The sequence below is a fragment of the Bos grunniens genome, chromosome 14 (genome assembly GCF_055505025.1).
Source record: "Bos grunniens cultivar Pamir isolate PY7600 chromosome 14, Bosgru_T2T1.0, whole genome shotgun sequence".
Taxonomy (NCBI): Eukaryota; Metazoa; Chordata; class Mammalia; order Artiodactyla; family Bovidae; genus Bos; species Bos grunniens.
Window position 1 is genome coordinate 15,954,420 of NC_141178.1, and position 245,842 is coordinate 16,200,261.

Sequence of the window (245,842 nt, forward strand, 5' to 3'; positions counted from 1 at the left end):
TGATTGCTTTCTGTCCGCAGTGCAGTTGTAACAGGCTGTTTAGATTCTCTTGTGTTCAAAGGGAGGTTAAAATAGGAGGGATTTTGGCTTGTTTCCAGATAGGTGTTTCAGATACTTTGGAAATGTAAGGAAAAAATAAGAGGTGAAGGGGGGGGTGGTTTTTATCCCTGAGAATCAGCCTCAGTCATTTCTTTTGGTGCATCACGTTAGTATTCCATATACACTCAACCTCAGAAATTCTGTTCCTTGAAGCTCCCACCAAGTTAAACACATGCAGGGTTGTTACGGATGGAAAAAGCCTATCAGATCGTTTTCACTGATCCCTTGGAAGACATGTGGGAAGTCACAGTCGTTTGCATATTACTCCCTGTGATTTTCCGGCACTTTGCTTAATCATGTTTTACACTATGAAAAATGAGGTGATCAAGTGGAGAAAAATGCTGGTTTTGAGACTCCCTTCATAGGGTCCCCAGAGGGGATCTCATTCACATGACACTCAGTGCCACCGACCAGAGGATTCATGTCACTCAGACCTCACAGGTGCTGATGCTACTGGGCCTTCCTGACGTGACATCTCAAGCTCACTCCCGAAGCTGCCCCCATCCTTACCTCTGCAGAGTAAGGAATTGTCTTCATGTGTCCAGTGTGGAGAGGTGATGGCTTGGATTAAAGTGACCCTCCAGAGCATACTCAGCAGTTCGCTGTGTCCCTGTCTCATGTCTAATACAGATACATACCTCTTTTAAATGTATTTGAAACCCCACTTTAATATCTAGCTCTGTTCTTCTGTTTTGTCGTCTGCAGAGAACAACAACAGTCATTACCTCAGTTGCTCTCATGCTTATATACTTTCTGGTCACTTGACTGTTGAGAACTGATGAGAGAGCTTTGGGTTTTTTCATCTTGAAACCCCCAAACCCTATTTTAAGGTCATGGATATTCAGCCCAGCACCAGTAGATGTGCAAATGGGCCCACTGATAAGCAGCCTGTGGGAGGGTTTGGAGTCTGTTTGCTGGACAGAGGGAAGAGAAAAACACATCTTTGGGCTTAGATGGGGTCTGCCCACTCTAGAAATCCAGCCTCCATTGAACGAGCCAGTCGGGTTTCCAGAATGTTCTGTCACATGAAAGGGCCGGTTGACTCACTGCTCCCCTTCCTGTACCTTCTTTCTACGTAAACACATGAGCAGCATCTCCCCCAAATCCCTTGTCCCTATCCTGTTGTTCTGCATAATGCCAGACAGGTTCTCTCCATCCTTCTTTATCCCCCTATTTTTTTAAACTCTAATGGTCCCAAAATGTGTTTAGTTTGACTGCTTAGCTGAACCACACCTTATTGTATTTGTCTTTTCACCTTCACTTCAGTTTATTAATCAGCAGTACTCAGTAATACTCTCAAGAAATCATTTTTAGAGACAAAGCATTCAAGTTTTCTCCGTGGAGGGGATGTATTATATGTGAATCACTGGAGTCATCATTGGAGGAAAAAAATCCTGCTATACAAATGGATCTTTTATGAAAACACTATTTCCATTTGAAAAGATAATGTTAGCTTTTGCAGCCAATCTGGAAAACGACCTAAATATTGTGACTGTTAATATTGCCGCTGGTCATGTAGACAAAATTCTACATTCTGGTGGGGAGAGGGCAGGTGAGGTATAACACCAAAGGATAGCCAGTGTAAAGTGAGACATTTCAGTACCAGAAGTAGAACCCACTTCTGTAAAATGGGTTTTGGGCAGCTCACATGCATGTTCTAAAAGGGAAGGAGAAAAGGAGGCATTGCATAGATGTCTCCACACCCATGAAATTCACTTAAAGTGTTTTGCCTGCTGGCCAAGTTTTCTGCCAAATGACTGGTGTGTGGAAGCCAGCCAGGTCTACAACCTTCTGCTGAGAAGCCCATGCATGCCTGCTGCTGAGTCGTGTACAGAGACAGAAGAGAATCTATTGCCTGGCCAACCCTGGAGAAGTGACATCAAAGCAAAAGTCTTAGCTCTCTACCCGCATCGATACGACCCTAAGTAGAGGAAACGGCTGCTGCTTCAGAATGAAGAGTTTGGCTCAAAACAGCATGATGGACTACAGTTTTATTTATTTTATCCCATCCAAAACCTAACATACTTTTTTTTTTTTTAAACACATACTTTTAAAAAAACCATTAGCAGACTGATTAATGTTGAGGTTTGACAAAAAACAAAATTCTGTAAAGCAATTATCCTTCAATAAATTTTTAAGCCATTAACAACAAACACGATAAAACAAGTTTTTGCTTACTAAGTAAAATTTATTATCATGGGATCTTCTTCAGCTGAGCAAATAGAACATACATATTCCTTGGTGTTGGGCAAGTTGTCCAGGGTATATTGTTGCAGTAGAGAGAGTTTGGAGAGGAACTGTGTGACGGTGGGTAGATGGGCGTAATTAGCCAGCAGTGGGGGCCTCATTTCTCTTAGAAGAGCCTGGCAGTGAATGTACCATCAGATTGTCTGCTAGTCACGGTTCAGTTCTCTGGCATATCGAGTCCTGCTGTGAAGAAAGATAACCAACAACAGGTGCCAGATTCCTGGGACCCTAAGTTTGGGGCCTCCAATCTAGACCTAAAGAGCTGATAAGGCTCCCGTCTGTGGTCTCCACCTGAAAAATCCCTGGCTCTGGAAAGACTGGGAACACTGGGTCTGCTGTCTGCGTGACCCACCTGCAGAAAGGATGGTGTACTTTGTGTGTGTGTGTGGGGGGCCTTTGTGAGATGTCACGTTTCCCCCAGTATTCATTTTAGCTAAACAAATGTATCTTTATTTAACTATTTTACTTTCGCAAGAAAATTTCTTTAGTTCTTTTAAACGTTGGTTCAGTCGCTAAGTCGTGTCCAACTCTTTGCAACCTCATGGACTGCAGCATGCCAGGCTTCCCTGTCCTTCACTATCTCCTGGAGCTTGCTCAAACTCATGTCCATTGAGTCAGGGATGCCAACCAACCATCTCATCCTCTATCATCCCCTTCTCCTTTTGCCTTTAATCTTTCCCAGCATCAAGGTCTTTTCCAATGAGTCGGGTCTTCAGGTCATGTGGCCAAAGTATTGGAGCTTCAGCTTCAGCATCCAGTCCTTCCAGTGAATATTCAGGGTTGATTTCCTTTAGAACTGACTGGTTTGATTTCCTTGCTGTCCAAGCGACTCTCAAGAGTCTTCTCCAGCACCACTGTTAAAAAACATCAGTTCTTCAGCGCTCAGCCTTTATGGTCCAACTCTAACATCCATACATGACCACTGGAAAAACCATAGCTTTGACTATATGGACCTTTGTCAGCAAAGTGACGTCTCTGCTTTTTAATACAACACTGTCTAGGTTTTTCATAGCTTTTCTTCCAGGAAGCAAGCATCTTTTGTTGCTGCAGTCATGTTATGTCTTTTAAATTAAATCTTTCTTTCCTGCAGATTAGTGTTAGTCTCTCAGTCATGTCCGACTCTTTGCGACCCTGTGGACTACAGCCCACCAGGCTCCTTTGTCCTTGGGATTCTCCACGCAAGAGTAGATTGCCATTCCCTGCTCTAGAGGATCTTCCCAACCCAGGGATCGAACCTGGGTCTTCTGCATATTCCTGCATATGGTCCCCTGCAATAAATAATAATGGCAGCGCCAACCCTGCTTTTATCAACACTCCCAGTCTTCTCTTAATGACATCACGACATCAAATATTCACTGTGCCTGAGATGAAGCATTGTTTCCTCTTCCCCCAAATCTGCTCATGTTGACCCCTGTATCTGCTAGTGGTCTCCCCATCATTCCTGTCACCCCCAACTTGAGATCACAGGGCCTCTTTGCCTGTCCCTTTCTCCCTAATCAGCCCCCAGACCTGAGGCTTCTACCTTATCTGGCAGAATGACATTGACTACTGCCTGAACCTTTCTATGTGCCAGCCATGCTGCTAAGCACTTTACAGTTACTGTTTATCCTCATCTTACAGATGGAGAAACAGACTTTTAAAGGAAAATAACTGATCCCAAGTTTCCACAGTACGTGGCAGAGTCAGGATTTTGTTGCCAGTTGAGTCCAGTTGAGTCCATCTAAGCATCTATTTCATATCTTTGAGACATCAAGAATCTCAGAATTCTGTACCAGCCCTCTCGGTTCTTACTAACAAGGTTGATTGCTACTAACTGGAACAAAGACATTACAAGAAGGAAGGCAAGTCATGTAAAGCCATATGAAGTTTGTAAACTTGGGGTGGATTTTTTTACTTGAGGTTTGTATTACACAAGTAAAGCTGTCTATTTTCTATTTAATCAGGCTTAAGCATGTTCTGTGAATATCAGCTTTTAATTCTTATCATAAGGAAAGTGTTCAGCTAGGAAGAAAGATCAACTGAGGTGGGCCTTTGGGAGCAGTTAATTGTTTTAAGTGAGCGATTTCCTTTTGAGAACATTAGACACACTTTAAAATGCACTAGTTTATCTTTTTTTTAACTTCTTTGGCTGGGTCTTCGTTGCTGTGCATGGGCTTTCTCTAGTTGCAGTGAGTTGGCCTCACATTGTCGTGGCCCCTCTTGTTGCAGAGTACAGGTTCTAAGAGCACAGTCTTCAGTAGCTGTGTCTGGCTTAGTTGCTTCTCGGCATGTGGGGTCTACCTGGACCAGGGATCTAACCCATGTCCCCTGCATTGGCAGATGAATTCTTTTTTTCTTTTTTTTTAATTGAAGGATAATTGCTTTACAGAATTTTGTTGTTTTCTATCAAACCTCAACATGAATCAGTCATCGGTATACATATATACCCCCTCCCTTTTGAACCTCCCTTCCACCTCCCTCCCCATCCCGCCCCTCTAGGTTGATACAGAGCCCGTTTGAGTTTCCTGAGCCAGCAAATTCCCATTGGTGATCTATTAAAAATATGGAACGCATCATGAATTTGCATGTCAGCCTTGCACAGGGGCCATGCTAATCTCTGTATCGTTCCAATTTTAGTCTATGCGCTGCCCAAGCGAGCACTGGCAGGTGAATTCTCAACCACTGGACCGCCAGGGAAGTTCCTGGACTGATTTATCTTTCAAGAAGACTGTGTGCAATAACGTTCCAAGCATAAGTGAGTAGATTAGTGATGTAATGTGTTTACATTATCTTGGAGGAATAATTGGGGCCTTGAGACCCAACTCTCTTTCCTTCCCTGCCTGCCCCAGAAAACCTCTCTCACAGGGTCTGTTTCCACATTTGCCAAACAGAGGGAGAATATAGCCCTCTCCCACGAAACTCTAGGTTTTCCTCCGCCCTGTGAGGTTAATACACTAAATCATCTGTGTCCCTGAGAACCAGCTTCCTTGAACATCTTAGGAGTGAATCCAGGCCTGACTCTGCCATCAGTAAACTTGTGCATTTAAAAATAAAATTACATAAGGGAGTTTCCTGGTGGTCCAGTGGTCAGGATTTAGCACTTTCACTGCAGTGGCCCAGCTCAAGGAAGATCCCACAAGGCGGAAAGAAAATTGTATAAGTAATATATTGCAAGAAAAAATAGAAAATAAAACCAATAATTTATCCTTTGGGTCTCATCTTGAATGTCACTGCCTTCTAGAAGCCTTCTGTGACCCTCTAGTCTGGGAGGGATTCGTTTTCTGTTCTGCCATAGCATAACATGGGCATCCCTGATAGCTCAGTTGGTAAAGAAATTGTGTGCAATGCAGGAGACCCCGGTTCAATTCCTGGGCTGGGAAGACCCACTGGAGAAGGGTGAGCTACCCACTCCAGTATTCTTGGGCTTCCCTGGTGACTCAGCTGGTAAAGAATTGCCTGCAATGTTGGAGACCTGGGTTCGATCCCTGGGTTGGGAAGATCCCCTGGAGAAGGGAAAGGCTACCCACTCCAGTATTCTGGCCTGGAGAATTCCATGGACTGTATAGTCCATGGGGTCGCAAAGAGTCAGACACGACTGAGGGACTTTCACTTTCATACATAACATACCATAGCATCCCAGTCAAGGCACACCTTACATTCTGGTTCCTGTCACCTTTCTCATCTGTCCTCTCCCAGTAGATTAGAAACTGTGTCTATGTTCCTTAGTGTTCTGTCCCCAGCGCCTGGCATTTGTTTGGCAGATAGAAGAAGCTCAAACATAGTCACTAGAATAAGAATAGAATAAGCATAGGAGAGCAAGTAAAACCATCTGTAACCCCACCCATGGTGATTGTGACAAATTCTTAACAATTCAGGGGGACTCAAGCTCCACCTGGAAAATCCCATGGATGGAGGAGCCTGGTGGGCTGCAGTCCATGGGGTCACTAAGAGTCGGACACGACTGAGCAACTTCACTTTGACTTTTCACTTTCATGCATTGGAGAAGGAAATGGCAACCCACTCCAGGGTTCTTGTCTGGAGAGTCCCAGGGACCGGGGAGCCTGGTGGGCTGCCGTCTATGGGGTCGCACAGGGTCGGACATGACTGAAGCGACTTAGCAGCAGCAGCAGCAAGCTCCACAGAGACTACTTTTTTCCAGAAAAGACCCCTGGGGGAATAAAAAGACCTCATTCCTGTAGACAGTAGGAGGGAACAAAGAGAGGTCTCTCCACAGACCCTACCAGTGTGTTTACTGTGGGTTGGGAGTGGGGTGGCATCTCAACCTCTAGAAGTCGTAGAGGTGATGGGCAAAACCCAGCAACACAGAAATAGAAGGACTGATCTCTCAAGAAAGATTAAAGGACAGCTGAGATGAGGGGATAGATGACGCCCTGCTGCAGTTCACATTCAAAGGGGAAATGGCATTCTTAGCTCTATGCTTGTGATCGAGTTCTTTTGTGTGAATTTAATGCAGGAGGGCTCTGAATGAAACATTAAATCACTAGATGTGTGGCTCCCTTGAACTTGCTCCTTTCTCTTTCCTAGTAGATTAGTGTATTGTTGGAACAATGAATAACCAAGTCTGAGACCCTCTGGAACTCTGAGGACTTGGGGACATGAGGGAAAATTCCGAACAGCCAACTTGCAACTCAAGTCCAGCTGATACGTTCTACTTCCCGGGCACTTCAGATTTAAATAAAACCCCTGAAGGCCTGTGTGTGATAGAGCATGTTTGTCTTTCGGCCTTTACAAGAGTAGTCTCAAGATCCCATCAGGAAAGCCTTGTGCATTTCCCTGTGGCGGGGACCACCAACACTAGCCCAGAAGTCCCCGCCAGCTGGCAAGTCCTGCGGTGGAAAACAGTAATCAGAGGAGGAGTCCAGACTCCAGCACCGGTGTGTGAGAACACAGGAATAGGAGCTGAGGAACGGGGCAAGAGGCCCTTCCTGCCCATGTGCGACAGACCTGCTTCCAGGAGGGAGAGCTTTCCGAGAGGGGTGTGCAAACAAGGAAGAGGAGCAGTCTGTTTCAAAAAGAGATGAAAACGTGTTTATGTGAGGACCCAGAATTAAAACCTACCATCTCCCCATAAACCCACACTTTATTAAGATGCAGTTCACATGCCATAGAATTGCACGACTTAATGATTTCTTAATATTATCCAGTCATGCAACCATCGCTACAATCAACTTTAGAACATTCCCATTACCCTTCAGAGAAACTTCTCACGTATAAAGAATCACTCCCCTTTCTTCCCCCAAACTTCTCACCTCAAGGCAACCACTAATTTACTTTCTGTTCTGATGGATTTTCCCTGTTCTGGACATGGAATCATACAGCGTGCAGTTTTGGGTGATCTAGCTCTCACTTAGCTATGCTGTTTTCTAGATGTATCCATCGTGGTAGCACATATCAGCATCTCAGTCCTGTTTATTGCCAAATAATGTTCCATTTTAGTTATCCATTCATCAGTTGGTGCACATGAAGGCTGTTCTCACTTTTTGGCTATTATGAATAATGCTGCTAGGAACATGTGTGTACAAGATTCTGTATAGACATATGCTTTCTCTCTCCTACATACCTAGGAGTAGAATTGCTGGATCTTACAGTAACTATATGCTTAATTTTTGGAGAAGCTGCCAAATTGTTTCCCACAGTGCTTGCTCCATTTCATGTTTTTACCAGCAGTGTTACTAGGGTACCAGTTTGTCCAAATCCTTGCCAACACTTGTTTTTGCTCATCTTTTTTTTTTTATAACAGTCATCCTCATGGGTGTGAAGTGATGTCTTGTAGTTTGGTTTTTCACTTTTGTTTTTTGACTGCACTGCGTGGCATTTGAGATCTTAGTTCCCAGGTCAGGAGTTGAACCTGTGCCCCCTGCAGTAGAAGCACAGAGTCTTCACCACTGGATCATTAGGGAAATCCTTTGTGTTTCTTTCTTTTAATTAGAGTATAATTGCTTTGCAGTGTTGTGTTAGTTTCTGCTGTACAGCAAGGTGAATCGTGTACACGTGTATACATGTATCCCCTCCCTCAGCGCCCCTCCCACCCCCTAGGTCATCACAGAGCACTGAGTTGAGCTCCCTGTGCTGTATAGAGGCTTTCCACTAGCTGTTTTACACATGGTAGGGTATATATGTCAGTCCTAATCTCCCAATTTGTCCTCCCCTCCTGCATCCATATGTTTGTTCTCTGTGTCCATGTCTCTATTCCTGTACGGCAGGAATAGGTTCATCTGCATCATCTGAACCTGCATCATCATCACCATCTGAACCTTGTATAGGTTCATCTGCATCATTTTTTTAGATTTCACATGTATGCATTAATATACAATATTTGCTTTTCTGACTTAATTCATTCTGTGTGACAGACTCTAGGTCCATCTACATCACTACAAATGACCCAATTTCATCCCTTTTTATGGCTAAGTAATATTTGCACGTGAGTTTGAGTGAACTCCGGGAGTTGGTGATGGACAGGGAGGCCTGGCGTGCTGCAATTCATGGGGTCGCAAAGAGTCGGACACGACTGAGCGACTGAACTGAACTGAACTGAATATTCCATTATATATACGCACCATGCCTTTTTTATCCATTCATCTGTTGATAGACCTTTAGGTTGCTTCCATGTCCTGGCTATGGTAAATAGTGCTTCAGTGAACATTGGGGTGCATGTGTATTTTTGGATTATGCTTTTTTTCAGGGTATATGCCCAGCAGCAGGATCGCTGGCTTGTGTGGCAGTTCCCCATTCACATTCCCACCTACAGAGGAAGAGTGTTCTTGTTTCTCCACGCCCTCTCAGCATTTACTGGTTGTGGATTTTCTGATGATGGCCATTCTGACTGATGAAAACAAATCTAGGGGTTTCTCTGGCAATCCAGTGGTTCCCTGGCGCCTCAGCTGGTACAGAATCCACCTGCAATGCTGGAGACCTGGGTTCGATCCCTGCGATCCCCTGGAGAAGGGAATGGCTACCTGCTCCAGTATTCTGGCCTGGAGAGAACTCCATGGACTATTCTATGGGGTCACAAAGAGTTGGACATGACTAAGTGAATTTCGCTTTCGCTTTCGCTTTCATTCTGACCAGTGTGAGGTGACACTTCATTGTAGTTTTGGTTTGGACTTCTCTAGTAATTAATGATGTTGAGCATCTTTTCATGTGCTTTTTGGCCATCCGTATGTCATCTTTGGAGAAATGTCTATTTAGATCTTTCACCCATTTTTTGATTGGGTCATTTGTTTTCTTTTGATGTCTCTTGTGGTTTTGATTTGCATTTCTGTGATGGCAAATATTGTTAAGCATCTTTTCACTTGCTTATTGGTTATCTGAATATCTTCTTTGTAGAAATGTTTATTCAGAAACCTTGTCTATTTATTCACGTAAGTTGTTGAATTTAATTTAGAGTCCTTTACTATTCTATATACAAGTCTCTTATCAGTCTATGATTAACAAAAAATTTTCCTTCATTCTTTTCAAAAAATTTCCCCCAGTCTTTTCTTGACAGTGTCCACTGAGGTACAAAATTTTTAATTCTGATCAACACCAATTTAACTATTTTCCTTTTGTCATTGTGCTTTCAAAGTCATATCCAAGAAAGCATTGCCTAGTACAAGGTCATGAGGATTTACTTCAGTGTTTTCTTCTGAGAGGTTAATAGCTTTAGCTCTTATGTCTTTGATCCATTTTGAATCAATTTTTGTATGTGGTATGAGGTCAGGGTCCAAGTTAATTCTTATCCGTGTGTCTATCCAGTTGTTCCAGCACCAGTTGAAATTCTTTCCCCCATTAAATGGTCTTGGCACCTTTGTTGAAAATCAATGACCTGTGAATGTGAAGGCTTATTTTTAAACTCTCAGTTCTAGTTCAGTTGATTTTATGTCTGTTTTATGCAAGTACTGCGTTCCTTTGATTACTGCAGCTTTGTAGTGAGTTTTGAAATTAGGGATCGTGGACGCTCCTGCTTTGTTCTCTTTCAAGATTATTTTGGCGACTCTGGGTCTCTTGAATTTCCATATGAACTTTGGCATCAGCTCATTAATTTCTGTAAAGAAGCCAGCTGGGATTTTTGATAAGGATTGTGTTGATTCTGTAGGTCAGTTAAGGGAATATTCCATCTAAACAATACCAGAGCTTTCAATCTATGAATATGGGATGTCTTCCCACTTGTTTAATATCCTTTCAATTTCTTTCAACAATATTTTGTAATTTTCAGAGTATAGGTTTTGTACTTCTTTTGTTAAATCCTTTTCTAAGTGACTTATTCTTTTTGACGCTATTTTCAGTGGAATTGTTTTAATTTCATTTTCAGATTGCATAGAAATATAATTGATTTTTGTCTATTGATCTTGTATCCTGCAACCTTGCTGAACTACTTCCTTAGCTCTAATACTTTTTTAGTAGATTCTTTAGGATTTCTACCTACCAGATTGGGCTTCCCTGGTGGCTTATTGGTAAAGAATCCACCCACCAATGCAGGAGACACGGGTTCAGTTCCTGGGTCGGGAAGAACCCCTGGAGAGGAAATGGCAACCCACTCCAGTATTCTTGCCTAGAGAATTCCATGGACAGAAGAGCCTGGTGGGCTACAGTGCATGAAGTCACAAAAGAGTCGGACACAACTGAGCGACTAAACCACTACCACCTACCAGATCATGTCTTCTGCAAATATAGTCTTACTTTTTTCTTTCCAAGCTGGGTACCTTTTATTGCATTCTCTTGCCTTGGCTAGAACATCTAGTCTAGTGCTGAACAGAAGTGGTGAGACAGCATGTCTTTGTCTTGTTCCTATCCCAGAGGAAAAGTTTTCAGTATGTTAGTTGTGGATTTTTTGCAGATGTTCTTTACTAGATCGAAGAAGTCTCCATATACTTCTAGTTTGTTGGGTGTTTCTATCATGAAGGAGTGTTGAATTCTATCAAACACTTTCCCAGCATCTACTGAGATCGTGTGGTTTTGGTCTTTTATTCTGTTGATGTGGTGTGGTACACTGACTGATTTTCAGAAATTTGTCTAACATATTCTCTGCTCCGTGGTAGTCTGGAGTTAGTGGTGAAGCAGTGTTAGTCTGTGCCCTCTCATTAGGCCTGGCCAGAATGCCGAGCTGTCTTAGAACTTTTGCTTTAACTAAAAGAAAATTTCAGTTCTTTTGCACTTTGGTTATTGCATCTTCTTTTCAACATCTTTTTGTTCACAGATAGTGTTCATGTAGCCAGTAATGTTCTGGCACTTTCTGTACTTGGGAATTGCTTTGTCAATTCTTGCTTTAAATGAGACAAGACATTTCCATTGCTTCTTTTCAGAGTGTGCTCTACCAACAAAATATTGTTCACTTTATTGCATTACATCTTATTTTTCTCCATCATATGATTTATTGTGGCTCTCAGGAGTTCACTGCCTTATTCCTTATTCTTTCCACTGGACCATCTGTAGTGTTTCCCCTTCTGTTGGACGCCGGTAATAACTGTGTCCCAGTTATTTTCTCCAGCAAGACAGAAAGTAGAAAAGTTCTGACTTCTGATATTTTTGTTATTCTTGAGTTTATTGAGTTCTGCCAGCACGCTGGAGGATTTTATAGGACAGATACACATCCTCATTGCCCAAGTCTCCTGCAGTCTGATTTAACACCAGGCAACCAATGCAGACAGAGACTCAGCAATGGCAAAAGGTGAGAAGGCAGTTAGCTGAGTGTCACAGACACGAGGCTATTGGCTTCTAATAGCAGACTGCTTTGTGCCAATTCCTGGGCTTCAGGAGGAAAGAGGCAGCAATCTGTGTTGCCGAGAGATGCTTCCACGCACAGCAGGTCCATCCTCCACTTCAAAAGTGGAAACTAGTCTCCAGGGAGACGGGCAACATTTCAGCCTTGTCAGTATCCAAGAACACAAGTCAGATTTCCACTCAATCTTGCCCAAGTTTTAAGGCTCCCCAGTCCAGAGATAGTCCATCTTCCTATCTCATTTTTGATAAGCAGCCTTATCAGCCCAATTTCACAAAAGACTACTCTAAACTTCAGGTTAAAGCCATAGCAGCCCAGTCTCTTCCACAGCATGGCCTAGGGAAGATGGTAAACAAGCTAAAGAGGGCCTGGTCCCTGCCTTCTGGAGCCCCTGGTCCAAGTTCAAGGTCACAGCAACTCATTGGAGTCCACTTTCCAAGGTGGGATATGTTTATTTAGAAATCATTTCACTTGGGGTGATGGTGCCATTAGCCAGCCTGTCCTCAAGGGGACCCTCTGACATGGAACCTGCTGTCCATGTTGAGGGGCATCTGGAAGGAAGGCACGCCACCCCCCCCCGCCCCCCGCCAGGTGTGAGGGTGGCTCACCCAACGCTGGAGTGGAAACCCAGCCACTGCGTCTGCAGTGCTCCGCTCTCTCCCTTCTCTCCTGCTCTGACCAGTCGGCAGGTGGCCCAAAGGAGGGAAGGCTCCTCTCCAGGTGAGACGTCCTGCCCTTCTACTTGAGTGGGATGGGGACGACCTCCACCAGTTTACACAGGACTCACACATCAGGCCCCTTCGTGGATCACAGCTTTGTCATGGCAAAGGGGCTTGCATAACTCAATGAAGCTATGAGCCATGCCATGCAGGACCACTCAAGACGGATGTGTCATAGTGGAGGGTTCTGACAAAACGTCGTCCATTGGAGGAGGGATTGGCAAAGCACTCCAGCATTCTTGCCTGGAAGATTGCATGGACAGAGGAGCCTGGCATGCTACAGTCCGTGGGGTCGTGAAGAGTTCGACATGACTGAGCACACACACCCATCAACAGTCTCCTAGAGAAACACAGGGCAAGTGAGGTGACATCGAAGTTCTAGGTTCCTCTTCGTGTTCTGCAGAGCTTGCCTGGTATGACTCTATCTTGTCAACAAAAGCGATGTTTCTATTATCAATAAGGAAAAAAAAATCAGTACAAGATTTATTTTAGGCTGCGAGTTCTGTGAGCCAACCTGTCTGCTCTTTGTTTGCTTATGTGCTGGTCCTCTTCTGTTTGGTAGTCTCATTTTAATCTGCCCTCTAGGAAGGATTCTAATGCAACGTAAAACAAAAAGTTCTACTGTTTACAAGGAACAAATGAAACGGGCAAAGTTTGTATTTGAGGCTCTTCATGAACGTGAGGTCTGGGTCAAACGACTGCCCTCCCACCCCCATCCTTACTCTACAATAGACCCCCCTGCCAGAGACAGAGAAGTGAGTTGAACCCAGTATAGCTATCAAGGGGTAAGTCGTTTCAACAGTTACAGATTCTAACTAACTCAAGAGACCCGAGATCCTACACACCCCCGTTCCTGTCTGCTTGTGTGAGTGCCCAGGTAAGACCTGGAATCATAGCCCCATACTTTTTATGAATAAGGCTCTCTGCACTAAGCCAGTAGTAGAGCCTCTGGGAGAAAAGGCAAGTTTGGACTTTGCCTAGCAGCCTTTATTATTGTCAAATTGCATTCACCCCCAAAGGTAACTGAGAAACGAACACCATTGTTTTATTCTGACGATATTTCAGGATACTGAACTCACTTTTGCTTCTCCTTTTTTTTTTTTTTTCTGGCAGACCTGAAGATCATTTCACAAGGTAGAACAGCTCACTGACCTATTTGACTTGGCCCTACGCATACTTTGTACAGAGACTTCTGGGGAATTCTTATAGAACTCCCTGGGGCAAAACATCCATCTTAGTTGGCATATACCAGAATCACTGAAGTCTTTTACTAAATTACAATTCGTTAACATTTGGAAGGATTTCGGAATTGCTATTGTTTCCCTGGTAAGTTACTGGATCATACTGGTGTCTTGGAATAAGGCAACGCATTTAAACTGTAAGTTTCCATAAACTGTAACTCAACTTCCCCAGCTCCTAAGGGATTTTCACTGGCTCAGACTCAGGAAGAATTTTCATTTGTGGGATCCAAGACTTCAGAGACCAAACATTTCCTGAAGGCTTTCCTCTGCTTTCCGACCTCCACCTACCTCCTCCCAAAGACATACAAAGAAACTATTTCTGATCAGTGCAGGCAAGAGTGCCCAGTGTGCCTAAGGTACAGGGTAAGGGAACAGAAATCCAGTGTTCTTTCTTGGCTTCATGACACCACTGAGCTGCCTCGATGGCTTGAGTATGTTGACCCCTTGCCTTATGGCTAGAATTTTAATTACCCATCTGGAGCTTTCCTGAAGAATTGCTTTTGTACCTGTTTTTTTATTCATATTCCAGAAACCAAATCATCAAATAAGAGTGATGGCTCGGTGTCAGGCAGCTAAGAGTACTTAAATGATCAGACTCTAGCACCAGACGTTTTGAAACTTGTTAATACTACTACCTCTCCCCCATAGCTTGTTAAAACCTGAACTGAGTGGCTGGGTTAATGGTTTGGGGTTATAATTTTGGTGTGATTATTAGAAGATGCCCTGGCCTGTTGGCTTCCCTGGTGGCTCAGACAGTAAAGACTGCCTGCAAGTCGGGAGACCCAGGTTCGATCCCTGGGTTGGGAAGATCCCCTGGAGAAGGAAATGGCAACCCACTCCAGTATGCTTGCCTGGAGAATTCCATGGACAGAGGAGCCTGACAGGCTCCAGTCCACGGGGTCGAAAAGAGTCGGGACAACTAACACACTAGCTTGTTGTATAGACCCCCACTCACCCCAGCTGGCCAGAAGCAGGGAGAGCTGGCCAGAAGCAGGGAGAGCTGACAGACTGGCGGTGCCAGACCCTTTCCCTGCCACTGACCAGCCCTGTCTCCTGCATCCCTCCAAAATCCCCCGGGGGACCTCTAAGGTCCTGTTCCCCTCACTTTACCAAACTGCAAACATCTTTGCCTATAATTTCAAAAGTCTGGCCTAGACCAGACCTTCTCTGCTCCTTCAGGGTGGGAACCTGTTTCCCTTCCCTCCTGGCATCCTGACTCCCCCCCCCCCCCCCCACAACCCGGGGGCCTGGTCCCTGCCAGTGGACGCTCTTTTAATAGGAACTGGCAGCGGTGCTCTGGGCACTGCCAAGACAGCTCCTGGCACTTGTCACCAATTACCCCAATTCTCGCCACTTTCTACTTCATCGTCGTCGACGAACGACCGATCATGCCCCTCGGTTCAGGACACGGGACCCTATCACGCCTGCCTTCCTCCAGGAGATGCTCTCCATCGCACCGCCCCAGCCCCCACGCCCCCCACCCCCCCCAGCCAAGCCCCCAAAGCTCCTAGTTGTTCCCGAGCCCGCGGCTCCCGACCCCGGGAGTCAGATCCTCCCCTGGGCTCGCGCAGAGCGAGGTGGCAGCAGGCAGGACGCGCGGCCAGGGCGCCCGGTTCCCGGGGCTGCCTTCGGAGTGGGGCGGTCCTCGCGCCGCTCCCTCTCCGCGCCCGCCCCGTCCCCAAAGAGGACACCCCTCCTCCCGCCGGCCCTCTCCCCACCCTCGGCGGCGCCGCCTCCCCCGCCCGCCCGCGCTGGCCCCGAGCCGTCCCGGCAGCCAGCGAGCGAAGGGAGCGCTCTGGGATGGGACTTGGAGGAAGCGGCCAAGGAGGAGACAGCGGCAGCGCCTCGGGCTTCTTCCCCGGCTCCCACGAGCGGTCTCCCCGAGGAGAGCCGTGGCTCTCGGAGCGGCGACGAGGCCAGCGAGGAAGACCCGGGCGGCTGCGCCCCTGTCTCGCTTCCTAGGCGCCGGCGGCGGCGGCAGCGGCGGCTGCAGGTGAGCGGGGCGCGCTCTCCCCGGGGCCCCTGCCTCGCCCCGCGGCCCCGAGGCGCGGACGACAGACCGACCCCTACCGACCGACAGACGGACAGATAGGCAGGGCTTAGGCACCCACGCACGCGGGCGCTGCCCCCAGGCTGGCGCCCCGGCCTCCGCCGCTCCGCGCGGCCCCCGCCGCCAGGCGCCCCCAGACCACCACCTCTAGCCCCAGGCTCGTGGCTCCCGACCCCTCCGGGCAGGCAGAGCCCGAGAGCGACGGCGGCACTGCGGGACCCCAGGCTGGGGGTAGTCGGGCCGCCGCGGCCGGGCGAGCTCCGCGCGCGCTCCCCGCGCCGCCGGGCGCACAGCGCGGTAGCCACCCCGTGGGGTCCCGTGGGGGCGCTGTGCCTCGCCGCCGGGACGCCCGGACCCGGGCTCCGCCGAACCCCGGAAAAGGCAGACTTAAGGAGCGCGGATCTGCGGCGATTCCCGTTCGGCTGGCGAGCGGATCGATTCCGACTCCCCACCTCGGCGGGCTTGGTCTTTTCATGCCTGTGTCATCAGCATTTTGTTCTTGGTTTTCTATGGAGCTAAAGCTCCAGCTTCCTTACGTGGTGGAGAAAGGAAAGAAAGGTGAGGGCATTTGTGGTCATTGCTAGAAACCCCCAGGATAGTATGGAGAGAGGAGAGAAAAAATGAGGGAACACCCCCACCCCTCTCGTTAAGGTCTCCGGGACTGGACTCACAGGAAGATAGCTCCTCGGGAATACACTCATGGCCCTGAGCAAACCCGAAATGACCGAGTTCCAGATAGTCATAAATCAGGGAGCTGGGCCGTGTCTGCACCAAGTGCATTTAATTGGCTTCCAGCAGCGGGGCAGCCAAGAGACCAGCAAAAGGCTGCAGGGGGGTGGGGGTGGGGGGCATGGTCAAGACCAGAGACTCTGGGTTGGCCTGCTGAGGTTCAGACCCTGGCTGTGAGCGGAGCTTACAGGTTGGTAACCTTGGAGTTACCCAACTACTCTGTGCCTCACTTTCTTCATCTGTCTAATGGGATGATCATACCTACAGGGCAGTGAGGATTAAATTCAAGTGCTTACAACCGTTCCAGGCATCTTAAGACTAGTTCCATGACCTGACTCTCCAGAAGAGCAAGGAATTTTTTTCTAGGAACACAGTCACCTCCTCTCCAACTGAGGAAGCTAGGCTCTGAGTGGATACCTGAGGCTGGCAGATGATCCGCATGTATTTAACTGCAATTTTGTACTCAGGAGCACGCCTGCACAGTTCTCCCTGCCTGCTTCCAACTGGACAGCCTCAGAAAATCATATTGCTGTTCCAAGATGGGTTTATGGTCTGGAAAGTTTCCTTTCAAACCCGGAAGCTCAATCCCTTGGAATTCCCTGTTGAGACTGCAGATAGATATCTGTGGTTCTTCACCTCTGTTTCCCCATCTGCCCCCGCCTTTTTTTTTTTTTTTTGCTGCCAATAGAATTCAGGCAGGCCGCTCTTCTCTAAGAATCCAGGGTCCCTGGCTCTAGAGTCCAGTGCCCCTGGAGGCACTGAGGCTGGAGCTCACTGACCAGAGGTGCAGAGCCCACCTCGGAGATCCCCTCAGATGGCTGCCATGCTCTGAGCTCCACCGTCACCACGTATCTCTGTTCAACAAGAGGTAGTTGAAATGAGGCTGAAGACTTAAAGAAGAGGGAACCAAACATTGCTTCTTCTTCTTTTTTAAATTTATTTGTTTGGGGCTGTGCTGGGTCTTTGTTGCTGCAAGGGCTTTTTTCTAGTTGGGGAGAGCAGGGCCTACTCTAGCTGTGGTGCACGAACTTCTCACTGTTGGCTTCTCTTGTTGTGGAGCGTGGACTCTAGGCATTCAGGCTTCAGTAGCTGCAGCTCCCTGGCTCTGGGGCTCAGGCTCAGTAGTTGTGGCCCATGGGCTTCCTTGCTCCATGACATGTGGGATCTTCCCAGATCAGGGATCGAACCCGTGCCTGTGCTGCCTGCATCGGCAGGCAGATTCATTACCACTGAGCCACCAGGGAAACCCCGAAGATTGCTTCTCGAAAGATAGAGAAGGAAGAAGAGGATCATTGAAGGTTCTAGAAAGAAATACCCCATTTTTCCTAGAATCAGCTCTGGTGGGGGCCTAAGAGAAGGCAAGGAGTGAGGAGGGGCGGGAATGAAGGAGGGGCAGAGACAGGTGGTGAGGGAGCACCAGGAGGGTCAACGCTGGCCTGCAGGGGCGCTGGGCGTGAGGCTGGGTGGGCAGTGAGGGGGACACGCTGGGGCTCAGGGCTGAGCCGCTGTTTGAGAGCAGCCGAGGGCACAGGAGTCTCTGATGCTTTCGCTGGGACGGGACTAGTGGCCTCTGGTTTTCAGGTTTTTAGCATGTGCATTTGAGAGAGTCCTTTCCTAGGACTCCCTGTTTTTAGGGAAACTCTGGAGGACTCCTCTGTTTGTAACACGTGGGAATAAGTCAGGAGGGTCAGAAAAAGAGGGTGCGGAAGTGCCAATGAGAGAGTGGAGGCTATCTTCGCTGTTGCTAGTAAACAGGGCCAGGGAGGCCCTTCCAAAGGACCGGTTGCCACTTGGAGCTCCAGCCATGAGGTCATCTTTGAACCTGCCATGTGGCTCGGCAGACAGCCACTGCTGCCTTACCCGGCAGGACCCTGAAGGGGACTCGGAGAGAGAGAAGGGCAGGTCTGCGCTCCATCCCAGAGGTCTTGGTTGTTGGCGGTAATGATGCAGACAGTGATGAGAGGTTGTGGGGTGTGACCTTGATCTTGGCGCCTGAGAGACTGAGGTTCCAGTCTCAGACCTGCCACTCATTACTTGCAGGGATTGTGAAGAGTTACTGAGACTTCCTGCCTCAGTTTCCTCATCTGTAAATGGGAACAGGACTGTTGGGAGAATTAAATTAGTTAACGCAGATAAAAATGCTTAGTGTAATACCTAGCTCAGAGTCAGTGCTCAATATTAATTACCTATGATTATTGTTATCTGAGCCTCAGTTATGTCATCCATCAAATGGGATGATGCCATCTGTGTCATAGTGTTGTCATAACAGTTAAATGAGTTAATTAACTGTGAATGAATCTGCCAGTGGGTAGTATGTGATAATGCTCAGAGTGAACTGATTGAAAATAAGATTTATACCAAACTATCTGCATGGAAAAGCAGTGGTTGAGTAGGTGAACTAGCTAACATTTTTCAAAGGTTCTTTTAAGAGTCTTGTCAGAGAAAACTTTACCGCTGGGGGCTGTGGCTCACTCCCCACTGGAATACCCCACTGCTATTTTAGGTTACTGTACCAGTTTCTTATTGCTGCTGTAACATATTACTACAAACTTAGTGCTTAAAGCAGCACAGATTTATTGTCCTTCAGTTCTGCAGGTCAGAAGTCTGAAATGGGTCTCACTGGGCTAACATCAAGGTGTCGGCAAGGCTGTGTTCCCTCTGGAGGCTCCGGGGGAAATCTGTTCTCTTGCCTTTTCTGGCTTCTGAAAGCTGCCTGTGTTTCTTGGCTCCTGGACTTTTGTTCCATCTTCAAAGCATAGCAGCTTCCAGTTCTCCCCTTCCTTCCCCCTTCTCCCCACCTCCTCTCCATCCCCACTTCTCTCTCTTATAAAGACCCTTGTGCTTACTTGGGGCCGACTTGGATAATCCAGGCTACTTTCTCCATCTCGATATCCTTAGTTTAATCACATCTACAAAATCCCTTTTGCCACAAAAGGCAAAAACATATTCACAGATTCTGGGATGATTAGGTCATAGACATCTTTGGGGGCATTATTCTAATAAACAGTTACTATTAGAGAAAATGATGTCGATCAAAGGATTTTATCTCATTTCTGTTTAGGGCTCATCCCGGCACCTTCCCAGTTAGGTGAGTTTGTTTTCACTTGTCTAAAAGATGAGACGCTCAAGACCACCGGGGTCAAGGCTAAGGGTCAAATCTTTTGCGAGCCCTGGGTTTCTTCAAACGCAATTCTCAAGTTACTACTTTCAGTTTCTGCCTTTCTGTGACAAACCTTAACACCGGCCCCTCAGAATGGTCTCCTTTTCTCCATCAACAGTGTCTTCTGATTTTTCTAATCCCTCTCCTTCTCCATTTCAGTGAAACAGAAAGAATGCCCCCATCCCCCAAGATCTCCTCTGAGAATATCACCACCTTTCTGAGATTCCCTAGACAATGTCTGTATTAGTTTTCCATTGATGCTGTAGTAACTTTCCACAGACTCAGAGACATAAAACAAGTTTATGCAACCTGTATGTCCACTGACAGGTGAATGGATAAAGAAGATGTAGTATATCTAGCTGAATTACTCAGCTATAAAAAAGAATGAAATAATGCCAATTTCAGCATCATGGATGGACCTAGGGCTTATCATACTAAGTGAAGTAAGTCAGACAGGGACAAATATCATATGACATCACTTATATGTGGAATCTCAAAACATGATATGAATGATACAAAACAGAAATAGATTCAGAGACAGGAAATAAACTTATGGTTACCAAAGGGGATAGTGGGTGAGTGGGAGAGGTAAATTAGGAATAACGCACACACTACTAAATATAAGCTAGGTGAATGCCAAGGATCTACTGTATAGCACAGGGATCAATACTCAATATTTCATAAGAACATATAATGGAAAAATCTGAAAGAGAATATGTATACATATACATGTATGTGTGTGTAAATATACATGTATGTATAACTGAATCACTGCTATGCACTTGAAACTAACACAACATGGTAAACTAACTATATTTCAATTTTAAAAAGTCTCATCCTCTGTTTCTGGAAGTCACGAGTCTGAAATAGTTCTTACTGGGTGTTATCGTTCCTTCGGGAGGCTTTAGGGAAGAATGCATTTCCTTGCTTTTTCCAGCTTCTAGACTCCCTCCTCTTTGCTTGGCTTACTGCCTCTTGCCATCTGCAAAGCCAGCAGTGTCAGGCTGAGTACTCCTCATGCTGCTTCCCTCTTAGGTTTTTGAGGACCTTGACGACTGCATTGCGCTCACCTGGATAATGCAGGATACTCGCCCTGTTTGTTTTTTTTTTTTCCCTTCTATTTTTAAAATTGAGATATAGTTGATATACAGTAGCTCCCCATTTTTAAAGTCAGCTGATTAGGAACTGTAATTCCCCTTTGCTGTGTAATGTAACATATCCACAAATTCTGGGGATTAGGACATGGACATCTTTGGAGGGACATTATTTTGCACATCCCAGGGCTTAAGAAGGAGTTCAAGGTCAGGACCACCAGTACAGCTTTATTCTTATTAACATCCCTCCCAGTGTGTGCACAGTAGCCCATTCAAGAGAGAACACCCATTAAACTTCCTCCAAAATCTCTGCTGCAGCTCACATCTCTCCCTGAATGTCCATGGAGTGATCTGGGAGCAAGGGGGGCAGGAGTAGTACTGCACACATTTGTCAAGTAAACTTAGAATCAAAAGCACATAGAAAACGATGCCAAAAAACCATAAGGGAGCAGTTCAGTGGATCTTTTGAAAATGAACACTCTCATGTGACCACTTCTCAGATTGGTACCCCAGAAGCCCCCCCTTGTACCCCCGATTAATTATCACCTCCTCCAAAGGTAACTGCTATTCTAACTTAGCATTACCTGTTTTTTAAGTAAACATTTTACTGAAGCACGCATATAAGAAAGTGCACTAATCAGGGACGTAGCTGGATTATTTTTCATTAATTGAGTAATCATTAATTTCATTAATGAGTCAGCACTGAGTAATCCGCAGAACATTTGTAGCACTCCACAATCGGCCCTCAGCTCCTCTCCTGTAAGGACACTTCTCAGAAGTTGTACACACAATGTTGACTTCTGTCCCCCCGACCCATGTAGGGAAGAAGGGAAGGCTGAGCATTTGGTCTTAATTCCCACACATGTCAAGTGAATAAGGGAGATTCTGTTACTAAAGAAGGAGGGGAAATATTGGAGGACAACTAGCAATGTCTGGCAAGACCTTTGTAGTCTCTCCAGTGAGAGTAAGGGCCAGGTCTAAGGCTGTGACATTGGTATGGATGGAAAGGGGAGAAGGCATGAGAGACATCACATGGTAGAATGTGGTGCTTGCTTGTCTGGAAGGGAGAAAAGATATGGTAAGAATGCCCTGTATACCAAAATATGAGGTGAGGATATTTTCCCCCAGAAAATGCTTCCTTGGAAAATAGGAATTTGCTCTATATTTGAGTCCTTGCAGAGCTCTCAAAGTAGGGGGAGCTCTGTCAAATACATTGAACATATTTGGGATGGAACGTTGGCTTGAACTGTCCTCAATCAATGTACTAATTTTGGATAATGCACGTAGAAGTCAACTGACCAAAACAGTAAAAGAAAAATCAATTCAAATTTAGTCATTATTCTTCTGGACACAATTTCACAATTATAAGTGTTGGATGACACTGGATACAATACCTTAAGAGCAACGCAATGAATAGGTTGCAGAGACGGTGAATTTATGTTTCCAGGACATGAAAAAACCCAACTGTCCTCATGTTACGTAAGTGGGGACTGGTGGCCTGAGATAAACTTTCCAGTGACAACATCACATATGGATTCAGAAAGTACTGTATCTCACACAACTTAAACAGAAGTGAGGGTGGCAGAAGACTCAAAAAACATCTTTAGTTTGATGAAATACTGATGTTGGAAAGGCAAGCATTTGAAAACTGTTTTATGAAGTGAGAAAAAAACACTTTTATGAAAAACACTTTTTCTATGAAACATTTTTAATGAATACAGCATTATTGCTAAACGAATCTGTATTTTGCAATTTGAAATGTTTTGAATATGCATGTATGATGAAATGGATACTTTAATTATTACAACTAGATATTTGATATTTCATCGATACCATTTAACAATTATGTGTTCAACACGGACAAGAAATCTGGGGGAGAGTTTCCTCCTATCACAAGGCAGAGCCTTTGGGGTCGCCCCCATCCTGGCAAACATCGTACATAGATGAAGACCTGCTTGGCCTTGTCAAGATGTTGGGTGCAGAACTAGGGCCAATTTGATTCAACATTTATCGATCTTTTGCTGATCAGTAAATGTGTTTATTCAGCATTTACCTATTTTCTAAGAGTTCATTTACAAAATTCAGCACCAGGGATACAGAGATGACAAGGTGTGGTTTCATGGAACCGCTCAGAGTCTAGTCAGGGAGGCAGATACAGAAGCAAGAAAAAGAAACCCAGGGCCAGAGCGGACAGCCAACTCACTGCTAAGAGGGTGTAGGAACATCAATCTTCACTGGGAAAATCAGAGAACATTCTGGAGAGTGGCTGAACATCTGAGCTGAAACTTGAGGAATGAATGCGGTTTTGTTGCGTTTTTTTTTTTTTTAGCTTCGCTGCATAGCTTGTGGGATCTTAGTTCCCCTACCAGGGACCGAACCCAGGCCCCCGGCAGGGGAAAGCATGGAGCCCTAAACACTGGGCTGCCAGGGAGGTCCTCCAAGGCAGTTCTGATGAATGTAGACTGGGCCAAGGGACCAGCCTGAGTGAAGGCACCCAGCTAGCACAAGAATCTGAGTTCCTCTGGCAGCGGTCAAGGGGCTGGGGTGCGTGTGGGGTTGGAGGGTGGCCGGTGGGCCTTAAGCATGGACGACGGTAAGCAGGCTGCAGTTGGAAGCTGAGCAGGGAAGAGGCAGGACCCCAGGCGGTAAGAGCAGTTCCAAAGCTTCTGGAGGAGTCTGGGTGAGAAATCGAGAACCTCGAGCATTGCTGCAGTGGCAGGACCTGCTGGGAGGTCTGGAGCGGGGAGCTGGCAGACGCGAGAAAGCGTCCACCCGTGGATGTGACAGAGGCTCGAGGAAGACACTGGAGCTGAGGCCAAATCTCCTGTCACCCTTGACCGTGGACTTACCCTTCCATGAAAGGACTCGAGTCTGTGCCTGGAAAGGCCGGGCTGGCAAGCAGGCCTAGACCATGGGGTGAAAATCACAGTCAACATCAGGTCAACATCTCAGCGTCGGGTACTGAGAGCGTCCTGAGCACCATGACCTTGAGTCCTTCCCAGCAGAAGCTGGGCTCCACTTGCTGGCCTTGCGGGAGCTGGGGGTTCTGGTCTAAGGTGGGGGCTGGCAGGAAGGCCTTTGGGGCCGTCCTGTGTGACAGATTTCCGGTGGACACAGCGGTTAGTGTGGACCCGAGGTGTGCCAATGGAGCAGCGGCTTGCGAGGGACAAAACTATTGTATCTGATGTCTAAGAACTTTCGGCACAGAGAAGGGGACTCAAAATCTCTTTTTTTAGCAAGTAGGCTGGCTGCCTAAGAGATGGCAGGGGTAGAATCTGGGCTTTGTCACTTAACTAGCTCTGAGGCACTGGGGGAACATCTTTCCATCTGTAGCTCTTGGTGTCCCATCCAAGGAATTGGGAACTAGTCCACCTCACAGAACGGTTGTGGGACCAGATGAGATAATATTACACAAAGTGGCCTGCTCACTGCCTGGCCCGTAGTAGGCGCTTGGAAAATGCTAGAGCCTTAGCCCCTTTCTCATCCAGGGGCAGGGTTTACAGCCTGGGAGGGTGTCAGGCCCAGGCTTCCTCAGGAGAGCAGCGTCATCCCGGCCTGTGATCTGGTTTAGGCTGGGAAACATGGCTTCCAGGTCACGCCTCTCATTTTATAGCTGACTAGTTAAAGCCCAGAAAGTTAAATCACCTAACTGAGGTCACAAGGCGTGTTGAGACAGAGCCAGGCCTCTCCTCCCAAGGCCCCTGGCATGTAGTGTTGGCTCCCGTGAGATCCTAGGCGCCTGTCAATTGACTTGGAACAGTGATGCTTAGAAGAAGTTATAGCTAAGACCGTCAGAACAATCTCCTCTCTCTCTCCTCCACCCTCTTGGTAAAGCTAAATGAAAAGACTCATTGTCTCATGGAGAGGAGAAAAATTGCTAGAACAAAAATCAAAACTGTTGTATTTTTTTTTTTTAATATTCTTTCCATGCCCCCAAATGCTTCATGGAATCTGTTCTGATTGAATTAACCTCTATTTCTCAGTACAACAATTCTTCTCATATGCCCATCTATGAAAAGAACTGTTTCTCAAACATCATTCCATTTTCTGGTGAGAACTGGCTCTGGCCTCTGTTCTTCAAATGCTAGCAGTTATAAATGCCACACTGAGACACAACAATTAATGTGGGCTACATGTACTGACTTATTTTTTCTTGTTTCACTGCCATTGAATTGTTTAAAAAGGTCTATCTTGTCAGATATTAATACTGCCATACTGGTTTTATGTTGACTTGTATACAGTATCCTTTCCCCTATCTCTTTAGATTTTTTTTTTTTAATAGCTGTTTTGAAGTTGAACTTAAACAATAAAATTCTCCACTTTGGGGTCTTCCCTGGTGGTCCAGTGGTTAAGAATCTGCCTTGCCATGCAGGGGACACAGGTTCGATCCCTGGTCAGGGAACTAAGATCCCGTATGCCATGGGACAACTAACACCTGATGAAGCCAAAAATAAATATTTTTTAAAAAGAAAAAAAAATCTTCAGTTTTAAGTGTATAATTTGATGGGCTCTGACAAATGTATAGAGCCATGTAATATCTACCACAATCATGGTGAATACTTATGTCAGCCCCCAAATTTCCCTCCTGCTTCTGTGTCGTTGTTCAGTCACTCAGTTGTGTCCGACTCTTTGCAATCCCATGGACTGCAGCACACCAGGCCTCCCTGTCTATCACCAACTCCCGGAGTTTCCTCAAACTCATGTCCATTGAGTCAGTGATGCCATCCAGCCATCTTGTCCTCTGTCGTCTCCTTCTCCTCCTGCCTTCAGTCTTTCCAAGAATCAGGGTCTTTTCCAACGAGTCAGCTCTTCACATCAAGTGGCCAAAGTATTAGAGCTTCAGCTTTAGCATCATTCCTTCCAAAGAACACCCAGGGCTGATCTCCTTCAGAATGGACTGGTTGGATCTCCTTGCAGTCCAAGGGACTGTCAAGAGTCTTCTCCAACACCACAGCTCAAAAGCATCAATGCTTCAGCGCTCAGCCTTCTTTAAGGTCCAACTCTCACATTCATACATGACTACTGGAGGAACCATACCTTTGACTAGACAGACCTTGTTGGCAAGGTAATGTCTCTGCTTTTTAATATGCTGTCTAGGTTTGTCATAGCTTTTCTTCCAAGGAGCAAGCATCTTTTAATTTCATGGCTTCAGTCACTATCTGCAGTGATTTTGGAGCCCAAGAAAATAAAGTCTCTCACTGTTTCCATTGTTTCCCATCTATTTGCCATGAAGTGATGGGACCAGATGCTATGATCTTAATTTTTAAATGTTGTTTTAAGCCAGCTTTTTCGTTCTCCTCTTTCACCTTCATCAAGAAGCTCTTTAGTTCCTCTTCTCTTTCTGTCATAAGGGTGGTGTCATCTGCATATTTGAGGTTATTGATATTTCTCCTGGCACTCTTGATTCCAGTTTGTGCTTCATCCAGTCCTGCATTTCGCATGATGTACTCTTCATATCAGTTAAATAAGCAGGGTGACAATATACAGCCTTGATGTACTCCTTTCCCAATTTTGAACCAGTCCATTTTTCCATGTCTGGTTCTAACTGTTGCTACTTGACCTGCAAAATTTCTCAAGAGGCAGGTCAGGTGGTCTGGTATTCCCATCTCTTTAAGAATTTTCCACGGTTTGCTGTGATCCACAGTCTCAAAGCCTTTAGTGTAGTCAATGAAGCAGAAGTAGATGTAGCTGACCCTCTTTTCCCATCCAATCCCGAGATCAAATCAGAACCACTGATCTCCTTTCTCTCGTACAGTGTCGCCCTTTGTTGGATGTCACGTAAATGGAATTGTTCACTATGTGTTCTTTTTGTGTCTGGCTACTTTCACTCAGCCTAATTCGTTTGAGATTCACCCAGTGTATCATTCCATTAATTGGTATTAGTCCGTCTTATGGATGTACCACAATTTATTTATCTGTTCATTCATATATGGACGTTTGTGTTCCCAGTTTTCAGCTTTCACAAAGAAAGCGTCTATGAGCATCTGAGTATGTCTTTGTGTAGATGTGTTTTTATGTCTTTTGGGTAAATATGTAGCTTTCTGGTTGGCCCAGTTTGCCCAGGACTGAGTTTTCTGGGATGAAAGGCTTTCGGTGCTAAAACACAGGCAATTCAGGCAAACCAGGCCAGTTGGTCACCTCGTGTTGTCTCCTTTGGGAAATGTACCTTGAACTGTATGAGCAACTGCTATGTTGTTTCTCTAAATGACTGTATCAATTTGCATCCTTACCAGCAACATATTAGAATTCCAGTTTTTTGCATTTTTGTCAATGCTTGGTTATATCAGTCTTTTAAGTTTTAGATATTCTGGTGAATTTGTCATGGAATGTCACTGTGATTTTTAGTTTTTTTAATGTTTATTTATTTTGGCTGCATGGAATGTTAGTTTTAGCTGGAGGGATCTTCGGTCTTCATTGTGGCACTCAGGATCTTTCGTTGTGGAATTGGAGATCTGGTTTCCTGAGCGGAGATTGGACCCAGGCCCCTGCATTGAGAGTGCAGAGTCTTAGCCACTGGACCAGCAAGGAAGTCCCTGTCATTGTGATTATTAATTTGCATTTTTCTGATGACTGAGAATGTTGAACATTTTCTCATATGTTTATTTGTTATCTGAATGTCTTCTTTGGTGATGTGAGTGTTCAAATATTTTGCACGTTTTCAAGTGGGTCATTTGTCTTTGTGTTGTTATAGGAATGTATGTGCGGAATATAAATGATATATAGACATACAGACATATAGGGATATATGTCTTGGAAATCTTTTCTATCAGACTGTGACTTGCTGTACCATTGCATTTTGAAAAAGGAATTTTTAAAATTTATTTTACTGAAGCATAGTTGATTTACAACAGTGTGCTAATTTCTGCTGTACACAGTGACTCAGTTATACACGCATTCTTTTTCATATTTTTTCCATCACAGTTTATCACGGGACGTTGACCGTAGTTCCCCATGCTGTACAGTGGGGCCTTGTTGCTTACCCGGTCTATACACAGAAGTTTGCATCTGCTGATCCTAAACTCGTCCACTCCTCTCCCTGTTGGCAACCACAAGTGTGTTCTCTCTTCTGTGGGTCTGTTTGTTTCGTAGATACGTTCCCTGTGTCATATCTTAAATTCCACATGTGAGTGGTATCATATGGTATTTGTCTTTCTCTTTCTGACTTCACCGTAGTATAATGACCTCTAGGTCCATCCGGGTTGCTGTAAGTGGCATTATTTCACTCTGTAGAAAGAAATTTTAAATACTTTAAGATACTAACTTGTATTTTTAAATTATGGATTTGTGTGTGTGTCATTGTTTTATTACAGTGTCGCAAGTCAGCATCAAAGTTAATATAAGGTACATTAAATGGCTCAATATGACAGAATTAACAGTGTGCACTTCATATTAATTGGTTTGATTGCATAATGATAATAAAAAGTAGCTGTCACTTTTGGGACACTTACTATATTTTTAAAATTTATTTCCTTTTAATTGGAGGATAATTGCCTTGCAATATTGTGTTGCAAGGCAACACAATATATTATTCTGCCATGTATCAACATGAATCTGCCATAGGTCCCTGTCCTCTTGAACCTCCCTCCCACCTGCCACCACATTCTATGTGCTTTATATATTTGAGCTTATTTAATTCATACAACAACCAGATGTCTTTATCATCCCCAGTTTAAAGATGAGGAAACTGCAGCAGAGGGAGGTAAAGTAACTTGCTCAGGGTTAGACAACTAGAAATGTTTAGCTCTGTTTATTCTTTTTTTTTAAATGTTATTTATTATGGCGGCACCGGGTCTTCGTTGCTGCTCGTGGGGTTTCTCTAGCTGGGGCGTGCTCTCTCCAGTTGCGCCCTTTGTTTTTGGCGCACGGCTTCTCCTTGCCCGGTGCGGTGGCTTCTTTGTTGCAGAGCACAGGCTCTAGGGCGCCTGGGCTTCAGTAGTTGCTCAGCTTTCAGGCTTAGTCGTCCCTTGGTAAGTGGAATCTTCCCACAGCACGGATCGAACCCGTCTCCTGAACTGGCAGGCAGACTCTTAACCACTGGACCACCAGGGAAGTCCAGATCTGTTTATTCTCAACTCCCTATCCCTCACATATCTCCAGACCCCTCTGGTTAGCAATGGTGACTCGAAAATGCAAACACCTCTTAAAATCCACAGTAAACCCAAGCCACGTGAAATGGTGTTTGTTTTTTGAAAATGATAATTATCCACCACAACGTGTTCTAAATGTTTGGATTTAATTGTAGATGTGTCGGGATGGACGTGGACCCTTGAGAGAGTGTTATATATATTTTGAAAGAAATAAACATGGACTTTGTGCATATGGGAAGAAGGAGACCATCGCTAAAATAATAAATCACATATAAATGACGTACTACACTTAGAATTGATAAAACCAAGGGAACTTGAAATAAACAGTAGGTTTAGGATCAGAGAAAGAGGGAAAATCTTTTAAGTTTTCTTCCTTTTCTAAAAAGGAACCTCACAGGTTAAGCTATGAAAAGGGACCAGTTAGTAAAGAGTTTTATTTTGTTATAAGGGGTGGGCAGTAGTTATCCATAAGGAAATAGCAATGCTCTGGAGCTTCACCCCTTTATCACCTGCATAACCTTAGGTAAATTATTTAACTTCTTTACTTACTGTAAGAATTAAACGGCTTAATACATTTAAAACACTTGGCTCAAGCACTGAATGAACATCTGCTATTTTTAATGGAACCTTAAGGCAGAGTGAGAAGTGAGCTAGTGCAACACAGCAAGTGTGAAAAACTATGGTCTTTGAAGGTCGACAGGCCTAGGTTCATCTCCAGGTCAATTCCTGAAAGCAGCTTGCTGAACAAACAGTTCACGGAATTATTAAGGTGTTTTTTTCCCCCACGTTTTGGGAAGTGATCCCTGCCCTGGTCCTGTCCTGATCCCACCTCTGACGGTGAAACAGCTATGGCCTTTCATGAATTGACTTCTGGGGACTTGACTTGCAGCTAGCCAAGTTTTCTGTTAAATGGTAAATTAGCTGCTTACCCTGGGTTTGAATCCCTTCTTTGCTACTTATTTTAGCTGGGTGAGCTCAGTCAAGTTACTAAACTTCTCTGAGCCTCAGTTTTCTCATCTCTAAAAAGCAGAAACAGTAATTCTGATTGGGATGAGGATTAGATGAAATCAACTGGGTGGAATGGCCAAGCACAAGATGAGGACTTAGTAAAGAAACTTTACAGGCAGATGATCTTCCTTAAATGTTTTTCCTCCTTAAATATTCCCTCCTCCCCACTAATTTGTGTAAATTAATAAATGGCTTATGACATCCATCGTGATGACTGAAACTAGAAGAAAAACAATTTAAACCTAGTCCCAGGACACTGCCTTTTCCGTGAGGGTTTGCCAGGCAGAAGAGTCCGTATCATTCACCACCTGGCAAGTGCCTGTCTCATCCCACGTGAGGTACTGAGACTGGCCAGCCTGGGAAAGCCTGGATCTGATCACGTTACTTCCCTGCTCAGAATCTTTTCTCCAGAGCCTTCAACAGCGGCTACTCTGCAGGACCAGCACAGAAAACGGTTCAAGTCTGGTCAAGAGTGTGTTACTCCAATTGAAACTCCCTCGCCTCTGTGGATATCTGAAACTCAACTCAGGGCTAAAATTCTTTCTGCATCTAAGAGCTTCTTGCTCAACATTGTAATAGATCCTGTTCTTCTCTGGTCTCCTAACACTTTTGCTTGCACGCTTGCCCCTACCTCCTCATGTGTGCCAGACACTATCCTGAATACAACAGTTACATGAATTAAGTCACTCAATTAACTAATATTATCCCATATTCCCACGTGGCATGGGGAGGTTAAGTAGCTTGCCCAAGGTCACACACAGTTAGCAAGCGTCAGAGCCAGAATCCAGAGCCCGGTAGTCTGGTGCCAGAGTTCAAGCCTTTAACCACTGAACCACGCTCCCTCTTAATAGATGCATGTGGGAGGCAGGGAGGCTGGGAGGCTAAGTCATGTTAACTTATTGCAACTGTATGTGAATTCCTTGGGAAACATACAGATTAATTCCTGCCATCCACCATTATTAGACTAAGAAAATATTGTTACTTGGACTCCTCGGGTGGAGTTTTCCCTTTTTCAAATCCAGGATATAGAATGTGACTACGAATAACTGAAAATAAACTTGATTGAAAAGATACTTCAGGGTAGATTCCCCCCCCCCCAAGTTTTCCGTTCAGTCTTATGGTGACCAAAGTGGCGAAAAATTCCAACTATGCACGCCCTGCTCAGACCATTCAAGAACCTACCAGTGGGGTCTGAGGGTCACACACACAAATGGCATTTTAAGTACCAGCGGCACGTCTGATTGGGGAAAGGCGGGGTGGGGGGGAGAGGGGGGGGTGGGGGGGAGAGGGGGGGGTGGGGGGGAGAGGGCGGGGGCCTACGGCTTGTCGGGTTCAGGGAGACCCGGAAACCTCACCCAGCCCTCTTCTCCCGTTGTGTTTGTCACAGCCTAGCCCCTCTTCCTCTTCTTGAAGATGGAGAAGATGCTGGTGGGCTGCTTTCTGCTGCTCTTCGGACCGACCCTCCTCCTCCTCCCCGCTGAGGCCAGGGAGCGGCGGCCTCCTCCCAGGTCCACCTCCAGAGGGAGACACGCTCGGACCCACCCTCAGACGGCCCTCCTGGGTGAGTGACGGATGGGCGGGGCTCCGCCCCAGAAACAGGCCGAGGTGGTCGAGGGCAGGCCTCCAATGGGGGCGGGGGCCCGCCCCGGGTGCCCACTTTGGGTGTGCTGGGGGAGAGGGCATCTCGTTGGCAAGGAGTCATCCTGCGTTGAGGATGTGGTTGTACATTGGTTTTCAAGTGAAATGAAAACCTCTTTCATTGCAAAACTTTCCATTTAATCTGAAGCTCCTGACTTTTCTCCAATAAGCAAGGGAAAGGGTTTTCATCTGAAAAGGTCCTGGTTGGACTTACCCAGACAAGGGTGTTGTAAAAATGTTTTCTTGGGTCTGTCTGCTGATCTGTATTGATGATGCTTCCCTACCTGGCACCTTGGGAAGAAGAGCAGGTTTGTGGAAGGTGGACACTGACACGAAAGAGAGATGGAATCAGGAGATTAGAAATAGAAGATGTCAGAGGTCTGTGTTTCTCTCCCAGTCAACGTGTCTCCTTCAGGTGAATTTTTTTCTTTCTCCCAGAGAAAGCAAAGGTCCTGAAAACACATAAGATATAGAGGAATGGGCCTGGTTCTGAACAGGGGCTCTGGAAGGCGAGGATTCGGGGGTAACAGGAAGGCTGGCCAGTGGCAAGACGGTGGTTTTGGCATAGACCTGGCTTCGTAGGACTTCCCTGGTGGCTCAGTCGGTAAAGCGTCTGCCTACAATGCGGGAGACTTGGGTTCAATCCCTGGGTCGGGAAGATCTTCTGGAGAAGGAAATGGAAACCCACTCCAGTATTCTTGCCTGGAAAATCCCATGGATGGAGGAGCCTGGTAGGCTACAGTCCATGGGGTCGCAAAGAGTCGGACATGGCTGAGCGAATTCACTCACTCACTCACTGGCTTCATAGACCTGGCCCTGGTGCTGACCAAGTGGGTACACTTAGGCCACGTAACCTCTCTGAGGTTCAGTCTCCTCATCCATAAAATGGGAATGCTAACACTGATCTTTGTGAGAAGAAGGCATGGTAACGAATATATGTGAATTATAGGTATGCAATGAATGAAAGCTTTCCCACAACCATCATTCCGTGAAGTTGTTCTCCATAACTGTGGGCTTTTTTTGTTTTTTGTTTTTTTGTTACATGGCATGCAGGATCTTAGTTCCAATCAGAGGTCAAATCTGTGCCTATGTAGTGAAATAAGAAGTCGTAACCACTGGACCTCCAGAGAAGTCCCTCCAGAACTGTGTTTCATGTTTGTATCTTGTTGGCCAGCCCTTAAAATCTGACCCCCTCCGACGGCCACTGAGAGAACTGCTATGTGTCTGGTTGCCTCAGCATCTGAAATGACAAGAGACCAGAGGAACCAGAAGCTCTGTTCTGAGAGGTCAGAATCTTTACGGTGCTATAAGCAATGACCCCAAGGATGCTGGGCCCTCCATGTCTTTAGTTTCCTGAGAATCTGTTTCCATAGTGACATAAACATAAGATTTCTGCAAATGTGGAAAGGACTGGGGGATGTTTAGTACACTGATTAAAGGGCTTTTTAAAAATGTTTCAAGATGATAAACATATTATCATATGATAAACATCTATCTATCATTTATCTATCTATAAAAAGAGGTGACATAGGTGTGTGAGTGTGTGAGAGGGAGAGAGAGCTTGAAATGCCTGATTCCTAGATCAGCAGCAGTGATTATACAGTTGGGTTTCTGATGGGGCTGTTTTTGGAATGAACCACCCTACACTTAGCCAGAAGAGCAGACAGGCACCTCTTGGTATTTGCTATCCCTGTGCCTACTCCCTGCCCCTCTCTCTTCCCCCCACACATACTTTCTGATACACTCACATGCGCATAGACACACACGCTCACACACTCTCACCTCCCCCCACACACGGACACTGGGCCTCCCTAGTGGTCAGCATTCACAGCTCTCTCGGGCTCTGAAATAGAAACCTCCTGGTCTTCGCACGTAAGAGATCCTGTTTTGCTAAGGGCATCAACCCCGAGTCTAGCATCCTCCCCCTCCGCTTTTATGATTTTGCAGGAGAATGTGTCAGGGACAAAGAGGGGGTAGGATATGGCACCCCTCTGCCCTCCAAGGAATGGCGTGGCCACTCCCTGATGTGCAGGAGGGCAGCTTGACTTGGGAACGTGGGGAGTGAGTGCGAACCATGAAACTGAAGGCAAACACCACCGTTCTGGCCTGGATTCTCTAGTGCCATCTGCTTTCGGTCTACCTTTGACAGCGAACAAAGATGGAGAAGCTGTGCTCCTTGTAGTCCTTGTCCTGACCGCTTTTTTGATGGCTGGATTTGTGATATCCACTGCATGGTATATTTCACCAATTACTTGCTTGCATGACTGTCTCTGAATGTTTAACAGAGTAGAGGCAAACTTGTTTCTTAGGCTGATTTTTCATTTGAATTTTCTGATTTTTTAAAAAATTTGTATTTATGTCTAAATTCAAGTGAGAGGCTGGGTAACAATTCGAGCCTATTGAAAAAATAATGCAGATATTTTTCTACCTTCCTATAGATGTGTGCATGTCACTCAGGTGGTAGTCCGTGACGTGTGGTCCAGGAGGGCTTACCTTCTACTGCATTCATGTATCTGGAATTTCTGCTCTGTGCCAGACATGAGGGAGTTAAAGTACAACCAAGAAGTACACGTGCAGTGGGGAAGACAGACGTGCGAAAAGGTCATTAACTTGGTGGAATCTGTGTGCAACAGTAGCGGCGTAGCTAAGTTACAGCTCTACTCTGCCTGCTGTTGGCTCAGCTTAAGAAAGTGGTTCTCAAACTTTTGGGTCTCAGGACGTTTGTACGCTCAAAAATTATTGAGGATCCCAAAGAGCTTTTGTTTTTGTGGGTTAAGTCTACTGAGGTTTACTGGATCAGAAATTGAAATGGAGGGACTTCTTAGTGGTTCAGTGGTTAAGAATCCACCTGCTGGGCTTCCCTGGTGGCTCAGCAGTAAAGAATATGCCTGCCAATGCCTCAAGGCAGGAGACTCGGGTTCAATCCCTGGGTCAGAAAGATCCCCTGGAGAAGGAAATGGCAACCCACTCCAGTATTCTTGCCTGGAGAATTCCATGGAGAGAGGAGCCTGGTGGGCTACAGTCCATGAGGTCTCACAGAAGAGTCAGACACAACTTAGAGAGTGGCGTGGACGCATGGGTGAGTACTCAGTTGTGTCCAACTCTTTGCAACAACAACAAAAAAGAATCCACCTGCCAATGCAGGGGATAGAGGTTCAATCCCTGGTCTCAGAAGATTCCACATGTCACCGAGCAACATGCGCCATAACTCCTGAGCCCGAACTCCAGAGCCCGGTAGTCACAACCAGTGAGCCAACACACTGCAAGAAGAGAAGCCACCACAGTGAGAAGCCCGTGCACTGCAGTGAAGACCCAGTGCAGCCAAAATAATAGATACAATTTAAAAGAGAAATTGAGAAGGAAAGCTGTAAAAATATTAATTAATTTTAAAATAACAGTAATAAACACACAGGGTTTCCCTGGTGGCTCAGCTGGTAAAGAATCTGCCTACAATGCGGCAGACCTGGGTTCAATCCCTGGGCTGGGAAGATCCCTTGGAGAAAGGAAAGGCTACCCATTCCAGTATTCTGGCCTGGAGAATTCCATGGACTATATATAGTCCATAGTCCATGGAGTCACAAAGAATCAGACATGACTGAGCGACTTTCACTTCACTTCAATAAACACAAAACCTGATGCATAATACAAATAAAAATATTTGTATAATAATATTTTCAAAATAAAACTATTATGAGAAGAATGGAGGATTTTACATTTTTGCAACTCTGCTTAATGTCTAGCTTAATTAAAGACACCTGGATTCTCATTTCTCATCCATTCAGTCTGTCATGAAATACTGTTTGGGTTGTGTTACTTGAAGAAAATATGGCCTCACACAGATATGTAGTCAGAAAAAGGAACTTAATTGTAGTAGCCATTTAAATGAGTATGGATACATCATGAGAAATGCTGGACTGAAAGAAACACAAACTGGAATCAAGATTGCCGGGAGAAATATCAATCACCTCAGATATGCAGATGACATCACCCTTATGGCAGAAAGTGAAGAGGAACTAAAAAGCCTCTTGATGAAGGTGAAAGTGGAGAGTGAAAAAGTTGGCTTAAAGCTCAACATTCAGAAAATGAAGATCATGGCATCTGGTCCCATCACTTCATGGGAAATAGATGGGGAAACAGTGGAAACAGTGTCAGACTTTATTTTTCTGGGCTCCAGAATCACTGCAGATGGTGACTGCAGCCATGAAATTAAAAGACGCTTACTCCTTGGAAGGAAAATTATGACCAACCTAGATAGCATATTCAAAAGCAGAGACATTACTTTGCCAACAAAGGTTTGTCTAGTCAAGGCTATGGTTTTTCCTGTGGTCATGTATGAATGTGAGAGTTGGACTGTGAAGAAGGCTGAGCGCCGAAGAATCGATGCTTCTGAACTGTGGTGTTGGAAAAGACTCTTGAGAGTCCCTTGGACTGCAGGGAGATCCAACCAGTCCATTCTAAAGGAGATCAGCCCTGGGATTTCTTTGGAAGGAATGATGCTAAAGCTGAAACTCCAGTACTTTGGCCACCTCATGCAAAGAGTTGACTCATTGGAAAAGACTCTGATGCTGGGAGGGATTGGGGGCAAGAGGAGAAGGGGACGACAGAGGATGAGATGGTTGGATGGCATCACTGACTCGATGGACATGAGTCTGGGTGAACTCCGGGAGTTGGTGATAGACAGGGAGGCCTGGCGTGCTGCGATTCATGGGATCGCAAAGAGTCGGACATGACTGAGCGACTGATCTGATCTGATCTGATTCTTCTTTGACATGACACCAAAACTTGACAAATGATAGTTTCTTCAAGGTTAATAGTAGTGTGGACTCTAAAACCACCTCAGTATACATTTTGAACTATATACACACGTAGTGAAGTGAAGTTGGTCAGTCGTGTCCGACTCTTTGTGACCCCATGGACTGTAACCTACCAGGCTCCTCCTTCCATGGGATTTTCCAAGCAAGAATACTGGAGTGGGTTGCCATTTTCTTAAGAGAGAGTATAACAGGCAAACATTAATGTTGTTACAAAAATAGCTTTGATTTCATGGACCCTCTGGTGGGGGTCTCCAAACCACATGTTGAAAGTGGCTGGTTTAGGGGAGCATTCCCAGGGAAAGTTGGGGCCGCGTGAAGCTGGGAGATGAGCTGCCAGGAAAGGAATGAAGATGGAGCATGGAGGTGGGGTCTGGTGAGGCCATCAGGACCGCCATGTCTGTAAGGCAAGGGGTCTGGGCTGGAGCCAAGCCCAGAGGAGGTAGGAACCAGGTAACTTAGGACCTTGGGGGCACCAACAAAAAGTCTGGGCTTTGTGCTGCAGAGGTGGGAGCCCTGGAAGACTTGAAACTGGCAACAGTGGTGATCACTGCTGATTCCCTTTCTACCCACTGTGCCATCTGGACAGCCTAAGCAGGGCGTGCTGTGTGTGTGTGTGTGTGTGTGTGTGTGTGTGTCTGGCTCTTTGCAACCCTATGGATTGTAGCCCACCAGGCTCCTCTCTACATGGAATTCTGCAGGCAAAAATACTGGAGTGGGTTGCCATTCCCTTCTCTAGGGGATCTTCCCAACCCAGGGATCAAACCTGGGTCTCCCACATTGCAGACAGACTCTTTACTACCTGAGCCACCAGGGAAACCCAGGGTGGGCTAAATGCAAAGCTAAGCTCATGGAAGCTGTTAGATTCTGCCCTCTGTACCTCTCCTGCCTCAGTGGCACCTGTCCCCTCCCAGACTCCCTCCTAAGTCCCTTCAGAGCGGTGCTAGCTGGAAGTAATGTTGCTCCCCACTCCTAATTACCGCCTGCTCTGCGTCTGCACACTTTTCTCTTTATTGTATCACAGTCATGTAGGGATGGAGCTGTCACCAAGGCCACCAGTGGGGGCATATCAGCCTTTTTGGAAACCTTTACCCTCCTTGCCTGAAGCCCCACTGTATCGGCAATGCCCCTCACCTTGGAATGACCGTACATGCAAACCGCCTGTGCGCTTCTACCTGCTGGCTCCCCTGTTTTGTTTGTCTTTTACGAGGTCCTGTTGACATGTGCTGTCTTTTCTAAATTTACCAAGCTCGCTCATTTTATTTCTACTAACTAACCTTGAAAGCTTTTCCTTTCCCTGCAATAGACTCCCCTTTCAGATCAGTGGCACCCGCAAAGAATTCGTGTTTGTGATTTAAAAGAGCACTTTGTGACAACAGAACAGTAGGTCCGAGAAGTGGGAGGTGGTGCCCCAAAGTCTGTTGGAGAGGGGATGGTGGGAGCTGACTTCCCATCCCCTCAACTCTGCTAGGAAAAATTCTAGAGGTGTTCAGGGGGTAAAGGTCAGGGAACTTAGTAACATTTCTTTCAAACAGTTACTGCTAAGTCACTCAGTTGTGTCCGACTCTGTGCGACCCCATAGACGGCAGCCCACTAGGCTCCTCTGTCCCTGGGATTCTCCAGGCAAGAACACTGGAGTGGGTTGCCATTTCCTTCTCCAATGCATGAAAGTGAAAAGTGAAAGTGAAGTCGCTCAGTTGTGTCCGACTCTTAGCGACCCCATGGACTGCAGCCTACCAGGCTCCTCTGTCCATGGGATTTTCCAGGCAAGAGGACTGGAATGGGGATTTTGGAGACGGACATTGCCTTCTCCAGCATAGTACATTACTAGGCATTTATTTCCAATTTTGCATACGTCTCTAATTAAACCTGATCTCAGAACATCAGAAAAAAATGAAATGTTTCGAACAAGGAGCTGAAGCCTAAATTAGCAATGTGACTGAAGGAATTGGCTGGCCTAGGGAATTAAGTGTAAGAATGCCCTAGTCTGTTGCCAATGGAGATTCTTGCCTAGGTTGGTAATTATTAACATTTTCAAGCATTGGCTGCCAGTAAATGAATTTCCACATCCTGAAACAATCCCCTTAATTGACATTTGTTGGCACCCTCAGTGAGGGAAGAAAAGCAGATGCCAGAAGGCATCTGAACTTTTGGCTTCTGGAAGGACAGACCCATTGAGGCCACTGGTCTTAACATGCCCTGCAGCCACTCTGTCACGGATACAACTTTTGTCTCCTTCCTTGAGCTTTCTGGGGCTTTGTTCACCCTCTTCTACCTGGAGTATCTTTCCTTTGTTGTTGTTGTTCAGTCACTCAGTCTTGTCTGACTCTTTGTGACCCCACGACTGCAGCACGCCAGGCTTCCCTGTCCTTCACCATCTCCCGGAGTTTGCTCAAACTCATGTCCATTGAGTCGGTGATGCCATCCAACCATCTCATCCTCTGTCGTCCCCTTCTCCTCCTGCCTTCAATCTTTCCCAGCATCAGGGCCTTTTCTAATGAGTCGGCTCTTTTCTTTGGGTAAGGCTTATTATCAGCCTTGGAGAAGGAAATGGCAACCTACTCCAGTACTCTTTCCTGGAAAATCCTGTGGACAGAGGAGCCTGGTAGGCCAGAGGCCATGGGGTCACAAAGAGTCGGACACAAATGAGTGACTTCACTTCATTCTCACTATTGTCAGCCAAGGGCAGGCTAAATGCCACCTCCTCTCCCTGCCAGCCAGGTGGGACCCTTCCATCCCAGGATGGACCACAAGCACTCAGATCCTAGGCCAAGGTGTCAGCTCACTTTGCTTTATATTCTGAGGGGTAATAATGGCACCTGCCAAGGATTCCTATTCTGGTTATTTTTGTACTTGCCTTATTTTTACCATCAGATTGTAAACCATTGAAGGAAGGGACTGTTTTTCGTGTCTCATGACACCTCTGGAGGTACGATCACTTACTGAGACCTTGCTGTGGGTAGGGACAGGCCCACTCACTGCATCTATGTAAAAAAGACAAAACACTGCAAAGTGGTTATAGGTTTATCTCATTTTCAGACGAGGAAGCCCAGGAGAAGAGAAGTAAAGCGATTTGGTAAATTTGTTAAGGCTTCTGAAGGTTAAAGTTGCTCAGTCATGTCCGACTCTTTGCAACCCTGTAGACTGTAGCCTGCCAGGCTCTCTGTCCATGGGATTCTTCAGGCCAGAATACTGGAGTGGGTAGCTGTTTCCTTCTCCAGGGGATCTTCCTAACCCAGGGATGGAACCCAGGTCTCCTGCACTGCAGGTGGATTCTTTACCAGCTGAGCCACCAGGGAAGCCCAAGATACCACAGTGGGTAGCCAGTCCCTTCTCCAGCATATCTTCCCTACCGAGGAATCGAACCGGGTCTCCTGCATTGGCAGGTGGATTCTTTACCAGCTGAGCTACAGACTTCTGAAAACCCAGAATGAAAAGTTTTCCCTTCCAACCCTCCCCCACTCCGAGAGAGGATGCGTGGCTAAGGAGTTGTGTGTTTGAGCAAAGAAATACTCGAGCTTGCTTGCTCCCTGACCAGGAGTTTTGAGCAGACCATGATGTGCCCATCAGTCTTTGGAGGTGTTGCTGCTACTGCAGGTCACACCGGGGTCGCTGACCTCAAGCCCCCTCTTTGGTCCTGCCCAAGTGGAAGTTCCGGGAGTGTTGGGCCGCGGAGAGGATGAGGCATACAGATGGTTGATTTCATCCTCCTGTCCACGGTTGCAGTCTCTTAGCATGTGACTCTGGGAAAGCTGCTTTTTCTTGTCCAGTGTATTCACCTATAAAGGGAGGTGGCTGGAGTCAGGGATCTTTCATGTCTCATCTGGGGCGTGATGACATCACCTATTCCTGCCTTCCCGTTGTCCCTTCTCTGGCTCCTGGTAGTGAACCTCCTCTTGCTGCCATCCCCGATGTGATCTTTGGCTTTCTTTCCTTCTCTCCGGATGAGAGGGAGAAGTTTTAAGATAGAAGGGATGGGGCAGTAGAATCAGGCAGGGGGTTTGTAGCGGGTAGGATCCGGGGAAACTGAACACTGGTCCTCATGCCTAATGGTCTCTCAGAAGCTCTGAACGACTCATTACACAGAGACGGCTGGTTCCCAGGACCAGAGTGTTTGATTCAGCAGGCCTGGGTTGGGGATTGAGAAGTTGCTATTTCTGGAGACCTCAGTTTGAGAATCTTTGCAGAGGAGAAATCTAGGAGTTGGGTTGGGGATGGGCAGGAGGAACGGATCTTAGTAAGAGATGCTAAGCATGAACCAGAGAGACAGTGCAGGATGAATAACATTTGCTGAGAAAATTGCAGCTGCAGAGTATAAGTGAACTGTCAGCTGGGTCGACTCTGCGGCTTTGAAGAGGACGCTAGTATTTTCCTACCCAGGGGAAGTTAGCAAAGGGGGGGAGCCTCAAGCCTGTTACAGCACAGTGATTAGCACACATCTAAAGAAGCCAGTGGCCGGCGTGTATCTTTATCATCAGAACTGGTTATAAAAATGAAGGTTGATGCATAGAGCTGATCGAATTGTTTTTAGGTATAGCAAAGGCTTAAAAAAAAATAAACCCTTTGAAGTGAGATCACACCCCCTTTATCAGTCTCCCTCTGTACATCCTCTCTGACATAGTCAGGGCCCAATTACGGACCCGATGGAGGGACTGTCGTGGTGGCTGCTCAGTCCGGGTGCAGAAAGTACATCTCGTCTCCTCGCTCTCTGCCTGCTTTATGTATAAAGCAATATCTCTGTTATCATTCAGTTTTTATAAACTATATGAAGTGAATTCTTCATTCCTATCTTGTGATTAATACTGAGAAGCTCCAAAAAGGATAGTATCTGACTTAGCCAATTCCTATCATTCCTAGCCATGAATACATAACTTGACTTTCTTTTTTCTACAGTCTCTCACCTTCTCTTCTCTAGTAAACTCTGTCCGCTTCCTTTTCTGTAACTTTCTTTTATCTCTTCTTCTCCACTTCCATCCCTCTCTCGTTTCCTTCTTCAGTTCCAGGATGTCTGATCCTCAGCTTGCCCGTGTGTTTGGCACCTGCAGTGTGTATGTGTGGGTGTCTTTTCAGTGGGTGACATAGCTACTTTTTATTTTCTCCTCTTTGATGGCTATTGCTCTTGGGGGGCAGAGCATACCGCCTTACCCTTCCAGAGCCAATCATGTCCCAGGTTTCCCTACCAGATGATAATAATAACAACATTAATGATGGCTGCCCCTTTTGAGAGAGCATCTACTATGTGCTAGGCAGTTCACCCTTCCTTCTACGTGGTATTAATATTATTATCCCCATTTTACAGAGGAAGAAACTGAGGCTTAGAGAGGTTAAATGTTTTGCTCAAGATCGTGCAACCACTGAGCAGCAGAGGTGGGGTTGGAGAAGCCAACGTAACCTTTCCTTTGGCTCAGATTCTTTTCTGCAACCCTTCTCCTCTGTTCCAGCCAACCAAATTGGACTCATCTTTCGAGTGTCCATGGAAGTGGCCCTAATTTCTCAGTTGGGATTTATTAATAGTGCCCCAACAACACACCCCCGAAGCAGGCTGTGTGCCCCAGCTTGTCCGTCTGGACAGTGACTGCCAGCATCGTTGTCTGCACTGTATCAGCGATGCTAATAACACTCGAGGTACACAACAGACACTCAGTGAATGCCAAGAGAAGGAGCAAATGAACCAGTGAGCAAAGAGGAAAAGTCTCCAGAGAGGAGCCACTGGACTGGGGAATGTTCCTGAAGCCAAGGCATGAAAAAAGTTGAAAGATCTGAGGATGTTTAGTTTGAAAAAAAAAAATAGAAGATGAAGGGCTCTGAAGGCTGTGTTATGGCAGAGTTTAGACTTGTTATTAAGACCATAAGAACTTAAAGAGGAAATAAAGACCCAATTACCTGAGTTTTTAAGGAAACAGATTTTTTTTTCCATGTGAAACTTTGTCACCACCAGATTAGCACAGGGAATGAATTGCCTCCTCAGGCTTCAGGGATATCAAAGGCCTTGTGTGCAGGGGGTTAAATAAACATCTCATCTGTAAACCAACACGTTCCAGGATTCTAGGGAGGTGCCTGCAGAATTAAGAAATGAACCCAAAGATAAGGACTTTCTCCTCTATTAAAAAAAAAAAAAGCTAAATATTTGCTTTCCAAGAAAAACCTGCCTTAGGAACCTTTGAAATAATGGTTTTTAAGCAAGGGAGAAACTAGGACTTTTTTAGTGACTGGCAACATATAATTTGTCCAATTCCTGGGTTTCTCTTCTGGCAATGTTAAGTGAATGAATGAAAGAATGATTACAGGTAAATTGCCTTAGCTTTTCGGGTTAATTCAGTGTAGAGCTTGCAGTCAACAAAAATCACTAAGCCTTTATTACAGGTGCTTAGTATCACATAGCAGACTTTTTTTTTTAGCTTAAGTGGAATACTTTAAAATTTTTTGTATTAAATTTTACCTTCTTTGTTTAGGTTCATCATTCTCAATGAATACGCTTTTCCTCCTTAGCAAATTTGAATCATTTCCAAATTTGATGAAATATTTTCTGTATCTTTTTCCAAGTCCCTACTGAAAATATGAAAAGATATTGATGTTTTATATTCTTTTGAAATTATTATAAAGAATGATCAATGATCATCTTAAAAAATTGATGTCTAAATATTTAATGACTCTTAGATACTGAAAATACAAGAAGAGCTAGTTCCAAAATTGCCTGAATAAGCAATCCATAAACGTTTCATGTATTCTTGAGAGGAAATATTATAGAGACTTGAGTTGTATATTAGTTTCTAGGGCTGCCATAACAATGTGACACAGACTTGAACGACAGAAATTTATTTTCTCGTGACTCCGGAGGCTAGAAGTCCCAGATCAAGGATTGGATTCTTGGTGATGTTACCGAATGCAAATTCATGTGCCTGAGGCACTGTGAGGCCCCAAACCCAAAACCGTTGGAGTTTGAAGCTGAGGAAGGTTTATCGCAAGACTGAACAAGGAGACCAGGTAGCTCATGCCCAAGAAACACCTGAACTCCCTGAAGGGTTTCAGCAAAGTGCTTTTAAAGGCCAGGTGACGAAGGGCATCCCAGGGTCTGAGATCAGCTCATGCATAATTCTCTTATTGGTTGATGGTGAAGTAGCAGCATGGTTAACAGTATCAATCCTTAGGTGTCAGGAGGTCTGGGGGCTGCTTGCTCATGATCATCAGGTAGTTAATTTCTTCCATTTGGTGGTTTTTAGCATCTGAAAAACTCAGGAAATATGCACGAGATCCTATTCTCTGAGTACTTCAGAGAGGAGCTGGGGGATACGGGGGAAGGGTCTGTCTCTGTGGAATCCTGCTCAGTTAAGTGAGGCCTCTCCTCTGGGTTTGCAGATGACTGCCAGCTTCCTGTGAACTCACGTGGGCTTCCCTCTGTCCGCGTCTGCATCCACATTGCCTCTTCTTATAAGGACACCATTCACGTTGGATTAGAGTGCGCCCTAACCTTTGTCACCTCTTGAAAGACCTCATCTCCAGATACAGTCATATTTGGAGATACTAGACTTCAACTTACGAATTTCCCAGTTTGTGGAAGACAGTATGTCTTCTCTGACATGTTCCTAAGTAGCCTCTTTTCCCTTTCTGATTCGCCTCACCTTCCCGTTTCAGGGTGATATAACTGTTCCTGACATGTTGAAAGACTCCATCGGTGTGGTACTTATTAGTTTACCATCGTGCGTTCCTGAGTCTTGAAAGCAGGTCGGACAAGCCCGATGGGTTGGGCAGCCAACATCTTCGGGCTGCAGATGGGAAACCAGTGCCATCTGGCCAGGATGTGAAACCAGGTCCAAGTAAGATCTTTCAAAAGCCAGGAATTAAAACCACTAACTCAGAAAAGCTTCCTTTCAGTATATCCAGAGAAGGGTGATTTATAGGGAAGGATGAAAGGAGGGTAGTGTGTGTATTTTGGCTCCTCGGAGGACGGTGAGGCCGGGAGGAGGAGGAGGGAGACGTTTTCGTAAGCCCGCAGCCAGCCAATGAGTAAGAACATCAAAGAGGAAGCTGGACAGCCAGATACACAGAGAGCTGATGCAGGGGACAGAGCTGGGGGAGAAACCGGAGGGATCTGACCACTTGGGCTGGGAGCCAAGAGAGGCTTTTGGAAAGGCACGATGCAGTATGTGCAGTGAGCGACATTTGGCCTTGAGAAACCCTGGGAGGATGAGCTCCAGAGGCCTTTCAAGGCAGGCTAGACCATGAAGTAAACTGCAGAGGAATCCCATCCAAAGGGCTCAGATCTGGCCAAACCTATGAGAGGCTGCTTTCCATCTCCAGCTCTTCATTCCCCAGCCCTGACCCTGGGCCTTCTCCCAGTCTACTCCATCCATTCATTGAATAAATATGTTCTGAGAGCCCCCACCTTCCAAGCACTGTGCTAAGCCTGGTACAAAATGAAGAATTCCTACATCTTTGGGACGTGTTAATGGGACAGCCAGGGAGGCACCCCCTCCTCCTTGGGATCCTGTTCACCAGTGTCCTGCGGCTATCCTGGCCGGTTGTCCCAACCACTGAAGGTAGCCAGCTCCTTCACTCCCCTCTTCCAGTCCAACTTGAATTTGTCTCCTCTCCTCCAATCAAACCTGACTTTGTTGCCAAAGTGAAGAGGAATAGGCAGACCATCCATTTTACCAGCTGTTTTTCCTATACCAAAATAATTTAGTTCTAATACATGATCTTCATTTAATAATTTGTCTTGGTTTTTTCATTTATTCATTCATTCAAGGAACACACATTGGGTATCCTGGCAAGGCCCTGTTTAGATGCCAGTGATACTGCAGGGTCAGGCCTGGTCATAGCTGTCTCACTCATGCTTTAGTGTTTGGTACACATGCCACAGTTTTCGGGCAGCATAGGTCTTTGGGGGGAAATAGAATCAGTGAGAGAAGATGCCCTCAAGAGCCAGTAAAACTTAGTCATAAAACCATCTGGGCTTGATGCCCTCTGTAGAGAGGACACATTTGACAACTCATTCAATTTCTTGAAGAGTCATTAGTCCGTTCAGGTTTTCTATTTCTTCTTGAATGTATTTGATAATTGGTATTTTCCTTAAAAATGGTCCGATTTTTGTATTTTTGAATACAAGTGAAATATTTGTATTATTTGTCTGTATTTTTGAATCCGCTGGCATACAGTAGTTCACAACACTATATTTTAACATGGGGCATGCATTCTATTCTTTGATTTTCTCTTTTTTGGCTGCAGTGGGTTTTTGTTGAGGTTCTTGGGCTCTGCATTGCAGCGTGCGGGCTTTCTCTAGTTGCATTGAATGGGCCTAGCTGTCTCGCGGCATGTGGGAATCCCAGTTCCTCACCCAGGGATCGAGCCCATGTCCCTTGCCTTGGCATTCAGATTCTTAACCATGGACCCCAGGGAAGTCCCAGGACATGCTATTCTTTAACAAAGAGTGCCCAGCGTTTTTTTGTCCCCCATAGTCCACAAAGCTCTGAGCAAAAATTCTGAAGGAACGCTGAGCCCTGGGGGACAGGTGTGCAGACGATAGGGAAGGTGTCTTCATGGACTCAGGTTTCCCTGATACTATGTAGCATCTGCACGAGAGCTTTACAGTTTTACAAAGCTCCTAATGAGTGACTCACACACACACACAAAATGCTTTCCTTACTTCCTTTTTCTCACAAAGCCCTTGCGAGATAGATTTTGTAATAATCCCCAGCTACAGATAAGAAAACAATCCAATCAGAGATGTTAATTTATCTGTGATATTCAGATAAAGCCAGAAATCACTCCTAGATCACACCATTTTAATTAGAAGAGAGTTTAGAGATCATCTCGTTCAAAAGTTTCTAACCTGGGGTCCATGGGCCTCCAAAGATCCCTTGGACAGACTTCAGTGGGTCCATAATCTGGATGGGAAAAAAAATAACATCCTTTTCCATTGACCTCTAATGGCAATTTAGCATTTCCTTCTATTATAATTGTAAACCACAAACCACAAGAACAGCAGCAGTGCTGTCTCAGCGATAGAGATCACAGATCTATTCATGGCACGTTACAGTCCTAAGAGATAACTCAAAATAGTGCTTACACTCTTCCCTACTTCAGACTTAACGCTTGTTAGGAACTCGCCTTTCTACCTTGTTATTTAATGTCATTTTTAAAAGTCCATCTGTTACTCTATTCCCAGTTTTTTTTCTTTTTAATATCTTGATTCACTGTAGTTCAAATAATTGACCTCCTTTTTCATCCTTGGCATTAAAAAATTTTGATTTATTGTGCTAATATATGCATAACATAAAATTAGCCATTTAAGTCATTTTAAAGTGTACCCTTCAGTGGCATTAAGTACATTTACATTGTTTTGCAACTATCATCACTATTTCCAGAACATTTTGAACATTTTCATTATTCCCAAGCAGGAATTTTCTATCCATTAAGAAATAACCCCCATCCCTCCCTCTCCATCCCTCAAGAGTTTCTTTCCTACTTTCTGTCTCTATGTTGCCTATTCTAGATACCTTGTGTAAGTAGAATGAGGTCATATTTGTTCTCTGGTCTGACTTTTTTCATTTAGTATAACGTTTTAAGGTTCATGCATGTTGTGGCATGTATCAGAACTTCGTTGTTTTATGACTGAGGAATATTCCAGTATATGTCTATACCGCATTTTGGTTATGCATTCACCTGTTGATGGACACTTGTGTCGTTTCCATCTTTTGGCTATTTGAATAATGTTGCTATGAACATTGGCATATAGGTATCTGTTTGAGTCTCAGCTTTCATTTGATGGTGCATATGTACCAAGGATGGAATCACTGGGAAACATGGTCATTCTGTGTTTAACTTTTCTGAAGAAATGCCAGACTGTGCCACAGTGGTACACTTTGCACCATTTGCATTCCCACCAACCAGTGCGCCAAGGTTCCAATATTTCCACATCCTCACCAACACTTGTTATTCTCCTTTTTTTTTTTTCTTCTAATAGCCATCCCAGTGAGTGTTGCGTTTCATTTTGGACTTTTAACAGCTGTATTCTGAGAAAGCATCATGGGCTTCACTAGACTGCCGTGGAAGTCCCTGGTACAAATAAGGGTTAAGTGAGGGAGCCAGAGTCCAGAAATACTGTTCCCTGTTCAAGGTGAAGTAATTGACCAGCAGCAGCCTTGGGCTTCACACCAAGTTGTCTAGGGCTCAGGGGAGCACTTTCCCCTCCTAACACATGGGCTGTTCTCATGTAGACATTTGCCTCAGCCAGTGGTCAGACTGAGTCAGGGCTGGAACTAAGCCATCAACCAGCCAGTCACTGAAGCTGAGGCCAGCCCCAGACGCAGACGAGACGGACATAATCCCTGTCTGCAAACCACTGCGATGTAAAACTGCCACATGCAACCACGGCAGCTATATCTTTATTTGTTCAACAAACATTGAGTGCCTTGTGTGAAATCAAACACCATATTCAGTTGGAGTGTCTCAGGGGGCACCCAAAGGGACATCCCTTGGAGATGCTCAACTGATAGTTTGGTTTCCGGGTTAAAGTTCAAGAGGGAGAAATAACCCTGCGCATGTTTCCTTTCAATACAGAATGGTGTCCTGACCTGTTTTTTTCAGACCAGGAGCCTCTAGTTCTGCAGAGACAGCCTAAGATGGCTTCAGTCTCATGGCCTCATTTTCTTACTGACCTTCCAATCAACCATGGCTCCTGAACCTTTCCACACCTGCCATCAAACTTGTCAGCTTGGTTTTATAAATAACCATAGCTAAGCTCAGTTGGTAAAGAATCTGCCTGCAATGCAGGAGACCCGGGTTCACTCCCTGGGTTGGCAACTGGGTTCAATCCCTGGGTTGGGAAGATCCCCTGGAGAAGAAAATGGCAATTCACTCCAGTATTCTTGCCTGGAGAATCCCATGGACAGAGGAGCCTGGCGGGCTACAGTCCATGGGGTCATAAAGGGTCGAACGTGACTGAAGAGACTAAACCACCACCTACTTTTAACAAGTGTGAATTCTAGCTTTCCACCATGTGCCCATGGGTAAGTAAGCAGAACCATTCTAACCCCAGTTGTCTTGTCTGTGAAACGGGGATGATAATCACACCTCCCCTAGAGTGGGAGTGAGGATGGAATGAGATCCTGCAGATAAAGGGCTTTGCACAAAGCCTTGTATGGAGTTAGCTTTCAATACATGCTTATTGCTGTTATTGTCACATTTTAAAGTTTATTTTTTAAAAAACATTTTTTACATTGCAAATTGGTGTTAACAGCTCCCACTCTACTGTGAGATCTTTAAAACTAGGAGCTAGGTCTTTTCATCTCTGGGTATAAAGCATCTGGTGTAGTAGCCTCACAATAAATGTGAAGAAATGAATGAGAGATGACATTTATTAATATTATTAGTACTGTTACCTTTATTTGAGCATCTACTTATTTAAATATAAAATAGCAGTTTTTTTCTTTTTCAACTTTAAATCAGATATTGATCTTAGAGAAGTATATCTAAAAAACTGGTTACCTGAGCATTTCAGAAAATATGCATAATTAGCCAAACAGTTTAATAAAATTTTATTCTTAAAATGTCAGAAGGTGTACCATGAAATTCATTCATTCATACATAGAACACATTTCTGTTGAGTAACTACTCCACAGCAAGGCTGGAATCAGGAGTGAAATCTCTGTTGTGTTGGTATATGGCAGAAACCAACACAGTATTGAAAAGCAATTATCCTCCAATTAAAAATAAAGTGGAAACTTACATTGCTGCTAAGTCGCTTCATGCTGCTAAGTCATGTCAGACTCTGTGCAACCCCATAGATGGCAGCCCACCAGGCTCCCCCGTCCCTGGGATTCTCCAGTCAAGAACACTGGAGTGGGTTGCCATTTCCTTCTCCAATGCATGGAAGTGAAAAGTGAAAGTGAAGTCGCTCAGTCGTGTCCGACTCTTAGCGGCCCCATGGACTGTAGCCCATCAGGCTCCTCCATCCATGGGATTTTCCAGGCAAGAGTACTGGAGTGGGTGCCATTGCCTTCTCCAGAAACTTACATTGCCATACGTTAAATAGATAGCCAGTGGGAATTTGCTGTATGGCTCAGGAAACTCAAACAGGGGCTCTGTATCAACCTAGACAGGTGGAATGGGGAGGGAGGTTCAAAAGGTAGGGGATATATGTATACCTATGACTGATTCATGTGGAGGTTTGACAGAAAACAACAAAAATCTGTAAAGCAATTATCCTTCATTTAAAAAATAAATTAATTCAAAAAATAAAAATGTTAAAAAGTAGTGAAATATCTGAGTATTAGTTAGGGTGCAGTTGGCATAAGCTAGCAGTGTTTTTATTAAAAGATATTTGAATATCTTACAAAAAGTCTGGAGGTCAGTGATTCCCGGTTCGTGGCAGTAGCTCAGCTTTATCATTGAGACCAGGGTTCTTTCCAACTTTAAGCTGCCTCATCCTGGGATATTGACTTTCCTTTCTTAGGCCTCAGCCGTTATAGTCACAATGTGGCTGCTGCAGCTCCAAACATCACATCCTCCATGGTCATGGTCAAGGCAGGAAGAGAATAGGGGTGGAGGAAAGAGTTTTTCATCCCTTTACGTACTCCTTTTATCAGAGACCAAAATCTTCAGTTCCGTTTCCTTTCCTCCCCACGAGCCAAAACTTCACTGCCTGCCTATCCAACTACCTCATCTGGAAGCTGAAATAACCATGTCCTGTAAGGAGTCATTCCTGGCAGGGGATGAGATCACTCCTCACAGAGATGATGGTCACTTCTTTGTTCCTTGGAATCTTAGCAAGGGAGCAGGAAGGGAATGGGAAAGAAATGAAGTTTAAGAAGGCATCTACTAGTGTGATCCAGTCTACAGTGTTAAGCCATTTTCTTGAAGGTGGCAAGGAGATAGCTTCTGAATCCAGGATGTTCCAGGCTCACCTGGAACGTTTAGAAACAGCAATGCCGGGGTAGTGTGGCTCAGGGAAGTAACATGGGAGCCTTGGTGGGTCCTTGTTCGGACTTGGGTTTTTCCCTGAGACAGATGGGGACTAAAGGAGTCACATGATTTCACTTGTGTTTAAAGTGTCACTCTGGCTGTTGGATTGAGAACAGTCTGCAGAGAAACAAAGACAAATGCCGTTTAGGAAGCTAACACCATCATCCAGCAAGGGGTGTTGGTGGAGGTGATCACCTCTGGAGTGTAATGAAGAACTAAGAAATATTTCATTTGTGGCAAGTGTCCCCAAACCTTCTTAAACGGTAGCAGTTGCTGGGAATTTGTGGGTACAGCCCACAGAGTATCTACAGTTACAAGGAGGGAACATAGATGTAACATAAAGTCATGCGGGTTGCCCGCTTCTGTAACTGTGTGTGTACATTTGTTGCTTCCTGTGGATCAATTCTGAAGAGTATGAATTCTAGATTCCTGGATTCAACCCAGGTTCTACCACTTACTAACTGTGTGACCTTGGACAAATTACTCTAACCTCTCTGAGCCTGTTTTCCCACCTGTTAAATGGAGATAACAGGTTGTTGTGTGAAATAAGGGTTTAGTACATGTAGCATTGTATTGATATATAATGGTTGCCAATTAATATCAGCTATCATTATATATATGTATCTGCTGCTGCTGCTAAGTCACTTCAGTCGTGTCTGACTTTGTGTGACCTCACAGACGGCAGTCCACCAGGCTCCCCTGTCCCTGGGATTTTCCAGGTAAGAACACTGGAGTGGGTTACCATTTCCTTCTCCAATGCCTGAAAGTGAAAAGTGAAAGTGAAGTTGCTCAGTTGTATCCGACTCTTAGCGACCCCATGGACTGCAGCCCACCAGGCTCCTCCGTCCATGGGATTTTCCAGGCAAGAGTACTGGAGTGGGGTGCAATTGCCTTCTCCATATATGTATCTAGTCACTTGTAAAAGTCAAGGTATATCTCTATTTAATTCATTTTTCTTAAAACCATAGCATGCAAGAGCTGGAAAGGAACTGAGAAATTATTTAGTCCAACCCTAGAGATCAGAGTAACACAGCCACCCTCCCTCCAGAAAAGAAGGTTTTGTGGCCACTGTCATCTAGCAGGTGGCAGAGTGGAGACCAGAACATGGGGCTCTGGGCTCCCAGTTCACAGCAATGCTTTCATTGCCTTGCCATGTTGCTTCCATGCAGCCCTCAACACAATATCAGGTAGAATTAATAATAATAACAAAAATAATTATTTGACTTTCACTTCATACCAGGCACCATTGTAAGCACTTTACACATGCTCACTTATTTAATCTTCATGGCACCCCTCTGAGATAGGTACATTTATTGTCTCTGCCTTGCAGAAGAGGAAACTGAAGGTCAGAGAAAGCAAGGACCTTGATCAGGATGGAGAATGTGCGTGGTGTGGGCCAACAAGGAGTCAGAAGTCTGCTCCAGCGTTTACCCCACATGATCTTCTCTGTTTGTAAAATACGGAAGCTGAACCCAGTCTTTCAAGTCCCTTTTCAGCTTTAGAATTTGCATATCCTCAGTGCTTTGTGATGATTAATTCTGCAAGAAATACCGTTTCAGTTCATTAAATTTGCTGTCTTATTAACTGCTCTTCATCTTAATTATCAGCTGCAAGAAAGAACTATTTGTGAAACTGCCTAGAAACCAAAGTCACCCAGTCTGTGAGGGATTCCTGAAATGTTATTTCGGGTTTCCATGGCAACCCTAACATTGGGTGGATAGCTTAATGGAGTCAACTGCAGCAGCTGGAGCCCAGCATTTGCTGGAGCACCCGAGTGATGAGGAAACAAGTCGCTGGCTCAGTAGATTTCCTTTTGTGTTGACTGTCTTAGTGTACTTAGGGAGTAGAAACCTAAGCCAAGCTAAGTAAGAATGGAGGAAGTGGAGTGTTGTCTCAGAGTGGAGCGAGAAGACAAGTTTCCAAATGAAGTAGTGATGAGAACAATTCAGTTGCCTGAGGAAGTTACTGTAGAGAGGAGGTGGGGTAGGCATACAGAGGCTTCAGGGGAGGGGAGGGGAGGAGAGTTAGCCCCACTTCCGCAAAGCTTGGATGGACCGGGCCTTCAGGTGAGCTGTGAGAAGAGGACTGAGCATGTCCTGTTATGTATTTTTTTGTTCCAGTATATTTGGAGTTTTCATCAGGTACCCACTGTGGATGAAGGAGGCATCAAGAAGGCAGATATACTGAGGAGCTGAGGGGACAGCCGGGGCCAATGCAGAAAGCAAAGCTCTCTTGGTATATTAAGCAGAAAGGGATTTCATAGAGAGAATTAGGTGCTTGTGTAATTTTGGAAAGGTTAGAAAAGTGGAAGTTCAGGGCCATCACCTAAGAGCCGTTGCTGGAACTGGGATGTTGTCGCTGCTGTAACGGCATCTGTGAAGCTGCTGGGCTGGCACTAGAGCGTGGAGCCTATGTTCCTACAACCTTACTTGCCAGCAGAAGCAGGCTCCACCTCCCGTCCTCCTTGTGAGTGTTATCTGGTTGATGTTACCTAATTCTCACCCAGAACCCTAGCTGCAAGGGAGTCAGGGACATGTGTTCCCTGTGTTTTAGCTTCTGCAGTATAGAGGACTCATAAAAAGAGGCGGGAGTTCATGCTGAGTGCCAACTGTCATTCAATCAATAGTCATTTCCTTGAAACACTGAATTAACTAGGGAAAGAAATAGAGGAAGAGGAGTTGGACACCCAAGAGGGATGAGTTGGAAGGGCCCAAATGCTGACCTTCTGCTCCACCAGCTGAAAGGCCTTCACTCAATCCAGGATTGGGTAACAAAGGGGCAGAAACTCAACTCCTAAACACAAAGGAGTTGTCTTTAACATACAGATGGTTAACAAACACATGAAAAGATGCTCAACATCGCTCATTATTAGAGAAATGCAAATCAGAACTACAATGAGATATCACCTCACACCAGTCAGAAGGCCATCATTAAAAAGTCTACAAACAATAAATGCTGGAGAGGGTGTGAAGAAAAGGGAACACTCTTGCACTGTTGGTGGGAATGTAAATTGATACAGCCACTATGGAAGATGGTATGGAGATTCCTTAAAAAACTAGGAATAAAATCACCATAGGACCCAGCAATCCCACTCCTAGGCATATACCCTGAGGAAACCAAAATTGAAAAAGACACATGTATCTCATTGTTCATTTGTGCACTATTTACAATAGCTAGAACATGGAAGCAACCTGGATGTCCATCGACAGATGAATGGATAAAGAAGTTGTGGTACATATACACAATGGAATATTACTCAGCCATTAAAAGGAATGTCTTTGAATCAGTTCTAATGAGGTGGATGAACCTAGAACCTATTATACAGAGTGAAGTAATTCAGAAAGAGAAAGATAAATATTGTATTCTAACGCATATATACGGAATCTAGAAAAATGGCACTGAAGAATTTATTTACAGGGCAACAGTGGAGAAACAGACATAGAGAATAGACTCATGGACATAGGGAGAGGGGAGGAGAGGGTGAGATGTATGGAAAGAGTAACATGGAAACTTACATTACCATATGTAAAATAGATAGCGAACAGGAATTTGCTATATGGCTCAGGAAACTCAAATAGGGGCTCTGTGTCAACCTGGAGGGGTGGGATGGGAAGGGAGATGAAAGGGAGGTTCGAAAGGGAGGTTCAAAAGGGAGGGGGTATGTGTATACCTATGGCTGATTCATGTTGAGGTTTGACAGAAAACAACAAAATTCTGTAAAGCAAGTATCCTTCAATTAAAAAAACTTAATTAATTAAAAAAAAAAGACAAAGGAGTTGTCTTTAAATTCTCCCTAGTGCTTTTGCTATAGTATATACATAGGGGGCATCTATTTACACCTGAGACCTGGCTGGGAACTCTGGCAGGAGGGCCTTTGGGTTAGCTAGGAATGGAAAAGACTGAAGCCTGGGCTGAGTCAGGAGCCCTTAGAATGCGCCCTAAAAGAGGATGGACACATTTAAAAGCCTTCTGTGTCTCCTTAATGGAATGCAAACTTCTTGGAAGCAGGCACGTGTGCTCCTCCCAGTCACTGCTGTCCATCCTTTAAGACACACCCAGGGCACCCCACCCGCATCACCTGAGCACATGGTGCCCTGCTTGTCTGGCTCCCAGGCCTTTGCTCATGCTGACCCTTTGCATGAAATGCCCACCCCAACTCTGCCTGACCAGTACCTGCTCAGCCTTTGATAACGGAATAAGATTGTAAGATATAATATAGTATAATATGGTACCCATTAGCTTCTTTAGGAATCTTCCCACTCAGCCTCTTGGGATCATGCTCTCCTCCAGGCTCCAGCTGCACATGCCTTTTGTGACTCTTATGAAGCTGTCTTCTCTACAAGGTCGTAAGCGTCTCCCAGGCTGAGATTCGTTCTTGTGCTGTGTCCCTAGCGCCCAGCACAGAGAGGGGTGTTCTACAGTGTGTGCATAACCCAAGTAAACGAAAAGGAGGAATTCTTCCTTGGCTGGTACAGGGCTATGGAACCTCAGCCCTGCCTCTGTGTGTGCTTGCACCCCTCTCCTTCCGGGGAAGAACTACAAGACTGCATTTAGCAAGGCCCCTTCCTGTGGCCCTCATCGCCCCCAGCCTGACCCAGCTTTGTCATTCACACGTCTCTGCCCTGTGCCCGACTTCCATCTGGACTCTCAGAAAGCCGATGAGGCCATTGCTTAATGTACTAAGTTAAAATGCTCCTATGGGCCGAGTGCCAGTTTTAAAGCTCTTTTTTCACTTCGAAGAGAGGCGAGATCACCTGTTTCCCGGTGCTTTCTGTACTGTCTTGTACTGGGGGATGGGCATTGTGTGTGTGTAAATAAGTTTTAAGAGATGAGTCGTTTCTCAGTTTGAGCAAGAAGGAAACCTGATGAGAAGGGTTTTGCTAGAGAACACCAAATCAGTTCTGTATCTATTCAGTCAGCTCAAGGAATTTTAAAACTGTTGTCTATTTCAAGACTTCTTTATACTTCTTTTCTCAATTAGAAGAAAGCTTATATTTGTAAGACACTCTGAGAGGAGGTGTGAGGGGTGTTTATTTTTTGTTTGTTTTTGTGTTTTTTTTTTTTTTAGCACAACTTAAGCAAACTGCTTTACCTTGCAAGGAAATTCAATTCATTGGAAATTGTTTTTTCTCCAGGGCTAAACTGGGGCAGCTTTCTTTCTGGCTCCCTTGCAAAGAAAATTGTCCAGGGTTCTGGAAACCACAGTTGAACTTCATACGATGTCTCTTTTCTTTCAGCTCATGTAACAGTTACGAGAGGAGACTGGTGTGATGTGGCATGTTTTTTCTTTCTTCGTTTTTTTTCTTTTCCATTTCACTGGCTCGTTGGTGCACACTCCCTGAGGGCTTTAGAAAGCTGTGTTCCTAAAGGAATTTATGACTGTCTGCAGGGGGAATAGAAATTTGAGCTGGTGTCAGCCTAGGATCCCTCAGGGTACTACTGTCCCATATCTCTGGTTTATGGAGCGCCAATGCTAACCAACGATGCAGGCTCATCCACCAGAACCTTCTTTTAAACAAAAACAAACGCATCATGACATTGGCAAGTATATTTTACATAAAAACTTACCAGTGTGGATCTCTACAGACAGACAGAATCCACCCTGCAGGGGCTCTTCTTGGTTTGGGTTAAAGTGTACACAGATCAAATCTGGCAATAAGTTTCACCATGTGCCACAGAACTTTGGTGGTGCTCGTAGGTGTTGGAAAGAAGGTGATGAAATGAAAGTTGGCATTCAGACCGTATCTCAGTGCTTGAAGGAAGCACGTGAATGGTGTCAACTGGCATTCAAAACAGGTCTGTGTGGGCAGAAGACCACAGAAATCACCTCCTTGGATGTACACTGTTCCTTTTATCCCCGATAATGGGCCAAGACATAGAAATGTATTTGCTCTGTGTCTTTGCTGGATTCATGCCTCCGTGTTCATAAGTACAGTCTCTACTGACTGTTCTTTGTGGGTGAAGGTTCAGTTGTTCTGGCTAAGCATATGTTATGCTTACCGAATAATAATTCATTTGCCCTGCCTCATTCTGCAGTCATCTGTATGTCTGTGCCACTGACTCCCTGGACTGTGGCCCTGTAAGGCCAGGGACTTCACCATCTACGTGTCAACAGCCACACAGCACCAGCATTGTACAGACAGATCTTGTTTTATCGTGCTTTGCTTTATCGTGCTTCACAGATACTGTGTTTTTTTGACAACCCTGCATCAAACAAGGGATTGAACCTGCATCTCTTATATAAAGAGGACTTTGCACTTAGGGGAGTATGTCTTGAGTTGAGCTTTAACTCCTGAGTCTCATTCAAGTCTTTGCCACTGGCCCTCCCATATGTTTAGTTCAGTTCAGTCGCTCAGTCGTGTCCGACTCTTTGCGACTCCAGGGACTGCAGCACCCCAGGCTTCCCTGTCCATCACCAACTCCTAGAGTTTGCTCAAACTCATGTCCATTGAGTCAGTGATGCCATCCAACCATCTCATCCTCTGTTGTCCCCTTCTCCTCCTGCCTTCAATCTTTCCCAACACTGGGGTCTCTTCCAGTGAGTCAGTTCTCCAAATCAGGTGGTCAAAGTATTGGAGCTTCAACTTCAGCATCAGTCCTTCCAATGAATATTCAGGATTGATTTCCTTTAGGATGGACTGGTTTGATCTCCTTGTGGTCCAAGGGACTCTCAAGAGTCTTCTCCAACACCACAGTTAAAAAGCATCAGTTCTTCAGTGTTCGGCTTTCTTTATAGTCCAATTCTCACATCCATACATGGCTACTGGAAAAACCATAGCTTTGACTAGACACACCTTTGTCAGCAAAGTAATGTCTCTGCTTTTTAATACGCTGTCTAGGTTTCTTCCAAGGAGCAAGTGTCTTTTAATTTCCTGGCTGCAGTCACCATCTGCAGTGATTTTGGAGCCCGAGAAAATAAAGTCTGTCACTATTTCCATTGTTTCCCTATCTATTTGCCGTGAGTGATGGGATCGGATGCCATGATCTTAGTAATGGTAAAGAATCTGCCTGCAATGAGGGAGACCTGGGTTCAATCCCTGGGTCAGAAAGATCCCCTGGAGAAGGAAATGGCAACCCATTCCAGTATTCTTGCCTAGAGAATCCCATGGACAGAGGACCCTGGTGGGTTACAGTCCATGGGGTTGCAGAGTCAGACACTTTCACTATCAATGTGTTAACTGGTGACTGGGAGGATAACTTCATTAGGCTCTTCTCTGGGACATTTTGCTGTTCAGAAGAGACACTTCATGCTAGGTCACCTGATGAGAAGCAGTGGCTAAAAATGCAGGCACTGGACTCAGACTGGCTAGGGTGTGAAATCTCTTCTCCCCACCATTCATTCTCCTCATGCCAGCAGACTTGTCATTTAGCCTCTCTAAGACTCAGCACCCTCAACTGTAAGTTAGAGATAATAATGGTGCCTATTTTGCTTTTACTGAGTCTAACCAAAAGCCAGGAGACAACTGACCTGTGCATGATCTCACAATGGATCAGAACCCACGAGAGGTAGGAGAGGGGCTCATGATGGGGGAGCACATGTGCACCCACGATTGATTCATGTCGATGTATGGCAAATACTTCCACAATGTTGTAATTATCTTCCAATTTAAATAAATTAATTAAAAAAAAAAAAAACCAAAGGAACCCACGAGGGAATACAGGATGTAAGGTTTCCATATTTACCAGATTGTTCCTGGCCTTGGGGAGGGAGGAGGGTGCTGGGGCATAGGAAGTGGTCTCTTCTGGATGATTCTTGCTCCCTGGCCTCTCTGATGGTCTTTCAGGCTCACATGCCCCTTGGGGCAGAGTCTTATTCGCTGCACCTAAGAATCACCAGGAACAATTGTCTAAGTGCAGATTCCTGGGCCTCAGCCTCAAAGACTCTAATTCACTGGGTGTAGGGGCAATGGCACCCCACTCCAGTACTCTTGCCTGGAGGGTCCCATGGACGGAGGAGCCTGGAAGGCTGCAGTACATGGGGTCGCTGAGGGTCGGACACAACTGAGCGACTTCACTTTCACTGTTCACTTTCATGCATTGGAGAAGGAAATGGCAACCCACTCCAGTACTCTTGCCTGGAAAATCCCTTTTAAGGGCATTTATCATGCCCTTTCGGGGAAGGCAATGGCAACCCACTCCAGTACTCTTGCCTGGAAAATCCCATAGATGGAGGAGCCTGGTAGGCTGCAGTCCATGGGGTCACTAAGAGTCGGACACGACTGAGCGACTTCACTTTCACTGTTCACTTTCATGCATTGGAGAAGGAAATGGCAACCCACTCCAGTGTTCTTGCCTGGAGAACCCCAGGGACGGGGGAGCCTGGTGGGCTGCTGTCTCTTGGGTCGCACAGAGTTGGACACGACTGGAGCAACTTAGCAGCAGCAGGGTGGTGCCCAGGATTCAGCATTTTAAATAAGTACCCCCAGGTGCTTCTGATGTGATCAGGACATTGAGGGTCCCCACTGTGGGCTGTGTTTATTGTACCTGCACTGACCAGCTGCCACAGCCCACTAAGCAGAAGAGAGTCTACAACTTCTCTTTTCGCTCTCCCACACCTCCCTCCACATAGGTGCATTGACAAAAAGAAGCCAGGACAAACTGATCATCTATGTGCGTTGCACTCTGCTGGGTACTAGGGATTTATAGAAGATGCAGCATGTGGCCATTGTCTCCATACATGAGATGCTGGGAGGAGAATGCTTAAGATGTAGGTGACCACAGGGCTGAGTCTTAAGTTGAGGAGGTACTTGAAGGAGCATGGTGTATAAAGAACTACTGAGTTGGCCAAAAAAGTCTGTTAGAGTTTTCCATATCATCTTATGGAAAAGCCTGAACAAACTTTTTTGGCCAACCCAATACCGACCATTAGATTGCTTGGGTTTAAGGTATAGGGCAAGGTGAGGTGGGCGGGTCTAGGAGGCTCAAGAGTTCATTAGTTTACTCTCCCATGACCTTGCTGTCAATGACCCTTAGGAAGGTGGCTGTTGGAGAAATTGCTTTGAGGAGACAGCATCCTGAGCTGGTTTATACTGAGAACTCACAACTGCCAAATTGAGCTACTGTGACTGATGAAACTCACCAAAATATTTATTCAGAGGAAAGTTCTGCTATAAAGAGGGGAAGAGTAAGGTCCGTTTGTTGGGAGAGTCTCTCTTATCTCCCATTCAGGAAAGCCATTGCTGAGATGATGGGGCCTTAAGGTCTGGAGAGGGATCTAATGGGAGTGAGCAGAGAAAAAGGCTGTCTGGACAAATTGGTTTCGTTTTGTAAGCCCCCCGGCTCCCCACTCCAGGCACTGGGTGGTGGGAAGGGGGTGAGGGATGTTGTGCTGAGAGGACTCCGGTGGCTGAGCTTCGATTCTGAGGCTGGAATGGATTAGTGCAAGGGGAGGGGGCTGGGGTTCTTGGGGTCCATGTGCGAGGCTTGGGATTTGCTCTCCGGGCTGGAGATTTTATCATGAGACTGGCTGTCAATCCGGTTGTCTCCTTTCTGTGGTTTATACAGTTGATTTTTTGAACTTTATGTGCAGGATTTGACATTTATACCACTTAGATTTCCTCCTGTTAGTTTTGACTCATTATTCCAGCCCTCAGAAATCCTTTCTGGCCCTGACTCTGTTATTCAGCTTTTTACCGATTCCTTCCAACATTGTGTGTAGTGGTGTACAGAGAACCACAAATGCCCCCAGAATTTGGAAAATGGTGTGGAAAATGTTACCAAGTGGGGAGTGATTTGCTAATGAGTCTACGATATGTCTTCAATCCCATTAAGAAGTCCAGGGTGTCTCCCTATTATAATATAATAAACTTTTCAGATCACTCCCCAGGGGTTCTTTAGGGAGATGTGAGTGGAACGTGATTGATTCGGAGAAAGCCATGGCTCATCAACTGCATTGTAAAATGGCTGGCGTGAGGTAACTCAGCAGCTGCTGACTGACTAATAAGGGAATAAGGGAAGGGAAGAATTGAAATGTAGTCCTTTCAGCCTCGGCCAAGGACCACCATGCCCCAGTCAAGTGCCCTACAGGGCACTTACAAGCTAAGTCTCACTGGGAGCAAAAATCAAAGGTGCTCCAAACTGCCTCTGAAATATCCATAAAATCACCTGTAAACCTCAGGGCTGGTCACAGTTTGCAGGCTCATGGGGACAGAACACACGAGGTAGCCGCAGGAGCCACACCTCAGGCGTCCGTGAGCAGGCGCTTATTGAGTGTAATGGTGGGTGTTACAAGGTAGTCCTTTCTCTCAATCTGTCTGTATTTGTTAAGCCCATCTAGTTCAATACACACAGCCTAAATGCTTATGGGATGCAATTTCCTGAATTCCAATGTGCTATTTTATATTCTTATAATGGAGAATACATACCACCTGTATAGTCTGAGGAGACCATTTCTTAGGACATTTCTATTTCCTTTGCCCTGACCCCATGCCTACAGCAGCCCTCCATCCCAAGTGTGTCTTTATCTAGAAGTTCGTGTGCACATCGTCTACATGGCCACCCTTTTTATTTCTCATTGAAAAGTAGTAAGTTAGCACTAATTATCAGATAATGTCTCAAAAGTACGGTTAGCTAACTTACCTTTATTCGGTTTCTTAGAAGTGAATAAAATTGAACACTTCAGGCTTTGTTGCAGAGGCCCCCCGGACTCTGGAACCAGGTTGGCAAAAAGATTCCATTATTTGCAGGGCAGTGTTAATGGTATCCTGAGCTGAGTCCAGGCTGAGTGGGAGAGGACAGGAATTGATTAGTAATGTCTGCCAGGGACAAGGGAGGAAAAGGGGGCCTTTGCTGAGCCTGCCTTAGAGCCTGGGTACCCACACCAAAGATGGCCAGTCACGCTCTCCCTCTCACTCTGAGCCCTTTGTTTACCTTTTTTGTCTGCCTATTTTATTCATTTCTATTATTATTTGTCTCTATGCCTGCTATTCACAATTGGGAGTCTTCCCTTCATTCTGTTCTCAGAGCCTGACACACAATAGGTCCTCACTAAATATTTGTTCAAAGATTGGCTCTACTTAAGTGTTCTCCCTAACTGGTCTGGATGTGTGGAATCTGCATTTCTTCCCCACTGTGTGTGTGTGTGCGCACACACACACGCTCAGTTGCTTCAGTCGTGTCCAACTCTGTGCGACCCCACGGACTGTAGCCCACCAGGCTCCTCTGTCCATGGGATTATCCCAGCAAGAATACTAGAGTGGGCTGCCATTTCCTTCTCCAGGGAATCTTCCCGACCCAGGGACTCAATCTGCGTCTCCTGCATTGGCAGGTGAATTCTTTACCTCTGAGCCACCAGGGAAGCCCCTTCTTTCTCACTGGAGTCAATTAATTGCCTTGTTGAGATCCAAACTATAAATATCCTCTGAGTCTCCTGATCTATCCCATCTAGGAATAAAAACATAAATTGTGCATTTTTCCCCCTTTTCAATCTCCTTCTGGTTCATAATCATCAAGTTCTCCCTCCCCCTCAGGCCCCCACCCCCACTTTCTCTAATCATAAAACTGCTTTTCTCCCTTTGAAACTCTTGGTGAGCTAGTTTTTCCTCTGTCCCATTGTGACCTCTGAATCATGTTTCATGGTGTTTCTGGTTACTCTTGGGAATTAAAGTCCTAATAATAAGAAGAGCTTTAGCTCTTGGCTCACTGCCACTGTCTCCAACATTACTCTTAAAATTTTTGGTGATTTCAGTATCCGCATGAATGCTCCCTTCTTCGAGGGATCGTTCCTGGAGTATTCTTGTCCTCCACCGTATCTGAGCCAGTGACCTCTCTTATCATACTCCTGCCCCTGTGATTACAATAACTGCAGTTCCTTCATAATCTCCATTTAAGCCTCCTATTTCCCCTCAGCTCACCCCTTCTAGGATTCCAACTTCAACAGTCTCTGACCTTATCTAGACTTTCAATCCATTGACCCCACTGCTTCCTCTCTGCCCTTCACCCCTTCCTATCTTCTACTTCATATTCCCCCAGCTTAATTTCATGGGAAACCTTACAGCTGCTCTGTCACCTACCTTTGTTGCTTTCCTGATCCACCAACTCTTGGCTGCACGAGAACCCTGGTTATATCAACTTCCTCCTGCTTTCCTCCTGTACCCGTGTAGCCAAGCGCAGCCGGAGCAAAGCACACAACCATGCTATCAGTGTCCCTTCAGTTTCATGCTCGCTGCCCTCAAGTTGGCCTTTAATGCCACCTGGAAATCCTATTCCGGTGCCCTTGTCCATTCACTCTTGTGCTGTCCTAGAAATTACTCCATTTTCCCCCTTGTATCATTCCTTTTTTAAAGTTCTTTTTAAAAAAAAAAAATTTATTTCTTTTGGCTGTGTCAGACCTTAGTTGCGGCTCTCGGGACCGTCATTGCATCATGCAGCACTTTTCGTTGCGGTGCACAGCCTCTCTACTTATGGCTCGGTCTTCAGTAGTTGCAGCACGTGGGCTTAGTTGCTCGGTAGTGTGTGGGAGCCAGCTCCGACCAGGGATTGAGCCTGAGTCCCCTGCATTGCAAGGCAGACTCTCCGCCACTGGATCACCAGGGGAGTCCCCACAGTTCTTTTTTTCAAGTGCCCACACACCACCTACTTGTGGGAACTTTGCTGGGAATTGTTAGGAAGCATCACATTTTCTGAAATCTGTCTCCCTTCTCCACCCCACCTTGGCCATTTGCCTGTGGTCCAGGTCATGTTTCTCTTGTTCCCCACAGCCCATCAAAAGCCAGTGACCTTGACTTTCTATCTCCCCCAGGGCCCTGCTTCTCCAGATCTCACAGGAGGCACTTGTCAAACACAGGAGAATGTGAACAACTAGCAGCTTCATTTACTGAGATGCTGCTCTTCAGGGAGGCAAGCATCTGTTTTCATCATTTTATTAAAAAAAATTACAAATAGGCATTTAGCAGAGGGAAAGCACTTGGCAGGAGGCAGGCAAGTTCGGGCCATAGCTTCAGGCCCTGATTCCAGGGAAGGAAAAAACTGACCTCAGAGAGCCAGTGCTGTTCTGGTACATCTTGAGTGTTCTGGGAAGGGCAGATCTAAAAAGACAGAATCCTTTCTGAGCATTGCTTGGTGGTTAAGAGCATGGGCTATGGAGTAGGGTTCAGATCCTGGCCCTTCTACTTTCTAAGTATGAGACCCTAATCTAGGCATTTAACCTTTCTAGACTCACTGTTTTCATCTGTAAAATGGGAATAGTACCTACCTGCTAAGTTGGGTGTGAAGAATAAGTCATTCCGTGTAAAAGTACTCAGAACAAGTCAAGTACTTTTAGGTGTCCAATAAACAATAGCCATAAATTGTTGTTATATTATCTTTTGAGTTTCACGATAGCCCTGTGAGGTATTATCCTCATTTCACAGAAGATGAGACTGAGGGCAAAAAAGGTGAAGGGGAGGCGATAGACCACATGGATGGAAAGTGGCATGGGCTGGGCTTGCCCTGAGGTCACAGGGCAAGCCTGCATTTGCTTGTTTCACTAAGCATTTGTGACCTTTGAATCATGTTCCATAGTGTTTCTGGTTACTCTTGGGAATTAAAGAAGCCCCTCTGGTTAGTCCTAGTAACAAGAACAGTTTTAGCTCTTGGCTCACAGCCACTTTCTCCAGCATTAGAGAAATGTTGCTGTTTCACAGAGCCCCTTTCAGTGTCTGGATGAAATTATTTTACCCCCATCATGGAGATTCACATACCTTCCTTCTCCAAACATGCCCTGACCTCTCTGGGCAGATGGTACCAAATATTTGCTGTACAATTACATGGCTATAATTGAATTTAGCCACGGCAAGGGAGACCGATTAGCAACAAATCTACAGTCCTGAGAGGAAGGAGATGGTTTCAGGGCTGCACACTGTAATCCTGCTGGGGTGGGAATGTGGCTTCAAATTGTTCTGGCTCAGGTTCACCTTCTCTGCAGGGGGAAGAGACACTCGTTTGCCCAGGGAGTAGGCTGTGGAGTTGAGCTGACAGAACTGGAAGTACTGTTCACAAGGCTTAGACCGTCACTTTTTGGTTCGGGGTATGGTGTTTTATGATGTGCCCAGATACCCTCTTCCAGCTGCTGCAGAAAGTCTACAGTGAAAGGCGAGATGGAAGATTGTGTGTTCTTCTCTTGGGCTAATTAGACAGGGATGCTGTTTATCAGAACTGATATGTGAGAGGAGCACACACAGAGGAGATGTTTCCAGAAACATCAGTTCCTGGGTGGAGAAACTGTGAAGGCAAATATTTCAGAATGTCCTTGAGTATTTACAAAGCGCTCATATTGCAGTGCCAGTGGTATCGAGACTTTTCCCAGGGACCCGCCACGAAGTGGGGAGAAGGCACCTGGATGGTCCCAGGCCCGACCCTAGTGAGCCCTGGGGCCTCGTGGAGGTGGGGTCACCTCTCTGAGCCTCAGTTTTCCCTTCTGTAAGGTGAATAACTTGGACTCTATATAGATCCTTCCAGCTCTAAGACTTTATTAGTCTGTGAGTTCCTGGACCAAAAGTTAGAAAGTGACTGTGTTCCCTCATAAAGTGGCAAAGATTTGAGTCCTGGACTCAGCAGGACCTAGACCTGAGGAGAAGGGGATGACAGAGGATGAGATGGTTGGATGGCATCACTGACTCAATGGACATGAGTTTGAGTAAGCTCCAGGAGTTGGTGATGGACAGGGAAGCCTGGAGTGCTGTAGTCCATGCGGTCTCAAAGAGTCGGACACGACTGAGCCACTGAACTGACTGAACTGAGACCTGCTCTAGCACTTTTTGACTCTGATTTGAATCCATCTCCTTGAACTGCCGGTTCTGACTCAGTCCCTTCCGCCTGAAGCCTTGCTCCATCACCTGGAATTCCGCTTAATTCTACAAACGTTGACTCAAGACTCAAACTGTATCCCCACTGCATGGCTGCAGAGATGACCAGTTTCCCACATTGGGTAATCCACAGTAAGACATGAGGTCAAGACTTACCAAAACTTCCTTTCTCCAGAAATCTCTCTAGGTCCTACACTCCTGGTTTCACAGAGTGTGGTCCTTGGACCAGTGACATCGACTTCACACAGGAACCTGCTGGAAATGCATATTTTCAGGAGCCAGCCTATACCTACAGAATCAGAAACTCTGGAAGTGAGGCTCACAGACCTTAGTTTTTAACAAGTCCTTCAGGGAATTGGGAGACACCTCGAGTCTGAGGCCCACTGAACCGGCCCTTTCCGGGACAGGCTGCAGAAGCTATGTCTCTGAGCTCTCAAGGGACCGGAGGAGACGTCCAGGAGAAAGTCGGTCACTCGGGCTGCCAGAACTTGCTGTTTTCAACTCTCAGTCACAGCTCCTTGGAGGGTCCCTCCAACACCGTTTCGAACCTCTGATGTGATTTTGTGAATGCCAGGCGTTGTGAAAAACTCCTCATTTGTTTTGATGGGAAGGAGTCCAGCAGAGCACATCATTCCTTGGGCAACTTCCAGAATCCCCTTTAAACTGATTGTGATGCTTGCTGGGATGCACGGGGACCAAGACCCACAGGAAGAATCCCAGTCCCAAGGGGACCCCTGCTTCCAGAGGAAGAGCGTTCTTAGGGAGCCAGTGTGCCGTCTCCATGCCACCCTCCCTTCCAAGGAGTCTTTCATTAATATCCTCCCACGTGGCCGGGTCCAGGCTGGTTCCAGTCCTTCTGAGAAGGTGGAGATCACTGGGTCCTGTTCTCCCTGTAGTCAGTTCAGACTGAAGCTGGTAGAGCAGGGGGTGGGTGTCCAGCCTCAGTGCCAGGAGGTTTGTCACATGTTGCCTGGACCCAGGGCCACATGCTAGACCACAGACACTTCTCAGGGAAATTAGAGAATGGCACCCCCTCCAGGGGCCTCCCAAGTGGACGCAGCCCCTGGGGCTCAGGACTGGACTGGATTTCAGGCCCTCACACTTCCTTGGGCAGGTACACAGCTGTCCACGGCCACCCTGCCCCTCCCCAGCCGGAGCCTGGCACAGAGAGGACTGAGGAAGGGGGGGGTGGTGTGGGTAGAGCAGAGCCTGCCTGTGAAGCTCCCACATATTGAGGGGGGGTCCCACCTGCTGAGCCCAAGACTCAGTTCTTTACCCGCAGCTAATCCTCAGAGCCTCAGTGAGGTGTTGTCCTCCACAGAGTTTTTCTGTTCCTAAATTGTAAGAGATTTTCAAACTCTCAACACCTTCATGCTCTCATCTATCCAACAGATATGGTTCCCTTGCTCTTCAGAGCTTGTTCTGGAAACCACAGGAGACCATAGTGATGAAAGCTGTCTGGAGTCAAGATGTTAAAATGTCAGGGTCGATACTGATCTTATCCCTGGGTCCTCAAAGGCAGTTTCTGGAGGCTCTGGTTTGAGAAACTCACCTTAAATTCACCCAGGCCCCAGTGGTATGTGTGAATGCCCCTGAAGGTCGGCTTTCTGCCGTGATGCTGGTCTGAGGGGTGGGGGGTGTGTGCTTCTGCCCCTAAAATTGTTAGGCGTGTGAGGCTGCAATGCACGAGGTGTGTCTGTGCAGGCGCTCAGGGGAGAGGCAGGGCCTGGCAGGCTGGCCTGGACAGGGTGACCTCACTGGCCTTTCCCACTTGTCATTTCAATGACTGGGCTCACTGCTTCATTTTTGGCTTTCTCCCTCTTTCTTGCAGCTGCGCTGATTGGGATTTAGGGCAGGCATTTGAGATCCCTCTTCTAATCCCTGTCAAATTGGGATTTACCAGCGGGAAGTCTGGGAAAGGGAGGGAGGAAGGGGAGAGAGGCTGGAGGCTGTGGTTTAGAACATTGGAGAAATTCCAGGAGGAACGCCCAGCCTCCACCTCCACCCTCTGGGGCAGGAGGCCTCTCATCTCATTCTCTTTCCAGAATGCCTTCTTGCTTCAGCACTGGAGGAGTAAGCATGGCGATTGTGCTGGTAACGGAGAGACTCCAACACTTGCCTTTTTTCCAGCTTAACTGTGCCCTTTGCTGAAATGTTTCTTGGCTTGTACCATCTCCATTTCCACTGCTGCCCCCGCCTGCCAGCCTCCTACCCCTGGTTCAGATTGTTTCCTTCTCAACCGGATTAGTGCAGCAATGGTCTGGATTGTCCACACTGCACACCCCTACCCGACTCAACTGACCTTTTTCTTTTTTTAAAAAAAACTGAGGTATAATTGATGTACAATATAAGTTACAGGTGTGAACATCGTGATTCGCAGGTTTTAAAGGTTAACCTCCATTTATAGTGATTATAAAGTATTGGGGAATTGCCCGGCAGTCTAGCAGTTGGAACTCTGCTTTCACTGCCTAGAGCACAGGTTTAATCCCTGGTCAGGGAACTAGGATTCTGAAAGTTTCGTTGCAAGGCAGAAATAAATAAAATAAAACATTGACTATATTCCCTCCGTTGTACGATATATCCTTGTAGCTTATTTTATGCATAGAAGTTTGTGCTTCTTAATCCCTAACTGGTGTATTGCCCCACCCCTTCCCTGTCCCCACTGGTAACTGCTAGTTTGTTCTCTATAGAGAACTGTTTCTTGTTTTATTCACTAGTTTTATTTTTTAGGTTTCACATATAAATGATAGCAGTTTGTCTTTCTCCGTCTGACTTATTTCACTTAGCATAATACCCTCGAGGTTCATTCATGTTGTCACAAATGGCAATATTTCATTCTTTTTTTATGACTAATATTTCATTGATTATATATAGCATGTCTTCTTTATCCATTCATCTGTTCATGGACACTTGGGTTGCTTCCTTATCTTGGCAGTTAGAAATAATGCTGCTATGAACACTGGGGTGCCTACCTCTTTTTGAATTAGTGTTTTTGGTTTTTTCTTCAGATAAATATGTGGGAGCAGAATTGCTGGGTCATATGGTAGTTCTCTTCCTAGTTTTGTGAGGAACCTCCATAGTGCTTTCCACAGAGCCTGCACCAGTTTACATTCCCACCAACCATGTATGAGGGTTGCTTTGTCCATATCCTCTCCACAAACTTCTGGCCCATTCAATTGACCTTTTATTACATAACTTCCCTGCAGGAGAGATAAGTTACATAATATAATGCTAATCATATTATGCCCATCAGCTGTGGTATCAGTACAAATTTCAATCTGAATTTATTATTTTTTTTTTGAATCTGAATTTAAAGTCTTTTTGTAACTGACTTCAAGCTACCCCTCCAACTTCATTCCTATCCATAACTCTTAGCAGTGCCTTCAACACTCACTCTACTGTCTGCTGTATTCATGCCATCTTGGGCTTTTGTTCATGGCCTCCTCTGCACGTGTTCCTTCCCACAGTCCAGACACTATACATCTGTAAAGCCAGCTTGTGTCCCATCTCTTTGACCCCAGCCCACTAATATCCCTGTTCTCTGAACACCTAGCATCTGCACCACACACTGTCATACTAGTTATTCTTTCCTTTTTCCATTAGTTAAGTCTCCCCAGGTAGACTGTAAACTCCTTGACTTTGGTCCCCGCCCTAAGCATCTTCTGTACTTCCTGCAGTATCCCGCCAAGCTAATGTGCTGTGCAGTAAATAACAAAGTAATTTTGATGCTGCTCAAATGTTTGCCCACCTAAAAACTACATTGATAACTTTCTAGAAGCTGAAGTTCACTTCTTTTGTAAAAAGAAATAGGATCTTGTTTGCTGCCAATATTCATGATCACCCGGTCAAACACATATACATCCTTACAACCTTCCTGAGTGAAGAAAATGAGGATTTGAAAGGTGACCCCTGGCCCTAGGATTTCCAACCTGCATTGGGTCCTTAACAATCTTATTTTATTTATTTTTAATTGCAGTATATTTGACTTGTGATATGTTAATTTCAGGTATATAGCTCAGCAATTCAGTTATGCAGATATATATAACTTCTCCAGATTCTCTTTCCTTATATTACAAAATATTGAAAATAGTTCCCTGTGGTATACAGGAGGTCTTTGTTGACTATCTGTTGATAATTTATTGTTGTTGTTGTTCAGTCACTCGGTCGTGTCCAGCTCTTTGCAGGCCACGTGGACTGCAGCACGCCAGGCTTCCCTGTCCTTCACCATCTCCCAGAGCTTGCTCAAACTCATGTCCATTGGGTCAGTGATGCCATCCAACCATCTTATCCTTTGTCATTGCCTTCTTCTCCTGCCTTCAATCTTCCCAGCATCAGGGTCTTTTCTAATGAGTTGGCTCTTTGCATCAGGTGGCCAAAGTACTGGAGCTTCAACTTCAGCATCAGTCCTTCCAATGAATATTCAGGACTGATTTCCTTTAGGATGGACCGGTTTGATCTTCCTTGATAACTTATATATAGTCGGATATTTATGCTCAATGCTCTTATGATATGTTTGCCCTCCCCCTTTTCCCCAGGGAGCGCCTGTGAGAACAAGCGAGCGGACGTGGTCTTTATCATCGACAGCTCACGCAGCGTCAACACCCACGACTACGCAAAGGTCAAGGAGTTCATTGTGGACATCTTGCAGTTCTTGGACATTGGCCCTGACGTCACCCGTGTGGGTCTGCTCCAGTATGGCAGCACGGTCAAGAACGAGTTCTCCCTCAAGACCTTCAAGAGGAAGTCCGAGGTGGAGCGTGCCGTCAAGAGGATGCGGCATCTGTCCACGGGCACCATGACGGGGCTGGCCATCCAGTACGCCCTGAACATCGCCTTCTCGGAAGCAGAGGGGGCCCGGCCCCTGAGGGAGAATGTGCCTCGGGTCATAATGATCGTGACTGATGGGAGGCCCCAGGACTCGGTGGCCGAGGTGGCCGCAAAAGCCCGGGACACAGGCATCCTGATCTTTGCCATCGGTGTGGGCCAGGTGGACTTCAACACGCTGAAGGCCATTGGGAGCGAGCCCCACGAGGACCACGTCTTCCTGGTGGCCAACTTCAGCCAGATTGAGACGCTGACCTCAGTGTTCCAGAAGAAGTTGTGCAGTAAGTCCTGCTCCTCTGTGGCTCTTCTCGGGGCATCGTTGGGATGAGGTCATTCACCTTCCTGGGTTCATTCTGTGCTAACTGGTCCCAAGTACTGTGCTGGCAAGGGGTCTTTAGCAAAGGTCGAGATAAGACACAGTGTTCTCTTGGGGCTCACACTCTGGCCAAGGATGCTCATTAAGGATGCAATTTACAAATAAGTAATTAACTGTAGTTGTAAGTGTAATGGGGGAAGAATTCAGGGCAGGACCTGACCTAGGCCAGGGGCTCAGGGAGATTTCCCTGGGGAAAGGACATTTATACTCAAGCTGCTTAATGAGTCAGAGTAGGGAGGGGACGTTTTCCTCCAGCACCTTGGATTGGCCTGGCATTACCTAGGTTGGAATTCATGAGTTGGAGTAAGCATGAAAATGGGAAAAATTTAACTTCTCCTTGGACGGCGTGGAATACCAGGCATTTTTGCTCTACAGTGGTGCTAGCTCTGGATGTTTTCTCAACCCAGAGAGAAGCCTAGTAGTGTATGGGGGTGGGGGGCAAGATGTGCCCCTGGTGCCCCCTCACTTGATAGGATGCAGGTGCCTCCCAACTTCTGCAAGGTCATGGCTCCCCAAGTCCTTGAGCTGCCTTATTCTGCATTAGAGGTCTTCTCCCCCTTCTTGCTTTCCAACCCTACTCTCCCTTTCTTGCCAGACTCCTCCCAGGAGCCATCCAAGCCGAGCTCCTGTTTCAGCTTTCCCAGAAGGTCAGCTTGTCCTCTTCTCGGTCTCCAGCTTCTGCCACTGTCTTCTCGTCCTTTCTTCCTCCAGAAGGGCAGGGGCCCGGAGTGGCAATGCAGGCTCTACGCTGGTCCCTGGAAATGGGACAAGCCTCCTGACCTGGTAAAACAGTGTTCAGTCCTGCCTGGCCACCCCCAGTGGCCTCTGTCCCCTCCAACTGCCTTGCTTCTTTGATGGGAAAACAAGAGCAAGTCTATTCTGAGATGACTAGTATTTCCCTGGAGTCTGAGTGGAGATTGACCTTATTGGCCAGACTCATCTCTGACTCCCCAGGAGCGGGAACCTTTGGACTACTTCTCAGAATGTGAAAAAGTCCCTCTATCACCTCTCCCCTGCCCCACCCCATCAAAGCCTCAGGAAGGAAGAACAGTGTGCTTTTGATGTGTCTTTAAAGTTCTCTACTGAAAACTGACTTCAAAAAGCAGAGAGCCCATTGATTTTTTACTCCAAAATCAAAAGGTTTACTTGAAAAATCAATGCCATGAAGGAAAAAGAACCTTTCGCTCTGCAATGTCACTTGGAAAATATTCAGAAGTGCCATTTCCCTGGCGCCGCAGAGGGTCTGGGCCGCTACGGCGTGCCGTGGCCTGAGTCACCTGGAAAACTTCACCCAATAGAATGCACTGCAAACATTTTTAAGGTTTATGACTTTAAATGACTTCTGCAGAATTTATGCTCCCCCTTTCCTGGAAATATTAAAAAAAGAAAGAAAGAAATTGGTCCTGTAACAGCTTTGACAGGTTTATTCATTTGTCTTGGATAAATGTTAATGGAGGAGCTCTTCTCTAAGCGCCCTGAGTTGAGCTGCGAAGGGAAAGGTAATATGACGAGGGTGAGGTTGTGAACTTGCTCGTAGAAGAGCCTTCTCTCTGCTTTTTGACCAGGCAGCAAAACTAAAAGACAGTTTGGCTATCCACCTCATTTCTGTAAGAGCTCTAAGAGAACATCAGTATTATGCCATTCATTCATTCACCAGGGCCCAGCAACTGAATCCCTCTTCCCACCCTGCAGAAGGCCAGCTCCTGAATCTCTGCATCGCAGAGCTCCACTGAGCAGACCTGTCAACTGTCTTGAAAGGTTAAGGGGGCCCCTGGGCCTCTTTGTCAACTGTGCAGTAAAGATCACAATAACTAACATTTACAAAGCTCTTTCTCTTGTGTTTTCACACTTGATCCTCACAAGAATCTGGGGAGGTGGCACGGTACTATCCCTCTCTTTTATAGGACTGTAAACTTGTTAAGTGGATTCCCCAAGAACAAGCAGCCAAGAGATGGGGGGCGGTGGGCGTTCTGCTTCCAAACCTCTTGCTTGTTTCACCTCTCTTCGCATTGGGAGGTAGACATTCCTCTTTTAAGGTAAATGGTTTTCTGTGAGCAGCATCTGCACAGTCCAGCCACGCTAGGTCCACCAGCTCTGAGGTTGACATTCACCTTGGAGTTGGATGGGAAGCCTTTGTGGGGGGGGGGGCTGTCTCAATGACCCCCCCTGCCAACTGTGCAGATGCTGAGCACATCTGTAAAATGGGGATTTTACCTGCAGAGCATAGATGCATGAACAGATGGCATTATAAGCTGTAGAGTCCTGTTCCATGTGCACCGTGGTGTGTGTGATTACAGTCAAACACACAGAGGACCAGCAGGGTAGGCAGATGGCCTTGGCTTTGACCTGCCCTCCAGTCCTCAGACAACAGCGATGAGTGTCTTCTGTGTTTCAGATGGCAGTTCTCTGGGGTTTTGGAAATCTTGTTTGTTCCTTAAACATTTACTGAGCTACACTCTGATAGTATAATTACAGCTAATTTTGTCCTAGGCTAGGTACTTTCCATACGTTATTTGACTGAATACTTATAACAGCCCTGTGAAGCAGGTACTACTATTACCCCATTTTACAGAAGTAGAAACTGAGGCTTAGAAAGGATAAGCAGTTTCAAGTGGCAGAGTTGGAGTCTCTCTGGTTCCAGAGCACTTACCCTCCACCTGCCAGGCCCGAGGGTTTCAGGATGGTGGGAAAATGCTCTTATCGCAGATAAACAGGACATTTGCTGTATGAAGTGTACACTTCAGAGACCCTGGGAAGTCACCTGGCACTGGGGGACCTCTGAGCACAGAATGTCTGGTTCTGCCTAGGGAGTCCAAGAGAACTTTAAAGAGGAAATCATAATGACGATAGCTTTTATTCTCACAACAAACCTGTGAAGTGGATGCTCCCATAGTTCTCATTTTACAGCAGAAACAGAGACCCAGAGACATTCAGTAACTTGACCAAGGTCACACAGCATTCAATGGTAGAGTTGAGGTGTGAACACAGGCATCCTGGCTCAGAACCTACATCTTAACCACGATGTGCTACATGGATGTGAAAGGTGAATGGCAGTTTATTGGATAGAATGTGTAGGAAGGGTGATTGCAAGGAAAAGAATGATATTTTTAATGGTTTTTTTCTCTTTCATTTAAAAACAAAAACAACAACAACAACAAAAAAACGAGTCCAGAGTCTGTTAATTTCATGACGTCTAAGGAGACACATACTGTTCATACTGTTCATGGGGTTCTCAAGGCAAGAATACTGAAGTGGTTTGCCATTCCCTTCTCCAGTGGACCACATTCTGTCAGACCTCTCCACCATGACCCGCCCATCTTGGGTTGCCCCACGGGCATGGCTTAGTTTCATTGAGTTAGACAAGGCTGTGGTCCTAGTGTGATTAGATTGACTAGTTTTCTGTGAGTATGGTTTCAGTGTGTTTGCCCTCTGATGCTCTCTTGCAACACCTACCATCTTACTTGGGTTTCTCTTACCTTGGGCGTGGGGTATCTCTTCACGGCTGCTCCAGCAAAGCGCAGCCATTGCTCCTTACCTTGGACGAGGGGTATCTCCTCACCGCCGCCCTTCCTGACCTTCAACGTGGGAGGGCCTCCTCTAGGCCCTCCTGCGCCTTCGCAGCCACAGCTCCTTGGACGTGGGGTATCTCCTCGGACGTGGGGTATCTCCTCCCGGCCGCTGCCCTTGGCCTCGGACGCAGGGTAACTCCTCTCGTTGCCGTCCCTGACCTCGGATGCTGGGTATCTCCTCTTGGCAGCCCCCACTGACCTCAGACGCGGGGTAGCTCTTCTCGGCTGTTCCTGCGCCGTCGCAGTCTGGTACTCTCTGCCACTGCCCCTGACCTCCGACGTGGGGTAATTCCTCTTGGCTGCCGCCCTTCGGGCATGGGGTCCTCCCAGCTTCTGCCCCTGACCTCGGACGTGGGGTGGCTCCTCTCAGCTGCGCTTTAGCGCGCCCATCGCAGCCGCCACAGGACTGGAAAAGGTCAGTTTTCATTCCAATCCCAAAGAAAGGCAATGCCAAAGAATGCTCAAACTACCGCACAATTGCACTCATCTCACACGCTAGTAAAGTAATGCTCAAAATTCTCCAAGCCAGGCTTCAGCAATATCTGAACTGTGAACTTCCTGATGTTCAAGCTGGTTGTAGAAAAGGCAGAGGAACCAGAGATCAAATTGCCAACATCCGCTGGATCATGGAAAAAGCAAGAGAGTTCCAGAAAAGCATCTATTTCTGCTTTATTGACTATGCCAAAGCCTTTGACTGTGTGGATCACAATAAACTGTGGAAAATTCTGAAAGAGATGGGAATACCAGACCACCTGACCTGCCTCTTGAGAAATTTGTATGCAGGTCAGGAAGTAACAGAACTGGACATGGAACAACAGACTGGTTCCAAGTAGGAAAAGGAGTTCCTCAAGGCTGTATATTGTCACCCTGTTTATTTAACTTATATGCAGAGTACATCATGAGAAACTCTGGGCTGGAAGAAGCACAAGCTGGAATCAAGATTGCCGGGAGAAATATCAATCACCTCAGATATGCAGATGACACCACCCTTATGGCAGAAAGTGAAGAGGAACTAAAAAGCCTCTTGATGAAAGTGAAAGAGGAGAGTGAAAAAGTTGGCTTAAAGCTCAACATTCAGAAAACGAAGATCATGGCATCTGGTCCCATCACTTCATGGAAAATTGATGGGGAAACAGTGGAAACAGTGTCAGACTTTATTTTTCTGGGCTCCAAAATCACTGCAGATGGTGACTGCAGCCATGAAATTAAAAGACACTTACTCCTTGGAAGGAAAGTTATGACCAACCTAGATAGCATATTCAAAAGCAGAGACATTACTTTGCCAACAAAGGTTCATCTAGTCAAGGCTATGGTTTTTCCTGTGGTCATGTATGGATGTGAGAGTTGGACTGTGAAGAAGGCTGAGCACCAAAAAATTGATGCTTTTGAACTGTAGTGTTGGAGAAGACTCTTGAGAGTCCCTTGGACTGCAAGGAGATCCAACCAGTCCATTCTGAAGGAGATCAGCCCTGGGATTTCTTTGGAAGGACTGATGCTAAAGCTGAAACTCCAGTACTTTGGCCACCTCATGGGAAGAGTTGACTCATTGGAAAAGACTCTAATGTTGGGAGGGATTGGGGGCAAGAGGAGAAGGGGACAACAGAGGATGAAATGGCTGGATGGCATCACTGACTCGATGGACGTGAGTCTCAGTGAACTCTGGGAGTTGGTGATGGACAGGGAGGCCTGGCGTGCTGCAATTCATGGGATCGCAAAGAGTCGGACACGACTGAGCAACTGATCTGATCTGATCTGATCTGAAGGAGACACAACCCACAACTTGAGAAGTGCTAAACGACAGGCTCGGCAGGGACACAGAGGTCAAAATAGACGTGGAGAAGAGACTTCAGAGGGAAGATGGGCTAAGGCTGGTGTGCTTTGGGCGGAAGTGAAAAGCGCGGCTGGATCTGTGGATTGGGAGAGACAAGGTGTCTCCAGGTATGATGAAAGCAGACACTTTAATTGTACAATTAGAAGGTCTGACCTTGACTGGGAGTCCTGGCTCTGGTGCTCACTGGTGTGGACATGAACTTGGGCACAGCGGTGGCTTTGTACCCACTGGCAGTGAATCCCTATACCAGCCACAGCTGAGGGCAGGGGCAGCGGGGGCCTCCTGAGGTTGCATTCTCAGACTGCCAAGAGAAACTTAGAGGCCTGGTGCCCTGTGAATGAGGCCCTGTCTGCAAAGTGACCAAAACCTACCCGTGCTGAGGCCCAACGTTTTTGCCACCCAGTGAGAGAGGACACTGAATTTAGAGGCTGAAAAATGCATGTCTATCCTGAGCCTTCTGACAAATCGTAACCTGGGTAGGGCTGTCTGTTTTCTTTTCTTTTTTGCTTTTGGCTGCACCAAGCTACTCGCAAGATCTTAGTTCCCCGACCCAGGATTGCAGCCAAGCCCTCAGCAGTGATAGCACAGAGTCCCAACCCCTGGGCCACCAGGGAATTCCCAGGGCTGTTTTTAATTAACCTCTTGGCCTCGGCTTTATCAGCTTAGCCAGGTATTTAAAGCCTGGAGGTTGGTCGTTCCTACCCTAAGAGCCCCACCTTACCCAGGCAGGGTTGAAGGCCCTAATAGTGTTCCTGGGCTTCTCTGGTGGCACATTGGTAAAGAATCTGCCTGCCAGTGCGGGAGATGCCAGATTCAGTTTTGATCCCTGGGGCGGCAAGATCCCTCGGAGTAGGAAATGGCAACTCACTCCAGTAGTCTTGCCTGCAAAATTCCATGGACAGAGGAGCCTGGTGGGCTACAGTCCACGGGATCACAAAGAGTCAGACACAACTGAATACTCAGTCACTCGACAGTGTTCCTAAGACACATCTCTCATCAACCCGCCTGGATAAAGCTCACACTTACTGCAGCCCTTCAAAGCTCTCCTTCAGTGGGAGGCCGGATCGACTTCTACATACCTTGACTTTCCATACCCAGTAATAGTTCAAGACCCCCAGTCAGCCCACCCCTGCTTTGATCATTCCTTTGGTCAATCACACATCCATTAATAAACATTTATGAATGTTCAGACTTACTAGTTAAAAAAATCCAAAATCCAATCCTGCCAATGACTTAGTCTGCGTATTAGTGATTCTTTCTGCTGAACTCAAAGCCTTGTTCCAGCTTCAACCTACAAGGCCTTCGAGGTGTAAGACCCCCGTAGGCCACTGTAGGAGGCAGGACAATCCCCCTCTCTCCGGTCACGTCACAAAGGCTCGTCCCCTGGGAGAGGAAGGCACTAGGGTCAGATGCTCTTAGGATCATTCATTCCTGCCTATATTCACATACCTATAGAATTTCAGAGATGGAGAATTTTTATACGACCTTAGTAAAAACATTTGGGATTCTTTTGGTTGAAAGTAATAGACATTCAGCTTGAGCTAGCTTTAGAAGAGAGGGGATTGCGTTATATTACTCACTGGAAACAAGAAGGGTAGTGATGACAGTCCAGCTTTGCTTCCATCGCCACTCTCTGCTTCCCCTTGGATTTATTTGGTTCCCTGGGCAGACAGCATGTACCCTGTCAGCCCTCAGATATGTTGCCCTTTGTATAAGCCCCCGTTTCCTCAATTCTTGTGCCTAAATGCCAAGAAAAGACTCCAATTCTCAAACCCTGTACACTCAACAGTGGCCAGGAGTGGGACTGCCTCACACCAACACATAGCTGCCCCTGTCATCACACATTTAGAATGAGAAGGAAGGACAGCTTCTAAAAAATACAAATGTCTGTACTGAAGGCCCCTAGACACCAGACATGCCTTTATTCTACAGGTGAAGAAATAAGTCAGAGAGAGCTCCCCAACTTACCTGAACGTCCCTCACTTGTTCTAGGCAGAGGGAAACTGGAGCAGAGGTCTTCTGGCTTCTAATCCAGTGCTCTTTCCATTACACCGAATTCCTGGTTCCAATTTCTTTTATAGTACATAGCCAAAACAAGCCTGAGTAACAAGCTGTCACTCCAAACCTTATGCAGTAGTTCTTTTAATTTCCTTATTTGACAAGTGAAGAAAGTAGAGCTCAGGGAAATTAAGGAATTCATGCAAGGTCCTGGTGAAGCTTAGCTTTCGTCTGTTCGCAGAAGTCGTCCACTATGCTGTCTGTAGCTGAGAGGTTATTTTCTCTGCCTCGTGTCTCCCGTCTAAATAATCCTGTCAGGGTCTCCGTGAGAAGTCAGGCAGCAGGCTCATCACCTGGGCCTCGCACCAGTGGACAGCGGCTGTGTTGCTGGTTGCCTAGACTTCAGATTTCCTTCATTACAGAGGAGAATCATGACACGCTGAGAGTTGCACAAGAACCACCTCTGTGTCCGTGGGTAATTTGACGCCAGCAGCCTGGAAAAGAAGAAAGCTTTCCAGGGTGCAAAGTAAATGCAAATTAAAAACAGGATAATGATTTTTCCCTGTCAAAACTTCATGTTTGATAATCCTGAGAGCTAAAGTTTGGAGGAAGTGGGAATCATTACTGTCATGCATTGCTGGTATGGGCTACCTTACAAGGCAATTAGGTGATATCTGTTTAAAGCAGGACCCAGTTCTAGAGAAACAGTTGCACATGTGCTCAAGGTGATGTGTTTGAGAATGCTTATCACACCATTGGGAAAGTGAAAATGTGGACTGGTTGGGGAAATGGCTAAATAAAATGAGGCATAGTCATATGACCAATGGATAAAGCAATTAAAAGGAATAAACCAGACCTAATGTACTTGATCACCTGCTTCCCAGGTGGGACTAGAGGTAAAGAACCTGCCTGCCAGTGCAGGAGACGCAGGTTCGATCCCTGGGTCGGGAAGATCCCCTGGAGAAGGAAATGGCACCCCACGCCAGTATTCCTGCCTGGGAAATCCCATGGACAGAGGAGCCTGGAGGGCTACAGTCCATGGGGTCGCAAAGAGTCGGACGTGACTGAAGGTGACCTACCAGCAATGTACTTGATCAAATCTAAGGTGTACAGTTGATTCTCAGTATTCTTGGTAATGATGTTCTGTAAAGCCTGGTGAATACTGAATTACTAATTATGAACCGCTGCTCCTAGAGGAAATACAGGATTAGGTTCCTCTGAGCCTCTGGTCCAGCATTGTTGTCGACTGATCAATACATTGTCTTGTTTTATGTATGTTTCTGTTTAAAGACACCATAAGGACTTCCCTTGTGGCTTACCTGGTAAAGAATCTGCCTGCAATGCGGGAGACCTGGGTTCAATCCCTGGGTTGGGAAGATCCCCTGGAGAAGGGAAAGGCTACCCACTCCAGTACTCTGGCCTGGAGAATTCCATGGAGTGTATAGCCCAGGGGGTCACAAAGAGTCGGACACCACTGAGTGACTTTCACTTATTTATATATTGTGGATTCATTAACATTGAACTCACAGCCAACAACACTATCACTCTGCCTGGATGAAGTTTATTAAACACACATTTTCTCTGAAAAGCACCTCACAGCCTTCTCGAACTTTGGAACACCAGACACACTTCACTTCAGCAAACACCAGCACTTCAGCACTATGCTTGGGTCATCCTAAACAGCAAAATCACCAACAGAAAGCACAGAAACACAAAAGGTGTGGCACCTAACAGACCTTGAAAAGGACACTTGTTCCCAGCCTGAGAGCAGAAACAAGAGGGCAGGGCATCGCCTGTGCAGCTACAGGTGGGAGCGAGTGCATCAGGCAACTTACATTTTTCATCGCTCTGCACGTGTCCTTAAATGATGATGAAAACACTGTGAATACTGATTTTAGGGTTACAAATAAATTCTTGCAAGTAGGCAAATTTGCAAATATGGAATCCGTGAATAATTAGGACCAACTGTCTGTGTCTTCACATCTGAACATCTCCAGAAACTGGACGGATCTTAGATTCTATGAAAGAGAGCATATGTCAGTAGAGATAGAATCTGTTATTAATGTTGAGTGAAAAGCCAAGTTGAAGACGAATATATATAGGATGAACCCAAGCATGTGAAATAAAAGTCAGCCACACTTCTCCTTTGCTACATACAGTTAATGCACATCAAACATTCCACTGGGCAGTGTTCTAAGCACTTTACCATCTTAATTTCTTTAACCCTTACAAGGTCCTTATGAAGTTAGTACTATTTTTATTCCCATTTAATACTAAAAAAGTTAAGAAAATTGCTCATGGTCACAAAAACAGATATTTCAGGACTTCTGGGGTGGTCCAGTGCATGAGCATCGGGCTCCCAATGCAGGGGGCCTGGGTTCCATCCTGGTCAGGAAACCAGATCCCACATGCACAGCTAAGAGTTCACATGCCATGCGAGATCCCATGTGCCACAACTAAGACCCGGCACAGCCAAAATAAATAAAAAAAAAGAAAAATCCCCAGATATTTCTTTCACACTGAAGTAAAAATGACTGATTTTAATCTAGAAGCTTTCCTAATGTTATTTATGGGCTTACCAGGTGGCACCAGTGGTAAAGAACCCACTTGCCAATGCAGGAGACAGGAGACACCATTCAGTCTCTGGGTTGGGGAGATCCCCTGGAGGAGGGCATGGCTCCCCACTCCAGTATTTTTACCTGAAAAATCCCATGGACAGAGGAGCCTGGCGGGCTACAGTCCATAGGGTCGCAAAGAGCTGGACAAGACTGAAGCGACTTAGCATGCTGCTGCTGCTGCTAAGTCGCTTCAGTCATGTCCGACTCTGTGCGACCCCATAGACGGCAGCCCACCAGGCTCCCTCGTCCCTGGGAGTCTCCAGGCAAGAACACTGGAGTGGGTTGCCATTTCCTTCTCCAATGCATGAAAGTGAAAAGCGAAAGTGAAGTCGCTCAGTCGTGTCTGACTCTTAGCGACCACATGGACTGCAGCCCTCCAGGCTCCTCCGTCCATGGGATTTTCCAGGCAAGAGTACTGGAGTGGGGTGCCATTGCCTTCTCTGTAGCATGCACTTAGTGTTATTTATATCTTAGGGATTAAAACACAGACAATTGTAAACTCAGAACAATCACAATCATTCTAAATTGTATTCTTATGAAATAAAAAAGTTTTACCTTCATTTACTGCCCACCATGTTTCTTACTTTGAAGTAAAGGGACATATACTTAGGATATGCCATTGATTTCATCAGAAGCTGAGTTTTCCAACACAGGGTTAAGGAGACTGTTCTTAGCTTTTGAAAGTCTCTTCTGTTTTAGCTTTATAAAAATAAATTTCTACGCATGGACATCCTTTTTGTTTATGAGAACATTTGCATAACTTGTACTCTGTTTATACTGATGCTTGTTAATTTTAAATATGTTCAGGTTGAATTATATGAAGCCAAGTAATAAATTTAAGGTGTAAAAAACAATAAGAATTTTTGTGAGCTCTGGACAGACTTATGCAAGAATTGATGAATCTGAAAGCTGAGGTACTTCAGAAACTAAATGCGGAAATATTTTAAAATTGAGACATAAAGATTATGGAAACATATGAATGCATTTTTTTACTCCAAAATTTTTATAATACTTTTGCCTATTAAAAATTACATTATTCTTGGGATTGATGAGCCTGAGACTCTGATGATCTTTATTACATCCTCATTTAACTAATAACTTTTCCTCCATGCCCATTTCTGCCTATGAAAAATCCATATACTAGCCAAACCCCCTTCTGGTATCAGTAAACCCTCTGCTCACTAACTGGATATTATTAATTGAACTGTGAAATTTCTGCCTTATGACAGTGACCTATGGTCACTTTTGACCTGTTTTTAGTTGTTGTTGTATTTTTTAGTTGCTAAGTTGTGTCCGACTTTTTTGCAATTCCATAGACTGTAGCCCGCTAGGCTTCTCTGTCCATGGGATTTTCCAGGCAAGAATACTGGAGTGGGTTGCCATTTCCTTCTCTAGGGGATCTTCCCCACTCAGGAATCGAACTTTCATCTCCTGCGTTGGCAGGCAGATTCTTTACCCCTGAGCCAGTTGGGAAGCCCCTATTTTTAGTTGGATATCAACAATTTCATATGACTCAGCCTAACTTCATTTCCCTTTGACCCTCCATGGCCCTCTATCTATACATATATTTTTTTTTTTATTGGAGTATAATTGCTTTACAATGTGGTGCTAGTTTCTGCTGTACAAAGAAGTGAATCAGCCACATACGAAGTGCAAAGTCGCTTCTTTGCTCTTTACAACCCCATAGACTGTAGTCTGCCGGGCTCCTCTGACCATGGGATTCTCCAGGCAAGAATACTGAGTGGGTTGCCGTGCCCTCCTCCAGGGGATCTTCCAAACCCAGGGATTGAACCTGCATCTTTTACCTCTCCTGCACTGGCAGGCAGGTGCTTTTCCGCTAGTACTGCCTGGGAAGCCCCATATGTATACATATATTCCCTCCCTTTTGGCCTTTTCTCTGAACCCCCTCCCAACTCACCCATCAAGGTCATCACAGAGCACAGAGCTGAGCTTCCTGTGCTTTCTAGCAGGTTCCCACTAGCTATCTATTTTACACATGGTAGTGTATAAATGCCAATCCCAATCTCTTAACTTACTGACAACGGCATTTATGTAGAACTGTCTTGTCCACCAAAGGCTGTAAACCCCCCTTGAGGGCAGGGCCTGCAGCTTGTTTCTCTGGGTCATGCTTGCTCCTTCACTGTATAGCTTCTGGATGACTGTTTGCCAGAGGATGAAGTTAGAGAAGGCATCACTGTTGCTCTAACGTTCCACCTCTTCCCTTTCAGCGGTCCACATGTGCAGCATCCTGGAACATAACTGCGCCCACTTCTGCATCAACACACCGGGCTCATATGTCTGCAGGTGCAAGCAAGGCTACATCCTCAACTCGGATGAGAAGACCTGCAGAAGTAAGATTGCTTTGCTGATGTGTCTGTTCTGTCCTCCTCGGCTTTCTTGCGCTCTCTTCTTTGATCTGGGCCCATTTAATTCACCTGTGACCCCTAGCCAACCAAGTCATCATTTCCCTAAAGAACAGAAACAAGGTTGGCTAAGCCAAGTATTTTGTGTTGCCCTACCCCCACTCTGCCTTCACAGCACTAAGGCCAGAGCCAGGCACACAGTAGGCCATCAGGAAGAGTCTGGAAGATCGCTGGAGGCTCCTTCTCAGAAATAGCTTCCTTTGATTCTTGAGCTACTATCCTTGACTTCCAAGCTGTTCTTTAGGGGGGATCTGCTGAAGAGCCTTCTCATCCGTGGTCTTTATGAACTGTGCCCTTGTCACTGAAAGGGAGTCTGGCTGCTCACCATCCCAAAGGCCAATAAACAGGCCAGGCTGGTGGAAAGGAAAGTTTGCTTTATTTCAAATGCTGGCAAATGTTGGGGGGCAAATGCTGGCAACATCTGTCCAAAGGCCAGCCCCTCCAGGGGCAACCAGTGGGGCAAGAGCTTTTATAGATGGAAGGAGGGGGCTGCATACAGAAACAGCACAATCAGCTCTGACAGTCAGCTTCAGATTGGTCATGGGTGGAAGCATCATTGTGGTCGTTTTAGGTCACATTCAGAAAACTAAGATCATGGCATCTGGTCCCATCACTTCATGGGAAATAGATGGGGAAACAGTGGAAACAGTGTCAGACTTTATTTTGGAGGGCTCCAAAATCACTGCAGATGGTAACTGTAGCCATGAAATTAAAAGACACTTACTCCTTGGAAGGAAAGTTATGACCAACCTAGATAGCTATTCAAAAGCAGAGACATTACTTTGCCAACAAAGGTCCGTCTAGTCAAGGCTATGGTTTTTCCAGTAGTCATGTATGGATGTGAGAGTTGGACTGTGAAGAAAGCTGAGCACCGAAGAATTGATGCTTTTGAACTGTGGTGTTGGAGAAGACTCTTGAGAGTCCCTTGGACTGCAGGGAAATCCAACCAGTCCATTCTAGGGGAGATCAGCCCTGAGTGTTCTTTGGAAGGAATGATGCTAAAGCGGAAACTCCAGTACTTTGGCCACCTCATGGGAAGAGTTGACTCATTGGAAAAGACTCTGATGCTGGGAGGAATTGGGGGCAGGAGGAAAAGGGGACGACAGAGGATGAGATGGCTGAATGGCATCACCGACTCGATGGACATGAGTCTGAGTGAACTCCGGGAGTTGGTGATAGACAGGGAGGCCTGGCGTGCTGCAATTCATGGGGTCGCAAAGAGTCGGACACGACTGAGCAACTGAACTCAACTGAACTGAATCTTCAGTTCCAGGGTCCATTTGTTCCCATTTCTTTGAGGTCAGTTCTTGGAATTGTGACAGAGTATGTCATGGGTACAATCTGATCATCATGTAGTTAACTTCTTCACCCTGGTGTGTTAGTATTTATAAGACAGCTCACAGGATATGGCTCAGAATATTATCTGTAGTCCTTGAGAAGGAACTAAAGGTCCTTGACTATGCTTAATGACTATATTATTATTATTTGGTCTCCTTTGACTGTTTTCCTTTGTTTCTGTATTTCTCATTTCTCTGATTAAACTTATTCATTGACCAAAGTTTTCTACAGATAAAAGGCAGGCAGAGGACATGGGGTGGTGGAGGGAGGGGGCAAAGACCATAGCGTCCTGCTCTGTTTCACCCTGAGGAGTTGTTTCTGTATTTTTTTTATCTTCTTTGAAGCATGGATTTAGGGTGAGCTATTAATGTTGGCTGGGAATGATTATTCAAGTTCTGTTTTAGAAGAGTGCAGGAATCTAATTGGTCTGGTGAGGGACACTTTATAGGTCTCCTAAATGAAAAAGGGCAAACAGATATAAAGTGTTAATAGAATTCACATTCTCTTTTTTTGGCCAAGCCCACGTACTGGACAATATACTGACATTAGAGCCGCATGAGGTAATCTGCCTCTTAGAGGAGAGAATTACACATACGTTGAGTGTTGTGCCTATACTTCTTTTTTTTTCAAGTTATAAATAAAGACACTAATAGCCTAGAAAACAACCAGACTTCCTCAGGACATGAGGAAGACCAGCCCACGTGGAGGCAAATAAAACTCAGCAAATCTGACATGTAGGTCATGTAATGCGTAATTGTGATTATACTGCATGGTAAGTAATTAAGCCCTAATGGAAAGCAGTTTGCACAAATGGCTGTAATTAGTATCGCGTTTATGGAGCCAAACCACATTTTCCTTTTGTCTTCTCACTTTTCAGTGGGTTGAGAGTGGTTGGCCCAGGGCCTCCCTGCCCCCCAAGATTAGGGAACATCTGCTCAAGTCCTCCAGTTGGTGGCCTGTAGAAGCTCAAAGCCCCCAGACTCTGCGAACCCCCCCTGGGGGAGGGTCCCTGTGTTCCCCAGCTGCTCCCAGAACCCAGGATCCCAGGTTGCTTGTTGAGTGGAGCCTGAATCATCATGGTCTTCCGCTTGAACCCCTGACCCTTCTTTGGTTTCCACAACGAAAATCACTTATACCATATGCTCATGGGTTGAATAGAATTTACTGGAGGACTGGGGGAGCTCGGGCGGAGTTACCTCACACATTGCTCAGCAAACAAGCTAAACATCTCAGACATGCCCCGTCCTCTCCGGGAGCCTCCTCCTACTCTCCCCCCACAACACCCCAGCAGGGTTTCTCTGCAGAGCACTCAGCCTCCCTCTTCCTCGCGAACTCCTGTTCTGCGCTTCCCTTCTTTCAGTTCAGTTCAGTCGCTCAGTCGTGTCTGACTCTTTGTGACCCCATGGACTACAGCACTCCAGGCTTCCCTGTCCATCACCAACTCCCGGAGCTTACTCAAACTCATGTCCATCACGTCAGTGATACCATCCAGCCATCTCATCCTCTGTCGTCCCCTTCTCCTCCCGCCTTCAATCTTTCCCAGCATCAGGGTCTTTCCCAATGAGTCAGTTCTTCGCATCAGGGGTCCAAAGTATTGGAGTTTCAGCTTCAGCATCAGTCCTTCCACTGAACACCCAGGACTGATCTCCTTTAGGAGGGACTGTTTGGGTCTCCTTGCAGTCCCAGGGACTCCCAAGAAATTCTTCCCTTTGTCTCCTGCTCCCTTGATCTGCTGGGATCCCGGCATGTGCCAGTGTCTGTTTTCCGTGCTCTGGCTTAGTCAATCCAGAGATTTCTTGAGATCAGCAAATGAAACATAAAAAGTTCTCCCCCTGATGTCATGAGCAGGCCTTCCCCACACACCAGGTTTGCCAGCCCCCCTGCCTGGTCCCACCTCAAGTTCTGAAGCCCAAGCTCTCCTGGGTCTGGGGCCTAGGTTCTCTCTGGTTCTGGGGCTGTGGGTGCATCACATGGCATGAGGCAGAAACTGTCTGGGCTTCTGACAGACTGATCAGGGGGAGGGGCGTGGAGGCCCAGCTTGGAGGGGCCTGAGCCCAGGCGCTGGTTCTCAAGCTTCAATAACGGGGGAAGAGACACCCAGGAAGCTGACCCTGCCCCCGCCCACCTCCCGGCGCCCCCAGATTGATAGTCAGCAGGTCTGGGTGGGACCTTGGCATCTGCATTTGCTATGAACTTCTCCCATCCAAGTACTAACCAGGCCCGACCCTGCTTAGCTTCCGAGATCAGACGAGATCGGGCGCGTTCAAGGTGGTATGGCCGGCCATAGAGTGTTGTGAACTTCTGACCTAGGTTGCTTCTGCCATGGTTTGAGATTCCCTGGCTTCAGCCAGCCAAGGTGGTTGGGAGGGAAGGGAGCAGGGTAGGAGGGGAGTAGGGCTCAGCTGTCCCAACCGACTCCACCCCCCTTCCCAAGTGACCCCGCCTTCCTATCCCAGCTGACCCCACCCTCCGGTCACCTGGAAGCAGCGGAACTACCTTTATTGTCGACGCCAGGCTTACCTTAATACGTCCAGTCAAAAAGAGCATTTCTCTCTCTCCCAGGAAAAGATCATAATAATGACTCTTGTATGCACACCTGAAATTGTACACCAGGGGCCTTGTGGAAAGATCAGGGCCTTCAGAGTCTGCGGACCCTGACATTCAACCCTGTCAGTTTCAACCCTGACATGCTAACTGTATGTCACCCTGAGCTGGTGATTTAAACTCCTTGACTCAGCTTCCTTACCCATAAGATGGGAAGGTGGTGACAAACCATCAGCTGATCCTCGTCAGCCCCTGAGTTTGGTCTGGTGGACAGTTCAAAGTTGTGCCGGGGGAAGTCTGGGCCAGACCCTGACCTCTGTTTCTGGGCTGCTGTCTGCCAACACAGAGAGGAACTCTCTGGGCCTGGAGAGGAATGAGACACAGCCCTTTCCAGCTTTGAGCCTTTAAGATGTGCCAGGCCCTGGGAGGTCCTGGCAGTCCAGTGGTTAAGACTCTACACTGCCACTTCAGTGGGCATGGGTTTGATCCCTGGTCAGGGAACTAAGATCCTGCAAGCTATGCAGCATGAGAAAAGCCAGGGGCGGGGGAACCTTCTAGAAATGAAATAGTGCCTAAAACATCAATATTCCTGCTCTCTTGAAGTTACATTCTTGCATAGAAGTCAAATAAATGACCAAGATAACTGCAGCCCAAAGTGACTGCAGCCCCTGCTTAGCCCAGTATGCTACACACAAGGTCAGGACCAACTATAATCACTTACTAAGTGTTTATACCGTGTGTCAGGAGCTCTCCTGAGTGTTTTATATTTGTTATCTAATTAATTCTGACTTCAAGCTCCTAAAGTAGGTTTAGCATTTTATTTTACAGATAAGGAAAATTAAGGTGCCAGAAAGGTTAGACAATTTACTTGAAGTCATAGGGCTAGTAATGAGACCAAGCCAGAACCCAAATCCTGTTACGTGAACTGCACAGTCCTGGGTATTGCCCACCATTCGATGCTTGCCAGTGCCGCTTGTCCTGTGATCCCTGAGGTGGCAAGCAGTCCTTCAGCCAGAGACTCTCCTCCCAGCCCAAGAGGACAGGCAGGTTCAAAGCACTCACTGATCTCAAAGGAGACTAGAACCAGTTCCCCAGGTCTGACATTCAAATGACTGTCATTCCCACAAGTTCACTACTAACTCCTGTGATTCTATCATGTACAGGAAGATTGTGAGAGGCGATGGCCTTCAAACACACACATACACACACGCTATAGCCGCCATTTTCTAGTCATACCCCGCCTGTGTGAAGAGAGGAGGCAGACATTGCTGAGTCATAGGTTCTTCAAGTGGAAACAGGCCTTGTCTATCAGACTGTTAGCGTCCTCTCCCCCTTAGCCCAGGAATTCTGTTTCTCCCTGGTGTCCCAGAGTGATGGTGCCTATCCATCCATCATCACCCATCTGGAACGCAGATCATTACAAACCACCCGTATCCCACCTCCAAGGTAGCTTGGGTCAGTGGTTGAGCTGAAATCCTACTCTTTATAATTCCCACCTTTGATCCTATTTCTGAAGGATCATATACTGAAGTATATGGCCAACTGAAGCTGTATACTAAAAAGTTTATATCCTTTTCTAAAAAGAGAAGCCCTCTGATTATTGAAGAATGTAATCGCCCACCTCATTTAATTTTCTCTTTTTCAGGGGAGGCATGAACACATCTTTAGATGACCTGGATTTGGGTCTCTTCATTGTCCAAACAACCCTCCTTTGGACATCAGTTAGTCAGTGTCTCAAAATATGCCCCTTTATTTAAAGAGGAGATCAAGTACATTAAATAATTTTACCTTTAACGTTTTGCCCATACCATATGAGCTATTTGGAATATACTGGAGGCAACGCTGTAAGAGTCTTCAGTCCTCCAAAAAGTCTTCCCCATCCAAAGCCATAAGATATACATAAAAGCATTACCAAGTGCATAACCCATATGGGCTCAATAGAAGTTTATGTTCTTCTCTTTCCCCATTTAAAAATGTGAGGGGGAGTTGGAACCCTCATGAAGTGAGCCAGTCTTCATATATCTCTTTTCCTCCACCATTCCCCTACCCTTGCATTCTTTTCCCACTAACAAGAGAAAACTTTATCTTGTTTATTTAAAAAAAAATAAGGAATTTTCCCTTTTTTGTCTCCCTTCTGGAATATTTAATCTGTCTGGAAGAATAATAAAAATGCAACACTTAGAAAACTTCACTTGGCAAGAAAATGTAAACTTTCTTGTCCAGCTTTCTCATTTTTTCTCAAGAAACATATCAAATGGATTTTATGGTTTTATTGTTCAGATATGTTCCTGAGATTATTTTCCCAAGTTATATAAGCAATTTAATAGCTTTTATATTACAGTTTAATCAAAGGACATGATCCCTTTGATGTGACAGAGAAACAGCCACATTATTAAAAACAGAAAATAAAGCAATAACCAGCATTCCTCATGAATGTGAATGAAAAAAATTCTTAAAAACTTCTCAGATAGAATCTGTATATATAATGTAACCAAGACCAAGTAGGATTTAGCACAAGCATTGGTTTAACATTCAAGGTTGCTGCTGCTGCTGCTAAGTCGCTTCAGTCGTGTCCGACTCTGTGCGACCCCATAGACGGCAGCCCATCAGCCTCCCCCATCCCTGGGATTCTCCAGGCAAGAACACTGGAGTGGGTTGCCATTTCCTTCTCCAATGCATGAAAGCGAAAAGTGAAAGGGAAGTCGCTCAGTCGAGTCCAACTCTTAGCGACCCCATGGACTGCAGCCCACCAGGCTCCTCCATCCATAGGATTTTCCAGGCAAGAGTACTGGAGTGGGGTGCCATTGCCTTCTCCAACATTCAAGGTTACCAGTCAAAAATCAATAAAGCTTCCCTGGCTGGTAAGTGGTAAAGAATCCACCTGCCAATGCAGGAGACGTGGGTTCCATTCCTGATCTGGGAAGACCCCATGTACCACAGAGCAACTAAGCCTGTGTGCCACAACTATTGATCCTGTGCTCTAGAGCCCAAGAGGTGCAATTACTGAGCCCATGTACTGAAACTGCTGAAGCTCACGTGCCCTAGTGCCCATGTTCTGCAACGAGTGAAGCCAGTGCAATGAGAAGCCCGAGCATGGCAAGTAGAGAGTAGTCCCACTCACCACAATTAGAGAAAAGCCTGTGCAGCAACAAAGACCCACTACAGCCAAAAACAAATAAATGAAGTTTTTAAAAAATCAATTAATATATGACTGATACTATACATAAAAAAATTGTAAGCATGCCACCAGAAAACTGCTAGAACTCATTAACAAAGTTGGTGAAGTTGCAGGATACAAAATTAATATACAGAAATCTGTTGCGTTTCTATACACTAACAACAAAATATCAGAAAGAGAAATTAAGGGAAAAGCCCATTTACCATTGCATCAAAAAGAATAAAATGCCTAGGAATAAACCTAGTTAAGGATGTAAAAGACCTGTACTTGGAAACTATAAGACACTGATTAAAGAAATTGAAGATAGGACGTTCCTTAGCAGTCTAGTGGTTAAGACTTTGCACCTTACTGCAGAGGGTGCAGGTTCAGTCTCTTGTTATGGAAGTAGGATCCCACATGCATGTGGCACAGCCAAAAAAAAAAGTCGAAGATGACACACATAGATGGAAAGATATACTATGTTCTCAGATTGGAAGAATTAATGTTAAAATAACCATACTATTCAAGGCAATTTACAGACTCAATGCAATTCGTATTAAAATACCAATGGCATTTTTTTATAGAACTAAAACAAATAATTTTAAAATGTGTATAGAAACACAAAAGACCATCAGTAGTCAAACAATCATGAAAAAGAAGAAAATAACTAGAGGAATTCTACTCCCTGGTTTAAGACTATGTTACAAAGCTATAGTAGTTAAAACAGTATGTAATGTCTCTCTCTCTCTCTCTCACACACACACACACAAACCGCACAGACTGATGGAACAGGATAGTCCAGAAATAAACCCATGTACTTATGGTCAATTAATCTATGACAGAAGAGATAAGAATATACAGTGGAGAAAAAAGAGTCTCTTCTAAGTAGTGCTAGGAAAACTGGACATCTACATGTAATCTACATGTAAAAGAATGAAATTAAAGCATTCTCTAATACAGCATACAAAAATAAATGCAAAATGGATTAAAGACCTAAATGTTATATCAGAACCACAAAACCACTCCTAGAGGAAAACATAGACAGAACATAAATCATAGCAAATTTTTTTTTTTTGATCTGTCTCCTAAAGTAAAGAATATAAAAGCAAAAATAAACAAATGGGATCTAATTAAACTTAAAAGTTTTGTACAGTTAAAGAAAAGACAAAACAAAAAGACAACCTTCAGAATGGGAGTAAATATTTGCAAATGATATGACTGATAAGGGGTTACCATCTAAAATACATAAACAGGTCATGCAACTCAACATCAAAACAAACAACTGAACTGAAAAAAAAAAAAAAAAAAAGGGCAGACCTGAATAGCCATTTTTCCAAAGAAGACAGGCAGATGGCATACAGGCACATGAAAAGATGCCGAACATTGCTAATCATCAGGGAAATGTAAGTCAAATTCACATTGAGATATCACCTCATATCTGTCAGAATGTCTATGATCAAAAAAGAAAAAGAAAAAAACCCCACAAATAATAAACGCTGGTGAGGATGTGGGGGAAAAGGAATCCTGTTCGTGTAGCCACTGTGGAAAACAGTATAGAGGGTTCTCACAAAACTAAAAACAGAACTATATATGATCCAGCAATTCCACTCCTGGGTATATATTTGAAAGAAACAAAAATACTAATTCAAAAAGATATATGCACTCTGTTTTTCATAGCAGCATTATTTACAGTTGCCAAGGTATGGAGGCAACCTAAGTGTCCATCAGCAGATGAATGAATAAAGAAAATGTGGCATACATATACAATGGAATACTTCTCAGCCATAAAAAGGATGAAATCTTATCATTTGCAGCAACATGAATGGACCTGGAGGCTTTTATGTTAAGTGAAATAAGCCAGACAGAGAAAGACAAATACTGGATGATATCACTGATATGTGGAATCTAAAAATATGCAACAAACTAGTGACTATAATAAGAAAAGAAACAGACTGACAGGTATAAAAACAAATTGGTGGTTACCCATGGGGTGAGGGGGAGGGGAAGGATAAATAGAGATAGGGGATTAAGGGATACAAACTATTGTGTCTAAAATAAACTGCAAGGATATATTGCACAACACAGAGAATATAACCAATATTTTATAACTTTAAAAATTGTATACTTGTACATATTGACTATACTTACACAATATTGATTATACCTCAATAAAATTAATATAATTTAATTTACCATATTAATAGCCTAAAAAAATGTAAAGTCATAAGATCATTTCAATAGATGTCCAAAAAGCATTGACCAATACCCAATGTTCATTCATGATAAAAAAAACTCTCAATAAACTAGAAATAAAAGGGAAATTCCTTGACCTGATAAAGAGCATATATGAAAAGACCTAGAGTTAACATCTTGGAAAATATCTTGATGCTGGAAAAGATTGAGGTCAGGAGGAGAAGGGGGCAACAGAGGATGAGATGGTTGGATGGTATCATCAACTCAGTGGACATGAGTTTGAACAAACTCCAGGAGATAGTGAAGGACAGGGAAGCCTGGTGTGCTACAGTCCATGTGGTCACAAAGAGTCAGACATAACTGAGTGACTGAACAACAACAAGAGTTAACATCATACCCAAGAGTAAAAGACTAAGTGCTTTCCTTTTAAGATAAAGAACAAAAAAGTATGTCCATTGCTATCCTTCCATTCAAAGTTGGACTGGATGTTTTAACTGATATAATAATGAAATAAAAATAAATTAGAAATTAATACAGATTGGAAAGGAAAAAGTAAAACTGTTCTTACAGACTGTTTGACTGCATATGTAGAAAAGCTAATAGAATCTTCAAAAAAAATCTCTGAAATTTATTAATGAATTCAGCAAGGTTGCAAGATAAAAAGTCAATATACAAAATTATTTGATTGTATTTTATTTATTTATTTTAATTGGAGGCTAATTACTTTACAATATTGTAGTGGTTTTTGCCATACACTGACATGAATCAGCCATGGGTGTACATGTGTTCCCCATCCTGAGGCCCCCTCCCACCTCCCTCTGCATCCCATCCCTCAGGGTAATCCCAGTGCAGCAGCCCTGAGCACCCTGTCTCATGCATCGAACCTGGACTGTCAATCTGTTTCACATATGATAATATACATGTTTCAATGCTATTCTCTCATCATTATATACTACAACAAAAATCTGAAATAGACATTTAAAAAGTTTTACACTAGTATAAGAAATATAGAAATTAGAGATAAATTAGCAAAACATGACATGATCTATATGTTGACAAATACAAATGATGTCTGCAGTAATTAAAGAAGACTTGAAGAAATGGAAAGATCAGCAAATCATCAAATAGAAGACTTAACTGTTGCTTAGATGTCAATCCTTTCTAAAATGATCTATAGATTCAAAGCTGCTGCTGCTACTGCTGCTAAGTCGCTTCAGTCGTGTCCGACTCTGTGCGACCCCATGGACTGCAGCCTACCAGGCTTCTCTGTCCATGGGATTCTCCAGGCAAGAACACTGGAGTGGGCTGCCATTTCCTTCTCCAATGCATGAAAGTGGAAAGTGAAAGTGAAGTCGCTCAGTCGTGTCCGACTCCCAGCGACCCCATGGACTGCAGCCCACCAGGCTCCTCCATCCATGGGACCTTCCAGGCAACAGTACTGGAGTGGGGTGCCATTGCCTTCTCCAAGATTCAAAGCAATCCCTATCAAAATCCTAGCAGACATTTTTGAGGAGAAACTGATGACCTGATTCTAAAATATAGATGAAAATTTAAAAAAAAACAATTGAATAGTCAAATACAATCAATTCTTATTACTCACAATAGTTATGGTTTGTAAGTCTCTGTAAACACTGAACTAGTGGGTACTGGATTATGGTTCCTAGGGGAAATATAGGGTTAGCTTCCTGCAAGCCTCTGGCCACAATATTTCACAAATCAATACAGAACCTTTATTTAGGGGTGTTTCTGTTTAAAGACACCTTAGCGATTCCCTGGTGGCTCAGACAGTAAAGCATCTGCCTGCAATGCGGGAGACCCGGTTTGGATCCCTGGGTTGGGAAGATCCCTTGGAGAAGGAAATGACAACCCACTCCAGTACTCTTGCCTAGAAAATTCCATGGATGGAGGAGCCTGGTGGGCTACAGTCCATGGGGTCACAGAGAGTCGGACACAACTGAGTGACTTCACAACACAACTTCGATCGAGTGTATGTTGTTGATTTATTAACATTGAACTTACAGCCGACAGCACTATCACTCACGCCTGAACGAAGCTCATCTCACATCTTTCCTCCCTGGGGCACATCGTGGCCTTCTTGCCTTAGGGACACCAGACAGCGCTTCAACACTACTCGTAGGGGCCGTTGTAACAGTGAAGTCACCAACAGACAGCACAAAAATTCTAAAATTATGGCTTTAAAGAGAGCACAAAAAAGATATTTGCTTATACATGAGTGCCGAAACGAGAAGTGCCGGGGTCCAGCCCCGGTGGATCCAGGGAATTCGAGGCGGGGACGGCGTCGGCGAGGATCAGGAAACAACTGCTTAATTAAACGTTAATTAAGGATATAACGAGTGATGGAATAAGGATAGCTCAGTGAGGAAATTCAGTGGAGAAAAGAGGCTGAAATAAGGATAGCTCAGTGAGGAAATTCAGTGGAGAAAAGAGGCTGAATAATTCAGCCAGAAGGTAAGAGAAAGAACGACATGGTGAGACCAAGTTTCGGTGAACAAGGCCCACACTTTATTTTCCAAAGTAGTTTTTACACCTTAAGTTATGCATAGAGGATAATGGGGGAAGGGGTAGAGTCATGCAGCAAGCCAGGCTTTCTTCCTGCAAACTTATCATATGCAAAAGCTTAGGTGATTTGCATCATCTTCTGGCCCGGAGGCCTGTTAACATTTTAAGACCCTTTCTTCAGAAAACTTATTTTTCTCTAAAGGTGATAAGTCAAGCGCCACCCTCCAAAAGCATTAGATAAAGTTGCATTCCTACAGAGCAAAGGTGTGGTGGGCTATAACAAGAAAAAGAATTAACTCAAGGGTCCCAGGTTACAAACATTAAAGCTACTACTTACACCAATTATATTAATCAATACGCTGCCAGGGACACAGCAGGTAAGGGATATGGAAATTTAGCAGCAAACATTGGCCTGACAAGTGAAAATCCCTTCACCAATACAATTTCTAATCAATCTTTTAACTGCTCAAAGGAATCTGTATTTAGACAGTTTAGAACATTTCATGCCTCTCACAGTTGGGAGGCTCTGAGCAATCACATGTGGCCGGAAAAAACCTATTCAGGCAGGCTAGAGGACTTCCAAAGGAGTTTGTAGGTCGAAACACTGTCACACCCAGGAATTATTAACTGGAGCTGTAAGCTAACGCTTTTTTCAGAGAGAGGTAGTGGGGGACAGCCCCCCGTAAAGTCAGAGGTGTAGGTGAAGGCACAAAGCAGAAAGTAGGCAGACTCTGGTTTTGGGTGTAAATGCTCAAGAATTTCCAGGGGGACTCCTGAGGCTCGATCCCGCCTTTGCGTATGCCGAGCCTCCTTCCTCATGACCTTTGTCATGGGTGGAGCTCCACACGCTGGCTCCCGGCAGTGATAGAATTCCAGTTGAGCTATTCCAGATCCTGAAAGATGATGCTGTGGAAAGTGCTGCACTCAATATGCAATATGCACTCAGTATGCAATATGCCGGCTCCCGGCAGAGAAGGCAGAGCACTGTTTGTTTGACTTTCACTAGGCAAGTGCAGCGGCTCAACAGTTTCACCACTCTGCACAGATCCATGAAGGACCACGAAAATGCTCAAGTATCGATTCTGGGTTCCCAGTACATGTTATAAAGTAGGTAAATTGGCAAGTGTGGAATCTGCAAATAATGAGAATCAAGTAAAACTTTGAGAAAAATAAAGTTGGAGGGATCCAATTATCTTAAGACTGACTATAAAGCAGTTGTAATCAGAGCAGTGTGGTAGGCGTGTACAAGTGGACATCACTGGCACAGAATACAGTCCAGATATAGACCCACACATTTATGGTGGAATGACTTTTGACAGTTGCCAAGGAAATTCATTGGTAAAGAATAATGTCATCAACTCATGGTGTTACATCAATTGGATTGCCATCTGTAAAAAAATGGACCTTGACCCTTACCTCATACCATATACAAAAATTTATTTAAAACTGATTTTAAATGTTAATATAAAGGAGAACATATAAATGTCTATATTAAAATGTAGGGGAAAAATTGATGACCCTGGGTTTGGCAAGGATTTTTTAAATAGGGCACAGAACACAAAAGAGAAACTCAGTAAATTGAACATCATCAAAATTAAAATATTTGCTCTGCAAAATAAACTGCTACTAAACTGAAAAGGCAAATCACAGACTGAAATTAAATATATCCAACAAAGGATCTTAGAATTTATAAAGAATTCTTATAACTCTATAATAGGAAAATAAACAGCCCAGTCAAAATGGGCAAAAGATTTGAATAGACACTAAACCAAAGAAGATATATAAAGAAGAGATGCTCAAACTTATTAGTCACTAGGAAAATACAAATTAAAGCCAAAACAAGATGGCCCCACTCTACTTCCACTAGATTGAATACATTTTAAAGTATTGACCATGTCAAGTAATGGCAAAGTTGGAAACAGAATCATCATTTTTCCTGGTAGGAAGATAAAATGGTTCAACCACTTTGGAAAACAGATTAGAAGTTTCTTACAAAATTAAATATGTACTTACCATGATATCGAACCATTCCACTCTTAGGTATTTACTCAAAAGAAAGTAAAGTTTATGTTCAAACCAAGATTTGAGCACAAATGTCTACTTGTAATAAGCTAAAACTGGAAACTCAAATCAAATCAAAACAACTCAAATCATCGACAGGTGAACTGATAAAGAATTGTGAGATATGTATACAATGTAATACTACTGGGCAATGGAAAGAATGGACTACTGACACATGTTGGAGAAGGAAATGGCAACCCACTCCAGGATTCTTGCCTGGAAAATTCCATGGACAGAGGAACCTGGCAGGCTACAGTCCATGGGGTCGCCACAAAGAGTCAGACACGACTGAGCGAATGAGCACAGCACACTGACACATGGAGCAGGCTGGATGAATGTCAAAATAGCCCTGTTGAATGAAAGAAACAAGACCAGAAAAAGAGTACATATTGTAGGATTCCATTTATATGAGATTTTAGAAAATGGTAACTAATCTGTGTGATACAGATCAGCAGATGAGTGGCTGCCTGGGACCAGGGGGAGGGATGGGGCAGGTGGAGGGGTTACCAATGGCAACTAGGAAACTGGGGATCTGGAGGTGATGGGTATGTTATCTTGATTATGGTGATATGTTGCTATGTCAAATTTATCAGATTGTATACATTAAATATGTGTAGTTTATGGTATAGTTTATATAGACACAAACATTCACACAGAACAACGTGGTTTTGGAAGGTAAGTGGTACTGAGACAGAAGGCTGCAAGAGAAGAGATCAGAGAGTCATGGAACAATCAGGGGTTGGGGATGAAGGGTTTTTCTAGCAAGTCAAAGAAGAGGAGAGAACTGCAGGGCTTGTGGTCTTTGGAGGATGCTAAGTAGAACAGACTGTTTGTTTCGAAGAGCATGTTTGGAGCATTAGTGGGGGATGAGAAAAGGAATTTAAGCTGGAACAAATTATGGGGTGATTTGATTTCTCAAGCTGACTTCCAGCTGCGGTCTTTGGTGGATAGAGGGGCTGAATACAGGGTGTCAGAGGGAAAACCACGTGTTAGTACATTGACCTTGGCAGTAATACATAATATAGTATTAGATTTAGGTAGAGAATGGGTGCAGAAATACCATCTACCTATCCCCTCACTCGTTCATTTATTCATTCAGTACTTAGTCATTCCCCTCTATGGGCTAGACACTCTGGTGGGGTGTGGGAGAGAAATGTGTGTCTCTCATATGTTGGAGATCCAAGGAACACTCAGATCTTGGCTTCCCTGGTGCTCTGCACGTGCGGAGCAGAAGGTGGACGATGCAATCAGTTTACAATTCAAATCAGTTCAATCAATTCAGTGCTTATGTTTCTTATGCCCGTGGAATTAATTAGATCATAGCAATAATCCCCACCCAGGGGAAGAGTTTATGACCTAAGATGGGGAATGGTGGGTGAGGGGTGTTTGATAACTTCAGTTATCAGAGAGGAAACCTGGTTTTGCTGGGGAAAGCAAGAGCGAGTCTGGGCAAGAGCCCACACAAGTGGTTGGGTGCAGCTGGAGATGGGGGTTAGAGTTCAAGGAAAATGCCTGGCTGGATATGCTTGGGGTGGTCATTGGCCCTAAAAATGCATGGAATTTTGGAGGGAGAAAGGGAGTGCGGAAAGAGGAGGTCAGGGTCTCAGCTTTGGGGCAGCCCACAGAGTGCAGACCAAGTGCAAGAAGGAGCAGACTGCGCACGTGCACACAAGCAGGCGGCTTTGTGGGGGCAGGGGCTTGTTAGAAATGTAAATTTCCACACCTACTGAATCAGGGACTCTAGGTGTGTGGCCCAGGAGGATGTTTTAACAAGCCCTCCTGGGAGTTCTGATCTTAAACTCGAGTTTGAAAATCACTGATCCAGCTATTTTAAGCTGGATCACTCCCTGAGAGTTGGCTGCTCCATAGGGAGTTCATAATGAGAACGGGATGCTGTGATTGACAGCCGTTTAGAAATTGCAAAGCGCTCAACAAGACTAGGGCCTTATTTGTTCACGCTTATTTCTGATTTCGATCAACCCTATTCGGTCAGATACACTTATGTTTTCAGGCTTTGTTTTGGGGCTCCTCCTCTTTTTCCCCTCTCAAACGGAAACTAAAATCTCAGTTCGTGGATAGGATAACTGATTGAAAAAGCATGAAGCTTTGGGGGAGGAGAGATGCGAGCAAGGCACAGCTGGACTTTGCCTGAAAGGACAGGTTTGTTTTTGTGGGTGACATTGGCTTGCTTTTGTTTCTTCCAGCGTGGAAGCACAAAGCTGATGACTCACATTAACTGCTGAAAGTCTTTAAATTCAAACTGCAGCTGTCAAAATACAGTTAGGCTTTCAGAAGACATAATGAAAGAAGGGGGGTAGTCCCTAAAAATGCAGGCTTGGGTTTCTCAGGCTTTTGCGGAGCCTTAGCTCCAAGTGAGCTTTTGGGTTGGAGCAGGCAGAGATCCCATTGTTTCCCAACGGAGAGAAATAGCAGCTCTAATAATACATTCCTCTTCTCTCTTCCTGTGATAAATAATTTCTGATTTCTCCATCTCAGGCTCAATAGCAGCATGTGTGTGTACTAAGTCACTTCACTCGTGTCCGACTCTGTGTGACCCATAGACCTAGACTGCCAGGCTCCTCTGTCCATGGGATTCTCCAGGCAAGAATACTGCAGTGGGTTGCCATGCCCTCCTCCAGGGGATCTTCCCAACCCAGAGATCCAACCCTTGTCTCTTACATCTCCTGCATTTGCAGGCAGGTTCTTTACCACGAAAGTGGAGCATGTCTTTAATGGTGTTCATTTTGCTTTAACTCTAAAGGAGAAATTAGACTGTCACTGGTATCAATAGCATGCCATGTGGCTTGTATACAATTCTGAAAAGTCAGTAAAAACCCTTTTATTTCATCTAGGATGATGTCAGCCGCAACTGCCACAGTCTTTGTCCCGTGCTTCTTTCTTGTCCAGGGTAACCAGATGAGAGTTTTCCAAGTTCTCCGGGCTGAGGCACTGTGCCAGGCTTTCAAGATCACACATGGAGAAGGCCCTTAAATCTAGAATGCCTGTGAGCCTCAGGGGAAACACCAGTGATGGATGTGAGCACAGCCCTGGGGCTCTTAGTTATCAAATCCTCCCTGATTTATTTCATTGGGGAGACCGAGCAGATGCGGTTTACATCCCTCCTAAAACTCTCCAGGAAGAGGAGCAAGCAGATTTTGCTGACTGTCAGCCATGTACTAACACATGCCCTCTGGCAAGGCATTGTTTGAGTTGAGATCTTTTGCTGTAAAATTCAAAATTGCCTACTTTGCTGTATCAGATGAAGTCAGCCTAGAACTCACAAACCAAAACTTAGCCACAGATACACTAATGTTGTTTAAAGTGATATGAATCTAGTGTCCACGTGTGGGGGGTTTCATAGGCACCCAATAAAGTGATATTGTGTTAGAATAGTGATGTAGGTAAAATCTGGTTGGGGTCACCTCTTCTCCATGCTTACCTAGGCCTGCTCTACTAAGACATTTGGCACTAGTGGTAAAGAACCCACCCACCAATGCAGGAGACGCAAGAAATGCAGGTTCAATCCCTGGATCGGGAAGATCCCCTAGCATAGGAAATGGCAACCTACTTCAGTATTCTTGCCTGGGAAATCTCATGGTCAGAGTAGCCCAGGGGCTGCAGTCCATGGAGCTGCAAAGAATTGGACACGACCAAGTACAAGAATAAGGGAAGCTTATCCCATGGATGGAAGAGCCTGGTAGGATGCCGTCCATGGGGTCGCTAAGAGTCGGATATGACTAGGCGACTTCACTTTCACCTTTCACTTCCATGCATTGGAGAAGGAAATGGCAACCCACTCCAGTGTTCTTGCCTGGAGAATCCCAGGGACGGGGGAGCCTGGTGGGCTGCCGTCTATGGGGTCACACAGAGTCGGACACGACTGAAGTGACTTAGCATAGCATAGCATAGCATATTTGCTGAGTACCTACTATCTCTCAGATACTTTATCATCTATATTATCTCATTTAACCCTGCAATAAGATGTTTTCTCTACTTAATTATTTAACCTCTATGAAAATTCAGTCTCACAGAAATCACTTATGCGAAGTCACACAGGTCACCTCGCTGAAGCCAGGTCTGACTCCAAAGGCAATATTCTTTTCATCCTATCTGATCGCCTCCCTTGTACCTTATGTAAAGAAACATGGGACTTCCTGGTGGTCCAGTGGCTAAGACTCTGCACTCCCAATGCAGGGGGCCCAGGTTTGATCCTGGTTGAGGGAACTAGATCCCTCATGTCACAACGAAAGATCTGGTGCAGTCAAATAAATATTTCTTTAAAAAAGAAGAAGAAACATAACTGCCCCTTATCTCCTCCTCCAAGATTCAGTCCTCCTGACCCTTGCTTTTTCATATTACCTGCCTCAGGTCCTGATATATAGTAATCTTTTCTGAGATGGCCTTCTGACCACACTGTGTGAAACAGAAGTTCCCTTCCTTCCACATTCCTATTGCTCTGTCCTGCTTTTGTTCCACAGTACTTCTAAGATCTAAGTAATATATGGTTTAAGCTGTTCATGTCATGTCTGGCCGCTGTCCATGGTATGCCAGTAAATGTTTAGCAACCAGATCTCCAGGGGGAAAATACCCAATTTGTAATGTTCACCAATCCCTGTGGTGTCAGTACTGCCACCATGGCTGATTTCACGCTACCCTCTTGGCCTTGCTGAACGCAGAGTTGGGAAGAGGTGGGCATGGTCCGTCAATGTGGATCAGTAGGAGCCAGCTTTCCACTCGAATATCAGCTCCATGGCGAGAGGGATCGACTGACTGTTTTAAAATCAAGGGATCAATTGTTTCGCTCACTGTTGTTTTCCCAGCAGTTTGAACAATTTGATGAATGATTGAATTCAGTCATTCAAATATATTTTTAAAAACTGACCACATGCCAAACACCATGCAAGTTGAGCTGGAGGGCTGAACAGAACAAGCACTGGCTTCCAATGGCAGGGGAAGTAGACATTATATTATCAATTGCAAATCAAGTGTTACATTGTAACTGTGGTAAGGAAAACCATGATGGTGAACTTGATCTCTAACAGGGAGTGGTCAGATAAGAGCCCTCCATCCCCAAGTACTCCAGGCTGGCCGCTGCTGCTGCTGCTGTCGCTTCAGTCGTGTCCGACTCTGTGCGACCCCAGAGATGGCAGCCCACCAGGCTCCCCCGTCCCTGGGATTCTCCAGGCAAGAACACTGGAGTGGGTTGCCATTTCTTTCTCCAATGCGTGAAAGTGAAGTCGCTCAGTCGTGTCCGACTCTTAGCGACCCCATGGACTGCAGCCTACCAGGCTCCTCCGTCCATGGGATTTTCCAGGCAAGAGTACTGGAGTGGGGTGCCCAGGCTGGCTACTTACTGTCAAGTCAGTTCAACACACGTCCACTAAGCACCTGCTGTGTGAAGCATGTGGTATCAGGGGTACCCTGAGAACCACCAAGACTTACCCTGTGCCCCTCAGAGCTTACAGCCTGGGTAAGAATGATGAGTGAGGAATGCCTGACAACCCTGTGTTTCAGGTCCATTCACCCATTCCCAAGCACTTGAGGAGCCTCTGTCATATGCCAGGCAGTGTGGTAGGTACCAGGTATGCGAGAGACAGCAAGACAGCTGGTTCCTTAGCTGTTGTGAGGATTCCAGTGTCTGCAGCTGGAGACTGGCTCCCTGATGTCACTGTCCTCTGCTGGGAGAGGAATATCTCTTGCTGGGGACGAAAAGAGGTACAGAGACTTGGGAAGAGTTTTGTTCCCGTCTCACTCATCTTCCCAGGACCCAGGACCCCATATCTAGTGGAGGAGATATTGTAGGACTCTAGGACATCCCCTTTGGGAGGCAGGGGGGTTGGGACTCTGTCACTGTTCTTTCAGCAGATGAACACTTATGGGGCACCAACTCCACGCGCTAGGACACTGGGGAATCAAACTGAGTCACACCAGCTCACCTTCCCGTGGGGCCGTCAGACTAGTGATCAGGTCCTTCTAATACTGTGGGATAAATACTGTGACTAAGTTTTGGTTTGTGAGTTCAAAGTGCCTACTGTGGGATAATACTGAGGGATAAATGCATGAGTGCTCTAGTGGAGCCATGTGTAGAGAGCTCGAGGAGCCCAGAGGAAGAAAACCTGAAGCCCCGCCAACCTGGAGAAGGCTTCCTGGAGTAGATGACTTCAGATTGAAGTCAGTAGTCATGAGTGGGAGTCATGGGGTAGAGAAGGCTTGAAAGGGTAATGGGAGCTCTGAATTTAGTGCTCTCCACACCACCCCCCCCCCCACCACAGTTTTATCATCTTTCACTGAAATCCAGACTGTGAGAAAAAGAAGTGCTGTTTTTCTAAAGAATAAAGAATCATCCAAAAACATCTGTATTTGTTTCCAATGAAAGCAACCACTGCCAGAAAAACAACAAAGTTGTTTTGTCAGAACCTAGTCTGTATTTATTCCTTTGTCTTTGTTTAATTAAATTAATCCCTCAATGGTTTCCTTTGGGACAGTACAGATCACTAGTGGCCATAAATCCCCAACGTTCTAAAAACAGTATGAAAGGCCCGAGGCCAGCTGGCAGGCCTGCTGTTTGTGGGATGTTCTTCTGGAATGCAAGCCGTGATCCTCCTGTTCCTACCACACTCTACGCCCTCACGTAGTGTCCAGGGTCTTTCAGACACTTGGAGAGAGGTCCAAGGACAGCAAAAGAAAAAAAAAAATCGAGATTTGTCTAAAAGAAGAATCTGAGCCTGGAGACAGTTGACAAAGGCTGGCTCTTGTGTCTTTCCCTGGATGAATATGAGGACTTTTTACCTGGGAGTTTCAATGACTCTCAACCTGGCTGCACACTGGGGTTATCTGGGAGTTTCAGGAACACTGCTGCCTGCACCCTGGCCCCCGCTGCCTGACTCAAGGCAGTGAGCTGGGCGTATTTTCCGAAGGCCCCTAGATAGTTCTGGTGGGCCGTCGAGGGGGTGCACTGCTGCCCTGACGGATGGGACCCTGCAGGGCTTCAGGGCTGTCCCGTCCTGGAAGGAAGGAGCACCTCCATGACCTCTCTGCCTACCCTGTGGGGGGGAAATCTTGGGGGGAAAATGGTTATTGCTTCAAGATCTTGGTTCACTGCTTTCATCCACATTTTTCAACCTATTTCAATTGGGATTGGGAATTGGCCACAGGCTTGGGACTTGGGGGTTGGTTGTTCCAGTGTCCTGGGGTGTCATTGCCCAGCCATCAGGAGTTCATGCAGGGACGCTCCCCTCCTGATTAGGGAGCCTGGCAAGGGAGACACATTATTCATTTACCCAAACACTAAATCCTTTCAATTTCGCAGAGCTAAAGTAAACTGTGATGCCACCAAAGTTACTCTTCCACAGCACAAGTCAGGTGAAGCGGCCCTTGATTTTTTTTTTTTTCATTATTATAGAAACTCTTGGTATAAACTCTTGTTAGAAAATTCAAAAACAGATAATTATTGCTTCAAGATCTTGGTTCACTGCTTTCATACAATCTACATTTTTCAACCTATTTCAAATGGGAATGGGAACTGGGTGCAGAGGGATAGATGTAGTTCAGGCTACTACGTCTGTGTGCTAAGCTGCTTCAGTCGTGTCTGACTCTTTGTGACCCTGTGAACCATACCCCATTAGGCTCCTCTGTCCATGGGATTTTCCAGGCAAGAATACTGGAGTGGGTTGCCATTTCCTTCTCCAGGGATCTTCCCGACCCAGGGATCAAACCTGGGTCTCTTTTATCTTCTGCACTGGCAGGGTTCATTGCTTTTAAAATGCTTCTTTCAAAGAGGTTCTTTTGTAACACTGATTTTTTTCATTATTATAAAAGCTCTTGGTTTAAACTCTTGTTAAAAAATTCAAAAACAGGTAATTACAAATAACAGAAAAAAATGAAACTCTCACCCCTCCTTGGTAACCACTGTTAGGCAGGGTTCCTGCTGGACACAGAGAGGAGGCAAAGCAACGGTGGGGGCTGAGCAGCGGGACCCAGGTGGAGAAGTTCCCACCCCCACCTTCAGAGATGGGCTTGGGACTTGGGGGTTGGTTGTTCCAGTGTACTGGGGTGTCATTGTCCATCATCAGGAGTTTGTGCAGGGACGCTCCCCTCCTGATTAGGGAGACTGGCAAGGGAGACACAGTATATACATCAGTACATAAATGCCTTTGTAATTAACATGGTGATACATGCCAGGAAGGGCTTCCCAGGTGGTTCAGTGATGAAGAAGCCACCTGCCGATGCAGGAGCCGTGGGTTCCAACCCTGGGTCGGGAAGATCCCCTGGAGTAGGAAATAGCATCCCACTCCAATATTCTTGCCTGGAAAATTCCATGGACAGAGGAACTTGGCGGGCTTCAGTCCATGGGGTCACAAAGAGCCGGACACAACTGAATGACTGAGCACGCACACATGCACGCACACACACGCCAGGAGGGAAAAGTCAGAGGTGCACAGACATGCACTGACAGCCGGTGGGTGTGGCCAGACAGATAGTGGAAGGTCCTCATGTCAAGAAGTTGATTTTCCCATCCGCACACACGCAAACCAAAGCTACTTTGGCATGGAAGTCAGAAAACTACCACTTTGTTCCCAAAGAAGTGGCTTTCATTTATCCGTACACTAAATCCTTTCCATTTCCCAGAGCTAAAATAGACTGTGATGCCACCAAAGTTACTCTTCCACAGCGCAAGTCAGGGAAATGGCCCATCTCCCTTTCTGAGATGTTCACCCTCAGTGATCCCCCGATGAGCAGGGTTGAGACCAGGCAGCCTGCTCCCAGGCCCTCTGCCATCCCGTGTCAGCTGTCCTTCCGACACCCCCTCTCCTGCTGCTTCCCTTGGAATTCCCAGAACAGGGGGTCAGCTCCCCTATCTGTCCACTTTTCCCTCCACTTCTGCACCTTTACTGTCTCCTCAGCTCCGGGTGGATCCTCTTCCTTTTCTCCGTGTCTCTTGCTTGCCTGCCAGCCTCTTCTGATTGATCCAGCTTGGGCTGGCTGTAATGCATCCCCGTTCTGAACTGCCACTGTATTGGCAGCACCTCTCTTGTGGATTTCTAGCATGTTCTGTTTTGTATTTTAGTTATTTAGGGTGCATCTGGCAACCCACTCCAGTGTTCTTGCCTGGAGAATCCCAGGGACGGGGGAGCCTGGTGGGCTGCCGTCTCTGGGGTCGCACAGAGTCGGACACTTCTGAAGGGACTTAGCAGCAGCAGCAGCAGCAGCAGGGTGCATCTGATAGCTACTCTGGCTCTGCCAAGCCTCAAACGGGGCTAGTTTGAGGCTTTTTGAACGCCTGAACATGAACGCCTTTTGCATTCACTGTTCTTTCAGTCAGAAACACTCACACATATATATATGGTGGTGGTGGTTGTTTAGTCACTAAGTTGCGTCTGACTCTTGCAACCCCATGGATTGTAGTCCACCAGGCTCCTCTGTCCGTGGGATTTCCCAGGCAAGAATACTGGAATAGGTTCCCAATTCCTTCTCCAAGGGATCTTCCTGACCCAGGGATTGAACTGGTGTCTCCTGCAATCCAGGCAGTCTCCTTCATTGCAAGCAGATTCTTTATTGCTGAGCCACAAGGGAAGCCTATATATATATATACACACATATACACACACAGTAGTTTAGTTTCAGGTATGCAGTATAGCAATTCAGTGTTTTACATTTCCACTGTGTATATTATGAAACAATCACCACAATAAATCCAGTTACGATTTGTCACCATACTAAGCTGTTACAATATTGCCTATTATATTCCCTATGTGTACATTACATCCCAGTGACTTATTTATTTTATAGCTGGAAATGTGTACCTCTTAATCCCCTTCACTGATCCATATCCCCAACCTGTACCTTCTGGCAACCACCAGTTTGTTCTCTGTATCCATGAATCTGTTTCTGTTTTGTTATGTTACTTCACTTGTTTTCTAGATCCCACATATGAATGAGATCATACAGTATTTGTCTTTCTCTGTCTGATTTATTTCACTTAGCCTAATACCCTCAGGGTTCATCCATGTTGTTATAAATGGCAAAATTCCATTCTTTTCTATGGCCGAGTAACATTTCATTGACTATACGTAGCACGTCTTTATCCATTCATCTGTTGATGGGCACTTAGGTTGCTGCCATATCTTGGCTATTGTAAATAATGTTGCAATGAACACAGGGGTGCATATATCTTTTTGAATTAGTGTTTTTGTTTTCTTTGGATAAATTCCACTTCTGGGTTTTATCAGAAATGCTCTTCCTAGAACCTCACCTTCCTAACCCTTAGAATACAAGCTGCGTGATGGCAGGAGCCCCTTTGTTGGTTCACACTACATCCCTAGTGCCTGGGACAGAGTAGGTGCTTTGTTGATTCAATAAATCAAAAGTATCTGATGATTCCGATTTTTCTTATATCTCTGGCTTAGGCTTGTAACTAACTGTAAATTTTGTCATTCTTCAATTATTTACTATGATTTTTGCATGAGCTGAAGTTTCTTCGATTATTGTTATTTTCCCTATATCTGGATCCATGGGAAATATCAATTGGAGTTCCCAATTGGAAATATAAGATAGAAATAAGATAGGTAAAGAGAGGAATTTGCATCTATAATTTTTTCATCTACTTCATTGATATAGGAGTGAAAATAATTCTTTTAGCATTTTAAAACCAGAATCCTTCTTTGTGGAATTTTAGACCTAAATGTTTTTTGATGTTATGATGTAGCTTCCATTTAAAAAAAAATTAATGCATTTGATAGAGGTGCTAAATATGTCAGCTTTTATCTTTTTATCAATTTGATATTTTACATTTATCAAAAAGTGTAATAAACTATAAAACTCAAAGACCTAGGAGGTTACATTAAAGTGTAGTCATTGTATTCAGGGATAAATCAAACTTTCTAGTGAATTAAGTTTTTACCATAGCTGTCACAGTGATAACTTTTAACCAGAGGAAGAAAAATTTTTTAATGTATTCAATCGCTTTAATGCTCTCTGATTTTCTTGAACTTTAATGGTAAAGTCACTGAAAGAACTAGTTATGAAACCAAGTTGTTATCCTTGCCGAGAAATACTGTCATAACGTCAGCCAATTTCTTCAAAGGGGAGACTGAGTCGATGAAGGATTAAAAATGCCTTTAAGTTTTTCATCCTCTGATATATTCTTAGTTCTATGGCAGTAAATGCTCTACTGTGAGTGTATTCTTACACTGCATTGGAATAAAGAGCCAGAGCTCAGCACTTTGTGGGCACATAATAAATATTTGACTGGAATAGCGTTGTTAATCACCATAGAAGAGCCTGGTGGGCTACAATCCTATGGGGTCACCAAGAGTCAGATGTGACTGCATGATTTTCTCTTCACTTCACTTCAGACCATACATTGATTTCTCCCTATCTTTGTTGCTCAGTCGTGTCCGACTCTTTGCGACCCCATGGACTGTAGCCTATCAGGCTCCTCCGTCCATGGGATTTTCCAGGCAAGAGTGCTGGAGTGGATTGCCATTTCCTTCTCCAGGGGATCTTCCCGACCCAGGAATCGAACCCAGGTCTCCCGCATTGCAGGCAGACGTTTTACCATCTGAGCTACCAGGGAAGCCCCCTATCTTTGTTATCTCTACCTAAATTCTTCTGGCTTCCCATTTTCCTCCTTTATTACTGGGGTGCATAAATAGAACACAAAAAGGATTTTCAAACATCCTTCTGATAGAGAAATGGAATGGGAGAAAGTATGTCCAAAGAGACCAATACAGACTTGAAAATAAGGGGCTCTTCCGGACCTGCCGTGTTTTTGGTGGGGCAGCAGGTCTTTTCACCGTGCTCTTTCCCAGCTTCTGCAAAATGTCAAAGACAGCGCCAAATGGTCTTGTTGAGACTATGTACGTAGGTGTGTACATTGGTGAGACTGATTACAAAGCCTTTAGGTTCTCAGAGAATACGGATGGTACTTGATTCGGACAAGCACAAAGGCCTGCTCATGATAACTTCAATCCTCAAGAACCGTCCATCACTCTCCTTGACATGAGAAAAATACATATTGATGTTAATTTTAAATTTTCTAATGCATTTAATAGAGAAGAAAAATTCCAACTTTGAAAAATATGCTTTTATGTATACATAAGTGGCTGTGTGTGCTCAGTCACATCTGTCTCTCTGTGACCCCATGGACGATAGCCCGCCAGGCTCCTCTAGCCATGGGATTTTCCAGGGAAGAATACTGGAGTGGTTCCTACTCCATTTCCTACTCCAGGGGATTTTCTCAAGCCAGGGATCGAACCCCCGTCTCTTGCATCTGCTGCCTTGGCAGCCAGATTCTTTACCACTACACCACCTAGGAAGCCCTTACATACATAGAAACTCACCCAACTATTAACAGAGGTAGTCTCTGGATGGTAGGACTGCAGGTGGGGAGATTACAGTTGAATTTTCTTTTCTATTTTTTTCCTGTTTTCCAAAATTTCCAAAATGTTCCAAAATTTCTTATATCGCTTTCACTCAAGAGTTATTTTGCCAAGTGCTGTAGAGTCTCTCATTGACGGCCCTGTGCCAAGAGTCACCTCCTTCTGAGCCAAGTTCTAATGATGCCGCTTTGCCCCAGTCCAGGACCTGTGTGCAGCGGACGACCACGGCTGTGAGCAGCTCTGCGTGAACCTGCTGGGCTCCTTCGTCTGCCAGTGCTACAGTGGCTACGCCCTGGCCGTGGACGGAAAACGGTGTGAGCGTGAGTGTCCCCTCCAGCCTTGCCTGATGGGGAAACACCAGGAGGGAAGCGAGAGGGGAGTCCACATAGCCAGTTGCTCTCCTTTGAGTTTCAACCAAGTGCTCCCAGTTCTCTGTCCTAGTTGTTAGTCACCATTTGAATTTTAAAGACTTCCTTTGTGGCTGAGCTTAGCATTTTCCCAGTCTGGGTCCTCAGCAAGAAGCATATTTATGATAATCTATGTTAATAGATCAATCCATTACTGCTTCCCTTGGCAAGGACTGGGCGGATTTGCATTCAGTTTGGAGCGGGTGTCTGGGCTGGTCTGCCTTCAGTAGAGCTCAGGTATTATACGCCAGGTCAGGTGGTGATGGGTGATGTTGCTGAGTGGCACCTCAAAAAGGTGGGCAGCCTTTCTTCTAAGCGTGGATCTGCAGTTCAGAGACCGTCCTGGGGACCGCCAGCTGTGAGAGGCCAGCTGTGGGTAGTGGTAGTGTTAGTGTTAGTCGCTCAGTCGTGTCCGACTCTTTGCGATCCCACGGACTATAGCCCACCAGGCTCCTCTGTCCATGGGGTTCTTCAGGCAAGAACACTCTTGTAGATTGCCATGCCTTTCTCCAGAGGATCTTCCTGACCCAGGGATTGAACCCAGGCCTCCTGCGTTGCAGGCAGATTCTTTACCATTTGAGGTATAGGGAAGACCAGAAAACAAACAGCAGCCTCCAACACTGGCCCCAGCTAAGAAGTCTCAAGCACAATACTTGGAACCACAGGCACCGCTTGCAGTCAGCTGAGTGGCTTCCCACTCAGGCAACTCCATATTTCAGGGGCCGTGAGGAGTGGGGTGGCATCTCATTTCTTCCCTGATGGGTAATGGTTTTCCTCGGCACCTATAGGGCAGACCAGTGAATCCCTAATATGCGTGTGGCACCTCCCAGCTTGTCTGCAAAGCCCTTTAAACTTGCACAGACTCATTCGTCTTTCCACCAGCGAACAGTGCCTGGCATAGTAGGTGTTCAACAAGCTGAGTAGGGTACTTATGAGGCAGACAATCTGTAAGGAAAGGAAGGAAAAGGACTTGATTGGCATCAGAACTGGAGCCTTCCTTTTCTAAGTCTAAATCCTCCATTTCTTGTTCCCTATTCCGTTGTTTTCAGAGGACCTGTTCTGTCTTGCTTCCCACAACAGGAAATGATGATTTGTTTTTGCACATAGAACTTGCGCTTTCCAGTACACTGTGATTCTTAGCTGGGAATGTGGAAGGGAAAAGCAACAAAACAAAAGTATAGGTGGAAAAAAAAGTATAGGTGGTGGCCTATTCTTTGCAGGTGATGATGAGAATAAAATGGATTTGTTTGCTTGTTTTTACACACTGATGGAGATGAAAACCACCCTCATCAGAAGTCCATAGTGGAATTGGTCTCCTAAGCCTTAGAGTTGTTTTATCCCCCTTATTCTGTCTGTGGTGACCATGAAAGGTAGCAGGGTACCACATCCATTAACACTGCAAAACAAGAAGTCAATCTGGAAACACCACCCTCCGCCTTTTTTTTCACTACATTAATTTTTATTATGCAAGTACCTATTTTCATTGAGGAAGTTAGACAAAAAAATCACTATTATCAGATCAGATCAGTCGCTCAGTCGTGTCCGACTCTTTGTGACCCCATGAATCGAAGCACGCCAGGCCTCCCTGTCCATCACCAACTCACAGAGTTCACTGAGACGTCCATTGAGTCAGTAATGCCATCCAGCCATCTCATCCTCTGTCGTCCCCTTCTCCTCTTGCCCCAACCCCTCCCAGCATCAGAGTCTTTTCCAATGAGTCAACTCTTCCCATGAGGTGGCCAAAGTACTGGAGTTTCAGCTTTAGCATCAGTCCTTCCAAAGAAATCCCAGGGCTGATCTCCTTCAGAATGGACTGGTTGGATCTCCTTGCAGTCCAAGGGACTCTCAAGAGTCTTCTCCAACACTACAGTTCAAAAGCATCAATTCTTCGGCGCTCAGCCTTCTTCACAGTCCAACTCTCACATCCATACACGACCACAGGAAAAACCATAGCCTTCACTAGATGGACCTTTGTTGGCAAAGTAATGTCTCTGCTTTTGAATATGCTATCTAGGTTGGTCATAACTTTCCTTCCAAGGAGTAAGTGTCTTTTAATTTCATGGCTGCAATCACCGTCTGCAGTGATTTCGGAGCCCAGAAAAATAAAGTCTGACACTGTTTCCACTGTTTCCCCATCTATTTCCCATGAAGTGATGGGACCGGATGCCATGATCTTAGTTTTTTGAATGTTGAGCTTTAAGCCAACTTTTTCACTCTCCACTTTCACCTTCATCAAGAGGCTTTTTAGTTCCTCTTCACTTTCTGCCATAAGGGTGGTGTCATCTGCATATCTGAGGTTATTGATATTTCTCCCGGCAGTCTTGATTCCAGCTTGTGCTTCTTCCGGCCCAGCATTTCTCATGATGTACTCTGCATATAAGTTAAATAAACAGGGTGACAATATACAGCCTTGACGAACTCCTTTTCCTATTTGGAACCAGTCTGTTGTTCCATGTCCAGTTCTAACTGCTGCTTCCTGACCTGCATACAAATTTCTCAAGAGGCAGATCAGGTGTTCTGGTATTCCCATCTCTTACAGAATTTTCCACAGTTTATTGTAATCCACACAGTCAAAGGCTTTGGCATAGTCAATAAAGCAGAAATAGATGCTTTTCTGGAACTCTCTTGCTTTTTCCATGATCCAGCAGATGTTGGCAATTTGATCTCTGGTTCCTCTGCCTTTTCTAAAACCAGCTTGAACATCAGGAAGTTCACGGTTCACATATTGCTGAAGCCTGGCTTGGAGAATTTTGAGCATTACTTTACTAGTGTGTGAGATGAGTGCAATTGTGTGGTAGTTTGAGCATTCTTTGGCATTGCCTTTCTTTGGGATTGGAATGAAAACTGACCTTTTCCAGTCCTGTGGCCACTGCTGAGTTTTCCAAATTTGCTGGCATATTGAGTGCAGCACTTTCACAGCATCATCTTTCAGGATTTGGAATAGCTCAACTGGAATTCCATCACCTCCACTAGCTTTGTTCGTAGTGATGCTTTCTAAGGCCCACTTGACTTCACATTCCAGGATGTCTAGCTCTAGGTCAGTGATCACACCATCATGATTATCTGGGTCATGAAGGTCTTTTTTGTACAGTTCTTCTGTGTATTCTTGCCATCTCTTCTTAATATCTTCTGCTTCTGTTAGGTCCATACCATTTCTGTCCTTTATCGAGACCATCTTTGCATGTAATGTTCCTTTGGTATCTCTCATTTTCTTGAAGAGATCCCTAGTCTTTCCCATTCTGTTGTTTTCCTCTATTTCTTTGCATTGATCGCTGAAGAAGGCTTTCTTATCTCTTCTTGCTATTCTTTGGAACTCTGCATTCAGATGTTTATATCTTTTCTTTTCTCCTTTGCTTTTCGCTTCTCTTCTTTTCATAGCTATTGGTAAGGCCTCCCCAGACAGCCATTTTGCTTTTTTGCATTTCTTTTCCATGGGGATGGTCTTGATCCCTGTCTCCTGTACAATGTCATGAACCTCATTCCATAACTCATCAGGCACTCTATCTATCAGATCTAGGCCCTTAAATCTATTTCTCACTTCCACTGTATAATCATAAGGGATTTGATTTAGATCATACCTGAATGGTCTAGTGGTTTCCCCTACTTTCTTCAATTTAAGTCTGAATTTGGCAATAAGGAGTTCATGATCTGAGCCACAGTCAGCTCCTGGTCTTGTTTTTGTTGACTGTATAGAGCTTCTCCATCTTTGGCTGCAAAGAATATAATCAATCTGATTTCGGTGTTGACCATGTGGTGATGTCCATGTATAGAGCCTTCTCTTGTGTTGTTGGAAGAGGGTGTTTGTTATGACCAGTGCATTTTCTTGGCAAAACTCTATTAGTCTTTGCCCTGCTTCATTCCATATTCCAAGGCCAAATTTGCCTGTTACTCCAGGTGTTTCTTGACTTCCTACTTTTGCATTCCAGTCCCCTGTAATGAAAAGGACATCTTTTTTGGGTGTTAGTTCTAAAAGGTCTTGTAGGTCTTCATAGAATGCTTGTTGTATTTTCTGCTGCTGCTGCTGCTGCTAAGTCACTTCAGTCATGTCCGACTCTGTGCGACCCCACAGATGGCAGCCCACCAGGCTCCCCTGTCCCTGGGATTCTCTAAGCAAGAACAGTGGAGTGGGTTGCCATTTCCTTCTCTAATGCATGAAAGTGAAAAGTGAAAGTGAAGTCACTCAGTCGTGTCCGACTCTTAGCAACCCCATGGACTGTAGCCCACCAGGCTCCTCCATCCATGGGATTTTCCAGGCAGGAGTACTGGAGTGGGGTGCCTAGACTCACAGAAATATCTACTTCTAGACATTTTGTTAATGCTTAACAAAATGAGGTCATATGCTCTATCTTGTTTCACATACTTTTCCTTGTGTGGTTAGTCACTTAGTCATGTCTGACTCTTTGCAACCATGGACTGTAGCCCACCATGCTCTTCTGTCTGTGGGAATCTCCAGGCAAGAATACTGGGGTGGGTTGCCATTTTGTCCTCCAGGGGATCTTCCCGACCCAGGGATTGAGCCCAGGTCTTCTGCATGGCAGGCGGATTCTTTACCCACTGAGCCATCGGGGAAGTCCGATTTTTCCCTTACCAGTTGTTAAATGGGTAGAAACTTTGGGTGCTGTTGGGTCAGAAGGAAATTCCACTGTTGGAAATAAGGCCAGGGGATGAGCTTCAGGAAACAAGGCCAGGGTGTCTGGGAACTTAGGGTGAGGGAAGGAGCAGGGCAGGCCCAGAGCTTGTGTGCGTGACAAGGGTCAGGGGCAGTTGGAGCCAGGGCTGGGGCAGGGGACCTGCCATGGCCCTTGAGAAACTGGAAGGCAGTGAGAAGCCCAGTTCTTTGGATGTTGCCAAATAATTGTCTAAGGGTCCTCTGTAGTGGAGAGCCTTTGAGTCTCTAAGGCTTTTGCTGAGACTTCTGGAGTGTGACATTTACTGAAGAGCGGCAAGCATGAGAGGGAAGCTGTGGTTGCCTGGGAGCTGTCGTCGGCTGTTTGTTAGAACGTGCTTTGCTCTCGCTGCCGCCGTCAGCATGAAAGAATGTCCGCCTTCCTCGGAGCCGGGGTCAAGCCGAAGACGGGGAGAACGGGAGAGACTATACGTGACCCCGGCCTCATCCATCAGATGTTATCCTCATCCTCGTCAACCGAATATTTGACCCGTTAGAAGCTGAGTGTGTGATGACTGAGTGCCATGGACCTCTGTCACCAGTTACTTTGGTTAGGAGACTGAACACAATGCCAAAGTGTCAATTGCTGCTCCGTGAGGCTGTGCTGAGTACAGAGCAAATGATGGAGATATTAATAACAGAGGCTCCAGGAGGTCAGGGAGGAGGGAATCCTCATGGCCAGCGTGGGGAAGATCTGGGTGCGGAAGGAAGGGTAGCGACTGACAGATGTCCAAGGCGAGGGGAGACATGAAGGGCAGCGATCGTGTAGAGGAGGCTGTGCTCTCGAGGCTTGAGGACTGAGACCACGTGTGTGTGGGGTGGGGGGGTGGGGGAGGGCTGCAGACAGAGATCTAGTAGATAAGAGAGAGACGGTCACCGCGAGAATGCCAGGCTGAAGGCTATAACCTGAAGACACCAGTATGAAGGGACTTGTCAAAGATGGCAAGACCAGGTGTTATTACAGCAGGAAATTCAGAGGAGAAGCAGAGGCTGCTAGGGACCCTGGGAGCCTTCCTTTAGCCCCTGCTCTGGGTGGTCTGGATGTGGATGGGCAGAGAACAATATGACTGCGGGACCATAATCCCAGTTCATCCAGAGGGATCCCAGTTTATGGCTGTTGGCTCAGTTCTCAATAACACTCTCTCTTACTTTGAAGGGGATTCCATTCTGAATGAGAGATTATAAGGTCACCCTAGTTAAAGCCAGCCTGACTCAAACAGCTGAAAAGGCTAGCTCTGCTGAAGTGGAGAATTCCTGCAGGTGCAAAGCAGGAGATGAAGTTGAAGACATCAAGTGGAACCAGAATATTCAAGGCTTTGAACACCAGGCTGAAGAGTCTGAACTTTATCTCTGATAAAAAGACACTAAAAGGTTTCTGATTGGGATGGATAAAGGCAAAGCCTCATTTTAGAAAACTCAGTCTCATGGTGCAGGGCAGGATGGATTCCAGGAGGAAGAAAGAGGGCTGGAAAGACAGATTAGGAGACTATGATAGTCCTCTGGTGGAGGGTGACCAGGGCCAGGTTTGAGTAGCGACTGTAAAAATGCAGAGAGAAGGAAGGGGTTGAGAAATGAAAAGAGGTGCAGGAATGAAAGAAGGCACGATTGATAAAGAGGAGGAGGAAAAGTCACGATCAAATCCCGGGTTTGAGCTGCCATGATTCTGAGAGTGATGGTGAGAGTGATGAAAGAGTGATGGAAACAGATTTTTTTTTTAATGTTTTCATTTCGGGCTGTGTCAGGCCTGAGTTGCTGCATGTGGGCTCTTTGTTGCATGGACCCTCTAGTTGTGGCACGCAGACTCAGCAGTTGCCCCGAGAAATATGGGATTCTTCCATCCAGGGATCAAACCTGATCCCCGGTATTGGAAGGCAGATTTTTAACCCCTGAACCACCAGGGGAGTCCTGGGAACAGATTTCTTAGAGAAGATAATGAGGATTCGGTGGGTTTCAAGCTGAGATGGGACACCTGCAAGGACACGAGGAGAGGGAACAGAGGCCACACCGACGCCAGGAGGAGAGGGTGGGACCAGCGGAGCAGGCAGGAGGCAGCACAGCCCTTTCCTTCTGAATTTCCATTTCCAGCATTCACTTCTGTGTTTGTTTTGAAAGTGTCTGGACCTTCAACACAGTAAGACCTGGGCTCAAATCCTAGTTCTGCTACTTGGTAGTCATCTGTCTTTTATTTCTGAGCCTTGGTTATTCTCATCTGTAACACAGAGTAGTAATACCTACATCACAGAGTTGGTGGGATTAAATAAGATAACAAGTACAGTTCCTAATACACTTGGGCAATTGTTGCTGTTAATTGTTATTACAACACATGTGATCACCATCATTGTTTCCTGGATGCCATGAAGTGTGGAGTTAGGAGAGAGTGAAGCCTGAGCCTTGGGCTCAGTCACAATGTGCAGGGAGCAAGAGGGGGATGTGGGGGCAGGGAGGATATCTGCGAATGATCCGCCTAAGGTGGGGACGGAGAATTGGGGAGAGATGGGCGGGAGAACCAGAAGTCATGGACTAGGATGCGAAAGAGAATTTCTAGGCCAGGTCAATATTAGTGTCATGCCCCAGCGAGGCCAAATGGAACAGAACTTAGAGAAAAAGCCACCGAGTTGAGTCATTGGTAATTCATCTCAGCCGACATTTCCAGACTCTCTGCCAGGCACTCTGCTAGGCATTAGGGACACAAAAATGACCAGGAGGACATTGCTAATGATCAAGAGGGGTGAGGTAAAGGGCAGATTTCAGGGGGGAGCGGCGAGGGGGTGAGAAAGTGGGGACAGCAAATCTGACCTCATTTGAGGAGGTTCGGTAGAAATTCACCATGGCCAGCTACTGGTGGGTGGACCCCACGGGAGTACTTTGACTCATCCCAGAATTATGACTGTGACTGCAGGAGGAGTCAGTTCTGAGCCAGGCGCAGGGCCTTTTAGCCAACATTTCCACACTTTCTGAGTTAGTGGAACCTTACCTTCAAGTGCTAGAGTTCCATTTTTTCTAACTGCTCATTTAACTCTGGATAGAACTGAATTTGTTTCAACATTCAGGTGATCAAGGGTGGATTACTCACTAAAGAAAGCCCTCATTTTGCTTTAGTGGAGTCTTGGTATTTGTAACCCAACAGCTTCCACTAAAGCTGTGTTAATTTCCATCCAAAACTGTACATTTTTCAAACAACCTTAGGCTTCTGTAAAGCAGTTTAAGGGCAGAGTCTGTACATTTTTATGAAAAATTTCCTGGTCCTTTACATTTTTCATCTATGCCTGGTTCTAGAGTAATTTTGGTTAGCAAATTGCCTTAATTAAGCTCTGTCTTTGGGGTGAATTTTTTGCTGTACTTGCTCTCCTGGTGTTTACTTACTGCCTTGTCTTTTGGGGTAACTTGGGTCCTGTTTGCATCTTACCTGCCCAAGCAGACTGTAAACCCTTGGGGTGAAGAAGGTGCAGAAGCCAATTCCTTTAATTTTCATCTTTCACAGAGTAGACTTGCAAAATGTTTTTCTTGAATCATTAACTAAGATTGACTAATCATAATCTCAAGCATTCGTTTTTCTAAAAAAAGCTTTTCCCCTTGATTGGTTTCTAAATTACAAAATCAATTTTTGTTTATTAAAAAAAATCAGAGTACATCCAGATGTGAAAGCGAAAATTGCTCAGTAGTGTCCAACTCTGCTGACCCCATGGTCTGTACAGTCCATGGAATTCTCCAGGCCAGAATACTGGCATGGGTAGCCTTTCCCTTCTCCAGGGGATCTTCCCGACCCAAGAATTGAGCCCAGGTCTTCTGCATTGCAGGCATATTGTTTACCAACTGAGCCACAAGAGAAGCCCAAGAATACTGGAGTGGGTAGCCTATCCCTTCTCTAGGGGATGTTCCCGACCCAGGAATCAAACCGGGGTCTCCCGCATTGCAGGTGGATTCTTTACCAACTGAGCTATGTGGGAAGCCCACATATAAAGCCCAGATTTGTATAAACTCAAAACCTGAAAGACATTCCTCCTGAATTTCACTCCATGGAGATAATCACCACTGAAGGCTTGGCCTCTCCTTCCTGCCTTTCTTCAAAGATGACTTACTAGCTTATGATGCTCTTTGCTCGTCATTACATCCAGGGTTTAGCACAATGCCTGACACACAGTAATGGTTCAGTAAATGATCGTGGAGCAACTGAATGGTATTAAGGTATCTCTTTACTCCCAAATTCAAACCTTATTTTATTAGGCAGGCAATGTGATAAAAATAAGTAATACTCCTTTAATGTTACTAAATTCCAGGACCTGTGTGAATTTATATATAACTGAGACCATCCTTTGAAGTAGGTATTTTATATTTTATAGGTGTCTTCACCTGTCTGTTTCACAGACTTCATCTGTAAATTGAGGATAACAAAACCTACCTCCAAGGGTTGTTGTGAGGGTGAGATGAGGTAATACATGGAAAGCCTCACTACTCTGTAGAGACCTCTATAGGAAAAGAATCTAAAAAAGAGTGGATATGTGTATAACTGATTCACTTTGCTGTACACCTGAAACCAACACACATTTTAAGTCAACTGTACTCCAATTAAAAATGTTATGTATATGGCAAGCACTTGGAACTGTACTATACATGGGCAACTGACACACATTAGTTGAATCTGCATCTTTTATGAATTTTTATCTTCTCATGAATGCTTGCATGTAATAATGCATCAAACATGTGGTGCGTTTGAAAAATCACATTGAGACCCATACCTCGAATGATGGTGGCACACAGCACTGGTATTTAGCCTGCTGCTACTGCTGCCTTCAAAACTTTCCTTCTATATTCTCCTATACCAGTCACCTTCAATGAGAAGGGAATGCTGAGTGGCTTCAGTCGAGTCTGACTCTATGCAACCCTATGGACTGTAGATCACCAGGCTTCTCTATCCATGGGATTCTCCAGGCAAGAATACTGGAGTGGGTTACCATGCCCTCCTCCAGGAGAAAATCTTCCCAACCCAGGGATGGAACCTGCGTCTCTTACGTCTCCTGCACTGGCAGGCAGGTTCTTTACCACTAGCGCCACCTGATGGCTGATATTTAAGTTGGTGACAAGGGATGAGAGGATCAATCTTTATATTGAAAGTCAAATTTTTACTTCATCAGCTTACTCCTCATGCTTCAAGCTTGATCTCCCATGAATGCAAAGATTTCTCCATGCCTTAGTTTGTGAGGGCTGCCATAACAAACTACCACAGAGTGAGTGGCGATAGAAGTTTATTTCCCCAGTTCTGGAGGTTAGAAGTGCAAAGTCCTCATGTCAGCAGGGTTGACTTCTTTTGAGGTCTCTCTCCTTGGCTTGCTGCTTCTGCATGCGGTCTTTGCTCAGCGCCCAGGCATCCTTGGTGCCTCTGTGTGTGTGTCTAAATTTCCATTTCTCCTGAGGACACCAGTCAGATTGGATTAGCACCCACCTTAATGGCCACATTTTAACTTAATTACCTCTTTAAAGGTCCTTTCTCCGAATGCAGTCACCAACTGACCAACTGGGGATTTAGGACTTCAACAAATGAATTTAGGATGGGACATTCAGCCTGGAACACTTCCCTATTATTATCAAAATCAATAGGAAACTTTCTCTGAGTTTTAAACTCCTACATATAGGAATCCAGTCATGCCCTGGGAAAGAGGTTTGTGAAGCTGACTGTGCGTGTATCTTATATATACTCAGCAAGTAAATTGGTTCTACAATTTCTCTAATTGACATATTTGGTTTTTCTTACTCTGTCATCAACAACCTAACAAACCCAAATGCTACTCTTTAAAATATCCTGTTTCTAGTAAGGCCATCCTCTTTGCAGACTAATCCCTGCTGAGGAGACCTTAGAATTCAACTAGATTATAAATCAGAGACTGTCAATCTTAGGCTTTATTCAGTTCAGTTCAGTCACTCAGTCGTGTCCGACTCTTTGCAACCCCATGAATTGCGGCACGCCAGGCCTCCCTGTCCATCACCAACTCTCGGAGTTCACCCAAACTCATGTCCATCGAGTCGGTGATGCCATCCAGCCATCTCATCCTCTGTCGTCTCCTTCTCCTCCTGCCCCCAATCCCTCCCAGCATCAGAGTCTTTTCCAACGAGTCAGCTCTTCCCATGAGGTGGCCAAAGTACTGGAGTTTCAGCTTTAGCATCATTCCTTCCAAAGAACACCCAGGACTGATCTCCTTTAGGATGGACTGGTTGGATCTCCTTGCAGTCCAAGGGACTCTCAAGAGTCTTCTCCAACACCACAGTTCAAAAGCATCAATTCTTCGGCACTCAGCTTTCTTCACAGTCCAACTCTCACATCCATACATGACAACTAGAAAAACCAGAGCCTTGACTAGACGGACCTTTGTTGGCAAAGTAATGTCTCTCTGCTTTTGAATACGCTGTCTAGGTTGGTCATAACTTTCCTTCCAAGGAGTAAGCGTCTTTTAATTTCATGGCTGCAATCACCGTCTGCAGTGATTTTGGAGCCCAGAAAAATAAAGTCTGAAACTGTTTCCACTGTTTCCCCATCAATTTCCCATGAAGTGATGGGACCAGATTTCATGATCTTAGTTTTCTGAATGTTGAGCTTTAAGCCAACTTCTTCACTCTCCTCTTCCACTTTCATCAAGAGGCTTTTTAGTTCCTCTTCACTTTCTGCCATAAGGGTGGTATCATCTGCATATCTGAGGTTATTGATATTTCTCCCGGCAATCTTGATTCCAGCTTGTGTTTCTTCCAGTCCAGCGTTTCTCATGATGTACTCTGCATATAAGTTAAATAAGCAAGGTAACAATATACAGCCTTGACGTATTCCTTTTCCTATTTGGAACCAGTCTGTTCCATGTCCAGTTCCAACTGTTGATTCTTGTCCTGCATATAGGTTTCTCAGGAGACAGATAAGATGGTCTGGTATTGCCATCTCTTTAAGAATATTCCGCAGTTTGCTGTGTTCCACACAAAGACTTTAGCGTAGTCAATGAAGCAGAAGAAATATTTGGAATTCCCTTGCTTTTTCTGTGATCCAGTGGATGTTGGCAATTTGATCTCTGGTTCCTCTGCCTTTTCTAAATCCAACTTGTACATCTGGAAGTTCTCAGTTCATGTACTGCTGAAGCCTGGCTTGAAGGATTTTGAGCATAATCTAGCTGGCATGTGAAATGAGTGCAATTGTATGGTAATTTGAACATTCTTTGGCATTGCCTTTCTTTGGGATTGGAATGAAAACTGACCTTTTCCAGTCCTGTGGCCACTGCTGAGTTTTCCAGATTTGCTGCCATATTGAGTGCAGCACTTTCACAGCATCGTCTTCCAAGATTTGAAATAGCTCAAATGGAATTCCATCACCTCCACTAGCTTTGTTCGTAGTGATGCTTTCTAAGGCACACTTGACTTCACATTCCAGGATGTCTGGCTCTAGGTCAGTGATCACACCATCGTGATCATTTGGGTCGTGAAGATCTTTTTTGTACAGTTCTTCTGTGTATTCTTGCCACCTCTTCTTAATATCTTCTGCTTCTGTTAGGTCCATACCATTTCTGTCCTTTATTGACCCCATCTTTGCATGAAATGTTCCCTTGATATCTCTAATTTTCTTGAACCTTGCACCAACTATGGTTCATCCTTGGAAACAGCTGAGCACTTTCTCGCATGTTAGGCAGAGATTGAACACAGCAAGACTGGCTTCCAACCCTGAGATCTTAGCACTCTGTGATCCAGCAGGGCAAAGAACTGCAGCCAGAGACTTACTCTTTTTGCTTGTCTCAGGCAGAATGACCAAGGAAGGATTTTGTTGAAGTAGGAGAGGACTTGGAACAACAGAGGATCTCTTGAGTTACACACACCGATCACCTCCATACATCCTCCCCCTAAACTTGGCGTCTTTTTATAAGTACAGTTTTGCATCTAAGGAAATTGTGCAAAGAACGTAAAACATGCAGCGAAGGATGACAGCATTGAATGGACTGGAACTCTCTCAGCCTTAGGAAGCTTTTGGTTCACGTGAGCTCCTCCACGTCTCACAATGGCCTCATCTGCTGTCTTCAGAGGCCTGGCGGAGAGCCAGTAGGTGGCCTTCAAATCAAAGTGGGATTTTGACACCTTTAGGTTTTGCAGGCCAGGATCTTGGACCCAGGAATGCTTGAATCCTGCCTTGCCAGTCTCTCCTCTCCCCTTTGGTTCCCCCAGAGAGCTGTGCACATGAAAAGCAAAACCAGCAGGAAAATCAGAGTCCAGGAGAAACCTGCTTGTCCTGTGAGATCAGCTAAAGAGCAGAATCATGAAAAGTGCATATCCAAACCTACCTGAAGTGTTTACATTTTCTTCAGAACACATAAATATGCTTTTAATAAAACTTCCAAAAATTACTAATTTTAAGTTCATTTTAAAAATATGATTTAAAAACATCTTTCTTGCATAAACATACCCATAATATGTTGTCTATCATTTTCAAATTTGATTTCTTTAAATTGGAGCAAGAATTTGAAGACTTCTATAAAGCAGTCTAAGGGCAGAATCTGTAAAATTTTTATGAAAATTTCCCTAGTCTTTTACATGTTTCATCTATGCCTGTTTCTAGAGCAATTTTAGTTAGCAGGTTGCATTTAAGTGCCAAAAGCTCTCCACTTGGTTTTTATTTTTAAAAAATTCGATCTGTTTTAGTGCTTGCTTATATATTTAATTAGCTTTTATAGTATTTCAATTAATTACAAAAAGGTGTACAAATAGCACATAGAGGTTTGGAAATAAAAATAACTTTGACTCACTTTAACAATGATTTTAAAATTTTGACCTGCATCAGTGTCACCTAGAGAACTTACTAAAGCGTATATTCCTGGGCCCCATACACAGAGTTTCTGATATAGTATGTCTGGAGTGGAGCCTGAGAATTTGCATTCCTAACAAGTTCTCGGCAGTGGCCACAGGACTGGAAAAGGTCAGTTTTCATTCCAATCCCAAAGAAAGGCAATGCCAAAGAATGTTCAAATTACCATACAATTGCACTCATTTCACATGCCAGCTAGATTATGCTCAAAATCCTTCAAGCCAGGCTTCAGCAGTACATGAACTGAGAACTTCCAGATGTACAAGTTGGATTTAGAAAAGGCAGAGGAACCAGAGATCAAATTGCCAACATCCACTGGATCACAGAAAAAGCAAGGGAATTCCAAATATTTCTTCTGCTTCATTGACTACGCTAAAGTCTTTGTGTGGAACACAGCAAACTGCGGAATATTCTTAAAGAGATGGCAATACCAGACCATCTTATCTGTCTCCTGAGAAACCTATATGCAGGACAAGAATCAACAGTTGGAACTGGACATGGAAAAACAGATTGATTCAAAACTGGGAAAGGACTACATCAAGGCTGTATATTGTCACTTGCTTAGTTAACTTAAATGCAGAGTACATCATGCAAAATGCTGGGCTGGATGACTCACAAGCTGGAATCAAGATTGCTGGGAGAAATATCGACAACCTCAGATATACAGATGATACCACTTTAGAGGCAGAAAGTTAAGAGGAACTAAAGAGTGTCTTGATGAAGGTGAAAGAGGAAAGTGGAAAAGCTGGCTTAAAACTCAACTTTCAAAAAACTAAGATCATGGCACTTAATCCCATGTGCCATGAAATAAGTCCCATCACTTCATGGCAAATGGATGGGCAAAAAGTAGAAACGCTGACAGATTTTATTTTCTTGAGCTCCAAAATCACTGTGGATGGTGACTGCAGCCATAAAATTAAAAGACACTTGCTCCTTGGAAGAAAAGCTATGAAAAATCTAGACAGCATAATAAAAAGCAGAGGTATCACTTTGCCGCCAAAAGTCCATATAGTCAAAGCTATGGTTTTTCTGGTAGATATATATGGATGTGAGAGTTGGACCGTAAAGAAGGCTGAGTGCTGAAGAATTGATGCTTTCGCACTGTGGTGCTGAAGACTTGAGAGTCCCTTGGACTGCAAGGAGATCCAACCAGTCAATCACAAAGGAAATCAACCCTGATTATTCTTTGGAAGGACTGATGCTGAAGCTGAAGCTCCAATACTTTGGCCACCTCATGTAAAGAGCCAACTCATCGTAAAAGACCCTGATGCTGGGAAAGACTGAGGGCAGGAGGAGAAGGGGATGACAGAGGATGAGATGGTTGGATGACATCACTGACTCAATGAACATGAGTTTGAGTGAGCTCTGGGAGATGGTGAAGGACAGGGATCCCTGACGTGCTGCAGTCCATGGTGTCACAAAGAGTCAGACACGACTGAGCGACTGAAAAACAACAAGTTCTCAAGTGAGGATTGTTGCAGCTAAGTCACTACCACATTTCGAGAACTGAATAAGCATGCAGCGAGTCAATAGGAAAAGTACCCAGGTGCTCTGGGGCATGTATTCCTCCGAGGCTGCTTTATAAGCATGCAGCCCAGCCAACGAGAGATGTGCACAGGTATTTGAAAACACAGCTATTCCAACAGCCTTGAGCATTTAGCATGTTCTGGGCATCAGGTCCCATATTTTTCAGAGGGAACGAAAAGCAATGATTAATCAGAAGTTGGTTAAGTGGTGGTCAATTAAAAGAGCTTCTTCTGTGCAACTTTATTAACACCTGATTCAATATTGGATACCCTGTTCTAGAACATTCTTGGGGAAAAGAAGGTGAGATTGGAGTATGTGGCTTAGACTTTAGGCCCAAGCAAAGCTTCTGGTCTCTCCCCAGTCTAATATGGGGCCAGCACACCCAAGTGTCTCTCTGAATTAGGCTTTTAGGTACAGTGACCTGCCCACTCATCACTGTGGTACTGTCAGTGGCCTGGAACATGGACGTCAGATAGATCAGCAGCTCTTTCTGTGGAAGGGACACTGTTGCTGGCGAAATCTTGGCTTTCTCTACCCACTGAAGCCAAATAAACAATTCCAGAGACAGAATTTGGAGGAAATAGAAAGGTGGGTTTAAGCTAGCAGAGAAGGGGACACAGCCGGCTGATCCCTCAGGAACTGTGCCCCACCTCCATGAAGAATCTAGGGCCTCATATAAGATGAGGGCTCGCAGTCAGGAATCAGTGGTGAGGAACTAAGGTGATAGGATCTCGATTTCTTCCTCTGTATTGTTTTGAAGACTGGCATCAGTAGCCCAGTGGTTGAGTCTGGCGGTTCGGGGGCTGTGCAGCCTTCTTTCCAATGTGTAACTACAAGGGGAAGGGTGTTGTAAGGTAAACACCAGATCCAGGATATATTTAGCTTAGAATCAAAGGAAAATAGGTGTGATGTGTGTAATTCCTGAAGAATTAGGGGGCAGGAAAGCAAACTTAGTTAGAGACATGCAGAGTTAGGAGCAGTTAAAGTTAAAAAAAAACACACACACAAAACTAGGAGTGTTCAGGCCGGCTCACTGTTCTTTTTATCTTCTTTGTTCTCAGGAAAGGGAAAGAAAAAAACCTCATTCCTCTTTTTTTTCCTTTTCACTGCAGCAACACTAACAAGTGGGTAACCTGAAGTCGACCCAGCTAGCTGACCGCAGACAGCCATATCCAGGGTTGGGAGATTTTCAAGACAGCAGCTGGGGCTCAGGGTGAGGAGGTTGGAGGTGGGGAGTTGTTGTTCGGTCTCCCAGTTGTGTCCGACTCTTTGTGACCCCAGGGACTGCAGCACACCAGGCCTCCCTGTCCCTCACCATCTTCGGAAGTTTGCCAAGTTCATGTTCCTTGCATCGGTGATGCCTTCCAGCCATCTCATCCTCTGATGCCCTCTTCTCCTCCTGCCCTCAATCTTTCCCAGCATCAGGGACTTTTCCAATGAGTCGTCTGTTCATATCAGATGAGCAAAATTCTGGAGCTTCAGCTTCAGCCCCAGTCCTTCTAGTGAATATTCAGGGTTGATTTCCCTTAAGATTGGCTGGTTGATCTCCCTGCTGTCCAAGAGACTCTCAGGAGTCTTCTCCAGCACCACAGTTCGAAGACATCAGTTCTTTGGCGTTCTGCCTTCTTTATGGTCCAGCTCTCACAACTGTATGTGACCACTGGGAAGACCGTAGCCTTGACTATACTGACCTTTGTCAGCAGAGTAATGACTCTGCTTTTCAACACACTGTCTGGGTTTCCTGCCGAGAAGTAATCGTTTTCTGATTTCATGGCTGCAATTACCATCTGCAGTGACTTTAGAGCCCAAGAAGAGGAAATCTATCACTACTTCCACCTTTTCCCCTTCTATTTGCCATGAAGTAATGGGGCCAGATGCCACGATCTTAGTTTTTAAAAAATATTTAGTCTTAAGCTGGCTCTTTCACTCTCCTCCTTCATCCTCATTAAGAGGCACTTTAGTTCCTCTTCACTTTCTGCCTTTAGAGTGGTATCATCACATATCTGTGGTTGTTTTTTTTTTTTTTCCCTCCTGTCTTGATTCCAGCTTGTAACTCATCCAGCCCAGCATTTCTCATGATGTGCTCAGCATATAGGTTAAACTAACAGGGTGACAGCAGACAGCCCGGTCGTACACCTTTCTCAATCCTGAACCAGTCAGTTGTTCCATACAGGGTTCTAACTGTCGCTCCTTGACCCTCATACAGGTTTCTCAGGAGACAGGTAAGATGGTCTGGTTTTCCCGTCTCTCTAAGAGCTTTCCACAGTTTGTCATGAACCTCATAGTCAAAGGCTTTAGTGTAGTTGATGAAACAGAGATAGATGTTTTTCTGAAATTCCCTTGCTTTCTCTATAATCCAGTGAATGTTGGCAGTTGGATCTCTGGTTCATCTTCCTTTTCCAAACCCAGCTTGGATATCTAGAAGTTCTCGGTTCACATAATGCTGAAGCCTAGCATTTTAAGCATGACCTGACTAGCGTGGGAGATGAATGCAATTACACTCATTACTGCTACTGCTGCTGCTGCTAAGTTGCTTCAGTCGTGTCCGACTCCGTGCGACCCCATAGACGGCAGCCCATCAGGCACCCCTGTCCATGGGATTTTCCAGGCGAGAACACTGGAGTGGGTTGCCATTGCCTTCTCCGATTACACTCATTACTATCACCCAATTACTAACAAGTGGGTGACCCAAAGTGGGCCCAGCTGACAGCAGACAACCATATCCAGGGTTAGGAGATTTTCACGATAGCAGTTCAGGCTCAGGGTGAGGAGGTGGGAGTGTCTCCTGCTAATACAGGCTAGTGTGGGCTACAGCAAGGCCGTCCTGTGACTTGCAGCCTGGGGCACGTGCCAGGGCTTGATGTCCTTGACCTCTGTGCCCTGAATGTCCCCAGCTATTCATTTAATGATACATTAGTTCTTAAAAGCTGATACATTAACTTTTAGAAAGATCTGGTGCTAGCTCAGTGTTTATATTGTGACTCAAGTCCAGCAGCTGGCTGACGTCCATGACATTCAGATCCTGAGACTGTGTGGATGCACTGTTCCCACCAAAACGGCTTGTGTGTTAAAACCACAAGTATCAGGCTTTATTAGAACTCTGTAGGGAGGGACATTAGAGAAAACAACACCTTAGCAGAAACTTAATGAAGCCTGGGAGCAAAAGAATAAACTCAACACATGTTACCAGCCTTTAAAAATCTTTAGCTTTTCCCTTTGTGCCTTTTGATTACTGTGTTTGTATGTCATTATTTTCTCAATGCCTGGTTTTGCTTTTTGAAACTGTACATGTGCGTTAATTTGAAGATTCGATTTCCTTGTTATTATTTACAAATTTTTCGGTATTCAGATAGCCTAAATCGTTATTTAGAGGGAAACATTTTTAAGGAAAAAAAAAAAATCCATAATCCTACCACCTTAACACAGGAAGCAAAGCATTTTTATTTTTAATTTTCAGGTTTTGCCTTAGAGCTCTATTGAAAGTGGATCTAATCACTGTAAATATACAATTTTCAAATCTACTTTTTTCACCAAATTTTGTTCTCCTATTTACAGTTATGTTATGCTACTAATAACTACCTACTGCCTCAAATGGAACTCCTGAGTATGCCCTACAAAACCCACCCCACTTGCACCTTCCTCATCCCCGAGTCAGCCTGAATCCCTCTCTTTCTCCCTTCACCTCTAATCTGAAAGGAATCTGACTGGCCCCCTTTCAACCTGGTGTACTGTCCCCTAGGGTTGCCAGAACAGAGAACCACAAACCAGGTGACTGGTAACCACGGAACTGCATTGTCTCCTAGCTCTGGGAGGCAGAAGTCTGACAAAGTGCTGGCAGGGCCGTGAGCCCTGGGAAACCCGTGAGGGGGACTCCTTCCTTGCTGCTGACGGTGGCTGTTGGTCCTCGGCACTCCTGAGCCGCGGCTGCTTGCTCTCGTCTGTCTTCATGCGCATTCTTCTCTTCCTATAAGGACACCAGTCACCCTGAATTTGGAGAAGGAAAAGGCGACCCACTCCAGTATTCTGGCCTGGAGAATTCCATGGACTGTATAACCCATGAGGTTGCAAAGAGTCGGACACGACTGAGCGACTTTCACTCACTCACCCTGGATTAGGCCCCAGACGGATGACCTCATCTTAACTTGATTGTATTTGCAGAGACACCAGTTTCCAAATAAGATCACATTCACAGGTACCCGGGCTCAGAACTCCACCAAGAGTGGGGACACGCAAGTCCACGAGAAGCACCCAGAGCGCCGCGCCTTTCTCTCCTCCCCGCCTCCTTCCCACGCTGTGCCGGCTTAAGTCTTTCCCACCCTTTCCTCACAGGGGTTATTTAGTAACCGCCTAACTGGTTTTCCTTCTGTGTTTTCTTCTGGCTGTGCTAGGTCTTTGTTGCAGTGTGTGGGCTTAGTCACCCTGTGGCATGTGGGATCTTGGACTTCCCAGGTGGCGCTAGTGGTAAAGAACCTGCCTACCAATGCAGGGGATGTAAGAGATGTGGGTTCAATCCCTGGGTTGGGAAGATTCCCCTGGAGGAGGGCATGGCAGCCCACTTCTGTATTCTTGCCTGAATCTGGTCCAGAATCCTATGGACAGAGGGGCCTGGCGGACTACAGTCTGTAGAGTCACAAAGAGTCAGACACGACTGAAGTGACAGCACTCACACACATGTGGGATCTTAGTCGTTCCCCCCAAGAGATGAACCAGCATCCCCTGCACTGGAAGGCAAATTCTTAACCACTGGACTACCAGGGAAGCTGGTGTTCTAGTCCCATCTGAGTCTATGGTCTCTTCTCGATTTCTTTGTTCAAAACCCTCCCCCTGGGGGGTTTACCGCCTGCCCACTCAGAGTAAAAGCCAAAGTCCTGGCAATGGCCCCACGGTCCCTCCTGACCTGCATTCTCTCTCCAGTGACGCTGGCCTCCTCGCTGATTCTCCAGCTCACAGGCATATTTCCATCTCTGGGCCTCTGCCTCTGCTGTCGTTCCCTTTGCCGGGGGTGCTCCCTCCCAGTTGGTGCTCCCTCCCAGTTGGTGCTCCCTCCCAGTTATCCTCCGGGCTCTGCCAACTGTCGCCTTCCTGGTGGGCCTTTCCTCACCACTGCTGTTACATCACACCCTTTCTCTCGCCCCGCCGACAGTCTCTTTTCCTTTTCACCATTTTACTTTTCTCCAAAACACTCTCTACCTTCTCAGAGGCTATGTTCTTTACTTACTTATTTTCTTTTTTATCTACCACCAGCATCCAAATGTAAGCTTCTCAAGGACTGGAGTTTTCATCTGTTTTGTTATTTGTTCCATCTTCAGCACCTAAAATAGGGTGGGGCCCAGAGTAGGTAGACGGTGAATGTTTGTAGGATTAATGAGAGAAGAGGCCGGTGTATTTTCTCATGAGCTACTAAACCATTTATCCTTATTAAGTGTTCATCTTATTTTCCAGAATTTTTTAGTCACTTGTGAATGATACTGCTATAAATAGCTTATTTCATATAATTAATTTACCCCTTTTTTCAATTATGTTTTGGGGTCACAGTTCCAGAGTGAATATTGTCAAATGTCCTTCCAGAAGAGTTTTTATCAGTTTATAATGCCACCCACTTTAAATAAGTCTGACTTTGTTTCCCTGCTGCCTTGCCACCACTGGATTTTATCTTGTCTTTAATTTTGCAGTTTACTAAGTTTGCCTTGTGATTGTTTTGATTTGCATTTCTTTAACTTTTAAATACAATTGTTAGGGAATTCCCTAGGAGAAGGCAGTGGAGCCCCACTCCAGTGTTCTTGCCTGGAGAATCCCAGGGACGGCGGATCCTGGTGGGCTGCCGTCTATGGGGTCGCACAGAGTCGGACACGACTGAAGAGACTTGCAGCAGCAGCAGGGAATTCCCTGGCAGTCCAGTGGTTAGGACTCCGTGCTTTCAATTGTTCTTATGTTCTTTAGTACTTTCTGGTATGAATTGTCTGATCCTGACTCCTGATTTTTTTCTCAAGAGGAAAGTTTTGGTTTCATATTTATTTATCCATCCTCTTTTGGGGGCAACGGTATTAATCTTTGCTTATATTTGTTGTAGGTGTGCTTCCAATCTACTGTGCCCTTTACCTCTGTTTGTGTTTCTGCTTAAACTCTTGTGTTTTCATCTTTACAGCTGTGGACTACTGCGCCTCAGAAAACCACGGATGTGAACACGAGTGTGTAAATGCTGACGGCTCCTACCTTTGCCGGTGCCCAAAAGGATTTGCTCTGAACCCAGATAAGAAAACATGTGCAAGTAAGTTACATGCACATTTTTGATTGCTATTGCTAGGCACCCCAGCCGTGGAAATCTTCCAAGCAAAGAGTAGCATAGGATTATGTGCTGGAGTTGGGGGACCTTACGCCTTCTGCCCCTGTTCCTCCTCTGTCAAGCCTTTCTTAACTTGTCCTAAGACCACAGCCCACTTGAGCTCAATGTCACCCTTCCCAGCATCTGACAATGGTACGTATCTATTATCAGAGGCCACGTGTGGGAGCGCTCCTCCGGCATTTGCAGAGGATGCTGGCGATCAGATCGTATTACTTCATGCTGGCTCAGCCTGGCTGTGCCCACCGGTATTAACAGGCCTTAAGAAATTCTTTCACTGAGGCTTTGTGGCTTGTGGGCTTCAGCTCGGACTTCACACAAGTAAAGGAAAATCTCCGAGCCAGAAGGAGTTAACTGTGGTTGCCCCTGGGTGGGGGAGGGGTAGGTGGAGGGCATTTTGCAGTGAAACTGCTCAGTCTTTGTTTAAGCTATTTCGTTCTATTTGATTCTAACTATACACATCCACAGGGCTTCCCCAGTGGCTCAGTGGTAGAGAATCTGCCTGCAATGCAGGAGACACAGGCTCAATCCCTGGGGTGGGAATATCCCCTGGAGAAGACCTTGGCAACCCACTCCAGTACTCTTGCCTGGAGAATCCCCATGGACAGAGGAGCCTGGTGGGCTACAATCCATGGGATTGCAGCGTCGCAGACAACTGAAGCGACTGAGCACGCAAGCATACACATCCACATCACAATTAATTTGACCTCCCCACATGTGACCAATTTATAAATTGAGGGTTGTCGCTCATTTTGCCAAAGGATTCCAAAAGCATTTTTTTTTAATGTGAAGCTATGTCAGAACATTCAAGGGATTGTATGTGGATAATCATCATGCTATAGGAAAGTTCACTTGAGAGAAGTTTGTTTTTAAAGTACTAGGACCCAGCATTTTAAAAGAGTGAAGTTTAACAGCAATTTAGAATGTCACCTCGAAGCATACATCAATTGGAAAACAAGATTTCAATTCATAAAAAGGTCACGTACACACAACCTTTCTAAAAACATGTATTATGTAAAGCAGGATGTGCCTGCATAGTTTTAAAAAGCATCCTCCAAAACTCCTGAAACATCACCTTGCTCTTCAGTCCCTCTGCTTGTCATGTGCTCAGTCTCTCAGTCGTGTCCGACTCTTTTGCAGCCCCGTGGACTGTAGCCTGCCAGGCTCCACTCCTCTGGAGTGGGTTGCCATTTTCTTCTTTAGGGGCTCTTCCTGACCCAGGAATCGAACCTGAGTCTCCTGCATTAGCAGGTTGATTCTCTACCACTGAGCCACCTGGGAAGACTGGGGGCTCTTCAATCCCTACATCTCAAACAAACATCAGAGCTGGCGTCAGGGGTGGAGGATGGAACTATAAGGGACACAGGAAGTCAAAGCATGGATTTCTGGAGCCCAAACCACATGCCAGCAGCAATGAAGAAGGCCAGGTCCTTCCTAGAGAAGATATCTTGGCTGAGTCTTGAAGGCAGAGCCACCCTTCACCACGTGAAGAAGAGTGAGGTGGAGGTGGCTGGGAGGAGGTAAGATGTGCAAAAATATCAGCCAGACAGACTCAGTGCCACGCCTGGCACCTGACTGGCTTACAGTTGCTTATTGAAAGAATCAATGACTGTGTGAATGGACTGGGCTGTCCCTAGTCTCCCTTCCTTTGTGAAGCTATAAGCCAGCAGCCTAGGCCAAGGTGGCATTCAGGGAGTTGTGGTTGCTGGGCTGATGAGTCAGTTCTGTCCATCAAAGTGGAGGCCATTGGCACCAAGGACACTTCCAACCCCAGATCATCTGTTTTTGCTGGGTGATCTTGGGTAAGTCACTGATGCCTCAGTTGCCTCAACTGATGTAGGGGAGGTATTACCGCCTATTTCATAGTGTTGTCTTGAAGACTAAATGAGAGCATTCATCTAAACCATTTGGCTCATGGCCTAGTGCCAAGCAATTCTTTAAGGCATGACACTGGCTTCAAAGGCTTTAAATCGGAACTTACTGAGCATATACTTGAATATTCATTGGAAGGACTGATGCTGAAGCTGAAACTGCAGTACTTTGGCCACCTGATTCAAAGAATCGTCTCATTGGAAAAAACCCTGATGCTGGGAAAGATTGAAGGCAGAAGGAGAAGGGGATGACAGAGGATGAGATGGTTGGATGGCATCACCAACTCGATGGACATGAGTTTGAGCAGGCTCTGGGAGTTGGTGATGGACAGGGAGGCCTGGCGTGCTGCAGTCCATGGAGTTGCAAAGAGTCAGACACAACTGATCGACTGAACTGAACTGAGCACATACCACATGCCTGGGCTGAGTTTAATAGGGCATAAAAAATTCAAAATTCAAGCCTTCCACTGGAGGTTGGTTGGGAACACAAGCCGGGTGGAGCAGCTCAGTCACCGGCAAGGTGTTACATGACTGAAAGCTCCCAGGGTGACGCAGACAAGACTCTCGGCAGGAGTTAAGGGAAGGAGGAGGCCAGTTGGATTAGAAGAGGTGGGGACGCTGCTGCCACCCTGGGATGAGGCCTGGAGGAAGGCATGGATGCCATCCAGTCTCCTTCCTGCCCCTACAGAACGCCTTCCCGGGCCAGGCTCGCTTGACCTCACCCCAGCCCCTGGCCCCAGAGCCTCACCATCAGCATGCCCCGTAGCCCAGAATCTCCCAGGACGTGGAGAATGACAAGCCCCAGGGAAGCAGAAACAAGGAGGCCCTAGATAGAAGTAGACAGCGCAGCGCAGGGGGCCTGGGAGAGGCGTTCAGCTGAAAGTCAGGGGTGGTGGGAAGGGGTGGCAGGGACTGTCTGGCTGGGAGGTCTCACCGGCTAGGCGCAGAGGTCGGCAGGTCAGCTGTCTCTCGGCCTTGTTGGAGTCAAGACCCAGAAGGGGACCACCCGCGTGTGTGGGCCAAGAAGAGTAGCTAGGCAGTCAGCCTGTGGTAGATGTGTGCCCTAGAAGGATCCCCTTCTTGCTGTGCTTGGGGCAGGGCAGGAAGCCCGACCTGGGGAGGGGACTGCCACGAAAGCAGAGGCCCCCAGAGGACTCGGGGGGCTGTGAGCATGCGTGATAGGCAGTTTGGTTGTAAGAACCGAGATACTTGGGAATGTTCCAGATCTGTGACAAAAACAGGAATGCAAGCTGAGAAACAGGAACGGTTAAGAGGACACACACACAGGATGGAGGTGGGAGCTCAGATATCAAGGCAGGGGTCCTGTTAGTGATTCGTGAGGGGTCATGGTGGCGTCCAGCCAAGCCAGAGCCTGGCCGCTGCTCTGATGTTGAGAGATTTAAAACAATCTCTTTCCATTCCTCATTAACTTGCAAAAGATGAAATAAAAGAAAAACTTAGTTCTTTAATTTTGAGTCTCTATTTTTAATCAGAAATATATTTGAAAGCTAATCCAATTAGTAAGTATACAATTATTATCTAAAAAAGTAGACTAGTCAATCTAATAATATATCAAGCATGATTAATTTATGATGAAGCCAGACTGTACATAATAGAGCTTTATGTTCAAGTAGCATTCAAAAAAACACCACCTTTTATATCAGTTCCTTACCCTAAAGCATCCCATACAAATCTATCTGAATATTTTCTAGACGGGAGAAGGCTATAAATATGCAGGTGCCGTCAATTTGCAAAATATTGGCAAGACTTTTTTTTTTATTGTGGTAAAATATGCATAATATGAGCTTTATCATTGTAACCATTTTTAAGTGTGCAGTTCAGTGCCGTCAAATGCATTCGTGTTGTTGTACAACCAGCTCCAGAACTTTTCATCTCCCTATACTGAAACTCTGTCCATTAAACAGTAATTTGCCCCTCCTCCACTTTCCCTACCCCTTGCCCCTGGCAATCACTTTTTAAAAAATATTTATGTGTTTTAAAATACATAAATATTTATGTAGAAGACCCTGTGCTGGGTCTTCATTGCTGCGTGGACTTTTCTCTAGTTGCAGACAGCGGGAGTTCCTCTCCAGTTGTGGTACGAGGGCTTCTCATCGCAGTGGCTTCTCTTGTTGCAGAGCAGAGGCTCTAGGCCTGCAGGCTTTAGTAGTTGTGGCTCCCGGGCTCTAGAGCAGAGGCTCAATAGTTGTGGCCCACAGGCTGAGTTGCTCCATGCCACGTGGAATCTTCCTGGGAGTCTGGCAGAATACAGTCCACGGGATCACAGAATCGGACGCAACTGAGCACACAGGCACATCATACAGTAGATGAAATAGAAGAGATCAGTCTTTGAGTTTCCTAGATGGCTTTTCATTAGCCTGCTGAGCCCCAGTATCGTCCTGCCATCTGTAATGTGCCACTTACATTCTGCAACGTGCCACTTCCTACAGTCTACAACGTGAGACTTGTGTGCATGAATCAAAGACTCCTGGTTGGTAAAATAGAGTTGCCGTATGATCTAGCAATCCCACTCCTGGGCATATATCCAAACACAACTATAATTTTAAAAGATACATGCACCCCTATGTTCATGTATCCACAATAGCCAAGATGTTGAAACAACCTAACTGTCCATCGACAGATGAATGGATAAGGAAGATGTGGTGCGTGTATACGATGGAATATTTCTCAGCCATAAGAAAGAATGAAATAATGCCACTTACAGCAAGATGGATGGACCTAGAGATTATCATACTAAGTGAAGTAAGTCAGAAATGGAAAGATATATACCATATGATAGCAATTATATGTGGAATCTGAAATATGACACAAATGACCTTATCTACAGAAACAAACTCACAGATATAGAGAACAGAGTTACGGTTGCCAAGGGGGAGGGAGGGCTGGGGAGGGGTGTGTTGTGAGTCTGTGACTAGCAGATGCAAACTACTATATATAGAATGGATAAACAGCAAAGTTCTTGTGTATAGCACAGGGAACTCTATTTAATATCCTGTGTTAAACTATAATGGAAAAGAAAATAAATGATTAAAAAAAAAAAAGACCCAATTGGAAGAGGCCTTCAGGTTCAACCTACTTCTAGCCCAACCACCTGTCCTATAGTATCCTCACCATGTCATCATCCAGCCTCCACTTGAATACCCCTAGTGACAGGACACTCACTATAACACCTGCAGTGCATTCCACTTTGTACAGCTCTGCCTCTTAGAAAGTGAGTCCTTACACTGAGCTGATCACCACTTTCTTGTACTCTGAGACCAACAGATCAAATTAAGCATCTCACATTTTATTGGTCACTAAGAATGAGTCATAGCAGAATAATTTTATTTCATTTAGTAGACTAGCCAGGCATAGAAAATGTGGGAGCCACTCTCTAGACTCTAATAGACAGTCTATCGGTTCCTAAAGAGATCCCTGTGCCCTGTAGACCAGACGGAGAAATGTGTGCTGGAAGGATCATTGGTTGAGTTTGTAACTGGCTGAATGTCTCAACTGAGATCCTCCTGGGGGGATGTGTTTAAACAGCCTGGCAGGAAGAAGCATTGAGGAGGGTCCATGAGCTGTCTTCTACTCTTAGTGACTCCTTGTTCTTAGTGGGCAATGTTTACACATCTAAACTTTCAGAAAGCACTTAATTAAGAGTAATACCAATAACCATTTATTTATTCAACAAATACCTATTGGTCACCTACAATATCCCAGATACTTTTGTAGACACTGGGAATGCAGCTAATACCACAGACCAAGGACCTCCTGTCCTTATGGAGCATACAACCTATTGGAGCAGAGTGACAGAGGATTACAGATCTCAACAAGAAAGTCCCATTTGGTCAAAGACTTGAAGGAGGTGAGAGAAGGAGGAGACTTTTGAAGCAGAGGAAACAGCACTGGTGCAAGGGTCCTGAGGCAGAAACTGATGTCTGGCAGTGTTCAGGGACAGCAAGGAAGTCCACATGACTCGAAGAGAGTGAGAGATGGTGAGGGAGATGGTGTGGTCCATGGAGCATATAGCTTGCCCTCTTCACAGTTATTCATTTGCTCCCAATCTCCCCAAATTCCTGCATTACCTGGAAGCTCATAGTCACTTCCCAAACAAACTGGCTTTGTTTGCCTGTATCTTGTATGTCTGATATAGACATCAAAAGCAACACGTATTGTTCCCAGCAGGTTCTCTGATTATTTTCTTCTCCAAACACTGGGCACCTCCCACATAGTTCTTTATTCTATTTTACTTCTGCCATTATCCAGAGCAACTAGTTCATGATTATGTATGTATATATTTATTTTTAACCTTTTTCTAATTGCAGAAGTAATATAGACTCATTGTAGAAAACCGAATAGTATAGAAATGAAAGTGCATGAAATGAAATGATCTGTAATCTTGTTACCCACCAATAACCATTGTTAATACTGGTTTGCTACATTTCTCCTGGTCTTTCTTTTTAATGCATATGTATATATTTTTATAGAGTTGAGATCATATCAGATCAGATCAGATCAGTCGCTCAGTCTTATCCGACTCTGCGACCCCATGAATCGCAGCATGCCAGGCCTCCCTGTCCATCACCAACTCCCGGAGTTCACTCAGACTCACATCCATCGAGTCAGTGATGCCATCCAGCCATTTCATCCTCTGTCGTCCCCTTCTCCTCCTGCCCCCAATCCCTCCCAGCATCAGAGTCTTTTCCAATGAATCAACTCTTCCCATGAGGTGGCCAAAGTACTGGAGTTTCAGCTTTAGCATCATTCCTTCCAAAGAAATCCCAGGGCTGATCTCCTTCAGAAAGGACAGGTTGGATCTCCTTGCAGTCCAAGGTACTCTCAAGAGTCTTCTCCAACACCACAGTTCAAAAGCATCCATTCTTTGGCGCTCAGCCTTCTTCACAGTCCAACTCTCACATCCATACATCACCACAGGAAAAACCATAGCCTTGACTAGATGAATCTTTGTTGGCAAAGTAATGTCTCTGCTTTTGAATATGCTATCTAGGTTGGTCATAACTTTCCTTCCAAGGAGTAAGCGTCTTTTAATTTCATGGCTGCAGTCACCATCTGTAGTGATTTTGGAGCCCAGAAAAATCAAGTCTGACACTGTTTCCACTGTTTCCCCATCTATTTCCCATGAAGTGGTGGGACCGGATGCCATGATCTTCGTTTTCTGAATGTTGAGCTTTAAGCCAACTTTTTCACTCTCCACTTTCACCTTCATCAAGAAGCTTTTGAGTTCCTCTTCACTTTCTGCCATAAGGGTGGTGTCATCTGCATATCTGAGGTTATTGATATTTCTCCCGGCAATCTTGATTCCAGCTTGTGTTTCTTCCAGTCCAGCATTTCTCATGATGTACTCTGCATATAAGTTAAATAAACAGGGTGACAATATACAGCCTTGACGAACTCCTTTTCCTATTTGGAACCAGTCTGTTGTTCCATGTCCAGTTCTAACTGTTGCTTCCTGACCTGCATACAGGTTTCTCAAGAGGCAGATCAGGTGTTCTGGTATTCCCATCTCTTTCAGAATTTTCCACAGTTTATTGTGATCCACACAGTCAAAGGCTTTGGCATAGTCAATAAAGCAGAAATAGATGCTTTTCTGGAACTCTCTTGCTTTTTCGATGATCCAGCGGATGTTGCCAATTTGATCTTCGGTTCCTCTGCCTTTTCTAAAACCAGCTTGAACATCAGGAAGTTCACAGTTCACATATTGCTGAAGCCTGGCTTGGAGAATTTTGAGCATTACTTTACTAGCGTGTGAGATGAGTGCAATTGTGTGGTAGTTTGAGCATTCTTTGGCATTGCCTTTCTTTGGGATTGGAATGAAAACTGACCTTTTCCAGTCCTGTGGCCACTGCTGAGTTTTCCAAATTTGCTGGCATATTGAGTGCAGCATTTTCACAGCATCATCTTTCAGGATTTGGAATAGCTCAACTGGAATTCTATCACCTCCACTAGCTTTGTTCGTAGTGATGCTTTCTAAGGCCCACTTGACTTCACATTCCAGGATGTCTGGCTCTAGGTCAGTGATCACATCATCGTGATTATCTGGGTCGTGAAGATCTTTTTTGTACAGTTCTTCTATGTATTCTTGCCATCTCTTCTTAACATCTTCTGCTTCTGTTAGGTCCATACCATTTCTGTCCTTTATCAAGCTCATCTTTGTATGAAATGTTCCTTTGGTATCTCTGATTTTCTTGAAGAGATCCCTAGTCTTTCCCATTCTGTTGTTTTCCTCTATTTCTTTGCATTGATCGCTGAAGAAGGCTTTCTTATCTCTTCTTGCTATTCTTTGGAACTCTGCATTCAGATGTTTATATCTTTCCTTTTCTCCTTTGCTTTTTTGCTTCTCTTCTTTTCACAGCTATTTGTAAGGCCTCCCCAGACAGCCATTTTGCTTTTTTGCATTTCTTTTCTATGGGAATGGTCTTGATCCCTGTCTCCTGTACAATGTCACGAACCTCATTCCATAGTTCATCAGGCACTCTATCTATCAGATCTAGGCCCTTAAATCTATTTCTCACTTCCACTGTATAATCATAAGGGATTTGATTTAGGTCATACCTGAATGGTCTAGTGGTTTCCCCTACTTTCTTCAATTTAAGTCTGAATTTGGCAATAAGGAGTTCATGGTCTATAGTGTAACATAAAAGGCTTCCCTGGTGGCTCAGATGGTAAAGAATCTGCCCACAATGCAAGAGACCTGGATTCGATCCCGGGTTGGGAAGATTCCCCTGGAGGAGGGTGTGGCAACCCACTCAAGTATTCTTGCCTGGAGAATCCCCATGGATGGAAGAGCCTGGTGGGCTACAGTCCATGGGGTCGTGAAGAGTCAGACACGACTGAGCAACTAAGCACAGTGTAACATAAAATCATGAGCATTTTCCTGTGTCATTTAAACTTTATCAAAAACATTTTAATGTCTGATAATATCACATGTATGTATCACAGTTTATACAACACTTTTTAAACTATTCAAATGGTATTGTGATAAATGTTCTTGACTATAAATCTTTGCATTTCTTTTCATTTTCTTAGGAACAAAGCATGAAAGGAAATGTATTGAGTCAAAGGCTATTAACACTTTTAAGGCTTTTGATGTATATTACAAAATTATTTGCCAAAACCTTTGTACCAGTTTTTATGCTATACCATAAAATTGCCTGTAAAATTTTTTCACTGACTTACTAGTAGTCATCACTTTATTTATTAAGTCTTTAGTTATCATTTCTTCATAAAACTATGTATGTTCAACTTATAAATGTTTATTCATTGGTGTCATTTGATTAATGAACAATCTGTTCCACTATAAGAAATTGTAAGTGACTCCTATTAGTTCTATGAGGAAAAGGACTGTACCTTTTTGCCCACTGCTGATTCCAGTGCCTGACCTATGGTAGATGTTCAGAGAATATTTATTAAATGAATAAGTGAATGAGTTAATGAACAGTGAGGTTAACACTTTTTCACATAATTAATTGATGTGCAAAAGAAAGGAAATAAATATCTGAGCTGAAGTTAAAGAAATAGATGATGGGTAACCAACAGAGAAACAGACAAAACTAACAGAGAAACCAACAGAGAAAACTAGTACAATCAGAAAGTGGTTTTTTGAGACTTAGTAAAATTGATGAATCAGTAGCCAGACTGGTCAGGGGGGAGAAAAGAGAGAAGACACAAATTTCTAGCATCAGGAATGAGAGAGTGGATATCACTATAGATCCTATAAACATTGAAAGGATAATAAGAGAAATTAATGAACAAATTTATGCCAGTAACTTCAAACAAATTCCTTGAAAGACTCAAACTACTCATATTTTCTTTTCCGTTATGGTTTATTATAGGGTACTGAATATGGTTCCCTGCGTATACAGCAGGGCCTGTTGTGTATCCTTTCTATAGACAATAGTTTGCATCTGCTAACCGCAAACTTCCAACGCCATCCTCCCCTGCACTCCCTGCCCCCTGGCAACCACAAGTCTGTTCTCTGTGTCTCTGAGTCTTTTTGTTTCACAGATAGGTTCCCTGTGTCATACTTAAAATTCCACATATAAAGTGATACATGGTTTTTGTCTTTCTCTTTCTGGCTTCACTTAATATGATAATCTGTAGATCCATCTATGTAACTGCAAATGGCATTATTTCACTCTTTTTTATGGCCAAGTAATATTCCACTGTGTGTATATATACCGCATCTTTATTCATTCATCTGTCAATGGACATGTAGATTGTTTCCATGTCTTGGCTATTGTAAATAGTGCTGCTATGAACTTTGGAGTGCATGTATCTCTTTGAAATACAGTTTCTTTTGGATATGTGTCCAGGAGTGGGATTGCTGGATCCTGTGGCAACTTTATTTTTAGTCTTTTTAGAAAACTTCATATTGTTTTCCATAGTGTCCACATCAATTTACATTCTCACCAACAGTGTAAGAGGATTCCCTTTTCTCCACACCCTCTCCGGCATTTGTTATTTGTAGACTTTTTAATGGTGGCCATTCTGGCCAGTGTGAGGTGGTACCTCATTATAGTTTTGACTTCCATTTCTCTAATAATTAATGATGTTGATCATCTGTATGTCTTCTTTGGAGAAATGTCTATCTGCCTGTATCCATGCTAAGTCGCTTCAGTAGTGTCCAACTCTTGTCCATGGGATTCTCCAGGCAAGAATACTGGAGTTGGTGGCCGTGCCCTCCTCCAGAGACTCTTTCCGACCTAGGGATCAAACCTGCATCTCTTATGTCTCCTATATTGGCAGGCGAGTTCTTTACCACTAGCACCACCCAGGAAGCCCCTGATGTCTATTTGGGTCTTCTGCCAATTTTTTAATTGGGTTGTTTGTTTTTTGTTATTGAGTTGTGTGAGCTGTTTGTATATTTTGGAAATTAAGCCCTTGTTGGTCGCATCATTTGCAAATATTTTTTTTCTCCCAGTACATAGGTTTTCTTTTAATTTTGTTTATGGCTTCCTTTGCTGTGCAAAAGTTTATAAGTTTGATTCAGTCAGTCAGTCAGTTCAGTCGCTTGCGACCCCATGAATCGCAGCACGCCAGGCCTCCTTGTCCATCACCATCTCCCGGAGTTCACTCAAACTCACGTCCATCGAGTCGGTGATGCCATCCAGCCATCTCATCCTCTGTCGTCCCCTTCTCCTCTTGCCCCCAATCCCTCCCAGCATCAGAGTCTTTTCCAACGAGTCAACTCTTCCCATGAGGTGGCCAAAGTACTGGAGTTTCAGCTTTAGCATCATTCCTTCCAATGAACACCCAGGACTGATCTCCTTTTGAATGGACTGGTTGGATCTCCTTGCAGTCCAAGGGACTCTCAAGAGTCTTCTCCAACACCACAGTTCAAAAGCATCAATTCTTTGGTGCTCAGCTTTCTTCACAGTCCAACTCTCACCATTTATTCATATTTGCTTTTGTGTCTGTTGTCTTGGGAGATTGACATTGATATGATTTACGTCAGAGACTGTTTTGCCTATCTTACCTTCTAGAAATTTTATGGTCTCATGTCTTGTATTTAAGTCTTTAAGCTAGTTTTGAGTTTATTATTGTGTATCATGTAAGGATATGTTCTAACTGCATTGATTTACATGTGGCTGTCCAACTTTCCGAACACCACTTGCTGAAGAGACTGTCTTTCCCCCATTGTATGTATAGTCTTACCTCTTTTGTCCATAGGTATGCGTATTTATTTCTGGGCTATCTATTCTGTTTCATTGACTCATATGTCTGTTTTTGTGCTAATACCAGGCTGATTTCTTAAAAATATTTTGTTTTAATTAATTTATTTCTTTGGCTACGCTGGGTCTTATTTGCAGCACATGGGATCTTGAGCTTTGTTGCAGCATATGGGACCTTTAGTTGTAGCATGCAGGATCTTTAGCTGTGGCATGCGATCTTTAGTTGCAGCATGTAGGATCTAGTTCCCTGACCAGGGATTGTACCCAGGCCCCGTGGATTGGGAGAGCAGGGTCTTAACTGCTTGACCACCAGGAGAGTTCCCCATACTGTTTTGATTATGGTAGCTTTATAGTTATTTTCTGAAGTCTTATGTCTTCTGCTTTGTTCTTTTCCCTCAGGATTGCTTAGGAATCTTTATACTTCCATATAAATTTTAGGTTTATTTGTTCCAGTTCTGTGAAAAATATCATGAGTAATTTGGTGGGGATCATATTAAATCTGTAAATTGCTTTTAGTAGTATGGCTATCTTAACAATATTAATTCTTCTAATCCAATAAAAATAGGATATTTTTTCATTTCTTTAAATCATCTTCAGTTTCCTGTAACAATGTTTTATAGTTCTCAGCATATAAATCTCCCACCTCCTTGGTCAGGTTTATTCTAAGTATTTTTATCTTTTTTTGATGAAATTCCTTTTTAAAAAAGGAATTGCCTTTTTCCTTTCCCTTTCTGACATTTCATTGTTACTGTAAAGAAATAAAACCAGTTTCTATATGTTAATCTTGTATCCTACTACCTTGCTGAACTTGTTTATCAGTTCTGTTAGTTTTTGTGTGGAGTTTTTAGGTTTTTAAATATATGGTATTATGTTATCTGCATATAATGACAATTTTGCCTCTTCCCTTCCAATTTGGATACTTTTTATTTATTTTTCTTTCCTGGTAGCTGCAGCTAGGACTTCCAGTACTATGTTCAATAGAAGTGGTGAGAATGGGCATTCTTGTCTAGTTCCAGATATTAGTGGGGAGGTTTTCCACTTTTCACCATTGAGTACTATGTCAGCTGTGGGGTTTGTCATAAATAGCCTCTATAATCACTTTGGTAAGAGTTTTTAATCGTGAATGAATGTTGAATTTCATCAAGTGCTTTTTCTGCATCTGTTGAGATGATCATGTGATTTTTTACTTTCCTTTGTTGATGTGGTGTATCATATTGATTGATTTGTGTGTGCCGAGCCATCCTTGTGACTCTGAGATGAATCCAACTTGGTCGTGGTGTATAATCTTTTTTACATGTTGTTGGATTCACAAACTTCTAAAATGAACTCAAGAAGAAATAGATCATCTGAATAGGCCTCTCTCTAGTAAAAGAAATTGAACTTATAAACCTTTCCACAAAGAAAATTCCAGGGCTAGCTGACTTAACTGGTAAGTTCTACCAATTTATACCATTTGAGGAAGAACTAATGCCAGTTTCATATAAATTTTTCCAGAAAATGGGAGAGAAAGGATCATTCTTCAATGTATTCTCTAAGGCCTGCAGGATACCAAACCCAGAAAGGGACATTATAAGAAAAGAAAATGACACAAATATCCTTCATGAAATACATGCAAAAGATCTTTGTTTTTAGCAAATTCCACAATATATGAAAAGGATAATACTTCCTGAGATTTATCCCAGGAATTCAAGGATGATTTAACATTCAAAGCTTGATTAATGAAATTTAAAACATTAACATACAAAAAGTAGAAACTGTATGATCCAATTCAGTATATACAGAAAGAGCACTGGGCAAGACCTGACACTCATTTATGCTTAAAAAAAAAAAAAAAAAAAAACCTCTCAGCAAGCTAGGCTTGAAGAGAATTGCCTCAGTCTGATCAGTGCATCAGTGAAAAAATTATCCGCTAACGTCGTGCTGACTGATGAAAGACTGAATGCTTTCCTTATTAGATGAGGAGTAAAACAGGATACCCACTCTCACCACTTCTATTTAGCACAGCCTGTAAGGTTCTGAGGGCTTCCCTTGTGGCTCAGTTGGTAAAGAATCCACCTGTAATGCGGGAGACCTGGGTTGGATCCCTGGGTTGGGAAGATCCCCTGGAGAAGGGAAAGGCGACCCTTGCCAGTATTCTGGCCTGGAGAATTCCATGGACTGTATAGTCCATGGGTCGCAAAGAGTTGGACACAACTGAGCAACTAAGCTTCTAACCATTGTAATAAGGAAGTGAAAAGGAAAGGAAGAAATGAAATCTAGATTGGAAAGGAAGAGCTAAAACCATCTTGATTATGGTAACTGTAAGTATAGCACTTTCCTGAGTTCTACTGAGAGGAACTGGTTGTGGGTACCCCCAGGATTGTAGGTGGCTTTGCAGAAGTGAAGGTAGGCTGGGCACCCCCCTGAAAACTGGTGTCTGAAGTAAGGGCAGTCTTGTTGGGGACCTTACACTTTACCTTGTGAGACTGGATGTTAACTGTAGGTAGTTAGTGTCAGAACTGAATTAAATTACAGGGCTCTAAATTGGTGTTGGAGAACTGCCTACAGAACACAGATTGAAGCAAATGAGCCTAACTGTAAATCAGGTTGTTGGCATAATCACCAAGAGAATTATTTTAAGTGATGGGCATGGAATATATTGACGTTACACTCCAAGTGGCAGATATCCAAAAAACAAAAGAGCTTTAACTGTTTCTAGCAGTCCTAGCATTAATAGAATTGTTATTCTTACTTTGAAAGTATACATATACACATATAAATATATGAAATGATAAGTGTATATAATGTTAATGTCCCTTTGTACCTATATTTTCAGTATAATGGAAAATAAACCCAAATGTAAAATCAAATGTTTTAAATTTTTTAAAAAAATTTACTGAAGTATAGTTGATTTACAATATTGTGTTTAATTTCTGCTGTAGAGCAAGTGATTCAGCTATATGTATGTATGGCCTCGGTATTCTTTTCCACTGTGGTTTATCACAGGATATTGCATACAGTCCCCTGTGCTCCGCACCTGTTGTTTATCCATCCTACACATACTAGTTTGCATCTACTCATCCCAAACTCCCAATCCTTCCCTCCCCACCTCCCCTCTCCCTGGCACCCACAAGTCTGTTCGCTACACCTGTGAGTATGTTTCTGTTTCATAGATCTGTTCATTTCTGTTGTGCTTTAGATTCCACATATAAATGATATCCTATAGTATTTGTCTTTCTCTATCTGACTTACTTCACTTAATACAATAATCTCTAGATTCATCCATGTTGCTGCAAATGGCATTATTTTGTTCTTTTTATGGCTGAATAATATTCCATTATTTATATACCTATATACACCACCCCTTCTTTATCCATTCATCTGTCAATAGGCATTTAGGCTATTTCCATTCCATTTTAATTTAAATGGCCATAACAGACAACATGGTTTCTAGATTAAAGGAGGCTAAGCATACATGAAATTAAATATAATCCCTGACACTTTAGTATATTCCATACTAGAGGGTAAAAAATTCTGTAAAGAATATTATTAGATCAGCTGAGAAGACTAAAATGTGGATGGTAGATTAAATAAAAGTCTTGTATAAATGTAAATTTATGAAGTTATGGCTACACTGTGGTTATATCACTGGCAAATAGATGGGGAAACAGTGGAAACAGTGTCAGACTTTATTTTTCTGGACTCCAAAATCACTGCAGATGGTGATTGCAGCCATGAAATTAAAAGACGCTTACTCCTTGGAGGGAAAGTTATGACCAACCTAGACAGCATATTCAAAAGCAGAGACATTACTTTGTCAACAAAGGTCCATCTAGTCAAGGCTGTGGTTTTTCCAGTAGTCATGTATGGATGTGAGAGTTGGACTGTGAAGAAAGCTGAGTGCCAAAGAATTGATGCTTTTGAACTGTGGTGTTGGAGAAGACTCTTGAGAGTCCCTTGGACTGCAAGGAGATCCAACCAGTCCATCCTAAAGGAGATCAGTGCTGGGTGTTCACTGGAAGGACTGATGTTGAAGCTGAAACTCCAGTACTTTGGCCACCTGATGAGAAGAGCTGACTCATTGGAAAAGATCCTGATTCTGGGAAAGATTGAGGGCAAGAGGAGAAGGGGATGACAGGATGAAATGGTTGGATGGCATCACTGACTCAATGGACATGGGTTTGGGTGGACTTCGGGAGTTGGTGATGTACAGGGAGGCCTAGTGTGCTGCAGTTCATGGGGTCACACAGAGTCGGACATGACTGAGTGACTGAACTGATACTGAACTGATACCTACTCTTAGGAAGTACAAGCTGTGTTTAAGGGAAAAGGGTGGCAATATGTATAGCTTTGGAGAAGGAAATGGCAACCCACTCCAGTATTCTTGCCTGGAAAATTCCGTGGACAGAGGAGCCTCGTGGGCTACAGTCCACAGGGTCGCAAAGAGTTGGGCACGACTGAGCGACTAAACAAGTGTAATTTTAAACTGAGTAAGTGTATAGCTTACTCTCAAATAATTCAGAGATGAACAAATGATAAAGCAAATGGGGTAAATATGAACAATAGGTGAATGTGGATAGAGAGTCGCAGGTGCTTCTTTTACCTGTCTGCTGGTATTTTTATGTTTGTAACTTTTGTAAATTTAAAATCATTTCCAAATAAGAAAGTTTTTAAAAAATACTTTATAGATGATTGTGTATTGCAGTTATATGTTTAAAGAATTCCAGTCTTTTAAGGATACATTATGAAATATTTATGGACAAAATGATATAACATCTGGGGTTTAGCTTCAAGTTATATGGCATCTTCACATGGGATATAGGAGTATACATATCCCATGTAGGTTGATTGGTTTGCTGTAGATTTGCTGTAGATTGATTCTCTTGAAGCCAAGTGATATACATGTGGATTTATTATACTATTCTGTTCTTTTTTTTTCAATGTTTAAAATTTTCCTTGACTTTAAATTGGGAAGAGTTGGCATCCGCTCAATATTTTTCCCTTTGAGAATACTGTGCACTTTTCTCTTAATCATTTTGTTTCCTTTGGTATAGGGTGGGATAAATCATTTATACCAAATGCTTCATTATGAAAATGATATATGTAGTTCATATGTTCCTTGAAACAATGAAAACCCTCATTGAAACAGAAAAACTTCTCTTAAGACCCCATCAGTGGCCACTTATTTCAAGTAATTTTAGACAATACATTCAAGTTTCAGACCCATCAGTAGAAGAGTCCCATTCCATATCTACAAAATACTTACACAATAATATGTCATTATTAAAAATTCCATGTGACCTTTTTTTTCTATTTTGGTTTAAATTAATGTGTACCTGGGCTTCTCTGGTGGCTCAGTGGTAAAGGATCTGCCTGCCTGGGTTTGATCCCTAGGTCAGAAAGATCCCCTGGAGGAGGAAATGGCAACCACTCCAGTATTCTTGCTTGGATAATCCCATGGACAGAGGACCTTGTGGGCTATAGTCCATGAGGTCACCAAAGAGTCGGATACAACTTAGTGACTAAAACAACAACACTATATACCTAGAGCTGTGAAATCTTGATATGATTTAAGTGCAGATGAGGCCAATAATGTAACAGGGAGGAATTTTGCCTCAAAGGATGCCTTTCACTTTCAGGCCTTCTTTTTTCCAGGGTTTGATCTCGTATACTGCTTGGCTAAGTGTTTCACTCAGTTAAGTGATTTGAAGTCATCGTTTTAGTTGCATGCCTTCTGTAAAACATTCAGTGAGGCTCCCTCTTCCCAGCCTGCAGCACAACGAACAACGCTTACATTTTGGTGGCTCTGACATGAACCAGGACAAGGAAAGCCTCTTCACAAGGCATAAACATCTTGTAATACGTCAAGAAAGTCCTCTTCTGGGGAGGCCATATCCCTAAACACAGAAATAGCTTCATTGAGAGATCCCTCGATGGCCTGAGTGTTTTGAGTGTTTGAGGTCATAGGAATATATCTGTTTAGGGAAAGTTAAGATTGTGAGTCCTTTGGTTTTCCTATGCTAGATTTCCAGTTTGGTTCATCATTATGATTTTTCTTTCTTTGCAGAGATAGACTACTGTGCCTCACCTAACCATGGATGCCAGCATGAGTGTGTTAACACAGATGATTCCTATGCCTGCCGCTGCCTGAAAGGCTTTACCCTGAATCCCGATCAGAAGACCTGCAGAAGTAAGTTGCACCGCATATGGAAGAGGGGCTTGTTCCACAGATGGCCCCGCTGGCTTTCGTTTTTCTTGCAGATCTCTAGCAGGTGTGCTTGTTCTCAGCATTTGTGCTCGCTGACATCATTCTGCCCCTTATTTTACCTTTTGTCTCTCCTGATCCTGTGATGGGGGTGATTTTTAGCCAGTGCATAGACTGGGTTTGCCCACTGTTTTCCTTTAGTGAAGTCAAGGCACCAGCTGAAGCTCTCGCCTATCTGAAATGAGGACGCATGCCCCCACCTCCTTACCCTCACAACATGTATTTGGGACTTAGAGAAAGAAAAGGCTGGGTCCAGAGTTGGAGGGAAAAGGAGCTGGTTTCTTCCGGTTCTACCCGATGAGACACTTTTTAAATTTAATGTTTACTTTTATTTATTTGAGTGTGCCGGGTCTTAGTTGCAGCATGCCGGATTTTTGATCTTTGTTGCAGCATGCGGGATCTTTAGCTGTGGCATGTGGCATCTAGTACCCTTCCCCGGGATGGAGCCCAGGCTCCCTGCATTGGGTGCTCAGAGTCTTAGCCGCTGGACCACAAGGGAGGTCTCAAGATGAGACCCTTGAGGGTCTCTAAGAAGGGAGACATTGTATCTTTCCTTGATATAAAGGAAGAACAAAAATTGGAGACTCTGGGGCATCCTCGCAGCATTGGAGAGGTGCCTGGTGTCAGCAGGGTGATATTAAGGATGTGCTGAGTGGCTCAGATGGTGTCCTCTGGCACCTCAGAGGGCTTGATGGGGGGTCTAAAGCATGAACCTCCAGCGGGATCTCTTTAAGTGACCTGTCCCTGAGAGACCCCCTGGAATGGAAGGTCTACAAGGACAGTGATTCTTCTCTTTTTCTCACTCGTGAATCCTCAACACCTCAAGTATTCAGCACATGCTAGTGTGACACAATATTCAGTGAGTGAATGAATGAGAGAGTACATGGATCTCTAGATTTATCATCCTGGAGAAATAGCAACTATCATCTGAATTAATCTTGTTAGAAAGGTGGCTTTTGTAAGGCACACAAGTTGTGATTTTTTTCAAAAAGCATTCCCAAAGTTAGGCCACAGATACGCACACTGAACTGTCCCCATTCTCCCGACTGTTGACTCACAGAACTCTCTGGAACTCCCACTGAGGGACATATCCCTCATCCCCTTCTTCCTAGTGGTGGGTGCAGCAGTGTTCTGCAGCACAGGACTGGATTTTCAAAAGGCTGAACACATATTGTTTTTTGAAAAGCACCGTGGGCTACTGAATGGAATCCACAAGCCGCAGCCTGCCCACAGCACATGTGACTCACGTGCTCACTCTACTACATGTGAGACCTTGTAGGGTGGTTAAAGGTGGCAGAGCCCATAATTTGCAGCTGAGTCTCTCTTACAAAAGAGAATTCCCTCCACCTTGCCTGGATGCAAACTCTGGCGACGTACAGGCATCAGATGGGAATTTTAACTGGGAGGTTCAGAATGTGAAAACAATTAGATAGACTATTTTCCATCAGACCACACATGCCTTCAGCCGTGGGAGAGGCCAGCCCGGCCGCTCCTGTCTGTGCTATGTACACCTTTTTCTCGGGGCGAGTGTGTCAGTGGCTGGCTACCCCCAGGGAAAAATCACTCACCAGTGGGACTCAGTTGTAGACCTAGACCTCTTCCATGGGGGAAAATTCGATCTGCTCCAACTCAGTCACTGGAGTTGCAGGCTTCACTGTGTGTTGCTAGTGAAGGGAGGAGGAAGTGAGCTGGGCACGTGGCCATCGGTGGAGGGGAACTGGCTTGAAGCTCTGCATCACTTACAGTCATCTGAGATTCCCTTGCCCTCTGCCCCACCCTCCACATCCTGCCTGGAGAGGCACTTGGAATAAGAGAAGGGTCCAAGGCAGTGCTTGCATCGTTATCAAGGGAGGAGGGAGGCCAAGAACAGAAGGATAAGTGGAGAGGAAGTGACCATTTGGAAGCAGTGTGACCACCACAAATTAGCCTGGAGACAGGCCTGTCTCCAGCCCAGTCAGGCCTGTCTCCAGCCCAGAGTCCTTAACACTCATGCATATATATTCAGGGATAGCTCCATTTCCTCTTCAGCCAGGTGCCCTAGTTTTTCATCCAAGAAAAATGGAATTTGTTTCTTAAAACCCAATGTCCTCATCAGCCCTTCTCCCAACATCCTGCGTCGTCGTTACTTTTTCCATTGTCTTTGCTGCAAACCCAGCCCTCCACTGCCGAGATCCCTCTGAGAGCCACCCCTGCCCTGATGTGTGCATGCTGGCGATTATGGCAGACAGCTGCTAATGGAAAGTGAGCGCTCCGTGCCTCTCTGGAGCATTCCGTGGGATCAGGAAGCAGAGAAATGGGGTTTAAAATCTGGGCTTGGTTGTTAGGAGCCTGAGGATCCTCAGAGTGTTAAAGATCTCGAGCTCAGAGTACAGCCATTTACATTTAATGGGCGGGTGATGGATGTGGGCTGTTTGCAAATCTAATAAGAAATCTATTTTTCAATGGAATTTGATGTCATCCAATTAAACTGGAGGTGGGGGGTGCAGGATTCAAGACACAATCCTACTGAAGAAAACAGTCTTGGCCTGGATTTGTTCTTTCTCCTCATCCAGGCATAATTTCTTTTTCTGGAAAGTGCTGTCATCGACTTAAAGCATAAATTATTGAGGCAAGGATGCAGAACACAGAGCCCAGGACTGACTGTCTAGGTGGGGACCCCAGGGTGGAGTCAGAGGTGGGTGGGACTCCAGGATTGCTCACGCTGGCCCGGAGGCTGGCCCCCTGCCCAGCCCCCTGCCCCTACTGAAGGCATCACACTCTAAACAGCAGGGTACAGGGTGCACAGGTTGAACTGAGTACGGGGGGCAAGTCTTGGCAGTGTCACCCATCCTGGCCATGTGACCTTGGACAGACTGCTTTGCTTCTCCGAACCTCCATTTCCTAAACCAAAGGAACATGACTTTCTGCTTTAACATTTTGTAGCCTGTCCCATCTTTCTAAAACTTACGCTCTGTGCCACTCAGTTGGCATGACAGTCTGCAGTGACCTATCTCTGATCTCTCATGTTTTTATGTCTTACCTTTTCAGTGAGGTCTCCAGCTCCTTTTTGAGGAGCCTTTTAGTTAGTGCCATTTAGTTGCTGACAGCCCAGCCGTCTCATCTCGCAGGGGTTACTGGACACTCTGGGCTTTGCCAGATAAACCCACACCCAAGCCGGGCCCACGTGTGGCTCATCACAGTTAATGAGCAGACTGGACCAGACGTGGGGGGCATGGTGCGTACCCAGTGAATGCTGAGTGAAGGAATAAGTAACTTACATACGTGTGATGAACTGTGATTCGAGCACGTAAAGAAGACAGAGCTCTACAGGCCAACCTCTGTGGCAAGGAGCCATCAGAGAAGAGGCATTTTGGAACTGCTGTTTTCCAGATAGCTGAGTGCTAACCTTTTAAAGAATCGTCATGTTTTTAAATTGTTTATTTATTTGTTTTTGACTGTGCTGTGTCTCTTTTTGCTGCAGGGGTTGGGGGGCTTTCTCTGGTTGTGGCCAGCCGGGGCTACTCTCTAGTGGTGCTCGAGCTTCCCATTGCGGGGGCTTCTCTTGTGGCAGAGCATGGGCTCTAGAGCTTGTGGGCTTCGGTGGCCGTGGCACATGGTGGGATCAGTAGTTGCGGCTCCCAGGCTCTAGAGCGCAGGCTCAGTAGTTGTGGCCCACAGGCTTAGTTGCTCCACGGCACATGGGATCCTTGTGGACCAAGGAGCGAACCCGTGTCCCCTGCCTTGGCAGGGGGATGGACTCTTTGCCACTGATTCACCAGGGAAACCCCCAAAATCTTCGTGTTTTTGAATTTAATTAGAGTATGTAAATCTTTCTTAAAGATAGTGTTAGCCCTTTAAAAGTTGCGGTAAAATATACAGAATAAGGGGCTTCCTGGGTGACTCAGTGATAAAGAATGTGGCTGCAATGCAAGAGATGTGGCTTCGATCCCTAGGTTGGGAAGATCCCCTGGAGGAGGGCATGGGAACTCAACTCCAGTATTCTTGCCTGGAGAATCCCATGGACAGAGGAGGCGGGCGGGCTACAATCCACAGGGTCACAAAGAGTTGGACACGACTGAAGTGACTGCCCACAGAACAAAAGTTACCACTGTAACCATTTTTAAGTGCACAGTTTGGGCTTCCCTAATAGCTCAGTTGGTAAAGAATCTGCCTGCAATGCAGGAGACCCCAGTTCGATTCCTGGGTCAGGAAGATCCTCTGGAGAAGGGATAGGCTACCCAGTCCAGTATTTTTGGGCTTCCCTGGTGGCTCAGATGGTAGAGAATCCGCCTGCAATGCAGGAGACCTGGGTTGGAACCCTGGGTTGGGAAGATCCCCTGGAGAAGGGAACAGCTACCCACTCCAGTATTCTGGCCTGGAGAATGCCATGGACTGTATAGTCCATAGGGTCGCAAAGAGTCAGACACGACTGAGAGACTTTCACTTCACATCACTTCACTTCAGTGGCATTAAGTACATTTTTGTTGTTACACAACCATCCTCACCATCCAGCTCCAGAACTTTATCTCCCCAAACGGAAACTCTGCACTGATTAAACAGTAACTCCCTATCCCTCTCTCCCCGAGTCCCGGCAACCACCATTCTATTTTCCATCTCTATGACTACCTACTCTGCTGCTGCTGCTGCTGCTGCTAAGTCACTTCAGTCGTGTCCGACTCTGTGCGACCCCATAGACGGCAGCCCATCAGCCTCCCCCATCCCTGGGATTCTCCAGGCAAGAACACTGGAGTGGGTTGCCATTTCCTTCTCCAATGCATGAAAGTGAAAAGTGAAAGTGAAGTCGCTCAGTCGTATCCGACTCTTAGCGACCCCATGGACTGCAGCCCACCAGGCTCCTCCGCCCATGGGATTTTCCAGGCAAGAGTACTGGAGTGAGGTGCCATCGCCTTCTCTTCTACCTACTCTAGGTACCTCATATAAGTGGAATCTTACAAGATTTGTCCTTCTGTGACTGGCTCATTTTACTTACCATAAGGCTCATTCCACATCAGAATTTCCTTCCTTTTTGAGGCTGAATAATATTCCACATTCTGTATTTGCCACATTTTGCTGATCCATTCAGTAGACACTTGGGTTGCTTCCACCTTTGGGTCATTGTGAATAAAGATGCTGTGAACATAGATATTTTCAAGGCCCTGCTTTCTGCTCTCTTGGGTGTAAACCCAGAAGTGGAATTGCTGGATCACGTGTAATTCTAGGTTTAATTTTTTTTGAGGAACCTCCATACTGTTTTCCATAGTGGCTGAATGCTGGCTTTTTAGAGCAGCACTTACTGAAGATAATTTTACTTTTCTCTGACTTTTCTCTTACTTTTCTCTGGTGTGATGGAGAGATTCCTGCAGGTCCTGCACTACGTGGCCCAGTCTGTGGGGCCCTTTGTGTTCTGTGTCTCTTTACTTGGCTTTTTGTCTCTGTCTGTGGCCGGTGTTTTATTGCTAGGTCTATTTTCCTTCATCTCATTCCTTGTTTTCTGACATTCACGTCTGTCTCACACAGGTGAGGCTGTTGATGAACAGATAACTGCACACAGCTAACAATAGTCTGCCTCTCCTCGTGCAGAAGGGGTGAAGTACAGAGAACATGCCCAGGGCCTGTGGCTCGTGGTGGCATCTCTTCTCTCAGGCCAGCCCCTGCAGGTCATGGGAGTTATCTCAGTCTGCTCAGTCTGCAGCCACTTCTTCTCTGCGCATGGAAAGTTCCATCCAGCAGTCATGTGGGAGGGCACATCACGGACCCTTTACGTGATGGTCTGAGGTCCTTTGAGTATGGGTTTCGTTTCATTTCTTTTCATACATCTTTGTCTTCTCAGGAAGAGACATCTTTCCTAGGGGCTGCAATAAATTCTTCTGTCTCATTGGCAAGAACTAGGCATCTTCCCACCTCTAGACCAATTCCTGGCAAAGGAGAACATGCTTGCCAGGCTGGCTTATACCACTCATGACTCATGCCTTTGGGGTCAGGGTTCTGGTTTCAGGAAGACAGGGTAATGCTTATTGGCAAGGCAACCAACAGTGTCTGCCACATCCTCGGGAAAAAGAACAATGCAGCTAAATGGCCCCAGTTCAGCCCCTGAGGTCGGTGACCAGTCTAACAAAGGCCGTCCACAAGCTCGTTTTATCTCCCTCTATAGTTCTTCGACTCCTCCATTACTTTCTCTGTATGTGGGGGGAGGTGGGGGTAGGGGTGACCCAGCATGTGGTTTTAGCATTTTCTACCAGAAAATGAAACTGCTAATTGACTGCTGGTGGTGATGCTGCCGATGTCTGCCGGCAGAAATGCAGCTTGGATGGGGGTGAATAGGGCCGAGCTGTAACAACCTGGGCCAGCATCAGAGATGCGTCTTCTCCCGTTTCTTGATTACGGATGGTGTCACGCTCTCACCCAGAGCCCGGTGGAGCTTTGGATCCTTCTTAATGTAATTGCCTTTTCCTGCCTCTCCTAAATCGCTGGGTATCTTGCAAGATCAGCTGCTGTTTATTCTGCCTTGTGCCGTCCCATGCCGTTGTCAGATGTCACTGCGGGCAGCAGCTCCATACACGCTTTGAGCCCTAGTAATCAGGTTAACTGGAAGAAGAGACTGAATTTTCCCAGCGTTTCCATCATTCTTGGGAGGAGATGGGCTGGGAACTGTGGCGCTCAACCCATTTCCCCAGCGTTTTGGCCATCTATTGAGGAAGAGACCCCTGCTGGTGAGCGCAGAGGGACACACCCCCAGGTGCCAGGTTCTCCCAAACAAGCTCGTGCAGAACAGGAGCTGCTGTCTGTGTCCCGTGGAGCACCTTCCTTACTGAATATTTACTGGGAGGGGCCAACCTCAGCCCTGGGAGAAGCCCCAAGCCTGAAGGAGTGTTTGCCCTTTCTCCCTTCAGGGATCAACTACTGCGCGCTGAACAAGCCGGGCTGTGAGCACGAATGCATCAACACGGAGGAGGGCTACTACTGCCGCTGCCGCCGGGGCTACACTCTGGACCCCAACGGCAAGACCTGCAGCCGTGAGTGTACCCGGGTCAGGGGCTCATGGGAGGGCCAGGTTCACACCCAGGGCCTGGGGCTCACTAGCAGCCAGTCACTTCTGAAGCTCCTGGGTTTCCTATGAGCCTGATGGTCCAGCAGCCTTAACTTTCCTGGCCTCAGTTTCATCATCTGTAAAATGGGACTACTCATGCTGCCTGCCTCAGAGACTGGATTGTGAAGAGTGACAGAATCAGCACGCAGAAAACACTTAGAAAAATCCTGCTAGACACATAATAAAAGCCCAGTAAATATTAGCTAGGCCTCTCTGGTGGCTCAGATGGTAAGGAATCTACCTGCAATGCAGGAGTCCTGGGTTCAATCCCTGGGTCAGGAAGATCCCCTGGAGAAGGGAATGACTACCCACTCCAGTATTATTGCCTGGAGAATTCCATGGACAGAGGAGACTGGCGGGCTACAGTCCATGGGGTCGAAAAGAGTTGGACATGACTGAGTAACTAACACATGCACAAATATTAGCTAATATTATCATTTGCTCTTGAGAGCCTTGATTAAGTCAGACCAGCCTGATTTCATCCAAACTCTGCCTCATACTAGACATGTGACCCCAGGTAAGGTATTAAAGTTCTCCAAGCTTTGACTTTCCCATCCGTTTAAAAGAAGGGAAGATGATAACAGCATTAATTTCCTGGAGTTGTTAAGGGGAATCATGAGGACTATTTCAACCTCTTAGCACAGTGCTTGACACAAGGAAAACATACAATTAAAAATAAGAGCTCTTTGTTGCCACAGAGCCTGGGACAGGAACCAGAAAAGAGACAGACCTCAAAAGGCCCTTGGGCCACTGCAGACCTCATCTGAGGGCGAGCTGAGAAACATGCGACTTTTTATGAAGCATTGTCTTCATTTTCTTGTGTAAGGGGCGCAACACAACTCGGTCCGGTGACGTCAACGTGGAAACTTGCAGGATGTGCCAGCTGGATGGTTCCATCTCTTTTTTACGAGGCAGAGTCTCCACTGGTCCAAGCCAGCGGGGGTGGGGCGTGTGACATGGCGGGGGACGCCCTGACCCTGGGGGGTGCCAGCGAGGGGCTTGGTGACACGGCTGGCACAGAAGGGGTCCTTTGTGTGGCTTTCCACCCAGTGAGCTGCACATCTGCTCCAGCTTTGGGGACAGAGATAGATTGTGAGTGAGAACAGTACAGCTGTTCAGTATTTGGACCTTCCAGCGCCTGGAGGGGAAGTTTCACAGATGAAGTATTAGGTACAGAGCGGTCCTCGGGAAACCTCGTGCCCCTTTCCGTCTTCAGAGGAAACAGAGTCCTCGATCGGGCTTTCGAAGCATCAATCTTGGAAGTCAAAGCATTTTTGAACCAGAGAGTTGGCACTGCTCTGCACTTGCCTCTGGAAGTCTCTGAGTCCTTGTGAGAAGCCAGTGATGAACAAGGGTCCTTCCGCTCAACGAGGGAACACCCTGGTGAAGATGGATCTGTGTACAGTCTGTGTGCCTTCTCTTCCAGGAGTGTGGGGCCTGCCAGCTGACAGCTCTGACAGGCATCCCAGGGCAGGCTAGGCATGACCTGGACAAGCCCACCTAGAGCCCCAGGGCCCGTGACCTGCCTATCCCTCCCCGCACGCCTTGGAGCAGGAGAGATTGAGCCATCTTTTCTTTCTGGAATCTAGAAAGAAGGACCATCTAGTCAGCTTCAAGAAAGTATAAACCAAGCTATTTCTTCCTAGGAGTCCCCAGAGATAGCCTGGTAATCCTATTCTCCATGGGGGCTCAGGGAACCCACAGACCATCACAATAGGAAGCCCTTATGCGGGGCTTGCTCCATGCAGGCGTGGCTGGGATCACTTCCCAAGTACTCACTCACTTTATCTGCACCAGTTCCCAGTGAGGCATCAACATTCTTACCCCCATTTAAAGATGGGGAAACAAGCACAAGGGGATTAAGTTACGTTTCCCAGGATCACGTGACAGGTAAATGGTGAACTGAGATGTGAACAGAAGTCTCTGGCTCTTGAGATCTTGCGAATGTTTGCTGTAGGCACAGCCACGGGTGGAATGTTCCAGAAGGCACAGTCCCAGGTCCTGTGGGCGTCAAAGAGGCCCACCCCATGGCCCTGCACAAGGCCTTCAGTGTCTCTCCAGTCTCCTGGTGTGCGTTTTCTCCATCAAGGAAATCTGGGAGGCAGCCTGCAGGGCTGTCTGGTGGGAACCAGTTCACCGCAGCTGTGTGTCTGTTATCCTAGCTAGGCCAGCTGTGCAGGGCTCGGGTGCCAGGACTGGCCACACATGCAAGGCCTTGGCGTTGGTTTGTTTTCTGAATCTGGATGTCCTGGTTATGGAGGATAACAGCACTTTTTCTCTTTGAGATACAAAGGAACTATACAATTCTTTCTTCCCCAGCCATATACTTAGTAATGACAGGCATTCACAAAGTGATTATGTATGCCAGCCACTGTTCTGAGGGTTTTAGGTGAATCAACTCCTCCCACCATGTTCCTAGAAAAAAGCGAGCCTCAACCCCATTTCTCAAGTCATGAGATGCTGGCAGAGAGGCCAAATGACCGCCCAGCAAGCATCTCACAGCTGGGAAGCCGGTAGGGGGAGGTGGGATTTGAGCCCAAATAGTGTGGCCTGGAGCCCTCCCCAATCCTGAGACAAGGCTGTGAGCCGCAGGGAACCCGCGGGGTCCGCAGCTCCACCTTTCCGAGCCTGGTTCTCCTCTCTGTGCCACGGGGAGGGCCCCTTCTCGCACCGGTGCCCCGGGGGATTGCAGGTGATGCCCAGACCTGGCTCAGGTGCAGAGGGCTACTGTCATTACCACCTTGACCGGAGTCACATGCACCTTACTCCTCAAAGAAATAGGAAGTAAAACAAACCAGGCCAGTGGCACAGGGTGGAAGGAAACCATACACCTCTCTCTTTGGGGCATCAACGGAGTGAAGCTGCCAGGCAGCGGCTCCCCGGGGAGGTGGTTTTGTTCTCTGATGCCCTCCTGGCTTACTTCAGGGGCTTTCCCTGTGTGGTCGCCTGCAGGGGTGGATCACTGCGCCGAGCAGGACCACGGCTGTGAGCAGCTGTGTCTCAATACGGAGGACTCGTTCGTGTGCCAGTGTTCGGAAGGCTTCCTCATCAACGACGACCTCAAGACCTGCTCGCGTGAGTGCCCTTCGTGCTTCTCTTACAGAGAAGAGCTTTGCCACCGGCGTGGAGAACGTGACGGCCGTAGGGGATGGCGGGCCCCGCTCTGTCCTCTGCTCGTTGCTCCGGGGGAGATGGTGGGGCTGTCCCCTGGGGACCGCGCGCCTTCCCGGGGCAGGAGGAGGAGGGTTAGTGGGCCGCGCAGGTCCGTGATCTGATTCCCTGGCTGTGGGGTTTTGCAGGAGTGGATTACTGCTTGCTGAGCCGCCACGGTTGCGAGTACTCCTGCGTCAACACGGACAGATCCTTCGTCTGCGAGTGTCCCGAGGGACACGTGCTCCGCAGTGACGGCAAGACCTGTGCCAGTGAGTGTTGTGACGTCGGACGAGGGGGGCGCGGCACGGGCGATCGTGGGTGGGGTGCGCCGAGGACAGTGACCACGGGTGGGTCTCCGCCCCCGGGTTCGTGGCTGAACGTGTGCGAAAGCCCCCTCCCAGCGATGTCAGCCCTGGTGGCTGCCGCTTTCCTGCCCCAAGACAGCTTCTGCCTCTTCCGGCCTGGCCTGTGGTCATTTCGGAGCGGGCATGAGTTATAGTGAAGTAGATGCCTTCCTGACTGCGGACTTCCGGCGGCGCTGCACGCTCAACGCATGCTTTCTCTGGGCCGCAACCTCAGCGGAATCCTCACCTTCAGACTAAGTGAAAAGCCTAAAGTGACCAGCTGTTATGGGGTGGGTTCAGACTCTGGACTCTTGTGACTCCAAAGTCAGTTCTGCGAGAAGGGGAGGCTCCTGAGAACCCCGTCCCCTCCCCCAATCCGGATAATTTGGCAGCAGATTCCGGGGGGGGGGGGCGGGGAGGGGCGAGGTTGGCAGTGAGGTTTCCTGGGGACATATTTCCCGGCAGCTGGTCCCAATTCCTGTCTCCATTACTTTTTAAAAAAAGCTCCCAGATGTCCTCCTCTTCACTCAAGGAAGCTATGTTTTCTGCCCTGCAGTCCTGTTTCCAAGTGGACCAAGATAAAGACTTAAAAATGGTCATTTCGAGAGAAGGGGTCAGAAGTGGAGGAACAGAATTGCCATGTACCTTGCGGGTCCTGCTAGTCTTTCCAGTTATAGGACCAGGTTCCCTGACCACTGATACTACTGTGGTCACAACCTAACATGTCCACCTTTTTATGTCATCTGTTCACTTGGGCAGGTGCCCTGATTGCATAGCTGGGTGTGCCTCTCTAACTCCGCCGGCTGTGAGAAAAGGTTTCCCCCATTTGGGATGGAGTCTTGAGTTTTATGGCTTGCTTGTGGCTGCCTGCCCGGCTGTCCTGGCCAGCACAGGGAGGGGCTGGACATCAGGGTGCAGAAAGAGAGTGGGTGTGTCCAATTGCATGTACATTTGACTGCATGCCAAAGCCAGAAGCCTGCTTTTTAACGGATTTAATTCTAATCATCTTAGATTATCCATGCATTTCTTTGGACCTCCCCATTGCTGTGATAACCAAGAACTGACTATAAGATAATCGCAGGACGTCTAAGAAATTTTCATGACCCTTCCAAACAAATGCTACCCCTCCTCCTTACAATTGCGTGTCCCACTCCCTCCTTCCAGCCGCATCTGTTATGGCCACTGACACTTTCAAATGTCCATTTTCTCATTTATAGGGCTTGTAACTGATGATACAGTGATATTATCCATTTGAGTAAATGTGCAACAATGACATTAGAAGTGAATTTTGATATGTATTTGTTTATTATATATGGTGTGTCTACATGAGATGATCAGATGAGTTAGAGTTATCCTATCCTCAGGCAATGGTTGTAGTAGGAAATGGTGAAAGAAAGTGAAGTCACTCAGTTGTGTTCAATTCTTTGCAGCCCCATGGACCATAGCCTACCAGGCTCCTCCGTCCATGGGATTTTATAGGCAAGAGTACTGAAGTGGGTTGCCATTTCCTTCTCTAGGGGATCTTCCCAGCCCAGGGATCAAACCCGGGTCTCCCACACTGTAGGCAGACACTTTACCATCAGAGCCACCAGGGAAGTCAGGGCCCCCTGATAGCTCAGTTAGTAAAGGAAATGGTAACCCACTCTAACACCCTTGCCTGGGAAATCCCATGGACAGAGGAGCCTGGAGGGCTGTAGTCCATGGGGTTGCAGAGTCGGACATGACTGAGCACACACACAGGCAATGGTGGTATTTGTAAGAGATGCATTTTACCCGCCATCTGACACATATCTGTTGAGCTTGTCCCCTATTTGAAGCCTGTGTCTGCCCCGGGTTGATTCTGTCTAGCTGCCCTGTTCTGCAGTAATGTGCTGTGTTTTCAGTGTGGCCATAGTAAACTGGGGTTGGGAAGGTGTGTTTCCCAGCTCCGTCCCAGATCACAAAGAGCCTGACACCCTGACTGCATCTTTTTTGTAAATCATGCTGGGCTGTGGGTGGGGAGCCCGCTGGAGTTCAGCCAGGCCTGCTCAGCAGATGAGGGTGTCCTTGGCCCTTCATAAAGGCAGCCTCCACTTACCACCTTGATAGCAGGTGGCCTGAAGAACACTCTGCTCACTTTCTGGAAGGTTCTCTGAAGCACAAAGAGCAGGCGCAGTTTCCCAGGGCCCTGGAAGGAATGGACACTTATTCTCACACCCCTGCAGGCACCTTGGGCTGTCTGGCCTCTGGAGTGACGCCCACCCTCCCTTCCTCTTGGTCCCCTGACCCCTAAGCTGCGATCACCCCTTGGAGGGTTGTTCCACAACCCTGAAGGGGGTTGAGGTGGGGAGGGAAATCAGGGGATCTGTTCTGCAAGCTGCAGCTGAGAGGACTCGTCCCGTCTCTACCTCCTGGAAATTTCTGAAATAAACTTAGTGCAAGCGCATCTCAGCATCAGGAAAGACTCTCTAGTCTAGATGTGCGCGGAGCACACAGCCCACAGGCCTGCGAGCTTCTGGAGGTTAGAGACCCGGTCTTACTCAGAGACTGAGTTCCAGGCCTTGCCCACAGGAAATGCTCCATAAAGTTCAATGCATGTTGAGTGAACGGGCAGAGACCACCTGTGTTTTCATCCTGTGGCACCTGGCACAGGGTCCATCTTCTGTTCCGGATGCTTCAGTGGCCCTTGACTTGGCAGGTGGCAGATAACACCTTCCTCCACCTCCTGAGCCCCACCCAGGTCTTCTTCCCTGTTCCCTCCGGTTCTTCAAAGGAGGCAACTCCCCTCTTCTCTGAGCAGGGCCTGAACCTCCAGCCCAGCCTGTCTCCACTTAGGACAACCTCCATATCCCACCTCTGCTGGCAGAAACCCAGCCCAGGGCCAGCATCATCTCCATGGGGAAATTCCTGCCCTCCTGGCCTGCTGGGAGCAGCTCTGCTCCACCCACTGCAGTAAGACCCCATCAGGACCCTTCCCTGTGGCCATCTGTGCACAGATCTAGAATCAGCATGGCAGAGTAGAAAGAACACTGAACTAAGAGCCCAAAGATTGGGTTTAAATCTTGGGAGGGAACTGACCTCTCTGGATCTGACTACATGCATGCTAAGTTGCTAAAGTTGTGTCTGACTCTGTGACCCTCTGGATCATAGCCTGCCAGGCTTCTCTGTCCATGGGATTTTCCAGGCAAGAATACTGGAGTGGATTGCCATGTCCTCCTCCAGGGGATCTTCCTGACCCAGGGACCAAACCCACATTTCTCAGGTCTCTTGCCTGCATCTAACTGTTCACCTGTAAACTGGGAATGGTCATTTCTGCCTCTTTCTCAGGGTCACTTTGTGGCACAGGGAAAGACAGTCACTGAAGTGCTTGGGGAACTTGTAAAATTCCATAAACCTGAAGGTACTCTTGTTGAAATCTTACTTCCCACTGTTAGACGGCCCCACACTAGGAGAGGGCTGAGGTAGCGTCCTGCTTTGCTGCCTGAAGACCCACTCCTGGTAGGCCTGGCCTGCCCTCCTTGTGGAGACTGCCTGGGAGGAGTCAGGCTCAGGAGCCCGGGCACTACCTTCCTCTAGCATGTGGCGGGTGCTGATGCAGATCTGAGTGACAAGCATAGAGCACTGGGAATTTCAGCTGGGGATACTCCTACACTGGCCACCAGAGGTGGGTGGGCAAAGGCTTTTTCCTACCTGATGCCTCCCAGACTGACTTTGCAGGACGAAGCAACCCTGAGCAAGACAAGAGCAGTGTGTTATTGTATTCAGGCAGTCAACAAAAAATCCTGCATGCTTGGTGCCTTAGCAGCAGAAATGTAATTGTCTTGCAGTTCTGGAGGCTGGACATCCAAGATTAAGGCGCCAGTATGGTCAGCTCTGGTAAGAACCCTTCTCTGAACTTGCAGATGTCTGCCTTCCTGCTGTGTCCTCCCATCACACACAGATACACAGACACACACGTAGAGAATACGCTCTCTTGTAGTCTCTTTTTAGAAGGGCACTAATCCCATCATGGGGGTCCCACGCTCATAACCTCATCTAACCCTAATCACCTCCCAAAGGCCCCACATCCAAATACCAGCACATTGAGGGTTTGGGCTTCAACTCAGAATTTGAGGAGAACACAATTCAGTCCATCACAGAGACTGGAGAGAAAAGACCACTGTACCCTTTACCCTCGTGTATTCACATTAGAGATAGAAAGGAACAGAAGGAAACTTAGAGATCTTTTCTTTCTTTTGTGGCCTGGGGAGAAAACTGATGCCCCCCAAGCTGACCCTGGGGGTTGACGACAGAGTCAGGGCTAAGACTGGGGTCCCCTGACTTCAGAATCTCTTACCCAGGGTGACCTCTAAAAATACGTCTCAGTTGAGCTGCTTCTGGTTTGTCTGAGAAAAAAAAAACCTACAAAGAGTTAGCAAATGAATGGCTGCTGCTAGATTTATTATTTTTAAAAATGCCAGCAAATGGTGTAATTCTGTCTCTCAGCCTTGGTCACCCTCTTGGCAGGCGGCCACTGTGGCTTTCTCCCTCTGGGGTTGGGGTTGGGTTTAATAACCTCCTACGTGGAGCCCCAGACACAGGATTGCTGTCTGTCATCACCACAGAGGTGCGAGTCCTCGGAACACATTACCCCATGGTTGCTGCACCACAGCCCGTGCGTGAGTCACCAGATGTGGAATCCAGATGTGAGGAACAGACTGTATCAGTGTGTGGGGCTGTGAGACTCAGGCCCTAAAACCTGTGCTACGTCCTGAAGCGTCTGCTCGTCTTAATCGCAGACCCCCATCATGATAAGGCTTTAATTAATATGTAGACCTGCCTTCTGACATTTTTTTTTTTTTTAAAAGAGGATCCTTCTCTAAAGGGGAAATGTTTCATTCCTGCATCCTGAGATCTCTGCTAAGTCCCTACAGCCACGTCACATGAAGTGGTGGTTCCGTCTGTCCACTTTCGTCTCTGGATTCGAGTCTAGGTACTTCTGGTTCATTGCTGCTCAGCACCTACAGGCACTTCCTGTGGACCTGTGTTGTGCTGGTCATCTTGTGCTGACCCTGGGCCACTGTGGGGTTGATGCAAGTTCAGTTTCTGCCCTGAGAGAGTTTAAAATTTCTCAGGGAAGAAAGATATTAAGGATGGATATTCCATTCTGTGTGATGAGAGTCATCATGAGGGTAGGAGAGGTGTCACGGGGCATCTGGCAGGGGGACCCTCACCTGGTCCAGAGGAAGTCTTCCTGAGAAAGAGGTGTTTGATCTGACCTTTAGAGACTGATGGAGGGAGCTATGCAGAGATGGAAGGTGTTATGGACTGAATATTTGCGCCTCCCCCCCCCCCCCGGCAAATTTATATGTTGAAAGCCTAACCATGGAAGGTGATGGTGTTAGGAGACAAGGCCGTTAGGAGGTGATTAGGTCGTGAGGATGGAGCCCGTATGAATGAGATCCCTGCCCACAGAACTCTCCAGTTTCTTCTGCCATGTAAGGATACAAGAAGTCTGTGACCTAGAAGAGGGCTCTTGCCCAACCTTGCTGGCATCCTGACCTCAGACTTCCAGCCTCCAGAACTGTGAGCAATACATTTCTGTTGTTTATAAGCTACTCAGTCTGAAGTGTTTTGTTAGAGCGGCCCCAAAGGGCTAAAATGGAGGGCGTGGTCTTCCTAAGCACAGGAAATAGAACATGCCAGCCAGGGTCCAGAGAGTGAACTGAAAGAAGCTGAGAGTACTGAGTACTTAGTAGTAAGTACCGAGTGCTGAATTGAGAGGGAGACTGGAGAGATGTGAGCCTGGAGGAGCACTGAGACAGACCAGTGCAGCACTTAGAGTTCATTATGCTATTTGGAGGTTTGGCTTCCCTTGAGAAAACTGTTTTAGTTTGCCTTCTGAGAATCTATCAGCCTATCTGAGCAGCCTCTGATGAGTCTGCTGGGCGAGGATGACCCCTGGACCAGGGATCACGGAGGCGACAGACCTGTGATCTAATCACACCTCTGCCCCCAGCACGGCTGAGACTAATCATCTTTGCAGGGTAAGGGGCCTTGGGAAAGTCACACCCACTCTGTGTCTTTCAGTTTCTGTGACTTTAAAGGAAGGTGTTGGATCAGTTCATCCCCAAGGTCCCTTCTAGCCCGAGAATGAGGGTAGAGGCTGGCAGAGTAAGGGCTCCATACACACTCACTGAATGAATGAACTCTTGTCGGAGTGCCCACCATTCTCCCCAGGCTGAAGGCCCCCCGTAATCGTGAGTCAGGGATGTTGGCTCTCTTTGCCTGTTAGGGAACCACTGACATGCTTTCCCAGCAGGGAGTAACCTTAGCTCGGCAGAGATGCTGATTCCAAGCTGGTTTCCAGACTTGGTGACTGAAAGGCAGCTGAAAGCCTGTGGTCAGGGAGTTAGCTGCAGCACAACTTTGGCCTTCTCTAATTTACCATTTGTGGTTCTTTAATTATGAGTGACAGGAATGTCCCTGATGTGCAGAAACTGGACGTTTTGCTGAACAAATGCGAATCGCACTCTGCAAGGCTGGAAGGAGGGAGAGAAAGGGGAGCCCAGCTGACCGTCACCATCCACACGGCGTGGGTTCTCATTTAAAACTCTCCTGATCCTTGGTTTTCAGAGTAGAAAGCTGAGGAAATGTTTCCTTTAACTCAGCAGGCATTTGCTGAGGGCCTGCTGTGGGGGCCAGGCATTAAGTTCGGAGCTGGGAGATCCAAGAGAGGAGGGCAGGTGCAGCCTGTGGTCCCCTGGAGGTCAGAGCCCGTGTGAGCGTGGTCCAGTGAGGAGGCAGGCATAGGTCCAGAGCAACCAGTAAGTGTTTGGTGATAGCTGTGATGCTGGGGTTTCCTATAGCTCAGACGGTAAAGAATCTGCCTGCAGTGCAGGAGACCTGGGTTTGATTCCCTGGGTCAGGAAGATCCCCTGGAGAAGGGAATGGCAACCCACTCAAGTGTTCTTGTCTGGAGAATCCCATGGATAGAGGAGCCTGGCGGGCTACAATCCACAGGGTCACAAAGAGTCAGACACGACTGAGTGACTAATACTACTACTGCTAGCTGTGACATTACCAGAGGGGGCAGGTGCCTGGGGCTGTGAGGCTCTGTGCAGGGAGGTCCCAGAAAACACCTAGAGGAGGTGGAGGCAGCAGACGATTGGCTGGGCAGAGCCCTGTAGGGGGCGGGCTTCTGGCTTGGTGGGCTTCCCTGGCGGCTCAGCTAGTAAAGAATCCCTCTGCAGTGCAGGAGACCCGGGTTGGATTCCTGGGTCAGGAAGATCCACTGGAGAAGGGATAGGTTACCCACTCCAGTATTCTTGGGCTTCCCTTGTGGCTCAGCTGGTAAAGAATCTGCCTGCAGTGCAGGAGACCTGGGTTTGATCCCTGGGTTAGGAAGATCCCCTGGAGGAAGGGAAAAGCTTCCCACTCCAGTATTCTGGCCTGGAGAATTCCATGGACTCTATAGTCCATGGAGGTTGCAAAGAGTCGAATACGACTGAGCCACTTTCACTTTCTGGCTTGGTCCTGAGGTGCTGAAAGAAAGTACTCAGAGCTGGGGGGAGCGTGGCTGAGATGAGGCAGCGGGCAGGTTCCTGCGAACCTCACCAGTGAGTCCTAGCCAGACTCTCAGGAAGCACTTAAGGGTGTCAGGCAGATGGAGGGAAGGATGTCTGCACGCACGCTTTAGAAGAGGACTCCAGCTGAGTCCAGGAGAGTGGGCTGGAGGGGGTGAAGTAGGTTTGTGAAGACCTAGTTGGTAGATGGAGTAACAGCCCAGGAGAAAGATGATGGCAGGTGGTTCATGATGATGGAGGAGTGGTATCACCTCTCTGGACACTTGGGAAGGTCTCTGAACCTAAGTTCTGGGTCCCGCGCTGGCATCTCACTTCTAGCAGTTTGTTGGTGTCATCCGTGGGGCTTTTAAAAACATCCGAAAGTCCAGGCAGCACCCTGGACCTCCCGAAATAGAGATTATCTTACGTTGATTGATGCAACCTCCTTGCAGGACAATTTGAAAAATATTTATCCGGGGCTAAATGTTCCTACCCTTTAGTGAGGCAATCCTACTTCTAGATGTTTATCTTTCGGACTTGCTTTCCCATTGTATGCAAAACTACAGGCATACGAGTATCCCCTGCGGTAACAATTGTAATAGCAAAGCCTAGGAACCACCTCAGTGCCTTTCCAAAAAGAAACTGGTTAAATTAATCACGGTGCTACCTTTAAAAAATAATGACGCAGGGTGTCAAAGGTGAGAGAGAAGAGTACTTTTATAAGATTTTTTTGTCTGTTTAAATTTGATTTTATTTTTAGAATGGGTAAAAGGTATACATAGTTTAAAAATCAAAACAGTACGAAAAGACGTGCATTAAGGAGTTTGGCTCGCACTCTTGCCCATCCTTCCATCCCCCTGCCTGCCTCCCTCCAGTTCCCAGGTAACTGGTGCCCATCCAGGGCAGCCCCTCCTGGATTCACACACATGTATTCCTTCCCTCCTTCACCGTCCGCCTGCGTGACCAACAGCTGTGGAAATAACGGTGCTGTGTCCCTTCTCCAGTGAAGTTGTCAGAAACACTGTGGCTGCTTTCTGGGAGCTCTCTCTGGCTTCTTGAAGTCATGTTGGCTTCACTCTAAGGGAAGCCGTATTGGGAGCAGCCCAGTGGAGAGGCCCACATGTTGAGGAACTGAAGCCTTCCGTCATCCTCCAGGGAGGAACTGAGGCCAGTGCACACACCAGTGAGCTCAGAAGCAGATCCTCCAGCTCCAGCGGAGCCTTGGGATCAATGCAGCCCCCAGGGGACCAGCTCTGCAGCCTCACGAGACACTCTGAGCCAGAACCTCCCAGCTGAGCCCCTGCTGGCTTCCAGACCCTCAGACACTGTGTGACATCACACATGTTGCCTTAAGCTGCTAAGTGTTGGCATACCTTGTTTTGCAGCAATGGATAGCTGCAGCTGCTGCTGCTGAGTCGCTTCAGTCGTGTCCGACTCTGTGCGACCCCATGGACGGCAGCCCACCAGGCTCCCCCGTCCCTGGGATTCTCCAGCCAAGAACACTAGAGTGGGTTGCCATTTCCTTCTCCAATGCATGAAAATGAAAAGTGAAAGTGAAGTCGCTTAGTCATGTCCGACTCCTAGCAACCCCATGGACCACAGCCTACCAGGCTCTTCCGTCCATGGGACTTGCCAGGCAAGAGTACTGGAGTGGGTTGCCGTTGCCTTCTCCGCAATGGATAGCTAACATTCCATTTTATTTCCATTCCATTCCTGTTTCTTTAGGGCTTCCCTGGTAGCTCAGCTGGTAAAGAATCCGCCTGCAATGCCGGAGACCTGGGTTCGACCCCCGGGTTGGTAGGATCCCTTGGAGAAGGGAACGGCTACCCACTTCAGTATTCTGGGCTGGAGAATTTCATGGACTGTATAGTCCATGGGGTCACAAAGAGTCAAACACGACTGAGCGACTAAGCACAGCATCTCATTGTGTAGAACATTTGTTCAGCTTGTCTCCTGAGTAGTCATGGACATCTGGGTTGTTTCCCACTTTTCATTATTACAAATGATGCTGCTGTGAATTACTTGAAAGTATATCTCTTCATACGGTGCCAGGGTATCTGCAGGAGAGGATCCCAGAAGTGAAGCTGCCAGGTCAAAGGTACATTTTGTACTTTAGGCAGATACTGCCAGATACCCCCTCCAAAGGGGACGTCTCCCCTTAGTATGTTTGAATTTTGAATCATGGGCCCATTTTGCCTTTCAAATAATCTCTGCAGGTGACTGATGTTCCCCTGAGATTGAGAACCATTGCTCTCTTCTCTTGATCAGATGCCCTGAGCGGGTAAGAAGGGAAAGTTTAAAAACCCAAATTCCCTACATGCTTTTAAAGCATGCACACAACAAAATTTCCAAACAGCTATTAGTACAAAAGCCCAGGAGAGCTCAGAGGCTGGGCTGGGAGCTCCCAGGATCGTCTGCAGCCAATGGTGAGGATGCCCCCTGAGAACAGTGCTTTCAGGCTCAGCAGGCTCCCCATAGAGGAAAGCAGTGCCCCTCTGCCAAGTACAGACTCGTCCTGCAAGAGCCTGGGGGCCAATGTCTTTTCAGGATCCTTGTGGAAAGACTCAGTCACTCTTCAAAACTTCAGCCTGAGATGAAGCTACAGGGACAGGACAGGGCATGGGGGATGCTCCAGAAAGAAGGGGCGTGCTCAGGGAGCCTGTCTGCATTATGGCTTGACAAGGCTGACCTGAAAGAGTTATAGCTATTTTATTACATTGGAAAATGGAGTATTCTTAATATAAATTCATGGTGAGGAAAAAAAACCGCTCACCTCCACAGCCAGTCGGCTGTCTGTATTATGGATCACTCAATTGTATTTCCACTCAACACTACGTGAGGGATTACCCCAAGCCATCGAGAAATGTTCTGCATCAATAATGAGTCTAGATTGTGCCTGGAGAAGTAAGTCATGTTCTGAGCAAAGAGCAAGGGCCAGCTCTGCTTTGACTCTCGTCTGCAGTTATAATTTCAGTTGATACAACGCTTTCCCACTGTTCAGATTTTGGCGGCCCTTCTGCCCAAACGAAGACAAAATTCCCTTCGTGTTTGGAAGCTTAGAGTATAGCAACGCAGTGTAGCTGGGGAAAACATGGGATTTATTATCAGAAGATTACATTTTTAATCTGGTGCTGTCACTTATTAGCAACTGATGTTGGCAAGCCATTAACCTTCCCAAAGCATAGTTTCCCTGGCTGGTAAATGAGAATAACAACAGCTGCTTTAATTAACCCATAGGGTCGTTCTCAAGACTCCCCTCCAAGAAAAATACTGCAAAAATGCCTTAGAAAAAAGTGTATGGTCTGTGCCTGGCTATAAAAGTGATTATGCGCATTCATTTTAAAACCTCACTTCAAAGCCACTATAGAAATTCCGCTCCATCTGAAATGATAGCGTTGACTCTCAGAATTCTGTTTGGTTCTTAGAAAAAGTCCCTTCCCATCTGTCCTCAGTATCAGGCTTTAGCATATCAGCCTGGTTTTTACAGCCTGCTGTCACAGAAGCTGCCCAGCCCCGTCTATGGCAACGCCATTCTTCAGTCGCTCAGCCCTAGGACCTCAGGTCACCCATGACTCTTCTGTCATATCCATGTGAAGATGGACTCTTTATATTAACCCCTCAGCAAAGCTTGCAGGCTCTGCCTTCAAAGGCCAGCCTCAGTCTGACCCTCTCACCCGCCTGTCTGAGAGGTCAGGCAGTGGCTCTCTTCCCACTCTCCCTGCTCCAGCCTTACCCGTGGCCCGTTCTGTGCACAGTGGTCCTTTAAGAAAAAAGTCAGTTCGTGTCACCCCCCCCCACACTGTTCAGAACCCTCCAGTGACCCCTTCTGACTTAGATGCAGCCACTGCGTGTGACTCCCACGAGGTCTGTCCTGGCTCATCGCCTGCCCGGTCCCCTGATCTCCTTGCCTTTCCTGAAACCTCCCGACCTGCTCCTGCCCCTGTTTGCAGATGCTGTACTTCCTTGGGTGTCATCCTTTTCAAACACCACGCATTCACTCGTCTCTTTCTCCAGGGCTCTGCTTAGTGTCACCTTCTCTGACATGGCATGGAAAATAATAAGCCCTCTGCACACTCCAAATCAGCAGACCCTCTCCATCACCCTCATCCTGCTTTTCTCTGTAGCACCTTCTTCTGACATACACATTTGTCTGTCTGTCTTGCCCCTCTTTCCTTCCGCCCCTGCCACCACATGTAAGCTTCACAAAAGCAGAAACTTGGTTTTACTCATTGTTACGTCCCCAGAGACTGGAAGAGTGCCTGACTCAGAGAGAGGGGACTCACGAAATATTCCACAGATCAGGGAACAAATGAATGAATGAATGAATGGATGGAGGGATGACCAAAGTAGGACACATACATGCATACATAAGCAGATGTGCAGATAATCATGGTTATCTGATAATCTGACATTATGGTTACATGATGACCAATGATGTGGAACTTATTTTCTAATATTTATAGGCCATTTCTATCTCTCCTTTTGTAATTTGTCTTCCGTGTCTTTTGTTCATTTTTCCTACAGAGATGATAGTATTATTTTATTTTATGTGCTTTTTATATATTAAGACATTTTGCTCATAGACATGCTTTCTATTTTGAAATGTACCCTGTAGGATAAAGTACTGTTTTCATTTAAGGTGTCTAAAATACCTTAAAAGATTAAATACGTGACTAATGTATGAATCATTTCCTTCTTTTGTGTCTGTTTCCACTTGGATTCTCAGAACTGGACGCTTGTGCTCTGGGCAAGCATGGTTGTGAACATTCGTGTATAAGCAGTAGAGACTCTTTCGTGTGCCGATGCTTTGAAGGGTATATACTCCGTGGAGATGGGAAGACCTGCAGAAGTAAGCTCTTATTGGAGTGGGTTCCCATTATTATGTCTGATCTCTGCCTGAAATCCACCAGCCTGATCTCTGTGTAAATCAGTTACTCTCAAAAACCATTGCCACAAGACCAGTAAATGTAATGTGGGCTCATAGATCAGGAAAAAAAACTGACTTCAGGTTGAAAACTAAGGAAATGTAAATCAACTATGGGCTTTGATATTACTGTATCAGTATCGGTCCATTCATCCTAACAAGCGTATCACACTACTGTAAGATGTTGATACTAGGGGAATGTGGGTATGCGGTTTACAGGGGATCTGTGTACTGTCTTCTCAATTTTCCGTAGATCTAGAACTGTCCTAAAAAAAAAAGAAAGACTATTAAAAAGAAAACAAACCAATGAACAAGTGACAAAAGTCAAAGCCAGAGCCACAACTGAAGGTGATACGCCCGGTAACAAGAAGCAGTGTGCTCTACTGGAAGGATGTCCAGCCTGAAATCCAGATTCTCTCAGCTTCTAGCGCTGCCATTTATTAGCTAGGCAAGCAGCTTAACTTCCCTGATCCTCTGCTTCTTTAACAATATTGTTGCTATTGTTTCTGGTGACACAAATCCCTCTTAGAGACACTCTTTTGATGAGGCCATTCTTACATCTCAGAAAGCAAGGTCTCTTCCATAGGGCCAAGACACGTCTCTGTCAAGTCAAAGGGGAGTGGGTAACCCTGAGCAAATGATTCCTGCCCTTGTCATCTTCTCAAGCTTCTCAAAGCTCTCTTTACTAAGAGAATCTCATATTGATGCATTTGAAGAAAAGATGGGTACCTGGAAGTATTACTCTCATTTTTCATAAAGGAAAGGGAAGCCTGCAAGAGGTTAAGTGATTCTCCAAAGTCACGTTGTCAGGGAAAAACTCAAAACTAGATTTCAGCATCACCAGTCCAAATTGAGGTTTAATGTCCTAAGTAATCATACCAATTCCTGCAGAAGGCCCGTGATGGACTGCGTTTTTACGAGACACTGAAGTAGGTGCTGGTGGATGGCGGTGGCTGTCACAGGGAGGAAGCTCGGAGAGTGAACCCGAAGTAGAGCTGCTGAGCTCAGATGGCCCTGGAGTCCAGGGGCTGAGAAGGATGGATCCTCCCAGGTGAAGCCCAGGGAAAACTGACGGTGGTGAAATTTTTAACTTTGCTGTCCTCAGGGAAAGATGTCTGCCAAGCAGTGGACCACGGCTGTGAGCACGCTTGTGTGAGCACTGGGGAGTCGTACGTCTGCAAGTGCATGGAGGGATTCCGGCTGGCCGAGGACGGGAAACGCTGCAGAAGTAAGTCGCTTCGACTCAGGACAGTTAGAGAGTTTCTTTTAACGTTGGAAGTTTTCCGTTATAGTCAGTGTCGCTATTGTAAGTCCCTGCCTTGGATGCTCTGCAACTGTTGTGCTTGTGATCAGTACACTGGACCCTCAGTGCTTCAGGAACTTCTCACCCAGGGTCCTGAGTCGTCAGGCTCTTCGTTGCTTTCACTTTCTCCCAGTTGTAGCCCCTTTCCACAGGAGTTGTATGGATGCGCAGAGCCTAGCAGAGTGCCTGGCTAGCCATTGGAAAGGATTAGAATCTGGGTCAGCAATCGCGGTGAGGGTCAAAGCATAGTTGTAGTGCTTTTTCTTCTTGGAAAACCTTGTAAGTAAGGGCAGAAGGTGAGAGAAGGGATGAAGGGGTTTTTTGGGGGGGGTCTGGATTATCCATTAACATTTACTTCTGTGGGTCACTCAGAACAGATTATGAGAGCTTTCTTATAAGGTATATTGCTCAGGGTTCTCCAGAGAACCAATAAAATGTGTGTGTGTGTGTGCACGTATGTGTGTGTGTATGTGTGTTTGTGGATAGATGATAGATCAATAGGTAGATAGATAAGGAATCTGTTGGTGACCCAGGGAAGAGCTGATATTGCAGCTCCAATCTGAAGGCAGTCTGGAAGCAGAATTCCCTCTTCTTTGGGGGAAATTCAGTCTTTTTTTCTCTAAAGGTCTTCAAAATAGGGCCCACCCATACTATGGAGGATATTCTGCTTTACTCAAAGGCTCATGATTTAAATATTATCTTATCTAAAGAAGTACCTTCATAGCAACATTTAAACCAGTGTTTTATGCAACAACCAGGTGCCGTAACCTAGCCAAAGTGACTCATAAAATGAACCATCACAGCCCTGAGAAGGAGAGATGGGGACACGTGAGCTCAGTGAAGTGGGCAGGAGATGAGCATGGGGTCAGGATTTCCACCACCTGTGAGATTTTGAGGTGTTAACCCCTATTTTCGGGGGGTCTTGACGTGGTCTACTTGTTTTTGTGATACTCTGCTCCAGTGGGCAGGATGGCCCTTCTTTAGTTTAAAAAAAGAAAAAGAACTCATCTGCGGTGGAGGTTGATTTGGGGGAATTGATGCTTTTCAACTGTGGTGTTGGACAAGACTCTTGAGAGTCCCTTGGACTGCAAGGAGATCCAACTAGTCCATCCTAAAGATCAGTCCTGGGTGTCCATAGGAAGGACTGATGTTGAAGCTGAAACTCCAATACTTTGGCCACCTGATGCGAAGAGGTGACTCATTTGAAAAGAGCCTGATGCTGGGAAAGATTGAGGGCAGGAGGAGAAGGGGATGACAGAGGATGAGATGGTTGGATGGCATCACTGACTCGATGGACATGGGTTTGGGTGGACTCCGGGAGTTGGTGATGGACAGGGAGGCCTGGCGTGCTGCAGTTCATGGGGTCACAGAGTCGGACACGAGACTGAACTGAACTGAACATCACAGATTGCTGAGATGACTTGGGGCTTCCACAGGTCAACACCGAGGGGTAAAGGAGAACTCACTCCTCATTATTCCTCCAGGAGGAGGGGCTTTTCTGCCTTTAGCAGGAAGTTCTGTTTGCAAGACTGATTCCTGGGATGCCTGTGGGTCCATGGGCTGACTCTGCGGGGCGCCCTACGCAAGGCTGTGTTCTGCCTTCACGCGGCGCTGTCATTCTGTGGGGACCATGGCTACAGTTCTGCCATTATGTCTGCCTGAGCCGTTCGTTCATGCTTCTGTTTTTGTAAGCATGGAATGCACGTGTGCATCATTTCTACACTCAACACACTTTTTGCTCAATAGGTTGAGCTTGTACAACTGGTACACAAGGCTCAACTTCTTCCTCTGAAATTTGATTGCTAAATCAAATCCTTCCAGAGGGATCTGTAGTCACTGATTGCAGTTTTGCAGGAAGCTTCTTAGGGAGCTAATGACAGGAAGGAAGCAGAGAACAGAAGGCTTTCATGCTGTGGAGGAGGACCACTCAGGACACTTCCTGACTCAGACATGTGGCTGAGTGGCTGTGTGACCTTGTATCAAACTTTGCTTCTTCATGTATCCATTGGGCATGACTATCCCTGCCCTCCTCTCTCCACAGGATGCTGTGAAGATTAAAGAGCTGTCGCTACTGTGAAGAGTCTGAAGTGCCTCACACATGAGAACTGTACATTAGACAATTGAAACTGGGATGTCTATGGGGAAAAATCAGAAGGGTGGGAAAATCAAACCTCAAAGTACATTGAACAATTCTAAAAATTATTAAATCCAGGACACCTGATCACCCAGCTTACCATTCAGTTTCATGGAAACTAGAGCTTTCTAAGAGGAGATTTCCTTTACCATGCCCTCTCCTGAGACTGAAAGGGGGATGTTATAGAGGAGGTTTGAATGAAGATTTAATGGTTTATTTCCATGATCTGTCCTGACATGACTGTTTAATCCAGCTCGTTTCTACACTGATGGGGTTGCTTCACTTCCTATATAACCCTCAGGGAAGGATGTCTGCAAATCGACCCACCATGGCTGTGAACACATTTGTGTTAACCGTGGCAATTCCTACATCTGCAAATGCTCAAAGGGATTTATTCTAGCTGAGGATGGAAGACGGTGCAAAAGTAAGTGATCTGAACTGGGGTTTGTTTTTGCTTTAGTTTGGTTTGGGAGCAATTGTTTTTTTGGAGTATTTGCAGGAAGTAAAATCCCTCACCTCTGCTTCTACCATAGATATAAATGTGTATGCGTAGATACAGAATGGGGAAGAGAGCTTAACTGCACCTGTGAAAACACTTTTGGTTTCAGTTGACAGTAAGTTCACTGTCAGCTGAGAGGCCAGAGTGATCCTAGCTGAATAAGAATATCGGGAATGAGGGAGGTAAGACTTGTGTTCTTAAACTTAAAAAATAGTATCTCTAAAGTGGCAGAAAAAGCCTTGAGAGAGGTATTTTATAATCTCAGGGTAGAGAACTTTCTAAACATGACATGAAACATAAAAGAAAAAGGAAAATGTGTAATAAGAGATTAAAGCTACAATACATTTTTTACCTTCTAGTTATCAGAGTTCAGTAAGTTCGATGATTCCTTATGTTAGCAAAGGTATGTTGTAATAGGGAATTGTAAATTTATCACTAGGTGTCTGAATTGGTACAACTTTTAGGAGGGCAGTTTGGCAAATATTTTAATTTTTAAAAATATTTTAAAAATAAATGTTTTTTTTATTTTTTTTAATAAAAAATATTAAAAAAAATTTTTTAAACCAGGACACTGGTCCTGGTGTCTGAGTGATTCCCTGGCCCAGCAAATGGACCATGTTTCCAGAGCTCTGAAGACAGGGGCTAACACCCCAAAGTATGCCGAGCAGCTGCCAAGAACAAAGGCCGAAGCTCCCAGCTCCCGATACCTGGCAAACAAATGCGGGACTGCCTCAGGAACTGGTTGCTTCTCTGAGGTAACCCCAACTCCCAACTATTTGGGGAGGAGCTTTGAAAACAAGTTGGGGAGTGGCTGTCCTTCTCTGAGACTGGAGAGATTCCACAAAAGAATCTGGATGTCGTGGAGGAGACAGTGGTTCAGGCAGAGGAAGCAGCTGATGAGATTCCTAGAAAGCGGGAGAAACAGGAGAAGAAACGCTTGAAGACAGAAAAGACTGGCTGCTGTTGCCCTGGCATCACCAGAAAAAAGCAGTGTGAGGAGTGTGAGGAGACAAGTGAAAGACCCAAAGGGAAGCAAAAGCCCCAGAAGGCGCCTCAGGAAGATGGAATGGAAAACCCGTCTGTCTTCTTCTCCAAACCCAAGAAAAGGAAACCTTTTTCCAAGAAGGAGGTGGTTAGTAGTGATCTTGAAGAGACAGCAGTGGAAGTCTTTCCAAGTGGAAGAAATCTTTCCCCAAAGAGGAACCAGTTAGTGACCTGAAAGAGTCAGGAAACGAGGGTCCCTGAGAAAAAAGAGGAAAAATTATTTTCCAAGGGGAAGCCACCCCACAGTGAACCTGAAGATGCTGCTGCCAGCAGGCGCGGTAGCTCCAAGAGAAAGAAAACGCTCTGAAAGCTATCCCAGAAAAAACAGAATGGGCATTTCCCTAGTGGGGCGTAACTTGCAGAGTTATTTCCCTAGTGGGCCATAACTTGCAGAGTTATTTCCCAACCATCCCCCAGAGCCCAATAAAAATAAAAACAAACTCACAAGAAAATAAAGGAAGGCAGTTCCAGTTCTAGGAGTTTATGCCACAGAGAAGTGCATGTCTTCACAAAGCCACATATGAGGGAATATTTTGTACAGTGTTATTTGTAGAGCAAAAATGGGAAATAAGTGCCTGTTTATATGATGCTGATTAAATAAATCATGGTGCATCTGTACATTAGAATACTATACAGCTGGTAAAAGGAATGAAGCAAAACTTCCCTGGTGGTCTGATGGGTAAGGATCCACCTGCCAATGCAGGGTTTACGGGTTCGATCCCTGGTCCAGTAGGACTCTACATGCTGCAGGGCAACCAGGCCCTGCATCACAGCTGCTGAGCCCACTTGCTGCAACTGCTGAAGCCCAAGCACCTAGAGCCTGTGCTCAGCAATAAGAGAAGCCACTGAAATGAGAAGCCCCGAGCACCGCAACAAAGAAGAGCTCCAACCAGCCGCAACAAAGACCCGGTACAGCCAAGAATAAATAAATAAATATTAAAAAAAGGAATGAAGCAGCTCTAAATATATCCTCAAGATATTTTAAATGAAAAAAGCATGGTATCGAGTGGTTTTTATAGTGCTACCATTGATGTATTTTGCAAAAGGCTCCCTCTAACAAACTCTCTTTGAAGATAGGTATTGTTATAGAGGTTTACATAGAGAGATATAGATATAGATAACCTTTGTAGTGTTTGAACTTTGTTCCATTTGTAATATTTTTTAGAAAAAAAATGAAAGATAAAGGATAGAGACAAAATCTAGAAAGTATCATGGTGAGGAAGTTCAGTATGATGTCAAGTGAAAAATAAAGGAAGAAACTGGGGATCTATGTAGAAAAAAAAGACTTGAGGTACCTTTCAAATACCAAAGTGACAGTCACCTCATCCATTATTTATAGGGCATCCCCTAAACCCTGGGGAAAGAAAGGACATTGGAGAAAAGCCACAGCTTGGTACAGGGACAAAGACCCCTTATCTCAGAGAAACTGTGTGATTAATTAGTTAAGATCATGAGCTTTGATCTTAGGGATTTTCATGAATTTGAACCCACTATTCCTACATTCATGTGACCTTGGAGAAATTATTTAACTGCTCTTGAGTCTCAGTTTCTTCCTATGATATCAGGATAACACCTTACAGAATCGTCATGAGAAATATATGGCATGGTGTGTTTACAGGTGTTTAGCCCAGTGCTGGCACCGTGTCTCAGTGCCTGACAAATGATAGCTACTGTCATCCTCACCGCAGAGCTGTGAGCAGACGGGGCTTCCGTGGTAAGGCGGTGAGTTCCCTATCAGGTGTTCAGGCCCAGGCTGAGTGAATGGCTATAGAGATGCAGTAAAGATGTGAGCAACAGGGGGGCTGGACCAGTGACCTTTAAAGGTCTTGTCCAAACCCGAGTTTCTGAAACTCTGTGAAAATTAAGGTGAGAAGGCAAATCACAGCTCTGCTCCAGTCTCACTGACTCAACTACCAAAAGAAAACATCCAAGGAAAGCTGAGTGACCTTCCTGCAAATAGGTAGCCAGCAAGCTGGGCTGTCATTAAAGTGAGAATAGGGCACCTCCCGCCCTGGTGCTGTTCCGCTCCATCTAAGATTCTTGTCTCCTGCTGAAGTCATCTGCTCCGCTCCCTGCAGGGAGGCTGCAGGTGTTCGTTTTATTCTCTAAGAAAATAATATATGAGGGAAAAGAGAAAATAGATTCGCTGCTGAAAAATTATTCCACTATTTCTGAAATCTGCTAGAGAGCCAGGTGCACGCTGCCTGAGATTCAGGCTATGAATGTAAATGAAGTTCTGAATTGGCCATTTCCTCTTTCACTAACAAGAGTTCAATAGGTTGAGTAATGAGGACAAGCGCTTAAAAGGGGAAAGACAGGAACCCAACTCTTCCAACACACATACACAATTATTTTAGCATGTTAGTCAAGCCAAGAATAGAAATATTTTTGCATGTGTGTGTCTTTACTTCCTAATATTGCTGTGCTTCACTTTCAAGTATTAGACAGCTGCCTTGATATGTAAAAGAGAATGTTATATTGCATACTGCAGACTGTTTGAAATGAGATCATCCATTTGGGATCTGTAAATTTTTCTTATGCAGCCCTAAATAACAAAAAAATCTCTCTATACCCAGCTTGCTAACATATTTGCATAAAGCTTTTACTGTCAGCCATCTGAGGTGCCTGGAAAACGTCCATGTAGGTAAAGAATTCACAGTGATAATTCATTTTAAAATTTCAAAAGGTCAATGATGGGGCCCTGGCGGTCCAGTGGTTGGGACTCCTGCTGTCACTGCCAAGGGCCTGGCTTCGGTCACTGGGCGGGTGGGTAGGATCCCTCAGCCTGTGCAACAGGGCCAAAAAAAAAAAAAAAAAACCGGTGAAGAGGGTACTTAGTGGTTGTACTACCGAGTGGATACCTCCTCCTTCGTGTATTTTCTCAACAAGCATTTATTGAACAACTATTGTGTGCCAGGTATTGTAAGTACAGAAATTAATGAGAAATGGCTCCTGCTGAGCAGGAACTGGTGGACTAGAGGAGGAAGCTGACACCCAGCTAGCCGGCTGCTGTACGGTGTGGAACGATGCCCAGAACACACTGGACTGTGAACAACACGGAGTGGGACTCTGCCTGGGTCACTTGCAGTCCTGCCGCACTGCCTGCCTTACACAAAGCAGCAGCTCAATAACAATTTTTGTTGACCAGATTAGTAGTGTGAAGGCTACACAGAGAGTAACGAACACAAGCTGGGCTACGAGGAAATCTCCCTAGAAGATCGAGATGACTGAGCTGAACTGGAAGAATCTCCAAGTCTATTGTGTGTGAGACACCAGCACTGGAGTGATGTCACTCTGCTGGAGTAAAGTTTTTGGAATCTTTTGGGGGTATCAGGCCCTGCAGGGTACTCTACAGACAGTCCCTCCAAGGCCTGACTCCTGGTGATCCGGGGTAGAGTGTGGGTTTCAATTCGTATATCTGCCATGTGTTTTTGCTTGTGGAAAATACTATTTTTAACAATTTGACAAGCCACATGTAAAGGCAATTGTGAACATTATGGTTGTTTGTGACTCCCCCGACACTTTCTGTCTATCCTGTGTTACTATCTAAAGAATAAAGGTAGCTCTCCAAAATAGTTATGCCTCCAGTGGAAGTATAATTTTCTTCTCTTCTTGTGTATAATGATTTTTTTAATCATTTAACCATTACAACTTTCCTTTTATTCCTGTAGGATGCACTGAAGGCCCAGTTGACTTGGTTTTTGTGATTGATGGGTCCAAGAGCCTTGGAGAAGATAATTTTGAGATTGTGAAGCAGTTTGTCACTGGAATTATAGATTCCTTGGCGATTTCTCCCAAAGCTGCTCGAGTAGGGCTGCTCCAGTATTCCACACTGGTCCGCACAGAGTTTACCCTGAGAAACTTCAGCTCGGCCAAAGACATGAAAAAAGCTGTGGCCCACATGAAATACATGGGCAAGGGCTCTATGACCGGGCTGGCCCTGAAACATATGTTTGAGAGAAGTTTTACCCAAGTAGAAGGGGCCCGGCCTCTCTCCGCACGGGTGCCCAGAGTGGCCATCGTCTTCACGGACGGACGGGCTCAGGACGACGTCTCCGAGTGGGCCAGTAAAGCCCAGGCCAGTGGTAACGTGGGATGGGGGTGTGTTTTACCCCACTCAGGTTCAGGTTTCTTAAACTCGCTTGGTGTTCACATTGGGGTGGGGGAGCATGGGAGTGAGATTCCTTGAGGGGACAGAATGGCTTCCTGTCACCGCGGTTACACACCTTTACTAAACTGCCACCTAGTGGCCTTAAAGGGACGCCACAGGGATGCCAAAGTCTTGTGGACTGTAAGGGGGTCTGCATACAGGTCACACCTGAGTAATCATCTCCTGTGATGATTTACCAGCCAGGCTGTGACCTCCAGAACAGAGAATCAATCCTACATGTGCTGTTTAACCAGAAAAATAAACAATACTTCCCAGACACTGGTCTGGTTGTTTTAGAATCACCTGAAGAACTGATAAAAATAGATTCCTAGTAGGAGGAGCTCTTACCAATATATTTTTTTAATTTTTAAAATTTTTATTGGAGTAATATACCTTTTTTTTTAAGCAGCGCTACCAGTGAGCATACTGGGAGTGCAGTAGCCTTAAAACAGTGAATGGTCTTGTGTTTGCAGGAGGCAAAAGTGAGCTTTTGAGAAAATCAAAATGTCAGATGAGATCATGACTCTTAAACTCTGTTGCTCGGTAAAGCTTAGCCTCTTTGAGGTTTGTCTGACTCCACGTATAATGCAGGGGGGACTTTAAGTTGCTTTAGATGTTTGACTATGTTGCTTTTGAGGTTTGACTATAGATGTCAAATGTGGCAGAGGAATATGGCTCTTGGCAAAAGGAAACCCCAAAGCTAGGACGGTTGGTAGACAGCTTGAGGGAAAGTGTCTGGATTCCTTGGGAAGATGGGAAGACCTGAGGGTCGTGAAGCAGTTTGTTTGAATGCTGCTTTCTTTAAGAACTTGTCGAGAGCACATTGCTTCAGCAGCTCCTATGAGGGGGAAAGTGTGTGCACCAACTTGATGGACTCAGTGCCTCCGTCAGGCCTGGAACATAATACTTGTGTGATTAATCCTTGCTGAGTGAAGGAACAAAGGATCAACGTGCTAAAGTGCCGCTGGCGAGCTCCGTTCCTTCTCACAGAAGGGCTGGTTCACGTCACCCTTCAGTCACTGTCTTAGTGAAGGGGGCCACTTCACTGATATTGCTTATTTCACTCTTTATTCTTTTTTTCTGAGCCCCCAAAAGTGTCCTGCCTGAATCAGCTGGGCAGATTGTAAAACTGGCTGCTCACACCTGGTTTCCCTGCTTCTGGACTAGCTTAGCTGAGCTCCTGTCAAACCCACCAACCCCTCTAGCCTGTATTCTTAGAATGTACTGGGGCAACACCTTGTCTCCAAAGACAGTGGTTAGTCCTCTTATCTATCTTATGGAAGCCAACCTACCTTACTCTCTCCCCCACTCAAATTTCCACAAATCCTCCAAAGGCGGGCGGTGGGAGAAACATATATGCTTGGTTCTTGAATCAACAAGACTTATCTGAAGTGACTTCCTCTGATTAACTTAGTTACTCCTATGTATAATGAACACAGTCTTAAAATAGTAGTTATCCTTTTTAGGAGACTGTGTGTAAAGTTACTGGGCTCTCAAACAATTATGCTGAACTTGGCTGTTGACCTTACAGAGACTTTAGAATGAGGCACAATTCTTGCCCTTTGACTTAAAGAGCCATTTTTATGTCTATTTTTAAAAAAATCTAGTTTAATGAATTAGCCAGAGTATAATATCTGCTGAGAAGTGTTGAAAATCAAGCAGAACTTAAGTTCTTATTAATGTTTAATTTTCAAATGAAGAGGATATTGGAGAAGGGAATCTAATGATTAATTGTTTTTATAAAAAACTTTTGGAACAATCTCATATGCCTGTTGAAATCTAAAGTTGATACTTGTGTTTGTTCTTCTTCTTTTTTTTTTTTTTTACTTAGGGAATTTCCAGTGGTCTGCAGATTCTCCTTTTCAGCTTAGCACCTTCTTACAAGGTTTTATCCTCCCAAGATGGGTGGGCACAATAGTTTCATTTGGCTGCAGGTCACTTAAGGTTACTATCTGTACCTTTGACAAGTAGAAACTAGGTTACAAGGTCATAAACTGACCTGTTTCTTAAGAATTCTCCCAGAAGAGATTCTTATTTAGTAAGCCATGAGATAGTGTTCTTTTTTTCCTTACCCACAAGACTAATTCAGGGGAAAGTTGAAGATTTGCGAATGACCTTGTCCGGAGCTGCGCAGGTCGGTGGTCAGGTTCCCCAACCTCTCCTCAGTGGCCCCCCTTCCTCTCTGGGGTCACTGCCTTTTGCTCACAAGGCCAAAATAAAAATGGTGGAAAAGAAAGGGAGGCTGACACGGATGCCTCACATCCCACCAGTTATTAATATCCAGCTGGCTCTGAGTGCAGAACATACAACTTCCAGATGCTGGGAACACAACTCTCACTACTGTGTTCTTTTTTTTTTTTTTTAAGTTGGCTTACAACGTGTATTAGTTTCAGGTGTACAGCAAAGTGATTCAGATAATACACACATATTTTATATACGTGAAGTGAAATGAAGTCGCTCAGTCGTGTCTGACTCTTTGCGGCCCCAGGGACTGTAGCCTACCAGGCTCCTCTGTCCATGGAATTTTCCAGGCAAGAGTACTGGAGTGGGTTGCCATTTCCTTCTCCAGGGGATTTTCCTAACCCAGGGATCGAACCCGGGTCTCCCGCATTGTGGGCAGATGCTTTACCGTCTGAGCCACGTATGTATATATAAAGTAGACAATAAGCTCCTACTGTATAGCACAAGGAACTATGTTCAGTGTCTTCAGATTCTTCCCCATTATACAAGATATATAGTAGTGTATATCTGCTATATACCCAAGCTTCTACGTTATCCCTTCCCCTTTGGTAACCCTACATTTGTTTTCTGTGTCTGTGTAACTACCCTGTTCTTCATTTGCTTTGTACCTCAGGTATAACTATGTATGCTGTGGGGGTAGGGAAAGCCATTGAGGAAGAGCTACAAGAGATTGCCTCTGAGCCCACAGAAAAGCATCTCTTCTATGCAGAAGACTTCAGCACAATGGGCGAGATCAGTGATAAACTGAAGAAAGGCATCTGTGAAGGTACTGCAGGTTACGTCTAGGAGAGACCTTAGCAAACAGCAGCGTGAACCCTTGAATGAGAAATTCTTAATCCGTTCCTTCAAAGTGCTCAAAAAAGTGCCTCCCTTGTGGGCAGGGCCCAGTGCTGTCTGGAAACAGTAAGCACAAAACGTAGAATAGCGGAGAGAGAAGACAATAATAGCTCACATAGAAAATGAAAGTATTAGTCACTCAGTCGTGTCCGACTCTTTGTGACCCCATGGACGGCAGCATGCCAGGCTTCCTTGTCCTTTACCATCTCCTGGAGTTTGCTCACTCATGTCCATTGAGTTGGTGATGCCATCCAACCATTTCACCATCTGTCATCCCCTTCTCCCGCCTTCATCTTTCCCAGCATAGGGGTCTTTTGCAATGAGTTAGCTCTTTGCAGCAGGTGGCCAAAGTATTGGAGCTTCAGCATCAGTCCTTCCAATGAATATTCAGGATTATTTCCTTTAGGGTTGACTGGTTTGAACTCCTTGCTGTCCAAGGGACTCTCAAGATACTATGCTGCTGCTGCTAAGTCGCTTCAGTCGTGTCTGACTCTGTGCAACCCCATAGACGGCAGCCCATCAGGCTCCCCCCGTCCCTGGGATTCTCCAGGCAAGAACACTGGAGTGGGTTGCCATTTCCTTCTCCAATGCATGAAAGTGAAAAGTGAAAGTGAAGTCGCTCAGTCGTGTCCGACTCTTAGCGACCCCGTGGACTGCAGCCTACCAGGCTCCTCCGTCCATGGGATTTTCCAGGCAAGAGTACTGGAGTGGGGTGCCATTGCCTTCTCTGCAAGATACTATACTTATTAGCTATTATTAATAGCTAATAATAATGCTAATAAATTGCTTGAGCATTTGCTCTGTGCTGAGCAGTGTAGTCAGTGTTTTAACACATGGCATACTTAATCCTCACAAAAACCCTGGAGATGATCATGTAACTACAACCGACAGTTATATAAGTCAGGAAAGCTGATGCACAATTTTGGGATACACCTGTAAGTAGAGTGGGAAGGGATGGTAGTCCTTCCAAGCCCACTGATAAAAATGTAAAGACTGCCTCTTGCATGGACTGCTCCAGTTTACAGAACATTAGGCTGCCCTTTGGAACTTAATGTTCTTATGTATAGGAGCCCCCTGTGCTCTTCTCCGGTTCACTATGGTGCCGGTGTGCTTACGTAGAGCAGTTCTCCCAGGTTTGACTGACTCCATGTGTAAGGCAGGGGAACCGGAAAAGCAGTTCTGCCCATTTTTCCTTTTATTCCTGTCCCAGGTTCAGTGGCCAGTAAAATCCCGGTCAAAGTGATGTGTCTTATTCCTCCCCAGCAAAGAGCACTGGGATGAAGGGGGCCAGGGAGGGAAGGCCTCTTGGATTTCTAATGCAACTTGATGTTTAGCCTCCAAGCTCTTTTATTTAAGTGGAGCTGCTGCCAATGCAACTTAATAATTGGACAAACTTTTTTCCCACCCTGCTTTCTAGACATAATATTTAGGGGGACATTCTTAAGTACGAAGATGCATTTAAGGGGTCCAGGCTTCTCTTACAGGAGAGAATGCCTCTGGAAGGTCTTGGGTGGTGTTACCGAATCAGACCAGAACATCCCGGGTGGTGGCAGGCAGGTAAACAGTTGGTCTGGGACCAGTTTCCTAAGAACATATGCACCCATGTGGACAACTGTCACTCTTCTGGTCGTCTTTTACCTCTCAGCTCTGGAAGACTCTGATGGAAGACAGGACTCCCCAGCAGGGGAACTGCCAAAGAGGGTCCACCAGCCAACAGGTATGTTTTTTAAAAGCAATATTTTTAGAATCTTCAGTGGCTGCTTCCACCATGGTTTCCCCTCAGACAAATGAAGTGTAAGTAAGAAAGATTTGAATTACGTTAACTATGGCTTTTCCCCCTCCATCACATAGGAAACATTTACTCTACCCTTTTTTAGCCATAGTTGCTAAGAGCCTCTCTGCTGATGGTCTTTCTGCCATAGTATGTCCTAAAGTAAAGCTATGTACCTCATTCTAGGAATAACAAGTACCCTACTCTGACAGCTGATGGCTGTTTTATAACCACAACCATGTTAAACAGGTTTGACTTCAGTTTTCTTTCTCTTTACAGAATCTGAGCCAGTCACCATAAATATCCGAGACCTACTTTCCTGTTCTAATTTTGCAGTGCAACACAGATATCTGTTTGAAGAAGACAATCTTGCACGGGCTACACAAAAAGTTTTCCATTCGACAAAATCCTCAGGTAATTCCAAGTAAAATATTACTATTAGGTAGCTTGCTATCAAGCCTCTCAACTTGCCAACAAACTCAGCTTAAGGGAGGACAGGAAAGGAGCAAGTAGGCGGTAGGTGGGGTGGGGAAGAGAAGAACTTAAGAAAAAGGAGAACTAAAAAAATAAATGAGAAGAAACTGCAGCAACCTTCCCGCAGTCCACAATAAAAGCCACTTCAGCAGTGGACACATATACAGCTCTTTGCTATTATCTACTGGATCTTGCCACGTGGAAGAAGTTGAACATTGCTTTCATTATGGTTTCCTCCATGTGCTGATTCAGTCCTATCACAGTGTGTCTGCAAAGTCTGGTGGGTTATAGAGGTGAACACTTTCCATCTGCTTTCTTAGGAAGTCCTTTGGAAGAAAAACAGGATCAATGCAAATGTGAAAACCTTATAATGTTCCAGAACCTTGCAAATGAAGAAGTAAGAAAATTAACGCAGCGCTATATCCTTTTCTAATGTTACGCCTCTGTATGGAATGCAAAGAATACTATCAAAACCTCAAACATTTCTATATATGGGTATATCTCAAATGAAGTCACTTCTATAAAGTCAAGAATAGTGAACTCCAGGAAAAGCTATTTCTTAAGCAGTCTGACAGGTGCTTGAGAACCGAGGGCAAGCCAAACTGCTGACACGGGTCAAGCTATCTGTGGTTGGTTCTAGGAGGCTGATCAGTAAGGCCAGTTAGCCAGTCAGTACGCAAAGTAAAGAAAAAACATGTTTACTTAATTCCCTCTCTGCTGGGAGGAAATGAAAGATAAATCTGAAGTGCATCAAAGATACAGTACATGTAGGCAAAGATAGAGATACAAATCTGAAGTGCATCAGAGATACAGTACGTGTAGGCAAAGAATGCTGTAGAACGAAGAGGTTTCAAATTCTACCTAAATTCCAAACCTCTCCTTTGGCCCCAAGCCACCCTGCAGCCACATTTGGTCAGTGCGTAGTTTCTAGAGGACTGGGGTTGGGATTTTTTCATTTGGCAGCAGAGAGATTTTATATCAGCACTCTAAGATGAAACATTCTACCTAGGGAACAGCAGGATCCAGTGACTCATTAAAATAGTATTACAAATAAAAGGAATGCTTTGGGATGGTGGAGAAATGAGATTCAGTGCTTTTATGCACTGAACACTCTGCCAACTGTTCTGAACTTAAAACTATAGTAAGCTTACTAAAACTGCCCGATATCTAGCTCAACATATATCAACTAAAGGGAAATGGTTTAATTCTGAACTATTTCTGTGCCAGTGGGTTTATAAAGAACAGCTTATAGCCATTTTCTTCCTGAAAACTGGAAATATGCTTCATAAAGGAAAGCAAAATAATCTGACCATGGTTAATCTTGATGATGAATCCAGGCTCTCATTCTGCCATGCAGGGGGCAGGTGGAGGGTACTAAGCAGCTTCAAGAAGGAAGACAAATGTTTATTCTAATGCTGCTCTTATTGTTTAGTTGCTCAGTCATGTCCAACTCCTTGAGACCCCATGGACTGTAGCCTGCTAGGCTCCTCCGTCCATGGGATTTCTCAGGCAAGAATACTGGAGTGGCTTGCCATTTCCTTCTCCAAGGCATCTTCCCAACTCAGGGATCGAACTCCTGTCTCCTGCATGGGCAGGTGGATTCTTTACCGCTCCAGGGACGCCCTAATGCGCCTCTGCTCTGCCTTCTCCCGGCCTGCCTCCAAGGGTTTACTTCACAAGGTACTAAGGAAGTTGTATGTGTCAGACGTTCTCAAGGCTGCTACCCTATGGTCTCATCCGGCCTCATGGGTGAAAATTCCCCACCTTCTTCTCTTCTGATGTCATATCTTACTTTCCAAGACCTAATCCTTTTTTTTTTTTTCCTCCTCTCCTCATTCCCAGCATTATCAGTTCAGCTCCCAGAGGTGTGCTATGGTAAATTAATTTATAAGCAACAGGGGAATGAGTAGAATTGAAATTTTTAAAAAGAAAAATGTGAACTGAGCTATCTGGATTTAATGTTAAAAAAAAAGTATTTAACCCAACACAGATCTATAGTCTTAATAGTATGTACTAATGGGTTACTATAAACTTATAAGTCAGAATTATAGAAATGGAAAAAACCAAAGCCCTGTATTTTGCAGGACACAAATTCTTTTGTAGATAAATCAAGTTGTATTTGAATGTAAATAAGCCATTCAGATTCCTCTTCCTTAATTTGAGATTTACTAGAAGAAATGACACAGAGAATGGAAGCCCTGGAAAACCGCCTGCGATACAGATGAAGATTCACAATGCTCTACGTATCTGTACGTCATTGTGTCAAGGGTTACAGTGAAAACAGTTCGGAGCCCTCAAAGCTCAGGCTATCATTGATTCTGTAAGGTTGTAAAGTAAAACATACCAAGAGTTGAGAAAGCTGATTTGCTACAGAACAAAGGCAAAAAGTACACACTAACTTGTACGAATTCACTGAAAAAAAAAAAAAAACCCGTCAGAATCCTAAAAGGAGTTTTATCAAGTGAGAACAAATAAGCTATGCAAGATACTCTGTAACGTACTGTGGACACCATTTGCTTTGGTCTTGTTCTGCCTTAGTGGTACAATATCATTCGACAACAACATAAAATCTGCAGTTTTACAGACTTAACTTCCGTAGAACACTGGCCATGGGAAAGCTATTTTTTTTTAATCAGACTTTACCTTGATATATGTATATGGATGTATGCATAAAATCATAGAACATATGTACTTGTATAAGAAGTTGGATTTTTTATACAATATTAAAATTCACTTCAGAGAACAGTATTCTGTGTAAAATTCTTAATCTTAAATGCAAAATATGCATACATGAGAAATGGCTAAGATACGTATGAAAAAAAATGTTGAAGCTCACCGATAATCAGGAAAATGCAGGTTAAAGCAATCAACTTGGCAAGTTACTGTGTCTGACGACAGTGTTGGTAAGGCTGAGGAAACATGGGGCTCCCACACACTGCTAGTGAGAACACAAATGGGCAGTCTCTGGAGAATAATCTGTCCCTACCTAGTAAAACTGAAAATGCAGCCCTACCCTGTACTCTAGCAACTGCACTTACAGGTATCAAACTGAAAGATTTTAACACATACATACAAGGAGGCCTGTATGAGAATGTTACTAGAGTTTGTAAAATTAACAAATTACAAATAACCTAATCATCACCAGAGGGGGAACAGATAAACTGTGGTACGGTCCATAACTCAGAAATACTATGCAACATTTAAAAGAATGTACTCAATCTACATGTACATGGTAAAACTCAGTCTTACGGACTCTGTTGGAGAGGGAGAGGGTGGGAAGATTTGGGAGAATGGCATTGAAATATGTATAATATCATGTATGAAACGAGTTGCCAGTCCAGGTTCGATGCACGATACTGGATGCTTGGGGCTGGTGCACTGGGACGACCCAGAGGGATGGTATGGGGAGGGAGGAGGGAGGAGGGTTCAGGATGGGGAACACATGTATACCTGTGGCAGATTCATTTCGATATTTGGCAAAAGTAATACAATATTGTAAAGTTTAAAAATAAAATAAAATTTAAAAATAAATAAATAAAGATGAAAAAAAAAAGCCAATGGGAGGACTTCCCTGGTGGTCCAGTGGTGAAGAATCTGCCTGCCAATGCAGGGGACACAGGTTCAACCCCTGGTCCGGGAAGATCCCACATGTCTCAGAACAACTAAGCCCACGTGCCACAACTACTGGCTTTCCTGTGCTCTAGAGCCACAGAGCCGCCAACGACTGGGCCCACATGCAGCAACTACTGAAGCCCAAGCGCCGAGAGCCTGTGCTCCGCAACGAGAGAAGCCGCTGCAGAGAAGCCCGAGCACTGCAATTACAGAAAGCCCACCCCCAGCAGCCAAAAAACCACCATAATAATGAATAAATTAAAAAAAAAATCTTCCCAAAGGGTGATGTAGCAGAATAGGAAGACCATCTCTTAGACCTCAATCTAGAAACCATCTAATTCTTTCCAAGTATAAAAGTTGTGATTCGAAGTATTAAACTTTCAGTGTATATTTATATTTGAGTCCTCCATGTGATCCTGAAAACGGGTTTTCATCCAAAGTGTGGATTTGGGTTGGCACTTCCTTTTGAGACGTAATCCTACTTTAGCCGTTGCTTCCACTGTCTCCAGTCTACTTTGCGTTGAGTCCTGGCTCCCCCTAGTGGCTCTAGGCGGCATGCACACAAACACACGCGGCCGCTCCCCCTGCCCACCCCCACGTACGCTTTAGCTGTTTAGTACATTTCACTGCACCGTTTTCAACTTTCTCCAACTTGGGAAGGAAGGTGCCTTCGTGGAAGACAAAACCTCCAACTAATCCGTCAAATTCACATAGTAACCCAAGATATTTAACTTGAGAATTGTTTAAAATTTAAAATAGTTCCCGGGCTTCCCCGGTGGTACAGTGGGTAAGAATCAGCCTACCAGTGCACGGGACACGGGTTCGATCCCTGGACCAGGAAGATCCCACATTCCGTGGAGCAAGTAAAGCCTGTGCACCGCCAACTACTGAAGCCCGTGTGCTAGAGCCTGTGTTCCGAGGAGAAGCCACTGCAATGGGGCAAGAAAGACTAGCCAACATTCATTGCAACTGGAGAAAGCCCGCGCACAGCAATGAAAACCTAGTGCGACCAAGAAGAGAAAGAAATAGTTCTCCATTTCTGTTTGCTCTCTGTATGTCTCAGGTACAAAGGTTTTGCTTTCCACTTTCACTACTTGTGTGACCATCCCTCATCTAATAGTAGTAACTCAGGGCGCTAATCAAGACGGTGGAGTATAAGGATGTGGAAATCATCTCTTCCCACAGGTTCATCAAAAACACACTGACATACTCAACAGTTCTCACAGAAGACCTACTAAACACTAGCAGAAGACCTCAGACACCTGAAAGGAAAAGACCTCCACATAACCCTGGGTGGGACCAAAGAAAAAGCAAAGAAATAGCAGGACGGAACCTGTGCCCCTCGGAGGGAGCTGCAAGAGTCACCAGGACAGAAAGGGAGCTTCAGAGGCGAGTGTCACAACTGGTGTGTGACAGAGAAAGAAAGAGCTACAGTCTGTGGCGCCTGCCTGCGCTCCCCAGCCCGAGACGCACGTCTACGGGCACAGCTGGGGCCGGGTGCTGAAACTTGGGTTTAGAGCACAGAGCTGGGGAGAGGGCTGGGGCTTGGCTGCTCGGAGACAGCCCGAGAGGCCGAGTGCCGTTGTTAGGTGGGGGGTGAGGGCCCGCTGGAGCAGCCTCTTTCCTCCCTGCACTGGGCTGTCCCGGCAGGCTCCGGGATCAGATGCCAGAGGGTTGCCCAACGTAGGAAGCAGAGCTCAGGTCTCTCCAGGTGGCTGTGCCAGACACAGACAGACACCCACACTGCGAGCTTTGTAAACTCAGCTGCAGGATGCTGTTCAGTCACCCAGTTGTGTCTGACTCTACACCTACACTGCCTGCTTTGTAAACTCAGCGCTGCGCGACATCCAAGTGGACAACAGGTGCTTCCGTGGCCGAGATGGAGCTGCTCTTGGCAGCTGTGGGCTTCCTGAGTGCGTCCATGGGGGGCTAGGCTGGGACAAGGTCTGGGCTGCCTCCGTCACTCCCACAGACGGTCTAAGTACACGACTGCCGCACTCCTGGGACCTGCCTAGAGTGGATCCGTGCGGGTGGCCTCGTGAGCCCTGGGACCTGCCTAGAGTGGATCCTGCGGGTGGCCTCGTGAGCCCTGGGACCTGCCTAGAGTGGATCCGTGCGGGTGGCCTCGTGAGCCCGCACACTTGGTGACAGGTGCAGAGCACTCTCCTAATGGACAGCTCTGGTAGAGGAATACTCTGTGGCTCTTCTCCTGGTGGAAGTGCTCCAATTCTGCCTACCTCACACCACAGCTCAGATGCGACTCAGAAATGGATCTGGGGGCCTCTACTCCAATAACCAGGAACAGACTCTGTCCCCAACAAGGCTGTGGCAACCACAGAGCAAAGAGGAGGCCCCACTCGACATCCACTACAGACTCTGGTCATCACATCAGTCAGACTCCTCACCAAAGGGATATTAAGGCCAAGACACACTGAGAGGCAGCAGGCATTTATACTAAACACAGGCCTCACATCAAAATATTAAATCCATGCAGACTACCCAGGAACATTCCCACACATCCCTCCAAGATCACAGTAAGTAACTGTTTCTCCTAAACTCAGAGTAAGAGAAATACAAGTAAAATGAACCAGGACCACTCACAGTTAAAGTCAAGAGAACTCCCCTGAAAGAACAATGAAACAGATCTCTTCAGTCTGAGAGACACCAAGTTCAAGAAGGAGATAATGAAAATACTGAAGGAATTCGGAAAGTCCATGAATAGAAATGCAGATTACTGTAAAAAAGAATTACAAACTACAAAGAGGAGCCAAGAAAAATCAGAAAATTCATCTGCCAAGATGAAAGCTAAACTAAAAGGCAATGAAAAGCAGATTGAATACTGCAGAACAAAAAATAAGTGACCTGGTAGATAGCATAGAAATCACCCAATTAGAACAGCAGACAAAAAGCCAGATTGGAGGGGGGGAAAAAAAATGAAAGCATTATGAGACCACTTCAGTTCAGTTCAGTCGCTCAGTTGGGTCCAACTCTTTGCGACGACCCCGTGAACCGCAGCACGCCAGGCCTCCTTGTCCATAGCACGCCAGGCCTCCTTGTCCATCACCAACTCCCGGAGTTCACCCAAACCCATGTCCATTGAGTCAGTGATGCCATCCAACCATCTCATCTTCTGTCGTCCCCTTCTCCTTCTGCCTCCAATCCCTCCAAGCATCAGGGTCTTTTCAAATGAATCAGCTCTTCGCATCAGGTGGTCTAAGCATTGGAGTTTCAGCTTCAACATCAGTCCTACCAATGAGACCGGTAGGATAATATAAAAGTGTGCCAATCTACACACACATAGGAATTCCAGAAGGAAAAGAAAGAGAAAAGGAAGTTTAAAAAAAAAGTATTCTAAGAAATTATGGCTGAAAACTTCCCAAACCTAAGGAAAGAAACAGATATCCAGGTACAGGAAGCACAGAGTCCTTCCAGTATTTTTTCTGACCATAATGACATGAAACTAGAAATCAACAACAAAAGAAGAAATGAGAAAAAAAATGGTTACACGGAGACTAAAACAACATGCCAATGAGTCAAAGATAAAATCAAAGAAGAAACTAAAAAATACCTTGAGACAAATGACAATGAAAACACACCCATCCAAAATTTATGGAATATAGCAAAGGCAGTTGTTAGAGGGAAGTACATAGTGATACAGGCCTTCCTCAAAAAAATAAGAAAAATCTCAATCTTACCTATCACCTGAAAGAATTCGAAAAAGAACAAAATCTAAAGACAGGAGAAGGAAAAAAATAATGAAGATCAGAGAGGAGACAAATAAGATTAAAAAAAAAAAAAAACTGAAAAAATCCATAAAGCCAAGAGCTGACTTATTGAAAGGGTGCTCAGTCGCATCCAACTCTGTGGTTCCATGGACTAACTTTTCAGCCAGACTCCCCTGTCCATGGGATTTCCCAGGCAAGAGTACTAGAGTGGGTTATCATTCGCTTCTCCAGCGGATCCTCCCAACCCAGGGATCGAACCCAGGTCTCTCGCACTGTGGGGAGCTTCTTTACCACTGTGCCACCTGGGAAGCTCTTGAAAGGTAAACATGGACAAATCTCTAGTCATGCTCACCAAAAAAAAAAAAAAAAGAGAAAACCCAAGTCAACAAGAGGAAGAGGACTTCCCTGCTGGTACAGTGGGTAAGAATCCACCTGTCAATGCAGGGGATATGAGTTCGATCCTTGGACAGGGGAGACAGCACAAGCCAGAGCAACTATGCCCGTGTGCCCCAACTGCTGAAGCCAATGGGCCTAGCGCCTGTGCTTCACAACAGAAGTCGCCGCAATGAGAAGGCCACAAACTGCAACTACAGTAGCCCTTGCTCTCTTGCAACTAGACAAAGCCAGTGCCCGGCGACAAAGATCCAGTGTAACCAAAAACAAAAACAAAAAAAACAAAGGAAGAAATGAAAAAGAAGTAACAACTGATACTGCAATGGGACAGAATACAGAGCCCCAAAATAAACCTACCTGCCAGGGGGCTTCCCTGGTTGGCTCAGACACTTGCAATGTGGGAGACCTGAGTTTGATCCCTGGGTCAGGAAGATCCCTGGAAGGAACAGCTACCCACTGCAGTATTCTTGCCTGGAGAATTCCATGGACAGCGAAGCCCGGGGTCACAAAGAGATAAGACTAAGATACTAATATGCTGACTTTAAGTTCAGCAAATACTCGACTTTTTGGATAGTGTATTGAAGGCATTCACACCTCCTGTGTCTCATTCCTCTACCATCAAAAACTGCCTTCACAAGTCGACTGGCTCTAAAGTCCAAAAAACATTTCTAACACTTCTGCAAACTTAGACCCCAACACAACATATCCTGGGTATACCCTACCAGCAATATTCAACTCAATAAAAACCTGAGTCACAATTTCCCCCTAATTCCTTTCAGTGTTTCAAAAGGTATTATTAGATGTGAGAAAAGGGTTACACAGGACATACTTCAGAGATGTAGTATGTGGTATCCCCCCAATCATCTTTTAGGACTGAAAATATATAAAACACATTTTGTGAAACTGTGAAACACTGAAGATCTGACAATATTCTGCAGTTGTCCCAAGTACATTTTTTCTACAAAGGCTTCCCAGTGACAGACTTTTATTCTCTTGAACTCTAAAATTATTGCAGATGGTGACTGCAGTCATGAAAATTAAGACACTTGATCCTTGGAAGAAAAGCTATGAACAACCTTGACAGTATATGAAAAAGCTGAGACAGTACTTTGCCAACAAAGGTCCGTCTAGTCAAGGCTATGGTTTTTCCAGTATTCATGTATGGATGTAAGAGTTTGGACTGTGAAGAAAGCAGAGCGCCGAAGAATTGATGCTTTTGAACTGTGGTGCTGGAGAAGACTCGAGAGTCCCTTGGACTGCAAGGAGATCAAACCAGTCAATCCTAAAGGAAGTCAGGCCTGAATATTCATTGGAAGGACTGATGCTGAAACTCCAATACTTTGGCCACCTGATGTGAAGAATTGACTTATTGGAAAAGACCCCGATGCTGGGAAAGACTGAAGGTAGGAGAAGGGGATGAGAGAGGATAAGATGGTTGGATGCCATCACCAACTTGATTGGCCTGAGTTTGAGTAAGCTCCGGGAGCTGGAGATGGACAGGGAAGACTGGTGTGCTGCAGTCGATGGGGTCGCAAAGAGTTGGATACGACTAAGCAACTGAACTGAACTGTACTACTACAAACCCTTAAGTAAGACCTTGCTTCATTAAAGTTCAATAGAACTTCTCTCACCCTATGAAAATCTGGAGGTGGAAGGAACATATTTCACTTAATCCTCTTTGCTACTCAGATTCAGTGGATTTAAGGTGGACTGTAAAACTGCAGTTCTGGTTAGATTCTGGGAATTGACCCTTGTTGCCTCTGACATACTCAACAAAATGACAACAATACCAGAGACTTCTCTAGTGATCCAGTGGTGAGGAATCTGCCTTGCAATGCAAGGACACAGGTTTGATCCCTGGTCATGGAACTAAGATCCAACACGCCGCAATTAAGTCTGTGCATAACCACCGCCAAGACCCAACGCAGCCGAATAAACATTTTAAAAAATGACAGCAATATCCTGCGAGTGAAATTATGAAAACTAAGCTTTAAAAATCTAGTACTGGAAAGGAACTCAGTGCACTCCCTTTACAAAAACAGGGCAAGTGAAACTGGGATATCTGGCTCTTAACCCACAAGTTTTGCCACTGCATCTTGATGCCCCATCGTCACTAATCTAGCTTCAGGCAAATATACTGGGACAAGAAGAAATAAAAACAAATAAATAAATAACTGCAATGAGTACAGTGTTTTTAAAACAAGCTCTGGCCAGTTTTATTAAAGAAAAATTGTACATGATTTACTTTTCACCAGTCTGTTCTGGCATGCTTCTAATAATATCAGAATCACCTAAAAAATAAAACACAATAATTTTTACAACTTATTTAGTGGCAACTGGTAATCATCAAACTAGCAATGGTTATCTTCAAAAGTTATCACACTAGCTGTGCTACCATTTCTCAAGGTTGATCAGACACCTAGAGTCACAGACATTTCCCACACAAGACGTGTCATGTAAATCAGACTTGGTTTATCACCAGCATTTATAAAGCCAGACCTAGGCAGAGAACTAGGTCTGGGGACACATGCATGGTCTTAATATAGCGAATGTTTAGCCTGCCCTGATTATTACAAAATCAGAACAGCGAGAATATTCGCAGTAGCTTCATGAATTAGAAATTCTTAAGTTCAAAACATGACCTGTATTTGTAGGCCCTTTTCTCCCCCTCAACCTAATTTTACCCATCTATTCTCAGGCAGCCAGTAAGGATTCCTTTCTTCTACTGTTTCACCTGATTATTCTCCCCCTTTATAATTTCACCTTTTACCAAAGCCCTAAGACATAATTTCTTAGGTGCGGTATGAAATTAAATTCATCATCTCAAAGTAAAAAGAATTTCATTTATGACAAAGATAATTATGTACTGACATTCACTACTAACTCTCCATGACATAAGCCTGCAGGATATCCCTTGCTATATACAAATTCTCAGACTGAACTTAGGGACCAAAGACATTTGTATAGTAAGAAATCCTTGTTATTACATCATAAAGAAAAAAAGACTTCTTTTATGACTGAAAAAGCATACCTGGATCAATGATAGCCAGTGTGCATACTCTGTAGTATTTTCCACATGCTGTGCCCAATTCAATATTATTGCCACTGTAGTGATGGACACCAGTTTTGGCCAACATGGCGTAATACTCTATTTCAGATTTCCTTTGGGAATAAAAACAAAAAAAGGCAAATAAACACCATACCAACTGACACAGATTAAACGTTACTGCTCTCATTAGTTCCAATGTTGGTAAGGCCTTCAAATAGTAAGCCATTTATTAGTCTTAAAAATATCATATTCATTATCCAACACCAAACATCCTTTGGATCCTCTACAGTACATATTTGTGCTCATGGAAAAAGAGGGTACAGAATAAAATCACCATTTGCTTAGCATTTACTATCTGCCAGACACTTTACAGAATTCCCATGACAATGTCTCAGCCATTTATATCACCCTCTGGTGCTCTGAGTCCTAGATGGAGAGTAATAGAACAGGTATACCTCAGGTACTGCAAATTCCTTCCAGACCACTGCAATAAATCAAATACTGCAATAAAGCTAGCCACAGGGATTTGTTAATTTCCAAGTGCATATAAAAGTTGTTTACCCTATATGTAGCCTCTAAATGTTCAACAGCATCATGTCTAAAAAACCCCCCCAACGTACATACATAAATATTTTATTGCAAAAAAAGAAGGAAAAAAAAAAAAAAAAAACACAACAACAACAAAAAACCAACCATCACCTGAACCTTCAGGGAATTGTAGCAGTAATATCAAAGATGACAAATCTTAACAACAAAGAAAAAGTCAGCACCTACAGACTTATACAATGCAAGGTTCCACAAACCTTCAATTTGTATTAAAAACAAAGAGGAACTAATTAAGTGAAGAAAAGCTAAATCCAATAAAATAAAAACAGGCATGCCATAGGCTTGCACTTGCCCAAAGTTAACGTTTTTTTGTGACCACCAAGTAGGTAGAGCGCCATCAAGGAGCTTGTTAAAAATGCATCAGGCCCCAATCCAGATCCATTAAATCTGACTTGCATTTAAACCAAATCACTTGCAACTGAATGTACATTCATGCCGAAAGCCACTGCTCTAATAGGTAAGTGTGAATTCTGTGAAGTAAGACCAAAGTTTTGAGATGAGATGCAAGAGAGCTCTCCAGGCTTTGCCCATTAGGTACAGACACCCTGTATGAAATGCTGTGAGTTTATGCATTACGGTAGAAAATCAACAAGCACAGGACTGAAAACATGGCTGATACTCTGCATGGTCCAACTTGAACTTATGTACACCACCTCATAAGATCAGTTTCAAAACAGTGAATCAGGCAAAAACTGGGTGAACTGGAAGCGTGCAGATCCACAGGCCAGCGTGAACTCTTCTGATCTTAGCTTCTCTATGCTATAAGTAATTCATAAAACGAAGTCCTTTTAAAACACCTCAAAGTAAAAAGAACAAGCAAAAAAAGGCAGGACATAAGGAAAAGCAACTTACGTTTCTGCACTACCCTCAAACTTTGCCCTTCTTTGGTTTCTGTCACACATTTCTCCCAAGGAGAACCACATAGGAGGAGAGACTATGAAGGGGAGAAAAATCAAGAGCCAAACACAACAGAAACCCTTAAATTATCCTGCAAATGTGCCCCTGTAATACAAATTCTACCTGACACCCAGTTCACGCTACCCAGATTGCAAGCTCACACTCCTGGATATTTGCTCAGGACGAACTTACAGTGGAAGACACACACCCTCGGGTTCTTTCAATTACCTCAAGGCTGGGCAGTTGTTGGCGAGAATGACCAGTTTCGCTTTGCCTTGTCTGATCATTTTCAGAGTCTGTTTGTACCCCAGCACGTACTTTCCACTTTTCATAACCAGCTGGAGCCTAGAGTTGATCGACTCCAGTGACTTTTTCTACAAAGAAAACATTTAATACGAACTTGATTGAAGGCCTTGTTTGTAACCACTCAAAACTGGATCCAGGGACTTCCCTGGTGGTCCAGTGGTTAAGTCTCCCCCGCTTCCAAGCAGGGAGCACGGGTTCCATCCCTAGAAAGGGAACTAAGATCTCGCAAGCCTCGGCCAAAAACAAAAAATCACTGGATCCTGCTTCCTGGAACCGGAGCCCCTTAATAAACCTCCGAAGAAAAGGGTTCCAAAGCACTGAGAAGGTCTCTCGGGTTCTTTCTGGAAGCCTCCAAGGCCAGCGGGAACGCTGTCCGCCCAGTGAGCTCAAAACTGCCCGCCCCGGCCAAGACTCATCTCTCCACGTGAAATAGGCTTCCGGCCCTGGCCTGCTTCACTCACCGTCTTCTTTGCGGCCACCATCTTCCTGCCTTAGATGCGGGACGCCCCCAACCTAGAACACAGAGGACAGGACAGGAAGTTTACGATCTGAAGTCCCAAACCGGCAACTCCCTGGGCACCGCGCGCTGCCAAAACCTCGGCCCGGAGGAGCCCACTCACCAAAAGCAGCCGCCAAGATGGCCGGGGAGCGAGAAAGGAAAGAATTCCCACAATGCCAAGCTCTTCACGGCGGGGCGGTGCGCCGTCACACCGAGACCGGAAGCGGAAGCAAATGTCCAGCGGAAGGGGCGGGACAAGAAGAGGCGGGCCGGTGCTGGTTACTCTGGCGGCTCAGTTGTGTTCGACTTTTTGCGACTGTATCCCGCCAGGCTTCTCTGTCAATGGGGATTCTCCAGGCAAGAATTCTGGCGTGGGTTGCCATTTCCTTCTGCAGGGGGTTTTCTGACTCAGAAGTCGAATCCAAATCTGCATTAAAGGCAGATTTTTTTTTTTAAACCGCTGGAGCCACCAGGTTTTGCAGCCGAGTGGTCTGAAGTCTTACCTTGCTGTGTTCTGCTGCTCTGAAGCGGCGCGCTGCGGAACTCAGGAAAGTGGAACAGGACGGGAGTTGGAGAAGCCGACTGAGAGTGAAGCGGAAGGGGCACTGAGAAGAGGCGTCTGGACCTCGGCCTCAGTGCCACAGAGCGCACCTCTGCCCGAAGCCCCGGCTCTTAGGAGACGCGGGGAGGACCCAGGTGCGCCTGAGCTCCCGGGACTACCCTCTACCGCTGGCTTCCTTGAACTCACCTCTTCTGTAGCGTGTAAGCTGAATTTTCGGAGACAGCGATAGAACAGGTCTAACTAAAAATCTTTTTGTTGTGAACGTTGGATATTGATAAAAAAAAAAAAAGTCCAGTGACGAATCACTCAGAATATTAGGCACAGAAAGTCTCTCACCACCACACATGCAAGCAAAAAAAAAAAAAAAAAGGGTAAAAATCAGACAAATAAATAAGCTATCATCATGTGTCAACTTTTAGGAATCTGTCCTAAAGAGGCAGTCACTCGTGCCCAAAGACATGAGAATAGGGCTATTTGTTTCAGCATTAGTTTAAATAGCAAAACAAAAATGGAAATATCAGATGTTCATTATTCTTAACAAATGTATGTGTTTGCATGTGCAGGAAAGTCATGTCTTGGGACTTCCCTGGTAGTCCAGTGGTTAAGAATCCACCCTGCGGTGCACGGGACACTGGTTGGATCCCTGGTTGGGAAAATTGGAATCCCACCTGCCACAGGGCAACTAAGCCCAGGCACCACAGCTAGAGAGCCTGCACAGGGAAAGGAAGACGCAGGCTAGGACAACAAAATAAATAAATAAAATAATCTTAAAAAAGAAAATCCAAGTCTTGGGAATTCCCTGGTGGTCCAGTAGTTAGGACTCTATGCTTCCACTGCAGGGGCACGGGTTTCATCCCTAGTCAGGGGACTAAGTCCACATGCTGAATAGCCAAAAAAAGAAAAAGAAATTCAAGTCTGGAAAGTTAATCATTGAAACATATCTTTGGATGAGAGATGAGCAGAGTAGGTGGTGAAAAAAGAACATTTAATTGTACTTTATATGTTTCAGCATTGTTTGAATTATTTAAGCATTCATTGTTATGTAGAGAGCTCATTTTTAATAAAATAGTGGTTGATTTAAATAAATCTTATGAAACTTCACTTATTTCTTAAAGCAGTAATTTTCAAAGTATGGCTTCCAGATCACCAGATTCAGAATCATTTTGACTCCCAGGTGTGTGAAGAAATCCTTCCTTGGATGTGGGGCCTGGAAATCTGAGCTTAATAAGCAACCTCTATGTTTTTTTTTTAATGTATTTATTTGGCTGCATTGGGTCTTAGTTGTGGCACATGGTATCTTTCATTGGGGTGCCTGGACTCTAGTTGTGGCTTGGGGTTAGTTGCTCTGCGGCATGTGGGATCTTAGTTCCCCTACCAGGGATCAAACGCGCATCCCCTGCAGTGCAAGGTGGATTCTTAACCACTGGGCCACCAAGGAAGTCCCTCCATGGTTCTTAGAAATACTAAAATTTGAGAAGTAAGAATGAAACAGCCTAGTTGGTTTTGAGGAGTGCATGCTTAGATAGAGACACTAATGATGCCTTACACTTTTATAACGAGCTCTGTACTTTGAATGTTTTTTAATATCTACTTGTCCTGAAAGTAATCAGCATAAATATTACCCCCATTTTAGAAAGTCGATGATTAAAACACTTGAGGTGACTTTTCTGATGCTTTTCATTTTATCATACCAAGTTTCTGGTCCTTAATATATGTCATAAAAATACTTTTTTGTGTGTAATGTCCTCACTATATTTTAAAGGAAGGTCTTAGTTGCTTTCTCACAGGGATCTTACCATGGTTTTGTACTGGAAGCCAGGGATAGACATTCATACACTGATATATATGAATCATGACCACAAAATGTTTGAAAATTTTACCTACAGAGTCCTAACTGATCTTGTTATATCTCTTTGGAGATAGGTTTAGGTTCTTGCTTTTTCTATTTAATACCTGAAAGACTTGGCTCAAACTGTCTAACTTCTAAGTTTCAGTTTCCTTATCAAAAAGCTAGAATGATAGTCTCTACCTCGTGGTATTGTGAGGATCGCAGTAAACGTAACGGTGTGTGAAGCACCTAGCACAGGGCCATGTGCAGTGGGCGTTAGCTTTCTTCCTCAGTCCACTCCTGTCTCCCCAACCTCCCCACCACAACCACTCACACACACCTAAACTCATGCACGGCACTGCGAAACCCAAACACTAGTGGAAGACACACTTCCCACGCAGGAATGACAGTCAAACCCTTTGGCTTGTGAAGATTTCATAACTATTCCCACACTTGTATTTATTAGACCTGGAGTCGGCAAGCTTTTTCTGTAGAGAGCCAAATAATAATAAAGATTTTAGACTCTGGCTGTATGGTCTCCGTGGCAACTACTCAACTCTGCTGATGCAGCACAAGAGCAGTTAGAGACAGTATGTAAATGGATGAGCATGGCTGTGTTCCAATAAAACCTTCTTTACAAAGTCAGGATTTGGCCTGCAGGCCATAGTTTGTTGACCCCCTGTGTTGGAAGATTACTATTACTTTTACTTAAAATAGCTACTTTAAGTCATCCCTTTTCTAAAGAGATAAATGTTGAAGTATTTTATGGTGCCCCCTTCAGTGGAAGCCCAGAGTCTTCACCGCTGGACCACCAGGGAAGTCCCTGCAACTTTCAAATTGTTGAATAAATGTAAATAAAATCCTAGAATAAATGTAGATAAATAGATGGAGTCAATGCAGCAAGTGAAAATACTCAGTCATGTCTGACTCTTCGTGACACCATGGACTATACAGTCCGTGGAATTCTCCAGGCCAGAATACTGGAGTGGGTAGCCTTTCCCTTCTCCAGGGGATCTTCCCAACCTGGGGATTGAACCCAGGTCTCCTGCATTGCAGGCAGATTCTTTACCAGCTGAGCCACAGATCAGATCAGATCAGATCAGTCTGTCAGTTGTGTCCGACTCTGCGACCCCATGAATCGCAGCACACCAGGCCTCCCTGTCCATCACCAACTCCTGGAGTTCACTCAAACTCCTGTCCATCCAGTCATGCCATCCAGCCATCTCATCCTCTGTCATCCCCTTCTCCTCCTGCCCCCAATCCCTCCCAGCACCAGAGTCTTTTCCAATGAGTCAACTCTTCGCATGAGGTGGCCAAAGTACTGGAGTTTCAGCTTTAGCATCAGTCCTTCCAAAGAAATCCCAGGGCTGATCTCTTTGACAATGGACTGGTTGGATCTCCTTGCAGTCCAAGGGACTCTCAAGAGTCTTCTCCAACACCACAGTTCAAAAGCATCAATTCTTCGGCACTCAGCCTTCTTCACAGTCCAACTCTCACATCCATACATGACCACAGGAAAAACCATAGCCTTGACTAGACGAACCTTTGTTGGCAAAGTAATGTCTCTGCTTTTGAATATGCTCTCTAGGTTGGTCATAACTTTCCTTCCAAGGAGTAAGCGTCTTTTAATTTCATGGCTGCAGTCACCATCTGTAGTGATTTTGGAGCCCAGAAAAATAAAGTGACACTGTTTCCACTGTTTCCCCATCAATTTCCCATGAAGTGATGGGACCAGATGCCATGATCTTCATTTTCTGAATGTTGAGCTTTAAGCCAACTTTTTCACTCTCCACTTTCACCTTCATCAAGAGGCTTTTTAGTTCCTCTTCACTTTCTGCCATAAGGGTGGTGTCATCTGCATATCTGAGGTTATTGATATTTCTCCCGGCAATCTTGATTCCAGCTTGTGTTTCTTCCAGTCCAGCATTTCTCATGATGTGCTCTGCATATAAGTTAAATAAACAGGGTGACAATATACAGCCTTGACGTACTCCTTTTCCTATTTGGAACCAGTCAGTTGTTCCATGTCCAGTTCTAACTGTTGCTTCCTGACCTGCATACAAATTTCTCAAGAGGCAGATCAGGTGGTCTGGTATTCCCATCTTTTTCAGAATTTTCCACAGTTTATTGTGATCCACACAGTCAAAGGCTTTGGCATAGTCAATAAAACAGAAATAGATGTTTTTCTGGAACTCTCTTGCTTTTTCCATGATCCAGTGGATGTTGGCAATTTGATCTCTGGTTCCTCTGCCTTTTCTAAAACCAGCTTGAAAGCCCAAATGCAGCAAAGAGTTAATAATTGTTGAATTTAAAGTGGAAGATAAATGAGTATTCATTGTACTATTCAACTTTTTGTGAGTTTGAAAATCTTCATACCAAAAAGTAAAAATACAATGTATCTTCTTTTACACTTACATCATATCTCATTTTGGAATAACGACATTTAAATATTCAGGAATAATTTCAGATTACTATAGAGATGGGCTTCCCAGGTGGCACTAGTGGTAAAGAACCCGCCTGCCAATGCAGTTAGATGTATGAGATGCAGGTTCCATCCCTGAGTTGGGAAGATCCCCTGGAGAAGCATGGTAATCCACTCCAGTATCCTTGCCTGGAGAGTCCCATGGACAGAGGAGCCTGGTGGGCTACAGTCCATAGGGTCGCAAAGAGTCAGACACAACTGAAGTAACTTAGCACACACGCATGTGTTTTTATTTATTTATTTTTTATTGAAGGATAATTGCTTTACAGAATTTTGTTGTTTTCTGTCAAACCTTAACATGAATCAGCCATAGGTATACATATACCCCCTCCCTTTTGAACCTCCCTCCCATCTCCCGCCCCATCTCGCCCCTGTAGGTTGATATAGAGCCCCTGTTTGAGTTTCCTGAGCCATACAGCAAATTCCCGTTGGCTATCTATTTTACCTATGGTAATGGCACCCCACTCCAGTACTCTTGCCTGGAAAATCCCATGGACGGAGGAGCCTGGTAGGCTGCAGTCCACGGGGTCTCGAAGAGTCGGACATGACTGAGTGACTTCACTTTCACTTTTCACTTTCATGCATTGGAGAAGGAAATGGCAACCCCCTCCAGTGTTCTTGCCTGGAGAATCCCAGGGATGGGGGAGCCTGGTGGGCTGCTGTCTATGGGATTGCACAGAGTTGGATATGACTGAAGCGACTTAACAGCAGCAGCAGTGCAAGTTTCTGTGTTACTCTTTTCATACATCTCACCTCCTCCTCCCCTCTCCCCATGTCCGTAAGTCTAGTTTCTAGTTCTGTTTCTCCATTGCTGCCCTGTAAATAAATTCTTCAGTACCATTTTTCTAGATTCTATATATATGCATTAGAATACGATATTTATCTTTCTCTATCTGAATTACTTCACTCTGTATAATAGGTTCTAGGTTCATCCACCTCATTAGGACTGACTCAAAGGCTTTCCTTTTATGACTGAATAATATTCCATTGTGCATATGTACCACAACTTCTTTATCTATTCATCTGTCAGTGGACATCCAGGTTGCTTCCATATTCTAGCTATTGTAAATAGTGCTGCAGTGAACAATGGGATGCATGTGTCTTTTTCAATTTTGGTTTCCTCAGGGTATATGCCTAGGAGTGGGATTGCCAGGTCATATGGTGGTTTTATTCCTAGTTTTTTAAGGAATCTCCGAACTGTCTTTCATAGTGGCTGTATCAATTTACATTCCCACCAACAGTGCAAAAGCATTCCCTTTTCTCCACACCCTCTCCAACATTTATTGTTTGTAGACTTTTGATGCTGGCTGTTCTGACTGGTGTGAGGTGACATCTCTCTGTAGTTTTGATTTTCACTTCTCTAATGCATGCAATGCATGCATTGCAAAGAGTTTTGAGAGTGGTCACTGAAGCACACTGTCAGAAGTTTAATGGCTCCACTGCATCGCCAAAGAAAGAAACCATGTGTTCAATTGAAATATGGCTGACTAATAAAAAGGAATGAGGGCTTCCCTGGTGGGCCAGTGGTTAAGATCTGCCTTGCACTGCAGGAAATGGGTTTGAGGTATACAGATATTCATCAAACTATTCAACCATTTGTGAGTTTGAAAATCTTCATACCCAAAAGTCAAGGAATGTGTATGTTTCAAGAAAGGACTTTATGGACTTCCCTGGTGGCAGGGACAGTGGACAGAAATCTTGCCAAAGCAGGGGACACAGGTTCAATCCCTGGACTGGGAAGATTCCACATGCTTCGGAGCAACTAAGCCCATGTGTTTACAACTACTGAAGCCCTCATGCCTACAGCCTGTGCTCCATAACTCCACAAGAGAAATCACTGCAAGAGGAGCCCTCACATAGCAACTAGAGAAAACCCATGAGAAAAAGCAACGAGGACCTGGTACAGCCAAAAATCAGTAAATATAAATAAATTTTAAAAAAAATAAAGGACTTTGCCATCCAGACTTTATTTTATTGTTCCTGGATGCTGCTGCTGCTGTTGTTGCTAAGTCGCTTCAGTCGTGTCCAACTCTGTGCGACCCCATAGACGGCAGCCCATCAGGCTGCCCTGTCCCTGGGATGCTCCAGGCAAGAACACTGGAGTGAGTTGCCATTTCCTTCTCCTATGCATGAGAGTGAAAAGTGAAAGTGAAGTCGTTTAGTCATGTCCGACTCTTAGTGACCCCATGGACTGCAGCCCACCAGGCTCCTCCATCCATGGGACTTGCCAGGCAAGAGTACTGGAGTGGGGTGCCATTGGCTTCTCCGTCCTGGATGCTAGTCTGAAGCATTTCAGAGTGATTTAGAAGGAATACCAACAGGTCAACGTGACAGGACAGGCTCTCTAGTTCTCCTTCAACAAAATTGCTGCTCCAAGTTTCTGACAGTTCTCCAGGCACCTGCGTTATTGTGCTTCTAGTTTTTACTTGGTGTGAGAATGAGAAGTGACAGCCTGCATTCTCTGTTAGAGCAAATACTAACAAGTTCATCTGATATTCATTGGTTCAGTACACTGGCCCATCCCCTTATTGTGAAGCAGTTAAACCTATCATGTTCATTACCATCAACTATTACTTACTCATTGTCCAGATTAGGAAGGAGCTGGTTAGTTACTTGGAATTCTACTTGTCTAACTCAACCTTCATATTCTTCAGTCACAATAGATGTTAAAAATGCTCAGAAATATAGCAGGAAGAGGGAGGGACAGTGAATCCAAGTGAAAAGACCCCGTAAACTCAGTGAATGTTGATGGCCTTTCAACTAACTAAACACACATACACTGATACATGAATTCTGAACCTACAGGGGACAAGAAGGAATGAATGCTTACATATTCCTCTCTACCATTTCTGCCTCCACAATAATGAAGAATCCAAAATATTTCTTCTATACCCATTCCCATTCAGACTGGGAATACTCCAGACTGCACTGGATTAAAAATAGACCAGAGAAACACTTTCTCCTATTTCCTTAAAAATCATTTGTCCATTTCTCAAAAAGCATACGTTTTTTATACTCTTGGATACAAAGAGGTCAGAGCGCTTTATTCACTATTTTACTGTGGAGAAGTGACACTTTTGGAAAGTAGATTGGTGTCTATAAAGGTTGGCCTTTTGCTTACTTTGTATTTCTTAGAGTCAGTTGTTGAAATTTTAGTAGAAATGGAATTCCTGTCTAAATGTTCACAAAAGAATGACACTTTACATTTTATTTTTAATAATTTGAAAAGTCTGGCATTTGGGACCTCCCTGCAGGGGGTGGGTGTCCCTGCACCCAGTGGTTAAGATTCCATGATTCCATTGCTGGAGAACTAAGATCCCTGGTTAGGAGATTAAGATCCCAAGTGCTGAATTGCTCAGCCAAAAAAAAATTTTTTTTCTTAGATTTAAAAAAGAAAAGTCTGCCATGTACTGTTATCCTTAATAAAGCTGTAATGTATAGGCTAAGACATCATTTTTTTTTTTTTTTGCTTTTAACTAGAACTTAATTCTGTAACACCATGTCAGGCTGATCAGAAAATGTCACTGATACTTAATGGAGAAAAAGAGAACAAATGCAATTTTGTGACATCAAAACATGAGTATGTCTAGCAAAAATGGCAAATGGAGTCCTTGAAGGTAAGAAGATTCATGAACTATATCTCCAAGATATAACACCTTTAAAATCACAGTATCAGTTATGATTCAGTATTATCAAGAAAAGACTAAAGGAATGAGTGTGGTCTGTGAGAGGGAAGATAGTAGGCATTGTATCTCTGACTAGATACTTAATTATAAGCAATAAAAACAAGTTAGCTCAGTTAAGCAGAAATGTGTTTTGTAGTCTACCAAATGAACAAGACCTCATCTATGTATACTGGTTATGGGGAAGCCACACTATTTATTAGTCATTACTTCAGAGCAAGCCACAGGAAAGCACCCCTTCAAAAGTGCTTTGTCTTGACTACGCCATAACTGAGAGCCATCCCATCATTCTACAGGTTTGCCTTCTTCTGGATGATGAGATATAATGAAAGACCAGTAAATCACATAGAAATTAACCTATTACCTTACTTGTCTCGTGGTAAAATGAGTTTTTGATAAGATATGATACTAAATAATGTCTTGATGGATGTGTGATGTCCCCTAAATTGATGATGCTGTTAGAGGCATGATGAGCAGGAAATGCAAACCTAATCCAGTGTCTATTACAATAATGATTCTCCACTGTCCCCAAAGAGGGCCAGTCACTCTTCCATGAAGAAGATCTTAAAAAGGAAGCATACCATTTCAGAGGCTTACAGTTGGTCACTCTTGTTGCTGCTGAATTAGGCACTCAGTCAGGTAAACCATGGAGTGGTTTGAGGCCATACATGGTTTCTATCCCTGTCATTTTGTCCCTGAGCCCACTGAGCAGGCATGGGGATGGCCCATGAGAAAGACTTCCTAACATACACAGGGCACCTGGTGGCTCAGATTATTGTTCACTTGATTATAAAATGCTTCCTCTGAAGGAAATGGCTTGACTAACAAATTATCTCTGAGGAAAAGTAAGATACCCAAGTCTACTCCTAAAAAAATACTTAATAGGCTCAGTAAGCCCTGGTTACTCCAATACTTTGGCCACCTAATGTGAAGAGTTGACTCATTTGAAAAGACCCTGATGCTAGGAAAGATTGAGGGCAGGAGGAGAAGGGGACGATGGAGGATGAGATGGTTGGATGGCATCACTGACTCAATGGACATGAGTTTGGGTGGACTCCGGGAGTTGGTGATGGACAGGGAGGCCTGGCGTGCTGCAGTCCATGGGGTGGCAGAATCGGACACAACTGAGCGACTGAACTGAACTGAAACCCTGGTTTAGCATGAAAGCATTAATATTCAAGTTATGTATTTATGTTTAACTAATCTGTGAGTTATTGCATCTCTCTCTTTTTTTTTTATTTCTTTGGCTGCAGGGCATATGAGATGTTAGTTCCCTGAACTCATACCCCCTGCAGTGTAAGTTCGGAGTCTTAACTCCTGGACCAGCAGGGAAGTCTCTTACACCTCTTTTTGTGACAGTGGAGTTTTGAAAATTTTCATTATCTAAATAAAATTAAATGTGACTTAAAAAAAAAAAAAAGAAACATCTGAAGTGGGAAGAATCATCTGAAGTCAGCTGTGAGCTGACTTGCACCCCTACGCCAAAGTCCTATTTCAACCTAACCCCCACTGTGACTAGTTAGGGTTTTCAGGAGTTAATTAAGGTTAAATGGGGTCATAAGGTTGGGACCCTAATCTGATCTAACTTAATGAGAAGAGGAAGATCTATCCCCTAACCCTTCTTATGAACACACAGTGAGAAGGCTGCAATCCACGAGGTGGAAAGAAATCAAATAGGCCAGCATCTTGGTCTTAGAAGTCTAGGTTCCAGAAATGTGAGAAATAAGTATTTGTTTAAACCACCCAGTTTACGGTATTTTGTTATGGCAGGCCAATCTAGTACAGGGCCTTCTGATAACATTTACATAGCACACACATATTTCCTAAATATAGGCCTATTCCACATTCCTCTCCCCTAAACTTCCTGGTACCAATCCTATAATCATGCTCTTTCCAAGTTTTTGACTTGGAATCCAGCCAAATCATTAGCCATTTTCAAAAAACTTCTCTTTCCTTGGGGCACAGTAACCCCAGACAGAAGGAAGGAGAAGATTCACAGTCTATATTTGTAATGTTGTCAAATGTATTTCCTCATAGATACCCAGTCTCTTCTTCCCTTGAAGGGATTTGTGAACTGATTGTTGGGTGGCCAAGGCATCAATGAGGCTTGCACTGCAGAAGGGAGACAGAGATGAAGATGGAGAAAGAAAAAAAGTGAAGGGACAAGGGAGAAGAAGGGAAGATGGGAATGAAGGGAGGGAGGAGGGAAAAACCTCTAAACATATGCTAAAGACCATGGTTGTGTATCCTATGACCCATATAGGGAAATATGACACATTTCAGGCAATTTGAGCATCAAATAAGTAAAGATGATGTTATGGACTGAATCATGGCCTCCCTCCAGTTCACATGTTTAAGCCCTAACCCTCCTATACCTTGTAATGTGGCAGTATTTGGAGTTACTGTCTTTAAAGAGATAATTAAGGTAAAATGATGTCAATTCAATATGACTGGTATCTTTATAAGGTTATTGGGACACAGAAACAAATGGCAGGAAGACCATGTGAAGGTACTGCCATTGACCAGCCAAGGACACAGGCCTTCAGAAGAAACCAACCCTGCTGATACCTTTATTTCAGACTTCCAGCCTCAGAAATGGGAGGAAATAGATTTCTGCTGTTTAAGGCACACAATCTGGTACTTTGTTAAGGCAGCCATAGCAAATTAACACAGATGGTAACATAGCTCACTGAATAATGTAAAAATAAATGAGTATTTATTACTATAAATAAATGAATAATAAGTGGAGGGAAAGGGAAGTGCTTCCTCAGAGTAGCATAATGAGAGATTAGGAAATTACAAAAATAACCATTTGATAATCATAGTTGTAATTGATCCAAGCAAGACTATTAATACATGCTAAAAGTAGCATATAAAAGTTTGATGAGATAAATGATACTTAGTTGTGTCCGACTCTTTGCAACCCCATGAACTGCAGCACGCCAGGCCTCTCTGTCCATCACCAACTCCCAGAGTCCTCCCAAACCCATGTCCATCGAGTCCATGATGCCATCCAACCATCTCATCCTCTGTTGTTCCCTTCTCCTCCTGCCCCCAATCCCTCCCAGCATCAGGGTCTTTTCAAATGAGTCGGCTCTTTGCATCAGGTGGCCAAAGTATTGGAGTTTCAGCTTCAACATCAGTCCTTCCAATAAACACCCAGGACTGATCTCCTTTAGGATGGACTGGTTGGATCTCCTTGCAGTCCAAGGGACTCTCAAGAGTCTTCTCCAACACCACAGTTCAAAAGCATCAATTCTTTGGTGCTCAGCTTTCTTTATACTCCAACTCTCACATCCATACATGACCACTGGAAAAACCATAGCCTTGACTAGACGAACCTTTGTTGGCAAAGTAATGTCTCTGCTTTTTAATATGCTCTCTAGGTTGGTCATAACTTTCCTTCCAAGGAGTAAGCGTCTTTTAATTTCATGGCTGCAGTCACCATCTGCAGTGATTTTGGAGCCCAGAAAAATAAAGTCAGCCACTGTTTCCACTGTTTCCCCATCTATTTGCCATGAGGTGATGGGACTGGATGCCATGATCTTTGTTTTCTGAATGTTGAGCTTTAAGCCAACTTTTTCACTCTCCACTTTCACTTTCATCAAGAGGCTCTTTAGTTCTTCTTCACTTTCTGCCATAAGGGTGGTGTCATCTGCATACCTCAGGTTATTGATATTTCTCCTGGCAATCTTGATTCCAGCTTGTGCTTCTTCCAGTCCAGCATTGCTCATGATGTACTCTGCATATAAGTTAAATAAGCAGGGTGACAATATACAGCCTTGACGTACTCCTTTTCCTATTTGGAACCAGTCAGTTGTTCCATGTCCAGTTCTAACTGTTGCTTCCTGACCTGCATATAGGTTTCTCAAGAGGCAGATCAGGTGGTACTAAGTGTAAAATAGTAACTTTTCAGTGGAGAAACCTGGCAGACACTACCTTAACTAACTGATCAAAGTTAACATCACTAATAATAGGGGAAATTGATATTATGGGCTCGTTGATACGAATCCACAGACGACATAACAGTATGCCAGCCAAAACTGCATAAACCAAAAACAATCTTGAGGAAACATCAGACAAACTGGAACTGCTGCTGCTGCTGCTAAGTCGCTTCAGTCGTGTCCGACTCTGTGCGACCCCATAGACAGCAGCCTACCAGGCTCCTCCATCCCTGGGATTCTTCAGGCAAGAACACTGGAGTGGGTTGCCGTTTCCTTCTCCACCTACAAAATAAATAGCTTATTTTCTGGGGGGTGGGGTGGGGAAAGTCACGGTCAGGAAAGAAAAAGACTGAAAAACTAGTTTGCTTTAGTTCGTTAAAGCAAACTCAATGCAAGGTGTAGTGAAGGACAGGGGACAGGGAACCCTGGCAAGCCGCAGTCCATGGGGTCACAGAGTCCGACAGGACCGAGCGACTGAACAACTAAGTCCTGGGTTGGACACTTGACCACAGTTGAATAAGGAGTGGATTAAATAGTATCTTCACAACGTTAAACTTCCTCGTGGTAACAGCCCTGAAGTTATGTAAGAAGCCTGTCATCACAAATCCAGTCACCAATCAATAGCCACTGGCCACCATCGCCTCCTCCCCTCCCCAGCTATTTAGGGATGACTCAGACGTGATCCCTCCCAAGCCCTTCGCCCCCTCTCCCAAAACTCAGCATCTTTATCCCTGCTTCCTAGGCAACTTTCCTCTCTGCCTTTACCACCTTCTCCACCTTCGCCCTACCTGGCTCCTTTCTTGTCTTTGTCCTCTTCTGCGTCCCCGCTGTCCCCTCCCTGGCACCTTCTCCCAACGAGCGGCTCGCTTCCCTCTCCAGGTGCGCGCCCCCACCCAGCGGTGCGGGCCCTCCCACGCAGCGGTGCGCGCCCCCACCCAGAGCTCCGCTGCGCGCTTGCGCTCTGTAAGCGCCGGAGCTGGCCGCTCGGAGTTGAAGGAACTTGTGCCGCCTGAGCGTTTCGCGCGGGATCCCGGCTCAGGGTCCCCAGCCCGCGCGGTCGCCGCGCTCGCCCTCCGGGCGTCCTCCTGCCCGTGATGGGCTGCTCCAGCAGCGCCCTCAACAAGGCCGGCGACGGCAACAGGCTTCGCAGCGGTGAGCAGGGGACCCGGCCCCACCGCCACCCCGCCCGCGCCCTGGGGCTTGGGTGGGTTCGCTTCCCCGGGGTCCGACGGGTGTGACTCGTGCCCACCCGGCCGGGCAGGGGGCGGCTCCTCCCTAAGGATGCGAGTGAGACCCGGAGCGGCGCTGCCGTGGCCCAGGATGCGGCGGTCCTGGTGCGCTCCGCCGCCCACGGTGCCCCACGCGGGAGGGAGCCCAGGAGTGGAGAGACCCCGCTGCCCGTGGCAGCGCGGGGAGTTGGCCTTAAGTCCCTAACGCGGTCAGCCACCGCGCTCTGTTAAACAGATGCAGAATTTCTTGTCCTTCAGCGTACAAGATTTCAGATTACTGTGCAGATGAGCATATACTCAGCGCACAGGTTCCTGAATTTTTAAAGAGGTCAGATGCACTGTCCACCATCCTTGGCTTAAGTATTTCTCAGTGAATACGAGTGTGATGAAAAGTGGTCCTCACTGAAACTTACGTGGAAATGCACCACACGCTTCTGTCTCTATACAATAGCCAGGTGCTTGGCTAGGTGCTGAAGATGCAAAGACCCTATTCCTGGGGTCTGGGATGGGGGTGGGGAGGAAGAAGAACATCAGACAAGTTGAACAGGTGATTGCCATAGTTTCTGACCGTGATAAGTGCTGTGAAAAGAATGAAACATGAATGAACCAGAGAATAGCTGGGTTTTATAGCAGCTTCACTTCTTAGATTTTGAGTGGCTGTTGCTTTGAACAAAGCTCTGAAGGTTAAGCACATTCCTTCAGGTTAATTTACAGTCTTCTTCAAAGCTAACTTTATGAGAACTTCTACACTCTGGCTAATTCCTTCTCACAAGTTTTCTTTTAGCACCTTGTGTTATTCCAATAACACGTCTTTCTGATTTTGTAGTAGGGAGCGCTCAGGCTTTTCAAGAATGGTGTTTCAAAGCTCAGACACTGTGTCTAGTCAGAAATAGGCCGTGTTACAGTCATTTTTGTGGTGTGTGATAATTTATTTTTAATTTCGTAGACAACAGAAAGCAATAGAAATGTGGAAGTAGGCCAAATATTTAAAGCCCTGTATAAAAGTGATTCCAAACCCCTGGTGAACTGACAACAATGTGAAGAGATGGAAGAAATCCATTTCTAATGTACAGGGCTTGCTGACCTTTCTCCTAAAAATGATGAACGCCTCTGTCCCCAAAACCTGCTCTCTGGAGGCCAGGGCAGGAAATAATTTCTTTGAGGTTTTATGAAATCAGATGGATTCTGTTTTTTTGCATTCTGTTCCATGATCAGTCCTTGTTGGTTTTAGTATGAAAAACTGATGCTTCAGGAAGATATACTGTATTACTTTGGTTTCTCTTATCCCCCAGCCGTGCCCCCAGATATCCTAGGAATTTAAAAAGCAGAGCACTAAATCATCATTGTAGATTTTTTAACTGATAAAAACTTGTAGGGAATGTTACTCTTGGGGAGGGGCAAAATGTTCAGTGGCTGGAAGGGTTTTTTAATCCTCTTAAAAAATAATGAATAACCTTGTTTTAATAAACATTTTATCACCAATATAAATAACTATCCACATGAGTCATGCTGTTTCATTTTTTTTATTCATGCTTTCATTGGAGTTTTAAGTTTTCACAGATGTTGTTCTGAAAGAAATGTTAAAACAACTGACAAAAAACCAGGTTTTGAGCATAGAAAATTAATAAATTGCTTGATGCACATATTGAATCAATCAACAGGTGTATTTTGCATCTGATCCTCAGACAGTATTCCCTTGTAATTAGATACTATTGTATGTTCATCAGCTTTTCAACTCCATGGACTTGGAGGCCCCATAAATAATTCATTCGTATTTCTGTAGCTCAAAACTTCTTTAAATTCTGTATACAACCCGAAGCCTGTGTGTGTTTGCTTTTAGATTAAAATAGTCCACGTTTATTAAATGTCCGGCACATGCATTTACTCACTGTACCCCCAGTGCTTAACAATGCTTGGCACATGATTGTTGAATGATTACATTTAATCCTTATAACAATGCTTTGACTAAGTTTTATGATTGTTCCCATTTTACAGAGAAGAGTAATTTGCCAAACCTGTGGGGCTCCTTGAGAGTCAGAGCTGAGCTTTGAACTCAGGTACTCTGATTCCATAATTTGACTTCTTATCTGTTCTCTTCCTCCTTAAATCTGTTTGTGACAACTTGATTTAAACCTCTTTTTGTCTCACATTGTTCTGGAGCCCCATTAGGTGTATGGTCATTCACTGTGCAAACAACAAAAGAAACACAGGAAAGTATAATCGAGTATCTAACTATGTAAATTGAATATTATAATAGAGTTTATTATAATCCCTAAATGAAATATATAATAAATATAATATTCACCTAGTATACTAGCATGAGTAAAATATTTATCCCTAAATAAGAATCAGTGAAATATGAAGTTATATTTGCTTCCAAGTTTAAACTAGGAATATTTGGAGGACATGTAGCCTTAGAGGTATTTTCAGCAGCTACATCGATATAGAGAAGTTTGCAGTGGCCTCCCATAGAGATACAGATAATCTTCATATTGTAAGAGATTCTTTTAAAATTCACAATATTATGAGTTAAATCTGTGTGGGTGTGTTAGTTTCTCAGTCGTGTCCGACTCTTTGTGACCCCACGGACTGTAGCCCACCAGGCTCCTCTGTCCATGAAATTAGCCAGGCAAGAATACTGGAGTGGGTAGCCATTCCCTTCTCCAGGGGGATCTTCCTGACCCAGGGATTGAACTTGGGTCTCCTACGTTGCAGCTCATTCTTTATTGTCTGAGCCACCAGGGAAGCTGCTGCTGCTAAGTCGCTTCAGTTGTGTCCGACTCTGTGCGACCCCATAGACGGCAGCCCACCAGGCTCCCCCATCCCTGGGATTCTCCAGGCAAGAACACTGGAGTGGGTTGCCATTTCCTTCTCCAATGCATGAAAGTGAAAAGTGAAAGTGAAGTCACTCAGTCGTGTCCAACTCTTTGAGACCCCATGGACTGCAGCCTACCTGGCTCCTCCGTCCATGGGATTTTCCAGGCAAGAGTACTGGAGTGGGGTGCCATTGCCTTCTCCGGAGTTAAAGCTAAAACGTATAAAATCGGCTGCAGACCGTATTTGTGTTTGGATAGTTCTGCTTAACAATTTTCTGTAACTGGTTTAAGAACTATTATATATAAGGTAGTATTAACCTGGAAGCAGAAGAATCATAAAATAATGGGTTGGACTAGATTACCTCTGAGATCACTTACAGCTCAATAATTCTGTAACACTGAATATGGAGGCACTTATTTTCTGGGCTCCAGTGAATCAGATAGTTACTGCTGGTTAGGTAGCTGTTAGGCTAAATAGGAATAACCCATTCTGTTGATCACATGGAGATGTTTGCTGTGATGCATGAGATAACAATTCCCCCTGAGCTGCTTTTCATCACCCCCAAAGATGACTCACTAGGAAGAGATGGTTGGTGGGGGAGGGGACGGGGTTGGAGGGGCAGTGTGGAGACTGGCTCTGATGTAAATAATTACCCAATGCTACTCAAAGTGCAGAACACTACTACTACTTACGTGGTAGTCATCACACACAGATTTTGAATGCCCTGTAAAGGGTGAGAAAAGAAGCTTTTCTTTCCAAAAGGACAACTAGACAGATTGAGTTTGGAATTTCTTGTGTTCATGGAAGCATGTTCTACATATTAGAACAATTTTGTTCTCTTCAGTGCCCCTGGAGCTTATGAATCTGAACACAAAGATTTTGATGACTTCATAGGCGTTAATGGAACTCAAAAGTTTCCAGGCCTTTGGCATCGAACCTTCCTCTCCATGCTGCCAGCCCTCTGCTTCTCAGTGTAATTACTGTCCCACTCTTTCCTGATAAAAATGCCACCCATTTCTTGCAGACTTCTTCCAGAAGTTTTATAGCTTAAACACCAATGCTGCTGCTGCTAAGTCGCTTCAGTCGTGTCCAGCTCTGTGCGACCCCATACACGGCAGCCCACCAGGCTCCTCCATCCCTGGGATTCTCCAGGCAAGAACACTGGAGTGGGTTGCCATTTCCTTCTCCAAAACACCAATGTGGACAGAGTAAATAGGTGGCAATTATTGACGAATTCATCGCTAGGTTCATGTGTACATTTCCACTGACAGCTGTAATCATGTGTTTGTTCTTATCTGAACTCTCACTAGCTGCTTGGAGTCCACTGTCTAGATAATAAATAGGATGAGGCTTGAATTTCACAGTTATGTCAATTGACCTTTGTGTAGCAGAAATACCTTTAGTTATCAACCAGTATTTTCACACAGTGATATTTCAGTCCTGAACACTTCTCCTCTGTAATTGAAGAACAAAAATCATTAACATTAAAGTAAGTTTTAGAGGCTTTTCTTGCATACGAGTATTATATAAATGGGATTTCTTTGGTTCAAGTGCAGAGTCTCTGGACTGAGTCTTGTATGTCTTTGTGTTGCCTCTAGAGCTTGACATAGCATGCTTGGTAAGTCTTTGGGTGGGCTGATTACATACAGCTAATTGTAATGGAATAGTCATAAAACTGAAAACATCTGAAAAATGCACACAGTGAAAAGTCCACCTCCCACCCCAGCCTCACCATCTGCTCAATACAATCACATCTATGGATAAAAATTTTTATTAGGTATTTTTTTGGATATATTCTCCCAAAGTTTCTTTATACATTTCAAATATTATTTCCCTCTCCCATCTTTATTCATAAAATGTGGTGTATTATACCCACTATTATTCTTCACTTAATTTCTTTCACCTAAAAATATGGAGCTCTTTCTATAATCTCTTTGTAATATAGAGAACTTTTTTCTCTTTTTTTTACCCTTGGTTAAGAATCCACTGTGTAATTTATTTAACCAAACCCCCAGTGAGGCACATTTGATTTGTTTCCAGCAAATGAGGCTGCAGTGAATTCCTTTACACATACATCATTTTGAAAGTGCACAAGCGTAACTGTAAGACCATTTCCCAAAAAGTGGCATTACTAGGTCAAAGGGCAAGCACATTTATAATTTTGAGAGCTAACTACCTAAATGCCTTCATAAGGGTTGTACCAAATGACACTCTCATCACCAACACATCTTTTTCTAAAATTGAAGGCTTTTGACATGTAGTATAGTTGCATCAAAACATGGGCATGGAGCAGAAATCAGGAGACGAAGTAGGAGCACCCACTTGGTTCCAGATACTTGAGCCTGTATTCTCATATAATCCTCGTAAGAATCTTAGTTTCACCGAATTCAGCTAGAAAATTGCAGCCTGGGGAGGATAAGTAACTTGCCCAAGGTCTCAGAGCTAGTGAATGATGGATCTTGTTCTTTTCACAAACTCCAGTCCCATCCGGGTCCAGGCCCAGTTCTGCTAGAACTCATCGTGTGGCCGTCAACATAGAAGACATGCAGTCCACATCGAGGAGGTGGCTGGGTGAATGGATGGACTGACAGAGATGGGGATTCAGGGAGATGAGAGTGCTACTGAGAAAAGCAGAGGGAGGGTAGGCATCAGGACCGGCAGAATAACAAAGACTGGAAGGTAAAGTTGGTCCAGGTGGACTTGAGAAGACAGGGTCGGGTTGTGAAGGGATTCCTAGGTTATGCAGAAAAAGACCAACACAGCAAAACAAAGCTTTCTTGTGTTCTCTGAAATCATGCTTCTGCAAGGTTGCCACACGTCCCAGCTCATGTGTACACTTTCACTTTTGTGTTAATGTTTTACAACAAGTTTAAAATAAAAACCTAGTACTTGAAAGGCTTACCAAAACTGATAAATAAAACATTGAACTTGGCCAGGATTTGAATCCCAGTGTATAGAAATGTAGGTAGCCCAGGTAATGATTTTGTTTTTTTAAAGCGAAATATCCGAATGTAACTCTCCAATTGAGTGTTAGTGTCAGGAAAGTACCATGAGGCTTCAGAAGCTTCCTTACTTCCTCGGAGCTGTTACTGTTCACATTCCTTAAACCCTTCCTTGGGAATAGCCCTCTGGCCCTAGACTTGATTCTTTTGTGTACATTCTGGGATGTCAGAGCTGTGTCCTTTAAGGATGAAGATTGGGAGGGAAGCCTCCCCAAAACTCAAATCAAAAAACCTCACATCATTTTAAATAGCTAAAATGCCATGGGCATTACACTTTATGAAAGTGGGTGAAATAAGCCAGGAACTGCTAGCATGCTCAGAAACAAGGGGGGTCATGGGAGATGGAGAAAAGGGCAGTCAGTGCCATGGGGTCAGGTTCAGATGACACCATTTTCTTCCCCAAGGAAGGGCCCACGGGGCTCTGGGGTCCTCGGGGTAACCGGGCCGGGCTCTGGTGAGGTGCGGACTGCATGCTGACAACCCGGGAGGGATGACCCTCTTTTCTTAGATGTCACACTCAACCTTCCTTGCAGCCCCTCCTCCAGCCTGGTTTTTCAAATAAGACAAAAGACCCCGCCTGAGTCCCGATAACATGCTCTTTATTCATACCAAATACTTTTTGACTTTCAAATCTGTATGATTTTACTTGCTTTGAGACCATCAGATTGTATTAGGTCTGTTTAGATAAGTTCAGTTCAGTTGCTCAGTTGTGTCCGACACTTGCGACCCCATGAGCTGCAGCACGCCAGGCCTCCCTGTCCATCACCAACTCCTGGAGTTTACCCAAACTCATGTCCATTGAGTCGGTGATGCCATCCAACCATCTCATCCTCTGTCGTCCCCTTTCTCCTCCCGCCTTCAATCTTTCCCAGCATCGGGGTCTTTTCAAATGAGTCAGCTCTTCGTATCAGGTGGCTGAAGTATTGGAGTTTTCAGCTTCAGCATCAGTCCTTCTAATGAATATTCAGGACTGATCTCCTTTAGGATGGACTGGTTGGATCTCCTTGCAGTCCAAGGGACTCTCAAGAGTCTTCTCCAACACCACAGTTCAAAAACATCAATTCTTCGGCACTCAGCTTTCTTTATGGTCCAACTGACACATTCATACATGACTATTTAGATAAGAGACATGTCCAAATGGACATTAAGTAGGAAAGTCAAGACATAAAAAGATGTAAGAAGCATCGTGACACATCTGCCCTATCTATCTACTTTCCGGGTCACTGGAAGTCAAATTTCATTTACATACTATTTACTCTATGGCCATGCAAGTATAATTCAGAGTGGACATCAGGATAGCACCAGTTATCATTGTCTAAGACAGATAAGTACAAAATGAACTTGACGTCGTAGGCTAAGGTGACTTCCTGTCAAGAGACTGCTCAACAAGCCTCTTCTATGACCAGAGCTCTCTGCCTCGGCCAGCTCCGTTGTGGCTGTTCCAGGTCCCCCCATGCCAGGCCCCTGGGAGGTCAGTGATAGACCTGCCTCCTGTCCACTGAAAGAAAGGCTATCTGCTTCCTTCCCTTACAGGCATAAGGATGTACCATCAAATCAAGTATTTATTTATTTATTTGTCTATCAATTAATTTTCTGCTCCCTTCACCAGGACACTCATTTCAAGGACATACTTTTACAAGCCTCTAATGTATTTGTCTTCACACTCCGTGAAAAAGCCCTTTCTGCTCTCCGCAACAAGCAGCTTTTCTTTCAAACGTAGTCCTAAAGGGCCCTGCAGGATGAGAGAGTTCCACTCTTGGCAGACCACCTTGCTTCGTCTGCCTTCTCAGCCTTGCCTGGCTAATGCTGGTCTGGTCTGTCTTTGGTGATTGAAATATATCTTTGTCCCCTGTGTTGTGTGTATGAGCGCTTCCCAGCCTGTGAGCGTGGGATCCAGTGTGCCAGCCTTCCTCCCGGCCTCTTGGGCCGCAGGGCAGGGTCCAGATGGCCCGAACCCTCTCAGCGTAGCTTCCTCCACTGCTCTGTGTGCGGCACAAATACCGTGTTCCGTGTGTGCCGTGACATCAAAGAGATGGGAAGCCCTGGGCTAGGCATTCCAACTGCTCTGTCAGTTTCACTAGTGGTTTTTCTTACCAAGGAGAACACCTGCCTTTTGTCTTCCCAGTGAGGACCTAAGTTGCAATGTCCTCCCCAGTTGCTCTCCTCGCTTCCTTCTCACTGTCATCGGTAATGATAAGGAACTTTCCCCCCGCTACTTATTCTAACTTTTTTCATTTCCCTAAAACTAATAGGAACCCCATAATTTCTTTTGGCTAATTTCCTTTTCCTTTGTTTGCCCCGGAGTAGCCCCTACAGACTAGATACTTATGAGAGGCTGTGATCACCTTTGGGGGCTTCCCTGATAGCCGGTTTGATTCCTAGGTGGGGAAGATCCCCTGGAGAAGGGATAGGCTACCCACTCCAGGATTCTTGGGCTTCCCTTGTGGCTCAGCTGGCAAAGAATCCACCCGTAATGTGGGAGACCTGGGTTCGATCCCTGGGTTGGGAAGATCCCTGGAAGATGGAAAAGGCTACCCACTCCAGTATTCTGGCCTAGAGAATTCCATGGACTATACCCATGGGGTCGCAGAGTCAGACATGACTGAGCAACTTAGTGTGTGTGTGTGTGTGTGAAAGAGGTTTAGAGTGGAGGGCACACGTGAGAGAGAAAATTTCAGCATGCTAAGAGATAGTATAGAGTTCCAATTTAAAATGTGGGTCTGAAGTGAGACTGGGTTCAAATCTGGTTCAGGGTATCAGAGGGTCATTTATTAGTTGTGTGACACTGGGCCACTCAACCTTTTTATGCCTCAGTGATGTCATCTGTAAAAAGGGATTAACAATTGGTTCCTATTTCCTCATTTGTTCTGAAGAATAAATGAATTAATATGTATAATGTACCTGGAATGTAGTCTAAGTATTGCCTGTAGCAGGGGTTGGCAAAGTGGCCTGTTGGCCAAACCAGCCCACTACCTGTTCTTATTTTAACACCTATGTTAGAAAAATTTATTTAGCTGCACCAGGTCTTAGTTGCATGTGGGATCTAGTCCCCAGACCAGGGACCAAACCTAGGCCCCTACATTGGGAGTGCGGAGTCTTAGCCACCGGACCAAGAGGGAAGTTCCCCCACGACATTTTTTTGTAAATAAAGTTTTTTTGGAACACAGACATGCCCATTCATTTACACATCGTCTCAGACTGCTTTCTCACTGTGATGACAGGTGACACAGTTGAGTAGTTGCAATAAAGACCCTTGGGGCTCAGTGGTAAAGAATCTGCTTGCAATGCAGGAGCTGCTGGAGTCTTGGGTTTGATCCCTGCTAGGGGAAGATCCCCTGGAAGAGGGTATGGCAACCCACTCCAATATTCTTGCCTGGAGAATCCCATGGACAGAGGAGCCTGCTGGGCTACAGTCCATAGGGTCTCAAAGAGTCGGACACAACTGAAGTGACTTAGCATACACACATGCAAATAATGTCCCCATGCCTGGCAAAGCTGAAAATATTTACTCTCTGTCCCTTTATAGAAAAAAAATTCTGACCCCTGGCTTGGAATATCATCTAATAAGTCCTTAATAAAGATGATTTCTCATTGATATCAATTTTAGTAAACCTCAATTTTTCTTTATTGCTTTTCCTAGATAACAATTTGATTTTTTTTTCCCCCTCAAGATCAAGTTCTAGATCTCTAAATGTTTTGAGTTGCTGGCCTTTTTTTCCTTTCTGGTAAATTTGTTAAAGGAAAGTGTCAAAAATACTGTTAGTAATAGCATTAATGGTACCAAAATATTAAAAAATCATAAAAATGGTTATGCAGATGGCTAAAGTTTTATGAAACAGTTTTTCTAAGGCTCCTAGAGCTTATTTTACTTGCTTTTATGTTTTGCTACTACAATTTTAAAAAAACAGATGATTTTAGAATAGTTTTAGATTTACAGGAAAATTATGAAGGTAATATAGAAAGTTCCACATCTACTTCACCCTATTATTCCCATCTTATATTGGTAGGGTGGCTTTGTCACAGACAATGAACCAAGCTTGATACATTATTATTAACCAAAGTCTATACTTTATTTGTAAGGAAAGTTATGACCAACCTAGATAGCATATTGAAAAGCAGAGACATTACTTTGCCAACAAAGGTCCCTCTAGTCAAGGCTATGGTTTTTCCAGTGGTCATGTATGGATGTGAGAGTTGGACTGTGAAGAAGGCTGAGCGCCGAAGAATTGATGCTTTTGAACTGTGGTGTTGGAGAAGACTCTTGAGAGTCCCTTGGACTGCAAGGAGATCCAACCAGTCCATTCTAAAGGATATCAGTCCTGGGTGTTCTTTGGAAGGAATGATGCTAAAGCTGAAACTCCAGTACTTTGGCCACCTCATGCGAAGAGTTGACTCATTGGAAAAGACTGATGCTGGGAGGGATTGGGGGCAGGAGGATGATGACAGAGGATGATATGGCTGGATGGCATCACCGACTCGATGGACGTGAGTTTGAGTGAACTCCGGGAGTTGGTGATGGACAGGGAGGCCTGGCGTGCTGTGATTCTTGGGGTCGCAAAGAGTTGGACACGACTGAGCGACTGAACTGAACTGAATTGATACTTTATTGGGGCTTTCCAGGAGGTTCAGAAAGTAAAGAATCAGCCTGCAATGCAGGAGACCGGAGTTCAATCCTTGGGTCGAGAAGATCCCTGGAGAAGGGAATGGCTACCCACTCCAGTGTTCTTGCCTGGGAAATCCCATGGACAGAGGAGGCTGGCAGATGCGGTCACAAAGAGTGGGACATGACTGAGTGAATAAGCACGCATGCATACTTTTAGATTTCCTTAATCTTTCTCTCATGTCCTATTTCTGTTCTGGGTTCCATCGCCTGCTTTGCATTTGGTTGTCGTGGTCATGTCTCCTTACACTCTTCTTAACTGGGACATTTTCTCAGGCGTTTTGATGACCTTGACAATTTTGAGGCAGTCTGGTCAGCTACTTTGTAGACTGTCCCTCAGTTGATACTTTTCTGATGTTTTTCTTATGATAAACTGGGATTATGGGTTTGGGGGAGGAAAAGAGCAGAGGTACAGGACCCTTCTCATCACATCATATCAGGGGTACGGGTTCTCAACATGACTAACCACTGCCTCCTAAATTTCTCTGACACTCTTTGGGGACTCTGAGCCTTGAAGAGGTGGAGAGTAGATTATACTCTAATCTTATTGAAATCTTCCAGTTGAATTGTTTCTATGATTCTTGTTTCAACCTGCTTCTTCCTAGGTCCAAACCTGTTTAATGCTCTGCTTAAAACGAGAAGCTCATTCAATTCAGGTTTCAAGTGTCTGGGCCAGAAGCCCAGTCTGGCCTAAAAGTGCCTAGGCCGGGGAGAGGAAGACTTCTGCTTTTTTACAAGTGACTTTTCATTCTGGGAAACAAAGCCCCTCAGTTCCCTTAATATGATCAGTACTGACCATGGCAGCAAGGTCATCTGAATTGCATATGGATCCCTAGCCTGAGATCCCTAACCCAAGAGATGAGTAGCAGCAGTCAGCTAAAAGGCCTGGGCTCACAGTCCTGTTTGGTCTGCCCACTGCTCTTTCTAGAACTGGACACTCTCAGGATGTGCTAACCACCCAGACTTGAGGTCCAGATATCTGAGGTAACTGACTGCTCTGTTGCAAAATTTAAGCATTCCATCCCAGCCATGGACTCACTAACTGAATACTTCCTTCTCGAGCGCAGACCCCTGCTCTTGGCCACTGATGCCTTTGTACATCACAGGTTGACACCCTGATGAGGTCAGACATGGACTCAGTGGCTGAGCTGGGAGTTTGGCCACCACTGTGAGCGTCAGTGGAGCTCCTTGGTCATTGCCCTTAGAGAGCAAGGCACAGCAAGTGTAAACTTTCATTTCAGATGAGAAATTAGAAGACATCTTTGTCCTGACCTAGCTGAGATGGAGGCTTAGCAAACCCACCCAGCTCTGTGGTATGAGGAAGCTTGAGGGAAGGAAGTCTTGCTCCCCAGTGTGGAGCTCTCTTAGACCAGCTCTGACCCTTGCTTCACTGTTGAATTAGTATACTCACCTCATCATCTGTGCTGCCCATTACATGCTAGCGTGAGGACAGAGACCAGGCCCGACGTCTGAAGCTGGGCAGCAATGCCAGTGGTTCTGGGGTCGGGCCTGCGAGTCAGCACTGAAACAAAACCCCAGAACCTCCCAGGAAACACTGATGGTACAGGTTCTGGGGCCACGGTTTGCCTGAAAGCACGTAATCTTCCGGGCAGAATCCCACTTCCTTGGGCTCACATCTGAGGCTCTGCCGCCTCTAACTGGGAGCCCTTCCTAGATAAAGGTTCTTAGTCTTTCAGTGTCATATTTCCTCTGCTGTATAATGGAGATAATAATGACTTACCTTGTGGAGTTGTTGGGAAGGTTGAATGAGATGGTCCCTGTAAAGCTCTAGGCACAGTGCCTCAGTAAATGTTAGCCACTCTGGTTCCAAGCAAAGCATCATGGGTGCGACCCATTTAGGTTGGTGAAGGGTCATGGTGTGTGAATATCAGAGAGATAATCTCCACTTTTTCTCTCTTCTTCCTTGTTCATTGAGATGTCTTTGATTTTTTTAGACTGCATTTCTGCCCAAACATTGGATCCCCATGTGCCAGTAATGACCATCAATCAATGAAACTTGCCTTTTTAAGTGCAACTACTGTTGATATTTTTTAATGTGATGTTTAATGCAACACCTTTTTTGAAATAAGAGTTCATCTTATAGGATTCTAGAGGAAACCAAAGACAATGAAACTGGAAAGTCGTACCTGAAGGAGGTGACTATTCGTCATGGCTTGAGGACTGGCTCTGAAGCTCTTAAATGTCAGCCTAGGCGGAAGCCCCCCGCCCCATCTCTATGTGTACTTATCAAATATTCCAGTAGTATCTTTCCAACTGCATGTTCTTGTTCCTCTGTGCTTAAATTTCAAAGTTAGATTTACCTTCAGACTTTAACGCATTTACCTTGTGATGTCAAAACTAGTTTTAGATACGTCAATTCCGGTAGTACTACTAAAAAATGAAGAGTGGTTTGTCTGACTTTTATTTGCCCTCTGTAGGGTTTTTTGGCTAATGGTTTCACACTCCAGTTACGTGGGATGTAACTCTTCAAAATGAGTGCGTTTTTTAAAAATTTGTGTTTATTTATTTGTTGTCTGTGCTGGATCTTACTTGTGACCCACGAGATCTTCGATCTTCATTGCCGCATGCAGGATCTTTAGTTACCGCATGTGGGATCTTTAGTTTCTGCGTGTAAACTCTTAGTTGTGGCATGTGGGATCTAGTTCCCTGACCAGGGATGGAACCTAGGCCCCCTGCAGTGGGAGCACTGAGTCTTACCACCAGACCACCAGGGAAGTCCCCAAATGAATGCCTTTTTAAATATCTATTGACTGATAGAACATACCCTTGTGGATTAGCATTTGTGCCATGGCACACAGGGTCAGTATCTTTACCTACTTTGGTGAGGGAAAAGGGCAGAAACATGGAGTATAGCCCCACTGTTAGCTCCACAAGAATTTGTTGGATGGGGGAAAAATGATGGAATGGAATTGAGGAGAAAGCAAAGACGGAACATGAGAACACGAGTTGGACTCTTCCTTTAGAGTGGATTCATGCTGCATCCCTGGTTCCCAAAACTCAGAAGCTACCAGAACCTAGAAATGGTGGCAGCAAGGGAAAATATGAGGATCCCGCTGTTCACTGATTCTCTAGAAAACTCAGCAGACCATCCAGTGAGATCTTTGGGATGGTTGATACATTCTGGCCACGGAATGGGAAATATTGACCTCAAGTTTTTCTCCTTGCTGGGTAGAAACTTCATTTTTTATTAGAGTAACAAACGGAGTAGAAAAGCTTCCACCATAATGTGAATTTCAGGTATGTTAGCTCTGGTTCTAATCCCTTCTGTAATGTTGCCTAGTATTTAATTTCTTTGTGTGCCTATCACAACGGTGCTTGCAACAAAGGTTCTGTTAGTTCAGCTGTCACAACAAATTTGTGCATGGATCAACTTACAACAGAATCAAGAGAGATAATGAGCACCAAAGAATTACGCCCAGAGCAGTGTATGATTTGATAAAATGTAGGGTTCAGAAAACAGACATATCCTTAAACAACTTTGGATGTGGAAACAATGCATCTGTCCACAATATTTATTACATAATAATACAGATTAGGCATAGAATGTCTCCTGTTTGTGAACAAAAGGTGTAGAACCTTCTACCTCCAGGAGGTATATTGGGGATTCACAAAACCAGGTGGATGGAGCATGGAGATCCTTACATAAGAGATTGTGCCTAGGTACCAAGTTGTGCTTAATAAGGGAATGGATATTATTTGAATTTCCCTGCAGACAGGGAAGTCTAGGATGACAAGGACCAGGTCTTCCTTGTTAACTGCTGTAACCCTTGTGCTTAGCCCAGAGCTGGCATATAGTAGGCACTTCAATAAATGAAATCAAAGCCAGCAAACAGAATGAAGCATATTTATTTATATAGCTCAGTTGGTAAAGAATCCACCTGCAATGCAGGAGTTCAGTTCAGTTCAGTCGCTCAGTTGTGTCCAACTCTTTGCGACCCCATGAATCACAGCACACCAGGCCTCCCTGTCCATCACCATCTCCTGGAGTTCACTCAAACTCACGTCCATCGAGTCGGTGATGCCATCCAGCCATCTCATCCTCTGTCGTCCCCTTTTCCTTCTGCCCCCAATCCCTCCCAGCATCAGAGTCTTTTCCAATGCAGGAGACCCTGGTTCAATTCCTGGGTCGGGAAGATCTGCTGGAGAAGGGATAGGCTACACACTCCAGTATTCTTGGGCTTCCCTTGTAGCTCAGCTGGTAAAGAATCTGCCTGCAATGCAGGAGACCTGGGTTCGACTCATGGGTAGGGAAGATCCCCTGGAGAAGGGAAAGGCTACCCACTCCAGTATTCTGGCCTGGAGGATTCCATGGACTGTATAGTCCATGGGGTCTCAAAGAGTTGGACACGACTGAGCGACTAAGCACAGACACATTTATATAAAAGCTAACATTGGCTTTTATTGATACTAGTCAAGTCCAGTCAAATCATGGCTGACGCGAATACTACTCCATTATCTGTCAACAATCTGATTTAAAACTTACCATGGTAACAACAGAATTTTATAGGTCAACAGTGATAGCTTTGTAGTGTTAAGGGACTGTTTATCTGAGCTCTTTAATGTTGCAGTTCATTCTTTCTGTTGCAGAATTATCTTTAATTGATTGACAGGGCCAGGGCCATCAGTAGCCCACAGAGGACCTTTATGAAATTAGAAAAAGCCGCCCTTCCCACCCCTGAGGGCTGCACCCTTGCCAGTGCACACAGCTGGGGTTCAGGCCTCCCTTGCCCCTTCAGCAGGACACCCCCACGCACTGAGAAACCTGCAGAGCCATTTGCTTCATCCCTTGTTTACTGAGTACCTTCTCTTGTCTCGTACCACGTTGGGTAATGACACATATAACCCGTCTGAATTATCAATTATCCTGACAATCCTGAAAGGCAAAGATCACGTAAGGAAACTGAGGTCCGGAGACTTTGAATTGCATGGTTAAGTAAATGATGGGTGAGGATCACACTTAACAGCAGAACAGTCTGGAACCCCCAGCTCCAGCTGAAGAGGAAGGAGGATGAATAGATCCAAAACGTGTCCTTCATCAGCAGCTGGGGATAAAAACCTTCCTAAGGATAAGAAAGGGAATGCGGTGGTCACCATTGTCTTTTTTGTGGTGTTCTCTGAGAGTTGGTTTGAAACAAGCATTTGTTTTCCAACCCTTTCACTTATCTACTCTGATCTTCCGTCCTTTCTGAATAGGCTCAGAGAAAGGTAGTAGGATGAGGATGAATGTAACGGCCTTCCCTTTCTTTGTGTCCGCCAGGACCTCTTCCTTGCTGTGGCTGTCACGTGAAGTGTAACGCTCACGATGGCTAACTTGACTGATGCTCAGGGGGCACCAGTCACTGTGATGGTGGTTTTCCAGGTGTTAACTCATGTAATCCTCACAACAGTTCAGCTGCCCCTCTTCCCACTCTACAGGTGATGAAACTGAGGCACAAAGAGGCTGAGCAGAGCTAGTAGGTGGAAGAACCAGGATTCAGACCCAGTGCATTAGAGGTGCCATTTTCAGAGTCATAAGATATCTGCTCCCTTTAGAGCAGCTTATTCTCTTCTACCACGTAGGAAAAAGAATTATTGAGTGATTCAGTTCGGTTCAGTTCAGTCTCTCAGTCATGTCCGACTCTTTGCAACCCAATGAACTGCAGCATGCCAGGCCTCCCTGTCTATCACCCAACTCCCGGAGTCTACCCAAACCCATGTCCATCAAGTCAGTGATGCCACCCAACCATCTCATCCTCTGTTGTCCCCTTCTCTTCCTGCCCTCAATCTTTCCCAGCATCAGGGTCTTTTCAAATGAGTCAGCTCTTCGCATTAGGTGGCCAAAGTATTGGAGTTTCAGCTTCAACATCAGTCCTTCCAATGAACACCCAGGACTGATCTCCTTTAGGATGGACTGGTTGGATCTCCTTGCAGTCCAAGGGACTCTCAAGAGTCTCCTACAACACCACAGTTCAAAAGCATCAATTCTTCGGCGCTCAGCTTTCTTTATAGTCCAACTCTCACATCCATACATGACCACTAGAGGTCATTACCTCCAAAATACATTTATTTCAAAATTCAGGGTGCAGTTAATCAACATGAATTACCAAATGAGTGTGTCACTACACTTCCAGCATTTTCTCTAATTTTCGGTGATCATTTTGAAAATGTTTTAGCTTTGGGGGGCTACCCTCCAAAATATTCAAGACAGTGACTTCTTTTGTAATATTTCTCAGCTTGGTTGACTATTTTCAGGTTGCAATATAAGAATATTATATGTCAAGGACATTTTCCTACTTTAGGTCTGACAGTAAGATTAGGAAAAGTATATAAGAATGAAAATTCATGCTGTGACCATGGGCATAAAAATTCTAATTATGGAAGAAATTGATAGATTCCTTGGACACCATTTGTGGATAAATACATTTTCACAAAGCATTTGTTTTTTTGAGAAAAAAATACCTTGACTTATCCTGATAGCCCAAGTTCATGTCCATTGAATCAGTGATGCGCTCCAACCATCCCATCCTCTGCTTCCCTCTTCTCCTTTTGCCTTCAATCTTGCCCTGCATCAGGGTCTTTTCCAGTGGGTTGGCTGTTCGGTGCTGTTCAATGGACATGAATTTGGGTAAACTCTGGGAGATAGTGAGGGACAGGGAAGCCTGGTGTGCTGAAGTCCATGGTGTCACAAAGAATCACATGACTTAGCGATTCAACAACAATCCTGATGGCACAATATATGTTTCAAAACATGAAGCTGAGTGGCTATGATTTGGGTGTGTCAACACATTTTTTTCCCCACGGCTTTCTGCTCTAGAAAAATGATGACATTAGAGTGCACCCACAGCTGGCACTTCTGGCTGAAAGTCGTTTGTCTCATTTAACTGACAGTGCTGATCACTGTAATAACTGTTTTCCCAGAAAATATAATTTGGAAGACATTTGTGATTAGTATAATAGTACATTTCCTTGTCAGTTCCCTAAGGCAACCATCACTGAAACATCCTTTGTGTGGCATCTAAATGAATTGTCTTGTCATAACGAATGTCTTTATAGACCTGAGAAATCACTTTTGTTAAGTTGCCTTCTGTGCTGTTAATTTGAAGACTCCATGCATGATGAGGCCAGAGAAGGGGGAGTGAAGGATAGCCCTCCTCCCAGCTTCGTCCCACGGACCCCCAGGCCCACAGCCTGTGCCCCGTGTCTCACAAAATCCTCCCTAGACTGTGCTTTTCCAGCTTCATATCTAATCCCTCTCCATGGGGGGATCCACACACATTCTCAGAGATAGGCTGGGAGACTGTTTGATGTGAGTAAATGTATTAAAAAGAGAAACAACTGGCAGTGAATTGAACTCATGAGAATACATAAACTAAGGAAGTAAAGAACCATGACAGTTACTAACTCAGGGAAAAACAAAAAATCGAATAGCTGACTACCTGGCTCAGTTCTTCATTGCAGACATATTTATTATATGTACATATAACTGAATATCGATAAAATCTAAATTACAACATGATTGCTATTTTAAATCAATACTAATGTGCAATTTCTGAATTGAAATGTAATTTGAGAGGGTGAATGTTGATGGAGGCAAGGGGAAAAAATGTTTTTCATAGTGGGAATTAATTGAAATAGCCAAACTAAAAAACAAAGAAGTAGCAATTCTCTTAGAAATATAGGGGGGAAAATCCCTCCAAAAACAGCTAAAAGAATGAAAATATTTAACCCTAGAGAAGAGGAAATCGGAGAGGAGACCTGAGTCTTAGTTTTATATCGTAACTTACATTAGATAAGCAGATAACTCTTTAAACTACGTACCTGTATAACTTAGGTCAGGTTTAACCTAGGAGAGAAAAGAAGAAAAAATATTTTTGGGGGAAAAAAGGCTAGAAGAGGAAATATGTCATCTAGAGGCCCATTTTAACATGCTGGTTTATTTTCTTCAAATATCTCCCTTTCTATTTTTCTTCTGTTTCTCCCTTCCAGTGATCAACACTGTTGTAATTGTACTATGCATAAAATTGATAGCTAACTTATTGAACATTTAATTGCAAAACAAACCTTGTGGTAGAACACATTTGCTATGCATTATTTTATCTGATAATCCAACTGGAAGTGCTGATTTTTAGCTTATATAATCATTATCTTATTTTAGCATATGGTCAGCATAATCACCCTTTTTCATGGCATAGTAATATTCCACCCAATGGATTATTGATCTTTCTCCTAAATTATTAGACTTTTAAATTGTTTCCCCAGTTTTGCTATTCAAAAGAATACTGGGCTGATACATTTTCCCCAAAGCATTTTACTGATATTTTTGTTTTTAGGATGAATTTCCAGAAGTAGGATCACTGGGTCAAAGGGTGTAAGCATGTTGCCATGCTGCTTTCTTAAACTGTTGAGAGAACATTTCTGCCTTCATTGTTTAATGTCATATGATGCCTCATGCAACTATGACACAGATGGGAGAAACAGATTCACTGCCATTTTACAGACGTGACTACTAGGAACCAAGTTCCCAAGGAACTTGGGAACAATTGGAGAAAGAGCCAGAAATGCAGGAAAAAAAATGCATTCTACCCAGCTCTCTCTTGAGCTCTCTCCCAACTGGGACCCCCCAAATGAATGAAACTCAGACTGATCTGTGCCTGCTACTTTCTCTCCCAGACATCTCGGTCTTTACATAGTAGGGCTTCTCTGGCATGGGGCATTTTCCATTCACTGAGGGCCATTCTGCTTTCAGTTCAGTCCAGTTCAGTCGCTCAGTCATGTCTGACTCTTTGCAACCCCATGGACTGTGGCATACTGGGCTTCCCTGTCCATCACCAACTCCTGGAGCCTACTCAAACTCATGTCCATTGTGTTGGTAACACCATCCAACCATCTCATCCTCTGTCGTCCCCTTCTCCTCCCACCTTCAATCTTTCCTAGCATCAGGGTATTTTCCAATGAATAGGTTCTTTACATCAGGTGGCCAAAGTATTGGAATTTCAGCTTCAACATCAGTCCTTCCAGTGAATATTCAGGTCTGATTTCCTTTAGGATTGACTGGTTGGATCTCCTTGCAGTCCAAGGGACTCTCAAGAATCTTCTCCAACACCATGGTTCAAAAGCATCGATTCTTCAGCGCTCAGTTTTCTTTACAGTCCAACTCTCACATCCATACATGACTGCTATAAAAACCATAGCTTTGACTAGACAGACGTTTGTTAGCAAAGTAATGTCTCTGCTTTTTAATATTATGTCTTGGATGGTCCTTCTGCTTTAACGGGAAGGTAAGACCTCTCTACCAGCCCAAGGGCCAATACTTATGCTGTGAAATCTACTCAGCCTAAGGAAGAGAAAGGGCAGGACAGAGGAAAGAGCATGAGGAAACAAAATATACTAAATTAGAATATGGGACAGGAGCCATGAGCAGGTACACAAGGAACAAACAGGGAAAAAGAAAGTGATTTTGAAGGATTTCATGTTTAAGATGAGGTATTTGAGCTGAAAACACTAGAGAAACTTGACTTGTGGTGTGTTAAGGGCATGGTATGGCCTCTCTGTATTCGATTCTACCCGAGACTTTCTTGAACTGTTAAACCTGCTTCTTGATAGCAATACACTTTCTCAGGATGCTGCTGCTGCTACTAAGTCGCTTCAGTCGTGTCCGACTCTGTGAGACCCCATAGACAGCAGCCCACCAGGCTCCCCCTTCCCTGGGATTCTCCAGGCAAGAACACTGGAGTGGGTTGCCATTTCCTTCTCCAGTGCATGAAAATGAAAGTGAAGTCACTTAGTCATGTCTGACTCTTAGCGACTCTGACTCTTAGCGACCCCATGGACTGCAGCCTACCAGGCTCCTCCATCCATGGGATTTTCCAGGCAAGAGTACTGGAGTGGGGTGCCATTGCCTTCTCCGTTCTCAGGATAGAAACTTAATAATTATTTGTATTTTTCTTTTCAAATGAATAATAAAAAGTAACTTCAAATATCTATTTTTCAGCCACAGAAGAAAGTGAGTCCTGCTTTGTCCAGCCAAAACCACGTGCACTGGGAAGAGAATCTACTTTGTGTGGCAAAGTACAAAAGGAAAGCCTTCCTCCATTAGACAAGCTCAAGATCTCAGCCGTGTCCACAGCTAATGGTGTTCAGTCCCTCCCTGAACAGCCCCTGGCAAAGGAGGCTGCAGACCCACCAGGAGCCACAGAGGAAACTCAGCCTCTGCAGGGACTGAAGGGGTCTGAGCCACCTCAGCCAGGTGGCAAAGATGGTGCTCCAGGAGCAGAAGGAAAGGAAGAGGATGTGGAAGCAGTGACAGAGGCTCCGCCTTTGAAAGGAAGTGCTGAGACTGAACCTTTAGGAGCGGAAGCCGAGAATCAGCCTTTGATAACAGCGGGAGAGAGGGACTCTACTGGAGCAGTGGAAGGTACTGAGGATCCACAAGCTGCCGGAGAGATGACGCCTCTAGGAACAGCTGAGAGAGTTCCTCTGGAAGCAGCCAGAGAGCCAGGATCTCAAGAAGCTGGGGGAAAGGGTGAACAGTCCCAACTCCCAGAGGCAGTTCCCAAGGAGACAGAATCTCCGGAGATACTGGAAGGTAGTCAGCCTGTGGAAACAGCGGAGCCGCAGCAACTTCAAGAAACAGTTGGAGAAGATGAGCAGTCCCAACCTCTAGAAACAGTTCCCAAAGAGAATGCATCTCTGGAAGTGTCGGACGGAAGTCAGTCTGTGGGAGCCGAGGGAAAAAAGCAACTTCAGGAGACGATGGGGGAAAATGAGCAGTCTCAGCTTCGAGAGACGATTCCCAGAGAGCATGGCGGACCGGAAGTGTCGGATGGAAGTCAGTCTGTGGGAGCCGAGGAAGAGAAGCGACTTCAGGAAATGCTGGGGAAAGATGAGCAGCCCCAGCTTCGAGAGACGATTCCCAGAGAGCATGGCGGACCGGAGATGTCGGACGCAAGTCAGTCTGTGGAGACAGCTGTAAAGGCTGATTCACTCCATAAAGCTCCCGAAGGTCCTGGGAACATGGAGAAGATCCAACCTGAAAGAACAGTTGAAAGCATGGAACATCCGGCAGGAATTCTAGAGACAGGGGCAAAGGTGGAAATGGCCAGGAAAATTCACACTAACGAAGAGGACCAACACATTGAAGGTAAAGTCATGCTGTCAGATCAGGTTGTTTAGACGTGCTCCATAAGAGATCATCTCTGGGGGATGGGGGAGGCTGACACACAGCTCCCCCACCCCGGAGTCTCTCAGTGGTTGAAGTTCCCGTGATCCAAACTAAAAAGTCTTCCAGACTTGAACAACAGGCAACTTGGCTTTCCAGCAAAAGTGTTCTAAAGCATGGTCTTTAGAAAAGTATCTAGATTTTTAACCTAGTTTCATTGTTAAATGAAATGGGATATTGAAGGAATGTTAAAATTTCAGAATTTTTCCAAGTTCACTCTTCATCAGGCCCCATGTATGGTATGAGGATCCAGCGTAAAAATGGTCAGTGGAGGAACTGACTTTTTTTAATATATAATTTTATTTATTTATTTATTTTTGGTTGCACTGGGTCTTTGTTGTGTGTGGGCTTTCTCTAGTTGCAGCCAAGTGGAGGCTACTCTCTATACTTGCAGTGTGCAGGCTTCTCTCACTGTAGTGGCTTTCCTTGACTCTAGGTGAGTTGGCTTCAGTGCTATGGCCCATGGGCTTAGTTGCTCCATGGCATGTGATACCTTCCCAGATCGGGGATCAAACCAGTGTTCCCTGTATTGCAAGGGGGACTCCTAACCACTGAACCACTAGGGAAGCCCAGGAACTGACTTTTTAATGAAAGAACACACGAATAATGCCTCTTAGAGTGTCATTTTATCTTTGCAATCTTATCCTTAGAAATTACTGTCAATCTCCCCTTGTCCTTCTTCTCTTTTTATCTTTATGAGAAGACTAGAGAGATGTACTATGTCTTAGCAAATGGTATTTTTGAAACATGTACATTACCTGTATAAAGAAAATGGAATCTATACTGTTCTTTATTGGAGTTACAATTAAAAAATTCTCCTGAGACAGGATTTACATTTTGCTAAATTTTAACTTCACCTTACAGTAGAATGAAGTGAACCATTCATCAGTCTATTTCTTAATTATTTCATTCGTTAATGCAGCAGTTTTTGAGTGTCTAATCATTTGCTTGGTGCCCAGTGCGGGAGGAAGGGATAGTCCCTGTTCTCAAGGGGCTCACAGTCTAGTGGGGAGAAGGCAGAATTTAGACAAAATACCACAATCTATTGAGGTAAGTGCTTTAATGAAGGTGTATAAAAGTGCTCTAAAATCAGAATGTAGAAGCAAGTAAAAGCGTATATTTGTTATACAGGCTTGGCACACTCAAGTATTTGGGGCCTAGGGTGATGGCAGTGGGTGAATTGAGGGGCACATGTAATGTTGTGGGGAGCCCCGGGGACCTTGGTGAACAGGACACAATCCTATCAAAACAGGCAGCTGCTTCTTGGCTCCATTCAAAACATAGGGGCCAGCGCTGCCCGAACTGACTTCTTAGGGAAACATTTGTATGTGCAATACCTGGACTTTTAAATGTTTCAGCTCTTTAAAAGTTTGATGATTGTTTTCTTTAAACACCAGAATGACCAAACAAGACAAGTTTCTGGACACCCCTAAACATATTTTGAACTTTCTATTTGTAATATGTTCTGCCATCCCTTCCTGGGTAATTCCGCATCCTGATTTTATATAAGAGAGTGCCAAGGCTCAGAAACGGTAAGTGACATCGGCCCTCTGAGGATCTCAGAGACCCAGGGCGATTGCCTTTCTTGACATCCCTAGAGAAACCTACTGTTTAGACTTAAAGAGCAAGAGCTGCCCCTGTTGGAAACCAGGTGTGAGGCACTTGGTTGTTAATGCTAAATAAGTATCTCTTAATATCCCCTTTGGTTAATTTTCCAGGTGAGACAGGAGAAACGGTTGAAACAGAGATGGAGAGTGAGAAAGTCAGTGAAGGGGCTGAAACAAAAGAAGAAGAAACAGGAGAAGCCATGGATCTTTCAGCAGCCACGCAGATAGGTATGGATGGAAGGGTGAAGGGACACAGCATGTTATAACAGAGAAGACAGAAAACTGCCGTGAAGTTGTGGTTACAGATTGTATCTTTCAACATCGACATGTTTTATACCAGGAAAATGTGGTTATCATGTTCTTGATTACATTGTTCCATAGAACTACTAAGCTATAAATGGTTTTCTTAGCTACTTAAAATTCAGAACTACAGTAGCCAGAGCTGATACTGACTAGATACTAGATACTAGATACTGACTAGTTCATTTAAGAATGTGAGGGCATTTTCTTCATTGTGGCAATGGGTCCATTCAGTGTAGAACAGTGAGACCCTAAAAGAAAACATACATCTTTAAGTGTAGGTGGCTGGAGAAAGGAGTTAAGTAAATTTTAGGCAGCTCATGATAATGAAATCATACAGAATTAGGATGGAATAAGAATGATCAACAACAATGGGGCAACTTATATCTAGTATTTCTTTCCTATCACAGAATTTAAAGCCAGTAGGAACCTGGGAAAGTGTGTCATTTAATTATTTCCTTACCTTAAGCTTATCTACTACCCAGGATCCTTAATAATGATCATGGTGTATGAAAAATGGTAACAAAATGCTTGTAAAAGGAATACAGACTCTGGTGCTGTTATAAAATTAGGCATTTTTCACAATGAAAGGCTACACATTTTTAATGTGCCATTTTGAATCATCTGGTGATTTTATATGTATGTGAGGTGTTTCAATTGGTGTTATTCCTTTAACTGACATTAAAGTTATTTTAAATTGACTTTTAAATGCATTTCAGAGGCAACAAACAGCAAGAATTAAAAACTAGATTTGTTGCCTATGTGGAGTCTATTCCTTGGGCTCTATTTTTTTTTTAAGATTACTTTGATTTAATATTAGGCTTTAGAGGTGGGAAAGAACTAAAAAATAAAGATTTAAAAACCATTTATAATATTTCATTAATGTTAAAATGATATAGAAAGTCACCTTTCAAGAATTCCTCCAAAGTTGCCAAGGGATTTTGATAAATTATCTGTGATTATATGTGAATAAAAATAATGATAGCAATCTTTTTCACCAATGAGTGCCTTGTGCTTATGAATATCAGGATAGAATTATATTCTGGACACATTTGGTACCTTTATCTTATTTGTAAATATATAGTTTAAAGATAACTTCTTAGATGAATTAACTAGACTCTTTTACTTTAGCTTCTGTATTAAACTATGAAGATGATGTAATTAATTTTAAGAACATAGAATAGAGGGAAGAATTATCTTTACTCTGATTTTAATGTTTTTATGTTTCTGACTTTAAAGAGTTAAATTGAGGTAGGTAACAAGAGGAGTTACTAGAGTAGATGACCTCATCCTGTCTGCAAAATAAAGAAGCTGGATTGTGATTTTATTGAGAAGGACTTTTGTATGTGTCTTTGAATTCATGCATTTTACTCTTTTAATGGAAAAGATGGATGCTTTCATGAAAATGATAGGTACTTGATAAGTATTTGTCAAATCAGTAAGTGAATAACAAGTACCAAGGATTCCCATTTATACTTCCTTCATTAAAAAAATATTTAAAATATGGATTTGTGTGATTCTAATGTTTTCATTCCAAAGCTGGTCAAGCTTAGTAACACTATATATTTGGTGTAGTTCCAAAACTAGCAATAATTTGGGGTCAGAAAGTTATACAACTCAGAACTGATATAACATCTCTTAAGCTACATTTTGTATCCAAAGGTGTTTTTCCTGACCTAAAGATATCTTTGTATAGGTATCTAGTAAGTAGAAAATGTCAGAGCTTAGTGTAAAATATGAATGATCACCTTAGAAAGTGATTGTACTTTGTATCAAGTACTGAAATACTAGGATTCAATTACTTAATAGGCATAAAGGTCCGTTCTTCATTGTGTGGATTTTTTTTTAAATCTCTAGCATATGTTAAAGAGATCTATTTAGAACTTATTCTTTGAAGAAGTCTTTCTCAAAAGCATTATTATAGAGTTGTAAATTATAAGTTTTCAAATTATTTATTGATCCCATTTTTTTCCATAATAACTAAGATAATTTATTCTCAGAAAAATTTAGAAATTTGTATAAATTCCTGGTACTTTCTATACTTTTGTTTTTGGCCTTTAATGTGGTTATTAAGATATTTTTAGAAATTGTTCTTATTCTTTTAGATAATATTAATACATTTTAAATTCAAAACCTAGAAAGAAAATTGAAATGTTCCATAATATTTGAATATTCCAAAATTAAAATATTCCATCTAAATAATCTGCTAATTAATTTTTAAAAACAAAATTAAAGTAATAATTGCCTGTAGCAAAAAAACTCAAATACAGAAAGGTATGAAAAGTTGCTTCCCCTTTGTCCTTTAGTCCTTCTATGAAAAGATAATAAAGATTCTTGCTTCTAATTCTTCCATAAGAAGGTAATGTATATGCCAGGCTATATGGATATGCTAAAACAGAAGTGCATGTGTACACACCCGCATTTTATAATGTAAATGATAATTTATTTAGCCCTTATATTGTGAAAAAGTGCATGTAAGACCACAAAACCATCCCTTCCTATGCTAAAGTTTTTTTTCTTTTGCCTAAAACTGATATAGCAAAGTACACTCTGATTCTTAGTTCCCAGACTTTGAGAGAAGTTTATTAATTTTGCTTCCAGATTCAAAATGCAGAAGCTGGATTAAGACTTGAGCTATTTAAAATGAATTAATAGAAAAACTACCACCAGGGCTGGATTTTCTTGCTTTTTTTGTTTTTTAAGTTTTTGTTGAATTTGTTACAACATTGCTTCTGTTTTATGTTTTGGTTTTTTGGCTGAAAGGCATGTAGGGTCTTACTTCCCTGACCAGGGATTGAACCTTCACTCCCTGCATTGAAAGATGAAGCTTAACCACTGGCCTGTTGGGAAGTCCCCAGGACTGAATTTTCTAATTCCAGGATGCTGTATAGGCATTTTGTAGCCCAGTTTGTGTTCTGTTTAGATGATTGCAGAATTTTCTGTATGTAACTGGGAAGGAAATGGTGAACAAATGATTTGCCAGTTGGCATTCCCATTTGGACTGCAAAGAGATCAAACCAGTCAGTCCTAAAGGAAATCAACCCTGAATATTCACTGGAAGGACTGATGCTGAAGCTGAAGCTCCAATACTTTGGCCACCTGATGCAAAGAACTGACTCATTGGAAAAGACCCTGATGCTGGGAAAGATTGAGGGGACGACAGAGGATGAGATGGTTGGATGGCATCACTGACTGGATGGACGTGAGTTTGAGCAAGCTCCAGGAGTTGGTATTAGACCAGGAAGCCTGGTGTGCTGCAGTCCATGGGGTTGGAAAGAGTTGGACACGACTGAGCAACTGAACTGAACTGATCCCCATTAGGGAGAGAACGTTGGCCTTTACCGACAGGGGGTGCCAGTTGCCAATCTAGGAATTCCCCAATCCAGACTCCAGACTCTTGGTCAGAGGTGCTCTGTATCATCTCCTGGGGGACCCATAGGATAGGAGTGTGTGACCAACCTGTGTGACCTCACTGCTTTTTCCATTCAAACTTTGGAGTAAGAGCCTTAGCATAGCTAATAGCCTTGAGCAATCAAAACACCCACATCATTTATTTTTTAATTTTTTGGCCACACAGAATGGCTTGTGGTATCTTAGATCTCTGACTAGGGATCAAACCTGGGCCCTTGGCAGTGAAAGCATGGAGTCCTAACCACTGGACTTCCAGGGAATTCCTGCATATCATTCTTTTTGTTTTTCTTTTTTTCTTCACACATCATTCTTAACAGATGCTTTATTCCACACTTGGCCTTGAGTTAAGAATGGCTTTTAAAGGAAAAAAATTTTTTTTTCCACATTGAAGTAATCAAAGAGTGTTGGATGGTCATGGTCAAATAATCTGTGTTCTTTTGGCAAATACAATAGATTGTCAGAGCATCTGACATTACAAGCATCTCATTATAAAGTTAATTTGGCGACCCAGTTCTGAATCGTTTCACAAATGTCAACATTGTGAACATCATAAAGCTGTTTCATGTAGCCCATGTGCCTGCCTCTGTTGGGTAAAAGGAGAGTGATCCTTTAATAGCAAGGCAGGGCTGTGTCTGAAAAGTTGAAAGCCTTTGCTCACAAAGTGTCATTTCATCTAAAACTTTGTCAGCTCCTCTTGTCCCCAGAGCTTATAAAGTTAAGGAGTGAGACTGGCTGTAATCTCAAGATTTTAATTGCAGGAACAGAATCAGTATAATCTCAGAGAGCCGTTGACAGATACGGAATTTCTCTTTTCAGTTCTTGTTACTTCCAGCAAAAGTTAAGGAATTCCTTGGCAGTAGTAACCCACATGAAGTCAAATTGGAGACCTTCAGCTTTACTTCAGAAACACCACCCAGCAAATGTATTGGGCAATAGCTGAGATATTGCAAGCTAACCACCATATCATTATTTCTGCACCTACTGAAAGAAGTCTGCAAACATCAAAGCCAGGCTTTAATAACTGTTGAAGGTCGACGTGGGGCCAGTGTGTATTATGTTCGTCTAAATTACCCTTTCAGTTTAATAGTGTGCAACTGATGTGAATAAACACACAACTCTGTCCATTACTAGGACAGCGATCTGCCTGCCTCACCGGTTTCCAGAAAAAGAGTTCTGAGAAACCAGTTAGGAACCATAATTTTGGTTTGAAATTTGTCTCATTTTTTTCTTTTTCCCCGGGGAGGGGGGTGAAGTAAAAAAGAATAGTTTTATTACTTTGCCAGGCATAGGAGGAAACGGATGGGCTCCTGCCTCCATGTCCCCCACCTGGGAGGATTTGATGAGAGGTTTTATAACAGTGTTCAAAGCCAGGGTCTGTGACAAGATTCCGGTGTGTGCAGGGTTTGCACTCCCTTAATCTCGTCTTAGGTGGTTGGCCTCCTAATCTTTTAAATTTTTTTTACTTGTAAAATATAGATTGTTGTTTAGTTGCTAAGTTGTGTCCGACTCTTTTGTGACCCCATGGTCTGGAGCCTGCCAGGCTCCTCTGTCCATGGGATTTTTCAGGCAAGGATGCTAGAGTAGGGGGATTTCCCCGGTGGTCCAGTGGTTGGGAAGCTGCCTGCCAATGCAGGGGACACTGGTTCACCCCTGGTCCGGGAAGATTCCAGTGCGGCAGAGCCACTAAGCCTGTGTACACCACAACTACTGAGCCTGCCCTGTAAAGCCTGTGTTTTGCAACAAGGGAAACCACCGCAGTGAGAAGCCCAAGCACTGAAGCTAGAGAGTAGCCCCCACTTGTTGCAATTAGAGAAAGTTCAAGCACAGCAGTGAGACCCACTGCAGCCAAAAATAAATAAAACTTAATAAACAAAAAAAAGAAAGAATACTGGAATGCGTTGCCACTTCCTTCTCCAGGGGATCTTCCCCACCTGGGGGTCAAACCCACACCTGCATTGCAGGCAGTTTCTTTACCACTGAGCCACCAGGGAAACCCAAAATGTAGTTCTCAAATTTTTCTTAACAAAATAGAAGTAACTAGCAAGATATAATAATTCATACTATCATATAAATTTAAGAAAAAAATAATGCATATTATATTGAATCAATATACGTGATCCTGATTCCAAATACTTAAAAAAAATTCTTAAGTGACAAAAGAGGCTGTCCACTGCAGCTGTCCAGTTGTCCAGGGGCTTTGAGCTGGGAGGGTATTTCAGCCCAGCACCTCACCAGGAAGTCATAAGGTTCAAAGGTGAACTCGTGGCAGTTCAGTGTGGGGACTAACTAAAAGTTTATTTTCAACCGTAGTTATTTAGTGGATCACTATGGATTTGCTTCAAGTTTTCTGGATATCAGAGCTTTGTTAAAGAGTTTTTTTTTGGAGGGGGTAAAAACACTGCTTTTATCTAAGTACTTGTATGTGACACAGTGATTGCTTACTAATAATCGCAAGAAAGAATTCCTTTATCATTAAAATTTTCTTCTTAGTAAAAAATGGATACATGTTCATATTAGAAACTTCAGGAAATATAAACTCTAAAAAGAGAAAATCTGAACATTACACATAATTCAGTCAAAAATCATGTTGATGTATCTGAGGGATTACTTTTTTGTGTTGCAGTAGCAAGATAGCCAAAGCACAACTATTAATAGAACTTTATGTCTATTGAACCGTGGAGCACAGCACTTCTGAATTGGAATTAATTGGAGATAGTAGGTTACAAAGAATGTTCCAATAATACTTGCTATATTAGTAAATATTGATTAGTGTTATAGAGAGAGAGCAATTATGCCCAAGCATATTAGCACTTAGCTAACTACAATTTATGAGAACTAATTGATATCTTAGAAACACTGAAACTAAAGTTTTTATTTGAAGTTATTTTTTAATGCATTCTAATTGTTGACCAAATGTTAGCAAAAAGATTTTTAAGCTCTTTGGAGCAGGGAAAGTGCCTTATAGGACTTAGTACAAATTTCACATTCTGAATACTTGTTGATGCTATTTATTAATAAATGCTCTTTATTCTTACATAATCATGGTAATTTCCTCAGAACTAAGTATAATTTGCAATAGGGAAGATATGGCCAAAATTTTTATAAAATTATTTTGTACTACTGGTTCAATATTTATAATTTTGATTGAATGTTATTAAAAATAAAGTGTTGGAAAGCTTCTCTATGTGAATTTTTGTTATAGAAACATACTATATAGAAACATACTACTTTTGGTGTCCTTGAGAAAGAAAAACATTCTTAAAATCACACACTCCATCAAAGGTAAGGAGTATGACAACACAGGGAAATATGGGTGACTTTTTAGACGTCTTGTGATCATTTAATAACACACTTCAAAGAGATTGCTGTGTTTGTATGTTTGAAAGGCTAATATGCAATGTATTCCTTTTCACATTGAACACAATCATAATTTTCCTTAAAGTATGGGAAGAACACTCAAAAATCCCAGCTACTAACAAATCAATCAACTTGGATACCATTTTATTTCCAGTTTTCTCATTGCAGAGTTAGAATCTGAAGTCATGATTTATCTATAAGAATGCCCCTTGGACCCTTATTGGTCAGTTTTATTTGATTTCCTGCCTACAGTGATTGGTTTAGGAATGGGTCCTTATCCTGGGATGGACCAATCAGAAGCTTCTCAGACTCTCCTGCCTGCCTTTCTGCTGGGGTTGTTACCTTGGTGGTCTCTACATTGAGTCCGCAGCATCCTCCCCTTGAGACAGATGGAGCCGGGAGGTTTTTGGAACACACATGCCTAAAGTCAGCTGTACTCTGGATTTCTGTTACATGATCCTATGAATTCCTCTTTTTTCCCTTTTTATAGTAGTTGGGTTTCTATCACATACAAATAAAGTCTTAATATTAAAAGCAGAAGGAAGTGTCTTATATGTAACTTGGAGGAAATATTAAATACAAGAGCAGAAATTAATGCTTAAAAGAATAAACAAAAAATGATTCTTTAAATAGATTAATAAAATGGATAAACTTCCAGACAAGGCTGATTAAAAAAACAGCACAAATAAACTATATTAGATGAAAAGAAGGCATTGAATACAGATGCAAGAGATTAAAAGGTGAAATTTAGAAGTGTGTGCAAATTCTATAACAAGGTAAATGACCAAAATCTGAATGTTCCCATTACCATTAAAGAAATTGAATCAGTAGTTTAAAATTTTTTCCCAAAGAAGATATCAAGCTCCAACAGTTTTATAGGTAAACTCCATCACAAGTTCAAGGATATTTACAACAATGAACTCTTATGTAAAAGAAGAAAGCCATTTTCACAGATGAACGTAACTGTAAAGATCCTAAACAAAATACCTCATCTTGAATTTGAGTGTATGAAATATGTTATAAATATGTATGTTGACCAAGGTGAATTTATCTAGGAATGAGAGTTGGTTCTATACTATAAAAAACTCATTACTATGGGTGTATTTTACCATTATTAGCAAACTAAGTGAGAAAAATCGTATGATGATCTCATTGTAGTTGTTGCTAAGTTGTGTCTGACTCTTGGGACCTCACGGATTGTAGCCCACCAAGCTCTTCTGTTCTAGGCAAGAATACTGGTGGGGGTTGTTCAGTTGCTCAGTCATGTCCGACTCTTTGCGACCCCATGACTGCAGCATGCCAAGCTTCTCTGACCTTCACTATTTCCCAGAGTTTGTGCAAACTCATGTCCATTGAGCCACTGATGTCATCTAACAATCTCATCCTCTGTCGTCTCCTTCTCCTGTCTTCAATCTTTGCTAGCATCAGGGTCTTTTCCAGAGTTGGCTCTTTGCATGAGGTGGCCAAAGTATTAGAGTTTTAGCTTCATTATCAGTCCTTTCAATGACTATTCGTGGTTGATTTCTTTTAGGATTGATTGGTTTTATCTCTAGTCTTCTCCAGCACCAGTTTGAAAGCATCAGTTCTTCAGGCTTAGCATTCTTTATGGTCCAACTCTCACATCTGTACATGACTACTGGAAAAACCATAGCTTTGACTCTACAAACCTTTGTCAACAAAGTGATGTCTTTGCTTTTTAATATCCTGTCTAGATTTGTCATGGCGTTCCTTCCAAGGAGCAAGTGTCTTTTAATTTCCTGGCTGCAGTCATCGTCCACAGTGATTTTGGAGCCCAAGAAAATAATCTGTCATGGTTTCCACTTTTTCCCCTTTTATTTGCCATGAAGTGATGGGACTAGAGGCCATGGTCTTAAGTTTTTTTTTTTTTTTCTTAATGTTGAATAGTGCTTATGACATTCCTTTGAAAAGGTGCAATTATTATCTTTCAGCAAACTGAGACTTAAAATAGGTTAAATAATTAGCTGAAGGTCATAGAGCTAATAAGTGGTAGATCTGGGCCTTGAAGCCTGTTGGAATTACTCAAAAGTCTGTGGTCTCAAAACTGCTCTTCAGAAGTGCTTCTAACATTATCTTTTGGTGACAAACTTTACAAATTAGCAAGACATTTCTAAGACAACTTGAAACAAATAGGTATATGTAAAATGTTACATGTGTAAGTAAGAATGTTACAGCACCCTGATATGATAATTTTGTGGAGCAATGGTTAAATCACCTAAGGTATATCTACACAAAAGAAGAGTCTGCAACAGCTTTAAAAATGAGGTGGATCAGTATGTGTCTATATGGAAAACCTTCAAGACAAGAAAGCAATCTGCAGAATAATATAGACAGTAAAGCTCCATTTATATAAATAAGTCAAAACCAACCTAGATGATCAAGTATGTAATGGATATAAAACTATCTGCTGGTTACACTCAGAATCCTCAGCAGTGGTGGTCTTTGG

The 245,842-nt window shown here is 44.7% G+C and overlaps 3 protein-coding genes and 2 non-coding genes across 8 annotated transcripts; 2 read left to right on the plus strand and 3 right to left on the minus strand.

The window, feature by feature from the left end:
- Positions 1-4,882: 4,882 nt before the first annotated feature.
- On the minus strand, positions 4,883-4,986 carry LOC147359094 (U6 spliceosomal RNA). Its single transcript, XR_015141389.1, has one exon. It is a non-coding gene; the product is annotated as a U6 spliceosomal RNA (small nuclear RNA).
- Positions 4,987-15,805: 10,819 nt separating this feature from the next.
- MATN2 (matrilin 2) lies at positions 15,806-188,939 on the plus strand. Of its 4 annotated transcripts, none has more exons than XM_086336039.1 (19): positions 15,806-15,996; positions 31,519-31,692; positions 69,861-70,430; positions 82,770-82,892; positions 109,355-109,477; positions 130,724-130,846; positions 148,531-148,653; positions 155,598-155,720; positions 158,747-158,869; positions 159,094-159,216; positions 171,541-171,663; positions 172,844-172,966; positions 175,477-175,599; positions 180,390-180,803; positions 183,723-183,875; positions 185,592-185,663; positions 185,997-186,131; positions 186,512-186,610; positions 188,361-188,939. In XM_086336039.1, exons 2-19 carry the CDS (start codon positions 31,545-31,547, stop codon positions 188,414-188,416), a joined length of 2,877 nt encoding a protein of 958 aa, XP_086192165.1. In that variant the 5' UTR covers positions 15,806-15,996; positions 31,519-31,544; the 3' UTR covers positions 188,417-188,939. The 4 variants fall into 4 exon arrangements, with proteins under 4 accessions (XP_086192165.1, XP_086192166.1, XP_086192167.1 ...); XM_086336040.1 differs by having other exon boundaries at positions 186,054-186,131; XM_086336041.1 differs by lacking the exon at positions 171,541-171,663.
- Positions 188,940-196,112: 7,173 nt separating this feature from the next.
- RPL30 (ribosomal protein L30) lies at positions 196,113-199,437 on the minus strand. Its single transcript, XM_086336048.1, has 5 exons — positions 199,400-199,437; positions 199,241-199,292; positions 198,702-198,847; positions 196,953-197,083; positions 196,113-196,212 (listed from the first exon to the last, which is right to left on the minus strand). Exons 2-5 carry the CDS (start codon positions 199,259-199,261, stop codon positions 196,163-196,165), a joined length of 348 nt encoding a protein of 115 aa, XP_086192174.1. The 5' UTR covers positions 199,262-199,292; positions 199,400-199,437; the 3' UTR covers positions 196,113-196,162.
- Positions 196,392-196,523, minus strand: LOC147359097 (small nucleolar RNA SNORA72). The gene has a single exon (XR_015141358.1). It is a non-coding gene; the product is annotated as a small nucleolar RNA SNORA72 (small nucleolar RNA).
- Positions 199,438-212,446: 13,009 nt separating the features above from the next.
- Positions 212,447-238,114, plus strand: ERICH5 (glutamate rich 5). The gene is made up of 3 exons (XM_086336049.1): positions 212,447-212,929; positions 233,477-234,625; positions 236,422-238,114. Exons 1-3 carry the CDS (start codon positions 212,872-212,874, stop codon positions 236,574-236,576), a joined length of 1,362 nt encoding a protein of 453 aa, XP_086192175.1. The 5' UTR covers positions 212,447-212,871; the 3' UTR covers positions 236,577-238,114.
- Positions 238,115-245,842: the final 7,728 nt, after the last annotated feature.

What these genes read in the sequence shown, in the direction of transcription:
- ERICH5 (XM_086336049.1), top strand. Translation starts at nt 212,872, where the DNA reads ATGGGCTGCTCCAGCAGCGCCCTCAACAAGGCCGGCGACGGCAACAGG. An exon ending in CGGCAACAGGCTTCGCAGCG is followed by an intron (nt 212,930 to 233,476) that starts GTGAGCAGGGGA and finishes TCTATTTTTCAG; the next exon opens with CCACAGAAGAAAGTGAGTCC. An exon ending in AGAGGACCAACACATTGAAG is followed by an intron (nt 234,626 to 236,421) that starts GTAAAGTCATGC and finishes TTAATTTTCCAG; the next exon opens with GTGAGACAGGAGAAACGGTT.
- MATN2 (XM_086336039.1), top strand. Translation starts at nt 31,545, where the DNA reads ATGGAGAAGATGCTGGTGGGCTGCTTTCTGCTGCTCTTCGGACCGACC. An exon ending in GGATGAGAAGACCTGCAGAA is followed by an intron (nt 82,893 to 109,354) that starts GTAAGATTGCTT and finishes GCTTTGCCCCAG; the next exon opens with TCCAGGACCTGTGTGCAGCG. An exon ending in AAGAAAATTAACGCAGCGCT is followed by an intron (nt 186,611 to 188,360) that starts ATATCCTTTTCT and finishes TTTGAGATTTAC; the next exon opens with TAGAAGAAATGACACAGAGA.
- RPL30 (XM_086336048.1), bottom strand. Translation starts at nt 199,261, where the DNA reads ATGGTGGCCGCAAAGAAGACG. An exon ending in AACAACTGCCCAGCCTTGAG is followed by an intron (nt 197,084 to 198,701) that starts GTAATTGAAAGA and finishes TTATTCCCAAAG; the next exon opens with GAAATCTGAAATAGAGTATT. An exon ending in ACTGGCTATCATTGATCCAG is followed by an intron (nt 196,213 to 196,952) that starts GTATGCTTTTTC and finishes TTTATTTTTTAG; the next exon opens with GTGATTCTGATATTATTAGA.